Source organism: Podarcis filfolensis, assembly GCF_964270895.1.
Source record: "Podarcis filfolensis genome assembly, chromosome: 2".
In the NCBI taxonomy this organism is placed as follows: Eukaryota; Metazoa; Chordata; class Lepidosauria; order Squamata; family Lacertidae; genus Podarcis; species Podarcis filfolensis.
Genome location: NC_139605.1, coordinates 44,998,290 through 45,286,647, shown reverse-complemented (window position 1 = coordinate 45,286,647; position 288,358 = coordinate 44,998,290). Strand labels below are relative to the sequence as shown.

Genomic DNA, 288,358 nt, shown 5'->3' with positions numbered 1-288,358 from the left:
CTATCCTTTGCCAACCTCCAGAAACATTTTCCTTTTCTGTACTAAAAGACAACCTGAAAACATTTTACTGTGAATTAATGAACTAATTTATGGATTACACTCACGGCTGTTGCTCGAGATGCTGGTTTAGGTCATTGTAATATATTATGATAGTCTCTGTAGCCAGGAGTAAAGGAACTCCACAAACTACAAAGAGTTCAAAGCTTTTGATTACACACGGGTCCTTGAAGCTTCCAATCAACTGCTTTCTCGTACGCTTGAACTCAATTGTGAAGGAGCACCCAAATGACAGAAGGCTAACTCCAGACTTGCGAGAAGGGCTGCTCCAGCAATTCTTTCAAGATGTCTGTAATCAGCTAACAGCAGACATTGACTCAACCCCTCACAGTTATTGCTGAACAGGTTTCAGGTCTGCTGTGTTTCTTCAGGGGCCATTATGCTTAATCTCAATCGTTTGGAACACGAAACTCTCAAAATGGAGATCCAGACCTTTGCTTATTTCACAGTATTATTTCAAACAGTAACTATTTTAATTCAGCCTCTAAGGGGATGCCTATATATATAGGCATCCCTTTAGAGGCTGAATTAAAATAGTTACACACACACACACACACACACACCCAGTTCAGCAAGTACTGTAGTTCTTAGAACTTAACATCCAGTGAACTTAAGATTTCTCAAATATATATTTCTCATATATGATACATCCATTTCTAACACTAAAGGTTGTACCTGCTCAAACTTCCAAGCTCCTCTTTCTGACTGAGGGCAATCTGCTTGAAGTTTTCAGGTATATTTACCCACTGCCCTCCCACTCAGAACCTCAAAGTATGGTCTACACCAGAAGTAGCCAACATAGTGCCCTCCAGAACTTGCTGGACTTCAACTCTCATCAGCACTGACTATCAGCCATGCCGGCTGGACTTGATGATAGTTGAGGCCCAACAACATCTGGGGTTGGGCCCTGTCCACTACCTCAGTCCACACACACAGACTAAAGAGCTATTTCCCAACAACATACTTGGCATTGCACTGAAAATCTACAAGCAGGGTTTTATACCACAATGGCGGATGTTTGTGAGATCTTTGGTGTGTACATGTGTGAATGCCTTAATGGTCACATATAAGAACATTTAACAGGAGTGCTGGCCTGAAGTACCATTCAGATATTTATGCACAGTGCATTTCTAGAAAAAAATCCTGCCAATAAAAACAGACAAAGTAATAATACACTTAATAGAAGTCCTAGTAAGGACAAGTACACATATTTAACTTGTTAAAATTAACTTGATAGTTATTACACAACTAGCCAAAGTTTATATATTTGCTGCTAAAAGCCTGTTTCTGTTTTCCACCAGATGATGTACATTTTTGATGGAACATTCCTTTTGAAACGTCCAGCTGTAGGAAAAGGAGAAACTTGCATGCCTGTTTACATGAAATTGCCCAAGTTTTTCATGTTAGATTTCACACATGCTATTTCATTTCACATGATTTTTTATTTTATTATTATCTTAAATATTTACATACTGCCTGTCATTAAAATAACACCAAAGTGGTATCAAGTTATGTAGTAGCTGTCCAATGGGAGGCATGTTTCCTTTCTCCATGGGTGTTCAGCAACCCACATGGCTGGAATATTTTAGCCAGAGATGGGCAGGAGTGGATTGATCAATTTCTGGTGGTCCCTCAAATGCCTACTAGTTGCTGCTATGAGTGGCACAGGAACGTCAGTACCAGGTTTGGGGTCCCACGGCTAAGAGGACTGCCAAATACAACAGAGAGACAGTGGCAGTGGCGGTAGTAAGCAACAGCATGTCAGAAGGACCATGCTTACTTCCAGTGCTCCAACTGATGGCTATTTTAATGTAAATCATTACCCAAGGAAAGAGTGGCAGTAGGGCCAGCCTACCAAATACCATCTGCGCTCCCTCAGCGGGCTCCCACACTATTCCAGCATCCTCACTGGTCCCATACTCCCAAAGGTGGTTTCTGACTGGCTGTGATTGCTGTCACTCTTGCCCTGCGGACATGATTTAAATTAAAATGGCAAGCAGCTAGAGCCTTTGAGAGGGCCAGTGGAGTGCTTTGCTTTGCAGCATACCCTGCCAGGAAGCTGGATAGCCGGAAATATACACACAGAGAGATACAGAAGAATTACAGAATAGTAGAGTGGGGAAGCACAGTGCAAAGGCAGAAGCATTATTGTTTTATTTGAATAAAATAAGGGGGCACGTAAGCCCCACATACGTGGGGCTGCCCCTGAGTCTGACCCGGAAACTCCAGCGGGTGCAGAATGCCGCAGCGAGACTCCTTACAGGGTCGCGGGATCATATTCACCCGGTGCTATACCAGCTGCACTGGCTCCCGGTGGAGTACAGGATCAGGTTCAAGATGCTAGTTTTAACCTTTAAAGCCCTATACGGCCTAGGACCTTCGTATCTATGGGACCGCCTCTCCTGGTATGTCCCACGGAGGACCTTACAGTCTTCAAACAAAAACATCTTGGAGATCCCGGGCCACAGGGAGGTTAGGCTGGCCTCAACCAGAGCCAGGGCTTTTTTGGCTGTGGCCCCGATCTGGTAGAACACTCTGTCACAAGAGGCTAGGGCCTTGTGGGACTTGACATCTTTCTGCAGGGCCTGCAAGACAGAGCTGTTCGACCAGGCCTTTGGCTAAGGCGCAGTCTGACCCCCTCCTTTGGTAATCCTCACAGAACTCTAGCCCAATGGTTGCCATTAATTTGAATTGAATTGATTTTAGGATGCTGTGTTACTTTTATTGTTGTTAGCCGCTCTGAGCTCGGCTTCAGCTGGGGAGGGTGGGATATAAATAATTTTTTTAAATTATTATTTTATTATAATCAATCACAAGATGCAGCACACACACACCACTTGAATGGCAATGCCCCCAACTTTGGGGTACCCCCTCAAATATTTTATTGGGGGGGCAAGGGACCTCGGCCCCCAGGTGTTATCTCCTGTTGTTGTGAGTTTGGGGGTATCTGTATGATGCCTGAGTCCCTTCTAATTACTGGGGTCCTGGATGCAGCAAGGGCTAACATGTAAGGAACGATTCCACTGTTGAACTAGCCAGACATTTCCCTTTTCCTTTTTAATTAATTTTGCTTTATTAGTTCCAACAAAAAACCGAACACACAACAAACAAATAAAAACACATTAACACAATACATTGAAATATAACAATTTCCTAATAAATATCTTCTATAATGACCTCCCATCACCCCATCAAGATACCTTATTACTTTTTGAGTTGTCACACTTATCTTTATCAATACTAATACATCTTTATTCTCTTAAATTTCTATAATCCTAGTTTTCTACAGAAGTTACTCCAGGCTGCCAACAAGTTCAAATTCTTACAATGCTCCCTGAGATAATTTCTATACAGGTCCCATTCCTTTATAAATGTTTGTTCAGTCTGGTCTCTTAATTTTTCCGTCATTTTAGCCATTTTTGCAAATTCTAATAGTTTTGATTGCCACTCCAATTTCATCAGTATCACATCTCCTTTCCAGTTTCTAGCTATTAGAATTCTTGCTGCCAGGCATTTTATTGGTGAGTTAATGACCCTATGTACTGTTGTTAGTATAACAAAGGAGATTGCTCTAAATGGGTGGGCCCCCTGACTGTTAGAAGGACAATAGTGAGTGCAAGTGTGTGAGAGCTGGAGGTAGGCAGAAGCTGGGAGAAAACCATGCTTGATTTCTGCTAAGATCCAATGCTGTGACTATAAGAGAGCACAACCTTTCGGGGTGTTAATGCTGTGAGCTCAGTTTGTACAAATGTGTAAATAAACCATATAGCCTAAAGACACCACAGTCTCTGCTGTCCCTTATTCTAAGGAAACTGAACCCTGAGTAAGTGCCTGGAACCCCTGGAATCTCACACTGCTCAGAGATTGGGGCGACGTGTGACATTATTATCCGCATCTCCTCATAAACCCTTGATTTTGATGTAGCCATGTTTATTTTGGTGAAGGAATATCCTCGAAAGGGTAGCACACAGGGAACCACAGACCATAAATCCGCCATTGCTCAGAATGCTTTTTTAAAAAAACCCAGCTGCTAGTATTGTAGACTTAGTTGTTAGATAGACACCAACACTAGACTCTAGAGATACTGTTGCTGGCATCAGCCTCTATGTGACATTTACCTCAAGCCAAATTCCCTAAACCTCCACCTCTACCAAATACTTTCATAATCCAGTCCAGTTACTGGGGACAATCTGTCCCTGCCCCCTCCCCCAACTCCTCTGGCCATACTGTTGGCTGCTTGGATGACTCTAGGGAACCTTAGCCTGCTGGCCAAAAGCAGCCTTCCAGGCCACTGGTCTTGGGACATTCTTTGCACCAGGCCTCTAAACAGCATTGCTCTACACCCACCTCAAGGTTTTCCCCTTGTTTGAATGTTTCCTTGAACTGTGGTGATACTTCTTGCTTAAATGGATTGAGAGATGTGGGGGTGGGGTGGGCATAGAAACCTCTGAATTTTGCACAGCTGGAAAGGAGCCTACTGTACAAAGATAAGAGTTGCATTTGTTGCTCTACTTCCCTTTGCCTCTGACCCAACATTGACATGTGGCCCCTGGAAGGTTGCTATAATAAATATTTTTAATAATAAGCAAGCATACAGATAAATCACTGCTGAAGTGCACCCACAACTCTGAGGCTTTTGAAGCTGTTACCATTGGCTACAGACTACCTGTGATGTCACAAAAGCAGATGGCAGCTGAGTGGCTACAGCAGGCAGCAGCTATGACATTCAGCATTTTCCAGTCCTCTTCCACCTGCAGGAGGCGAATATCCAGCTGCAAGTGCTATGGAAAACTAATAAAGTAAGTTCACTTGCTGAGTGGGATTGTGGCTTGAAGGCAGGTAAGCTGGGTGGGAGCTGGCTGATGTCTACTGACAGATGTAGCAAAAGCTGGCTCATGCTGGTGGATGGAAGCTGGCGGAGGTCACATTCAGAAATTGGTGAACACCACAAGGCTGAAGCAAGGTGATGTTTGCAGATGTACCGGTAAGTCAATTGAAATTCCTCTTCAGAAACTGGTCAATAGAAGTGGATATTTGTGGGATGAAGCTGGGGCATGAATGTGAATGAATTGTGAGAGGATGTATCCGTTGGCATGCTTCATGGATGTTGACTGGTGTATGCCTGTGTGAAGGGGAGACGTTGAATGTGGTCAAGTCAAAAGGTGTGCCTGTGTGTGCATATGTGATGTGTAAAAGGTAACTGGTGGATATTCATGAATAGATAAAACCCATGGAAGCTGGCAGGCTGAAATTAGTGGATGAAGTCACGAAACTGAAGCTGGTGGAGTTGCCTGGGTGATGCTGTCAGATGCTAGCTATCCCCCTTAGGGTCTCTGGGTTCCTCCCCTGTGGATATTTTCACCCCCTCCCATTGCGAGAATCTCCTGATATGATGTTTTCAGAAAGGAGGGGGTGCGGAAACTGCTCTTCACTTCTTCCACTCCTGCCTGACTCTGTGGGGAGTCTGAGTGTGATCTATGTAGAGATTAGATGGCTGAGTGAGAGCTGTAATACTCATGCAAGCCAGTAGCTCTTTAGTTCTAGTTTGCAGTAGCTATTAGAAAATAAAGAAGTTATGCTTCACAGCTTTCTTCCGTGTTGTTCATACTCTGCTGAGCTTGGTGCTCACAATGGACAGTTGTGGGTCCAGTGCACTTAGACCTGCTTTCCAGGAGTGGAAGGTCTCTGGAAGTGCTCCAGTCACCTAGCCCAGTCGGGGCAGTACCAGTTATTGAGCCCAGTCATTGGCATCGGCTCACAGGCCCCGCCAAAGACATGTCTGAAGTCAGTGAGGTTTTCTTAAGACCAACCCTGAAAGTAGTGAAGAGAACTGCAGCACTTAGACAAACCAACTTCTTTCTAAATACATTTAGCTGTGGCGTCCATTCTGTCTTTTTTTTCCAAAGACAGATAATGGAAGAACAAACACCTCAGCTTTGTAGCAGTACATTGAGAAATAAACGACGAACAAATCAGTGCTGAGGTGCCTACAATTGCCAGGCCTGGGGAGGCTGTGCTGATGCCAGTTGTCTGTGGACCATCTGTAATTTCACAAAAGGGCATGGTAGCTGAGGTGAAAGAGGTTCTTCCCATGACATCACTGGGGCCCACTTCTGTGGCATCACTGGCTGCCCTTAGTTTTCAGGCTCGTGCCCTGAAATCTCAGAGTTTGGGATGCTCCTAATAACACAATGGGTATTAATATTCAGGCTTCCTTTTCTATCCTCATCTTTTCTCTCTGGTCTTTTCCTCATGACTCCTTCCTTCATCAGAACCCTTCCCTCCCTCTCCAACTCCTAAGCTGTTCAAATCTCAACTGTCTCCCTCAGTGACAGTTAACTCCCAACTGATGGGAACCTCCAGACACAGTCTACTTTCACCCAGACCAATGAGGATGGATTTACCTGATTCAGGCCCCAATGAATAAATTTTCAAAGCTATTGAGAACTTGACACCAAGCAGTTGCCACGAAACAAGTCAGCAACAAAGCAATAGCACAAGGCCTCGGAAGTCAGATTATTTCCCCCCCCCTTCAAAACACCAGCATAAACAGACACATATACAGCATTTCTCCACAAGCCATCAATCTTTTTAAAATTATGCCTTCTCAATTACCATAGTAACTTAATGGATACGATGATGATTTGGAAAGTATTTTTGTCCCACATGCAGCAACCTAAACTATGCTTATCTAGCACATGTGTTTAAATTGCACATGTGCAGAAGCCAGGACTATTAGAAGAAAACAGTCCTTCCAGTTTTAAGAACAGAGATGAATCCAAGCAGCATAGTTCTGATTTAAAACAGACATTTGGGCTATTCACTTGTAGTGTTTGATTTAAGCTCCGATCTATTGCATATGCTACCCTAGCCTATCAGCTTCGTTACTAATTACTGTATGCAACAGAGTTTATGACTAAATCTTAAGATTTGCCTTTGATGGTGACTTTTTATTTGCTCTTTTGTTGAAAGCAACATTAATTTTCCCAGTTCTGAAGGATTCTCCTTTCAGTCAAAGGATTTCAGCAAGAGGTTATTTATATCCAATTGGTTCCTTAAATGGAAAACAATGCTGTTCCATTTCTGTAATGCATTTATAATTCCTGTCAGCTGGTGCAGTATGTGTGTGTTCGTGTGTGCGTGCAAGCAAGCCCATGCATGTATTTGTGTGTTTAAAGCGTATAAACCAATCGCTGAAGAATAAGGATTGAATTTTGTGTATGCTTCACAATATACATTTTCACAGACGGTTTCAAATCATATGATTTGTATGGATTACGAATCATTTACCCAAGGAAGCAAGACTCACATAGAACATCTGGTTTTCAGTGTGTTCCCAGTTTTTGCTTTCTTTGGGGGCAAACTGATTGAGACATAAGGACACCAGGTGACTTAAGGTCACATACTGGGAATGTGACACAGCTGGTATTAAATCTAAGATGCTTTCAGCCTAATCATTAATGGCCATTTTTTATTCCCTTCATGACACCGGAATGTAATTACTTGCATAAGCAATACCAATGGAATGAGTGGATTTAGTCATAGCAATAACTGCTTTACATATTAATGTATTACAAACGTTTCTGTCAACTTTTTCACACAATTTTTTTTTTTAAGTGGGGGGAGCTGGCAATTTAGATTTACAGCTCATAGCCTGCGGACCCAGACAGCACTTTTGTTATGAAGTTGCCATATATTCTAAACAAAACTTTGCATTTTTATTTTTATGTATGTTTTGTCCTCTCAAGAACTTGGGGTACTTCAAACCTTTGCAATTGTGGTGTGGAACGTGGTTTAGTGTTCCTGGTACTCTGTGGTTATAATTCATGATGCAGAGTTAGTTAAATAGCTCCTCCATTGGTTTCTCAGTAGCTTGCTCAAATACGGTAGGCGATTTGGTACACGTTATTGGCAGTTGTTTTCTCTCCCACTTCCTTCATCCTAATGAAATCTCGATACTTCACGCCAGTTTGTGTGCTTTACTATTTCCTTGGACATCCTTCTGTGATCTCATATAGACAGCAAGTGACACTTGGACGAAGCTGTTTGCATAATAGGATATGCATCTTTCAGAATTTAAGAGGAAAAAGTAGGGTGCTGCTGATAAATGAAACTACCACCTCCTACTCGGTACTAAAGGATTGGAAGGTCATCCCACTAACCATAGCCTGATTTGAGCTAATCAGTTTTATGGAATTAACATCATGTGAACCAGCAGAGCAGGGCCTTGCATGTTTACCCCACCCACTGTGGCACCCGTTGTATGTCCCTCCCCAGTGTTGCTTCTGCCTTTGGATGTATGCAGCATGACATCCTACTGACTGTGAGTCCTGCATTAAGCTGTCTCTAGGAGTGCTATGGGGCTCAGCTTTTGGACCATTCCATAATGATAATTTTACTATTTATACTCCACACATCTTACTGGGTTGCCCCAGCCACTCTGGACAGCTTCTAACATATATAAAAACATAATAAAACATTAAACATTTTTAAAAAAACCTTCCCTATACACTTGCCTTCAGATGGCTCAGGGGTTGGATAACTCATACCCTCCAACATTTCTCCAATGAAAATAGGGACATCTTAAGGAGAAGTGAGACATTCCAGGATCAAATCAGAAACCAGGATGGCTTCTCTAAATCAGGGACGTCCCTGGAAAATAGGGACACTTGGAGGGTCTGCATTCTCCCAAATGTGCAAAAAGTGTTGGTGCAATGGGGAGGGCAAGGTCAGCAAGCACAATCCTGTGCTTCTGCCTCATGAGTGTAGCTGAACACCTAAATCAAGATTATGCATCATAGTAAATGTTAGAATTTCAGTTAAAGGCAATGCTTACCAAAAATGTAAGACGTATGAGGTCAGCATGTAATTTTGGAGCCAGGGTAGCAGTTAGAAAGTTAGACCAGGATTAACGAGGCCCAGGGTTCAAATATCTTCCCACCTATGTGTGAGCTTAGGTGAGTCACTCACTTCCTCTCAGCCTAGCATATGTCACAGGGTTGTCATGAGAAAAAAGTGTGAAGATGTGTATGGGGGTAGGGGGTTGACCATGTACAGTGGTACCTCAAGCTACAAACGCCTCAGGTTACAAACGCTTCAGGTTACAAACTCCACTAACCTGGAAGTGTTACCTCGAGTTGAGAACTTTGCCTCAGGATGAGAATGGAAATCATGTGCCGGTGCGCAGAGGCAGCAAGAGGCCCCATTAGCGAAAGCACGCCTCTTGTTAAGAACAGTTCCACGTTAAGAACAGACCTCCGGAATGAATTAAGCTCGTAACTAGAGGTGCCACTGTACATTCAGCAGCAGAGCAAGCGTCTGGGGCGGTGCGCGTGCCCTGCATCCAGGGGCGGGGCCAGCCACCCGTGAGGGTGGGGCCAGCCACCTGCGGAATGGGGCGAGCTGGGGCAGGACAATCTGTGGGGCCTCCGAGGAGTCTGCCTGCGTCCTCCCACTCAGCCGCCCTACAGCTGGGAGGAAGGCAGCGGGTGGACCATTTGGGGCAGCAGGGAGGCAACGGGTACCCAAGCCACAGTGTCACTCCCAGGAGAGATGCATAGCTCAGGCATGCTACAAGCCCTGTGGTGAGTGCTACCCGGCATTTTGTCACTCCCTCAGGGGTGACACCCAGGGCGACCCGCCTCTACCGCACCCCCCTTCCTCTGCTCCTGTGTACATTTCCTTAACTATTTGGAGAAAAAGTGGGATATAAATGTAATGCGCAAACAATAGCCCTTTCTCCATGCTGTTCTGATTAAAAGTGCACTCTTCCCGTATTATAATAGCCTCTATAGAGTGGGAGGAAATAGACAGGGGCAATATAGATACCTATCATTTTCTTCCATTGGTGGCAATAGCAAGTTCGGGGCGTGTAATTTTGATTGTGAAAATGGAACTGTTGGTTGGCATCCAACAGTCTTGGGAGACAATGGAGGAGCACAGCAAAGGAATTCAGCATTGCTCTCCCATTGCTGCTTCCTGAAGCCAATTCATGGCTTTTTTAAAGTTTGCTGTTTTAAAATGTTTTAAAGACACGTGAAATGTGACACCCTCCCCCCAACTAAGAGGACAGGTCATATAGAAATGAATAAGAGGGTTATGTGTCAGTCAAAGCAAAAATAAAATTAGTTAAATCACAATGGTGATCCTCATTTGGCTCCTACCTTACTAACATGTGGAACTGCACTAAACCCCAACATTCCCTTTAGTTCTACTTTAGATCAGGAAAAAGGATAAGAACAAGCATAAGAACACCAGATGTTGCAGTGGATGTGTGCAGTTCTACACCTTTAGTTTCATTATCGTCCTATGTCCTTGAGCCCTACCAATAGCCAAATAAAACCATGCTGCTTTTCCAAATCAACACATTTAAGCATTCCACTGTATCTGCAACCAATTAGTCAAAAATGGTACCAATTTAAGCTATAATCGTCTTAATCTTCCTATGCTGGTAAATTCCTAAATCCAGATTCAATATTTTGACAGTCCATTTATTTTATTTGAGAACACTGGCATTCTATATAGCAACATAGTGGAGGACACACAGTGAGTCCTTTAATAGAGCACAGAATTGGTTGGGTATTATTTAAACAAATAGGGGGAAAGATAGGAATCAGGTTTCGTTTGTTTGTTTGTTTGTTTGCTTGTTTGTTTCCAAAGTTGATAACCGATCACTGATTACCCAGATGTAATATCTGGCTTGGTCTTTAGTTACACCTGCTCAAAGCCTAGAACAATCAACATTAGATTGAAATGTTCCTATCATGTACACCCGGTGTAAGTAGGTCAATAGCAGTGTTAATAAATTTTGTGACAGTCTAAGTTGAGCTTTCAAAGCTTGCACTGACTCTTCAGTATGAACATGCAGTCTTTAAAAAAAGAGCCCAATATTTATTGTCAAGACTCTGAGGTTCTTCTGATACAACAAGCAGTAAAATATGCACATATGTGCAAGTTATGTTTGCCAATCTAAATACAGGCTGCACATGAGTGGAAAGCTTCATCATATCTGAAGGAAAATATGTAAAAAATAAACTAAGAGCTTCATATTTTTTCCAAGAAATTACTTTCCTTGGTTGATGCTTTTAACTGTTCTCATATTCCTGCATTTTCCAAGGGCCAAACTACATATTACATGGAGATCTGTGACAGAATCACACAACTTTCTATTTTTACTTTAATTCAGCCGCAGAAGGGTTGCCTATTTGATTTGAACACCAATGCTTCAAAAAGAGATGCTTAACTCCATCCTGCCATTCTTATTGAATTCCTTCTTCTGCCCAAGGCTGCCATTAGGCTTGTGGGAAAGGGAAATAATAAGCCTACCTAGGTTTTAATCAGCAGCACATCATAGAGGGAAGAGACCTGCTTCCCCCAGTGCGGCTGCTCTGATCTAGCTTGTACCACCACCACCACCACCACCATGCACAGAAATATTATTTTTAAAATGTTGGGAGAACCCACCACAATTTTCCTGTGAAACGCATGGTAAGTCCCTTAATTAGTGAAGTGCACAATAACACTAGCAATTTAAGGTGCTCTACACCTGGAGTACATTTTTTGGTTATTACAAAAGAAAAATATTTCCTAGCAGTGCTGGGGTTGAGATATGCCTGTTTCTTGCATCTAATAAAACATCTGTGTTGTTTAATCGTTTAGTCGTGTCCGACTCTTCGTGACCCCATTGAGCAGAGCACACCAGGCACTTCTGTCTTCCACTGCCTCCCGCAGTTTGGTCAAACTCATGCTGGTAGCTTCGAAAACACTGTCCAACCATCTCGTCCTCTGTCGTCCCCTTCTCCTTGTGCCCTCCATCTTTCCCAACATCAGGGTCTTTTCCAGGGAGTCTTCTCTTCTCATGAGGTGGCCAAAGTACTGGAGCCTCAGCTTCAGGATCTGTCCTTCCAGTGAGCACTCAGGGCTGATTTCCTTAAGAATGGAGAGGTTTGATCTTCTTGCAGTCCATGGGACTCTCAAGAGTCTCCTCCAGCACCATAATTCAAAAGCATCAATTCTTCGGCGATCAGCCTTCTTTATGGTCCAGCTCTCACTTCCATACATCACTACTGGGAAAACCATAGCTTTTACTATACGGACCTTTGTTGGCAAGGTGATGTCTTTACTTTTTAAGATGCTGTCTAGGTTTGTCATTGCTTTTCTCCCAAGAAGCAGGCGTCTCTTAATTTTGTGGCTGCTGTCGCCATCTGCAGTGAAATAAAACATCTACTGTGTTTTAATTTGTTGGAAGCCACTCAGAGTGGTTGGGGGAACCCAGTCAGATGGGCAGCATATAAATAATAAATTGTTGTTGTTATTATTATTGCCAATAATGACATATAAACCTAATTTCTAGAATCCAAATGTTGGCATTTCCATGAGTGGCACTATGAACGTGCTGCGTGTAAGAAGTTGATTGACTGATTGATTGATACACACTACAGTGGTTAATAGGAAATTGAGTTTCCCTTTAGAGTAGTGTCATGGCTGATGTGTTTCTTTTCATCATAGCCACCTGTGCTTAGAAATGTACCTCACCCTCTGTTTCTTAGCTGCTGACAGACTCTCTACCAGAGGAAAAGACTGAGATTTGGGTGTGCATCATCGTGCCTTTGTTCATTCTGTCAACTTCCCCCAGATTCCATGCCTTCAGTCCTTCCCGCAGTGGAATGTGTGAATGAACTTGCAGGGGTACCTAAACGAGGGCAAAATGATTGATCACATTTCTTTTCCCTGGCCTCTGAAAGGCTCTTCTATCAATCACTTAAAAACTTTGCTGGGCCAAGGACTTAGGCATGCAATTAACTTAAATGGTTCCAGTTGGTTTCCGTATAAATATTTACCCATTTAAATTTGAACTTCAACGTAATATCTTGTGTAACCTGCACTTTGTAGTGAAAAGACCCTAGCTGTGTGTGCATTGGAACTTCTCTCACATTGGGCCATGGTCACTCCCAAAGTTCCCACACTTGGGCAGCTAGATGATTCGTATCTGGTATCCTATCCTGGAAGGCTTGCTAGTTTTCCTGGCTAAGGAGAACTCAGATGGCACCTGGTTGATCCACAGCACTGATGATAGCATCTCCCTCTCTGACAATGACAGCTAGTTAGGAGACATTTGCTTGCATTTGTTGGAGCTTCCTGTGCTTTCACAAAACCAAGAGAAAAGGAGTTCTCAGAAGTGCGAAAAACAATTTATTTAAAAGGCCAGTGTAGTTTTGAGGAATTCCTTAGTCAGGGGTATCTTTAAAAAGAGAGAGATGTACAAAATTATAAAAAATAATCTTCGAAGCAATTGAACAAGGGGCTAAAAATCTATACAAATTAAAATGTAACATTCCTGAACATGCATGTATACACTGCAGACGTGGTTATATTATCTTTTTACATCTCCATACCTGAAGCTGGCCTCCTAGGACTACAAGATGTCACCAAAAGATTTGTTGGTTTGGCAATGCAGGCAGATGTACTGAGAGGGCTGCATGTCCTCAGTGGTATTTTAGCATCAGATGGGGGTGTGGTTTGGAGATTATTGGGGGTAGCCTCTCTGTGAGCCCTGTTCCAGCCTGTTCAGGGTGGCTAAGGACTATGGGAAAGCCCCCTTGCTAAAGCAGAAGGCTTCCGCTGATGTTCTTATTAGGTGAACCCTGCCCTAAGAGTTTGAGTGCTTTTCCTGAGCATTGTGAACAACTTTTTCTCTCCTACACAGCCCTGGTTTCAAACATCAAGATTTTTCAGGTATCTTATTCATATTTGAAAGCTGGGGGTGGGGGGACAACACTTCGGCTTTCATGCAATACACATTTTCTATTATCTCACAACTAACAAATATTTGTTATTATTATGATTATTTTACTATTAGGCTGTCTGACAGTATGCTTTTCACTATGTTTTTATTATACTTTTATCACTGATGTTTTGTAATGTGTTTCTAAGGCTATCCACCACCCTGAGATAAAGGGTGGTATATAAAGTGAATATATAAATTAAACAACAACAGCAACAACAACAACAACAACAACAACAACAACAATAATAATAATAATATAACTATGTTCATGTTGAAATCAATACTCTGTAAGTTTTTCCACAGTTCCTAAAAGAAATATATTTTCCGCCAAGAACCCTTGCAAATTTCAGTAACACATTTTTACTCCAAATATGGGTTTAATTTAGTTTTAATAAAATATTTATAGCACAGCACATTCACCAAATACTAGCTGATTATTACAACCTGTTGAGAATTAGCACCTCCGTAACTTTTACTGGAGATACTATCATAAGCCTTTTAACTACTCCATCACAATTCAGATTCTGAGCAATATTAAAGAGCTAATACATCTCCTTTGCTTTAGCCCTCATGCCATGGAGGAAATGAACCAGGCCATGACCTATTGGAAGAAAAGCTAGCTCAATCTGGGGAGAAAGCCCTTCCTAAACTTATCACTGATACTCTGGGCATGAGTGACTGAGTCTGCATCCAGTCCGTATGATTTCAATAATGATTTCTTTGAGCACATTTCCCAGACATGAAATTATTTGGGAATCTGAAATTCTATACTAAAAATAGAAAGCATAATGGGGGGGGGCTTATTTAATTATTTGTCTATTCTTCAGCACAAATCTATTCAGTGTTGATGTGGATCAAAAACTAGGGCTATGGCAATTAAAATATCTGATGTTTATATATATATTTACTCTCAAGTAAACCCTACTGTGCTCAGTGGGCTTTCTCCCAAGAAAGTGTGCAGGGGAGGATTTCACATGCATTACGCCCTATTAATTTCAATAAGAGAGTCAATCTAGTGCTTAAATATCACATATTAACCACCAAGTTCTGTGATCGGAATAAATCGTACAAATTAAGTACAGCTGCAAAAATGTATATAACATAATTTATCCTAACTATAGCATGTGGAAGTTCATGAAATGTGAAACTTTTTGGCAAGGGTTGCAGTGACACAGAGGAGAGGGAGAGAGGACGGAGACGGGTTTCCACAGGGTACAAAATAACGGGACAAAGCCTTTCCACTATGACAATGATTCTCAAACTTTTTTGTTTTTATTTTGTTTTGTTGTAGCACTCCAGGATTGTTGGGTGTCAGTAGCGAGGGAGGCTGGCTGCATAGGCTAAATGACAAAATGCACTCTATGAAAAACAAGCACAGCTGACAAAATTTATGTCCATAATCTGTATACCACTTTATTACAATAATCTTTAAGTGGTGTAAAGGTAAAGGTAAAGGGACCCCTGACCATTAGGTCCAGTCTTGACCGACTCTGGGGTTGCAGTGCTCATCTCGCTTTATTGGCCGAGGGAGCCAGCGTACAGCTTCCGGGTCATGTGGCCAGCATGACTAAGCCGCTTCTGGCAAACCAGAGCAGCACACGGAAACGCCGTTTACCTTCCTGCCGGAGCGGTACCTATTTATCTACTTGCACTTTGACGTGCTTTCGAACTGCTAGGTTGGCAGGAGCTGGGACCGAGCAACGGGAGCTCACCCCATCGCAGGGATTCGAACCGCCAACCTTCTGATCGGCAAGTCCTGGGCTGTGTGGTTTAACCCACAGCGCCACCTGCTTCCCCTTTAAGTGGTGTACAAGACACTTAATAGAATAAAAATAAAGATGAGTTAAAACTATAAAATTGGAATTCACTTAAAATGCCTGCTGGAATGAAAAAAGTATTTAATATTTAGTAAGCAGAAATGGTTCAACAGGGAAGGGGCCTGTCTTGACTTCAACTGAAAGGGGAGTTCTATAAAATTGGATCCACAATAATGAACACATAACTCCTGGTGGATCTGCATCATCCAGTTTGAGGAAGGGTGACATGTTGCTTCTGGATTTTTATTTTATTTTATTTATACTTGACAAGGTGGGATGTGTGCAGAGGAGGGCTACCAAGATGATAAAGGGTCTGGAAACCAAGCTGTGTGAGGAATGGTTGAGGGAGCTACCTTCCAAGGGAATCTGTGGTGAAGGGCTAGATTTCCCTGTCCAAGATCTTTGCAAATACAGACTTTTTTTACCTTCACAGACTCTAAATGTAGTTCAGTAAGTAGGACACCTGATTCTTCATTATATGTACAGGTTGCTTGAATTTGAACCAGTCAGATGTTATAGGGAGCTCAGATAAATGTGAAGTTGATAGCATTCCCCTGTTGTTTGCTCAAAACATGGTGGCTCTATGGTTAATGGTGTAAGTCAGGCATAGGCAAACTCGACCCTCCGGACGTCTTGGGACTACAACTCCCATCATCCCTGACCACTGGTCCTGTTAGCTAGGGATCATGGGAGTTGTAGTCCCAAAACATCTGGAGGGCCGAGTTTGCCTATGCCTGGTATAAGTGAAAATTTCTATGCAATGGTTGGAGGAATTTGTCTATCTGTCATGGTGTTTGATACATGAACTCCTCCCACCCGCCAATCTGCCACCGTGGTGTAGCTGTTACAAGTGTTGGACTATTTAAACCTGATGTGGACTGGACAGTCCTTCAGACAGAGGACCCCTTAAAATAGAGGCTTGCCCTTTGTAAAGTAGGACACATGGCCATTCAACATGAGAATAGTGACAAAGTGGCAATCAAGAATTGTCCAAAGACAAATCTGTCAGCTGTCTAATGGCTAAGGTACACATCACCAAATATATTATAGTCTGCTTTTAAGAGACCTACCGTGCATTAGACAAAACATGAGAATTATCAGACAAAACAGCGGGGCAAAACTTACATTTCCTTTGCACAATATCTGCTTTCATTGTTGATCTTAGACTGACAACTTCTTTTAGTTTGCTGCCTGAAAAATGAAGATTATTTCTCTCAGCACTGAAGCCAGAATATGGCGCTTCAGTAAATCAAATCAGTCACAACACGCACAGCTCTGCACTACAGTTTGATAACATCAAGCCATTCAGTCTTCAAAATACCTGCTAGCAAGTCAGCAACAGGAAGCTGTTGAACCGTTGTATGAAAGACTGATAGAATCATAGCATGCTGCTCATAAAAAGCATAATAAATTATTATTTCTCTTACACGACTGTTTTCTAAGTGGTATTTCACTACCCAAAGAAATAATAGAAGAAACCTTTGTTTCGAAACTGGAACAAGGTGCTTAAATCATTCTTAAATTATAGCTTGAATTTGAAATGCTTTAAGTCATAGAACTGCGGAAGCCTTCAACAATAGAGTCCCTAGCTTAGAAAAGGGAGCCTTTAATGCGCTTGCCAGTGTACAATTATTTTAAGCAAAAATAACAATAGCACATGATACCCTCATGCTGACTGTTCTGAACTTTTAACCATGCTGAAGATGTTCTGAGTTATTGCCAAAACCTTTCTGCAACCTGTTAAGTATATGCTGTTATTTACTGTGCTGCTATATGCAATTTTGCAAGGGGATTTAGCTTAGATTAGCCATTATGAAAGCAGTTCATTCAATAGGCCCCGTTTAAAATGTTCTGTAAAGAAACTATTACAAAGGTTTGGCTGTTTTTCTTTTCAGAATGGTGAAAAATGGCCCCCAGCAAGCGAGGCAAAAGACAATACAGCTACAAAAGCCGTTGGGCTAGGCTCCCTGACCACCATGTTGGCGCTGGCCCCATTGCTTTCAGAATCAACCCACAGATAGAGGGAAAGAATTAAAACCTAGGCACTTTAAAATTACTCTGTTCCAAGGTGAAATATACTGGGAGTCCTGCAGTGATTTAATGCTCTTTATTGCAGCTTATAAAACAGTGATTGAATTTCCCCCCAAACCTCAGGCCTTTATGTACATTATTTACACAATGAGTCCCATCTGATTGGCTGATTCTGCTTCCCTCCTGGAGCCTGATTGGTCTTCTCCTGCAAGCCAATCAGATGTTGCATTCTATTTTTTTTAAAAGAAATATTTATTAAGATTTTACAAAGACAAATATACAAAAACACATAATAAAAAAATAAAAATAATAAGTAAACATAGAGAAAAAAATAAGAAAAATTAAAAACAATTATTTTTCATAACTTAAAACTCATTTGCTTGTTTCTTTGACTTCATCACACCTCCCCTTCTTGTATTCCCATTTAAATAATCAAATCAGCAAATCCTTACCCTCTTTCATTTATCTTATCTCTATAACTTAACATTTTATAACTCAGTATTTTCATCCATTATCAATTCATTTTTGCATATTCTTATTAACTTTGTTGCTAATACCAGATGTTGCATTCTAGGATCCTATCCTGCCTATTGTTCTAGGATCCAAGCTTAGTACATAACACAAGTGCTTAATGCAAAATGTCCAAATGGGCAGAGGCGGAGCTGGGGGGGGGGGACTGGGTGCCACACCATGGGGGACGGCACGTATCATGGGGCCTGCAGCACTCCTGAGCCACATTTCTCTCCTGGGAGTGGTGCAGCGGCTCGGACACCTGCAGGCTCCACGCTGCCTGAAATGGCAGCGTAAGGCTTACTTCTGCCCGCTTCCTCCCCTTCAGACACCCTACAGCTGAGGGGCAGGCAGTGGGTGGACTCCCTGAAGGCTCTGTGCTGCTCAAAAAAGCAACTCGGGCCTGCAGGATGCCGGAGTGGAACGTGGCTCGGGCACTGGGATTCTGGCGCGCCCTGACCCGTCCTGCCCTGCGGATGCCCATAAGTCAGGGAGTGCCAATGTGCTCATGTCCTGCTTGTGAGCATCACACAGGCACCTGGTTGTCTGCTGTGAGACTAGGACACTAGACTTAGATGGGCCCTTGGCCTGATCTAGCAGGGATCTCGCATTATTTCCCAGGACAAATCATGCTGGGCACTTGTAAAATCTGACGCAGATGATGCGCTAATAGTTTGAGAATTCCATTTACTTTATCACATCTTTCTAGTCTGTTAGGAATCATTCAGGCATAGCAGTTTCTTTAATTTATTTGGTAACATGGTGATGCTTGAAGCTCCTCTGGAATGTCATTCCGGGGCTTTCTGTCAACCCTTCTTGAAAAGTTTAAGGACACGCTGGTATCTTTTACCTTTTCAATTTGTGGGGGGCTTGGAATAGCTCCCTTAAGTACCATTGCAAGAAACTGGAGCATATCTGAGTTAATAAGCAGCCTTATTAAGCCTTTTAACAACAGGTTTCTTTCACTGCTCTGGCATGTCAGTGATTATTCTAATGCTGATGCTTGATGTGGAGGACTGAATAATGACAGCAGGTACCCGCTGGAGGCAATGGTTTTCTTTAAACTGGCCTCCAATTAATTATGCTCAGCAGGTTCAAAGGTCAAAAGCATGGACTTCTGTGATTGGGCACCTTGCATAGAGTGCGTGGTCCTCGGAGGAGCAGTTGACATATTTGATTTTTCCCACACACAAACTGTTGGTACAAGATGTAATCTACAGAATGAAAGGACTGGGCAGGGTGATTGGGACAGTTCCTCCCAGAGGGTTAGAACTGCTACCCTAATCGTAATGTTCACTTTCCTTGGCCCCAGGACAGGTGAGGTGTCAAGCTACAAAGAGGCACACATGGAAATGAATAAGGATTAAGCCACCTTGATTACGAATATATCACTGTGACAACGATAGTGTAGTTGAGTGGGGGTTGGGGGAAGAGAGAGAGGAAATCAGAGTTAGTGTTAAACGAAATAGGGGGGGGGGAATTCATTTATTTCTCTCTCTTTTGAGAATGTGGCCTCATTTCCTTTCTGGGCTACTTGGTTCATTTCTAAAAGTATTGCTTGATCTTAAGCCCAATTGAATCAATGGCACAATCTATTCAGGCACCACAGTTAGAATATTCTGTTCCTTATTTCAAATGCAGTTTGAATCTTCATTGCAAACTATGTAAAGACTGGAATATTAAAAGATTGGAATACCAGTTTGCTAAATTTCAGTTTTCCTCTGATGTTAGGGTTGAAAATCCGGAAACAAAAGTTGTTGAGCTGTTTTAAGTTTAGTCCAAAGCTGTTCATCTTTTTTTGCAAGATCTTAAAAGAAGAAGTTTCTAAGTTATTTTTAAGGAAATTTGCCAAAATCTACTTCCAAAATGGGTTGCCATACATCCGGATTTCCCCAGACATTTAACCCTATCTGTTGTTATTATTTTAGCAACAACACATAGAAAATGCTTTCTAAAGAAATTGTTTCAATGGCAAAAATTTACACAGACTTCTGTCAGCCAGTGGCTGTATTAGGGCATCATGATAAACCATGGTTTATTATGTGAGAAGTGAGCATGCCTAGCCTCCCCCTGCAGTTCATACTTTCTCCCCCTCTTTCCCTTTGCTGTGGCCTCGAGGAGGAAATTGGAAGGTTTTACTTCCAATCCAGTTATCCACAATTTAGCATTACATTTGAACCCTAAACTGTGGTTAATCTTAACTATGGTTGAATAAAGTCAGCTTCCTAAACCATGGTTTGAAATTGTCTTGTTTTTTAAAAACACAGTTTAAATTAAACACAGTTTGTCAGATTTAGATAACATGGTGAAACACAGTAAATTAAAAACAGTAGTGAAATCTTCTGAACCTCTCATTGTGGCTGCACTGGAAGAAAGAAGGACGCATGAGAATTGGGGGGGGGTGTCAGGTGCTTGGCTGTTTCCCTCATGATACACCATGATAAACATCTTCCACTCTGGTTCTGGATTATAACCTACTATTGCTAACTGACAGTGTGAACAGAGCATTACTCAAATAGTCAGGTACTGAATATTCACCTGGAATCTATTTAACTGGCCCCCAGTTCCCCTGATATCTTAAGCGTTGTGCTAGATGAAACCGGTATAGAACTTTTCAGTCTGTTTTTAATCTCTCTCATATATATATATATATATATATATATATATATATATATATATATATATAAAGGCCCAGTATTTTGATAAATTGCCACCAGTGTCCTTTATGTGTCTGGCTTGCCAACTGGGAAGGAGGAAAAAAAGAGAGCATGATTTCTGAAAATATAAATTGATCATTATTCATATAGCTAGTCAGTCTGAACTAAAACCTTCTGGTTGAAAACAAAAGAATTTTTAGGGAAGTCAGTCTGGATCTATAACCAGATTTGCCTCAGATTTTAAATGACATCATTATCCAGGCAACATCTCTGTAAATCAAGGGCTTTATTTCAAATTTGAAGAAAATGGCCTATTTGCGGTATAGACAGTGACGGATCCTAAATACTCAAATGCTAACCATAACAACATCAGGGGTTTCGGCCACATCTGAAATCACCCCTAACAAAATAAAAAGTAAGGCAAATTACATTTCCAGCACACACACATACAACTAGCAATGTGGCCTATAGTAAACTAGCAAGTGTTTATACTACAATTGCTTGTGCATTAATATTTACACTGCCATTCAATCTCATCAGGACTACTAACAGTTTTCTAAAATTTAGCAATCATTCAAACTGGATTTTGTTTTGTTTTGGCTGAATTACATGTCAAGATTTCTAACTAGAAATGTGTTTGTTTTGACATCGGCTTCATAATATGTCCAGTGATAATGCCCCTCATATTTGGATATTTAATTTTTTATTTTATTTTTAAAGAAATGCTTAATTTCCCCCTCTCTTGAAGTGTTAAATTAATTCTCTCAAACAATTAAATGTAACAGATGAGAAAAGGCCAGGACTCACAGTGGAAGAATTTACAGTGTTGATACACAAGTGTGGCTCAAGGACCATAGATCATTGACAGAGTGCACATTTTGCATGAAAAGGTCCCAGGTTCAATCCAGGTCTCTCAAAGTAACCTGGGAAAGACTCCTGTCCAAAACCCAGGAGAGACGCTACTAGTTTCTGTAGGCAGTGCTAAGCTTGACCAATGGACCAGTGGTCTGGCTGGGTATAAGGCAGCTTTAGATAGTCCTTCCTAAGTACCATGGCCAAATACAACACATTATTATTATTATTATTATTATTATTATTATTATTATTATTTATTATTATTATTTAAAGGTAAGGTAAAGGGCCCCTGGACGGTCAAGTCCAGTCAAAGGCAACTTTGGGGTGTGGCGCTCATCTTGCTTTCAGGCCAAGGGAGCCAGTGTTTGTCCACAGACAGCTTTCCAGGTCATGTGGTCAGCATGACTAAACTGTTTCTGGTGCAACAGAACACTGACAGAAGCCAGAGCTCATGGAAACGCCGTTTACCTTCCCACCACAGCAGTACCTATTTATCTACTTGCACTGGCATGCTTTCGAATTGCTAGGTTGGCAGGAGCTGGGACCAAGCAACGGGTGCTCACCCTGTTGCGGGGATGCAAACTGCAGACCTGATCGGCAAGCCCAAGAGGCTCAGTGGTTTAGACCACAGCGCCACCCGTGTCCCATATTACTGTGCACAATCACATGGGCATTAATCCCCCTTTTAACCATGATTGCTCCTGTAGGTTCTCCACTGCGATGTCAAAAGGATCCTCCCCCCAATGTTTCAATTACAAAATTTAATGTGGCGGTGGCGGTTCATGTGGCCTCCCTCTCTTCAAAAAAGTCCTTTATTTAAAATATGAAAATTAAAGTTTTAAACTAAATGTAATAAATATTTTCATTAATATAGACAGGCAAATAGGGAAGTCCTTTGGAAGGCAGCCTGGAGTTCTTCATGTCCATGTTGACAATTTGACTATGCTCACGATGACATGCAGTTCTTGAAGGGTTGACTATAGGTCAGTTGTTAGTCTTACAAAATTAGCCAGCCCTGCTCTAATGGATACATATGCAGCACAGTGCACCAGCCGTTACCCAGCATGGAGGGCCTGCCTAAACCCCTCTGAGAATTCATCAAGGGAATATATATTTTTATACAAATAAAGCAAAGGCAGTTGGAACACCTCTTGATGGTGGTGGTCAAAAATAGTCTGAGCCTCAAATTGGCAGATTTCACTTCCACATCTTTGGGTGGCCTTCAGGGATTAGCAGATTCGAGCGGCCTTGGTTTAAGCATACTTCTAAATGAACCTTGGAGTCTCAGATGGTTTTCAAATGCCTTTTTCAAAGGGATGACAGAAGAACACATTCTGCTTGCCTTCATTTATGTGTAAAGATGTATCTTGTTGGAAGGAGTTGCCCTTATTTCTTTATTTAGAGAATGTATAGTATATACCACACATTATTGGGGAATGGGGGAGGTCCTAGGTTAAAGGGTAAAGGGACCCCTGACAGTTAAGTCCAGTCGCAGATGACTCTGGGGTTGTGGTGTTCATCTCACTTTACAGGCCGAGGGAGCTGGCGTTTGTCCGCTCCGCAGGCAGTTTTTTTGGGTCATGTGGCCAGCATGACTAAGCTGCTTCTGGCGCAACAGAACACTGAAACCAGAGCAGTGCATGGGAAAACCGTTTACTTTCCCACCAGAGCGGTACCTATTAATCTACTTGCACTTTTTGGCCTACTTTCGAACTGCTAGGTTGGGAGGAGCTGGGACTGAGCAACAGGAGCTCACCCCGTAGTGGGGATTTGAACCACCGACCTTTTGATCAGCAACCCCAAGGCTCAGTGGTTTAGACCACAGCGCCACCCGCGGCCCGGTCCTAGGTTGGTTTACATTTTTAAAAATGCAATACAGTCATACCTCGTGTTGCGTTCTGCTCTTCCAGGTTCACCCCCCGAACATAGGCAGAAGCGATCTGCACACTTTGCACATGTGCAGAAGCACTCGATTACGCCGTGCACATGCGCAGAAGTGGCGCTCTAGTTGAGGACTTTTTGCACCCTGATACGGATTAAGTCTGCAATTAGAGGTACCACTGTATGAATATAAAATACAATCAGCATAAAAATGGAATGCTAATTAAACACAACAGAGAGGTCTTGCCCGACACCTAAACAGCAAAAGTGTCAGGTGGGTCCCTCTGGGAGAAAACTTCACTGATGGGGTGCACAACTAAAACACCCCTTTCTTGAACACCACAAACCTTCCCTCCAGTGGCGGGGGGCCCTGAAGAAAAGCATGGACAGATTATTTTGCTATCTAGGCAGGTTGATATGAATCAAAGGTGATCCATAAAATACCTGACGCCCAAGCCATTTTGAGCCTTAAACTGTAACATTGAATGGTCATGTTGGCGATAAACTAGCAGTCAGTGAAGTTCTCTGCGATACTGGTGAGGAATGTTCCCAGTAACCTGTACCAGGTAAAAGTTTTATAGCCACATTCTGCACTAGCTACAGGTAATAAACCATTTTCAAGGACAGCCACACCTACAATGCATTGCACTAGTTTAATCAGTCCAATAAGCTATCAGACCATGGATAAGTGCGTCCAGACTGTCCCTTTCTAGGAGAAGCTGAAGTTGGCATATCAGACTCAACTGTTAAAAGGCACTCCATGCCACTGAGGAGACTTGGGTCCCTGAATTATGAAACTTTTCCCTTTAGGGGGAACAGGCTGAACTGAACTGAGCTTCACTTCATTGGCTGCCCTTTAGTACATTCCCAAGACCACACACCACTTTAATGCTCCCGCCACCTCTCCTGGCCCTGATGCTAAGGACAAATGTAGTGAAAGTCACCTCTCCTGCCCTTCCTGCAAAGGGGAACTCTTGATCAAAGTCATTGTCCAAACCATTGTCTATATTTTCAATGCCAGACACCTCTAATTCCAAAAGCAAGCACAGAAGCTCGTTCATAATGAAAGTACTTGAGAGCAGTAGTAGAAAGTAAGTACATGCTAGTAATGAGCTATAATGTTTAGTCGTTTAGTCGTGTCCGACTCTTCGTGACCCCACGGACCAGAGCACGCCAGGCACTCCTGTCTTCCACTGTTTCCCGCAGTTTGGTCAAACTCATGTTTGTAGCTTCGAGAACACTGTCCAACCATTTCGTCCTCTGTCGTCCCCTTCTCCTTGTGCCCTCCATCTTTCCCAACATCAGGGTCTTTTCCAGGGAGTCTTCTCTTCTCATGAGGTGGCCAAAGTACTGGAGCCTCAGCTTCACGATCTGTCCTTCCAGTGAGCACTCAGGGCTGATTTCCTTAAGAATGGAGAGGTTTGATCTTCTTGCAGTCCATGGGACTCTCAAGAGTCTCCTCCAGTACCATAATACATGAGCTATAATACTTTTCTATATAATCGTATAGAGGCTATTAAGGCAAAGGGAACTTTGCTTGCAAGTCAGAAAATACAGAAACCCTCTCTGCCATTTTTAGAATATGGATTTTTTAAGGAATGGCCCCACTAACTAAAATGCATGTGCCTGCTAGATCACTACTGTGTATTAGGTCTAGAAGGCCTTTTGTTTCCAGACAAACCTGTCTAGATGTTGTTTCCCATATGCTGCAAAAACAGAGCTGCCACAAATGGTCCACTATTAGTAATTCATGTATGGTTTCTCAGAAGGCAGCTTTCAGAAAACAGGTGGGTCCCAGGCATTTCTCAAGTAGGTCACTAGGGGGATTAGATTTCAGGCCAGCAACTATTAAGATAAGGCACACTGCCATGTTAAAGAATTCCATGTGTCATTATTTCTCCTCAATGCTTTTATGAAGAGTGGAATAAATATGCTTTGGAATTTCTCAGAACTGCCGAGAGTTAGCCGTACTAGGGGGACCTAAACGTACCACATGTTTTGCAGACAAAAAACATAAATATTTATTGTTGTACACTACCTGCTAAGTAATTTTCTACTATTTTAATGGACGCTAGCAGTCCTTGCTTCGCATTCCGCTGCATGACTAGAATCTCCCATCTTCACTTGTTCTAGCCTCCATTTCCTCCTTTTAAAAGTAGAGATCATTTCCTTATTTATGCTGCCAGATCGAGAAGCTGAAACATTGACGGTGAGTTGGCCAGCCTTCCAGGGTGTCCAAGGAGACTGCTCAGCCACAATACACAATGGGAGCTAATTGCCTAATAAATATGTGGAGATCAAAAGGCTATAAATCTGGTGCACAGGTGCTACCCATTTAAACCACAAGAACAACTACCTAAGGCTTGAAAGTACAAAGGAAAAACTTGAACTTGGTGTGTGTGTGTGTGTGTGTGTGTGTGTGTGTGTGTGTGTACTAGACTGAAATAGGTCTGGAAATCCAGAGCATTGCTTGGTATATATCAGAGGCTGACAAAAATATTAATATAAAAAAATCGAGCCAAATGTGGTCTAAGTTCTATGTTCCCTTTTTGTTTTGTGAGTAGGGTTGCAAGGGGTTGAGCAGTAAGGGGGTTAGCAAGGATAGACTCCAGATGTTGGCTTGAAAAATGACAACAATCCCAGTTAATCCCAACAGAAAATGTTCTTAATCAACAGCCTGCAAATTCTGGTGGTATATAAGCCTTACATCAGACTTTCGGTCCCATTTAACCCAGGGCATTATCTGTGCCAGGAGCAATGCTGTTTTCTGACCGCATTTGTATTACAACCTTATTCGTATTCAGAGGAAGTGCCCCAGGTCAATGAGTGTTCAGCTAGGTAACCCCGAAGGTCAGGTTTAATTGCCCTAAAAGGTGGCACATGGCAACGAATGATCTCTAATGATTTAGATAGTATCTATTTCACATAAAGACGTTTGGACTCTGAAGAGACCTCATCGAAAGTAATCTGAAAATTAGTGAAAATAAAAACCATGCACACAGTTACCTAAATACCTATTTCCTTTCATTTTATGCCCTAAATGACCCTGTCTTGGGGACATTACATTTTTTTTTTGTTTCCACTAATATGCAATTGCCTGAGAGAAATGTTAGATGATAATCACTCATTACCAATCTGCGACATAGAAAATGTTATTGTTCTAATTAAATGCCAAATACAAGGAAAAGTGAGAGAAAGAATTGTTTCTTAACAAAAAAAACAAAAAAAGCGCCTTTGAATTCAATTTCCATAGATCTTGTCTTGGAACAATACTTGTGGATGTCTTACCGACCGGTCCCATGCATATTTGAACTGCAAACAGTATATTTAGAGATCAAGCCTTTATGGTATATTAAAGTCACTCTTAGACTGATCTATAAGTAGTATGTGCTAAGGCATTTTGTTATAGAGAATCTTAAGGCAGCCGTGTTGGTCTGCCATAGTCAAAACAAAAAAATTTTTTTCTTTCCAGTAGCACTTTAAGGTGCTACTGGAAAGAAAAGAATCTTAAGGGTTAGGCAGGAAGACATATATGGGAGGAGCTGGCCTTTTGAGACGTCTAGTCCCATGCTTTTATATGCCTGTTGTCTTTGTCCATGGAGTTTTCTTGGCAGGGATACTGGAGTGGCTTGCCGGTTCCTCACGAAATTAAAAGACGCCTGCTTCTTGGGAGAAAAGCAATGACAAACCTAGACAGCATCTTAAAAAGCAGAGACATCACCTTGTCAACAAAGGTCTGAATAGTTAAAGCTATGGTTTTTCCAGTAGTGATGTATGGAAGTGAGAGCTGGACCATAGAGAAGGCTGATCGCCGAAGAATTGATGCTTTTGAATTATGGTGTTGGAGGAGACTCTTGAGAGTCCCATGGACTGCAAGAAGATCAAACGTATCCATTCTTAAGGAAATAAGCCCTGAGTGCTCATTGGAAGGACAGATTGTGAAGCTGAGGCTCCAATACTTTGGCCACCTCATGAGAAGAGAAGACTCCCTGGAAAAGACCCTGATGTTGGGAAAGATGGAGGGCACAAGGAGAAGGGGACGACAGAGGACGAGATGGTTGGACAGTGTTCTTGAAGTTACCAGCATGAGTCTGACCAAACTGCGGGAGGCAGTGGAAGACAGGAGTGCCCGGCGTGCTCTGGTCCATGGGGTCACGAAGAGTCGGAAACGACTAAACAACTAAACAACAACAGTCCCATGCTTTATACTTGTGCTTCATTTGTAACATGTGAAGCAAGGCACGGTCAGCTCCTTGTGATGAGATTCATAAGCTTCCCCCTACACACACTCGTATGGAGTTGGTGCTTATTTCCTCATAGGAGATATGCAGCTACGTCTTTGGACATCACATAGGAATTGCATGCAGAAGCAATTCCTTCCCATGCTCTTCCAGAAATAACACACTACATCACCTCCAAAATTGTGGATTGACATCGGGGGTGGAACAGTCTTTATTCAACCCTTTGCAAGTCACTATTTGCTCAGCCCCAAATAACTGTCTGATATTTAGGTGTCCCTTTGGTTGTGGAACAGAAAGTTGGTGGTTCGAATGCCCGTGATGGGGTGAGCTCCCGTTGCTCGTTCCCTGCTCCTGCCAACCTAGCAGTTCAAAAGCACACCAAAAAGTGCAAGTAGATAAATAGGTACTGCTCCGGCGGGAAGGTAAACGACATTTCCATGCGCTGCTCTGGTTTCTCCAGAAGCAGCTTAGTCATGCTGGCCACATGACCCAGAAAAACTGTCTGTGGAAGCGGACAAACGCCGGCTCTCTCGGCCTGTAAAGTGAGATGAGGGCCGCAACCCCTGAGTCATCTGCGACTGGACTTACCGTAACTGTCAGGGGTCCTTTACCTTGACCTTTTTTGGTTGCAGAAACAATTCTCTGTGTTGTCTTTGTGGTTATTTCTGTGGCAATGGTTCATCTTCAGTGGAGATGATGTTCTCCAGTGTCACAGAATCATCATCAAATTGTAGAGCTGGGGCACCTAGTCTAACTTCCTACAATGCAGGAATCATAGCTAAATGATCAAGGGTAATAATGGTTATACCATGGTCAATAACACAGAGGGAATGCCAATATTGCAAGATGGAGGAAGGACCTCCAATGGGCAAGTTATAAGCATGAATTCTAGAAGCCATTAAAAATATATATTCAAAAGCACACAATGAAATATATGAACTGCTCCTATGAAACTATGAGCTAGCTATGAAGGATTGCACTTGAGGCAAAGGGAAGAAAAAGAAAAAAGAAAATCGAGCCCTTTCAAATAATTTAATGTGCTTGAGTGAGATCCGTGGCCCTCAAGCGTTAAGAAAAGGGTTGAAGTAATAACCTGAAAATTCCTTGAAGATGTTCCAAGAAATATTGAATCTAAGAAAGTAAAAATGCCATACAGTCTACATGAAAGAGAAAAAGTAAAGTGAAATGGAATCTGTCATATTTACACAGAAATGGACAGTTATGTATATACAGTAACTGCAAGACTATTGGATTCTTGTTACATTTTTCTTCCTGAAATACTGAACTGATTTCAGTAGAGTGTTTTTAGCCTTTTGCTTATTGCCAATGGGTATATATATATATATATATATATATATATATATATATCCTTAAAAGAATAAGTAATCTTCATACATAGCAAAAGTAATGTATAGCTTTAAGGAACTCACTGGGTTTAAAATATATATGGATATGGATATAATGATGTGTTGTCTGACTGCCAGTGAGATTTAAAAAAAGTAAATTTCCTTCCATCTGCTGATGTGATTTCCACGTTCTAGACCTAGTCTGTTGGCTGATTCACATATATCTGAAAACAGATATATAGTTTGAGAGACTGCAGGCAGTTTGGGAGTCAGAATTGTGTTATTGTTTCACATTGTGCTCAAGTCCGAAGGCCTTTTACAGTAGCATGGGAGCTATTTCCTTACGGGCTAGATCCATGCTGCTTCAGTAATGGGGGGGGGGGAATAATATGAATTGACTGAAATGGTTTCTTCCTGTGCCACTTTTACCCTCCTAAAAGTTGAACAAAGTTGACTTGGCAAGAAACCGTGTCATATGTGCAGAGCTGTGTGGTTCTTTCATATGGAGCAGGGGGTAGCCAGTGTGATACCGACCGGATGTTTATGGTCCACAACTGTCATCAGCTGCACCCAAAATGGCCAATAGTCAGGGATGATGGAAATTGTAGTCCAGAAAAAAGTGGAAGATACCATATTGACTACCCTAGTCATTACCACAGTAGTGTGGGCCTGGAAATGGCTCTTCCACCATTGCAGGTTTGGGCCAAAGTTTGGTCCCCCGTCTGAAACTGTTGATGATGACTACGGTAGTCCTTAGCTTTTAATAGCCAAAGGAATTAGACCAGCTGTACAGCAACTGTCTGTGCTTTCTAGCATTAATGATAGAAAAGAGACAAGGTGCGACTGAGTGCCAAACGATGCAATGCTCACTTACATATAGTTTGTCCCAGACTTTGTTTTATAAAGTGCAGCTATGGAGGCTGCATGCTAAAAGGGGAAAGCAGTGCATTTTATATATGTGTGTATATGTTTGTGTTTACCTTAGCTCATCTTGCTTGTGCTGGTTTTTTTGGGGGGGGGGGACCGGTGGGAATCCCTCAATGAGGGGAAAAATTTAGCTGTGAGCCATTTTTAGCAGGCAAAGGGACAAGGGGAAAGAGAAAGGACCCCTCCAGACTTTTTTTGCCACTGCATTCATGATGTTTTGTGATGATACTGGGGTGGTTATACGCAACCCCATTTTCAATACTGTTTGTTGTACCTGCCAATGTTTTGGGGTGAACATTCTGCTTCACCTCCAATTGATGCACATCCTATAGCTTCCTGCGGAAATCCCTTAACTTTTCCTGCTACAAATGTTGGGGTGGTGTTGGTCTCACTTTTCTTACTCTATAGTGCAAGAGTGCCTCTCCAGATGGCAATAATGCAGTAACACTGGGGAAGCTTCACAGAGCAGTTGAGAAAGTGGAATGACATGTGGTTAGTCCAATATATATCTGTTACTACTGCACTATTAGAACATCAGTGACACGTTGCAGAAGACACCGGCCCTCCACACACATAAAAACAAAAAACAAAACAGTGGAGAGACCCTAAGATCCCCTTTGCCATGACCTGGTCTTCTACTTCAGTTTGCAATCCTCAAAGCTGCAAGTTATATTACCTGCAGCAAAGTATTGTGTTTACTTTGGTCCTAGGCTGTTGTTGTTTTTAAAATGTATACTGTCTTTCACCCATGATTCAAAACAACATAGAAGCATAAAATACATGATAAAAACAAGAATTAAAAAAACCACAAACCAATAACTCCCCCCTCCACCCCACCTAGTGAGTAAAATAGTATAGGACTACATTTACCAGTGACTGGTAAATAGAACCACTGTGTTATAGGTAAAAAAAAAGAGTTAGGCAGAAGAGATGAAGGCAGAAGAGAAGCTCGTGCATTTCTGGTTCAATACCCAGTATCTCAAGGTAAAGGTAAAGGTAAAGGGACCCCTGACCATTAGGTCCAGTCGCGGACAACTCTGGGGTTGTGGCGCTCATCTCGCTTTATTGGCCGAGGGAGCCGACATACAGCTTCCGGGTCATGTGGCCAGCATGACTAAGCCGCTTCTGGCGAACCAGAACAGCGCACAGAAACGCCGTTTACCTTCCCGCCAGAGCGGTACCTATTTATCTACATGCACTTTGACGTGCTTTCAAACTGCTAGGTTGGCAGGAGCAGGGACCAAGCAACAGGCGCTCACCCCATCGCGGGGATTCAAACCGACGACCTTCTGATCGGCAAGCCCTAGGCTCTGTGATTTAACCCACAGCGCCACCCGCGTCCCTCTATCTCAAGGTAGGGATGGGAAAAATCGCTGTCTGAAATCATGGAGAAATGCTACCAATCAGTGTAGACAATACTGAGGTAGCAACAATAGTCTGACTTGCATCTTCCTAACGGAAACAGCAAATGAGGGATGAATGAAGAATCCAGGCCACTGGGTGGAGGCATTTGGGGCTGGCTATAACATCACACTCTTCCAAACACTTATTCAGAGGGATGGAATAAACCAAATGGAGAAGTGAATCAGAATTCAGATGCAATTCTTAGGTTTAAAGAAACATACTTGTTAACGATTTCTGTCTCTCTTACGGTATTTTGCTACAGAGCAAGGCCATTTTAAAATACAATTTGCATTTGTTAAGATATTGATCCCAGTTGCACCACTTAAAGCCCACAAATTTCCCCAAATTCAATAACTATGTTTACACGCAGTAGTCAAAGAGGAAATTGCATGTGAAAGCACTTTCTAAGGAGATGGTATTTTGTTGCAATTATGCATAAGCTGTATGTTTACATCAGGGTTTTAAGGAGAATTCAAAGCATATCTCCTTTTTGTGATGCATCAACAAGCATATCAAATGAGTGTTCAAACGCTTGTTCGCTTTATAAAATAAGAACCAAATGGCTGAGTAATTTCCAACCCCACAAAACTGCTAGAGCAATTCCATGGTCTATTTAGAACATATTTATAAAACCTTTTAAATAATAAAACTCTACACTCAATCTTTAAAAACCTACCAGATCTGTTGGACTCACATTTCCAAACATTGTGCATTGCAGAACTATTATATTAAACGCATTTTTTTCCACCATAGATCATGCATGCCACACTTTCTCTCCATTAGGCCTTTGGCAGCTCTTGAGATTGAATTTGGTTTATTTGTTGGTTTGTTTGAATGAGCTGCTTTTGGGCAGGTGACCTATCACAACAATCATTAACAGAGTCTCACAGAAATGACTGGGCCAATGGCATCAACTTTTCCTTTGTCTATACTATGCTTTTGTGCAGAAACAGCAAGCCATATTGCTGTCATGAGGGGAAGGGCTAGAGCCTGGTGGTAGAGTACATATAGAAAGTCATAAAGGTTCAATCCCCGGCTCATCTAGGTTCTCTGAAGAAAACCCATAGACCCACTGTGTATCATCAGGTGGACTAAGCAGTATGCCACTAAGTGGCACCTGCTGAGACCTGCAGGTGGCCAGAGTCCTGTTGCAAGCTTCCTGCAGGCCTCCGGTTGGCCACTGTGAGAACAGGATGCCAGACTAGATGGGCAATTGGCCGGATCCAGCAGGGCTTCTTTTATTCTATTTTATTTATTAGATCTATATGCCACCCTTCATCATAAGATCTCAGGGCAGTTCACAAAATAAAATACAGGATCAAAGCAGGTACAGTGGTACCTCGGGTTACATACGCTTCAGGTTACAGACTCTGCTAACCCAGAAATAGTACCTCAGGTTAAGAACAGGATGAGAACAGAAATTGTGCTCCGGCGGCAGCAGGAGGCCCTATTAGCTAAAGTGGTGCTTCAGGTTAAGAACAGTTTTAGGTTAAGAACAGACCACCAGAATGAATTAAGTACTTAACCTGAGGTACCACTGTATTAATCAGCCCAAGGCCTGGTTGAAGAAGAACGTTTTTGCCTGGCACCTAAAAATATATAATGAAGGCACCAGACAAACCTCTCTGTTAAGTGTATTCCACAAACAAGGAGCCACCACAGAAAAGGCCTGTTTTCGTGTTGCCTCCGGACCTCACATGGAGGAGGCACAAAAAGAAAGGCCTCAGATGATGTCTGGGATGGTTTATATGGGGCTTATGTTCTTATGATCTATTTTGGCATAAGTACGGTGGTCATGTGTCCTACTTTACACATTTGAAGGGCTGTTGAGTCCAAGTTTTTCAGGGAGTCTGAAGTTGCCAGCAACAGATAGCAGCTGCATGGCAGACTAATAGGTCACCTGGAGCATAGGAAGCTGCCTTTTGGTCCATCTAGCTCTGCATTGTCTACACTGACCGGCAGTAGCTTTCCAAGATTTCAGGCAGGAGTCTCACCCAACCCAACCTGGAGATCCCAGTGATTGAACTTGGGACCTTTTGCTTTGCAAGGCAGATGCTCAGCTACTGAGCTTTCCCACTAAATTACCGTTTAAATTATATAAATTATTTCTTTCAACACATGCAAATTTACATTCAAATAAATTAGCATATGCAGATTTCATGCAAATCCACATCCTTTTTCGATGATGTATTTCTTCCTTCTGGCAATGCATACATGATCACCCTCAATAAAAGGCAACTTCTTGTTTCCCTTGTACATGGCCTCATTGGGATTTTGGGGAAACATTTCCGAGTTAGTGTATTTCCAAATGTAAACTAAATAAGGGCTCATTGCAAAGGTATACACAAAACAGTGTTGTTGTTTTTAAAAAAGCAAACAGAATCATAATCTCTGGGAAATGGCATATCTGATCCAAACCCACCTTTTAGTTCTTAATGGATGCCAAACTGATTTACATTCATTACCAAGTGTAGCTTGTCTGAGAATAACAGAAAGGCAAATGTGCTCACAGCAGCATTGATTTTCAAAAGGAGGGGAATAATTTTTCTGATTAATTTCAGGTTGGAAAGTCTCAAATTCAACCCAAGAATGGGGTTTTTTTAAAAAAAAAAATTTAACTCCCCAACACACTTTTCTTATCTTTCTTCTCCCTCTGGCATCAATGAGAAGTTTTCAGCTCCTAAAGGAATTGATCATTCAAAGCAGCCTGGAAGGCTGGATATGAAGCTAACAATGTATTTGCTTCCTAATAGCCTTTCAGTTCAAGTATTATTACTTAAAATTGTTGTTGTTGTTAGATCAGATTCATAGCGTGGAGACTAATTCTGGCCATATACCAAGTATGTAAAGGAATGGTGTATTTTAAACCTCACTTCTGTAGTGGTGATCACACAAGGGCTGTCGCCTATTCTCTAAAGTACAAGGCGTTGCAAACATGTCCCTGTACACCTCAAGTGTTCTCCAAGTGAGGGGAGGGGACACAGTTTAGTAGCAGAACACCTACTTTGTATGCAACAGGTTTAAGTTAAATCCCTGGGATCTCCAGGTAGCATTTGGAGAGACTCCTGCCTGAGTTCTTGGAACATGGCTACCAGTCACTGGAGATGCCAAGCCAGATGGACCAAATGTTTGAATTAGTATAAGGTAGGGTGGGGTCTCTCAGATTTGGATGCATCCTGAATCCTGAGGTGTAGTCCTCAGAAGGATTTTGGCTCATCGAAGGCAAAGTAGGAGCTCTAAGAGGTGGCACGAGTCAAAAGTGGAGGCCCCAGAAGTGCTTCCTGGTGTCTCGATCCTGATAAAAATGAAAGCATTATCTCTAAGCTTACCATAAAGCCAAGGTGGGATGATGTGAGAAGGTAGAGCACAGACTAGAGAGAAGTGAGGGCGGAAGGGGAGTTCCATTGTGAGAAACAGGTCCAGCTTGAAAAGGAGGGAAATGTGTTACACAGAAAGTGACTCTCTTTTTATATAGATGCAAAATATTGCTTTGGATTATTCTGATTAGCTTAAAACAGTCAAGCAAGAGAACTGTAAGGCAACCTGAGAAAATGCCTCTGACTACACGGCAGTACCATTTGAGATGGGGAGGCCCTGTACCAATTTCTTGTTTAAAATAAAATTTAGGATCAAACTTCAAGGGGTGACCAAAGGATCAAGGGCAGAAATAATACAGAAGCAGAACTATGGCAGAAAGATGTGTATACGGCCCTTTCTGTGGTCCAACTTTGTAATTCTTGGTGTGGTGGGGGTCCCGCATTGTCCTACTGTGCTTATTATCAATGCTGGCCCAATTTGGAAATTCCTTTTAGGAAGAAAAGGCACAACAGAAATACTTTTACTTAAATAAACAACACCATGAAGCTAACACCTGATCAGTGGAGCTGGTCCACTATTGTCCTTCCAAGGAGAATGTTAAGAATTATTTTAACACATAAAGGTAAAGGTAAAGGGACCCCTAACTATTAGGTCCAGTCGTGACCGACCCTGGGGTTGCGGCGCTCATCTCGCTTTACTGGCCGAGGGAGCCGGCGTACAGCTTCCGGGTCATGTGGCCAGCATGACTAAGCTGCTTCTGGCGAACCAGAGCAGTGCACGGAAACACCGTTTACCTTCCCACCGGAGCGGTACCTATTTATCTGCTTGCACTTTGACCTGCTTTCAAACTGCTAGGTTGGCAGGAGCAGGGACCGAGCAACGGGAGCTCACCCCGTTGCGGGGATTCGAACCGCCAACCTTCTGATCGGCAAGTCCTAGGCTCTGTGGTTTAACCCACAGCGCCACCTGTGTCCCTATTTTAACACATACATACACCAAATCTCAAAGCCGCATACTCTTTCCTGTTCCCCACACATTTTATACTTCTATTTGAACCCAGGGAAGCTCTGCAAACATGTTTGGCATTCAGTTCCTTGCAGCACTCAAACAACCCTATTCTAAAAACATAGCTATGGCAAAGGGGCCCCTCCAGTGTGTCTCTAAGCAGAAAAACCTCGTGACTAATTGGACTGCCCTTCATAGGGACTGCCTGTTGGGATTCGCAGGATACTGAGTAAGTCTGCAGGCTTCAACAGGCTGATGCAATACTCTGTGAAGTGCTGGGTCAGAGTGACTCAGCAGGAATGTGATTAATGTGATTGGCTATCACCTGTTTTAAAAGGAAAGCCTGTTCAACAGTTGTTGTTGTGGTGGTGGTTGTGCTGTGGTGTGGTGGTGCTGTGGTGGAGAGTATTCGTTTGCCTTAAGGAGCAGGTACTCTGTATGGACTGTTTTTGTAAATACCTGTATATAGCTCACATTAAAAAGACTGCACTGGAAAAACCTGGGACTCTGAGCGTTTCGCTAAAAAGCGCCGCGAGGGATTCGCGACACTGCCCTATGAAGGTTTCCACTCCATCCATTGTTAGGAGGGCTAACCAACATTGACAGTATTGTATCAGCCTAGGAAGGGCTGCCTTGAAGCGTGCTCAGAGTTGCTGTCTTGAAAGTCATAGCCCAGATCACATTCTTTGTAGCCAGCAGGAAAAGGGTGTGGTTGCTAGTTTAAGCAGGTTGCTTTTTATTAATATTTATTGAGACAGGTGTCATGAGTTTGCAAGGAGGAGTTGGTGGTGATACTTAAAACCCTTAGGCTGCATCACAGCCTTAGGGGAGAATATTGCCTGCAAATTGTCTTACTCAGTAAGCCAACGGTCAATGGCCTCCTTGTCTTCATAGCTTTTTTTAAAGAAACAAGCACACCAGATCAACTGGCTCATTGTGTGCTGTTGGGAACATTATTCTGGTATCCTTTTAATGAAAGGGGTAGCCAGCTAGCCATGGTTTACAGCAGAAATGTATTATTCCATAAGCTTTCATGGATTACCAAGAATGATGCATCTGATGAAGAGAACTTTAGCTCCCAAGAACTTGTGCCATAAAAAAAATAGTTTTAAAGGTGGAAGTGCTGTTCTTTTTGATGTTCTGCTAAAATTGCGCTATAGTCTACAGAGTTATTGTGAGGGGGAGAAGGCTATAAAACACTCTGACAAACTTAAAATGCAAGTATGTACAAGATGCAGGATGGGTAAGTTGAGAGCCTATACGTAGTACAGCATCATGAATTGTACCTGGCCTGCAAAACCCATCCATGCAACCTTGCCCTAGCCGACAGCCACCCTTTAGATTGTCCCGTGACCAACATATAAAGTCCTATGCTTATAGACTTGCATACCCTGATTTTTAGGCTGGACTATGAAAGATTCTTGTATGCAGCAAAAATTAAAATGAAAAGAAGACTTAAACATTTATGACTGCATAGTCTTTTGTGGACTATAGTGCACTTCATCAGGACTTATTGTGCATCAGAGCTTACTGTTTTGCTCTGGGCATCAACGTTGGGATGTCTCACTAGCTTTCTGGTGCTCAGATAACAACACATAATAGTATTATATCTTGAAAGTGTACATCATTCCACATCTAAGAGCCAAGTGCTGAGAGTTAGCATAGGGAAGTTTCCCCTTCCTTTCTCATACAAATAAATCACACCTGACAAGAATAATCTATAGCCAAGTCTGAATGTTCAACTATTATGAGCTTGGGGGTTTTTTTTGAGGCAAAAAGAAAGAGAGATAATGAATGGCTATGAACTTGGGAAACTTTGCTTTATGAAAATGCTCATGAACAAGACCAAACAGGAAACTTAAAGAGCTTATGAACTTTTTGAATGAAAGATAATTGTTTATATTAAAGTAGGGAGGGGGAAATATTGAGGATTTTATGTCTGACAGGAGGCTTATCGCTTATCCATCTTCTGAAAGGCTGCTTGATTCCAAAGTGTGTTTTGAAAATTCTATGTTAAATAGAAGTTTACACTAATACATCAGCTAATTACATATAGACATTTGACATGGTGATGTGGGGGGAATGAACTCCTTGGTCTAAAAGATAGGAATGAATGGGTCTACTTGTTATTTGTTTGCCCGAGCTTCTCGGAATGTGACTAAGCTAACATTTTGCATGGTCTGTTGGGTTTAGGTCTATGGTTATAAGGTGTTTTTTAAATCACATGACTTGCTGTGTGTTTAGCAGCAGCAGATTCACAAGTGGGGCAAAGAAGCTTGGGCTAAATGGCTTGTGCAGTCCCCCCCCTTTAAACACCAGCACTCCATTTGCACTCAGGTAAGGTGAAAAGGTAAAGCTTTATTGTCATTCTTTTTTCATTACAGGGATAATAAGCCTTCTCATAAACAATTTGAAGCAAATGATTTTTGGCTCCCAGTCAGAGCTGAGATGCCTAAGGACATCCATTTGCACAAGTAGAAAAAGACACTCTGCCATTTCCAGGAGTAATATAGTCCATAAACCCCTTTTCATTGCTAGTTAAACATGAATTTGTTTATTTTTTTAAAGAAAAACACTTTACATGCTTTCTGTGACAGATTTATTGTTGTTCTCATAATTCCCATTCAACAGGTCAAGATGCTTAAAATCGAGTAGGGTGGGGGACATTGCATACAGGCATCTGCTGAAGACCAGGTTGTGGTTACAATTCAAAAAGATCAGCGGCAGAGGTCAAAACTATTTTTGACAGTATGCTGCCCATTCCTTTAGAGCCAAGAGTTTACAGTCTATTATTCTACACAATGGAGAACCAAGCATAGGCTGTACAAAAGGACTCTGTAGTGATTATGCTACGATAACTTATTATATAATAATGTCTTTTCAAAGATTGTGCATCAGTTTCAGTGGCACATATGGAGACACCGATATCAAATAACATTAAAGATACAGTGGTACCTCAGTTTACGAACAGTCCTGTCTACGAACGATTCAGTTTACGAACTCTGCAAAACCAGAAGTAGTGTCCTGGTTTGCGAACTTTACCTTGGTCTAAGAATGGAATCCGAACGGTGGAATGGCGGCAGGAGGCCTCATTAGGGAAAGCACGCCTCTGTTTAAGAGTGGATTTGGTTTAAGAACGAACTTCAGGAATAGATTAAGTTCGTAAACCAAGGTACCACTGTATTATATTTTTACTGCTGGAGGCACCTTACAGTTTGACCTTATTCACAGCGCTGGTTATGAACTATAAAGCCCTATGCAGCTTAGATCCAAGCTATCTGAAAGACTGTATTTTCTCATATGAACCTGCCCAGATTCTGAGATCTTCAGGGGAGGCCCTTCTCTCAGCCCCACCACCCTCATAGGCATGCTTGTGGGAGAGGGCCTTCTCGGTGGCTGCTCCCAGACTTCCCAAGAGAAATTAGAATGGCTGCCTCCCTGTGGTCCTTCTGGCAGCAGGTGAAGACCTGCTTGTTCCAACAGGCTTTGGGGAAGTGACTACTTTTAATGAGGGGGCTGGTGCCGTTGTGATTTCCTGTCTATTTTCAATAGATACTGAAGTGTAGGTGGGTTCCCACGAGGCAAGACACAGTGATAACAGCAAGAACCTTTATTGAACTAACAGAACTGGACAACAGGGGCAAAGCAACTGCTTATATACATTTCTGAAGGCCTGGACCACTCCCACTCCCACTGTGATTGGCTGTCTAAACTTCCAAGCTGTGAATCATAACTCAGAGTTCAAGGGGCAATGGCAAAGGCCCAAATCCTGAAATGTTCTGTGATTGGATATCATGTAGCGAATCTGAACACAGGGGCTCAGAATCTTTAGTCCAGACTCAAGCTCAGGCAAACACAGACCACTGAATACAAAACAGATATTAGAGAGAAAGAGAGAGACTTTAATTCTATTAATGTTTAATTGGTTTTTTTAAAAAATAATTCTATGTTTTTAGCTGTTCTTATTTTATCTGTAAGCTGCCTTGAGTCCCTGTCAAGGGAAAAGGCAGGATTTTATTGTTGTTGTTGTTGTTGTTGTTGTTGTTGTTGTTGTTGTTGTTGTTGTTAATAATAAACAATCTTCTATCTGACAAGACCTATGGACATGCACTTACTCCATCCTTAAGAAATTTAGACTCATGGCAGGCACATACCAGAATATTGGGAAGCTGTTTGTACCAACATCATTCTAATTTAAAACTTGCTTTTTCTAGAACTTTATCAGAATAGTGGTAATAGTGCTGGTACCATTGTTATCACTACTCTGGTCTTATCATCTGTAGCGGTGCTGAGTGTGGCACTGCAGAGTCTGGACGGTGTTCGGGCAGGACATTGGCAGATTCGGGGTTGTGTGTTTGCACCAATGAGAACGCCAGCATCAATTCAGCTCTCCTTAACTGTCTGACCTCCACCACAGCCCTGTTCAGGTAAACAGCAGTGAACCTGGTACTAGGAGGGCGGCTCTGCTCTTGCACACACTCTGATTGCAGTTAATTCCTACATGCGGATAATATGAAAGCACAACAGGTTGCCATACATGCCCTCTATTCCTCCCCCATATTACTTGTGGCCCATCAGAACAGTAAGCATCCTGGAAAAAATGTGACAAGTGGGGTTCTGATGTCAAATCGTCCCTTTCCACAACCGTCAGATCATCCAAAGTCCTGGCATAAAGAACACCAGAACATAGCCCTTGACAGTGTGCAAAAGCCACCTTATCTCCTTGCACATACAGTCGTACCTCGGGTTACATACGCTTTAGGTTACATACACTTCAGGTTACAGACTCCGCTAACCCAGAAATAGTGCTTCAGGTTAAGAACTTTGCTTCAGGATGAGAACAGAAATCGTGCTCCGGCAGCATGGCAGCAGCAGGAGGCCCCATTACCTAAAGTGGTGCTTCAGGTTAAGAACAGTTTCAGATTAAGTACGGACCTCTGGAACGAATTAACTACTTAATCCGAGGTACCACTGTACATGCTCCCGGGCATGACTAAATATTTTCCTCCACTAGGAAACAATGGCCGGGGTGGGGTTGGGTGGAGGGAATAATTTAAAAGCAGAAAATGGGCAAAGGAGCACAAGATCATTCCTCTGTCCTCACTTCCACTTTGCCAGTTTGAGCCTTCATATTTCAGCCCTCCCCTCCCTTTAGAAATAATTTTGAATGGTCTATTATTAAAATGTTGGGTGGGCATCTTTAGAGGCTTAGTGCTTTTCTTCAGTCATGGAATCGTCTAGAAGGCTGTGTGAGGCCGCAGCTGGGACAGGAAGTATCAGCACCTTACCTGACCTGACTCTTCTGAGGGCAGCTTCTCACAGCTGGCAAGAGTCTGAGATTAAGGCTAAGCTCCTTAAAAGCATTTCTTGTTTGTTGTAATTCTCATATTATGCATTGCTCCACTTGCTTTCTGTCGAAGGGAAAGTAGAATAGTTAGGAAAATTGCCTCTCAAGCCCTTCTAAGTTAAATGTCAATCCCGTACTGTACAATACAATCCGGAGTGGTGTATTCTCCCCATAGAGTATTAAAACACTTCTGCTTCCCCTGCACAACCTAAGGTTAAGTTAAATATGTGGAGGAGTAAATCTGTACCCACGGCAATATGGCTATCTGCACACAGCTTTTCATAGAAAGGCCCATCATGGGTTATAACCAGACTAGAAAGAGTCTTAAAACTAATTGCGTATAATCACCATAGCATTCAGAAATGCTTAAGAGTGGTCTTCTGATTCTTGCACTATGAATGAACCTGAAGCATCCCACCTGATTCATCACCTTGGGTAAACAGGTAGTAATAGAAATGGGAAGTGTTGCTTCTGAACTTCCACAACAAGTTTTATGTTCTGTCCAGTAGCAACATGCAAATGTGATTCTAATTCCTAAAAAAAAAACTGTTGGCTCTAAATAATAAAATAAAATAAAATAAAAACTGAATGAATAAATATCCTCCCTTTGATTACTTGCAGCTGAAATATTCAAATCACTTGAAATCATTATTCAAACCAAAATTTTATCCCATTGCAAGACACATTTCTTAACATATCATATATTCTACTGTGTTGGGGCCTGATATTTAAAAAGCAAAAACCAGGAAGCTGTATCTAAAAAATGTAATCTTCTTTGCCCTCTACCTAGGTATGGTATTTAATGTAGGAATACACACACACACACACACACACACACATACATACACACACACACAGGAACGCGGGTGGCGCTGTGGGTAAAACCTCAGTGCCTAGGACTTGCTGATCGTAAGGTCGGCGGTTCGAATCCCTGCGGCGGGGTGAGCTCCCGTCGTTCGGTCCCAGCTCCTGCCCACCTAGCAGTTCGAAAGCACCCTTAAGTGCAAGCAGATAAATGTGTACCGCTGTATAGCGGGAAGGTAACGGCGTTTCTGTGTGCGGCGTTGGTGCTGGTTCGCCAGCTGCAGCTTCGTCACACTGGCCACGTGACCCGGAAGTGTCTTCAGACGGCGCCGGCTCCCGGCCTCTTAAGCGAGATGAGCACGCAACCCTAGAGTCGGACACGACTGGCCCGTACGGGCAGGGGTACCTTTACCTTTACTTTTTACACACACACACACACACACACACACACACATGTTTTAATTCACAATTATATTCCAGAATATAAAATGGAAAAAAGAGGTGTTGGTATTGTTTCAGTTTCTTACCCACCCTTTCCCCTAAAGTCCAAGGGTGGGTTACATCAATCTAAATGCACATTAAAAAACATTAAACCAGATTACAATAGTAATCTCACAAGCATCAAAGACCAGGGTAAACAGCAATATCTTCAGCATATGACGAAAACTGCACAATGAAGGTGCCGAAAACATCTCTGTGGGGAGGGAATTCCACAGTGTAGGGTATGATGACTGCAGCTAAAAACAAAATGGCATTGTGTCCAGCTCTCTTACCTTTGTACAGTATGCTACATTTCAGCCATGCAAAAACCAGGGGGTTCTATCTACAGCTCTCCAAGCAAGCAAGAGGTAATATAGCACATGACAACAATATTTTCCAGCTTGGCAGAAGCGCCTGAAGAGGGCAGATGGCAAGGCCTGCGAGGCATAGAAGCCAACTCCTAGGGCCAAGGGGGCTTTATGCCCCCCATAAAATATTTGAGGGGCTGCCCCCCTGGTTGATGGGCATTGCCATTCAAATGGTGTACATGCACCACATCATGGGATTGATTATGCAGGCCGGGGCTTACCTGAGCCCCCCAGTATCTTATTCAAGTTGGCACCCTTGCCATGAGGGATATACCCCACAGAGAGTCCCAATGGCTTGACAGAGAGGCCCATGGAGGACTTTCCATACTTGAGCTTCCCCACCGCTGTTTAACAAGCCTGTTCATGGTTTAAATCCCCTTTAAAGAGGCAGCGTCCATTTTGGTTGAGAAATTTTTTTTCCCTTTCAGATCTACTGGTAGGTGTCTCAAGGAAGAAGTAATGGAATTCCATGAACAAAAGCTCTACACAATGGAATCATTTCAGCCCGGGCAGGCAGGCGGGGGCAGGACTGGTGTGGGGAAGGAGCCTCAGTTTCTTCTGGGCTCACAGAGGCCACACAAAGTGGTAAAGATTACGTTACATTTTTGGCCTAATTAAAACTTCATTCCATAGTTTGAGGAAACCTCTTGAGAACATTTGCAGGTTTTAAGTAAAAGAGCTTTGCTGGCCTCCATGTGTTAACTCCAATGCTAGTGCGAGAAATTATAGCTGCAGTTCTGCGGGAGAAAGCTAACATTGCAGTCTGCAGTTTTTTTGCACCTTATCCAGTGTCCTGTTTTATTAGTTAGATGATATGTTTATCTGCAACTGCTGCTGAGAAATGTGTGTGCCCCCCACCCTCTCTTCCTTCCCATCCCACCCACATGCTCCACTTCTCCTTCTCTGCAGTCTGTCATATTTCATGTTCTGTTGAGGTGTCCATTTTTCACTCAAACCCACCAAACATATTTTATGACAACCATAAAACAAAGAGGTTTTATGTGGGTAAAAGAGCTGAGTTAAGCAGGGAAGGTGAAGAAACGGCGCCAGGGTAGAATTCTTCTGTGTTACCTTCCTTGATATGGGTAGCCTGGATAATAAACAGATTGGTGGTCCTCCCACTGCCTGTGGCGATTAGCTTTAGCACTCTTCACATGATGATCACATGATGATTCCCCCCCCCCCCGCAGCTCCCTGTTGCCCCACGCCACCATATGCTATGGAGGGTTGGATCTTCCAGAAAAGCATGGGAATCGTTCTGAGGGAATGATGGATCAGCAATATTAAATTCCTTCCTTTGCACCAGTGACAGCCTTCACTGGATTGAGGACCTTTCATGACCACAAGAGTGCTTCCGTTCATTTTTCTCACATATTGTACTGATTTTTAGGAGAGCACCTAATGAAAGTGGGGGGATGCAGGTGGTGCTGTGGGTTAAATCACAGAGCCTAGGACTTGCCAATCAGAAGGTCAGCGGTTCGAATCCCCACGATGGGGTGAGCTCCCATTGCTGCTCCTGCCAACCTAGCAGTTCGAAAGCACGTCAAAGTGCAAGTAGATAAATAGGTACCACTCCGGCGGGAAGGTAAACGGCATTTCCGTGCGCTGCTCTGGTTCACCAGAAGCAGCTTAGTCATGCTGGCCACATGACCCAGAAGCTGTACACCGGCTCCCTCAGCCAATAAAGTGAGATGAACACCGCAACCCCTGAGTCGTCTGTGACTGGACTTAACTGTCAGGGGTCCTTTACCTAATGAAAGTGGCTGGCTTTGATCCAAAGGGGCCTTGGGCATTGGAGAAAACTGCCTGCTCATTTCTGTGTTTGAGAAGTCTTCCCTCTTTCTTCCCATGTGATTTTTTTCACACTGTCCTGATATGGAAAACATCCACATGGACAAGCAACCAGGCTATGCATTATCTGAACCTATTGTCACTAAACAGATGATATCCCAGTAATACTACAAGTTGATTCATTATTGTTCTTTTTTAGTGTTAAAGTTATAATTGACAATATCTAAGGCTGTATATTGTCTCCCTGCTTATTTAACTTATATGCAGAATTCATCATGCGAAAGGCTGGGCTGGATGAATCCGATGCCGGAATTAAGATTGCCGGAAGAAATATCAACAACCTCAGATATGCAGATGACACAACCTTGATGGCAGAAAGTGAGGAGGAATTAAAGAACCTTTTATTGAGGGTGAAAGAGGAGAGCGCAAAATATGGTCTGAAGCTCAACATCAAAAAAACGAAGATCATGGCCACTGGTCCCATCACCTCCTGGCAAATAGAAGGGGAAGAAATGGAGGCAGTAAGAGATTTTACTTTCTTGGGCTCCATGATCACTGCAGATGGTGACAGCAGTCACGAAATTAAAAGACGCCTGCTTCTTGGGAGAAAAGCAATGACAAACCTAGACAGCATCTTAAAAAGTAGATACATCACCTTGCCAACAAAGGTCCGTATAGTAAAAGCTATGGTTTTCCCAGTAGTGATGTATGGAAGTGAGAGCTGAACCATAAAGAAGGCTGATCGCCGAAGAATTGATGCTTTTGAATTATGGTGCTGGAGGAGACTCTTGAGAGTCCCATGGACTGCAAGAAGATCAAACATATCCATTCTTAAGGAAATCAGTCCTGAGTGCTCACTGGAAGGACAGATCGTGAAGCTGATGCTCCAATACTTTGGCCACCTCATGAGAAGAAAGACTCCCTGGAAAAGACCCTGATGTTGGGAAAGATGGAGGGCACAAGGAGAAGGGGACGACAGAGGATGAGATGGTTGGATGGTGTTCTTGAAGCTACCAGCATGAGTTTGATCAAACTGCGGGAGGCAGTGGAGGACAGAAGTGCCTGGCGTGCTCTGGTCCATGGGGTCACGAAGAGTCGGACACGACTAAACAACTAAACAACAACAACAACATATTCTTTCTTTCTTTTCAGTACATACATCCAACACTGGAACTATGCAAAATACATTCTCTGGGGCAAATGATGTTAGTAGGATCTAGCATGCTGTGTTCCTACTGCAACATTGCTGCTAATTTATTGCATATATCTGCTAATTCCCTGTTGGTGAGAGGAACACTTTTGGTCATGCTCCTAGTGCTATCAGCTTTCAACTTTTGATGCCCAAAATATTGCTCCACTGTTGAGATCTTGGAATGCAACCAGAAAAGGCAAAGTGAAGTTCAAGGAGAGAAACAACCACAGCAAGCCACAGCAGAGGCTGGGGAGAATTTGGCAAGTCATGCATGGATGGAGCATGACAAAATTGGGCTCATTGGCTAAGCTTGCCTGGTGCTAGAATAATAGCCAAAACAGAAAAAGAACACAGCTGATCCTATCTTTATTAAAGCATAGTAGTGTGCTAGCTATTGGGAAACTTTCTCACCATTCTAAGCTGATATCATAAAGAACTTGTTTAGTTGATTGACAATAGCATTCCTCTTCAATCATTCAACCCAATATTTTCCAGAAGCTTAAAAATATTGAGAACATTTAAAAAAAAAACCAAGACATTGATTTTTATCAGTATCAATCATGCAACTTACCTCTCAGCTTATCATGCTTCAATATTTTTTAAAACTCCCTCAGTTGTAGAGGAAAATGAACATAAGCCATTAATTGCTCCACTGACATTGATATAACACTGATTTTATTTCCTTGGTCTGAGATAGCACAAAGACCTCTCAGTAGATTCAGATCCTTGTAATGGATTATGATTACATTATCTATTTCTGTTATGGTAAGTGGAATACTTAGGTTGAAATTTATGATGTAGTCGTATAATGTAAGCTTGCCCCATAAACAAAATTAGCTTACTAATCCAGGTTTCGATTCCTGTAGATGTTTATGCAGGGCTTGGTTTGTTCTGGTGAAAGCCCAACTTATTTTAATAGGAGCAAAGCTCATTAGGCACACTGAGAGTTTGAAAGATCAAGTCCTTTGTGGTGTCATTGTCATCGTTATTTATACCCAAACCATCATTTTTGTTCATGTTTGCATTTCCTAATGACTCCTATTAATGTGATGTTTGGTTTTGATCTACATATCAAAGCCTGCAGGCAGCTTAAACTCTGATTTTGTTTCTTTTAATCAATCACTACCCACTTAATGCTACAGAATGTGGTGTCTGTTTTTTATTGTTTTTGACAGGCAGTTTGGAGCAAATTAGTACCGGGTTTAAAACTATTCAGATAACTGGACTATTATTAGAGAAAAGCTTCCCCCCATTTCTTTTCATTGCACTTGCAGTTTTACAATGCAAAATGTAAATTGCAAGTGTGTGTGTGTTTTATTGAATAGACAGGTGTGGAAAAGTCATCACAGGTCAAACAACACCACAGACAGACAACCTTCACATACCCAGAAATACAATGCAACTCAATGGAAACAAGATCAGACATTAACAGCTTGGGCACATTTTCACGCTTGTCCCGTGGATGCTATTGGAAACAAACCATAGAGTCATAGAGCTGGACAGCACCATGAATAGTTTTCACAAACTATACACATATACCAATATGATGGGGATGAAACACACCCACACCTGCCCACACACTGGAAGTACAAGGTGGGTAGTTTTGCTGCTTGCTGTGGGAGTTTATTGCCCCCAATACGCTCTGCTTGCATTCCTCTTATGTAAAGGCATAAATCTCAATGCTCTCGTAGGCTGCATTCAAACAGCAGCTTATTCCATTTTCACGACATTTCTCTGTTAACTTACACATTTTATTTGAGCCTTAAAATTAAAGGTAAAGGTACCCCTGCCCGTACAGGCCAGTCTTGCCAGACTCTAGGGTTGTGCACTCATCTCACTCTATAGGCCGGGAGCCAGCGCTGTCCGCAGACACTTCCGGGTCACGTGGCCAGCGTGACGAAGCTGCTCTGGCGAGCCAGCACAGCACACGGAACACCGTTTACCTTCCCACTGGTAAGCGGTCCCTATTTATCTACTTGCACCCGGAGGTGCTTTCGAACTGCTAGGTTGGCAGGCGCTGGGACCGAACGACGGGAGCGCACCCTGCCGAGGGGATTCGAACCGGCGACCATGCGATCGGCAAGTCCTAGGCGCTGAGGTTTTACCCACAGCGCCACCCACGTCCCTTATTTGAGCCTTAACATGATATAAAAGCTACCTCTTCAATGATTGTGGGATATAGTGGAAAAATCGTAGAATATAGTGCAAGCTCATTATTTGCAAATGGATGGGTTTTTTCCTGGAAGCAAATAACACAGAAATAAATACTAAATAAGCACTCCATTGGCTCTGCTGAGACAGGCCAGCTCTGCCAGGTCTCCATTTCATCAGGCTGTCTCAGTGGGAGAGAGGAAGCAGGACTCATCACATTGGCTTTGATGGAGGCCCAGTTTCATCATGCACCTGCTGCTTCTGCACTATGCCATCTGGACAATATAGGAACAACTGTCTAGAAACTGGTGCCTGAGATTTGAGTTCTATTTTCCTGTTCCCTTGTCCCCTTTCTCTTGTATGTTTGTTGATTTGAATATAAGCCTGCAGTTAGGGAGTGTCTTCCTTTGATTTCACATAAGCCGCTCTGGAAGCATTTTTGGCTGAAGAGTGGGGTACAAATGCTCCAAATAAATACAATAAATATGGTACATTTCCCTTTAGTTCCAGAAGTGTCTTTTATGTCTTGTGAAAATTAAAATATAATGGAAGAGGGAAAAGTTATGAATTATTTATTGATTTATACATACACAGATACCCCAGCCACTCTGGGCGGCTCCCAACAGAATATTAAAGGTAAAGGTAAAGGGACCTCTGACCATTAGGTCCAGTCGTGACAGACTCTGGGGTTGCGGCGCTCATCTCGCTTTATTGGCCGAGGGAGCCGGCATACAGCTTCCGGGTCATGTGGCCAGCATGACTAAGCCACTTCTGGCAAACCAGAGCAGCGCACGGAAACGCCGTTTACCTTCCCGCCAGAGCGGTACCTATTTATCTACTTGCACTTTGACATGCTTTCAAACTGGTAGGTTGGCAGGAGCAGGGACCGAGCAACGGGAGCTCACCCCATTGCGGGGATTTGAACCGCCGACCTTCAGATCAGCAAGTCTGATCTGTGGTTTAACCCACAGCACCACCCGCGTCCCGAACAGAATATTAAAACACAATAAAACATCAGACATTAAAAACGTCCCTAAACAGGGCTGCCTTCAGATGTTGGTAGTTGTTTTTTTTCTTTGACGTCTAGTGGGAGGGTGTCCCACAGGGCAGACGGCACTACCGAGAAGGCCCTCTGCCTGGTTCCCTGTAACCTCACTTATGGTAGTGAGGGAACAGCCAGAAGGCCCTCAGAGCTGGACCTCAGTGTCTGGGTAGAACGATGGGGGTGGTGACGCTCCTTCAGGTATAAGCTGCCCCGTGACTGCAACCATTATTTCCAAAGGAACAAAACCCTGTAACACTACCTCTGCATTTGGGCAAGTTGGAAGCACTTTTCAGTAGGAAGCAAACGATTCATGAGGAAGTATACTTCAAACAGACCTCTTTTTTCTTCTCATTTTCGGTGGACGGCAAATTAGAATCATAGAATCATAGAGTTGGAAGAGACCACAAGGGCCATCGAGTCCAACCCCCTGCCAAGCAGGAAACACCATCAGAGCACTCCTGACATATGGTTGTCAAGCCTCTGCTTAAAGACGGCCAAAGAAGGAGACTCCACCACACTCCTTGGCAGCAAATTCCACTGTCGAACAGCTCTTACTGTCAGGAAGTTCTTCCTAATGTTTAGCTGGAATGTATTGCTCCATGTCCGCTTCTCTGGAGCAGCAGAAAACAACCTTTCTCCCTCCTCTATGTGACATCCTTTTATATATTTGAACATGGCTATCATATCACCCCTTAACCTCCTCTTCTCCAGGCTAAACATGCCCAGCTCCCTTAGCCGTTCCTCATAAGGCATTGTTTCCAGGCCTTTGACCATTTTGGTTGCCCTCCTCTGGACACGTTCCAGTTTGTCAGTGTCCTTCTTGAACTGTGGTGCCCAGAACTGGACACAGTACTCCAGGTGAGGTCTGACCAGAGCAGAATACAGTGGCACCATTACTTCCCTTGATCTAGATGCTATACTTCTATTGATGCAGCCCAGAATTACATTGGCTTTTTTAGCTGCCGCGTCACACTGTTGGCTCATGTCAAGTTTGTGGTCAACCAAGACTCCTAGATCCTTTTCACATGTACTCAAGCCAGGTGTCACCCATCTTGTATTTGTGCCTCTCAATTTTTTTGCCCAAGTGCAATACTTTACATTTCTCCCTGTTAAAATTCATCTTGTTTGTTTTTGCCCAGTTCTCTAATCTGTCAAGGTCGTTTTGAAGTGTGATCCTGTCCTCTGGGGTGTTAGCCACCCCTCCCAGTTTGGTGTCATCTGCAAATTTGATCAGGATGCCCTTGAGTCCATCATCCAAGTCGCTGATAAAGATGTTGAATAAGACTGGGGCCAAGACAGAACCCTGTGGCACCCCACTAGTCACTCTTCTCCAGGATGAAGAGGAACCATTGATGAGCACCCTTTGGGTTCGGTCAGTCAGCCAGTTACAAATCCACTGAGTGGTAGCATAGTCAAGACCGCATTTTACCAGCTTCTTTACAAGAATATCATGGGGCACCTTGTCAAATGCCTTGCTGAAATCAAGGTAGGCTACATCCACTGCGTTCCCTTCATCTACCAGGCTTGTAATTCTGTCAAAAAACGAGATCAGGTTAGTCTGACATGACTTATTTTTCAGAAACCCATGCTGACTATTGGTGATCACAGCATTCCTTTCTAGGTGCTCACAGACTGTTTGCTTAATGATCTGCTCCAAAATCTTCCCTGGTATTGATGTCAGACTGACTGGGCGGTAATTATTTGGGTCCTCTCTTTTCCCCTTTTTGAAAATAGGGACAACATTTGCCCTCCTCCAGTCTGCCGGGACTTCGCCTGTTCTCCAGGAATTCTCAAAGATGACTGCCAGTGGTTCTGAGATCACATCTGCCAGTTCTTTTAATACTCTTGGATGCAGTTCATCTGGCCCTGGAGACTTGAATACATCTAAACTAGCCAAGTATTCTTGTACTGGGCTGTGTTTCCTCTGCTGAATCATTTGCTCCAAATTCTTCAGGTCGGGCATTGTTTTCTTTATTGGAGAAGACTGAGGCAAAGAAGGCATCGAGGAGTTCAGCCCTTTCTGTGTCCCCTGTTTGCATTTTACCATCTTCTCCTCTGAGTGACTGTTTCTTTGTTCTTCCTTTTGCTACGAACATACCCATAGAAGCCTTTTTTGTTGCTTTTAACCTCTCTAGCAAGCCTGAGTTCATTCTGTGCTTTAGCTTTTCTGACTTTGTGTCTACACGTGCTGGCTATTTGTTTGAATTCCTCTTTGGTGGTTTCCCCCCTTTTCCATTTTTTGTACACATCCTTTTTTAATCTTAACTCAGTTAAAAGTTCTTTAGATAGCCACCCTGGCTTCTTTAGGCACCTTCCATGTTTCCGTCTCATTGGTATTGCCTGAAGTTGTGCTTTTACTATCTCCCTCTTAACAAACTCCCAGCCATCATGAACACCCTTTCCTTTTAGTATTACTGTCCATGGGATCTCACCCAGCACTTCCCTAAGTTTTATGAAGTCGGCTTTCTTAAGGTCAAGAAATTGAGTCCTAGTATGCTTGGCTGCTCCTTTCCACTGTATAGTAAACTTCAGAAGAGCATGATCACTCGTGCCTAATGATCCTTCCACTTCTACCCCACTAACCAGGTTATCAACATTGGTTAGGACCAGATCTAAAATGGCTGTTCCTCTTGTTGCTTCTCCCACTTTCTGGACAATGAAGCTGTCTGCAAGGCCAGTGAGGAATCTGTTTGACCTTATGCTCTTGGCTGAGTTTGACATCCAACAAATATCCGGGTAATTGAAGTCCCCCATTACTACTATCTCCCTTCCTTTTGCATGCTTGGCCATCTGTTCCAGGAAGGCATCATCTATGTCCTCCGTTTGGCTTGGGGATCTATAGTAAACTCCCACAATGAGGTCACTGTTATTCTTCTCTCCCTTAATTTTGACCCAAATGCTCTCACTTTGGCTTTGAGGTTCTAAATCTTGGATCTCTTCACAGGTATACACATCCCTGACATATAACGCCACTCCTCCTCCTTTCTTGTCTGGTCTGTTTCTTTGAAATAGATTGTATCCCTCCATTATTACATTCCAATCGTGGGACTTATCCCACCAGGTTTCAGTGATGCCTATTATGTCATATTTAGTTTGCTGTACCAAGAGCTCAAGCTCATCTTGTTTATTTCCCATGCTTTGCGCATTAGTGTACAGACATTGAAGTCCATTAATCATTCCCCCGTGTCTCTTATTTAAGGATTTTTTCCTCCCACCACTAGGTCTGCGTGCTGTTTGCTCCATTTGGTCTATGACATTTGGATGATCATCTTCATCAATTGATAGACTCCTACCTTCAGGAGCATTGTCTCCCTCCCCCACATTAGTCAGTTTAAAGCCCTCCTGATGAGGTTTCTGAGATTTTTGGCAAAAACATTCCTCCCAACCGTTGTGAGGTGCAGCCCATTGCTTGCCAGAAGTCCATCTTCAAGAAACTGCAGTCCGTGATCTAAGAATCCAAACCGTTCCTGTTTACACCATTTGCGAAGCCAGCTGTTCACTTCCACTATTTTTCCCTCTCTCCCTGGGCCACGTCGTTCAACTGGGAGGACAGATGAGATGACAATTTGTGCATTTAATTGCTTCAATTTCCTGCCCAGAGCCTCGTAGTCTCTTTTGATCTTCTGGAGGCTATTGCTTGCAGTATATTACTTTCATGGTGGTACATTATGTGGCCTACAGTTGTCTGATAGCTGCTGCTTCTGTGCTCAAAGTCAAACATATACATATATGTACTATGAGCACATTAAAATGAGAGAGTTGAACAATATTTCACTAAAGCTTGGCAAAGGAAAATGCCTCAATTCCTTTGGAGAAAAGATGCAAATGTTTCTCTTTATAACGTGGCATGTTTGGATGCACGGCACTCAAAAGCATAAAAGAAATTATAGCTGAGCTTAATTTGTCTTTAGTATCTTTATGTATCTTAGTCAGAAATGAGCCTGATGTTTAGTGAATGCTGTACAGTGAGGGCAGATTTCACGTTTGCAATAGCCCAGGCCTACAATTTGGCCCCCACTGTACATCTGCGGCATATGCAAAGCAGAAGGCATTATAATTCATTATCATTATTATACTTTTTAAGAGTCAAAAAGAAGCAGAGAATGCCTGATAATGTACAGGGAACAAGTTTAAGCTGTTTACTGAAATGCTGTGAAATCTACTATTTCGGTATTCCAAACCCATGTCAGATGCTAATGGAAATCTCATTTTTATGAAGCAATGGCAACATGCCATTGTTTGAAATAACAAGCATGCTTTCCCTAATTCGGCTGGACTGCCAAGATGAATGCAATGTCTGTGAGATTGATGTGGGAGGGTGCCAAGTGTCATTTTTGGAATGGCTCTCATTGGTCTAAACAGAGAAACAGTAGAAACAAAAATTTTATTAGTGATAATTTATCTGCCACAACTGACAGCTCCACCACATATAATCCTTGCAGAAATTACCTCCTCACTAATGGCATCCTTTGTTTAGAAAGCAGCAGATTTATGAAGTGTTTCCAGTTGCTGGTCACCATAAAAGTCAATCGCAAAGTGCACTTATCCCCCCCCCCAATGCTGCAATTTCTATATTAGCAAATAATTAATGAATAATTATTTCCCTGAGTCTGTAAAGGCCAAGTTCTTTCCCTGAAGTGGAATGTAACCAAACTAGTCCACTGGAACCTTTATATACAAGTGGAATGGAGATGACTTTTCTGCAAAAGCAGTTAACACCATTTTGTTCTTTCTGTGCTTTGTCAGCAGTCACTGCTTAGAACTGGGAGAAGTTTGGTAAACTGGGAGGAATATGTCCAACATCTCCCAGCAAGTGAGGGTGGAAGGATCTGCCCATTTCAATTCTATCGGTTGGTTGCATCCCCCACCCAAATTCTTATATTCAGTTCTCCACATTTCTGCAGCAATTTGCAATTAAGCAAAAAACAAAAAGACCCTAGAAATCTTCATGAAAATTTGTTATCATTTGAGTATGACTTTTTCCTAATAAGAACATTTTATGCAGTGTTGACTAATGTACACATTTTTGCAAGCAATTTTCCCTAATATAAAGCTTTTTAATGTGCTGTTTGTTTGTTTGTTTGTGAAAACATTGGTTGGTTAACTTCATTGCAAAATTCAGATAAGAGAGCATTTAGAAGGATGGCTGTGTTTCACTTTTCATATTGTTTTGGAAAGCATGAATTTGGTAGATTCACCCTTAAATATGAATGGAATCAAGTCTCCCCCATTCCTAGGGAGCAAGCAGTCACAAGTTCTATAGCTTAGCTCAAAGGAGGTAACTCGTACAATGAAGAAAATCTGAGATAGCCCCAAAACAAGGTTCTTATAGGTACTCCCCTCTCACAACAAAGCTGGAATAGTACTGCTATCCTATAAAAAGTTGTGGGAGAGTAAGCCCAACTCAACAGGGCTTACTTCTGAGTAAAGAGACATATAGAGATAGAGATAGATGAATGATTGGTCTGCATGAGGCCTAGGCTGCAATCCCAACACAACTGACCTGGGGAGGAACCCTACATAATTCAACAGGACTTACTCCTCAGTAGTCATGTTTAGGATTGTCCTATGTAAAACCTGTTGCCTTTCTCTATCTGAATTATGGCATTATCGGTCAAGTCAGTGGCCCACCTAGTCCAGCATCCTGTTCTCACAGTGGCCAACCAGATACCTGTGGGAAACCCACAACCAAGACTCTCCCCTCCTGAGGTTTCCAGCAACTGGTGTTCAGAGGTATGCTGCTTCTGACAGTGGATGGTAGCCACTGACAGCCTTATCCTCCATAAATTTGTCCAATCCTCTTTTAAAGACATCCAAAATGGTGGTCAGCTTAGTCTCAGTCTCCTTGCTTTCAGTGTGACTTGCCACACTTAACTTTAGCTGGACTGTGTTAAATTTATAAGTTTAATGTACATAAAATGATGTGTCTGAATGCATTGTATTTAAAATGCTGTGATAGGCAACAAGGTTTTATTCTGGCAAAAGTAAAGGTCCAGATCTGGGATTCCACTGAACAACTCTAACAGACCGGGCCCAAGCGATCTAACTGATTCTTTTTCTACAGGAATCCTGTCCCAACTGTTTCCTAATTCCCCATGTTCAAGTGCTGCACAAGAGAATGATCGATGCCTGCTAAGAAACTTGTACTGAACCTAAATAGCTATGCTGTAGGCCAGGAACTGCTCACTTCAATAGGCTTCTCCTCATAAGATTTATGGTGACATGTTTGCCAACTGCTGATAAGGTGCCCTTGCATTGCTCTATTGGATAGCTGGACAGTGGACTCTTGATCTGACACTCACTGCCCTTCCTGTCTTAAGAACTCATTAGAGGAGCATGCGTCCCATCACAGTGTTTCCATCAATCTGCCTCCGTAGAGCTCAATTTCCCACTACATCATGCAGCCCCATGATGTAGTGAGCAGAGAGCTGAATCTGAATTGAGAGACCTGAGCCTTGTTTTGTGGGTGGTCTTGGGCATGCTGCCATTTCTCAACCTAATCTAGCAAGGCTTGGTTCTGAGGATCACATGGAATGGGCCCATGCTTGTTGTTCATATGATAAAGATGCCTGTTTAGAGAAAAGGCATCTCACAGCCTCACACAGGGGTAGAAGGATAGTATCATTATCCCCACATTCACTATCTCTGAGAATTGCAGCATCATTTCAGTGGCACTAAAACATGTTTGTAACTGGCTGGCTGACCGAACCCAAAGGGTGCTCATCAATGGTTCCTCTTCATCCTGGAGAAGAGTGACTAGTGGGGTGCCACAGGGTTCTGTCTTGGGCCCGGTCTTATTCAACATCTTTATCAACGACTTGGATGATGGACTCAAGGGCATCCTGATCAAATTTGCAGATGACACCAAACTGGGAGGGGTGGCTAACACCCCAGAGGACAGGATCACACTTCAAAATGACCTTGACAGATTAGAGAACTGTGCCTAAACAAACAAGATGAATTTTAACAGGGAGAAATGTAAAGTATTGCACTTGGGCAAAAAAAAATGAGAGGCACAAATACAAGATGGGTGACACCTGGCTTGAGAGCAGTACATGTGAAAAGGATCTAGGAGTCTTGGTTGACCACAAACTTGACATGAGCCAACAGTGTGATGCGGCAGCTAAAAAGCCAATGCAATTCTGGGCTTCATCAATAGGAGTATAGCATCTAGATCAAGGGAAGTAATAGTGCCACTGTATTCTGCTCTGGTCAGACCTCACCTGGAGTACTGTGTCCAGTTCTGGGCACCACAGTTCAAGAAGGACACTGACAAACTGGAACGTGCCCAGAGGAGGGCAACCAAAATGGTCAAAGGCCTGGAAACAATGCCTTATGAGGAATGGCTAAGGGAGCTGGCCATGTTTAGCCTGGAGAAGAGGAGGTTAAGGGGTGATATGATAGCCATGTTCAAATATATAAAAGGATGTCACATAGAGGAGGGAGAAAGGTTGTTTTCTGCTGCTCCAGAGAAGTAGACACTGAGCAATGGATCCAAACTACAAGAAAGAAGATTCCACCTAAACATTAGGAAGAACTTCCTGACAGTAAGAGCTGTTCGACAGTGGAATTTGCTGCCAAGGAGTGTGGTGGAGTCTCCTCCTTTGGAGGTCTTTAAGCAGAGGCTTGACAACCATATGTCAGGAGTGCTCTGATGGTGTTTCCTGCTTGGCAGGGGGTTGGCCCTTGTGGTCTCTTCCAACTCTATGATTCTCTATGATTCTATGATTCTATGTCCCACATGTCAGTGGTGTCAAAATGGTGGGTATACAAGTCCCAACTATTGATTTTTACTACTTCACATGGTCGGTGGTGCAGTATAGTTGAGGTTTATGTGATGATTGCACTTGGTTAGTATACACAAAAGTTGTCCCAAAAGACATGTATTTCCCTAATAGCTCATTTTTGTTCATTTCTTATGGTTAATGTATCTTGCCCTTCCTTAACTGAACTCAAGGCATCGGTTAGACTGCTGATGGGTTAAGCTGAGAGAAATGTCTGCCCAAGGCCACCCAATGAACTCAGCAAGAATTTGAATTACTGATGTGAAGTCCACACTTTCATCAGTAATGAGTACCTTAAGCCTACTTCTAATTGAAATGATAAATGTGTGCCTAGATCATACAGCTTCAGATGGGCTGTTTAGAACACCCACCTAAACTCCCTAAAATTAGGTATTTTAAATTTATTTAATTACCCTAGCCTGCAGTCCTAAACCTGGCATTAAGTTCCATTAACTGAACAGAACCTGAACCATTTGAACCTGAACATTCAAATCTGTTTTTTAAAATTTTCCACACATTCTACTCAGAATTGACATCCAAGTCGAATTTCACACTGCCTCCTGCTGTTCAAAGGCATGAACTGAAAGGAAAATGGTTTGGGGCTAGAGAAATGAAACTATTCAATGTAGACCTGGCAAAAGTATTACTATTTCTTGGACTTGTGGGACTGTTCATATTTGGATAAATCATATTACTGGAAAAGGCCAGAATGCTCTTTATCCAAATCAGATGCAGTTAGATCAGGGTGTGAGACCTATTGAGCGCATATATCCGAGATCTCCAGTGATCATGAATAAGGGGAAATGTGTCATACTGAATGTATCGAAGGTATCATCAAAATAAAATAGCAGCAGGAGTAGTAACAACAACGACTGCAAGTAAATCAAATCCAGTTTTATGATTTGGGGTTTACTTTTAGTATTAGCAAACAAAACCAGCCAACATACATTAATTTGTGAGAATAAGTTTAATGGCTCCACCAATTATTTGCTGTAGTAAAAAGCTGAATTTTGTTAAATAATTAAGAACAAGTTCGTTGTTATGAATGCACCAAATGATTTGTCACCAAAAAGGGATTCTACTGCCGTGTCTTCTTTTAGCGAGGCATATTTATTCTGGAAAGATGGAAAAGCTTTCGATGACAGAGTTGTATAAGGACCCATCAGCTCTAAAACAGACAGAGCAGGGCAACCCACTTTAACCAAAGATGTCACCATGTAATCACCGGATGAAACACATGTAATGGACATTTGTAATGCTGGTGTTGAAAACATGGTTTGAAGCTACAGACAACAAAAGATAAGGACAGCCTTTGAAAGAGACTTTTCAAATTTTGACTTTTAACCAGTTAGGGGCCCCCAGGAAACAGTATCTATCTTGTAATTAATGTTGACCATTCTATTGGTCCTTTCCTATATATCCATCATTGTACAAGGATAATGAGACGGAAGAGATACGGTTTTTAAAAACTCTTTATCCATTAGTAAGATTGGCAGTGCTATCCTATACATGGACGCTTAGAGGAAAGCTCCACTGAGTTTAACTGAACTTATTCTGTATTGAATAACACAGTATATTTCTGTGTGTATAAGTACTATATACAGTAGTACTCTGTATCGTATCTTAAAGTGTACTGTTTTCAAGGTAAGAGTGTACAGGACTGCAAGCCAAATGTTGCTAAATGTAGAAAACACATATTTTTAATCTTAAACTTTGACAGGTACTAGCTTTTAAAACAATTCTAACCCTTTGAAACATAGTAACACAAAGGGAGAAGGGGGTTAATTATTATGGTTAGTCTTGAAGATATTAGATACAGTGGTACCTCGGTTTAAGAACAGCCCTGTTTACGAACTATTCAATTTATGAATTCCACAAAACCAGAAGTCATGTCCCAGTTTGCGAACTTTACCTCAGTCTAGGAATGGAATCCAAATGGTGGAAGGGCACTGGCGGCGGGAGACCTCATTAGGGAAAGCACACCTCGGTTTAAGAACGGTTTCGGTTTAAGAACGGACTTCTGGAACGGATTAAGTTCTTAAACCAAGGTACCACTGTATATGCTAAAGCAGGGTGGGAAACTGTCTGAAGATAACCTGAAGATAACCTCCATCAGCTCTGCTGTGTAAAGAGACTTCTGTCCAGTTAGATACAAGTCTTTCACTCCACTACAAAAGATGAAAACAAGGGACCTGCTTACTGGGTCTGGCACAGTCCCTGCTTTTCTGCAGCACTTTGTGACCACAGAAAGCTAAATGACTTGCTTTTGTTTTGTTTCTTAACCATAGGTGGGCATTTGCCACCCAGACCGGGTGAGGTAAATGATGAGACTGTCCTGAGGCGATTGTAAATTGCCCAATGCAGCAGCTTTCGGGTGAGGCTCCAGTGGAGCAAATGCAACGTATTTGGGTCTGAAGCTATTTAGTACTGTCTGTCATCACTTGCAGGAACCTCCTGCAGGAAAACGTGTGCCAAACATGTGTGGGTTTCGTACCTCAAAGTGCTGGCTGACCTGTCAGTTATAATAAAGCAGGCTCAAAACCTTGGGAGGCAAATTGCATACTGATTTTAGTCTTTCAGCTCTGACGATACAATGGCTGCTATATGAGCTTTATTAAACCCAGGGAACCAATCGAATGCAGACCGAAAAAGACAAGACCCTGAGGAATAGATGCCATACAACTAACCATCTGACAAATGGACAGGATCCTTTTAATATACACAGGGCTATTTAAAGGGTTTTTTTGTTTTGTTTTGTTTTGTTTTGTTTACATCTGTATTTCTTATTTTACCATGTTTGATATATACACATAATCAGGAGCTTTGGTTTATTTGCTTTAATCATGCTACAAGAGAAAGGAAAGGCCTCGCTGAACGAACAATATGGCACATCAGTGGTGCACAGCTTCACGCCTGACACGCTGACAGGCAGCCCTCAAACACAACCATCCTGCCCAAGTTGCGCCAAGGGACCATACCCCACAATCCTTCATTCTCATTGGGACTAGCTTGTCCTGCGCACATCTGGTGTCCCAGGATACCCTGGGCCTCCTTGGTCTGTCTGTGACTCTCACCAGCCTGCCGCACCACCCAGGTTTTGAGAATTCCTCCTCAAACTCAAGATGTGCCAACTGGCAATCTATTCCACATCAGCTACCGGCAGTTAAGACAGCAGATGGTAACAGCTTTCATTCACCGCTGTGGCGATTTGGAATCAGATTGGTGACCTAGAGGTGAAAAGGCACTGTGTGGTGTCCTGTTACCATTCCCTTGAGCAAAGGATACCATCCCTGCCTTTTCTCCCCACATGCTAAGCTGTTACAGAGAGAAATATGTCTGAAGTATTTAAAAAGGCAAGAAAATACCTTCTATTTAAAGGGAGATGGTTTATCATAAATAGGACTGAATCTGTAGAAGAAAAGACAGACTACTCTCTCTGTCTCTCTCAAAATAGATTAGATTAGATAAGGCTGCATTCAAATGGCAGTTTATTCCATTTCTCTGATGTTCCCCTAATTTAATTTCTACATTATATTTGAGCTTCCTTGTGACGCAAAAACCACTTCTGGCAAACGAGTGGAATATAAGACATGTTTAGGGCTCATTTCTGTGTTATTTGATTCCAGAGAAAAACACCTTATGCATCCACCTTAACCTGGAAAATCATGGGACTAAAGTAATGGAATTTGAGGTGGTATATCGGCATACATCTCTTTCCTGCTGTTCTGATGGGGGAAAATCATGAGGGAACAGAAGCACACGTGTGGAAAAGGTGGGGGGGAGTAGTGGCATTGTACAATGACATTTGTTGCTGTGTGGATGAAATATAGCACAACATTCTGGTGTATCGGTTAAAAAGCCACAGTTCCATAATGCAACAAGTACTGCAGTGTGAAAGGAATATTAGCAAAAGGGACAGAAGTGCTGTCATTGTAATCAGGAAAACTAATGCAAGATCCCCGTGTCTGAATGCACCCTACAATACACACACTCTCTCTCTCCCTCTCTCTCTCTCTCCCTCTCTCTCTCTCTGAATAGTCTGACTGCAGCACTAAAGGTTTCATAGATACTTTTTTATTGTTAAGCATTTGAATGCAGTTGTTCCTTCACATGAACTGTGGTGGTGGAAGATGGGAATTATATGCCCCCTCCCCAATATTGTAGGAAATAATGAAGGTCAGGTGAGAAGAAACGTGTGGCCTCTTTCATTTAGATCCCCCATGATATCATTTTATTTTCCTCTTTCCCCAACCTCCAAATGCTTCTGAGTCAAGAAAAATAAATGTCTGAACTCGGATCTAACTCATGGGCCTATGAATATGGAAGCAGAGGCTTCCCTCCACCTCTAGCTGGATGGGGCACCATGTGGATGCAAATAGGAACACATACCGGGTTGCTCGCATCCAATCCTACTGCTGAACATTAAAGCACATATCTGCTATAACAGAAATCGCTCCTATCAGGGGACAAGCATGAATGTCCAGTTTAGGCCCAGTTGTACATGGGTACTTGTGCTGTTGTATGTGCACCTATTTAAATGCATCAAATGCATTTTCAGTGCATGATGCTTGTAGAGTGGCCAGTGGTGCTCCTTTATAGGGAACAATACTCTATGTGAAGAAGTCTTCTGTCTGAAGTGCTGGGCCAAAATGAGACAGGAAAACAGGGGCGGGGGGCGGCCTTGAAGTCAACAGTTAGCACCTGAGCAGCAGATTGAGCAGACACACAAGTCTCATCTGGTCACAGTCTTTCCCAGTTCGGCAAGATGCACCGTGTTTTTGTTTATAGCGATTATTTCTCAATTTGCATTTGCACCTATATTAGCACATGCAAATTCTGCACAAATCTGTGCCCTCTGTTGTTTTCCTTTCTGATGCTGTGCTTAGTCCATTTCGGCAATCCTTAAGAGGGCACTCTAGATGAATTCAAGAAGCGAACAAAAGATGGAATATTCAAGTCCGTGGGTTGTATCCAATGAAGTAATTGCACAAGTGAAACACCTGCTCAGGCAATGAATTCACCCTTCTACTCTGCTCATCTCTCTGCAGATTCCCCCTGCTTTGAGCTTTTCCCCATCCCTCCAGAGCGGAGTTTTTTGTTTTGTTTTTAGTGGAGGGATCAAGGGTATAGAGGGAGGAGAGGGAGATGACACTCCGTAGAGCAAGTGGAAGTCATTCCACCAACGCAATGACTTTGTTGGATTCAATTTTGAAAGTAACCTAAGATCTGCTGTCTACATGGACTGGACTTTTTTGCCTCCTGGTGAGCAGAATATCTCCTGCACATGTTTTTGGTTGCCCTTCTTAGGCTTGTTGTCATAGAGGCCATAGTCCTCAGGTGTCAAGTGGTATGGAAAGAGATAAACCATAGTTGACATAGACCACTACATCAGTCAACTTTTTCACAACTTTGGCACTCCACCATTTGAGGCCTATTTATTTTTTACAGTGTCGGTCAGCCCCTTCTGACTTGAAACTGCCAGCTAAGGAAATGAGGACAGACAAGCACATTAGCACCAGGCCTTTGTTGCTGATTATCTTGGCAGGGATAGCGGCTACCTACAAAGAGTGCAGAGGTCAAGGTCTAGAAGGAGTCCTTGTGTTTTTATAGTGACAATTTAGTTAGAGCAAGAACATAGGCAAAAAATTCTAAGTGACCCTTAACATTGGCAGTGATAATGTGATAGAACAACCGACTTGCCAGATGTTGAGTTGATTAACATTTGTAGTAAAAAAAGAAGCCTATGGGTTGCATCCAGTGTTAGTCATGCACAGAGTAGACACATTAAAATTAACTTAAGTTTGTTAATGTCAGTGGGTCTCTTCTGAATAAAGCTTTGCTGCTTACAACCCATTGTCCTTATTAAGACCCAAGTTAATAGAACTGAACATCTTGATGAATTATAATTTGACAGCTTCACCCTGCAGGCTGCCTCTGAAATTCCTTTGTTCGAGTACGGCCATCCTAAAATCAGCGGCAGTGTGTTATGGGAAATTGAAGTATGCTCAGAGCCGTTTCAGAGGTCAGATGTGTGTCCATTCACTTTCTACGGCCTGTCCTATGGAGAATGCAGAAGAACATGGCTGAGAGATAACGACACTTATATTACATCAGAAGATGAGGCGGTGAATGAACTGACTAATATACTTTTAGAGCTTTTTATAAAATGTCTCACATTATATTGCCAGGATCTCCAGCAGAGGTTGATGATACAGGGACAAGGTTTCTAGCAGACCACTTCTATCCATGTCTACTCAGAAGTAAGTCCTACTATGTTCAATTGAGCTTACTCCCAGGCAAATGAGTACAGAGTGTAGCCCAGTAATGTAAGTTGTCTCTGAGAATTGCATTTATGATGGTATAACCAACTAATTGAAGCAAGACATTTCAGATGCTTAAATCCATTTGAGCAAAAGGAGTTCTGGATCTGGTCCAGTAACAGGTTCAGTTTTTGCACCATCGAGGCATTTTATGCTTCTTTTGAGTACTATGTTAAAGCTATTTTCTAAGTGGAACTGCGTTTGGAATATATGAAACCTAAGCCAAAACTGCCGATCCATCCATCATTCAACCAATTGAGAAGATTCTCTTCACTTGTGATTAGTGATTGGGAAATGCTCATAAGGTTAATTCAGAGACGCTCCCAAAATTAATCCCTCATGTGAAGCTCTTCTACAGGGGTACTGGAAATCTCATCAAATTTCTCATCCATCCAGTTTTCAGTCAGGTTGGAAACTTCCACAGAAACTGCCTTGCTCATCACAGTTTTGCTTCTGGGCCAGAGCAGTCAAGAACAATCAAAGTAAAATAAAGGAGACATCAACTCCATTTTCCTCTGTATTCCAGAAAAGCAGCACTTCGGTTCCCATATTGCAGGGAAAAGACAGGTCAAGTATTCACACTAACATATGCAGGAATACACAGCCCACCACAAAGCCTCTGCATTTTAAAACTGGCTAGGACAATGAATGGGGTAGTTCAATGCTGGTGTCTCGGACTAACATTTCAGGGCCAAGATTACAAACAGCAGGCACAATTTTTGGAGGTTTGAAAGGTGGCAATGTGCAGATTCCTCTTCCCTCCCACAAGAATAACTATCCCCAGCTCTTATTTAAAGAAGAGGCCTACCACCCCCAGCTAGCTGCAGTCTCCTATGTCTTTTAAGTACAGATTTTAATGCTCATACAAAACATCATCAGATTGCAGGTAGGGGAATTATTGAAATAGTACACACACTTGTCAGTAAGGCTGCATACACACCGTCCATTTAAAGCACTATAAAGAACTACAGCTTACCTCTAACAGAGCTACAATTCCCAACAGCCTTAACAAAAAAAAGATCGACACATAATCCTTGACCCTGATCATGCATTGCAATTAGACATCTGCTATAATATTTACATTTAAATATATATATATACACCAGTCTTGTTGCTAAATGTGAGAGGAGTTTTTCTCCTTTACTGTCACAGCTCATTTGGAATAATAAAGCTGCCAGAGCTTTATTTTTGAATGTACACTGTTGTGTGTTTAGATTGGTGAAAAGACCTCATGCAGTTGGATGGAGTCTCTAGTGCAGAAGAACAGCTCCATCTTGTGGACAGTTACACTTGTGATTTTCACAATTTGCATTTTTTTTAAATGTCCACTGTGTTTGGTTAGCTAAATAATAGATAGAACTATTAATTTTGAATCTGAAAGAACTAAGGAATTATATCTATGTACAAACACCACCATATGTTTGATAGACTTTGCTGTTCCCTGATAGCTATTTTCATCAATTTCGCCAATCACAAAATTCTGGAACAAGTCAAGAGCCAGGGAAGTAAATCATTACAGTGCCAGTTGGATTATATTTCCTGAAGAGGACTTTTCATTTGAGAAAGCCACACTTTGCCATTGGATGCTATCAAAAGAGCAAGAACAGATTGGCAGGTGGATCGTTAGACATGCAGCCCAAGTCTGTGCATGTTTACTTAGCAGTTCCTTCCATTATGATCTGTAGATGTTACTCTAAGGTAAGCTTGCGTTAGGACTGCAGCAATATTATTATAGTACTAGGGTACAACAAAAGTTTGTCTTTCATGTCTTGGAAAAGAGAATTGTTTGTGCACACTTTGCGTTTTTATGCCTCCCTGTGGGCAGAGAGGGCAGCCCCCCACGTCACTCATTCAAAAATCCAAATGTTATCATTGGCCTAAAAAGGTTTGTGATCCCTGGACTACACGATCACTTCCCAAATGCTGAGACTTTCACAACACTTCTCAGCTACGACTTATTGCAGTTTGCATGCGTGTAATTCTCCAACGGTTTGACGTCACCCCTCCAGATGCCCTTTCCCATTGTCTCCCAAGGCAGACGAATGCCAACCACCCTGTTTCTCTTTTAAAACCATGGCAGTTTCTGTACACCACTTAATAAATGAAGTGCTATAGAAATTAAATACAGTGGTACCTTGGTTCTCAAACACCTTGGTAGTCATACAACTTGGAACCCAAACACTGCAAACCCAGAAGTGCGTGCTCCAGTGTGGCGATCACACAGGGTCCCCGAACGTTTCGCCGTCTATTGATCCCTGTGCCACCACTTGATTTCTCGCTGCCACCACCCAGACCCTACCTGGTACAATACTGAGTCCAGTCAGGTTTAAATTGGAACATAAACTTCTGTTTATTTATTGCAATTTAACAAGCGTGTGGATTCATAAACGGTATCGGTCAATTACAATCATAGGGTGCCTATAACTTCTGCTACCTGTTCTCACTCACTAAACCACCTCTCAGATATTTACTTGTCTTCCTAGCTCCTAACTGTTCCTGACTCAACTTACAGTGGTACCTCGGGTTACATACGCTTCAGGTTACAGACTCCGCTAACCCAGAAATATTACCTCGGGTTAAGAACTTTGCTTCAGGATGAGAACAGAAATCGTGCTCCAGCAGCAGCGGCAGGCCCCATTAGCTAAAGTGGTGCTTCAGGTTAAGAACAGTTTCAGGTTAAGAACAGACCTCCGGAATGAATTAAGTTCTTAACCTGAGGTACCACTGTGTTTCGCTACACTAACTCAACCTACCCACAGACTCTATCCCAATTCACTCCCACTCCAGCCAACCACCCAACTCCCAACGAACTCTCCCTTCATCCCTCCCAGAGCTGGTTTTATAGTCCCTCTCACTCCACCCCCTTGGTTCTGACTGGGTAACTTGTTTAACTATTTCACCTCCAGCACTCTCATACGTTAACATCACATCCGGTTTGCGAACTTTTTCAGAAGCCAAACGTGCTCCGTTTTGAGTGCCACACTTCCGTTTTGGATGTTACGCTGAGGTCTGTCTGGCTTTACTGTTTATTTTGAGTTTTTGTTTTTGCGGCTCTTTTTTGTTTTGATTTTGTGACTGTGTGGAACCCAGCTCAGCTACTGATTGATTGATTGTGTGACTGCAGTACATTGTTTATTGCTTTCATTTTATGAATTAGATGGTAAAATTCATGTTAAATGGCTGTTTTAGGGGTTCTTTTTAAAAGTCTGGATTATTCCGTTTTGCATTACTTTCTATGGGAAAGCACACCTTGGTTTTGGAATGCCTTGGTTTCGGAACGGACTTCCAGAATGGATTAAGTTTGAGAACCAAGGTACCACTGTAATCAATCAGTCAATCAATCAATCAAGGGCTTCTACATTTAATTTAATGAATGTAAGTCTCTGCAGTGGACAGGAGTGAGAAAGTTGTCACTCAGGTCTGCCACTGCTCTATTTGCTAGGGAAAAGCAAATTTAAAGCTGTGAACTACCTTGGCACAAAGGCATTCCCCTCCCCTCCCCACACTTATGTGCGACCCCATATATGCCTGGTGCCGGGAAATAAATAAATAATTTGATTCCAACCTGGAAATGGTGGAACAGAGCTGGAGAGTCCTCATAGCTCACAAGAAGACCCCAGAGCCCAAAGGGGATGTCAGTGAGGGCAATTCATTATGGATCATTTCCCAATACTCTTTTACCCTTTAACAAGTCCCAGGGTGTTTAGAAGGTGCTTATGCACATGGGGCCCCCGGAACATAATCTTGTGTAAGTGGGGGGGGGTGCGCCTGTAAATGCAATGAATAAACAAAGTATACATAAATGCATATGTTAGTAAATAAATTAAAAGGGAAAGTGCTTGCAAAAATATGCATTTTAGGGGAAATTGCATTTTAAAAGATGTATGCATTATAAAAAAAATCCGATATAAAGTACAACAGCACTTCACTGCTTGTCAGTGCCGGATTTATGTATAAGCTAAACAAGCTATAGCTTAGGGCCCCACTCTCTTGGGGGCCCCAAAAAAATTTAAAGGAAAAAAATACTGGATGTATATTTCCAAAATATAAGATAAAAAGCAAATAAAACACTGCAACAGTGTTTTGTGTTGTGTAGGCTCCTTTGATGTAAGTAATGGGCTCCGCCTGCTAACCTGCTCCCTAAAATATCACTGGTTTACTCATTTCTATATATAGGGTGCCTACATTCTGCGTGTGCAAATGGCTTAGATACCTATTAGGTCCATAAATTACCATATAGCATATTTTGTTGTTGTTGTTTAGTTGTGTCCGACTCTTTGTGACCCCCATGGACCCGAGCACGCCAGGCACTTCTGTCTTCCACTGCCTCCCGCAGTTTGGTCAAACTCATGCTGGTAGCTTCAAGAACACTGTCCAACCATCTCGTCTTCTGTCGTCCCCTTCTCCTTGTGCCCTCCATCTTTCCCAGCATCAGGGTCTTTTCCAGGGAGTCTTCTCTTCTCATATTCAACACAAAATACAGCGACAATTTGTTGTTGACAGAGGACAGCGGGACATATAAAGGGTCCCATTACCTTCGGTAGAATAGAGAAATTACCAGTTCCTGAGGTGTCAGTCAAGCCTCCTGCAGGAGAGGTGACTTTTACCTCTTTGCCTCTTGCACTACAGCTTGTAAATAAACAATGACTAAGCTGACAGTATTTAAGACTATGTACCTTCAGTAGCTTAGGGCCCCATCAAACTTAAATCCGGCCCTGCCGCTTGTGATTCCCGGCCACTTGTACTCAAGGCAAACCACTTCCAACAGTAGAGGTGGAACATAGCTATTGGGGTTAGTTTACACTCATATACCTCAGAGCCTAAAAGAGTTTCGGTGATCTGGAGGAGCCCATTCTTCTGGTGCACGAAAGTCTGCTTTCTGCAAGGTGCACCTGTAAACACAGCAGGGTGGTATTCGTTATGTGCCCTGTGATCAGTCGTGGGGATCTCATCCTGCCTGCAGTTGCTTCTACATCAATCTGCTCCTTTTCAAATAGCTTCCGCACTGAAACTCCTGCCCTGGCAGTGAACAAGTGTTACCTGCAACCCAGAGCAGCGCGTTGCCCTTCGATGACTTAAGAGACACAGAATTGTAGAGTTGGAAGGGACCCAAAGAGGTCATGTGGTTCAAACCCCTGTAATGCAGGACCTTGTAGACCCACGGCCTGAATCAAGTTTCTCAAGAACCAAACCAACGCCAGTTCTATACAAAACCTGAAATATTTTACTTTTAAAATTTTGATCTAAGTTTACTTAGATTTCATGGACTTGATACAAGAGCATTTGATATGAATCGGTAAATAAAACACTGTAATAGATAGCCACAATAAACTTTGTTAGAAATGTACATGTTGCGAAAATAATAATCATAATAATAATCATAATAATAACAATAATAATAATAATAAACAGCATGATGTTTGTGTTATATTATATAAATGCTTGACAAGAACAGTATACTAGGGAAGCTTAAAAAAACTTGCTCGGCTTAACCCTGGGGCCCTATTCAACTAACATTTTTGACTCCGAGGATCCAAACCCAGTTTCCCCATCGTGGCTGTAGAAAGGTTAGTTAATAAGGCCTCAGTTGTTTTCTGTAGCTGTTTTTTTTTTCCTCATGGACATCACATCCAGGTAATGTGTATATAAACAAAGCTCATAATAAATGTACAAATATAAAAAGCTACAAACATTAATAAATTACATCATCACAAAACACAGAAACACTTCACAAGGTGCTAATAAAATAATTGTATCCCCTCATAATACAAGAATTGAAATAAGGAGCTGGTATTATAAAGTTGAAGATTCTTCTTCATAATGTGTCTTAAATAGATCAATTTTTTTGTACTATTATTCGATTCTGTATAAGGCTGCACAAAGTTTTACTTGTTTTTCAGGCAATGCCGAAATAATTAATATAATAATAATAATAATCAAAGGGAAAAGAAAACAAAAACAAAGACCAAAAACCCAAAATTCCTCTCTTAGAGTCAAGAACCTAAAATACAACAGTTGATAATACTCGGCAAAAAACTTGTATAAAGGTTAATGAAGTATTCTATAGAAAGAAAGGTCTAAAGATACTTTGCTCTTATAAAAAAGAAGGTATTTAAAAAGCTATTTACAGGCTACATTCTATGAAAAAATATGCTTTAGGAAACAGATCTATAAATGAAAACCTGGGATTGCCTGAGAAACAAATTTAACTCTTTAAGTGTTTAAATGCAGACAAGCAAGTTTAATGTAAAATAATGCACTCTACACTAAACACTAAGAGAGTTAAAAGACGACAAGTATCCAGTTAAACTGTCAATAAGCTTGGCTTTCGTCTTATCAGACATCTGTGTGTGCCCACAGCCGTCATTCCTCCAGACAAGTGTATCTCATAGGAAGTGCTTTGATATGACTGTCAGAAGCCTTATGTACATCGCTGACATGGGTTTGCACCTCATGGCCTCCCTTGGGGTCAAGGCGAGCTCAAACCATGGAGCCATCATGTCTTAGTGGGTTTGCAAGCATTAAAAAACAACAACCCACAAACCCTCAAAGTGTTGATACAGATGTTACATTTTCTTAGCACTTTGCCTCTGGAACTGTTTCCTCACACACACACACACACCAGCTGCTTTCCCCAGAGCAGGAAGATGGGATGGGGTTGAGTCATGGAGCCAGAAGAAAGTGCCCTGTTTGCTGACATTCTTAGTTATCCCAAGAAAACAGCTTAGCTCAATGATGTGCCTCTTTTGTTTACATGATCCAGGGGTTTACTCAAGGCTACTGTGAATTGAAAGAAATAAACCCTGGTTAATTGGTGGGGGGCTGTCATTGGTTTCATCTCATATTAATTGATTGCATTTTTTTAAAAAAAAACTGTGTCGCCGTGAACTTAACGTGTGATCTGTTGGATGGGGTTCAGAAGTCACGTCAAGATAGCAAGGATCCAAGGGATGACCCAAGGAAATTATTGAGCAGCAGGGCTTTTTTGCAGCCGGAACTAAGTTCTGGCACCTCTCAGGTGGGTTCCATTGCCATTCTAAGAGAACGAGAGAGCCACCTCTTTTTCTAGAAAACAGCACTGGTGAGGAGATACTGAACTAAAGGTGCTATCATATATCCACTTAAGAGTAAGCACGTTGAACTCAAAGGGACTTACTTCAGAGTTGACACGCACAGGCTCACAATGTAAGGAGGACATATTGTGTTAACTTTGTGTCACACTTGCCATTTCTACTTGGTCAAGTCCTGCACCGCCACACCAGTAGCCATTGAAATGGGGAGATAAAGAGACTATTTCACATGCCGTGGGCAGCATCTGTCTTTGAGATTCAGAAGGAGCCATGACATCTGTTCCTCCCGCATGGTGCTCAATTTCAAGAATCAGCACCTCGAGACGGGGGCCTAGACACACAGAAGTGGCAACTTTGTCACAAGGTTAACTGGAGAGTCAGCCCTGAACATGGAATTCTCTGCTCTGGTAAACAACGGCCATAATTTCCAAACAGAAACCCTGACCTAGCAATATCTTGAAAGAAACAAAACTGCAACCCCTCTGTTTCTATGATCATGTAAACAAGCCTTAGCAAGAACAGCGGTGAGTGAAAAAATATCTCCAGACACAACCGTTCTTTTCAGGTCTTATTGCTAAGGAGCCAATTCCATCATTTTGTAACAATCTCCCAGCTGTACACATTGGTTTTTGTTATTATTGGGGTGTTTTGCTTTGCCTTACAAGGCTACTCCTATCACACATTGCCTTGTGGTGGTGAAAGCAGAGACAATAAGGACAGACAGTATGCTAAGAGGTGCTAAAAAAAATAAAACTTACAGATAAGAAAATGGTGGGAGGGATGGAAAACTATCAATGAGAAGGATTGTAATCCAGCACCAACTGAAATTAATGGAATAACTATCACTGATTTTCAAAGAACTGCATTAACCCATTTTGCGTCTACACACCCTAATCATTAACCCAATTGGATCAGGCCTGTGATCCGGATTGTTCCGGCAGTCACCTAGCATTGCACATAAAATAAATTAATTCATCCATTTTTGTCCTATACCCGGTTATAGGGAAAGTTCTTAGTAGTGCTGAAGTGCAATTTTAGTTCTTCCGTTGACGAAAACATACTTATCATGAGCCAGGTAAAAAAAATTAAGTATTCCATTATGCATATTAGGTCTTGCATGTATTATATCACACACAGTAATGGCAAAAATATCTTCCCCCTCTCTGTAAGTTAATTTGAGTAAAGGTGGAATTTACCAAAACTCTAATCTCCTGCCACTTAACCAGATACCTCTCTAAAATTGGTGCAGCTGGATAAATGAAACATAACTGAAATTAATGTGCATACTGTTAAAAACAACCACTTTTTCTTCACTTATAAACAAGTTAAAGGGATACTTTCCTAAAACTGGAATGATCCTCAGTTTCTTGGAGTATTAACTTTTTGCGAACTAGTCACTCTCAGCAATTTGAGAAAGGACATCTATATTAAAAAATATTTATAGCAGTATTCTGTACATGTTTAACTGCTGAAAGTTAAAAAGAATTTATTAAAGTGGTGGCAAAAAGTTAACTGGTATTGTCCCTCGGGTGTTGCACAATACGACTGAAGGTCCTTCAAGAGTTGAAGAAGAGTTAGTGTCAGCTCAGGACATTCTGAACTTTGATAAGAGTCCCAGCTGGGGCTAAGTTTTAGAGGAGAAGTTTCCCGTTCCGATGAATTTTCAAAATCTTCCCAAGCCTTTGCTTAGCTGTGGCCATGCCTTTTTTCGTACGTTTCCCTGCAAGTGTGAGAAAAGGGGACACATTAAGCCACAAAACCTCTGTCTACGAAGAAAGTTTTACGACGGAGAAAGATGAAGCAAACGCAAATGAAGATTGGTTTGGAAAGGATTTGGCTGCATCCCCACATTCTAGAAGCAAATCAAACATTTCCCATGTTCTGTACAGTTGGGTGAGGAAAATGGCGGCCTGACTAAGGCCATCTAGTTGACTTATGGTGAGGTTAAATTTTGGGGTGTTTTAAATAGATTTTGTTGAAATCTGCAAAAGAACACAAAGATTGATATCAAATATCTTTTCATCAAGGCTAAAAAACTAATCTGAACAGAAAAAAGAAAAAGCAACCTACAAGTTGCAACCCACAAACTGAAGGTCAAGTTACACATTATGCTGCTTGCCTTTCTCTTTCCCCTTTCTCTTTCTCTCCTTTGGCTCTTGATTTCCTGCACAGGGGAAGGGGATTGCTGCTGGGATGGCAACATACAACATACAACAAACTGGCAGAGACACATGCCCGACTGGCATGTTCTCTCCCTCCTGGTCGATCGTTTGGGAGCTTCAAAAGCTTTCTTCTGCCCGAACATCACAGCGACTGATGCCAAAAGGCATTAGCACACTTAGGGATCCGCAGAGTATTCACAGTTTGCTGCTCCTGGTCTAAGGGCAAACGTATCAAACATTTACCGCACCGCAGAAGACAAACAATTATAATAATGATGGTTTCCCCAGCCACTCTGGGCTGCTCCCAACAAAATATTAAAAAATGTGATAAAACTTTAAAAACATTAAAAACTTCCTTAAACAGGGCTTCCTTCAGATGTCTTCTAAAAGTCAGCTAGTTGTTTATTTCCTTGACATCTGATGGGAGGGCGTTCCACAGTGCGGGCGCCACTACCGTGAAGGCCCTCTGCCTGGTTCCCTGTAACATCGCTTCTTGTAATGAGGGAACTGCCAGAAGGCCCTCGGCACTGGACCTCAGTGTCTGGGCTGAACGATGGGGGTGGAGACGCTCCTATGTTAGCTTCTTAAAAGTTGAAAACTACCATTCCTAAAGTAGCAGGTATTCCATGTGTATACAACCAGTGTGTTTTCCTTGATATACACTGGTTGTGTGGTTTCCTGTGGTTTCTGTAGGGAACTGAGGCATACCAACACGACTTACCAAATGCTACATGAACTGGTTTGAAAACAATACAAGACCACATATTATGACAAAGCAAAGCATGTATTAAGGAAATGATGCTGCCGGCTGATGAAAATATCTGCCACTTCTAATATAAACTGACAAAAACTACCTTTGGCGGCAGCATTATTCTGTGATGACGACGAGGGCCTCCGTTGCGTGAGGAAAACTCCGGGTGCCATGGGTTGAGAACCTCGGTTGACTTGGGCCACCCCAAACGTGCTTGCACCAGCTGTATACTCGTGGTCTGCTAAACTACTGCTGTGGGACTCCAGCTTGGGTTCAGGAGAGCTGCTTTCCTGAGGGATTTTGTTTGTGTTGTTGGGCGACAGTTTCTTTTTGGTGTTCTTTTTCTTCTTGCCCTTCTGTTCCTCCTTTCAAAAATGATATGATGGCCATTAGCTTCAAAAAGGTAGCTGTTATTGCTAGCACTGGTACATTAGAGGCACCACACTCCATAAATAGCCATCGCAGCCCTACAAGCTCCAGAGGGTAGGCCCCAAACCAAAGGATTCAAATTACAAGGGAGGAAATAACGACTAAATATCAGGAAGAACTTTCTGATGGTAAGAGCTGTTTGAGAGTGGAATGGGCTCCCTTGGAAGGTGGTGGACTCTCTCCTTCATTGGAGGTTTTTAAACAGAGATGGGATGGCCATCTGCCACAGATACTTTAGTTGCAAATTCTACATTGCAGGGGGTTGGACTAGACGATCTTTGGGGTTCCTTCCAAGTCTACAACTATATGATTCTATGATGAAAAACTGGGAACCAGATTCAACTAACCCATTGTGGCACAAAGATTCTGGCTACTGCAACATGGCTTCTTCTGCCCCTTCTCATTCCATGCACTCCCTCAAATCCACTCTGGAGGACTGGGAGAATTCCCCAGAACAGCATGTTGGAGAAGGAGAGGGCAGAATCTCTAGGTGTGGTATTCAATTAAGTTTTACTCAGTGCTGACCCATAGAAATTAATGGCCATGAATTCCAATTGGTCTACTCCGATGTCCATGGGATTTATTTATTTTTGAAACCTCTCTGGTCAGCTCACCTGCTGGGATAATTTAGCAGCTGCTGCCGCCAGTCCTGTTTCAATAGAGGCAACTCTTGTACCTTCTCGGACAGGTCTGTCTTGCCGAGGTACCGATGGACCAACCCTTGCTAAATGCAGAAGCAAAAAACAAAGGTTACAAACACAGCAATGTGAAGTTGTATATATACACTAGCATATCCAATACAGAATTAAGCATGCTTTATGTAGAACACATAAAGTACAAAGGCTGAATTGAGGTGATCTCATCAGATCCGGAAACCTGTGCAAAAGATGTCCTCAAAAATTACATGTCTGATTATAGGAATCCAGTCAAAATTTCAGTGCTGATGAGGAATCCTTTCTTTGTTTGCTGTGACCCAAGGTATGGTAAGGGCAGCATATTTAAGCAGCACCTTGCCAGGAATGTGGTAGTCAGGATCAGCCATATACATCCATCCTTGAAATACTGCAGCAACTCTGACCATTTTTAGGTTTATTGTCATCAAAAGGTATAAGTGAATGGCATAACTTACTTTGGGGCTTCCTAGAAATCTGTGTATGTACAGTAAATGATGAATTAAAAGGATTTTAGAGTATTTTTCCTGTATATGTTTGATTTAAAGTATTATAAATATTACCTGTTGGGCTATATGGTGCATCATCAGAACTTTTCCTTTTCTTTGATCGAGACTTGAATACTGGATTATCTTCATCTGATTCAAGGGAGGGATAAACTAAAAGAGAAAACAAATACCATAAGAGATTCTGGTATGGCACTATTCGATAGTGTAAGCATGCCATATATGTAAAAAATAAAATAAAATGGGAGGAGCCAATAGCCTTTGAGTGGGTGAATCAAACCTGGAATAATTCAGTTCTAAACATGAAGGATAAAAATATTAGCTTTGCATCATGATCTATTCCAGTGTTTGAGTTACAGGAGCAAGACTCCTTTGTCAGTATCTCTGAATTAGGACTATATTGAAGGTGGCCCTTAGCTTCCACATCAGACTTCGCGCTGAGATCTATGGATAAAGGGCAGTATACAAATTATTATTATTAAGCAATTCCTACAGATCTACTGTGCACTTCAATAATTTTTCCAAGCATTTGTTTTCCAGAGTTCTGAAGTAATTCTGTGTGCAGTATGCCTGCAACTTAAGCACAACTTACCTTGTGCTTGTGGCAAACGGTTTAACAAAAAATTAAAAGGGGGCAGGCATCTGGGAGAGGGGGGGACGCTTTGGCAATCCCACCTGCTACTGACCCCAATGTGTTTCATGTGCAATTTTGGCTTTAGGTGTGATTCATGGAACGTAACCCCCGTATAAGTTGCAGGCTTACTGTATCTGGAACCCGTCTACAGCCATTAGCAGTTCTTTGTTCTGTGCATCTTGTATGCTTAGGAATGATTCTGGCAGCCGTTTATAAAGTCCTAGCCTCGTTAAAAAATACCCAAAGAATGGGCAGGGTGGAGGCAGTTGCTCACAAACATTGAATGCACTGTAAGCTGCAGCCATGTGGTAGTAGCAGTAGCTACACATGTGGTTATTGGAGACACAGCTACTCTACCTCCAATTATTCTATGGAAACATCTGAGATTTGCCACACCCTCCATCTCTTTTGCTTTCGGAGAACCCGCAACTTCTAGCCTAATGGCAGCTACATTGTTTGCATTACACCCACTTAAACTGAGAAACCTATCTCAAATGTGGACTTAAATTTCATTTCTTTTTGCTATGGCGAGATATGATTTTAAAGCAATTGCATCAATTTAGCCACCGACTGAAAATGTGCTGGCCAGATGTAGGACAAATGGAGCCTTAGTGAACCAAACCATATTACAACAAAGCAAGCTTATTAAATGGTAGCATAAATATGTAATTAGCAAAAATGTTGGTTCTCTCCCCACCCCACCAAATCGGTCTTCTCCTTTCAGAATGACATCTTTAGATCGTGTCTATACCTTATACTTTTGCAATCATTTAAAAGTAATTTAACTAGAGTGATATGCCTACAGGTACCGTCATTATAATTTGTGCTTATGTTTTGTCAAAGAAGTACAGCTTCTTCAATTCAGAAGAGATTCTAGCTTTCATTGAGCTACAACAGGATTTCAATCTGTTTGCTTTTAGCCTCTCAAATGCTGAAAGCGGAGGGAAATTATGTGCTTTCCAAAGGGGTGGAAGACATCTTACGCATGGCTTAATATTTTTGGAAGCTAAATTATTAGGCTATCTATCGGTCTTAGGGCGACACTTCACTAAGCATGTTCTAGTAGTGCAGTCCCACTGGGGGAAACAAAGCTATGTTGATTGTGTAAATGGCTGGTAAATTGCAATGTTAGTGCCATTAATGAGTTTGCTTGCTCACCGAAAAAGTTGGTGCACAGCTCTGCATGTCTGCCTAGGGCTTCTTCCTCCCTTTTTCAAACAGCCACCTCCCCATGTTGCATCACAAACTGCTTTTTAAACATGAAGAAATTGCAGTAGCATATGAAGCAGCATGGAGTGGAAGCAGAGGAAGTTAATGGTGGGGGAGAAACCTGGCACTTAATGGATGTGCTTAAACACTCTGGGTTCCCAACTAAGAGGAGGCTTAATTGGGAGGTGAAGGGGGCATGTCCAGGGACACTAGGAATGGGGCCATCATACATGCCCCCATCCTCCAACACACTTTTGCCCTTCTGCGTCCAGGCTGAATGCCTGAATAGCACTTCAGTAAGCATGAAGAGGAAGAAGAAGAAGAGTTTGGATTTGATATCCCGCTTTATCACTACCCTAAGGAGTCTCAAAGTGGCTAACAATCTCCTTTCCCCTCCTCCCCCACAACAAACACTCTGTGAGGTGAGTGGGGCTGAGAGACTTCAGAGAAGTGTGACTAGCCCAAGGTCACCCAGCAGCTGCATGTGGAAGAGCGGGGAAGCGAACCCGGTTCACCAGATTACGAGTCCAATGCTCTTAACCACTACACCACGCTGGCTCTCATGACCTGAGATCTCCCTTGTAAAATTTGAAAAGAACTCCCATACCTATCTCACACGGACAAAATTACCAAATGGAATTAAGGGAGATGTTGCCAGGCAGATAAAACAAGGCTGGCTTCCAGCAATCGTTCAGGCCTCTGACTCAAAATCTGCTGCCACAACAACCGGATGGCGTTACTGCTTTCATGAAGGGACCGGCCACCTTTGTGTGTTTCACTGCTTGTGTATATTTAAAGGGTTCACATCTAGAGAGAAAGAAAAGTGATGCAGACATTCCATACCATAATCAGAATCTTTAAAACAGGCGTCTAAGTGATCCTGGTCCTCGTCATAATCTTCAATGTCAATGTTGTTTTTTGCACTCTTTTTCGGCAACCTTTTCCCTGCATTTTTGTTGTTGCTACTTCCAGTTTTTTTGGCGTTTGGGGCGGACGTGGAATTATTCTTTGCTTGGTTGGGGCCCCACGAAGGCTGTAGGCAGGAATCTGTAGGCAGGTTTGCCATCGACAACATCCCTTGGATCGCTTCCTGTGTGCTGGGAGATGCAGGTGGCTGACTGAGGGGGGGAAAGGAGGAGGGTGGGAGAAAGAGAGCTTTCAACTCAGAGTAAATGCAAGTACAGAATAAAGAGGGGGTGCCCAATATTACATATGTCACATGCCCTCCAACGTCATGGGGTACACTTGTCGACCACACTGTGGCCATTTGCATTGTACAGACAAGACATCACCTTATGTAAGAGAATGGACAGACTTAAACTGCATTATGGAGACACAGCCGGTAGGGGGGAATATCATTTTCCCTGGACATTCTAACAGAGACATTGACATTAATATATTTAAATATAAAGGGGGTTGCCTGGTTAATTCATATTTAAAGTAGGCTAACTGAAATCAATAGACTTTTCATTTTTTTATTTCTACCGGTCTACACTGGTAATCACCCAAAAGATTCAAGGTGCAATTGAGATGAAATATAGAACTCTTCTTGTGGGGATTTTTTATTTTTTTTTAAGTAAATATCTCAACACGAATGGAGGTCAGGAAATCTGTAGCTGCTGTTAAGGGATTAAGATCAGGACTGAATGCGACTTCCGGGGGCGGCGCGAACGGTAATGGCGGTCTCCTTCCACTCGTGAAGGGGAAGCTCCGCAGAAACGGGTCGTCCGCTACGGCAAAGCGGAGACCCCTGCTAGAAACCCACAGGTGGGGATAGCCTGTGGTCGTGGGACTCGGCGGGCGCCTGTAGCGCTCCTCCGCTACGTGAAGGGACCCCGTAAGGAGCTCCGGATCGTGTCGGGGGTGGCGCGGCGTTGTGAGTCGATCGCTCTTTTTGCGGAGTGATGCCGCTAAGCTGCTGCCGGTGAGCGCTGACCCTTTTCCTGGGACTATTCGGCTACAAACTTCAACCCGTAAGTGGGGGACTTTATTTGATTTATGAAGACAAATTTAAGAATTTGGCACACAAGCGGGAGACGCAACCAGGAAGTCCGTCTCCCGGGTTTTGTTTCAAGAACAAAGCAAAGACTTTTTAAAAACCCAAGCCCCAGACTTTGGGATAAATAAGTTGCAAACTCTCACATCAAGCTTTGAAGACCCCCTCTCAATTTTATTGAGGGGAGGAGGGTGAAAAAAATCTGCTTTTTCCAGCCGATTCCTTTGAACTTCGGGACCGTAGAACATTGAATCCCTGGCTACTGAGCTGCCAGGGTTTGGAATTTGAAGGCTACTTTGGAACTGTTACTTTATATCTCGCACTTTGCTGAGACAACTTATCTTTGCCAAAGAGTAACTCTGTGGAAATTTAAGGAATTTAAGAGGAGTCTGAAGGTCTTTTATAAATTGGATATTGTTTAACGTCTAGAGGGAACTTTTAACTTTTATGAACTGCGACATTTCTGAGTTTTTCTGACTACAGTATCCCTCTAGTGGAATAATTTGGTTTGGCAACCTACTGGGGGAAATTTCCATCTGTTGATTTGGGGATTTCCATGAGAAAGACAGACTGTGAGAACGACCTTGACGCATAGATAAGAAGGGTTATGAGCGGAAGGACAAGATCAGCTAAAGCCAAAACACTGCAAACTACTTTAACTTCTCAGCTGCGCAGATCCTCTGTCCCCACAATCCCTGTGGCACAAGTGGAAGATATAGAACAACCTAGGCCGGAAGGAATGGCCTCAGGTGGGGACTTTACTTCAGTGTTAAATAAAATATTTGAAAAGTTGGAAGGTTTAAGTAAACAAGTCTCTGACCAGTCAGACAAGATAGACCAAAACACCGCAAGCATTAATAATTTGACTCAACAAGTAAACTTAAATGCACAAACTATTGGAAAGTTGGTGGAAGACACTACCGCAAACCGTAAAATTGCTGAAGAGGCAAAGCAGAAAGTTGAAGAAGTTCAGGGAGAAATCAAACCTATGCGCAAACAGATAGGAGAACACCAGGCACTGCTGTCTATGATTGAACTGAAAAATAAGGAAATCAATTTAAGGATCAGATCTGTACCGGAAATTGACAACGAAAATCTAACTGAGTACCTCACGAAGGAATTTACACAATCTTGGCCCTTGGAAGAAGAAAAGGACTTTAAAATTGTGAGCGCATTCAGACTGGGAAAGGGAGGGAGGAAGATTAAGTCGAGAGACTGTCTAATCTCCCTCAGAACGAGGGAGGAAAGAGACAAAATCCTGAGTGCGCACTTTAAGACGCCATTAGAGATCCAAGAATCAAGGTTGGAAATTTATAAGGATATTCCTAAGCATTTGTTGGAGCTCAGAGGGAATTACGGTGATCTGGTGCAACTTCTGAGAAGCAACAGGATTATCTTCAGATGGGAATTCCCCCAAGGGATTTCCTTTACCTTCAGAGGGAAAAAAGTTAAAATCAAATCGGTGGAAGATAAAGACAAATTTTTGCACGACTACGGAGAAGACCTTCAGAAAGGGATTGAAGAGCCAAGCGATCCAGGATCGGGATCATTAAGTCTAATACCTGCACCTGGGGAATTGAAAGATCCTAAAGACACGCCACTTCTGGGAGCAACAGGAGGAAAATAACACCATCTCAACATGTCTCTGCAACTACTAAGCTGGAATACCAACGGTCTAAACTCCCCGGAAAAAAGGAAGAAGGTTTTTCATTTATTAAAAAAGGAACAATTGGACATAATTTGCTTGCAGGAAACACATGTGATTAGGCTGCACAGAAAAGTGTTAATTAATAAAAAATTAGGCCAAGAATTTATCTCATCAGACAAGGTTAAAAAGAGAGGTGTGGCAATTTATGCAAAAGAAAGCCTATCACCAAAGCTTCTCTTTAAAGATGAACAAGGAAGAATTTTGGCAATAGAAATCCAAACACAAGGAGAGAAATTTCTGATCTTAGGAATTTATGCACCAAATGAGGGGAAATCAGAGTTTTACAAGAAATTGCATGAGACGTTGATGGACTTTATTGACTATAACAATATTATTATGATGGGAGACATGAATGGAGTGGTGTCCACGAACATGGATAAAGCACAAAGACAGACCATAACGAAAGAGGGCAGACTACCAAAAACCTTTTTTGAACTGACTGACAATATGGATTTGATTGATATTTGGAGGACCAAAAATCCCCTAGGTAGAGAGGGAACATTCTTTTCTGAAGCCAAAATGACATGGACAAGGATCGACCAAATTTGGACAACTAGAGGCCTGGCACCTAAAATAAAAAAGGTGGAAATCTGCCCAAAAACCTGCTCCGACCATAATGCGGTAAAGATGGAAATGAAACTAACACCTATCGGCTCCTTCAGATGGAGGATGAATGACACCTTACTAAGAAACCAAGATATCGTAAGGAAGGCCCAAAAGACTCTGAAAGACTATTTTGAAATTAATATGAGAACTACGGTTGAAAAAAGAACGGTTTGGGACGCAAGCAAAGCGGTCATGAGAGGGCTCTTGATTCAACAGAATGCAATAAAAAAGAGATCTCAAAATGAGAAGAAAATGAAAATTTTGGAAAAAATAAAACAAGGGGAGAAGAAGTTAAGAGTTAAACCAAACTCAAAAGAGATTCTAAGAGAGATTAAGTTATATCAGGTGCAATATATGAAATTGATTAATGAAGAAATAGAGTGGAAAATTAAACAAATGAGACAAAAGACTTTTGAGTCAGCTAATAAATGTGGGAAACTATTGGCGTGGCAACTGAAAAAAAGACAGAAGTTAAATACGATCACAAATCTTGAGATCAACGGAAAAAACATACAGAACCCCGAGGAGATTAGAAGGTGCTTTCAGAGATATTTTAAACAACTTTATACGCAAGGGCCGCAGAAAGAAACTGAGATAGACCAATTTTTAAGAATCAATGGATTACAAAAAATATCTTCAGAAAATAAATTAGTATTGAACCAGCAAATTACAGAACAAGAAATTGAAGGTGCCATTCAGAACATGCAACTGGGCAAATCTCCAGGACCGGACGGACTAACCTCCAAATACTACAGAACTTTGAAAGATCTCTTAATTCAACCATTAAAGGAGGTGTGTAATGAGATTTTGGAAGGGAAAAAGGCGCCTGAATCGTGGAAAGAAGCATACATCACATTGATACCCAAGACAGAAGCTGAAAAGACACAACTAAAGAACTACCGTCCCATCTCCCTTTTGAATGTGGATTACAAAATTTTTGCAGACATTTTAGCTAGCAGACTTAAAAAAGTATTAATGGAAGTAATACATAAGGACCAGGCAGGCTTTCTCCCAGGCAGACACCTGTCTGATAACACAAGGAATATAATTGACATTCTGGAGTTGTTGCAAAGGAATATCAACACGAAAGCTGTTTTAGTTTTTATCGATGCGGAGAAAGCCTTTGATAATATCTCTTGGAGTTTTATGAAGAAGAATTTGAAAGGGATGGGAGTGGGTCAAGGGTTCGAAAATGGTATAGGAGCAATATATTCAGAACAAAAAGCGAAATTGATTGTAAACAATGTGGTGACTGAAGATTTTAGGATAGAAAAAGGAACACGTCAGGGCTGCCCTATCTCTCCATTATTATTTATCTCGGTCCTGGAGGTGCTGCTAAACATAAGAGGGGACCGATTTGTAAAAGGCATTCAGGTCGGAGCCAAACAATATAAATTGAAAGCCTTTGCAGATGATTTGGTTCTAACCTTACAGGAGCCGGAATCCAGTATGAAAAGAGCTTTGGAATTGATTAAAGAATTTGGTCATGTGGCGGGATTTAGACTAAACAGGGTAAAAACTAAAGTATTAGAGAAGAATTTAACTCCAATGGAAAAGGATAGGTTTCAGAATGAAACAGGTTTAACGGTGGTTAAGAAAGTGAAATACCTAGGGATTAATATGACGGCGAAAAATTTGAACTTATTTAAAGAGAACTATGAGAAATGTTGGGCAGAAGTTAAAAAAGACTTAGAAATCTGGTCTAACTTGAAGCTTTCCTTGTTGGGTCAAATTGCAGCTATAAAAATGAATGTATTGCCTAAAATGCTATTTTTATTTCAATCCTTGCAAATTTTGGACAAGATGGATTGTTTCAAGAAGTGGCAGAGAGACATCTCTAGATTTGTCTGGCAGGGCAAGAAACCTAGAATTAAGTTTAAAATTTTAACTGATGCAAAAGAAAGAGGTGGATTTGCCCTGCCAGACCTTAAATTGTACTATGAATCAGCAGCATTCTGCTGGCTGAAAGACTGGCTGCTTCTTGAAAATACAGACATTTTGGATTTGGAAGGTTTTAATAATGTTTTTGGGTGGCATGCATATCTTTGGTACGACAAGGTTAAAGCTCATAAGGCATTCAAAAACCATATTGTCAGAAAATCTTTGTTTAATGTCTGGATAAGATATAAAGACCTGCTGGAAAGTAAAACCCCAAGGTGGTTGTCACCTATGGAAGCTAAGGCTCAGAAAAAGCTCAATATGGAGGCTAAATGGCCAAAATATTGGGAAATTTTGGAACAAGAAGGTGACAGATTGAAACTGCAGAGTTTTGAAAAATTAAAAGACAAAGTGCGAGATTGGCTTCATTACTATCAAATAAGAGAGGCCTATAATTTGGATAGAAAAATTGGCTTCCAGGTGGATAAATCGAAATTGGAAACAGAACTGTTAGAACCAAAAACTAAGATTTTGTCAAAGATGTATAACTTGCTGTTGAAATGGAACACGCAGGATGAAACGGTCAAATCAGCAATGATCAAATGGGCGCAGGATCTAGGTCATAATATTATGTTTGCTGATTGGGAGCAGTTGTGGACCACCGGTATGAAATTTACGGCATGTATTGCCTTAAAGGAGAACATTATGAAAATGATTTACAGGTGGTACATGACCCCAGTCAAGCTTGCTAAAATTTATCACCTGCCTGATAATAAATGTTGGAAATGTAAAGAAGCTGAGGGAACATTCTTTCACCTCTGGTGGACTTGCCCAAGAGTTAAGGCTTACTGGGAAATGATATATAATGAACTTAAGAAAGTACTTAAAAGTACCTTCCCCAAGAAACCAGAGGCCTTTCTCTTGGGCATAGTTGGCCAATGGGTGCCAAAGAAAGATAGAACATTCTTTATGTATGCAACAACAGCAGCAAGAATACTTTTAGCTAAATATTGGAAGATACAGGATCTACCCACCGTGGAGGAATGGCAGACGCAAGTGATAGACTACATGGAGATGGCTGAAATGACTGGCAGAATCCGTGACCAGGGAGAAGAATCGATGGAACAGGACTGGAAAAAGTTTAAGGACTATCTACAAAAATATTGTAAAATCTTTGAGTGTCAATAGGATGTGGGAAGTAAAAGTAACAGGGTTTGTGTGACCGTGGCTAAAGGTGTGTGAAAAGAAGAATCTAAGAAAAAAAAAGGATAAGGGGTTATGAATAGAACAATATTATGTCATACTTTATAAGATGAGGTACGGATTAAAAAATGGAAAATGGGGACATAATAAATTAGAATATAACATTAAGTATGGTTGAAACAAGGTTTTGAATTTGCTGAATCTGATTGGAGTAAAGAGGAACACAAAAAAGGGGGATGTGAGGAGGTCAAGACAGAGGGGCATGGAACTTTACAAATTTAAGAAAGAGTGTTTTTCTTTTTTCTGTTTTTTATTTTTCTTCTTTTATTTTTTTTTTCTTTTTCTGTTACATATTGTTGTTTTTCTTGAGCTTTATGTATGGAAATGATACATTTTGAAATGATGAATTCTTTGTTTTCTAAAACTTTAATAAATATGTATTTAAAAAAAAAAAATAAGATCAGGACTGAATGCAATTGGATTAACTAAGATTTCAGAAGCAGGAAGAAGTAAGAACTTTACACCCTGAAACCCAGCACATGGGAAGTCACTCAAAATGTATAATTGACTGTATAAGTGATCTATATTTGGATGGGAATTGTAATTTGATATTGAAAAAATGTGGCTGTTACTGGATTTTTTAATAATTGAAAATTAATAAAAAATATTTCAAAAAACAACTTATTTTACACTATTATATTTTTCACACGTGGTACAATTAGGAATTACGGGTCATTGTCTCACTCGCTCTACAAAAAAAGCAGTGTGATATGTCAGCAATTGATGTTTTAGCAATATATGCTTTGATGCACCAGCAAATTTATTTATTTTACCTAACAGAATTCATATACCGCTCTCTCCAGCAAAAGACCCCCAAGCAGCATGCAAAAGTGAATTGAAAATATTCATCAAGAATACCAGCAAACATGAAAAACTCTGGGTACTTTCCAGAAAGCTTTGGTGACAGCAGCTCTGGCTTTGTCTAGTCACTGCTGCCTCCTCTAAAAAAACTTACAGGAGAGAAATTGTGGGTAGATGTGGCTTGCTGTATCTGAGAGGAAAGGTTTTAGCTTGCAGTCTCAAGCAGGAATTCTCCTTACAATTCTTGTATGCCAAGATGCCTGCTTGAAGTGCTAGCCATAAGTGTCTACTTGCCAGTCAGTCCTGTGCAGTTGTTTTTAGTTTGTTTTTTGGTGGGTGGCCTTGAAACATTGAAAGTGGAGGAGTCAGTGGAGACCTGCCTTCCATTGTCGGGGAAATGGTTTTAAAGGGGAGGGGGAAGCAAAGGCAGAGCTTAACATTCCCACCAGCCTTTTCTTGGATGTACTAAATGCAGGGGAGCTGCTGTTTTATGTTACATCTGATGTGCTGGGAGGCTCACTCAGTCCACTTTTGTACTACTTGCTATTCCAGATATAGCAAGACGAGAATACGCTCGGCAAAGCATGCCACAACTGGTCCTGCTCACAGCTCTATCCAGAAAATGAGCAAACCTGGTTTTAGCAATTATCAACTCTGTGAGCACTTAAGACATTTGCTTGCTTTCTTAAAACCTTGAACCCGAGATACAGTGGAAATGGACCATCAAACGCTGCCTGCCAAATGGGCAAATTAGAGAGGAACTGCCTAAAGCAAAGCAAGCGATAGCAAATAAATTGTGGGATCTGATCAAAACCAGTGGCTCGGAGTGGGGGGGGCGCAGAGGAGAAGAAAAACAAGCCACAGACTGATTGTTTAACAAGCTTTTAAAGCAGCAAAAGGTTAAGGTAAAATTGGCCGGGTAGCAATCTTCTGAGCAAACCCCATTCATGCGAATGGAGCTTGCACAGAAGAAGATTTGCGTCCTTCCATTTAGCATCCTGTCGTTTTTGGCATTTGGCTTAGTGTTCTGTCGCCCTGCTCGTGAGCAACTTCCTTTAAAATCAATCAGGTTTGCACAGGAGATGTTGACACTGGATTGTGCCCAATGTGTTTTTCATTAGGCACATTTGCAGCTTAGTAATTCTGGATCTGCTCTAAGTGAAATACGAAACAGGAAGCAATTATTAAAGTCTGGAAAGTCACATCCCCTTTCTGTAGTTTTAGTGATTATTGCTATTTTTAAAAAAAACATAATAAAGAATAATACTAGTAATATGAAAGCATAATTTGAAAAAATATGAATGAGAGCTTCTTTAAATGGAGTGCATGTGTGTGGCTGGTGCCAAATGCTTTACATCATTCCCTGGCTGAATGGCATCTTTGAACTGTGATTGAACATTACACTGAAAATATTAACGTTTTACTCCTGTTCCTATGAGTGATACCCAGAAGGGAAAATTCCACCAATTCCACCGTAGCTTGCAGCCAGCTTCATCTGGGACATTTCCCTTGATCCCTGCTCTTGGTTACAGGGCTAGTTCTTTGCTACTTTGTGGCTCTCACCTATTGAATTTCTGCCTGACTTGCACCTCTTGAAGAGGCAGATCATTTAAAAATCTGATTCAATCTGAAATTACAAAAGGTTTCTTTCTAAGAAAATGCAATTATAATGTAAATTCCAGTACATTATGGTAACCAGTTATCAATCAGTAAAACAATACAGCATATCCCATTTTTCCTCTGGACAAAGCCCATTTGTTTATCAATATTTGCTGAATCAAGGGTTATGTAGATGGAACACTAGCTTGCTTCTGCTATGGTGCCGAGACAATTTTGTTTATGACTAACAAATTAACAAATAAGCACAGTTACTTGAAACTGTCTGCCTTGATCCAAATTATTCAACAAGATTGTGTACAGATTCCCCAGTAACTTGGATGCATTACTAACAAAGATGTCTGAAAACTTTACACCGTGTTGCATCCTCACAAATGGTTAAAAGTGAATGTTGCATCACATTTCCCAACCATAAATGACACTCTGGGCAAAGCTGAATAGATACATCTGGCTGCCATGTTGATTCCCAGAATGCTCTGGACCTAGAATAGCTTCAGAATTCCATGCCAACAGTGTGGCAAGATTCAGTCTCCTGCTGCCTCATGTAGGTCAGAGTGCTCATGCTTGTTCCCACCAAGTTAGCTTGAGGGGTTCAACCAACAAATATGGGTGCTCATTAGAGGTAAATTTACCCAGGGGCTACTCAGATATGGAGCTGATTCTGGCAGTTCTCATTCAACATTGACTAGACATCCAATACAACAAATAAAAATAACAATGCAAAGACTGTAGAGAAGATCAAAGCAGCCCTCTGCCCTGACACATTTATTCATTCAGCAGCAGCTTCACAATCAGGGAGTGACAGAGACTAAGGTCCACACAATTTAATTTTTGCTTTAAAAAGACAGAAGGAAAGTTAAGACGAAAACAGGAAATCTGGAAATTAGGTGCACACAACCAGGATCTAGCTGCGTCTATAAAAGCAAAATTGATAGGACACATTTCTGGCAAGCTACCTACAATACACAGTGAAATACCTCACCCATGATCCTTAGTGATGTGCGGAATCTGCTTTCGAAACCACAAGTCTTTGAATGCACTGGTTCAAAAATACTGAGGGCCATTTTAGATTAAGACCAGTTCCAATTAAATAAATTTAGATGTGTGTGTTTGAGGGGGAGGGGTATGCATTGACATGGTAAGTAGGCCTTGGATGGGGAAGAAGGGGACATTCTTCAAGGTGACAGGAAGTCCACTCCTGTGATGTCGGATAGCACCCTTTCCTATTATTCCTATTTAAATACTTTCCAGAGGAGTAGCTGTGTTAGCCTTCTGAAACAAAAAGGGAAGAGTTTTGTGGCACCTTAAATACTAACAAATTCATTGTGACAATAGCTTTTGTGGATACACTCAAGATAATACTTCATGCATCTGAAGTGGCCTGTAGTTCATGGAAGCTTATGCCATAATAAATCTGTTAGTCTTTAAGGAGCCACAAGTCTCCCTGTGATTTTAATTTGTTACAACAGCAGCACTGGCTGTATGCAGAAATGGCTCCTGTAACAAGCTCAAATCTGGAACCATGAACAATCCTAGGGAAATAAATAAATGAGACTGAGTACAGCTTGAGTACAAATGCTATGGGTCTATTTCTATAGCCTTTCCTCATGCTTTCATGGTTCATGTAGATCTACTGCTTTCTGGTTTCATACATACCTATTTTTAAAATTTATTTTTTAAAAAACTATTCTGAAAAGTTTTTTTATTAACACCAAACTTTGATTTTTACACTCATGGTGGGTGTTATTTCAAATGCTTACAGCAAGATAGAGCTGGCGGCACATGAGCAGGACCCCTAGTCAATCCCATAGGAGGCCCATTTTTGCTGCCCTTTAGAGAAATTAATTTTCAAAACCATTTGTTGTTGCTTTTCTTGGCTTCTAAAGGCGGTTTCTCTAGTATCTCCTTCCAAAGAACCAACAATTAGGGAAATGAGCAGAGGAATAAAAGACATTTTGTTGCATAAATTAAACTGTTCTCGTTTCCCTCTTAATTGAGCCAGTTCTTTTAAAATAAACAACCTTCTTTATTGTTATCACTTAGGTGGATTTTCAGCATTTTTAATAGGAAATCTTCAAATTTTATAATTGTGTTACAAACGCATTCTGCAGCTGCCTGCCTCTGGGGTTTGAGACCGGGGGGGTGGGGGTGGAGAACGCAGTGAAATAGAAAAGGTTTATTGTAATAGAAAATTCTGGCCAACGTGCATCCATATATATGAAACATTAACATTGCATTATTTAAAAATAGGTATCCACACTCGCTTACGCCTACCTGTTGGTGTTGTACTCTAAACCCCCAACTTCCTTGCTTGCCTGCAATAGGTCAAGAATGCCTGCTGAGCTTCCAGTCTCTTTCTTCACTTTAGAATTGCGCCCTGGCTTGGCATCTGTGTCAATATGAAGTGAGTCTTCATCTGAGGAGTCATCACTCTGTAGAAGTTGCCAAAACAGATTTTCTTTTTCAAAGGGATGCCAGGGATTATGCTAGTCAGTAGTAAGCCCTAAATTAAATGTTTATTTTCTGGTCTAATGCAAGCATATCATTGTATTTATAATCTAGGAGCATAAGAAATTACCTTCTATCAAGTCAGACTATTGCTATACAATGGTACCTCAGGTTAAGAACTTAATTCGTTCTGGAGGTCTGTTCTTAACCTGAAACTGTTCTTAACCTGAAGCACCACTTTAGCTAATAGGGCCTCCCGCTGCTGCTGCGCCGCCGCACGATTTCTGTTCTCATCCTGAAGCAAAGTTCTTAACCCGAGGTACGATTTCTGGGTTAGTGGAGTCTGTAACCTGAAGCATATGTAACCTGAAGCGTATGTAACCCGAGGTACCACTGTATTTAGCTCAGTGTTGCCCGCTATGGCTGCATCCTCACATAATGTATGGGCTCCCAGAGAGGAGATTGCAGCTGCTTTCTCCCTGGTCCATTTAGCTCAGCATGATATGGCAGCTAAACCAAGGTATGGTTTAGCGTGCCATCCAAATCCAGTCTCATGGTTAAGCTCTTTGTAACCAAGGTTTGTTCTTGGTTAGAAGGACCAGGGAGGAGCAAAGTGAGTGCAAACTATAGTTTGGCTAAAAATGGAACACGGATTGAGCCACTGACTGGCAATAGCTATCCAGGTTTTCAGACAGACCTGGAGACTGAATGCATCATCTCTGCTTGAAAGAATGTGCTCTACTGCTAAACTAATCCAGGATGGATGCTAAATGAACCAGAGAGACAATGCTGATTCTTCCTATACAAAGGTTAAGGGTGATTTCTCAGAACCCCTATAGTCAAGTAATAAATACAGAGAGGCACTCAGTTCTGCTATACAAATAGCAGGTGTTGGTTTGGCAAAGGGCTGTTTCTTGTCACTATACAAGATCAAGTCATTAATGGACATCTACAATGTTATTTATCCTGCATAAGTCCCTATTATGGAAGAGTATAACACCAGAATACCTTGTACAATACTGATTCCACCTTTGGCTTCTTAACGGGTGTGTGTTGTGCAGTTTCCTTTTTATCTGATAAAACTAGGAAGAAATTGAAAGACAGAATTTAGTTTTTCAAAATGAAAAAAGCACAGTATTATATATAGAGATAGGTTTTAATTAGATCTTCTTTTAAAAATTTTAAATAGTTTTGCTAATAATGTTCTTTGTCTTAATTAATTTCTGTGTGTGGCAGAAATCCACACATCAATGCCATTTTTAGTACCCAAAATATAAAGAAAGAAAGGGATTAAAGAGAACCTCACACTCATTTTTCAAAACAAAAGCATTGCTGACTATGCAAGCAAAGACTCTCCCGCTGGCCTGGTTGTCATGGACTGGCTGGACACAAAGGAATGGTGGGAGGAACCCGCTGGGAACCCCCAAGGGAAGAAGGCTCAGAGCACGGGGAAAGGCGGTGGGACAACAGTGAGTGGTCAGAGTGGTCAGAAGGTTTGGAAGAGGAGGCACCTGAAGCTGAAGAGGCAACAGGGCTTAGTGAGCTGGGACAGTTTGTGGTAGAATCAGAGACAGAAGCTGAAGCAGGCGAGGAGGGAGGCCAAGAGGCAGAGAAAGAGGCTGGTGAAGAGTCACGGGTGTCTCCCCCCCCACTCCTAAGACCAGCTCCCCCTGCCCAGCTTCTCTCAGAACCAAGAGAGGCATGAAAAGGGCAGAAGAGAGATTGGCTGCACAGAGACAGAGCCTCCAATTGCTTGGGGGAAACCCTGGAGAGGAGGAGGCATAGACAGCTGTGCGGAGGTGAGGCTATTTAGTCTCACCAACTGATTTCATAGAGTAGGTTCCATAGGGAATGAGCTGCTGTGCTCATGAGGCCAAGTCTGTGGAGATCATGTCTTTTGCTAATAAAGAGTTAACTTCAGCTTTGAATGGTGTGATTTACTGACCAACACGCCCTGTGGCGTTGGTGAAGGAGGTGGCTCCTCTGCCCTCAGTCGTATGTGAAAACCAATCGTCGCTCTGAATGGGGAGCCAATGCTACACCCTTTCCTCCCCAGGGCTCTGACCAACATGCTCCTCTTGCTACAGTGGGATGGCACATTCATTTGCTTAATAATAACAATAATAATAAATTTTATTTATACCCTGCCCTCCCCAGCCAAGGCCGGGCTCAGGGCGGCTAACAACCAATAATAAAAACAAGTTGAATGAATACAACTTAAAAAACAAGATTAAAATACAACATTAAAACATTAAAATGCAGCCTCGTCACAGGAAGAGAAAGGAAAAAGAAAGAGGCGGGGGGGAATCAAGCACTTGTACAAAAGCAGCAGCAAACTTACAGGGCAAATCTCGTTTGGTGGTGTTTTTCTTTCTTCTAATTGGAAATTCGTCAATTTTCAACTCTCCATCATCTGAGACATATTCATATTCATCTTTCACAGGTTTTGCTTTATCTTCTTTGAAATTTTGCAATGATCCAAATATACCAGGATTCATCTGAGTTTTCACTCCCTTTGAGCTAGTTTGACAAGAGAGATGAAATTGGAAAGCATAACATTCTGACATGCTATGTATCAAAAATACCATCAAAATATCACTTTTTCTGTGTATAGGAAATGTCAAGCACATAAGTTCAAAACTGATGCCATTTAGTCTAATAATATTAGTAATAATAATAATAATAATAATAATAATAATAATAATAATAATAATAATATATGAAGAGGTCAACGCATACCACAAACCTCCAATGATCAGAACTCATAGAACAGGCACCCCCAACCTTCAGCCCTCCAGATGTTTTCGACTACAATTCCCATCACCCCTGACCACTGGTCCTGTTAGCTAGGGATCATGGGAGTTGTAGGCCAAAACATCTGGAGGGCCGCAGGTTGGGGATGGCTGTCATAGAACATACCTCACAAAACAGGCCTAGCAAAATGTGATGCTAGTTGTGTACAGCACCCTAATTTTCCTCTCACTTAGCTTCTAATTACAGTGGTACCTCTGGTTATGAACTTAATTTGTTCCAGAGGTCCATTCTTAACCTGAAACTGTTCTTTTAATGGGGCTGTCACATTCACATATGAATTTCAGCATTCTTCAAGACATATATTCCAAAGTCTAAAACTTCAGATTGACAACAGTTAACAGTAACAGCTGACATCCCTGGCCTTTTTTTCTTTTCTTTTTTGCGTTTGGGGGCAGTGGGGGTCCTACATTCACTTGCTTGCCTGTCACAAATATTCAGATTCTTAACACTGTCAGCAATCACCACCTTTTTCATTTGCACTAGATATAAATTTATTGATGCATACAAAGACCCTCCATTCAATCTGGTTCAGTAAATAAAAATTCTGAAATATGATGCTCCTAGTGCATGCATAGTCAACGTGTTGGAATCATGCGTGCGCACACACGTAAGCCAGTCAATGTATTTTTCAATGTCAGTTCATGCCATCAAAGAAATAATATGTGATCATTTTTTCCTCATTTATTAGCAGTATAACTGGGGTTATTCTACACAAAGGCTTAGGAAACAATTCGTCCATTCAGGACGACTGAATAAGCCACCTTGAAATGTTGGTGAGCTGCCCGATGCACTTTGAGAAAGCCTGCTCAGGGGAACATGCTGGTAACTTGTGTCCTCAGAAGAGATACCTGTCTTCATCACACTGAGCAGCCACAGGAAAACCAAGTGATAAAAAGAAGTACTGAACCGTGGACATTCATATGTGATAATGACTCCTAGTATAGACTGATATTTCTACAAAATCATAAGCCTAGCTGTTCAGTTGCTGGAAACTGACATATTTCTATTGACTTTAAAAGCCTGAAAAAGCCTTTAGATATTCTATGTTCATAACAAAAATCTGATTGACTATATACACTCATGCATAAAAGCTCTGATTTAAGTAAGCATGCATATTTTGCTTTAAATAAATGGACTATACAATTACTGTGAGCAATAAAAGCAGAAATCTGTGCAAAAAAAGAGTCACATACATGTAAAAGAGAGATGCCATTATCAAACAAGTCCCTCTATTGTCAACTTGTCAGCCAAGGTCAATTCAGACCCTGCCAACTGAACAGTAGTTAAAAGCATGGAAAACTGCTTCCTTCTTAAAAAGAGAAGTGATGCCTGATGAGAGGCAATACCTGATTTGATTCAAAGTGTTCAGATCAAAGGTAGGAAAAAAATGACTCGTTTATCTTCGTTGTCAGGGCACAACATGACATAATAGCCTTTGCGGAGGCTAAATTGAACTGTTATTCATAATACCTATAATTTTGATGAAAGCAGTTGCAGAGGGTTAAGGTTTCCTAGAATCTGGTCTACTTATGACTCCAGAAGGGTGCTTAAATAAGGACTACAGGTTTATGCTCAAAGATGATACCAAAGCAATGCAGGCATCCAGGATGCTCCCACATTCCTTACTGTATTAATGTTAGATTGCTTAACATCTAAGTCTGGCTTCCATACAGAGGCGCAGGTGATTGCTAGAAGAAGGAGTGGAAAGATGGAACATTCAGAAGAGAGGTAAAAATTATGTGAAGACGGTTGGAAGATAGAGGTAGGGAACTAAATTAGGAGTGGGTGGCCTGTGGCCCTCATTTGTTGCTGAAATCCAATGCCCATCGGTTCAGGAAGCATGAGGTTTGCAATCCAATACCATCTAGAGGTCCACAGGTTAGCCACCTCTGGACTAGGTTATCAAGAAATAAGGGCCCGTCCACAATAACTCCTGGGCATGGATGGGATGGCCTTTGGCAGTAGCAGATGGCAGGCTATCAGTGGCTACTAACCCTGATGGCTATGTACTGCCTCCACGGTCGAGGGCAGTATGCTTCTGAATACCAGTTGCTAGAAACTGCAAGAGAACAGAGGCACCAGGTTGGCCACTGTGAAAACAGGATGCTGGATGAGCTAGGCCACTGGCCTGATGAAGCAGGCTGCCCTATATTCTCACCTGACCTCTGCCCACCCATGTTGCTGCTGAATACCAGGATGGAGAGGGGCAGGGGCAAAGTGGCAGCAAGGTCAGAGCAGTGCAAATGCACCAGCAAAGTCAATCCAGTGCATGTGCACCATGCCAACCTTGCCACCATTTCACCCATCCTGATCTGTAGCGGAGATAAGATTAGCATTGCCATCCTACTACTGGCCTTGGGAAGTCTATGTACAATGGCCCTCTAGCTTGTGGCTGGCCAGCCATGTGCACTCAACACTATGCCTAGGATTTTGACTTCAGTGTTTGCTTGTCTGGCATTTCCTGACATGTTCTGATAGCCAAATTCTGCATGTTGTGACACACATGGCCTGCCACAGATTGGGGACCGCCAACCACAGGCTTCTCAAAAGCTTTTCCTGGGGTCACCACACACTATAAATTCATGTGAATTAAACAGCAATGAGGACACTTCCCCAATGGAATGGGACAATTACTAAACATTTCCTGAGGGTGCTTTTCTTGCATCATCAAGCAATTGTGTGAAGAGGTTTGTGAAAAGCAGAATTGTGGTATTAATTGTGGCAGCCATTCTGTGCTCAAGTCTTGTATCTGTGTCCATGCCAGGGTTTTGTCTCTGGACTAAGAAGAGCAAAGAAAACATTTCGCTCCCTTCTAATTTTTTGTTTTTCTTCAGCTATGCTTCAGGAAGTACACATGGCTTCCCCCTTCTGGCACGTGTGCTTGAGCATAAGTCCAAATGACAATAGCACATATTGCAAGTAAATATCTTTAGATGAGGTTGGAGCGCTTGGAAGATTATTATGGCCCGTATCTGTTTTATTAGTCAGTTTTCATTGCCAAAATAGCACCTACCCCAGCAGTTTCTTGTTGGAGAAAGAAAACATGAATTTATTGTCCTTGTTTCCTGATAACGGTGTCTTCTCCAGTTTGTGCTCTTCTTCCATTTTCAGTAATGAATCAGGTTTGCTATTCTGAAAAGGACAGGAACAGTCTTATTTTAACCATGAGAGGTTTGTTTTATTCTATTTTGGGGGCTTATAATGTGCTTGGAGCAGACCCAGAAAAACCTATACGAGCATAACATGCACCCACAGGTCAATGTCACAAGACCCCTCCCAATCGTATAATCTGCTACAATGTGAAAACATGTTTGCAGGATCATCTGGAAGAAATGCTGTGCCTAAGGCAAATGGCAAGACAGAGTGGTGACACAGCAGTGATGGTGCTGCTGCAGCCATCAATCTTAGCTCCTGCAAAATCACCATGAATTTTTGGAAAGGAAGAACAGCAGTTCTCTTGAGCCCTAGAAACTGGTTTAGTGGCAGTCCAATGCACAGTTAAACACTGATGTTAGTGCTAGGCTACAGGTATTTCAGGGGGTGGCAAGAAAGTAACATTTGCCTTATATTTTTATTCAGGGAAAAGTCTGAGGGTACAGGGCTAATGGGTTGACAACTAGACCTTAGGCCTTCCACAGTGAACTGAGATACCATGCTAACATCACATTCAGTGCTACTGAAGCTACATTGGTAAAAAAAAAATCATTTTCTACATTGCTACACCTGAAACTTCTACATCACTGATCAGACACAGTCTGAAATGGAATTACATGCATTTAAGTTCATTGTATCCTAACTGTACCTGGGTATCTCTACTAAAAATACATTGTGATATCATCTCTTGGACCATTCAGTTTTTATATGGCTAAGCTTAAATTGAAAGCTCCCCCCCCCAAAAAAAATACATTTGCCTGTTGCAAGCAATTCTCCAGAGATTTACAAACTCCAAACAGTGATGGAAATGGAGGAACTGAGATAGAGGAAGACTTGACCTCACTCTATAATTGGCCCCTCAGACTGGTGGGTTTTTATTTGTTTTTGCTGACATATCTATTCTGTTTTACTAGTTCTGTGATGCTTCCTCAATGCTATCACGTTATTGCTCTTGGAAGGAACACTCATGCACTGTAGCACAAGAAAAGTGGTTCACACACTCACAAAGCAAAACAAAGCACCACAACTCAGAATATTTGTGGTATAAAAAGTTACAGGGTTTCAGCAGAAAGTTATGGGACATGCACTAACTGGAAATGAAGCAGGAGGTCCACCCTGAAACTGTTGCAGACACAAGCAATATTGAAAGTGGGATCGTGTATAACCACTCTGATACCATCAAAAATAACAATGAATGCCCTGTAAAAAGGACATATGGAGGGGCCCATGATCACATATCTAAATCTGACCTGATGGCATCATTCCTGATTGGCTAGCATCATTTCCAACAAAAAATACCCTACTTAGTTTGCTTTTTAAATAAAAAGATGTGGAAGAACCTGCCCCTTTACATAAACCTTCAACAAAAAAAGTGAGCAAGGAAAGTTTTCATAGAATATTTCTGCTTTGTGCCAAAAGTGTTAATGTGCAAACTTTCAGCACAATCCTATTTCTTACTTCTCAAGATTACATCGAAACATTTGTAGAAGCACAAGGTAAGGAAATTCATACCTTATATTTCCATTTTGCTTCCGTTTTGGTCTTATTTTGTTCTCGGATTTCAAACTTTTCGACCTCATTTTGCTTCTCGACTGGTTCTTTCTCAGGGGTACTCAAAGTATTCTTGGCAGCCTGACACAAATAAGCAAACAGAACCAACAAACAAATCAGGAGATGATCCCAATACAAAGATATCAAAACATGTTGTTTCTTGTTAATAACCACACGCCAATTTGGCCAGTGTGAATTTTTAGAGAACTAACACTTAAGATCTGCCTGGAATTAATTTATTTTGACAAAACAGCTGAAGCATCAAATGCCAAGCCTAGAGGAAACAGAAAATCACTTCCCTCTATTATGAATATAATGTGAAGAACAATGTAATAAAAACAATGTGCTGATCTGCCTGCTTATTATAGGTTTCTTAAACCACATTCTGTATAAAGGCAGCTCCCTGTCAGGTGTTAATGCCGCCTTCCCTTGTTTTAAGTATTTGTCAAGTTATGAACTAACTTACACAACACTAATAATAATAATGAGGATGATAATATTGTCATTGACAACAGCAACATAATGCTGTAGAACTCATATGGAACGTTTGGAAGATTTCACAACAAACATCATCGGTTTTTCACCAATATTCAGACACTATCAAAATTACCAGCTCCCTTAGCTAAGGAGTTAAAACCTTGGAAGAGCCATAGTTCCATATTGATACAACCATCCTTCGTGTAAAGTAAAAACAAAAAACAAAAAACCACCCAAATCATCTACAAAGTCTGGAATATCAGAGTATGATTCAAGCCCCCTTCTTGCAACTTGGATGAACCAGGCAAGTCCATGATGTAGGCCTCTATAGGAGTTGGAAACTTGCAGAGTCAGGGTCCCAACTCCCACAGAAGACTACATGCACAAGCTTCCTTGGCTCAGATTTCCATGTTCAACACATGGACATCAAAGCCTCAAGGGCAACGCTACTGCTGCTGTTCCCTGCATGTGTACCACTTGTGACGTCCCTTCATGTAATTCAATACCCTTCCTTAAGCCACCCCCTTTTCAACAGCTAGAACAACCCTACTCACCTTTCCCTTCTTTGGTGTTTCAATCTTTGTCAGGGCCTCTTTTGTGTGGGCCTCCAGAAGGTCCAAGTTCGGAATTGCAGGGGGTGGCACTTCCTTTGCTTTCTTGCCTTTTTTCTTCCCTTCCCCTTTTACTTTTGGCGCCTTGGGGGGTTTGGGCGGCTTGGGTGGCTTAGGGGGTTTGGGCGGTTTGGGTGGTTTGGCTAGTTTGGGTGGCTTGGGTGTTTTTGTTGCTTTTTGGGCCTTTTTCTTAGGGACTTTTTCAACTGGTGGCGGTGGCGACGGTGGCGATGGCGGTGGTGGAGGCGGTGGAGGCGTCCGTGGTGCCGGTGATGGGATTTCTTCTTTCTCCACAGGGCTGACCTCTTCGACATTCACATTGGCACCCACTTCAGGTTTGTTGACTTTCAAGGCGTTCTGATGAAAGGCAAACACAAACATGCTCAAAGCCTGATTTTTTAAAAAAATAAAATGGATGCTTGATCTCTACAGAGTATTGATTGTGTTCCTGACAATCCAGAGGGGTCTGAGGCTGTGGCGTGGCCCAGTTTGCATGTTACAAAGGCAAAAGGTTGCTAGCCCTCTCTGGCTTCATCTCCCACTACTCCAGGAAACACAATATAAACCGTATAAATCATCGGAGGCCCTTCTTTGTATATAACTCCTCCACGTGAGGTCCGGAGGGTGGCAACACAAGAACGGCCCTTCTCTGCAGCAGCTTCCTGTTTGTGGAATGCTCTCCCCAGGGAAGTTCTCCTGGCACCTTCATCATCTATTTTAGGTGCCAGGTGAAAACATTCCTCTTCAACCAGGCCTTTGGCTGATTAATATTCTGTGGCCTTTTAAATATGTTTGTGTGAAAAGAGGATAATTGTTTTGCTGTTTTGTTTTACAGTCAAACCTTGACTCCCGAATGCCTCCATTTTGGAATGTTTTGGCTCCTGAACTCCAAAAACCCAGAAGTAAATAGTCCGGTTTTTGAATGTTTTGGAAGCTGAATGTCCAACGCGGCTTCCGCTTGAGTTCAGGAAGCTCTTGAAACCAATCGGAAGTGGTTGTCGAACATTTTGGAAGCCGAACATGTTTCCAGAATGGATTATGTTCAACCTCCAAAGTTTGACTGTAATTATTTACTTGTTTTTATCCTGTATTTTATTCTGTGAGCCACCCACAGATCTTATGATGAAGAGCGGTATATAAATCTATTTAATAAAAATGTAAAAAGAAGGGACAAGATCACATGGAAAGATCACTATGTGATCCGGCCTCTGCAGCTCTCACAAGCTTTGCAAATTCCTAATTTACTGGTGTGGAGTGAGAAGGGGAATGGAGAGGGAGCATAGGATGGGGGTGAATATGATCCACAAACAAAAGAATTGGGTCTAAAAGTAGCCAAAGCTACTCTTACAGAACATGCAATCCACTCAAACTAGATACTCCTTGAGGAGGCAGCTGTACATAGAGCTTGTAATGTCTGAAAAGTTTTTCTCTCATTCCTAAACACGGAGAAATGAGCTGATAGGTTCTGACCATTCCACTGGAAAATACAGGCGGACATCTCAGGAAGGACCAATCAACATGCCTATTTTCACTATCTAGTTTAATTTGCAGTTTGTACCATGCTATTTTTACTTTTTGTGGCTCTGTCAGCTTGACAGGACTTTCAGAAGAATATTTCTGTACTGAGCATCACAACGGCAGGGTATATTTATTTTCTTTTATCCTTGGAACAACTACCATTGATTTAAACATAAAGGGGTGTCCCAGCTACACGTACAAACTTTGCAGAAGTTTATTATATAGTCACACACTTCCATAATTTAGAAAAGTTGTTTTAATTAGGAGAACGTGATTATCATCTAATTATAATTTTAAATGTGGAGAATTACTATTTGCTTCATTTGTTCTCTTGTTCTTGTTTTTACGTTTTTCAAAAAGCCTCTCCCATTCTTTTCTCTCTTTATATTTTTTTTTTTGGCTAAAACAATAGAAAATGAAGAAAGAAATGTTTAAAATGCTAATCAGTTTTAAGAGAATGCCTTTCAAATTAATTCGCATGGGAGAAGCAAAACAGAATTACATTGTCCCCCAAGGTAAAAGGTAGCAGTAAAAGATGCACAATAAAAATTAACAGTGTGTGACTAATTAAAAAGACATTATTTCCTATTTAATGCTGTCGTTTTAATAATCATCAGAATCCATATTCTACATGGAACCCATAAAAGGCAGATAGATTTTTAGTAGCCCCTATCTTGGTATCCTTGCACTCAGAATAAAAGGCAGAGCTGAACTCATTAGGCCTGATCCTTCACCCACTGGGCACAATCCAATTTATTGGCCATGTTCAGATGATTGCACTTCAGTTTAAGAAGCCAAGGTGCAAACAAGACATTTGGCCTTGCATACAGCCTCTTAATGAGATTGGGTGAACAAATCAGGAAGTCCTCCATTAACTACAGCTTCTTATCACGTACTGGCTATGGAACTATGGTAAACTCCTTTGAAACAAGCCAGGATATGAAGCTATGGTTTCCAAGCTGGCTTAATATCCTAACTTGTTCTGAAGCCATTAACCATTCCCTCATTTCTTATTCCTTATTTAAGTTCTCTAACCAGTTGCTTTATTTATCCATTTCAGAATAACAGAGTGAGGCACTAGAAAGACATGCAGCTTCAATTTGTCCATTGAACAGCAAGTCATTTCCATTTGGATGGATTTCATGTGTCTGCCATATTAATGTACGGAATTGGCTTCCCATGTGAATCAGTCAGATCCTAAACAAAGTCTCCTAAACCAAATGAGCAATTCTTGCCTGGAAGTTCACTGAAGTATTAGATGACTGATATTTTTGATAGGGCTTCCCAGTGATGGCTGCCTTTCTATGGAATTGCCTCCCAACTAAGATCAGATTATCCCCCACCATTGATGACATTTAAAGGTCATTTTAAGACATGCTTATTTTGTCACACATTAAAAAAAAAATTTATTTAAACAATTAAGCTTTAACAGAATTAAAACATATACATATAAAAGATCACATACAGATTGATACAATAAAAACATCACAGCACCTTCCCTTTCCTCACGGTTTTTGGCTGCCACCATAATATGCCAAACCAAGTCCAATCTCAGTATATGTATCGTCATTTTAAGATGTGCTTCAGATATAGGCCAAATCTGTACCATGCATTCAAAGCACACTTATATACAGTGGTACCCTGGTTTTAGAACAGCTTAGTTTATGAACAACTTGGATTAAGAACGCTGCAAACCCAGAAGTAGATGTTTTGGTTTGTGAACTTAGCCTTGGAAGCAGAACATGTTTCACTTCCTGTTGAGTGTGTTCCATTTGTAAATTGAGTCCCCCACTGCTATGGGAAAGCACACCTTGGTTTAAGAACGCTTTGGTTTAAGAATGGACTTCCGGAACAGATTAAGTTCATAAACCAAGGTACCACCGTACTGCTTTAACAGTCATGGTTTCTGCCAAAGAATCCTGGGAACTGTGGTTTGTTAAGGGTGTGAGTTGTTCAGAGATGGTTATTCCCCTCACGGAGCACTATAATTTCAGAGTACCCAAGGAAGAGGGACTGACTGTTAAAACACTCTGAAAATGGTAGCTCTGTGAGGGATCTCCTAACAACTCTCCTTAACCAAATTATAGTTCTCAGGATTCCTTCAGGGAAGCCATGACTGCTTAAAGGGGTATGATGCTTTAAATGTATGGTGCATCTGAAGCTATAGAAAACCCAGTTATGTAAAAGAACATGGAGAGACTTTTTTAAAGGCCTCATGAGTGCATTAGATCCAGCAAGCTGTATTTACCTGGCTATTATACTTTTGAGGCTTAACACTGTGGATAAAGTTTAAGCTTCCTTTTTAGGAAGGAGGGATGTGGTCTAAAAGAGACCTTCAAATTTAAACCTGTGGCTGTTGTATCTTCCATGAAGATTGTTGACCATACACAGGGAAATGTAGGATACAAATTAATATTAGTAAACTACACTTTAGAAACACAGAAATCAGTTTGTTGACATTTTATACAGAAATGCAAGAAGTGTATATTCAAGAAAGAATACCAACCTCACTTAATCTTATTTCTTTGGCAAGATCCTTAATAAGTTGTGCGGGTTTAAAATGTTCTGGGAGTTCATCTTCATGGTCTATTAATGCCTAGAGCAGAATAAAGCCAAATAAAAAAGGCTCAAATGTGCATCAAGAGAGCTTATAATTTCACATTGTTAAAATTATGCAAGGCTAACATCAGTGCTTTTTTCTGGGGGGGGGGACACAGGGGTACACATACCCCTAAACATTTTGTGAATCGTTGTCCTTTTTTCCATCCATTTACTGTATTTATTTTTCCCAATTTGAACTATAAAATGGTGATTTTCTTGAGTCAAAATGAGAGTACCCCTAAACATTTTTTTAGGGGGGGAAAGCACTGGCTAACATTATTGAGTACTTCAGTTCAAAGCTCAGGCTGGATTCAAAGGTACCCTTATTTTAATTATTTTATTTTTTTTAAAAAAAGTTAATATACTATATATGGAATACTTCGTGAATCTGCATGTCATGCTTGAGCAGGGCAACCCTGTTTATGTGTGTTGAAGGGCTTCTTCCATTAATGGGAAGAGGTTCGGCCTAATGGACGCTTCCCCATCCCTTCTCCTACAGCCCTTGTGCCATCTCCCGTGTTGTTCCGGAGGGTCTCCAACCCTTCATTCACAGAACCCCAGTTGCAGAACTCTGGATCCAACCCCCCTTTCTTCTTTCTTATCCAGGACAGTGTGCAATTTATCCTAATCTAGAGATGAGATATCATTGAGGCAACCCTTTGGTATGAAATCACCTCCCGAAATCTTCCCAAGGAAGCACATTAGGTTTCTCTCTTCTGGTGCTGTTTGCTAATCCTCCTCTGACTTCCCTGTATTCTCACAGCAGCTCTCTTTACCTTCCTGTGATGTGTCCATGCACAGACAGGACATACGGGGGTCTTTCCTATATTTCCTCAGGCATGCAGGGATACTCTGCTTCTCCCCTTGGCACAATCCATAGACCAGCCCCTCTCTCTCAGCCTAACCTACCTCCCAGCCTTGTTGTGAGGATAAACTGGAGGGAGGAGAACCAAGTATATATATTTATATAATAAATATATAAATTATACAGACAGTCCTCGTTTTCTACTTCTTTTCTCTGCTACACATAAACAATAGCTGGACACATCAAGCAGGATTTTAGTTGCTCACATATCTCTTTGAATAAAGCTTAATGAGCTTGCTTAATAGGGCAGGATGCAAAACGTTTTGTTTCATTGAAAGCCTTGTATATGAAACCATTCATTCTATTGGATTTCTCACGCTATTGTTTTGGGTTTTTCAGATTATTGCCTCTGTTATCTGCAGACTTCTCTCTCCCTGTTGCCCCATCCTTTCCCTTTTTTTTCTTTTTCTTTTTGCAGCCATGTAAACCCACCTGCTTTTTAGTCCATGACCGGAAAGCGCCATTGAGGATCTTTGCTCCCTGGACTAAATGAGAAGGAGGCTGCTTCCCAGCTTTGTGCAATCCTAAGCAAAGCAGAGAACACAATGGCCATTCAATAAAGGTGACCAATTTCTGTTCACACACATTTTCAAAATGAAAAAAGGTACATTCTTTGTTTTATGAAGGGGCAGTCTAAAAGCAAGCGAACAGTCTGAAAAGCATGCTGCAAGTAAGAATTTGTATGGTCATAAAATCAACAGTTCCCAACTTTAGAAACTGAAATTTCAGAACAGGTGAATTTTCAGCTTGAAATCTGCTCGTTTATTTTGAGATTTGGCAATGGATTCCAAACGTGGTGTCAAATTAAAATTAGTAGATATATTTGTCCACAAAAATTGGATTTATACGTTCATAATATTACAATTCCAGATACATAGGGCTGTATCTGGCATGGGATAAACAGAAGCACTGCTACCTGCAACTGTGGAAGCAGAGCAAAAAAATATGGTTAGTAGTCATCAATAGCCCTGTCTTCCATGAATTTGTCTAATCCTTTTTTAAAGCTATCACTGCCTCCCGTGGGAGCAAGTTCTGTAATTTAACTGTGTGTTGCATGATGAAGTACTTTCTTTTCTCTGTCCAGTGGTGGTAATACAAGTCTACCTCATGTTTACACCCTGTTCTGAAAAAGTTCAAAGCAGTATACACAAAGTTCCAATATCAGAGTAGTTAGGAATTAGGCAGCATTTGACTTTATACAGTAGATGGCTGACCTGTGGCATGTTTATTTTAAGTGCAACATACCTTAATTAGATATCAGATTTTGCTACATTGTCAGGGCTAAGACACATAGTACTGTTCCACAAGTACACGGCAAAAGAAAATGGCACTTTACAAAGATTACAGGGCATGGATATATTGTGTTCATGGTCTCTGTGCAGTATTTGGCACCATTTAACCAACCTGAACTCTTGTATTCTTCTGTAATAAGGGTATTGATTTTACTGTGGTATTTCAATGAAACAATTAGACGCCAGAATAGCGGGAACAATGAATGTGTAAGATCCTGGGACAGGGCACAGGTAAAGCAATTGGAATCTAAGAAATTCTCTGAGGAAATTATTAGGCAGAAACACTGTCATTGACTAGTCCCCTCTATGTTGATACAGCAGCTAAGTTAGCACATTAGACTTTCAGTAACGATTTTCTTTTCTACCCTGGAAAGGTGTGATCAAAAGAAAGGTTGAGGGGGTCAACTCCAGGAGAGTGTGATCAAGACAAAGGCTAGCTCCAAGAAGGTCAGTATGTAACAATGCTATGACAGCAGCATTAAAATGAAGGACAAGCAGGTTACCGCCAGGTAAGTAAATAACCTCTAGGAGAATGCAACCAAAAGGAGGCTAAAGAAAGTGACTTGGGAAGATAAATTTCCAGGAGAATGTGTAGCGTGTAGGATCGGGAGGATGATGAAGGTCACATAGAGGAGATCTCAAGAAGATTGGTCACCCCAAGGAGGATAAAATCAAAAGGAAACACTTCCAGCAGAGTGGTATCTAAAGGCTTTGTTCTGAATGTAATAGGCAATTAATTTAAATTACAGGATTTGCCAGCCGGAATGTATTTCTAGAGTACTGCACATTCGCTTTTTGCAAGGAAGACCACTTTTGACTCAGAGCATCTTTGTTGTGAAATGTGCTTGTTAGCATTTTGGTGGATAATTGACTCCACAAGAGTCCCCTGTAGAGTTGTAAACTTGGATTACAAATTAAAATCCTTCATAAAAATCAAATTTGTATTAGTGCCATCAATATCAAATGCATGTTGCTGTTTTTAAAAAGTTACTTTATTGAAATCTATCTGACTATCTCATTATTGAAAATCTTTTTTCCAAAACCCATAGCAGGTTTATTCTTTTTAAAATAGCTAGATCATTTTTGTTTATACTTAGCATGGCAAACAATGGAAAGCAAGAAACACACTAAATGCTTTTATTTACCTTTAAATGACTCTAGCAGGTGTCTTCCTGTGTACCAACATGCCGTTTCAAAGTTAGGAAACTGGGTTAAGCTGACAATTTTTAATCGTCTTTCAACTTCATATGCTCTATGATGCATAGTAAAAAAAAAGTGTTTCAGTTGAACAGTTTACAGGAAGCTTTCTAAACCAAAAAGAAAAGTATCTCCTAGCATTGACCATAACACAACTGTTGTATGGCTGTGGTTTACAGGTGCTTCTTATCATCCAAGCTGTCATAAATCCTCAGCTGCTGTGAAAATGACCAGCATAACGTGAAACAGAAGAGCTTTTTACATAGCATTTGCTGAATTAACTATCACAAAATCCCACACTGTTCCTTAGAAAACAATTGACAAACTGCACAAATATATAGCCAAAAGTGTATACAATGCCACATTTTTAACATTAGTGCAATTTATGAATTTACATGCTTACTTTTTGCTCTTCATACAAATACATCCCAGGGTGATTCACAATAGGAATTTGTGTAATTAATATACCGACAAAAGCATATTAAAACAAAAGCATGCATAGTTAGAACTAAGTCCTATATAGTTCAATGGGACTTATTCTCAGGTAATTGTATTGGACTGCATTCTAAAATACCCATTCTTCTTATGCCTAATTACAGTTAATTACGCCGACGACTACTATAAGCAATAATTTTGAATAGATTTAAGACATTTATGGAACAGAGTCTAGGACAATGGAAGTGGGCTGTTTCATGAGTCTTATAAGCAGTGCTATTTTTCTAGAAATGGAGGTCTGGAACTCACCATGAACACCTCCCTTGTAATCTTATAATGGCAACAGCGCCTGCCTGAGAGGTACCAGAACTGAGTCCTGCTGAGTTCCGGCTGAAAAAAAGCCCTGCTTATGAGGTTTATTGATTTTTTAAAAGACATAGTTATGCTTACAAATATGCAAGTATGCTTTATAATCATAACAACAACTGTGGGAATTAATGTTTGTTTATTTTCTATTATTTTAAACAGGAAAGAAAATATTTTCTAACTAAGCTAGTGGCACTCTTTGTTGCAGACCCAACAAAATACACATCTCATTAGAATAATATCAAATTGAGATAAATATGAACATCTTACCTCATCTGCATCTCTACACTTAGGCTATGTAGAAAATGTCCTGCAAAGGCTAAGCAGTCAACAGGAGTTAAAGTTGCATAAATCCATCCTGGAAAAGACAGGAGGGGAAACATTTCAGCTTTAAAAAAACAGAAGTATAATCACTAGCTTCTTAACTGTTTATAGTCTGCTGCTCATTCGCATTTCTTTTCTCATATATACAGTGGTACCTTGGTTCCCAAACGCCTTGGTTCTCAAATGCCGAAAACCCGAAAGTAAGTGTTGCGGTTTTTGAAAGTTTTTCGGAAGCCGAACATCAGATGTGGCTGTTGGCTATTGTTTCCAGGGCATTTGCACCAATCAGAAGCTGCACCTTGGTTTCTGAACATTTTGGAAGTCAAACGGACTTCCGGAATGGATTAAGTTTGGAGCTTTTGTTTTTGCTATTTATTTTGCGTTTTTGTTTTTGAGTCTCTTTTGGTTAATTTGTTTTTGTGACTGTGTGGAACCCAGTTCAGCTACTGATTGATTTACTGATTGTGTGACAGTGGAAATGGATAAAAGTCCCCCATCCAAACAATGACTATCATCAGTGCAGGTAAGAAAAAATAATAATTTTAATTTGTATCATCTACAATATGGTCTTATTTAGTTTATAGTACAGTACATTGATTATTGCTTTCATTTCATGGATCAATGGTCTTGTTAGTAAAATTCATGTTAAATTGCTGTTTGAGGGGCTGTTTTTAAAAGTCTAGAACGGATTAATTTGTTTTGCATTACTTCCTATGGGAAAAGCGTGCCTTGGTTTTGAAACGGACTTCCGGAATGGATTAAGTTTGAGAACCAAGGTACCACTGTAGTTGAAAGTCCTTTCTGTTGGAGAGTCACCAAAACCTCAAGGGGGCTTCCAGTGCTGACATTCCACTTGCAGAACAGGTTTAGCGCCTGGAGAGGTGATTTTCTTCACTTCCTCCATCCTGCTGTAGTCCCGCCCCCCCCCATGTACCTCTACAAATTTTACAATGTGGTTCCCCAGCCCACTAATGTGTACAAAAAGTGCACACAACTAAGGGGAAGTCTCCATAAAAATATTTTCTATAAGTGAAAATAATATACAAAAATGCATTACATCAGGGGAACTGTGCTTTGCAATATTTATATATATATAAATGTGTATATTAGGCAGAATTATTAGGCAAGGCAACTGCCCCATCACATCAGCTACTCCCAAGTTGCTGCAGGCCAACCCTGTATAAACTTCCAAACTGCTGAGTACAGCCTCATGGGTGGGTGTTGCTTCTCCTAGCCCAGATTGAAAAATTTCTGTCACAAACTTGTGTGTGTGTGTGTTGGTTGTATGGGGCCATTTAACCAACATTTGAAAGGTTACTGGCTTCTCATTCTACAGAATGTGTGTGTAAGTGGCAGAACTTTATATCATTTCATGTCTCATATGGGAAACCCAGTCATAATATAATAATAATAATAATAATAATAATAATAATAATAATAATAATTCCAAAACTCAAGCTAACAAATGTGTTCAATGCAGCATCCTCACCTGATGGGATAAAAAGTGTTTGTCCTTGTTTAACTGTGCATTTGTAGCATTTATCCACTTGGTCAGCGAAAAACATTTCGCTGTTATTTGCCGCTGACTGCCACCGTTCATAGAGGGAAATGTTTGCAGAGGTTGGCTTGATGAGATAAAATATTTTTTCTCCCTGTAATGGAAAGAAGAGATGTTTTGATTATCATGCTCAAATAATACATGCTCAAATAATAAAATAATATGTAGTATGTCTACAGAAATATCTCTGTTCCACCAACAGCTAAAGAATAGTTTGTGGGCCTTTTCAGTTGTTGAGAACAGGCTCAGGAACTCGCTTCCGCTTAATGGTTACAATTTAAGCCCTTCAATGCTAGCCTTTGAGTCGCATGCAACACCGTACATTTAAAGAGTTCTCATGCCACTTTTAACAGTCCCTGTTTTCCCCCAAAGAATCCCGGGAGCTGTAGGTTGTTTATGATCTCCTAACAACACTCTTTACCCTTAACAAACTACAGGTCCCATGATTCTTTGGAGGAAGCCATGACACTTAAAAGAGTGCTTTAAACATATGGCGTGGATGTGAGCTGGCAAAAGCTTTCCTGTTTGGACAGGCCTTTGGCCTGCTGACATGAGTCATCTCCTTTGCTGCTTGTGAGGCAACCCTGGTTTTAAATAACCACTGTTGGTTGTTGTTGTTGTTTCGTATGCTGTTTTTAACTGCCCTCCTTGTTATTACTTATTGTATTTAAACTGACTTTCTCCAATATGCATTGTATACTGTCATTAGCTGCACTGGACAAGGAAAGACAAGGCCTAAATTTAACTAACAAAGCAAACAAGTTTATAACATATGCTTCAAATTACAATGGGGTCCTCTGTCGGATGCGGTGACACAACCTTATTTTGCCTATCATCAAAATAAGTTAACAGAAGCAGGTTGTTCCTGGCTTTTATTCTGTAAAAACATGCTGTCCACCTGAAGCGTGTGAATTCAAAATATTGCACAAAAATAGATTGACAAGTTTGTAGAGACAGCGGTATTAAAACCAGAATTGTGTTTATGTGAAAAGTTTATTGGTTTGTGGCTGTTCGTATTTCTGAGGATATAAACATAGAAATCACACGAGGAAAGCTTTCCTATAGCACAAGATGACTGACTCTTTGCCAAGACACAGTGCAGTAATAGTATAAAATCCTGGTCCAGTGAGGAAATATGGAACGAGCTTTGTGCTCTGCTTCTGGAATCCCTCCAACCTCGCCTTCAGAGGTGAATGAACCCATTCCAAGCACCTCCCAGTGGCGCAGCAATAAAAAAATGCTAGCACATTTGCAAAGCTAAGCAAGTTCCAGTGTGGTTTCAAGTTGGATGGGGGACCGCATGTTGAGATTCCTGCCTTGCAGGGGGTTAGACTAGATGGATCCCCTTCAACTCTACAATTCTAAAATTTAACGGTTCAGTGGGAAAAGGCAAGTTATAAGCACCACCGCACTGACAGAACTATGGTTCAGGGAGCAAATATACATGTACATATTGAAGCTATAAGAACATGACAAGGGACATGCTGGCTCTGACCAAAGGCCCATTAGGCTAACATCCTTTTCTCACAGCGGCCAACCAGGTTGCTATGGGAATCCTGCAAACAGGACCTGAGTACAAGAGTGCTCTCTGCACTTGTGAGTCCCATAAACTGGTATTCAGAGGCATATCGCCTCTGAGAGTGGAAGCAGCACGTAGCCATTGTGGCATGTATCCAATGATAGCCTTATCTTCCATGAATTTGCCTAATCCTCTTTTAAAGGAATCCAAGCTGATGGCTAACATTGCATCCCACAGGAGTAAAATCCATAGTTTAGCTATGCACTATGCTACCACTCTGCTTGTCTCTCAAACTGTATATGTTATATACCTCATACAGAAACGTAACACTGACACAAAATCTACCCCCCTTCTCATCTCCCACAATATAGCTGATCTGTAAAAAAGGACTTTATAATCTGAAAGTATACACTTCTGTAACCCAAGAAAATCTTTAATAAAAACAATTAAAAAGAGAAAGAAAGGTCATGCTTCATGGTCTTATACTAGATGTTTGGGGAAGCATTTGCAAAATGACTGCCCAAACTACATGTCAAAAACCGCTGTTTGTTTCTGAAAGTCCTTAATACAGTGGTACCTCGGGTTACATACGCTTCAGGTTACATACACTTCAGGTTACTGACTCCGCTAACCCAGAAATATTACCTCGGGTTAAGAACTTTGCTTCAGGAAGAGAACAGAAATCATGCTCCGGCAGTGCGGCGGCAGCAGGAGGCCCCTTTAGCTAAAGTGGTGCTTCAGGTTAAGATCAGTTTCAGGTTAAGAACGGACCTCTGGAACGAATTAAGTGCTTAACCCGAGGTACCACTATATGTGTTTTTAAGTCAAATACTTACTTTAGCAGCAGAGCTGAAATGGGATATTCAAGAAAAGAGAGGAATTACTATGGAACAGTACATGATCAAATATGGAATAAAGCATCTTACTTTCAGGACATGGTACCAGGCAGAAGCTCCACCGGAGTCTATGTGAAAATCTGTGTAGCTGTCTTTCACGCAGATCAGGCAGTATTTGGTCACTTTTGGTTTTGCCAGCAAAGCATCATCAGGCCAATAATTTTCCGCCCAAGAAAGTTTCTTCACTATATCAGGAGACTCCACAAAACTGGACATTCTGTTTAAAATATAAAGCAAAAAAGACCGGAATTAGCTTAAAGTCAGCATTAGGGCTAATCTCTGTTAGTCTCCTGTTCATGGGGGAATTTCAGGATAGTGATTTCAGTTCTCAAAAGTACCAGTTCTCATGTAGCCATCTCTCTCACACACACAAGAAGAATGAATGAATAACCTTGGAAAACATCAAGTTTGCAGAAGTATAAAAAAAAACTTTAGAACTTTTTACTGAGGGCAGGAGGAGCATGAGGTAAATGGGCTCAAAGAACTCAATGTCATATGGACTGAGTTTGTTTGGTTTGATTAATCAAATCTGAGAAAGATTATTTTAGGCTAAAAGATTACTTTACATGGAAGTCACCCTACTTTTCATCAATGGAGCTCATTTCTGAGTAGACATGCATAGAATTTGACTGTTAGTGGTACTGCTCCATTCTCTCTCTCTCTCTCTCTCAATAAACCCGTTATAACCAATATCGAAACTGATTTGCCAAAATGTTTATTACCCCCCCAAACATTATGTAAATGTAAGAGCAAACAGTACTATCAGTTTTTTTCTGAATGTTTCCTGAATACTGAACAGCTTTATTATATATTCTTCTTTTTAAGCACCTCTCGTGTGGGACCTTAAAACTAAAATGTTCCCGTTGTAAATATACGTATCATTTACACTTCGTGTCAAGGCAGAACTTTGGAGCCTGTTAAAATGCCATGCTCTTTGTCGAGCACTACAATATTTCCTGGCTGATGATTAAATCAGCAGCATGTGAGGATTGTTTCAACGATCCTCAAGAATAAAATGCTTCCCATCGTTATTCTTTCAGCAGATAGAGGAAAAGCTGTAAAAAAATACCTAATGAAAAATACCTATAATCACAGAGCTTTGAAATTGCTTTTGATCCTCTGTGTGGAAGGAAGGGGGTTACATTATTAGAACAATAAATACAGCCTAGAGAGCTATGGATACTACAAAAGAAATGATCTTGCAATTATCTTTCAGCCTTTCTATAATCTGCATTAATTATCACTCCTTTCTCTTGTCCAATAAGATGGAATTCTCTTCTAAAACAACCATTGTTTATTTTATTTTTGCCAGAGCTCATCATTTTCTCTGTTTATAAAGGAGCATTCTCCTGCCCCGTAATAATCTTTTTATGTCTATGTAGATTGCCCAGAAGTCCTACAAGAAAAAAGAGGTTTAAATTACATGGTTCAGCAAATCATATATTCATTAATCACCCACAAACATTGCCCACAGAAAAAAAATTCAGCAAACTGAAACACAGTTGAATAATGCGTCTGGAAGCAATTTCGTAATCTGTAGAGGAAGGCCAAACCATTGATTCAATCATTACATAAAACATAGGTGGATTACTGAGGAATTGTCTTTGTTAATGCTCTAGAAAAAATAATGCTAAATATGCTGAGGAATATTCAGAATCTGTGCAGTAAGGCAGGGATGAGAAACGGTGACCCTTCAAATCCTGTTCGACTACATCTGTCATCCCCCCCTGACCATTTATTATGCTGGTTGAGGCTGAAGGAATTGAAGTCCAGCAACACACCTGCCCATCCCAGGAACAAGGCAAGCCTGTCGTTCTATCTTACCTTGTATCTGAAAATTCCAAGTTAATTACATTGAGGACTCTTTTTCTGTTAGTGCTGTAATAGTAATCGACAAATTCCTTTAGCTTCATCTTGCAGTCCTTCTGTTTGGTGACATCGGTGACATCAACACTCCTTTCTGGTCCTGAAAGGGAAAAAAACACCAAGGAAAATGAGAATGTTAAACTGGAGCCAATATGAGTTGTGGGCCAAGGTGGAACTCAAAGGGCATGGTGGGTTGTCACCACAGGGTGTGCCTGAGGAGAAAATGGTTCATACCGTCTTTCTGTGAAACTGTGCTGATAAATAGATAGATAGATAGAGATAGATAGATAGATAGATAGATAGATAGATGATAAATAGCTAGAGAGATAGAGAGCTAGATAGAGATGATGATAGATAGATAGATAGATAGGTGATAGATAGATAGATGATAGATAGATAGATATAGATATAGACAAACAGAAAGCTTGTGAGCCACTCCAAGTTTGTTATTTATTTATTTAAATAAATATCTATAAGCCAAACTTTTGTACAAAAATACAAGGCAATGCACACCACGCAAAAACTACAACAATAAAAACATCAGTCTAAACCTCCACTGGTTAAAAGAAAACTCACCGCCGATGGAGAGAGAGAGGTTTCAGAAAGAGACAGATCTGACATTAGTTAAGAAGGTAAAATACTTGGGGGTGAATATGACAGCTAAGAATGCAAATTTATTTAAAGATAATTATGAGAAATGTTGGTCAGAAGTGAAGAAAGATTTAGAGATCTGGTCGAATTTGAAGCTTTCCTTGCTGGGTCGGATTGCTGTCATTAAGATGAATGTATTGCCGAGAATGTTGTTTTTGTTTCAATCATTACAAATCATTGATAAGATGGACTGTTTCAAGAGGTGGCAAAGAGATATTTCTAGATTTGTCTGGCAGGGCAAAAAGCCCAGAATAAAATTTAAGATACTTACTGATGCTAAAAACAGAGGGGGGTTTGCCCTGCCGGACTTCAAACTTTATTATGAATCAGCAGCTTTTTGCTGGTTGAAGGAATGGCTACTTCTTGAGAACACTGACATCTTAGATCTTGAAGGTTACGATAATGTATTTGGGTGGCATGCATATTTGTGGTATGGCAAGGTTAAAGCGCATAAAGCATTTAAAAACCATATTGTCAGGAAAGCACTATTTAATGTCTGGACAAGATATAAAGATTTTCTAGAAAATAAAACCCCAAGGTGGTTATCACCTATGGAAGCGAAAGCTATGAAAAAACTTAACATGGAGGCAAAATGGCCAAAGTATTGTGAAATCTTGGAACAGGAAGGTGACAAGCTGAAATTGCAGAGTTATGACAAGCTCAAAGGGAAGGTGCGAGATTGGTTACATTATTTTCAAATAAGAGAGGTCTATAATCAAGATAAGAAAATTGGCTTTCAGGTGGAAAAATCAAAGTTGGAAACAGAACTGTTAGAACCCAATGCTAAGATATTATCAAGAATGTATAATCTGCTGTTAAAATGGAATACTGAGGAAGAAACGGTAAAATCTGCTATGATTAAATGGGCACAAGATATAGGACATAACATTATGTTTGCTGACTGGGAACAGTTGTGGACCACTGGGATCAAATTTACGGCATGTAATGCCTTAAGAGAGAATATTATGAAAATGATGTATAGGTGGTACATGACCCCAGTCAAGCTTGCAAAAATCTACCATTTGCCTGAGAATAAATGTTGGAAATGTAATGAAATTGAAGGTACATTCTTTCACCTTTGGTGGACATGTCCGAAGATTAAGGCTTTCTGGGAAATGATTTATAATGAAATGAAAAAGGTGCTTAAATGCACATTTGTGAAGAAACCAGAGGCCTTTCTCCTAGGCATAGTTGGCCAATTGGTGCCAAAGAAGGACAGAACCTTCTTTATGTATGCTACAGCAGCAGCAAGAATACTTATTGCGAAGCATTGGAAGATGCAAGATCTACCCACCTTGGAAGAATGGCAGATGCAAGTAATTGACTATATGGAGATGGCCGAGATGACTGGCAGAATCCGAGACCAGGGAGAAGAGTTGGTGGAAGAAGATTGGAGGAAATTTAAAATTTATTTACAGAAGCACTGTAAAATGTATGAATGTGGATGATATTGAAATAAAAAGAAGAAGTTCTAGTAACAAGAGATAAAAATTGGAAACTATAAATTTGGGAGGAAAAATATTTAAGGACAAAGTAGTACGATATGAATTTGCTGAGCTAACTGTTAAAGAGGGATACAAAAAAGAGAGGTGTGAGGAAGTCAGGAAAACAAGTTAATCAAAGATGAATAACTAGAAAAGAGTGATTTGTGTTTGCTTTATGTTATTTATGTTATTTGTGGTGTGTTGATTGTTCTTTTCTTTTCTGTGAAAGATTGCATTGTTGTGTTTTTTATTTTTGTGTGTGTTTATTGTATTATGTCTGGATGTATCTTTTTATTGTTAAACCTAATAAAATATTATTATAAAATAAATAAATAAATAAAAGAAAACTCACATTTCCAAGGCCTGGCTAAATAACATTGTTTTCAAATGACATCTCTAAAGGAAGACAAGGATGATTCCTGCTGAGCCTTCAGTGGCAGGGCCTGCCACACTAAAGGCTTGGCCCCTAGTAACCTCGGGGGTATGGGGAACCACAATAAGTGCCCTATCGGAAGATCTCAGTGATCAAGATGGAACATCAGGGATCCAACGGTCCTTAAGGTACCTTGGACCCAAGCTGCTTGGTGCTTTGTGAACTAACACACAAGAACCTTAAACCTGACCTGGTAGCAAATTGGCAGACGGTGCAGATCTCAGAAGAGCAATAACATGTTTCCAATAGCCTGCTCCTGTGAGCAGTCTGGCCACAACATTCTGCACTAGCTGCATTTTCCAGATCAGATACAAAGATGCTACATAAAGTGTGTTACAATAATCAAGTCTTGAGGTTATCAGCACACGAACTACTGAGGTCAGGCTATTTCATGCCAGCTAGAGCAAGTAGAAAGCATTCCTAGTCATGGAAGTCATTTGGGTGGTCTATTCCAGGCACGGTCAACTCCCAAGAGACTGCAATCTACTCCCAGTATAAAAAAACTGGCAATGATCTACCCACTATCATTGCCAAGAGTTGTTGAGTTTTTTGGGGGAAGAATTGACCAGAGTTGTTTAGGGGATCAATAAGGAGCTTCATACCATGAGCCACAACAAACACCCCCACAATCGACCAGTAGATCACGAACCACCTATTGGACAGAGATGGAACACATAGTACCTCCAGACTGCCGGCCTGTTCTTTTAGAGATAGTACAACATCTCTTGCACCGTGGCCAGTGTTAAAAGGCTGCAAACTGCTCTACAGAAAATGTTCAGAAAGTGATCCTTGGTAAAATTTCTCTAGTCTATTTATTTTTCTTAAAATTCCCAAGTTGAAATTTAAGCCACATCCAAGGATGAAATGCATACAAGCTTTCACCTTTAAAGTGAAAACACTGCTGAGGTATATCAGTGCATCTGCATATACGATCCCCTCCTGCAAAGCACTGCTGCAAGGGAAAAAATACATCTACAAGGCAGCTGTACCCACTGAGGTATCACAAAGTATTCTCCAAAATTGAAGCTGTCTGGACAGCTGTCTGTCTGCTTTAGCTCTTCAGTGTTCATTTGCTGAAATCATACGTATTGTCACATCATGGAAGTCCTTTGTAGCACAAGATGTTGCGATGTTGTCAATATTTCCCCTGATGCCTCGGGATAAGGCCTGAACAGGCCTAGAAGTTGCGTTGCTTGCTATATTTACCCCATGCTTGTAGAGTTTAATATGAATCTGTGTATTCAGCATTTATTCAGGGGAAAATAGCAGAATGTCAACATGGCAGGTAAAGTAAGAAAAACAGCACACTAACAGGGAGGATCAATGCCTGAAAATGCCAGGTGGTTATCTTGCGTAGATAAGACGAGAGTTTGGCACACACACTGTTGCTTTCATTTTAAAGCCAAGGGGATATCTACAGTGAAACTCCCCTTTCTCCAGGAATGCTACAGGAGCATGACCCATATGCCAGTCAGCCTTGTCGGCACAGTGCAACACTATATAAGAAGAAGCCAAGGAGTTTGTGAAAGGAACACACTTCTATACAGCTACACATCCTGACACTCGGATGCAGAACTGGGAGGGAAGAACCCAGAGCCAACAGAGATGCTTCCCACTGGTGACCTTAAGTCTGAAGGGATGAAAGCAGTAGGATCTTGCCCAGTGGCGTAGCGTGGGTTGTCAGCACCCGGGGCAAGGCAAGTAATTTGCGCCCCCTAACCCGTGGATTTGCGCCCCCTAACCCATGGATTTGCCCTAACCCCAGATGTTGCGCCCGGTGCGGCCGGCCCCCCCTGCACCCCCCACGCTACGCCACTGATCTTGCCTGATAGATTAATAGCCAAGCATAAGGCTAAGTTAGGCACTGTGCACTGTTTCATGCCTTGTGCTTTATAGAAACCAGGTGCAGGAATTAGACTTCCTGCAGGCTAGCTTTGCTTGGCATCTCATGAGCTATGATTGGGCACAACTGGTGGGCTGGAGTATGTAGCTTTACCCCACTGGTCTTTATGTTTCTTGCTCTACTAACCTGTATGCATATCTGCAAATGGAATCCAATTCAGCTAATTGGGCTGTGTTTACGCTTATTGCGCAATTTATGCTTGGATATGCTTTATGCAGTCCAGTCCTGTGCTTTATGGTCAGAAACAGGCTAGCCATGTGCATTGTATGCTGATTTGTACTGTACAGGAATAAAGTGAGGAGCCTTCCTCCCCAAAGTGTGCTTGTCACCTCTGAATCACAAAGAACAGCTGCCCTTGGGCAGAACACCATACTATCTCTAGGCCAACTGATTGAGAAAAGGCTTCAATCTAGGATATTACTGATCATTCAGGAAGGAATGGCATTATTTGTCTCTTTTACTTGTTTTCCCACCAGCGTTTTAGTTATACACTTGGATTTTCAAATGTATTTTTTTTTCTTTTTAAAAATGCCTTGTTTGATCCATACAACCTTTTACATCACATCTTCTGCTTTCAAAGTATTCAAAATAATTTATAAATAAGCAGGGGATGGAGACACATAAAACTGTAAGAAGTCATTATCCAACAGATTCTAGTACAGTGGTACCTCGGGTTAAGAACTTAATTCGTTCTGGACATCCATTCTTAACCTGAAACTGTTCTTAACCTGAAGCACCACTTTAGCTAATGGGGCCTCCTGCTGCTGCCATGCCACCGGAGCATGATTTCTGTTCTCATCCTGAAGCAAAGTTCTTAACCCGAGGTACTATTTCTGGGTTAGCGGAGTCTGTAACCTGAAGCGTATGTAACCTGAAGCGTATGTAACCCAAGGTACCACTGTACTGGCTTTTGAAAATAAATCTGTTCAATTCTTTACAGTCAAATGTGGCCAATAAAAACCACTTCAGTTCAACGTGGGACTATGTGGGACAATCAGGATGTGCAAAAAAACCATCTGCACAAGAGAAGGTGAACTTGGGATGGATGGCTAAGTTTGCCATGGGAAAACCAGGATTCACGTGTAGAACTTTACCCAGAAGCATCCTGTCTGCCATTTGTATTTCATAAATTACTCCCCCCCCCATTTGCTATCCTTGACCATATCAGCTCATTCTTCTAACAGCTGCATGTCCAGGGATTGGTCAGCAGTTGCAACTTCTCTCAGCACTGTGATAGGAAGAAGGTCTCCTGGAAACACACAGCTTTTAAATGCAGGGCACCTCCCTCTGGGGTTGGAAATGGGTCCAAGACAGTCATGGGAAACCTGTGGCCCCAGTTGTTGTGGACTCTCATCAGCCCCAACTGGACCAGCCAATAGTCCTGTATGTGGGAACTGTAGTCCAGCTACATCTGGAAGACCACAGGTAAGCAATGCTCTCATGGTCTAGGTGATCTAAAAGAATAGTGAAAAAACTAGATGCAAATAAAAGGTGTAGATGAGAAGAGGCAAATGGGTGTAGCCGGTCCTCATAAAGGGACATCAAAGCAGCAGCAGACCTGGGATATTAGCTCCGCCCAAGGCATGACGGAGAACAGCAACAACCGGGAAAAGATGGACACTACATTTTACAAGGACAGGAGGAAACATCATGGACAGAATAATTGTCACACACAGGAAGAACAAGGATATAGTTTGAGTGCCTCACCTGTAGTTTCATAAATCATTTAAAGTGTCAACACGAATAGAAGTTATTAATATTGCAGTTGTTGTATATGGGATTATTATTTTGACTGGAATGTAATTGAAATTAATCAGATTTTGGAACGCAGAAATAAAGAATATCATCAAACCATCAATTCTAGCATGTGGGGTCCACCTAAATTATATAATTTGTTATTTGAACAATTGGTACTAGTAACTGTATTATAATTTGGCATTGTTATAATGAAGCTATTATTGGACTGTAATCGAAAACTAATAAAAATTACTATATTTTTAAAAAGGTGACGGCAGATCTGTTTGTTGAAATGCAGGTGTGTTTGGATCACAATTTTTTAGAGAAAAAGTGGCACAGGTGTGAAGAAAATTCAACCCTTATCATACTCACTGCACACCTCCCAATAATCCTTCTCCCCAGGCGCAATTTAGATATTGGGCGTCAGCTGCGGTGGAAGGGAATGACAGCAAGGGAGAAGCTCTGAATAGAGGAAGATATTAGCAATCATGCTGGTCCACAAAGCAAAGATGGAAGCTGTTTCGCTCTTCTCCCAGTCTTGCTGCTGCTGTGCAACTAGGAGCTAAGTCGTGTGAATCTGGGCTCATGGTTTGTTTCTCTCAGACTAATCATGAGCAGTAAGCCTTGGCTACAGCTTGCTGTGTGCTTGGAGCCGCACAAACCACAAGCCTATCTTCACACACTAAGCCAAACTGGGCCCAAAGCACAGCAGCAGGACCAGTGGGGGTGGTGTAAAATGGCCACTATTCTTGCCCTGTGAACCAGCACACTTAGTTATTTATGCTAACCCATAGTTTGACGGTGTTCTGTGCATGCAACTTTACCTTTGCACCCTTCTCTTTATATAAGAATGGGCCAAATCCAAGTTAAGAGCGCAGCCATTAAGGACTGTCATTTGGGCCTGAAAGAGAAGATTGTGCAGCAAATGAGGCATGGGGGGAAACAGCAGCTACAGGGAGTAGGGGGAAGCAGTAAAGTTTGACTGAAGTTTGGGCTGAAGACTGATTAATGTGATCATATGGCTGGGAGGCAGAAAGGGCTGTAGCTCACAGATACAGCATCCAGGTTCAATCCATGGCACCTCCTGGGATAGCTTCCTGCCTGAAGCTCTGGAAGGCCACTGCCAGCCACTGTAGACAACACTGGGCTAGATGGAGCAACACTCTGACGCAGTATAAGGCAACTTCCTATGTTCCTGTGTTCAGAAGACTGGCCATCCAAGTCACTAGTGGTTTGTGAGGATGTTTACATGTTTTCCCAGACCGGAAAACTACCTGAAAGAGCCTCCCCTCAAAGTGCTCTCCGTGAAGTAGGCTCTGAACTCAAAAACAAATACGTACCAACATAGTTTTCAACATCACTAACATAAAACGTTGGTGCAGGTACAGATAAGCCCAAGCCGTCCTTCTTTGGGATGAGGATAGGTTCTGTGAATCCATTTTCTTCCAAATATTCAACCGTTAGTTGGCTTCCAGTCAGTTTTATTACCACGTCTTCAGCACTAAAACAAAACAAAAAGAAACAAAAGAAAGAATAATTCGAATATGAAAAGACTTTCACACCCAGTCCATATTTTCTTTTCTGTTATTACTGATGAAGCAGGCTGCAGATCAATGTATGGTTCTCCTTGTTAAGACACCACTGGTCTATGAGCCTCTCTAAGTCTTGAGTAATTCAATCAAGCAGCCGGACAAATATGAAGAACTTTAAAAGAATGGTTTGTATTTCTGTTATGAGCACACCTAGTGATGCCACCAAAGTTTATTTCTAACTGTGGCATGAGATACAGGTTTCTCCCACTTGTAACATTGCTTAGCTGCATAATGATCAGTCCTCATTTCCCCAAAAAACTCTTCTCTGATTCAGAATGCAAACTAAGCTTTGGAGCATGTGCAAGGCAGCAAAGGGTCCTGGGATGTGTAGTTTTTCAGAGTGCCTGGACACTTGGTGCCTGATGCTTTGGAAATTGCATGTGTCAGGGTCCCTTGTGTCTAAGTTGCTGTTATTAGTATGCTTACTGGCTGAACATAGTCTTTGTCATCTGTGGTTCTGAAAAGCATCTGGGGGAAACAAGATATCTTAAAACACTGGGATACGGGTCTTCCCAGCAGACAAGATATTTAGTATTCATGTATTTTCTGGTACATATATAAAATGATATTTTTTTGGAAGCGTAGAGTAACAAATTATATTTGATTGCAAACATAACAGATCCTTGAATCTATAAAGAACCAAAAAGTTTTTAGGATAATGCATGGCTGCCCTCTTCTGTGCTTGCTTTGAACTACATCTCGTTTTCAGGACACCAGTGCCTTTCACGTGGCAGCCAATGAAGATGCAAACAAAAGTTTAAGAAACAGATGAGCAAGACCACCATGTTGGTGAAAGCAAATCCTCCATATTGGTCTCCTAGAGGCAGGGAATTTTTAAAAAATAGTTTCTTATTGCTTCAATTTTGAAGCGGAACTTCACACTAATGGTGGGTTTGTTAATTTAATTAGTGAACTTGTTTACCCTGGGTTTGCACTAAGTAATCCTGATGCTCTTTTCCTATTTCTTAGTCAACACTGATTAGAGAGGAGCCAGAGGTTCCTTCAGGGCAGGTTTTTCTTATCTGTCTAACAATACTGAGTATAAATCAGGAGTTTGCACTGTTGTCCCTATTTTCAAAAAGGGGAAAAGAGAGGACCCAAATAATTACCGCCCAGTCAGTCTGACATCAATACCAGGGAAGATTCTGGAGCAGATCATTAAGCAAACAGTCTGTGAGCACCTAGAAAGGAATGCTGTGATCACCAATAGTCAGCATGGATTTCTGAAAAATAAGTCATGTCAGACTAACCTGATCTAGTTTTTTGACAGAATTACAAGCCTGGTAGATGAAGGGAACGCAGTGGATGTAGCCTACCTTGATTTCAGCAAGGCATTTGACAAGGTGCCCCATGATATTCTTGTAAAGAAGCTGGTAAAATGCGGTCTTGACTATGCTACCACTCAGTGGATTTGTAACTGGCTGACTGACCGAACCCAAAGGGTGCTCATCAATGGTTCCTCTTCATCCTGGAGAAGAGTGACTAGTGGGGTGCCACAGGGTTCTGTCTTGGGCCCGGTCTTATTCAACATCTTTATCAACGACTTGGATGATGGACTCAAGGGCATCCTGATCAAATTTGCAGATGACACCAAACTGGGAGGGGTGGCTAACACCCCAGAGGACAGGATCACACTTCAAAATGACCTTGACAGATTAGAGAACTGGGCCAAAACAAACAAGATGAATTTTAACGGGGAGAAATGTAAAGTATTGCACTTGGGCAAAAAAAGAGAGAGGCACAAATACAAGATGGGTGACACCTGGCTTGAGAGCAGTACATGTGAAAAGGATCTAGGAGTCTTGGTTGACCACAAACTTGACATGAGCCAACAGTGTGACGCGGTAGCTAAAAAAGCCAATGCAATTCTGGGCTGCATCAATAGGAGTATAGCATCTAGATCAAGGGAAGTAATAGTGCCACTGTATTCTGCTCTGGTCAGACCTCACCTGGAGTACTGTGTCCAGTTCTGGGCACCACAGTTCAAGAAGGACACTGACAAACTGGAACGTGTCCAGAGGAGGGCAACCAAAATGGTCAAAGGCCTGGAAACGATGCCTTATGAGGAACGGCTAAGGGAGCTGGGCAAGTTTAGCCTGGAGAAGAGGAGGTTAAGGGGTGATATGATAGCCATGTTCAAATATATAAAAGGATGTCACATAGAGGAGGGAGAAAGGTTGTTTTCTGCTGCTCCAGAGAAGCGGACACGGAGCAATGGATCCAAACTACAAGAAACAAGATTCCACCTAAACATTAGGAAGAACTTCCTGACAGTAAGAGCTGTTCAACAGTGGAATTTGCTGCCAAGGAGTGCGGTGGAGTCTCCTTCTTTGGAGGTCTTTAAGCAGAGGCTTGACAACCATATGTCAGGAGTGCTCTGATGGTGTTTCCTGCTTGGCAGGGGGTTGGACTTGATGGGCCTTGTGGTCTCTTCCAACTCTATGATTCTATGATTCTATGAATCTATCATTTAATATCCCCATTTTAAAGCTGTTTTGCCATACATTGATTCGAAGATACTTCTGTCCCCTTCATGGGTTACCCTTGTGAAGGGGCCTCCACACACTGAAGGGACTGCATTCCCAATGCCATGTGTGCCTTCCCTATACAGTCATACCTTGGAAGTCGAATGGAATCCATTCTGGAAGTCTGTTCAACTTCCAAAATGTTCTAAAACCAAAGCGTGGCTTCCGATTGGTTGCAGGAAGCTCCAGCAGCCAATCAGAAGCCACAGAAGCCCTGTGCTGTCATACCTTGGTTTTCGAACAGCCTAGTTCTCAAACGTTTTGGCTCCCGAATGCCAAAAACCTGGAGGTAAGTGTTCTGGTTTTCAAACGTTCTTTGGAAACCAAACGTCCAACAGGGCTTCTGCAGCTTCCGAATGAGTGCAGGAAGCTCCTGTGGCCAATCGGAAGCTGCGCCTTGGTTTTCAAATGGTTCCAGGAGTTGGACGGACTCCCAGAATGGATTAAGTTCAACAACCAAGGTACCACTGTACCTGTACTGAATAAAACTTACCTGTAAGCAAGCAAAAGTTTGGGCTTGGACATCGCTGGATAATCATAGTTAGTATGGTATTAAGTGGAGACACCATAATAGTCCCATTGGTGATAGCATAAAAAATATCTTAATAATAAGACAAACTGCAATTTTAATTCTGCTTGAAGCTTACTGCCGAATTACAGTAGCCTCTAGTATGGAAGCAACCCATGTTTTACACATTTTGTTCTGCCCACAGCCTATACTGCTTCCACTAATTGCCGTGGATCAATTCCAGATATTATGAAGCATGGTGGATACAAATCAGGCAAATGTTGCAGACTTCACAGTCTTGAATTCTTCAACAAGTAGGGTGAAAATTTGGGTGAAGGGCTTGTAGATTTCAATGTGTCTCTGCAAGATATCATGCAGAGAGCAATTAGCTCAAGGTCTCTTGGATTATTGCCCACATAAATCTACAGAGGAAAACATGTTGGAGGGAAAAGAATCACCTTCTAAGCACATTTTTTTTCCAGAGTATGGTCTGCTGATAATAGCCCAAACATTGGCACCATTTAGCAACTTACCTGGGGAATGTTCGACTTCGAAGTTCCTTGATAAATACCTGACTCCCATTCTGAACAGGTTTGACTTCTGTAGTTTGACCAGTGTCATGTTTGTGCCAATTTCTTTTCTTTTTCACTGCAAGAGACAGACATTGACAGGATTATGTATAGCTGAGGAGGGAGAAAATAATCAATTTGTCATTGACTTCAGACAAACAACGTGACAATAATCTCTTTGAAGACACAACAGTGACTTTGACATAAGGGGACAAGAGACTGTGCTTTATTCCAAGGAGAAATCTAACAATTGTTTTCTCATTTGCCTCCAGACATTAACACTCAGGGCTATATGTCGCATATTGAACTCTGTTCATTTGGTAACGGTAAGCAGAAGAAGATACAAAGATAACCATAGAGCTATAGCTTCCATGTGTAAACTCCAGACAGAATTCAGACCTGGACTGTACCATCTTAGGACATGGGGACTGGGTGGGGGTTGCAAGGTTAAATACAGTGGTACCTCGGGTTAAGTACTTAATTCGTTCCAGAGGTCCGTTCTTAACCTGAAACTGTTCTTAACCTGAAGCACTGCTTTAGCTAATGGGGCCTCCTGCTGCTGCTGCGCTGCCAGAGCACGATTTCTGTTCTCATCCTGAAGCAAAGTTCTTAACCCGAGGTACTATTTCTGGGTTAGCGGAGTCTGTAACCTGAAGCGTATGTAACCTGAAGTGTCTGTAACCCGAGGTACCACTGTACATCAAAACCCCTTGTCCATGGACAGTAGAATTCAGGAACACAGTTTTCTAGCTTGGAGTTCTCTATAGATCCAATGACCGACTCCTGCAATGATAAGCGTCCCAGATCAAATGCTTGAGAACAGGATTGGGTCAAGCACATTCCTCCTTAAAGCATGCTACAAGTAAAGGAAGCAGGGCCATGCTTGTTCCAATCCTGGGAGCCACACATACTACCTTCCCCTGCTCCAAGGCTTCCTAGAATTTATTCTTCCTGCAGCCTTTTCTGTGACCAGGGCATAGAATCATAGTTGGAAGTGGCCACAAGGGTTATACAGTCCAACCCCTGCAATGCAGAAATCTTTTGCCCAATGTGGGTCTCGAACCCACAACCCTGAGATTAAGAGTCTCGTGCTCTACTGACTAAGCTATCCAGGACACTCCTCGCAGCTTACCTTGCCGCAAGGGATTGGGACAAAGGGGCAGGCATGGCCCTGGGCACCTTCAGTCCCCAGCAGAGCATCTTTTCATGGAGACTGGCATGAAAATAATTCTCCACTTGTGATTCCCACTGAAGGGAAGGACCTCGGAGGGCTTGCCATAGTGGGGATTACACTCTGCCAAACACAGATGAGTGATTTCCCTATCTAGGTTTCAGAGGGGGCTTAGAAGGTAAGAAAATGGAGGGAGATACAAAGGTTTGGCCCCTTGCAAGGCAAGCTATTTATCTAAGGCTTTTAAAAAGAGCTTTCTGATAGTAAAATAAGTATTATTTTGCTTCTTTAATAACTTGTATCCCACTCCCTTTCAAAAAATAAACCCAAATTACAATAAGATATACATGCAGCAAAACCAAATCCACAAAATATAGCCATCAACCAAGAAAACATACTAACCCCGAACTGCCCCCCATAAAAAACCAACAGAAACAGTGAATTTAAAAAAAAAGTGTGAAGACACAGAGAAAGGGAAGCAGTTGTAATGTATTCATAATGAGAGGATACATGGTTTTCAACTGGAGGCTGTCCTAAACAAACAGCCTTTGGCCAAACTCCTAAAACCATAGCAGGGCTTGACAAATCACAACTGGAAAAGCAATTCAGTTCCAGAAGGACTCTATTGCATGATCTCCCTGCGTATATAGGCTGTCGGTTATAGAACCGTCTTCACCAACACGGTGCCCTCCAGATGTCCTTTGACTCCTATAACCAAAGCCAGCACATCTAGAGGGCACCAGACCAGCGAAGGCTGCTATAGGACATCACTACTCACTGAGGTCCCTGCTCTGCTGAATGGCTGGGGCAGCATTTTTGTACCCAACCTCCTGAAAAAAGGAAGAGAAAATGCAGGGTGCAAAATTGGTGTGCCGGGAGAAGGAGTGGAGAAGGTGGGTTAGTGAAAAGTCTCTCCTCTGCCTCCCAATGGTCTCATTGCTCCTCAGCTCAGCAACCCACCCGCCTTCCAGGGACGCAGGATGGGTTGCACGATGCACAAGTTAAAGGGGCTGCGTAGGATTTTGTAACCTGCTGACCCAGATTGGCAGAACAGCTGGTGAGGTTTTCTTCACCCAGGCTACGCTTCCCTGAGGGAGAGGCCCCTTGGACCCACACAGCACCTGCCAACCTACACTCTCAAGACATCTGTCCTTCAGTCAAGCAAGACCTAAGGTGGTAGGTGCAGCATGGGTTCAAAGAGGACAATACAACAAATCTGATGGGCACCCGGTGGCATCTTTTAAGGTAAGGGAAAGCTTCCTCAGACCTGCCCCTTCAAGGCTTTGAATGTGTGAAGTGGGGCAAGGCCTCCGTTTGTAGCCTGTCCAACTCACCTTCACAAAGCCATGAGGCCTGGAGTGGTAATGTGGGCAAATCCTTCTTGGCACAGCCATGTGTGGGCCATGAGGGACCGTGGAGAGAAGAAAGATTTGTTGAATTCAGGCCTGTGGAATTCAGTACTAATTTTAACTGAGTACAGAGGGATGTGATCGGCCTGCATTCCAACTGATGTATTTGTGGTGATGTAGACACGCATACACACATTTTTGTTTTTAAAAATACTGAAAATCAAGGCACTTGCAATATATGCAGAACATATTCTGTGAATTGATGCCTGTTTGGTGGTGAAGTCTGCTCAGGATTGTATGTTATCATCCACCATCAATCACTGCCTGACTGCATATTAGAGAATCCACATGTTCAATATGTGAAAGAGTGACCAAGTGTGCAGTAGAAGGGAGAATTATTTTGCCTATAATGTCAATTTTTCAATAATGTCAAAGAAAACAATTCAGTCACCGTCAGTTAAGGACAGCCTGGAATGGTAACACCAAAAAGAAAAGCCAAATGTCCAAGATATTGCATCAGGGATATGCAGTTGGGAAAAAGCTACTAGTTTAGGGCTGCCATACGTCCAGGTTTTCCAGATCAGACTGTCAAAATGGCATCCGGGTGGATTTTTGCCGAATTGGCAAAATGTCTGGGGAAACCTGGACATATGGCAACTAGGGTGATTTTTTAAAAGACAAATGCTGTAAAAAAATTTAAAAAGCTCAAAGACTTAGTTTTTGAGGGGGAGATGTTCCCCCCAAAAGGTCAACCTCCTCTCTACTATATGTGCATAACACTTAATGCTCACTGCAACACATGAACAAACAGCTTCTATTACTGACAAAAGTAACTACAAAAGACTAACGCAGCTGGTACAATGAATTAATAAAAGCTGTTTCCTCTGCAATATTACTCTCTATCATGTTTTCATTATTAATTATATTTATCTGACATGTTTTGCTCTGAAGTCTCTCAAAGCAACTTACTTTAAAAAATAAATAAATTAAAACCTGATATAAAACAGCCGTAAAGCAAAATGCATATAAATACATATAAAAGAAATGAATGCACTTCACTTAGAAAGGATGGATAGAAAAAGAAGACACAGACATTTATTAAAATCATTTACAAACCACTCTTCATTGATCACACAATTCCTGGCATTTCCCTTATATGGTGTGGTTTATCTTTCCCCGTCCCCATCATTTTGGAGATGGTCTCTTTGACTTAGATCACTTTTTAAAAACTCTCCCTCCCCTGCTTATGTTCACCTTGGAAGAGCCCCACTTTGACCTGAATACACCTGCCTCAACTTGAGATTCACCTCTACTTAAAATCACCTGAAATAGCTTCACTGAACCCAGCAATGCTCAGTAACTGAAAACAACAGGACTTAAGCACCCATCTTGGAACATATTGTAGAACAAAACATTCTCCATCTCCCATCCATTGGGCTGTATTCCCAATGGCAGAATGAAGTTCTTCTAAGGAAAGGAACCTTTGTTTGCAACCTGCTGGGCTGCTTTTAAGAATTCAGTCAGTCACTTTTACAGGAGACATCTTAATTAAAATCTGATTAAACACACATCTATAACCTGTGATTATGACGTTCATCAAATGCAGTGTTCTCCCTTGTGGCAGTTCTATGTTCTGTCAGGAGGGCTGATCTAGGCTCCAAAATCCGGCTTCCCCTGGCAGATTCATCGAAAACCTCCTACTCCTTTATTTATGGATTGGAACGCTTTAAAAATGTTCACACTTTCATTAAAGAAGGTGGTAATCATAGCATTACCATCTTGTGGAACTACTGATGGAAATAGTGTATTTTGCAGGTATTCTCAGTACATAAACAGTGGCAGCTATATGGTACTTTACGGATGCCTGGAGGAAGCTGATTATCTTGTTCCATGTAAGTCTGGTTTCAGAGCTGGTTTTAGCACTAAAAAAGAGCATTAGTCACGCTGATCAACGACCTGTATCAGAAGAAAGACAGGGGAAGCGTAACCCTGTTGATTTTTCCTGATGCCTTAGTGCCTTTTAATACAACGGACTATGGTATCCTCTCTTGCACCAGTCCTGTAGGTTGGGAGTTGAAAGCACAGTGTTGCTTTGGTTGTTCTGCTCCTACCTACAGGGCAAATTTCAGAGAGCTGCAGTGGGGAGTGATTGCTCACTCCCATGCCAGCTATGCTGCTGGATCCCACAAGCTATTTTGTTCCACTGCGGAAAACACAGTTACTTGTATGAAAAGATGAGTTCTAGCATGAGTGGGATGCAGAAACAAAGATTTTGGAAACTGGCACATGGAGGCGGGTGTCACAGATCAGCAGAAGTGTCTTCCTGGAAACAGTGGCACTGTATTCACCATGGCAGGAATAGGGTGGGATGGGGTGAGGTTATGAAAGCTTCCCAATTTACAGAACATGAGAATAGGTGGTCACCATCTGCAAATGAGAAGTCTAAAGTAGTGAATGCCTACTCCAAGATGCTGACATGCATAGCATTATCTCAATGCATATGTCCTACACTTACACACTTGCTAGTTACCATGATACATATCACTCTGATTAATGTAAAGTCCTATTGAAATGGATCCATCCCTGATTTGGCCCCCAATTCTAACAAGCATTCCAGTCCTCGAAAAACTTTTGCCAGCAAAGGCCTCACAAACTTGCTCCTAATAATAATAAAAAGGCAGTTGTTGTCCCCCCCCCCCCCCCCGCAACTGCAGCAAAGCTCAGGCCCTGGTCTGACTCTACTGAAACTTTTTGTCTTCCACTGAATTATCCCAAGAAACACGTTTTTAACAAATGTCCATTTCTTCAGCATTGCCTGCACAAATGCAATTAAATCAAAATTACTGTAAATATTGTCCAAGAGGAAGCAATTTCCTAAAATCTAGTCAGCAGGCTACAATAGTAAAGTAGAAAGTACAAGGAGAAAGTTATTTTTATGTTTGACATCTGGAAGGCATCTGTCGTGGAATGTGTGCACCAGGCATCCTTTCTTAAAAAAAAAATATCCTACAACTTTCATAATAACAATGAGTGCTTATCTTTGCAAGTCTTGCGGTAATAAATCAGATGAAGGAGAACACCACTGAAAGAAGGAGACTTACTTCTGAGCGATCACACTGAAAATAACTAACAGTGTACTTCTGTAAATGCTTACTTTGAGGCGGTCCCACTGTGTTCAATGGGGCTTAGTGCCTAGTGAGTATATATAGACTTTTGTCTACATGGGTCAGTTTAGACACAATGTCAAAGCACGATTAAGGAAGCTTAACTATGGTATGACATCTGAAACCATAGCCTGAAGTGGGTGGATATAGTTTATTTCTATGGATCATGGCATTAGTGCAGCTGGCGTTAAGTTTGATATAAAAGGCATCCCCTTGTAAACTATCTGTGACCCTAGTACAGTTCCTATCTCTCACACATGACCTGGAAAGAACAGCTAACATCCTGACCCTGTGAGCTGCAGAAAAAATCAAAGCACTAATCCTTGCATTTGCCAAAAAGATCTAGTTATCAGCCTCCTGTCAGCAAGAACCAGACTTCACACAGACAATGAAGGTCTCTCTTAAGAGTAGATTTATGATCCAGGAACTGCAGCGATAAAGACGTGGTCTTCCAAAATATAAGGTCGTGTTCTCTTCCCTTCAAATCTGTCTGCTATGAAACACTACAGCAAACCAGAAGGAACAGACACAGTTTGAAGGATTTGGTGTCTTGGTCTTCACACACTAAGCAAGCCTCTTCCCTTCTCCAAGTTAGTTGTATCCAAAGTATACTTATAAACCCCAAGTTTTTCAACAGTCAGCTCACAGCTCCCCCTCTTTGCTCCTCAACAATCTCAAGGGCCATCCCTAGACTTCATTGGACCATGAACCAAAGGAGTGGGTGAGGGAATTCTGTTGCCTTGCCGACACAGGATTCTCAGGGAGAGCTGAGGGGGCCGGCAGGCGTTATTGTTTCATTCATTATTATTTTGTGCATTTTGGTGTTTTTATAATGTAAACTGTCCTGCAATCCTCGGCTAAAGAGCAGTAAAACAAACAAACAAACTTTGCTCTCACAGAAGGCACAGAGCTCAAATCCCTGACTTTGTGCCTCATTTGCTCCAAGATCAGGTATTCCAACCGCCCCCAATTTACTTTCTTTTTCTCTTTAGTGTGAGTCGGTGGCAAACTGCTGCACTCAACTCTCTAGGTTTGGGGCAGTTAGGGAACATTAATTATATTGTGTGAATCATAGTCACTGCCCACATATTCACAACTTGCTGTCTAAAGTAGCACTCGCGTCTTTCATTTCCATGGAATAAACCAATTATTTTCTACTTCCTGGTGTGACAAATTCTATACCGGGTATACACACATTTTAAACAAACGCATGCCCTGACTCCATTGCTCTCCATAGGATACGCTGGGTCTATCTATGCACGTGGTGGGCAGGTATGCAGGCTGATGTACACCTCGTAATAATCTCACTAACTTTGAACTGAAATCATACACACAGTTTCAGCTGCAGTTCAGAGCAGACAGAAAATACAAGCAGAGAAGCAGCAGACAGTGTGGTGAACAGCAATGCTCACCTAAACTCCAGTCAATGATGGAGAAAGAGGAGGACAGGTGAGGCAGTGCTGAGGTCAACATGATGCAAATGCAAATCAAATCTGGTGTTCCTGCTGATTCTTTTACACTGCACCAACCTCTCTGCTGCCGCCTCCCCTACTTCCCCATAAGCAGTAGTGATGCGAACAACCAGAGGTCAGGTGTGTGCCGCCACCACCCCACCACATCATCCTATCAGTCGCCCTAAATTATGGTTTGCCTGTTGTGCATATTGACATTTAAGGCATGGTTTGGGTTTCAGTCAGTCAGGTCGTGCACCCATAGGAGGGACCAGAGAATGAATGACCACTGGGAGAAGGGTAGAGAGAAGAAAAATCATGGTACATCTGCATCAGCACAACCGGCCGCCTTCATCTGCCCCAGCTGCAACAAAACATGTCTCTCACACATCAGTCTCTACAGCCACAGCAGGCACTATAACCTTCCAACCATTTGACTTCACCCACAAGGGTCCAGTATTCCATTGTTTCCCGAGACAGGTGGATGCCAACAAGAGATACAACTAGTACCAGCATTATTTGAATCTCTCCAGTGTTGGTTTGTGCCCTTTGGGATTGGTAGGGCAGAGGGCAGGGAGGTCAACAGTATGTAGAGTCAAAGTCAATTTAACAGGCAGATCCAATGAATTCTAGTTTTGCCCCCATCCTCTTCTCTGATTATTTCTACAAAATCAGCACTTAGACCTGTGTTTCTCAAACTTGGGGCTCACAGCTAGCTAGCAATGATGGGAATTGTAGTCCTACAGCTATGGACCCAAGTTTGAGAAACACTGACTTAGACTAAGGAGGAGGGAGCTAATATTCAGCGCTACCCTCTGGTTTGTTTTCCTTATTTTCATGTTTTTATCCTGTATTTTACTCTGTGAACCACCCTGAGATCTTATGATGAAGGGCAGTTTATAAATGAAAAGAAAGAAAGAAAGAAAGAAAGAAAGAAAGAAAGAAAGAAAGAAAGAGGGGTGTGGGTTGGCTGAGGGCAGACAGGTGGGTGGGGAACTGCCTCCATTTGCTTTAACTGCTCCTCAGCATTTGTCATTTTCACAAATCTTATTCTGAGAATTATTATTTTGACATCAAGAAATCATCCAAATCCAGCTGTGTCACACCATGGAATGTTAGCTTTTGTTAAAAGCCTTTAAGAGCCTACTTTAACATGAAAATCATGTGCGGATTTTACAGTATAATTATTATATAATAATTATTATTATTTGTTGAATTTATATACCGCCCTATACCCGGAGGTCTCAGGGCAGTTCACAGAATAAAACCAAGATATAAAACCACAAAATACCTAATAAAAAATGCCCTGCTTTGTCTACGGTCCCAGCAGATATTCAACTGTGTGCAGCAAATTGTCACGGCCAGATTCTCTTGAGTTTTAAGAAGCCAAAATGTGCTTAAAGCATCCAATACTAGATTTCTCCCCAAAACACACTTGTCATAATAACTGGAATATTACACTTGCTGCCTTCTGTGAAAAGTTGTTTAATTTTGATCCTGAGCACTAGTGGTTCCTCATTCCCTTTACACAGGAGGCCTATAAAAACTGACAAGGTAAAGGGGTGTGTTCTACAGATCCCAAAATAAGTCGAGGACAGTAGAAGATAAATCGTATATTTGAGTGGCAAAGAATGGAACTGCACCATCAACCTATATTAATATTAGACAACCTGAGGTAGCAAATTCCTTCCCCTGCCCCTCACTCAGTGCTTTATTGAGGTTCTCTTGTTAGGCAAAATCATAAGCCCTACGTTAAAATCATCCAATAAAACTTGAAATACAGTACTCTGATATATGTTCGCATCTCAATTCCCCGCTTCCAGCTGATATACTTCTGTCTTATCTATCCATTCATTTTAGTCATTTATTCATTTTATCTTTCACTCCTAAATTATGAGGAATTAAATATCATATACATTGATGTGTTGTTATTGAAGAATTTCATCCAAGACGCCAAAAGGAAAATTAACATTTTATCTCTTACAAAGGAGGTCATTACTGACAAGGAGAATTTTCTGCCACATTGCTTCTCTTCCCGATAAGTTATTCAATTGGAAAATTATTCCCTTTACAATTGACTTATGCAACCCTTTTCTGATGTGTGTGTTTTTCTCTAAGAGCCAAGCCTTTTAAACCTACCTCAAAAAAGGCAAATATGCTGAACCCTTTCTTAAAATGTTTTTGACTGTTTGCCTTAACATAACTTGCTGTATCATAGCAAAAAAATGTCATATTTCTAATCTTATCCTTACTCAGAAGTAAGTCCATGCATATTTACCTAGAAGTTAAGTCCTGTTTAGTTGAATAGTGCTTACTCCCAAGAGCTAAAGAATTTCAATTTTTTTCCCTGTGATTTTTCTAGATTTTTCTTGATGGCTGGGAGGTGGATGGGTGAAAATCAATTATTTTAAAGCAATATGAGGAACTATGAAAGATCTGTCTGTGAGGGTCCATTTACCCATATAAGTTATCACTTGGTATTTCAGTCATCAGATAATGAATTTGTATGTTTGTTTGAATCCGTGCTTACTTGAGTTTCAAGTTTTAACCAAAAATATTTAATAACAACATCAGTTTGTTGTCCTTGCTTTTTAAAGGTATTTATCATAAACAGAAAATATGGGCTGAGTCCTATACAGTGGACACTCGGGTTGCGGACGTGATTCGTGTGGGATGCACATTCGCAACCCGCGTCTGTGTGTCTGTGCACGCGCAGGTTGCGATTCAACGCTTCTGCACATGCACAAAGCATGATTTAGTGCTTCTGCGCATGCGCAAGCGCCGAAATCCAGAAGTAACCCGTTCCAGTACTTCCGGGTTTCAGCGGTCCGTAACCCAAAAAAACGCAACCTGAAGCATCTGTAACCTGAGGTATGACTGTATATTCCAGTTCTGTATCAGACTGTATTCCACTAAATTATCACACATGCAGAATATTTTTTGCAAGCACCACAGAGCTTCACTTGCCTCTTCTTCACCCATGTGCCAGAACCAGCTATGGGGGTTCCCACAGCCCTCCAGCCAAATATGGGGGTGCTCAGGGGTGAGGAGGGGGAGAGGAAGCTTCATTATGCTCACAGAAATTGTTCTGCATATACAATGATACAAGCCATACAATATTTTGGGTAAGAGAATAGTACTTATAATATAATAGAAGGACTCTATTGGTCAAGGGACTATACTTACAAGTAGACTTTCCATGGGTTTTCTCACAATTTGGACAGTGGTAGATATCAATATCTGGAGCCTCATCTTCTTCTACACCAACACAACTAAAAGACATAAAAGAACAAAGAGTTATGTACTGTCTTTTCTCAAATGTGAAAAATGGGTAAAGCAATAAGACATTTCAGGGTTTATCAATCCTCATATCCAAGTTTCAGCCTACCTAGGCCATATATCAAGACTTGGAAATACCCATTACGTGATGACATGGTCTATGCTAGTTGGAGCCATTTCCATTCATTGTCTGACATACCAGGACAGCATTGTGTTTCTATCTCTTCCCCAAGCAATTGCCTCTGATTATGTAACTGCTTATCTGGACCTGGGTCAGGAGAACACAATGTGACAACACTCTTTTTGTCTTTAGCATCACTCTGCTGCTTTGGTGCAGCTGTGTTAATTATTAAAAGTAATGCCAAGGTCACACACGTTTTTCATTTGAGAGCAACCAGACAAGGAGGACCTGCAATTCACACAGTAGACTTAAATGAAATATCAAAATGGAAGCCACTGGACAAGAATGAATGTAGCCTCTCCTTTTGCTTTCCCATTACAAATACAATTTTATCATAGGAATTTGGTTTGCTAAATGATTTTTAGATCATCATCATCATCATTTAGTATGCCCATCTGGCTGGGTTTCCCCAGCTACTCTGGACGGCTTCCAACAAAATATTAAAAATACAATAAAACATCAAATATTTAAAGTTTCCTAAACAGGACTGCCTGTTCATCCGTTAGATATCAGGGTGGTGTATCAAAGAAGACCAAAATAAACAACCATGAAATAAAATTTATTAAATGCAATCCAAACAACTTTTAATTCAGTAAGCCATGTTATGCAACTAAAGTGCCCAGAGTTGACACATTTTTTTTTGAGTTGGCATTGAAAAGTTAATGAAGTTGGTGACAGCCATACTTCTGCAGAGAGGGTGTTCCACAGCCAGGGTACCATGACAGAGCAGGGCTTCCTCCCTCGCTGACAAGCACTGTAAAAGGAGCCTCGTCAGCAGATCTTAAGACATGGACAGGCTGGTACAGAGAGAGGTTAATTGGGTCATATCCCATTTTGGGCTTGAAAAGTTGAAACTTGAAACCAGGACCTTAAATTGGGCTCAGAAGCAAACAGGCAGTTTTCTGCTCCACAGGAATTATAAACAGGATGAAGGAAATGTGGAATAAACTGGGATTGTGATCTATGGCCTGGCTGTGGTAAGTAATGCAAAATCGGGAAGCTTCTACAGAATTCTAATGATATATCTTGGTTTTCTAAAGTAGAAAGTATGGTGACAAAGGAAAACTTGATTTTACATATGGTGGTGTGTATTTTTTCCGCCTGCTACATGCTTAAAACTCTAAAGCGGTCTTCTGCTTGACCCAGTGCCCTCCAGACTGTTTGGATTGCAACATCCATCAGCTTCAGATAACACACTGGCTGGAGGAGGGTGACAGTTGTTGTCTATATAACATCTGGAGGACTACAGGCAGGGAAGGCTACTCTATCAGGCAGGGGTCAGCCGGCAAAATATTTTACCCGCAGGCCAGTCCACTGTCCCTCAGACCTTGTGGTGGGCCAGAGAAGCAGCACTGGGGTGGGGGCTGGAAGAAAAGGCAAGGGGAGCAAGTAGTCCTCCTCCCCACCCCTAGCCCCAGCTGCTGCGCTTACCTTCCCAGGGGCTGCTACCCCCACCACCACCACCGCTGCTGCTTCTCGTGGGTAGGCAGAGCAAGCTCGTCCACTCTGCTCTCTGGCCCACAGGAGCACCAGGGTGGCGGCGGCAATGGCGGCAGGAAGATGAGCAACGCAAAAGGGCTGGCTCAGGAGAGGGGCTGCTTAAAATGGCAGCCAGCCAGCTCAGCCCAGCCCCCTTCCTCCTCTAGGTAGGGCAGGGAGAAGCCAGGAGGAGGGAGGGAGGGAGGCAGGAGGCGCCACCGCTGTGGGGGGGGGGGGATGGAATGGCGCGGAAAAAATAATGGTACAGCCCAAACAAACAGAACCCCACGCCGATCCACAGACAGTCTATGGGCCGGATCCTGAAGGCAATTGGGCCTGATCCGGCCCACGGACCTTAGTTTGCCAACCCCTGCTATCGGGTATGTGGTCATGATTCAAAGTAAATATAAATAACCAACAGCCCTCCTTGGTACACACATACCACAATGACTCCCAACTGCCCCTCTGCAAAGTAAGAATATATATGCTTTCAACCAGTACAAAGTATGTAAATACATGCAGCTATGCTGGTGGTTCTGGGTGCAGAAATTGGACATAATTGTAATATAGTTACAACCTGTATCTCTTAGAAATCAGCCCAAAACAGTGCTGAACTAACCAATGTGCCTGCAGAATATGGATTTTGTCTGATGATAACCATTTTGGATTTTGGTTTTGTACAAGTTATTTTGCTGCCATAATCCAGCTCCACTACACAGAGAAGGAGGACATGTAGCTCACAGCATTTCTTGGTTGCCAAGAAGATTTCTCACATGACAGATGCTCAGGACACACATTAAGGTAGCTGACAGAAAATACGGGGCAATGCAGTGTAGGCTGCAGTCAAGCTGTGGGAATGTAATCCAAGGAGAGAACAACCCATGAGAGGGGAATAGAAACTAGATTGGAAAGGAGTCAAGGGCCCAAAAGATATATTTTTTATTTCTTAAAAAAACCTGTAGCATAATCAAGACAGCGCGGCAAGGAATTGTCATGCAAAGGAGCAATTTTTTTTCATAAGCAACTGAGTCAAACATAATTATCTTTTGCCTGAATCATCTCAGCTTGAAGACACCATCTTTGGCTACAACCTTGCCAGCATAGGATAGACACAATTTAAGCTGAACTGATCCAGACTGCAGCAAGAAGCAGTGTGTGTGTGTATTCATTTAACAAGATTTCTGTACAGTACTGCCTAATAAGCACAAACCTTACATACGTAAAGGTACCCCTGACAGTTAAGTCCAGTAGTGAATGACTCTGGGGTTGCGGCGCTCATCTCGCTTTACTGGCCAAGGGAGCTGACATTTGTCCGCTTCCGCAGACAGTTTTTCCGGGTCATGTGGCCAGCATGACTAAGCCGCTTCTGGCGAAGCCAGAGCAGCGCACGGAAACGCCATGCATAAAACAATATAAAATATCCTTAAAAGAATACCAATGAAATCAAACATGCAAAACGAGTAGACACAACATTTATCAAAAGATAGGTAAAATGGACTTCTATACAGACAGATATATTAAAATCACATGTCTGGGCAAGCTAGCCTAAACAAAAAATGTTTTCAGCAAGCACCAAAAACATTGCAATGGAGGTTCCTAGCCTATTCTGAATTGATAGGAAGGACATTGCTGCCACACGAAAGGATCAATGCTTTGCAAGCGTGGAAAGATTATTATGTGGCACTGGTAAAACTGTCAGTTCGGGTGTCAGAATCAATAGCTTTCCAGTGGCAGCCAGAACCCAACTCCATTCCGGACCTACTGAACTTAGGAATGCTTATCCCAGACTCTATCTGTTGATGCAATAGATCATGTGGCTGCTCTGTAGGAGAGGACAGATGGCAACAAACCGCAGCCCTAAACGGCCTCTGCCCAGTATACCTGAAGGAGCGTCTCCACCCCCATCATTCAGCCCGAATACTGAGGTCCAGCTCCAAGGGCCTTCTGGAAGTTCCCTCATTGCGAGAAGTGAGGTTACAGGGAACCAGGCAGAGGGCCTTCTTGGTAGTGGCGCCCAGCCTGTGGAACACCCTCCCATCAGATGTCAAGGAAATAAACAACTATCTGACTTTTAGAAGACATCTGAAGGCAGCCCTGTTTAGGGAAGTTTTTAATGTCTGGTGTTTTATTGTGTTTTTAATATTCTGTTGGGAGCTGTCCAGAGTAGCTGGGAAAACCCAGCCAGGTGGGTGGGGTATGTATGTATGTATGTATAAATAAATAAATAAATAATTTTATTATTATTAACCTATAATCAGGCTGTAGCACCTCAAGAAAAGGCAACTGCTACATTATTATTGTAAGTAAGCCGGTGGCCAAAATAACTAGGTTCTCCCTGGGTACGGTGCACCTTGACTTGCTGCCTCAGAGAGCGAAACAGCTGGCACTGACCCAGGTGCTGCACATAGGGTAGGATTTTGCATTTCTCCGCTCTCTCACAATGAGACACCAGCACAGCTGAAGCAGCTACTGCCTCTGCACAGATTAAGGAGTGCCCCCCAAGGTAGAGTCCAGTACCTTCAATGCTGTGAGATATAAATCTCACAGCATTAAAGGTATTGGACTGAACCTTTATCTCAACGGATAGTTTGGCTCTGATGCCAAATATACCATGAAATTGTGTTCTGTCAGGAAATGAATGCCGCTTTCAATCCCCAAATAGAGGTTATGTCCCCTGTCCGTCCCCCCTATCTCCACCACAATATATTTCAAGACTGTTCCTCTCCCTACAACCACACAGCCTCTGCTGACCAATGGGCATTGGCTTGTGAAAAGTTTGGAATGTGAAAACGAAATCTTCAGCTTTCTGGTTATGACAGCTTTGCGTGTGTGCCACAGTGGGCTCTGGGTGCATCAAGCAACATTCCCCGATAGAATGAAATTTGGTGACCCTGTGTGCCAAATCACTTTAGAAGAAAAGGGGTCCACTCACAGACAAAAGTGTTTTTTTCTGCCTATTTATTAACACCTCAAGGTGTATGGATTAATTATGGCCCCCCCAAAGAGTAGAAACCCCCTCACAATAGGTTCCAGAACCCTGCAAATATGTGACACAGGCTGCATACACATGTTAACTACAATTACAGCATAATTAAATTAACACACAAAATCCTGGGAACTGTAGCTTACCTCTCACAGAGAGCTACAATTTCCAACACCCTCAACAAACCAAAGTCCCCAGGATGCTTGTGCTTTAAATGTTGAGACTGTCTCAACAATGTCAAAATGGGAATGCCAGAGACACACAAAGGGCTGGAGAGAAGAGTGTCCAGAGCACAGCAACAAAACAAAAACAACCACCACCTTCCCTTCCTCAGCTCTTATAACACCAATGGCAAACCAGCCATCAGGTGGAGCTCAGGTAAAACTTGCACAAAAATACAAAATTTAGCTTACTAGGTAGCAGGTTGAAAGCCAGGACCTTCAAGGCTCCATTCCACATGTAGGGTCAGCTAGTCATGGCCTTGTCATCTGATCCAACAGGTCATTTAAGTTATTACGTGTTTCATTGCAAAAAGTTGAAGTATAAGGCTGCTATTCATTAATCACAATTCATTAATCACAATATTAAACACTTAACGCTAGTCCTTCAAATACAGGGCAGTCCTCTACTCAGAAGTAAGTCTCATTGAATTCAACAGGGAGAGTGGGGATAGGATTGCAGCATAATTTTTTTTTGTATTGTGCATCAGTCTTCTTCCTGCAGAAAACAACTTGATACTTTTGTGAATGATGGGAAGCTCATAACTCTTTGTACTTTGATGGAAACACCACACCTAACCCAATTTTGGAAGCAACCAGCTAAAGCTATAAATAGTAGGCAGGAATCAGGACTTTTTAGCATAGAGCGTAGAAAGAATCATCAGTTACTTTCTGTGTTTCGACAGCCGCCTAGCACTTCAGAATTCATTTGATCACATTTCTCTCGTGTTCTCTTAGGAAGGTCTGACAAACTAAATGCAATTTCAGCAAAACAGAAACTCTTGCTTCAACAATACCCATTACACCTTGGTAAAGAAATAGTCAGTTTCATAAGGGAATATACATGCACACAAACAAGCTAACTTTCTTTAAAAAGTCAATCTTCCAGGTGAGCAGATTTAAACACAAAGCTGAAAACTGACCCTGAACATAAAAGGCCAATGGCTCGTCTCTTATTTGCAACAGGGCCACACTCCTTCGTACAGTAATTAACAGTAAAATGTCAACACCCGTTAAAACTAATTTGGAAATTTATCCCGACTTAGTAGGATTGCTTCCGTTTTCTGACCATGGTCTACCTCAGTTCCACTGAGCCAAGCTGCACATTACACACGAGATCTTTGGCTGTATTTTCCAGTGCAAGGGGCTATGACTCTGCTCACAGCAGTAGCTGGATGGTAGCTATTTCTACCATGCTATTTTCCCTATCAAAGTCACTTTATCCCACTCCAGAAGCATATTTGTCCCATGGAGGAAAAAACCACAGGTGCCTGTGCATTCTTCCATTGCGGAACAAGGATCTGCTGAAATGGGGATCTTGACTGGGTAAGTGGCACACAAGGAGAAAGGTTTAAAACACGGCCAGTGTAGTGTAGTGGTTAGAGTGTTGGACTAGGAATTGGTAGTGAAATAACTGCAATGAAATATGGGCAAGAAGAGAGCACTGTGAGGAAAAGGAAGTCACTGTCTCTCAGCCTAGGGTTGTTCTAAGAATAAATTGCGGACAGGGAGAGCTATGCATGTCACCTTGGAGGGAAGGTGGGTTATAAATGCTAAATAATAATAATAATAATAATAATAATAATAATAATAATAATAATAATTGGAGTTACAGCATTGACATCTAAGGCTATAAATACAGAGAGACCAGATTCCAGTAACTGAAGGAAGATATAGATGTTCATCACACTTTACATGTCAGTCACGTTTGCCCTATCGCTAAACTGGTTTTACAACCCATAGGAAGCACATAAAGGGCAAGGAGCAAGCGCATGCAGCCAACCAAGGCTCTCCAGTGCATGCTTAGAATTATGCAACTGCCTTTTGTAGTTGGTGTGTTTGATGTGGGGAGCACCACTATAACAATGGTGTGGCTGCTGCAAACATGACTCCCGTGCCAAATGTGAAGTGTCTCTTATACAAACAGCATCAGAGAAGAACCGATTGAGATTAGCAGTTCAGTCTTTGAAATGGCATAAAGGAAATTTTGCTAGAGTGCAGCATTTTTAAAAATCTGCGCATGGAACTGAGTGCCTTGTATTAGACGTGATCTGGAATGAGAGCCCCAGTTCTGAGATTCAAGCTACATTTCCACAAAGAGAGTAATACTAACCGTGCCTAAACAAAGGAGGCAAATGAACCGTTTTACAAAGGTTCTGCCATTTGGAAAGTAAAGCAGAGTGAAAATATTGTGACAATATTAAGCTGTAACGGCAGATGGGCTTCTCAAATCGTATGTAGGATAGTTGGTGCCTCCTATGATCAAATTATGACATCTGGAAATACAATAACCATATGCCAGAGAAGATAATGGTGACAATCATGTCGGGAGGAGCCAAACAAGGGAGAGAAATAATGGCTCTTACATAAATCACAGTTTTAGGTAGATGGAATATCCCACTGTTCAATATGAGCACTTGGAGGCTTGGCATTAAGCATGTGTGTAATCTAGAGACTAACTGAAAAAGAGAGCAAGGGTCAGAGAGACAAAGATCACCATGTCTTCCAACACAAAATCCTGCCCAAACAGTGGCCAGGCTAGATAAGAGAAAGATTTGTGGGCAAAATCCTACATCTGCAATGTGCAACTATTAAGCATGGAATAATGAAGATTCTCATCTGGTTGAATTTTTGTGTGATTTTTTTTAAGCACCTTGGGTGCTTATTTGTATTGTTTTATTTGTATTGTATTATTTGTATTGTTAAACACCATAGATTTTTATTGGTTTTAAAGGGTTTATTTACAATGTTTCAAAGCCTCTTTTAGTTGTTTCTAGTATAGAGTTATGAACTGCCTTGAGATGTATGTGAAAGATTATTAATAAATTTATAAAATAAAATATCATCTCCCAGTGCACCGATGATACCTCTGCTTGATAAGAGGCACTAAAATCTATGGGAAATTTAGAACATTTTTTAATTTTTACTGCACTGTGCAAACATTCTGCAACAAAGAACCCCCAGACTGCTAAAATGCTTGTTTATTTCTTTATTTTGTAACTGTAAAAACATCAGAAGCCTGATGGTTGACTGTCATTCACTGGAGGTTTTTAAGCAGAATTTGGACAGCCATCTGTCCTGGATGCTTTAGTTGAGATTTCTGCTTTGCTGGGGGTTGGACTAGATGATCCTCGGGATCGCTCCCAACTCTGCAGTTCTATGATTCTATGATTTCTTTCTCTCAGCAGAACCCAACAATTACCTCCAAGGGGAAAGTCAACTCATTGCAGCTCTTTCTCCCCCTCAGGACTACAATGATAACTACTGTAAGAAAACATCCTCCCTATTATGCGAAACACAGCAATATTATCTACAATCCTCTCTCATAAATTACATATTTCAGCAGATGAGTCATTATGAAAATATGTCCCTGGCCTGTTTAATTGCTTCCCCTTTATACACTGCATCCTGATCAAAAGCATAGCAAAAGTTGATGAGAGTCTTTTTGCATCCATTTCCAGTTCTTGCTGCAACAAGCAACTGAGAGATGGCAGGGCAGGAAAACCTTCACACCAAACTCCAGCTCCTCAGCCTCTGATTTCTGTCAGTCATCTGACATGCCTAGTGCAATGAATAGGACTAAAATCCAAGCACTGCAGCTTTAAATCATTTCTGAATCACACCCAGCTCAGGTGAGGCTCAAAAAAGGGATGTGAAACCTAACGAATCCACAGCAATCTATCATAAGGAAACTAATAACAGATGACAAGATCACCATGTGGCAGACAAATTCAGTCTTTTGGAACTATATTTATCTCACCTAGTAGCATTGATCTCCATATTACAAGAAATACAACAAAATGGAGATTACTTTAACCTACAAACCAGAAAAGCAATACATTTGCTCCTGCCAAGACAGAAGGGCTCATGGGTCAGGCTTTACACATTTAAAGTCAAAGATGGGACAAATATTTGCTCATGGGTCAAACTTTGCACATTTAGGGCAGAGTGAAGACATGCTTTTCTTTTACTGTTTCGAAGGAACATCTGTAGGTGAATAATATAGATAGATAGATGACAGATGATAGATGATAGATAGATAGATAGATAGATAGATAGATAGATAGATAGAGATAGAGGCATGGAATTGTACCCAGTAAAGTCATCCGATCTGTGCAAGGACTTCTGCTCCCACAACACAAATTCTCCTCTCTCTTCTCCCCGCCCCCCTCCATGTGCCCAAGAAATCTATTCTGGGTTTTCCCCAGATCCTTTCTAGCTGACCTGGGGTGGGGTGGGGTGTGCAGGATAAAGAGGCCCCCTGGCACAAGTGGAAATCCTCCCGCGAAGAGGACGACTTTGTTGTATACAACCCCTGGTTTGTACGTCATGCTAAGCCAAACTATGGTCAAACATGAACGATCAACTGCTCACAACTAAAATCACAGACACTTTCTCTTCCGCTGTTCCCGCTGCTGCTCTGTCTTACCAGTATTCTCTGGCGGCAAAAATGCATGTACAGTTCTTGGCCACTACACTTTTTTAGGGGGGTGTTTTATCTAATTAAAAAAGTATCTGTTTTCCTTAGTACCTTGGGCATCTGTGTGATATACAGATAACCCCCTGATCTGCCCATTCTTCTACATCTCATCTGTATGTAGGACAACTTGTCTGATAACAGGGGGAGCAGATATAGACTGAACACAGTTTTCTGATCCAGAGATCAGAAAAGGCCTTAAAAGCTGCTTTCCACTATTATGGAATTCCTAGCTGATATTTTGAATTAGGGTGCTGGAAGAGACTCTTGAGAGTCCCATGGAAGGCAAGAAGATCAAACCTATCCATTCTGAAGGAAAACAGCCCTGGGTGCTCACTGGAAGGACAGATCCTGAAGCTGAGGCTCCGATACTTTGGCTACCTCATGAGAAGAGAGGACTCCCTGGAAAAGACCCTGATGTTGGGAAAGATGGGGGGCACAAGGAGAAGGGGACGACAGAGGACGAGATGGTTGTTCTCGAACTACTAACATGAGTTTGAGCAAACTGCGGGAGGCAGTGGAAGACAGGAGTGCCTGGCATGCTCTGGTCCATGGGGTCACAAAGAGTCGGACACGACTAAACGACTAAACAACAACAGCAACAAAAATACACCTGAAATTCAGACCAAGGGTGGAATGCTTATTAAACTACATCTTAAGAAAGATCACCTTGTTTATTTCTCTTGAAAAACCAGTGTGGTCCAGTTGTTATTGTATCAAACTCAGAGCTGGGAAACTTGGTGAAAAGTCATGAAGCATATTATCACTTGCATGGCTTTTGGCATGGAACTCTCCTTCAGCTTCAATGTACAAGGAGTAAATCAGGAGCTACAGTGAAGGACTTTCCAGGGCTGCTGTGAGGACAACTAAAGTCAAAGTCTACCAAGAACGGCAGCTTCATTTTCCACTACACCAACCACTCACACCTTTATATGTTAAATATTTAAAGCCAGGAAAATGAGGAGCTGTGTGGGTAGTTATGAACATAAGCTACTCATGTGATTCAGCATCAAAAGGTTGATTGACATAATAAGCGGATAAGCTAACCACAATTATTGAATGGTGTGAAACAATATAAGTGTGGCATCGCAATTGCTGGCATCCCTCTTTTGATCAAATCCTGATCATCAGCTACTTCAAGCTTATGCATTACTGTGGATCAGCTGTTTGGGCCAATAAAAATCCTAGGGAATTGCCTGGTTGAAGGAAATTACAATCTAAACAATAATAAAAATGGCATCATATCATTTTCCTTGGAGCCATTCACACTGACAGCTGCAATATCGTGAACATAAGGATAACTCCAGAAAATGTAATGTACAGTGGTACCTCAGGTTAAGTACTTAATTCGTTCCAGAGGTCCGTTCTTAACCTGAAACTGTTCTTAACCTGAAGCACCACTTTAGCTAATGGGGCCTCCTGCTGCCACCGCACCGCCAGAGCCCGATTCCTGTTCTTATCCTGAAGCACTATTTCTGGGTTAGCAGTGTGTGTAACCTGAAGCATATGTAACCTGAAGCGTATGTAACCTGAGGTACCACCGTATCAGTTCCTCAAAGCACTGGACTTTGGAACATCAGAGCCTCGAACTCAGAACATCAAGTCCAGACTTTGAAAAGAATTGGCATTTGGGACATCCTTTGGAGCATATATGCACCAACAGAATCCTCAAAGTGTAAGGCTGAAGCATTTTGTTCAGTTCAGTTGTGTTATATTTACATACTGAAAATAAGAACAATGAATATTACTACAAATCTGTCAGTGCAGGTTTTTATGATAGACGGCTACAGGACAGGTTCTAACAATTTTTCTAAAAGCAAGTATAGCAGTCCACTTCTAAAAATAATATTTCATAAAATGCTATAATTAAATATCCATTGATTCCCAACAGGCTTGTGTCCTTAATAGGCACGGTGATGCACATCCTGATGGGCAGATTAACAAATGCAGCTTTTAGCACAATTGTTAAATCTATATCAGAGCGCGGCAGCTGAAAGTGTAACAATCTAATAGATAACAAGGGAAGGGGTGTGGTGCTGTTTTTCATAAAGCTTATCAATAAACCAAATACATTTTTAGAGTACATTGGGATAATCCTTAATCATAGCCTCGTGAGCAGCGATGCAGAGATACAGTTACCACACAGCATGCAGCTACCTGGCCTATACAAAGTTTTAAACTGTGAATAATCTATAAATTTGCCCTGAAATAACCTTAATCCAGGGCACCTGTACTCAGATGGAGACACACCACTCTGTAGTTAGTTGATCTACTGTGGGTGGTGGATTTGTAATCCTGTGGGGTTTTTCTCCAAATAGTCTTCTGGTTACATGGAATCATAGAATTTTATAGTGGGAAGGGACCGCAAGGATCATCTAGCTCAACCCCCAGCAATGCAGGAATCTTTTCGCCCAATGCGGGGCTCAAACCCACAGTCCTGAGATTTAGAATCTCTTACTGGAAGGATTTTTTAAATTTTGTTTTGAAACTGGTTTTAGCGTGGAAGGGAAACTCATAGCTGTTTCCCTTCCACGCTGAAACCAGTTTTGACTTATACTAGCAGCCACGAACCAATTTTCTGACCATTACTAAACACATTGGTTTTTTTTATTGTTTTTCCTTTTAAGCCTCTATTTGCTCCTTGCTGTTAGTCTTAAGGCAATATTGCTGACTTTGATCTACAGCGTGGGGACCAGATCCAGCCCAATCGCCTTCTAAATCAGTCCCACGGACGGTTCAGGAATCAGCGTGTTTTTACATGAGTAGAAAGGTAAAGGTAAAGGGACCCCTGGCAGTTAGGTCCAGTCGCGGATGACTCTGGGGTTGCGGCACTCGTCTCGCTTTACTGGCCGAGGGAGCCGGCGTACAGCTTCCAGGTCATGTGGCCAGCATGAATAAGCCACTTCTGGCGAACCAGAGCAGCGCACGGAAACGCAATTTACCTTCCCGCCGGAGCGGTACCTATTTATCTACTTGCACTTTGACATGCTTTCGAAATGCTAGGCTGGCAGGAGCAGGGACTGAGCAACGGGAGCTCACCCCGTCGTGGGGATTCAAACTACCAACCTTCTGATCGGCAAGCCCTAGGCTCTGTGGTTTAACCCACAGCGCCACCCGCGTTCCACTACATGAGTAGAATGTATCCTTTTATTTAAAATGCATCTCTGGGTTATTTGTGGGCCTGCCTGGTGTTTTTACATGAGTAGAATGTGTCCTTTTATTTAAAATGAATCTCTGGGTTATTTGCGGGGCATAGGAATTCATTCATTTCCCCCACCCCCAAAAAAATATAGTCCGGCCCACCATATGGTCTGAGGGACAGTGGACCAGACCACGAAAAAGGTTGCTGACCCCTGATCTACAGGAATAAATACCAGTCAAAGCACACGGCACCATGGTTTAAAAATGCAGCACATACACGTGGCATGGAAAATAGTCCCTGCACAGAAAGCCTGATATGTAAGAGTCCAGCATATAAGCAAATGTAACAACTGAGAGGCAGTTACTCCAAAACTGGCTAGTTTGATAGGAAGCCAAAACTTGCATTTTTCATAGCACTGAATTGTTGAAGGGTTTTAGAAAGGAAGATGCATAACAGAGCTTTCTTGTGCACATATAAAGGATGAATCTCATCAACAGGGCTAAAATATTGCATAAGAGGTGGACTGACAGGTTTTTCACTCAGAAAATGTAGCAGCAGTCTTAGAATGTGGGCAATAAAAGTTTGCATCACCCCTTGTAGGTCACAAGCATGAAGCCACATTTCGATGCAACTAGATAAGAATCTGAAAGGTTTTGTGAAAAGCGTAACATGGAAACCTGAACTGGGTATTATTTTGTTCATTCACCTCTTGAATTTATCGCTGCTGGATATTCCTGTTTGGTAAACTGTGCTGGTGCATTTTAAAAGAATGCTCGACATTTTGCAAGGAAACCCTTATGAAAATTAGCCTATGGTTTCTCATAAAAGAAAAATCCAAAGATATATGTTCATGGATGTAAACATGATATAGAACTTTCCAGTTTTATCTATTTGAATTTGCCAATATGTCTTTATTATGTAATTTCTCTATGTAATAGGTTTTTTTTTTAAGAAATTGAGGACATTATTACCAAACGTTGCCAGAAAAAAATAATATTTACATGTCTGCTCAGAAGGAAGTTTCATTGAATTCAAGAGGGCTGCATGGGATGTTGGGGGAGGGTGGATGACACATTGTGCTTCTTTTGGAGTAGTTTGTCCACCTTTGGTCCCCACCCTGCACTCAGCACTCACCTGAGGCTCTTAGAAGCTGTCAGCATGCAACAGTGGCCACACCCCAGGAAACAGCTTCAACTGGCTGGCTAAAGCGGGTAAGGGTTGAGGAGATTTCACCCCTCCCGTATCCAAGAATCTCCTGATGATCTCTGCTGATTCTCCAGAGAGGAGGAGGCGTGTTCTGCTCTCTACTTATTCTGCTCCAGCACCACATCAAAGAGTCAGTCAGTCAGTGTGCCGGAGAGAGAGAGACTGAGTGTTAGAGATCGTGTGTATAGATAAGGTTGCTGCTAAGAGCAGCTGCAGACACTCAGTGCAGTGCAGCATTCATTTATGCTTAGACCTATTTAGCTCTGTATATAGTTGTATAATAGTTGTAGATAGAATAAAGAAGTTATTCTACAGAGCTGCTCTCCAAGTCGTTTATACTCTGCTATACTCTGCTGTGTGACGACTGTCTACTTGTGGAAGTGAATCCGGTGCTCACAACTCTAAGCTGTGAGTCCACAGCACTTTGACCTGTTCCTGTGCAGAAGGTGGTCTCTGGAAGTGCTACCCAGCTTGCCTAGCCCAGTCGGGGCTGAAGTGGATGAGTCCAGTTGGTGACACTGGCTCAAGGGCGATGCTGACAAGGGTAGCCGATGGGTCTCAATCCCTCAGTGAGTTAGGGACTTGCCCTGCAAGTGAAGAGAGGCTCCGGAGCAGGGGTTGGCAAGGTTTACCCGCCATGGGCTGGATCACTCCCATGGAGATAGTCTATGGGCCAGGCTGGCACAGCGCGGCGCCAGAAATTGTGTCTGTGCATGTCTGCGGCACTGGAAACCACTTCTGCACATGCCCAGACGCCAAAAATCGCGCCTGTGCAGAAGTGATTTTGGCATCTGGACATGTGTAGACATGATTTCCAGTATTAACACAGTGCACAGGGGACACGCCGAGTAGGCAGCTCAGTTCAGGGTGGCTCGTGGGCCAGTAAAACGGTCTTCATGGGCCGAATGCAGCCCGTGGGCCACACGTTGCCAACCCCTGCTCCAGATGATTGAGCAGATGAGACCAATAGTGGGTCCAATGACCAGGAAAGTGGTTTCTGCATGTGAGGGGCAGATGGGGCTCATCAACCTGGGGAGGTAGGCCATCTAGGAGAAGGAAAACTCTTATCCTAAATCTCTGCTGCCTTGCAGGATATCTTCAGGAGAAGATAAGGCTGCCAAGGAGTAAATCCACATCTGGAGTGGAGTCCCTAGGATGGATGGATGGTGCTTTGTACACCTCCTTCCAGCAACTCCTGCAGCCAAGGTGGTGCCAAACATATGGCTCTGCTATCCTTTGGACCACACCAGCGAGGCCAAGGCATCGCTGGGCCTCCATACACACTGCCCAATCTTGTGTCCTGGGGACATCACTTTGGCACTGCTAATGCAGTGGTTTGAGTTCACCCCCGGCGGTGCACTCCATTGTCTCTCAAGACAGGCAGGTGCCAACTAACAACTCCCAAGATTGCAGCTTTAAAAATGCAAGATACCATCCCACTTCAGCCATGTGTATAATATTCATTTCATCATACTAAAGAAACAAAGGAAATACTGATAGTTTCATAAATTTGCTCAGATACTGTAAAGAACCAATTCCCATTACTGCCTGTTCTGTGTGAAAATCCAATTCCTCCAGTGTTTTAATTTGGGAACTTATCTAGCAAGCTATTTCATATAGTAGCTCACACATCTCCTTTATAGTATCTTCTTACTTTGAATTCAGACTGAGTAAATGCAATGCTAAGGCACGCCCACATAATTAGTAATTAGCTTTTTATAGCTCAGGAAATAATAAGCAACAGAAATATCTATCTATAAGAGCTTTTAGAATTCCAGAGGATTCTTTCTTCTTTCTTTTCCAAAATAGCAATAAAATAGGCTGTCAGAAACCACAGAGGTAGTGTCTGCAGACCTTGGATTTTTCTTTTTAAATATTTATCTATGTCAGAAAAGCCACTCAAGGCATCTCACAAAGATAAAACAAACAGAACATTTGAAATATCAAAACAGAAACTACACATTTAAGCAAGGAGACTATCAGTGAAACCAAAAAGAAGGACACTGTTCAGCTCTACACTATCTGTAGTGATATCAACTACTTGTGGAGGGGGGGAAGGGTTGAGGAGAGTGAAGGGAAGCATTTTTAGCAGCAATCTGGCACCTAACATGAGGGCAGGAGTTTCAAAATGACCTGCTGTTTGCCCAGAAATGTACTTGCATTTGATCCAGAAGCTGCAGTTAGGCGGATTGCTGCAGGGTGGTTGCAGGCAGGAATGTATGTATGTATGTATGTATGTGTCAGGGAACTGTCATCTGAGACGAAGGAGGTGAAAGGGCTCATGAAGGGTGAGAGAGACCACTCAGCGGAGGAGGGGACCAGCAGGGGGAGAAGTGGAGTTACAAGGGAAAGTGAGTCGGAGGGAGAGCTCAGAGATACTTCAAGCGGGAACAGTGGAGAGGTTTCAGGACCTCCCGTAGGCACACCCACTCCTCGGCGGAAACTGTCACGCCGAGAGTCCAGAAGACGCGTTTCCGTCAAGGAGCTTTTATGCTGGAAGAAGTTCCGTAAACGCCCACTGTCCGATTCAACGAGCGATTGATGGAGCCATGCTTAAGGAGCTCCATCACAGACAGAGGTTTGGGAACTTAGCCAAACTCTGAGGGATCAGGATTTTACGCACAAGCAGCTCACCATCCCATCACAGCAATCGGACAGTCCCTGAAAGCAGCTTGTGCAGAGAGGCATCATGAGCAACCCAGCTGGAGCCGGAGGAGCAGCAGGAGCTGGAGAAGGTCCAACTCTGGAAGAAAGGTACAGAGTTTTGGAACTCCAGCTAGCAATGCAAACGGCGAGGCTAGAAGAAAGGAGGGCGCAGGATGCAGAAAAGGCAAAAGGCGCTACACTAGCAAGAAAGATGCCAGGAATGGTGCAGAAGTTTGGGGGGGACCCCAGGAACTACCAAGCCTTTAGGACAGAGATGCAGTATGCTCTTGAACTGCAGTTTAACGACTTTCCCGATGAGGCATCGCGAGTGGCGTTTGTGATTGGCCATCTCGAAGGGGGGGCGAGAGACTGGGTCCGGCCCCTGATGGCAGGGAATAGTGACATGCTGAAGGACGCGAGGAAGTTTTTTCGCGCCATGGATTTGATGTTTTCCAGCGAGATTGAACAGGGACTGGTGCGCAGACAATTGATGGCTTGCAAACAGGGGAGCCGATCGGTTCGTGAGTACTGGACTGAGTTTACAATGTTGATACATAAATTGGGGTGGGACCTATCGGCGGAACCCATTCAAATGCTCTTTGAAGAGGGGCTTTCTTCGGCGGTGAAAGACGAACTTTCCCGGGCGCCCAGGGCGGAGTCTATGGACGAGCTGACCAAATCAGCGCTGACCATTGCAGCGCGCCAGGAGGCAAGAGCCTTGGAGAAGCGGGAGGGGAAAGGAGAGCGTTGGAGGGATTTCCGCATTCCAGAGATTCCAGAACCCAGTTTCCCGCCCGGAGAGCCGATGGAAGTTGGAACAGCGCGCGCGCGCGCAGTTTCAAATCCCAGTGAAGGGAGGAAGAAGGAGGGAAAGAGCGCCAAGAAATGTTACCTCTGCCAGCAGCCAGGTCACTTTGCCAGAGTCTGCCCACAAAGAAAGGAATGGCAAGGGATGGCGGGAGCTGTTGGGGGGAAGGAGGAGGAAGTCCAGGAGCCAGTAAAAGCCAACGCCTGTCTGCCGCTGTCAGGGCACTGCAGACAGGCCAAGGAGCAGTAAAAGTGCCCACTCCGGAACCTCCAAGACCAGCTCTAGTAATAGAGGTGCTGCTAGAGCTGGCAAACGGATACCCACTAAAGACCAAGGCGCTGTTGGACTCAGGCAGCTCCTGTAATTTTATGAGCAAGGAGTTTGCAGCTGAACACCAGATACAGACACTCCCTTTAAGCAACCCCCTGCAGGTCACCACGATCGATGGGAGGGAGCTGTTGGGGGGAGAAGTTAGCCTACAGACCGTCCCAATGGTTATGAGGGTGGCAAGGCACACTGAAAGGATAGCGTTCAATGTAGCCACCCTGGGAGGGGCGCCAGTCATTTTGGGAATGAGCTGGCTAGCGTTGCATGACCCGCTAGTGGGCTGGCATCAGAGAGTGGTCTCCTTTGGGTCAGCACATTGCCTGGAACACTGCAAAGAGGGAAAGGTGCCAGAAGGGGCAAAAGCCTCCCTAGCAGGGATGGAAGTGGCGGACAAAGGGAAGGTGCCCAAACAATACGCTGACCTGAGCAAGGTCTTCAGCGAAAGGGAAGCAGATAAACTACCACCGCATAGAGACTTTGACTGCCAAATTAACCTGGTCCCTGGGGCCCAGCTCCCCGTGGGCAAGCTGTACGCCATGTCAGACAGGGAAATGCAGGAGTTGAGGGAGTTTATTGACAAAAACCTGAAGAGAGGTTTCATCAGAGAGTCCAGAGCGGTGGGGGGCAGCCCAGTGTTTTTTGTGGACAAAAAAAACACGGATAAACCGAGATTGATCGTGGACTACTGGCGGCTAAATGCCGTGTCAGAACCAGTGACTTTCCCCATGCCCAGGATTGATGACATTTTGACCAGGGTGAGGAAGGGAAAGATATTCACGAAACTGGACCTGAGAGGAGCGTACAACCTGATACGAATAAAGAAGGGGGATGAATGGAAGACAACGATGTTCACCCCCCTAGGGGCTTTCGAATATCTCGTTATGCCCTTTGGATTACAAGCAGGCTCCGCCTGTTTTCAATCGCTCATGAACCATGTACTGGGACCTTTGCTCTACAAGAATTGCGTGGCCTTTCTCGATGACGTGCTGATATATTCAGAGAATGAGGAGCAGCATGTAAAGGATGTCAGGGAAGTGCTGAGCCAGCTGCAAGCAAACCAGTTGTGGGTGAAATTGGAGAAGTGTCAGTTCCACGCCAAGGAGGTGGAATTCCTGGGGTACCGCCTATCAGACAAGGGATTAGCCATGGATCCAGGCAAGGTACAGGCGGTGCTGGAATGGAAGACACCGAAAACGAAAAAAGATGTGCAAAGGTTCTTAGGGTTTGGGAACTTTTACCGTAAATTCATCAAGAACTTTGCCCACTTAACGGCTCCCATCACGGACTGTCTGAGCAGCAAGAAGAAATTCGTTTGGACGGCGGAGGTGGAGCACGCTTTTGAGGAATTGAAAAAGGCATTCGCTTCGGAAGAACAGCTCCTGCATGTGGATTTACAAAAACCCATGAGAGTGGAAACTGATGCCTCAGACCGCGCGGTGGGGGCGGTGCTGCTTCAGCCAGGGAGCAATAAGTCGGAATGGAGACCGTGTGCCTTCTTTTCGCGTAAGCTGAACAAATCCGAGAGGAACTACACGGTATATGACCGAGAACTACTCGCCATTCACGAAGCGTTCCGGAGATGGAGACACTTACTAATTGGTGCACAGCATAAGGTACAAGTATGTACGGACCACAAGAATTTGGAGTATTGGAGAACGGCACGAGTGCTCAACCAACGACAAGTGAGATGGGCCCAGGAGTTCTCCAAATTCCATTTTGAAATCTGCTATGTGCCAGGTCCAGAAAACATCAGAGCGGACGCTCTCTCTCGCAAACCTGAATATTTGGAGGGGGAGGGAGCGCCAGAAGAGAGACATATTATCCCAGAGGACCACTGGGTGTGTGGTGCGGCCTGGGTGGGGCAAAGAGAACTGGTAGAGGGAACGGTAAATGATGAGTACGCCCAGGATAAGCTCAGAGGTTTAAGGGGAGAGGGAGAAGACCCCGGAGGTTTTGAAGAAAGAAACGGGGCATTGTATTACAAAGGGGCGCTATATATACCCGAAGGGGAATTGAGGGGGAGAGTACTCAAACAGCTGCACGACAATCCCACAGCGGGGCATTTTGGGCAACACAAGACCATGTGGTTGGTGACCAGGGAGTTTTGGTGGCCCAAGGTGAGGGAGGATGTACGGGAGTATGTGAGAAGGTGTGACCAATGCCAGAGAGCCAAAGGAGAAAGGCGGGCACCAGCGGGGTATTTAGAACCGTTACCCACACCAGAACGACCGTGGGAGGCGGTGTCGATAGATTTTATGACTGATCTGCCCAAATCCCAGGGGAAAACCGCCATACTAGTCGTAGTAGACCAGTTAACTAAGATGGGTCACTTTGTAGCTTGCTCACATGCAGTCACGGCGGAAGAGACAGCAAAATTGTTTGTAGAACATATTTTTAGGCTGCATGGCGCCCCCTTGAGGCTGGTTTCCGACAGAGGGAAACAGTTCACGTCCAGATTCTGGAGGAAGCTTATGAGCTTGTTGCACGTAGAGGTCAACTTTTCGACTGCCAGGCACCCTGAGACCAATGGGCAGGCGGAGAGGACAAACGGTATCCTTCAACAATACCTGAGGTGTTATGTCAATGACAGAGAAAACAATTGGGTCGAAAAGTTGGCACTAGCGGAATTTGCTTACAATAATGCAGAGAATGTGTCCACCGGGATGAGCCCCTTTTTGGCTAATTATGGGTGCCACCCCAGGGCGTTTCCAGGGGAAGGAGGAGAGAGATGGAGTGTTCCGGCCGCTGAACTTTTTGTAGAAGAAATGGAAGCGATCCATCGTCAACTCCAACACAACTTAGAAAGGGCCAAAGAAGAATATAAGAGGCAGGCAGACAAGAGCAGAAGGGAAGGTGAAACAATTAGGGTGGGGAGTCGGGTCTGGCTATCAACCCAAGGGTTGCCGTTCAAGGGTAGTTGCAAGAAATTGAGACCCAAAAGATTGGGACCATTTGAGGTCATCCAACAGGTCAACCCAGTGGCTTTCAGACTCCGGTTACCGAACCACATGAAACTGCACCCAGTATTCCACAGGTCATTACTGTCACCATACAGGGGGGAAGGTGAAGGGGTATCCACACGGGGGCCAGCCATAGAAGAAAGGGAAGGCCGCAACTATGTGGCGGAAATCATCGACTCCAGGTGGAAGGGTAATCAGGTGGAGTATTTGGTCGCGTGGGAAGGGGAACCGGAGTCGGAAAACACCTGGGTGAAGGCAGAGGAGGTCCATGACGAGGTCTTGATCGAAACGTTCCACCAAAGGTTCCCCAGGAAACCTCAACCAGTAGCGAGGTTCCGGAGGGAGTACTTTGGCACCACCGACGATGAGGAGGAACTGGAGGGATTCAGGGAATCGGAGTTGGAAGAGGGTACAGACTCCGAGGAGGAGGAGTACTTGGAAACCGGGAACAGCAAAAGGTGGAGGGAAGTGTTCGAAACTTCGGAAGATGAGGGAGGTTCCTTCAGGAGTTTTGCTCCCTCGCCTCCCGCAGAGGAGGGGAGGGAAGGGGGTGAAGGGGGCCCTAGAGGGGAGGTGGATGTCAGGGAACTGTCATCTGAGACGAAGGAGGTGAAAGGGCTCATGGAGGGTGAGAGAGACCACTCAGCGGAGGAGGGGACCAGCAGGGGGAGAAGTGGAGTTACAAGGGAAAGTGAGTCGGAGGGAGAGCTCAGAGATACTTCAAGCGGGAACAGTGGAGAGGTTTCAGGACCTCCCGTAGGCACACCCACTCCTCGGCGGAAACTGTCACGCCGAGAGTCCAGAAGACGCGTTTCCGTCAAGGAGCTTTTATGCTGGAAGAAGTTCCGTAAACGCCCACTGTCCGATTCAACGAGCGATTGATGGAGCCATGCTTAAGGAGCTCCATCACAGACAGAGGTTTGGGAACTTAGCCAAACTCTGAGGGATCAGGATTTTACGCACAAGCAGCTCACCATCCCATCACAGTATGTATGTATGTATGTATAAAACAACTCTGCTCAGAGATCCACACTGGTGGCTGCTTTGCTCCTGGGCAAAGCTGTTACTATTAGTACAGAAAACACCCTGGGGCCAGTATACTTGCTGGACTGCCTTACCTCATATATGCCCACTCGTCCAATTAGATCATCGGAACTGATACAGGTGCCACATTTGGCACTTGTAAGAAATCAATCTTTCAGTGTGGCAGAACCTTCACTTTGGAACTTCTTGCCTATAGACATCAAGCAAGTGCCTTTGCTGTTTTCTTTCTGGCACATGCTTAAAACTTTTTTGTTTAGCTCAGCCATCCAGACATGTCCAGGAGCAAAGCAGCCACCAGTGTGGATCTCTGAGCAGAGTTGTTTTATCTCTTTTTAGCTACTGTTGACTGGAATCATCTCTTCAAAGCTTTCAAATACCTGTTTTGAAACACTTTTTTATCTAGAATAGTAAAGTTTTATATTTTTTTCAAACCACTTAGGGGTTTCCTTGCGATCAAGCTGCATATAAATTTTGTTAAATAACTAAAATAAGTGATTTTGTATTTTCCCTTTTCTATCTATCCTTTCATTACAGACTTTTTGATCCCTTCCACTCTGCCTCCACCACTACCACCCCTCCCAGCTCCTGCTCTTTTGGAGATTTGTGGTTTTAACAGCATTACATTCTCTTTGGCAACCTTTTCATTACAAACGAGAATGTTCATTAAATTAATGTTAAGTGATGACTGCTCTAATTAGGACACTTATTTCAAAGGCAGCACATCTGATTCAAAGACAGTGCTTCCAAGATGTTCCTTTTCCTATTAAGATGTAATTTGAATGAAGACGTACAGCTTAGTATAAAACATTTATAATTATTCTCCGTAATACGAACTCGCCGGCGTAATGACTGAGCCAAAGTCTCATGCCTTACACGATGACTGGCTCACGCTGATATTTTTCCCAGATTCATTGTGTGGCAGCGTTCCTTCTCTGTTACTATAATTACAGGTAGAAACAAAGTGCCGTTCATTTTGGTGAATGGTGTTCTGGGGCCAGTGGGAGTTTATTGAAAAGACAAGGCAAACAAACACATACTAAGTAGTGGTTTTAGAAGAAACTGAATTCCCGAAGAGCGAATTCGGGGAGGCAAAATGAAATGTTTGCTTGCAAGGTCAGCATAAGGATATAATAATTGACTTGAATGGGGTCATATTGTGCATTTACACACTGCTGACAAGAGCCAGAGTCACCACCTGCCTTGACTACTCCCTCACCACTCTCTGGAAAGGAAATGAGGTCACCACCCTCCTTGTGGTGGCGGGGGTCTCTTCCTATCTGCTGCCCCACACCAGTATTGAAAAGCAGAAACAGTAGTCACACTGCTAAGAAGAAGAGTTTGCTTCTGATATCCCGCTTTATCACTACCCGAAGGAGTCTCAAAGTGGCTAACATTCTCCTTTCCCTTCCTCCCCCACAACAAACACTCTGTGAGGTGAGTGGGGCTGAGAGACTTCAGAGAAGTGTGACTGGCCCAAGGTCACCCAGCAGCTGCATGTGGGGGAGCGGAGACGCAAACCCAGTTCACCAGATTACGAGTCCACCGCTCTTAACCACTGCACCACACTGGCTCTCAGGAACCAAATGAACACACACTCTGTTCAGTGACACCTTCTGGAGAGGAAGGATGCCCATGCATACTATAATCCTAAACTATGGCTCAGTTGCGTAGTGGTTAGTGGGCTGGACTGGGACCTGGGAGACCAGGGTTTGGATCTCCACTCAGCCATGAAGCTCACCGGGTGACTTTTGGCCAGCCACTCGCTCTCAGCCTAGCCTACTGTGCGGGATCATTGTGAGGATGAAATGGGGAGGAGGAGACCGATGCCTACCACCTTGACCTTCTTGGAGGAAAGGTGGAATATAAACATAATAAAGAAGATAAAAATTACATCCCTAGTAACAAATTAACATCTGCATATGTTCTGAATATGCTTTGGCTATCAGGAGTCCAGCTGCTAAACTGAATGAAGTTCAGCTAGTTTTAACACGGTCGGGTCTTTTACTGCTTCATCAGCCAGCCACATTGTGCTTTGATTCCTTTCCTTATATTTCATAGAATCTTGGGTGAAATTGCCTATCAAGAACGCCCCTTTAATTGCACCATGATGTACACCACGCATGTTCAACTCCCAAGAGACTGACAGTGATCTACCCATTGCACCAAAGTTGTTTAGCTTTTTTGGGGAAGTCAAAGTTGTTGAGTTGTTTGTTTTTTCCTCTAAAATAATATTTTAGATCTCTGATCTCCATGGTTAAAGCCAGTAGCCTAAAAGTCCATTAATAAAAGCCTTGAATAGTGTTTAGACGTAGCTAGGCTTGCATAATGTTGTTAGTTATAAATAGTTCTTGAACACAAGGGTTTAGAATTCCTCCCCATTGTTCAATGACAGCAGCAAAGAGCAGTCCTGCTCACACGCAGACATCTGAAAACAGTAGAGTGGCATGTAGAATCCTATTCAATTGCTTCTACCAGTGGACACGGGTGGCGCTGTGGGTTAAACCGCAGAGCCTAGGGCTTGCCGATCAGAAGGTCGGCAGTTCGAATCCCCGTGACAGGGTGAGCACCCGTTGCTTGGTCCCTGCTCCTGCCAACCTAGGAGTTCGAAAGCACATCAAAGTGCAAGTAGATAAATAGGTACCGCTCTGGCGGGAAGGTAAAAGGCTGCTCTGGTTCACTAGAAGCGGCTTAGTCATGCTGGCCACATGACCCGGAAGCTGTACGCCGGCTCCCTGGCCAGTAAAGCAAGATGAGCGCCACAACCCCAGAGTCATCCATGACTGGACCTAACGGTCAGGGGTCCCTTTACCTTTACCAGTGGATAATAGCACCCTTTGAATTATGGTCTGGAGGAGACTCTTGAGAGTCCCATGGACTGCAAGAAGAACAAACCTATCCATTCTTAAGGAAGTCAGCCCTGAATGCTCACTGGAAGGACAGATCCTGAAGCTGAGGCTCCAATACTTTGGCCACCTCATGAGAAGATAAGACTCCCTGGAAAAGACCCTGATGTTGGGAAAGATGGAGGGCACAAGGAGAAGGGGACGACAGAGGACAAGATGGTTGGGTAGTGTTCTCGAAGCTACCAGCATGAGTTTGACCAAACTGCGGAAGGCAGTAGAAGACAGGAGTGCCTGGCGTGCTCTGGTCCATGGGGTCACGAAGAGTCAGACACGACTAAACGACTAAACAACAACAACAATAGCACCCCTAGGGGTGAGGGTGGGGAGAGCGATGCCACAGGAGGCCCTGAGTCTACCCAGGTGGACAATAAGCTCCTGTTGGTGGTAGGGTGTGGAAAGCCCCCAAACAGGATGCAAGGGTGCTTAGGTATGCCAATGGTTCATTGACCATTTCTGTGCAACATTTGACAGATCAATTTATCAGGTATTTGTGGGCCAGTAAACTTCCAGTGCTAGCATTGTTCAGCTGCTTCTTCGTTTCAGATAGAGTATAGGAGAAGATACAAACAGCCCAGACTGGAATTCGTTCTCAGAGCTGAACATTTGTGGCGACACCTATTTGCAGATGGGGGCTGTCAGATAAAGACAGCATTCCAAAAATCCAGTGCTTTCAATTGGCCTGGAAATTTCAGCTATACTTGGCAAACAAGTTGATCAACTCTGTTTAGCTTGCTGCAGCTATGTTATTTTTCTTCTTCTGACATTCACAATCAAGAAAACAAATAAGTTTAGAGTGAAACTATGGAATAAAATTATTTTTTTAAGCATTCAGGTTTTGGTTTTGGTGTTTTTTAAAAAATAGAATACTGTACTTAATAAGAAAAACCAGAGGGAAAGGGAAGCAACAGAACTCCTGTAGGTAAGATATAGCCATCATGACCAGCAGCTGTTTAAAGTCACAATCTCCATGAATTTGTCTATTCCCCTAAACCATCCGAATTAAGCAGATTCCATATCTTAACTATAAACTGTGTGAAGTTCTTCTTTCTGTCCTGAATCTCCCAACATTCTGCTTCACTAGAAGGCCTTGCATTCCAGTATTATCAGAAAGGGAGATGAACTTAGCTCCGTCCACTTTTTCCACATTATTTCATAAACCTCTCTTGTGTTCCATTTTACATGCCTTTTTTCTAACCTAAAAAGCCTCAAATGCCAGATTTCCTTCATTGTGGCGTTATCCCTGCTGTGTGGTCACTTCAGCTGCCCCCTTTGCACATCTTTTCCAGCTCTACTCTACCCCTTTTGAGATCTGGCAACCAGAAATGTGCGCATTAATCTAAGCATGTTCAAATCACAGCTTTGTGTAAAGGCTTTACAATACTGGAAACTCGGGTTCCAATCACTTGCTGAACAATCCTAGCACAGAATTCATGTTTAGCTCACAATTGCCACATGCTAGGTCCAGGATTTCCAGTGGAAGACAAACAGTCAGGAGGAATGGTGGGAGCAACCAAAGCCATAGAGTTTCTGGATGGTACCTGGCAATGCAGGTGGGGGCCGCCCTCGTGGTCTCTTCCACCTCTACACTTCTATGTTGGAGAATTCCCCTTGATTTCAGTGGAACTTGTTTGCACTAATACTGCTGAGGTTTACATAGATGGTCTCCCCTACACTCATCAGTCTTTATGATCCCTGTCATGGCCATCTGATCAGCTGATATTATCTGAAGTTATCTTCCGAGTGTTGACAGAAGAACAAGGTTCAGCAGACAACAAGGCGTGGGGGAGGGGGCGGCGAGAAATTCAGCTTTCTGGGTCAATGACACTTCAGCATTTATTGCATGGGTAGAAGCTGGAAGTGGGGAAAACATGAAGCGAAGTGTCAGAGTTTACTGTGAAGTAGCTGCACCTGTAACCACATGCAACAACAGTGTTATTCTGATTCACTGAAGGACTTATTTTCATTTGTGGCCTTTAATATAAAACCTTATTGTAATATAACAACAACAATTCACATTTCTTCTCTCTCAGAAAAATCACCTTTCCTGTACTGACCTCTAAAATGAGAGACAGCGGCCTTCAAAACAGAGAACAATGAGTGATTATAAAGACCATATACGCGTTAAGATACAATACCAGGGTTATCAAGGATGGTGTGTGCAACTGTCATTTTAAAAAAAATCAAATTATTTTCTTACGATTACATTTTGGGTTTCAGCCAGATGATCACATCAAAGTATTTGTCCTACTATGGGACAATCCTGAAATATCAGTTTAAAAGGCAATAACGCAATAGGCACTCCTTAGGTCTAGGGTGGGAAAACTGTTGCCCACTAGATGCATGCAACTGCATCCCAACTCTCCTTTGCCCTGATCAGGAATGATGGGAAGTTGTAGTCAAAACCATGGGTAGGCAACCTAAGGCCCGGGGGCCGGATTCGGCCCCATCGCCTTCTCAATCCGGCCTGCGGATGGTCCAGGAATCAGCGTGTTTTTACATGAGTAGAATGTGTCCTTTTATATAAATGCATCTCTGGGTTATTTGTGGGGCATAGGAATTCGTTCATTTCCCCCCCCCCCAAATATAGTCGTCCTCCCACAAGGTCTGAGGGACAGTGGACCGGCCCCCTGCTGAAAAATTTGCTGACCCCTGGTCAAAACCATCTGGAAGGTTCCATGTTCCCTACCACTACCTTAGGCAATGAATGGGAAGTGACCTAGGTGCAGAGGGAGGGCAATAGTTGTACTATGGTTCCATTTTTCCTTTTCAATAATAAAATAAATAAGAGGGGGGAGGGGGAGGTGTCACAGAAAGCACCAATATTTCTGAACATAACTGTGTCAGGGACTTCAATGATAATTATTTTATTTATGAAAACTTCTACACTGTTTTTCCTTCTCCCCCTTTTTATATTTAAATATAATTTTAAAAGCACAAAAATTCAAGAGTTACCAATGGATCATTATATAACATCTCACTTATTCTGCTGTGCACAAATCCACTTAAAACATAGTACTTTGTGCTCACACATCAAATTAAGTTGCTTGCTATTTTACACTGATATCCATGTGCAGAGATAAATGTTTACATAACTTCTACTTAAAAGGCTTGTTGGAAGAGGAAGGTCTGTAATATGTGCTGAAAAGAGAGCAGAGACGGCACCTGTCTGATACGTGATGGTAGGCAAAAAGCGTAGGTGCCGCACCAGAAAGGCCCAATTCCTATACAGTGGTACCTCAGGTTAAGTACTTAATTTGTTCCGGAGGTCCGTACTTAACCTGAAACTGTTCTTAACCTGAAGCACCACTTTAGCTAATGGGGCCTCCTGCTGCTGCCGCGCCGCCGAAGCACGATTTCTGTTCTCATCCTGAAGCAAAGTTCTTAACCTGAAGCACTATTTCTGGGTTAGCGGAGTATGTAACCTGAAGCGTATGTAACCTGAGGTACCACTGTATTTGTGCAGAAAGGACCTCTTGATAAGATGGCATCTGCAGAGCACAGTGGTCAGTTGTATAAGGGATGGGCCACTCTTTCAGGTATCCTGGTCCCAAGCTGTATAGGACTGCTGCATTTTGCACTTCATCATGCGAAGTGGTGGGTGTGCTAAGCAGGTGTCCAACTGCAGGAACGGAAGAGATGGGAACCAGTAATTAAAGTTTAAATCAGACAAGACAGAGAGGCTGTTTGTGGGTGTCTTTTTGGTCTGGATAAGTGGTGTTCAATCAGGGGAGTAGTTCTCCCCCTGAAAAATCTGGTCGTATTCCTGGAACCCCTGCTGCTTATTTGCATTACGCCATGGTTTGTTTCTGACCACGGCTTACCATTGCGTGTGAGCAGGAATACTCCCCAGCTGAGCTGAGGCAACAGAATTTAGAAAACCACTAGCTTGAGAGCAGAGCTAGAGCTCTTTTGAGGGAGAAAAGTGTGTTTTCAATCCTATTATTTGTACATCCATACTCCATAACTTGGTTCAATATAATAATATAGATTCTGTTTTACTCTATAAAATCTCGTTGTAGAATCAATTGGTCTTTTGCTGAAGAATTATAGAATCCTTCCCAAAACCTGTTTTGTTTTCGTTCACTGTTACTATGTTTATTGCATTTCAGATAATGGGCAATAAAACCACAAAAACACACACATTCCAAATACTAAAATGAATTTACCACCTCACTCTTATCTTCACTGAAGATTTGAATTTCATTTAGTTGTGTTTTTAAAAAACCCTCACACGCGCACACACCCTAATTTTAGTTCTGGAAATATTAACTTTTAGATATTTAGACTGACAATACTGATAAAATATATCCAAGAACCTCAGCAATCTCATTGCTTCAGATGGCTTTTGTAGATGCTACTTTTGTGAACTTATATTGTATTTTACTGCATTTGTTTTTATTATTTTAAATATTATTACTGTTATTACCATTCTTATTATTTAAATTTATTACTGGCCCTTCACCATAAGGTCTCAGCATAAGACCATCAGATTCCACACGCCTACCTACCTGTAGGATTATACCGTAAATAAAATAAAAACAGGATGTTCCAGAGACATATTGGTGGAAGCCATAGATCTATACCCACTGAAAAGAGCTAGAGATGATGTAGTTGTGCTGACCCATTTGAGCTCAATGAGCAGGGGAAACCAAAAAATTGGAGAGTGTGTGAAAAACTGCCCCCTGCCACAGCTAGCTGGCAGGACATAGGATGATAGTGGCAGCTTCACCACAAATTTTCCTCCCCAACTACACAGCTAACTGGGGAAACTAGTGGGCTGGAAGACATGTCTCCAGTATATTTGCTTGAAACCTTTACAGTTATGCTTGAATTCAAGATAACAGTGAAATAATGTGAGATGAAAGAATTGCAGATTTCCACCTTTAAATAGATTTTGACAAGTACTATTAGAAAAAGGAAAGTTTCTAAGCTGCGGCAGTTAAATATTCCATTTTGAAGGCACTCTTAAACATTCACCTTTTGGACTGTATTAGTTCCTGAGTGTTTTGGAGAGAAATGCAATTGATTTCTGACGGGGGGGGAGGGAAGGAGTTTACACAGATATTAAGACAGTTCTGAAAAGACAAAAATGGCAGAAGACTAGAGAAAGTGCTAGAACATGTTCAGAAGGCAGAAATGTGTTGAAAAGCATCGGCTATGTACACAACATACATTTAAAGCCCCCCCCCCTTCCCAAAAAATCTGAGAACTGCAGTTTGTTAAGGGTGCTGTATATCATAGCTCTGTGAAGGGTAAACCACATTATTCTCTTGTGTGTGGATGTAATTTAGATGTGCTTTAAAACATATGATGTGTAAGGAGCCTGTCATTTCTGGCATTTGGAAGATTCTGAACACAACTACCCTTAGGTACTATGGGCACAATTCACAAGCTGCTGCACTAACACATTTGGTGTCTACCCAACCCATGCCACTACTGCAATACAGAACAGTGTCCTATAAACTCCAGGCTTCAGAATTCAGCATGACTTAGCACAACAACCAAGGACATGGCTTGTGCCTGCTTGGAGTAGTCACAACAGGTCCTGGCCAGATGCTGCAAGACTGGAATCCTGGGGCCTGATCCTTAGCCATTTCCCTACTGTGCCTCCTCCTCCTTTCTTGTAGCCAGGGCTGGCCCCATCATTAGGCAGAATCCGCCTCAGGCGGCAGCTGCTATAAGGAGGACAAGGGTGGCTGCCATCCAGTTATTCCTCCTGAGACAGCTGGGTCAGGCCCTCTTGCTGGAGGACCAAGTTGTGTACACCTTGCACCCTCCTAACTACTTTGCTGCCCTTTGGTATGGTAGAAGACAGCAACCCATTGCTAATATTGATGTAAGATTGAACTGCCAATCCAGCTGACTTCTCTAGGTAGAACCAGTGGCATAGGAAGGAGGTGTGGTGGGTGTGCCCCCCCCCAGGTGTCATCACTGAGGGGATGACAAAATGGCAAAAATATGTGTTTTTAAAATAATAATAAAAAACGGGGCTCACAACACTTTTTTAAAAAAAATAAAAATCCGTATTTTTCGCTCTATAAGACGCACCAGACCATAAGACGCACCTAGTTTTTGGAGGAGGAAAACAAGGAAAAAAATATTCTGAATCCCAGAAGCCAGAACAGCAAGAGGGATCGCTGCGCAACGATCCCTCTTGCTGTTCTGGCTTCAGCGATAGCTGCGCAGCCTGCATTCACTACATAAGACGCACACACATTTCCCCTTACTTTTTAGGAGGGAAAAGGTGTGTCTTATAGAGCGAAAAATACGGTATTTAAAACGAGTTTATTTTTTTTAAAAAAAATTATTCGATTTTTCAATTTTATACAAACAAAAAAGAAAAAGAAAAAGAAAAATATTAAAAACAAATCAGTTTCAATATCAATTTTCAATAACATGTTTCTTTGACTTCCTCATACCTCCCCTTCTTGTTTTCTAGTTCAAATTGATTATCCAGCAAATCCTAGTCTCTTCGAGTTTAATAACTTCATCTGAGAATTAATTAACCTCAACAAGTCATCATAATACGTACTGAAACTTTTTAGTTCAGTCAACAAATGCAACAAAATGCGGCTGAACTTGACGCTGTGTAGTGGAGAGAGTGTGGATAAGGAAGGGGGTGGGGTGTTTCTTTCCGCCGATTCGTCGAAATCTGTCTCTGCAGTTTGTACTTGAGCGAGACATAAACAACCGGTGACTCGTTATCACTCAACCAGTAACCAATCCTATCCGCTGCCAGGCCGTCACGCCGGTCAGTCACCCGATGTCATTCTGTTGAGTTAGTTCTGCGTTATTACTGAAGCTTATAAGTGCCGTGCTGAATTTATTTTTATTACATTTTTTAGTTCATTGATTCCTTGTGATCATCCTCTTCTCTACAATATTGAGCTAGGTAAGTAACGTAAACGTTATGATGCATGCTAATTGTTTGTATTTGTACGTTAAGCCAAAGCTGCAAAATAGCAAAATTACCGTATTTTTCGCCCTATAGGACGCACTTTTTCCCCTCCAAAAATGAAGGGGAAATGTGTGTGCGTCCTATGGGGCAAATGCAGGCTTTCGCTGAAGCCTGGAGAGCGAGAGGCGTCGGTGCGCACCAACCCCTCTCGCTCTCCAGGCTCCAGGAAGCTATCCGCAAGCCTCGTGCGCCCGGCAGGAGGTCCCACCGGGTGCGCAAGGCTTGCGGGCGGCAGCCTGCAGCCCGAAGCACGGGCGCGCTGTGGAGCACACCCCATGCTTCAGGCAGATGTCCGCAAGCCTCGCGCACCCGGCGGGAGGTCCCGCTGGGCTCGCAAGGCTTGCAGGCAGCAGCCTGTTCTGGGGGCTGGGGTCGGGGGAAGCTCGGGCTTCCCCCGCGCCAGCCCCGCGCCTGGGGGGGAAATAAAATTCTTTTTCTTTATTTCCCCCCCCCAAAAAAAAAATCTAGGTGCGTCCTATGGGGCGAAAAATACGGTAAGTAAAAAAATGCATCCATTTTTCTGGATGACAACAGCCGCAAGAGTTCTAGTAGCACAAGGATGGAAGACTGAAGAAACCCCAACTAAAGAATCATGGCAAGAAAAATTGACGGACTATGCAGAGCTGGCAAAACTGACATATAAGCTACGGGACAAGGATAACTGTGACTTTAAGGATGAATGGGAACCCTTTACAAAGTATCTGAAGATGCAACAAAGCGAACTGGACTCCTTGGCAGGTTTTGAATAAACATTCACAAACTTTTTATTCATAATAATCAGCTAAATAGTTTGAGGATCTATACAACTTTGTAACATGCAGAAAACAGCAGTCTCAGAGAAACCAAAGACTGGAGCTGAGGGAAGTCGGGGGGGCGGGGGTTTTGTGTGGGAAGGGGGAGGGAGGAAAAATGGGGGGGACAAGGATGATATGTTTTTGGATGATATGTCTTGTATTAATTTTGAATAAAAATTTTTTTAAAAAAAATTCATCCATAAGAAATTCCCATCGCGAAAAAATGGTTTTAAGTGCTTATGCTCACAGTGTTAAGTAAATAAACCAGAAAATAACACTTGCAACTGTATCTTATTTTTCCTTCTTTTAATAATTTCAATGTGGGGGGGAGAGAAGAAATTTTCCACACTGGGTACCACCTGACCTTGCTATGCCACTGGGTAGAACAAAGGACAGGCACCATTTTGTCTTTCACCTCAGACAAAAAATGTATTGGAATTATTTGCAGCAGCTTCTAAGCATAAGATTCCTGTGGTCTCAGAAAAAACATTGAGAATCACTGCTGCCTTCTGATTTACCTTAAACAGCATTCTGTTGGTACCATGAGTGGAAATTGTGATATCCTGACTGAGAGATGTCTATTGGCTGCATATTTCAAAAAACACAACCCAGACAGTATAATCCCAGGCCAGATCCTGGGCTTCTGGGACTTCTGCTGCATTTCACTGCAGCTGCATTGTAAATCAGCAAGCTTCTAGGCAAAGCAGAGCCTAGAAAATATCTTTGATGAGACATATTAAATTAGCACATTGTATGATCCCTGTCTGTATCCAATAATATTTCCATCTGTGTTGGATTTGAAATTGTTTCATGCATGTTTATCATTAAAGCGCTTTAAGATATTTTATAGGAAGGGGTTCATAGATGGAATTAAAAAAAATATATTTAGAAGGGATAAACTTATATTCCCAAACCACACGGTGTTATAAAGCTCAGATATTAGCATGAGGTCTCCTATTAATGGTTTTAGATGATGAACACATTGGAGTGTGGCAGCAAAATGTGATATTTAAAAATCATATTGAAAATAAAAGAACAAGTTTTGAAAAGCAGTCTATCTGAAAAAAAATATAAAGGGAGTGTCACGTAATGTAGAACTATCTACCACAATAAAATTATTTGTTCCTCTCTGCAATGAGACATAGTAGATAAGGTTTCAATTTTATATTAAGCAAGGGGTTTGTTTCTGTGTTTGGCTGCACAGATTTTTCAGAATTACTGTAGGGAATAAAGTTGCTTGCTGCACAGCCAGTGGTATTTCTTCCTTCCACACAGAAACAAAGATGATGTTATTTTCCTAAATATTAGATGGTACGAAAAAGCAAAATATTAAATCAGAGCAATTTAAAGTTACTTTACTATCATATATATATTTTTCTTGGCATTACTAAGTGCTCTGCTTAAAACTAGTGTACTCCAGAGACAAAAAAGACAAAAAAAAAAAGCTTTTCCAAAGCCAAAAGTCAGAATCCCAAAATCAGCACTAGCAGCAGCATTCTTCTCTTCTGCTTTAGAAGGTCACAGCTCTTGTTTAATCTCCCATATTTATTTCAAAATTATGTTTAAGCAAAAAATCATCTTGTCACGCCAGACAGTACCCGACAAACATTTTATTTATAACAGGCAAAAAATCATACTCTTGGATACATATTGTTGTGATTCTGACCCGGCAGTAATTCTTCCTCTTTGTCCTCATAGAGCAAAACTTACATTCGCTTTAACCACTGATCTCATTTGTCACGTCAGTGATCCAACAGATGCCATTTTCACCTTACAAGCAATTTTGTAACATTGAACAGGCCTGTGTTTATTTGTAAACTGGACATGTGATGCTGTCCGAGCCAGGCTGGTACCCAAGGGGAGCCATAACCAAATTCAGACCTTGGATGGTGGTTCTCCAAGACAATGTCTCTGTGTCTACTACTGAAGCTTGGAGCATGAGGTGAAGTGGGAGGCCTGAGCTATTCCCCAACAAGCAGAAGATGAGAGGAAAGGGCAGAAAACTGACCAAGCCAGAAGGTTCACACTGCAAGAGATTGCTAGAGCATTTGTTACCATCTGTGCCTGATAAGAGCACTTAAGGCCTGAGAATCCACTATCATAGGTTGTTTTCCACCACCATAGAGATCCCCACAGTGTCCACCAGAAGTTGCTGCCAGTGTAAGTCCCCAAAATGAGCCATTTCAGGAGTGTGAGCAGAGTTGGATACCTGGCCCAAGGCCAAGTCTGGGGCTCCCTGCTGTGCCAGTCCAGAGCTGAAGCCGCAAAAATCCACAGTTTACTGACCATCACCCCACACCTTCTCCCCTGGCCTGTGCAAAACTTCAGGGCTTTGGATAACATGGTGGCTCAGCCACTTCATTTAGGCCTGCTGCTCCCAGTCATAAGTTAAGATTGGATCTGAAGCTAAGACCCAGACCCAGACTCTGGAAGGAGCAGCTCTTGCTTGCGGGCTCCCCAGAACACCCCCCTCCATTTCAGAGAAATACTGGTGGAAATTGATCAGTCAGCATCCACTGCCAGCCTTGCCAGCCCAAAACAGGCTCACAGCTGCACTCCACACAAGAGGCAGCACAGATCCGCCACAAAGGTAGCTCCACTAATGTGGACAACCAACCCTCCTTCACTGTTTGCACATTTTCTTAGTAACAGCATACCCTCTGGGGCCAGAAACTCTCATGAAGCGCACCAGTGACACAACTGACCAGAGGGATAGATAAGAAATTCTCAGTAGCAGACTGAAGTGGGAAATGACTGGGGAGAATAAGACCCCTCTCATCAAAGGACAGCTAGCTCCTTTCCACTGAAGGCTTCTCTCCATTCCTGCAACTGCATATCACACCGAAAAGAGAGTATAGTTCTCCTCAAATCAACATCACTCCCTTCTTTCTGGACTTCCTCGACCACCAATCAAAATGGACGTCCACAATGAAGCAAACAAACAACATCATGCGTGGGTCACCAAATCATAGTGCCATAATGCAGGGGTCACCAAATTTTGGGGGGCCCTGGGGCACATCTGCAGACTGGAAAAATCATCCTGTACTATAAGCATCCATGAATCAGGAACATTATAAATCCATCAGTGCGATTTTTTGATAGGTTGGTTTGAGATTTTGCGTTTTATAACTTGGCCATTAACGGCAGCGCGATAAAATACAACACTGCTTCCCTTCATTCACTGTGACACCATGCGCCCTCAATCAGGCAGAGCAACTCTGATGTGGCCCAGTAGCATAATGATAGCAAGTCTTTTGACACCTGGGAATCTTGGCTTCACTGAAGATCAGGCTAACATTTTCTCTCCTTCCTCAGCTGGCACACAGTTAGCGCTTCAGGGCACACAAACATTTGCCCGCCCCAGGCAGAATGTAGAAACCACAGCCTCTAATGTCTCCATGCATCTTTTAAAAAGACCCCTTCTGCTGCTTTTGCAAGTGGCTTGCTATGCTACTTTGTTCAGCAATAGGAAAAACCAGCCAGGTAGCCGGGGGTGGTGGTGGTGGACCTAACTGTTCATACATTTCAAGATCCACTCCAGTATAAACTAAAACAGGATTGTATATATTAAACAGGCCTGCAAGCTTAACAGGGCAATCCTACACATTTATACTCAGAAGCCCTATGGAACTTATTGCCAGTTTACTGAATATAAGACTGCAGCCTTTAATTGTTTAATAAGTAAATTATTCAGCTCATTCATTAGTTGATTAATCAGTGAGGACAAACTTTAAATTGGTGGTGATGCATTTTATTGGCAGAGCTCTAGACAGAGGCACTTAATTTAGCTTCGGGGGGAAAGAAAACTCTCAGTTCAAATGCCTTACCAAAACAAGGAATAAGAATTAAAATATTTCAGATGACAGAAGAAAATGTCTTCTTTATTTTTATTATTAAAATATGATATATTATGCTTCCTTCAACATCTGTAAAAGGCAACTATATTGAGCTTCTGGTTAAAAACAAATGTGTTGCAATTTAAGTATTGATTAGTCAGTTCAAAGTCAAATGACTAACCAACTAAAAATTCTTTAATGTTTCCAGCCAATCAATAAGCTCCTTATTATCTGGCAAACAAAACAAACAACTCAAGTACAGTGGTACCTCAGGTTAAGAACTTAATTCGTTCTGGAGGTCCGTTCTTAACCTGAAACAGTTCTTAACCTGAGGTACCACTTTAGCTAATGGGGCCTCCCGCTGCCACCGCACGATTTCTGTTCTTATCCTGAAGTAAAGTTCTTAACCTGAGGTACTACTTCCAGGTTAGCGGAGTCTGTAACCTGAAGCGTTTGTAACCCGAGGTACCACTGTATCTTATTTTCTAAGCAGGCTTCTTTGGCATTAAGTTTGTGTAGCAGAAACCCTCACTCCAGCTACCAACCAACTTGCCATCGTCAGGAATTCTGGATAAACAGGGAAGGTGATTTGGGCTGCAAGTATAATCCCACTTATCTTGGGAGTAAGCCTCACTGACGCCAACAAAACTTACTTCTGAGTAGACACGGTCAGGATTGTGCTGTAATTTCTATTCAGAGGAGGAGGCAAAAAACGCAGGTCGAAATAAAAACAAAAGGCAATGACACTACAATCCATATGGTAACTGTATCAAGATTTGAAAGTGCTTTTATACATTAAATGTTGTTATGTATGCAATTATTTTAACTGCTTTTATACATGCAGTTGTTTTATATATGTCATTATTGCATTGTGCAATTGCTTCGTGATGCTTCATAGGAAGCAATTCATAAATGAAATGAATTAACCATAACCCATTAACCTACATTGACTTGGCACTTTCTTTCTTTCTTTCTTTCTTTCTTTCTTTCTTTCTTTCTTTCTTTCTTTTAATCCATTTGTGAGACTTGGACTTTCCAGAGAAAAACACATGTCCTACTGACTCTTTCTGCAGCTTTTGCTTATCACTTGAAAGATATTCTGGTGGCCTGTCATGTGTCAGCTCTTTCACAATTCTAAGGTTTGCGGTAGGGACAAAGGCATTGCAGGATCACAAGCAAGCAACAGTGTAAGTACACTGGGGCACTATCACTCAGCTTCCAAATTCCCTTCGACAGCAAGCCTAACAATGCCCAAGGTTCCTGGAGCCCAAGCTGAGGCATTTTTATTGGACAAACAGCAACATACAGTATCTGTGTCCTTAGTGTGGTGCCGTATACTGTGTTGCCTACAGAAAGAAGTGTTTGGGACAGGTTGGCATTTAAGTAATTTTAAAAACACCCCAATGGAAAAGCCAGGAGCATCCTCTAAGGGGCTTTTAATCATGCCCCTTTCTTCTCATCTTAAGGGTGTGTTCACATTACCACCTCAGAGCACATTTCACAGCTCCCCACCCCCACCCCAATGTTTACCAGGCAGAGGGCCTTCTCAGTAGTGGCGCCCACCCTGTGGAACACCCTCTCATCAGATGTCAAGGAAATAAACAATTATCATACTTTTAGAAGACATCTGAAGGTTTAGGAAAGTTTTTATTGTTTGATGTTTTATCGTGTTTTTAATATTCTGTTGGAAGCCTCACAGAATGGCTGGGGAAACCCAGCCAGATGAAGAGTTTGGATTTGATATCCCGCTTTATCACTACCCGAAGGAGTCTCAAAGCGGCTAACATTCTCCTTTCCCTTCCTCCCCCACAACAAACACTCTGTGAGGTGAGTGAGGCTGAGAAACTTCAGAGAAGTGTGACTGGCCCAAGGTCACCCAGCAGCTGCATGTGGAGGAGCGGGGAAGCGAACCCGGTTCACCAGATTACGAGTCTACCGCTCTTAACCACTACACCACACTGGCTCCCAGTGGAGTAATAATATTAATAATAATAATATACCTAGCATGGCTTCAATTTGTTTCTGTTTGTGTGCACACCAGGGAGAGTTGGCAAGCAGGGATGTCTTCACCCTACTCCAAGGTGTTCACGCCTTTGCTAAAGACAAATTAGGAATGGCTTAAGGATTCCAGCCAGACTGAAGCTGGTTTGAGGAACAAGGCCTCAGACAGCATACAAGTAGAATTAAGTACAGGATACATAAGCATTCAGGAAAGCATCCGTTAAAGACCCAGTGCTGGAAACACAAGCGAGTGTGCAATAAACTGGAGTGTGATCACAGCTCTAATCGCAGCTCTCTGCAGTGGCACAGCCACTTCATTTCATGGGCTCATGGAAGCAGGCAAACAGCTGCAGCTGAAGCCGAGGAAAATGCTGCCTCTTGGCCAGACATTAAGATGGGCTCTTGAATAAAACAAACAGCTGCTTTCCTCAAACACAGGACCGGAACATCAACTGCACATATTAAAAAGAAAAGTTCTATGCAAGGACTGATTACCATTATTATTATTATTATTATTATTATTATTATTATTATTATGATCAACCCAATTGCATTGTCACTGATTTTACTGTTCGCTACCTGTGCAGCAGATAAAGCAAAAGGTGCCAATAGGAATAGTAACTGCTTTACCATTTTGAAGACGAAAAATCACCTACAATAACCATCAGTAATGGCTGAGGCAGTTGATCAAGGGGCATGGCATTTGAGGAAGCAGGCACCCATTGCTCAAAACACATTTGGATCCTACTTCTATACAAGTCAAACCCAGATGATCAATTGCATTGCAGTGCAATCCTACGCACATAAACTTGAAAATAACAAATAACATTGACTTCCCAGCCAAGTAGACAAATATCTGATTGCAGCCTTCCAGGGCAATTCTATACGTGTCTGAGTACAACTGAGCTTACTTCTACAGTAAGTACAGGACTGCAACCTTAATGTGAATTTGTTGGTCCATTTCAGAGCTTCCACTTAGTGCTGTGTCAAAACCCGTCCTCTAATTTTGTGGAAATCTTCTTCCCTTACAAAAGAGGTTTCTGTTTTTCTGCTCCATTTTCAGGGTGCTTTAGTCCAGTGTTTGTGGGCTGAGCTTACCTAGTTTTTTGTGCAGTGGCTGGGAGTGGTGTATTTTTCTTTCCAATAAATTTTTTTCACAAGGACTGTCCATCTTCCCTGGCTGATCGGAAACCAACATTTGGACTGATGCTGCAGATAGCAACAGGTTTCCTCTCAGAAAGTCACTGGATCCTATATCCCTGGTCTTGTGAGCTAATTCAGTACTAACCACTCATATTATTATTAATATTAATAGAACTAGTCGTTTTACAATTAGAAGAGAAAAAGCACAATGCCCAAAATCTTATGACCTAAATAGAAAGTAGCTACGACTGACTCATATAATAACAAATGAAAGTAGCATTTTCATTCGTCTTTACAATTCAGTAATTGAATAGCAGAAGCAGAGATTGGTTATGCATTGCTCAACTGGAAACAATGCAGCTTTAGTTTGCCGATCCTCAAAAGCTGTGAGGAAAATGTAGGAAAATATCCCACTGGACTGAATAATGATTTTCTCAAGAGTGAAAAATTAACGGCATAACTTTTTCTGAACAAAAGGGAAAGCTTTGTGCCTAAAAGAGATAAAGTTATACTTCCCACCAGAGATTAGATATTAACTAAAATCAAGACAAACACATTAATAACTGTAACTACACATAATTCCAGCAAAAAGACCATTGCTTGTCAGTTTATAGATTGTATCACTGCATGTTGTCCAACTAGTTATCAGCAGTTACAGATAGGTAGCCGTGTTGGTCTGCCATAGTCAAAACAAAATTTTTTTTCCTTCCAGTAGCACCTTAAAGACCAACTAAGTTAGTTCTTGGTGTGAGCTTTCGTGTGCATGAAGAAGTGTGCATGCACACGAAAGCTCACACCAAGAACTAACTTAGTTGGTCTTTAAGGTGCTACTGGAAGGAAAAAAAAATTTTGTTTTAGTTATCAGCAGGGCAGAGCAATCCTCACTCCCCTATTAGCCAGGGCAAGTGTGAGGTTGGGGAGATAGATCCATGTTTGATGCTATATCCTTAGCCTTGTTGGATTGGTGCTTCCAGGGCAAAAGATGCAGGGGGGATTTGTGATGGTCTTTTCTTAAAAGATTACTTTTTGCCCCATGTGAAGAGCGGGAGGGAATTAAATGTGCCTGTTCCAGGGTTGGTATAATTAAGGGCCTGCCTAGGGGGCTATGTCAAGGTAACAAGGTGGGCTCATACAGATCCCACACCACAATCTTAAGCCTTCTCACCAGTGGGAATATTACCAGTAGAGCATCTACACCTGAGGAGCTTTGCTTTCCCCAGGGAGGTTCACTTGGCACCTTCATTATACACCTTTAGGCACCAGGCAAGAATGTTCCTCTTTAACCAGGCCTTTGGCTGCTTGACATCCAATGCCCTTTTAAAATGTGTTATTGGGCTGTTTCTATTTCTGTTTTGATTATGTATTTTGTGTTTTTATATTGCGATGGCCTTCTTGGTAGTAGTCCCCACCCTGTGGAACGCCCTCCCATCAGATGTCAAGGAAATAAACAACTATCTGATTTTTAGAAGACATCTGAAGGCAGCCCTGTTTAGGGAAGTTTTTAATGTTTGATGTTTTATCGCTTTTTTTATTACAAGCGTACCTTGGTTCTCGAACGCCTTGTGACTCGAACATTTTGACTCCTGAACACTGCAAACCCGGAAGAAATGTTCCAGTTTGTGAATGTTCTTTGGAACCCAAACATCTGACTTGGCTGCCTTCCATGGCTTCTGATTAGTGCAGGAAGCTCCTGCAGCCAATCAGAAACTGAACCTTGGTTTTCGAAAGTTTTCATAAGTCGACTGGAACCGTTTGAAAACCAAGGTACTGTACGACTGTATTATTATTAATATTCTGTTGGGAGCCACCCAGAGTGGCTGGGGAAACCCAGCCAGATGGGCAGGGTATAAATAAATTATGATGTTGATGATGATGATGAACTGCCCTGAGACCAGCAGGTATAGGGCAGTATACAAATTTAGTAAACAACAACAACAACAACAACAACAACAACAACAACAACAACAAACAACAGCATGTTTGGGCAGCCTCTCTTACCTCCCAAATTATTGGATCTGTGTACATTATGCTTACAAACCCATAATGCTATGTCAGGGCTGTCTACAGCACACAGTATATATGTGGACTGATTCACAGTAACAGTTTTATGCAAACAGACCAAGGTGAACTTAAATCAATAGGTAAATGTCTCTTACAAAAAAGTTGAAACATACAAGCATTCATTTAGGAAAAGATGTGTTTATCTGTATAGAAAGCTGTTTATATTACTCCAAATAAAAGTATTCATTTCACTGAGAAATGGTAAAATTCTGTACCTGAATATCTTACAATTTTAACCAAATTTGTAACATTTTTAGTCAATCTAGCATTGACGTGACTGTGTAATTATTTGAGGCTATAGGCACATTTCTAAATATGTTTCATGTTAACATCTCTTTTAAAATAATATTACATGTAAATGCTAATTTAGCTAATACAACACAGGTGTAGAAATGAACATTCACAATTGCACTTGCATATAAACAGCACAAACGGGCACACTTTTTATTTTTAAAAATGTTGAGGAATAATTGTTCCCAGGGGTAATGATAAAACAGCAAAGAGTGTTCCCCAAATCCCCAAATACTGTTTTCCTTTTTCCTACTTTTTAAAAACTCTTCTTGACACCATCCCCCACCCCAGTTTAAAATGCAAAGGAACTAGCTTTGCAATAAAAGCCTTCAGAAGGGGAGGAGGTGGGAATTAAGGGAAAGAAGGGAGAGAGTAACAACACTCCAATCCTATTGCGTACAATGCATTCTCTGTGTGATTTAAGAAGAGATATATTCCTCCCTTGAGTGGCCATTTCCTAACCATATTGACTTTTGGGGGGCTCTTGGTGCTGTAGCCACATACAGACCTGCTACCATTCTGAAAGGTATACGGCAGCAAAAAACATCTTCTGCAAATGTTCTCTATTGCAGTGGCTCCGCACTGCAGCTTGTCAGTTCTGTTCTGCTTACCAAGTGGAAGAAATTGCTTAAGAGACTAGGCAGGCCCCATCACCCCACTGAGATCAGTATGCTACTTCCACAACATGTTGGATCCAAAACACATCCTCTCCCCTTGCAGGAGTGGTGCTTTCTGCCAAATGAATTAGCCAACATGACTGCTTGTATTTTTTACTTTTTTTAAAGTGAGTGACAATTCTTCTAAAGGGCTCTGTAAACTACATGACGTACGGAACAAAATTTAAAAGCAGAGTGAACTGGCGTGGTTGCATGAATGGGTGATGAAGACATCCGACTGCACCACAAAAGCCGTGTAATAGTGCACAGTGAGACAGGTGGCCTCGCCCAAAGAGGCAGCTGCATATGATGGCAAGGTCTGATGCAAGACTCATTCGGTTAATTAACGTTCAGGCCTAAATATGAATTCCAGCAATTGGCATGCACTCTCTAGCAGTTCCTTCTAGCTTCAGTTCTATCTATGATAGGCTACACAGCCCTAGAATTACAGTGGTACCTCAGGTTAAGTACTTAATTCATTCTGGAGGTCCGTTCTTAACCTGAAACTGTTCTTAACCTGAAGCACCACGTTAGCTAATGGGGCCTCCTGCTGCTGCCGCGTCACCGGAGCCCGATTTCTGTCCTTTTCCTGAAGCAAAGTTCTTAACGTGAAGCACTATTTCTAGGTTAGCGGCGTCTGTAACCTGAAGCGTATGTAACCCGAGGTACCACTGTAGTTTATCTTGCTTAACTCAAATGCTTCTTAGGCTTAGATCCTTACTATCATGCTGAAGTGCAGTCTCCTCATAGTAAAAATTGCACACTCACACCAATCCCGTGAGCTGCAACAGGCACCCACATACCAGCCCCACTGTCCTATCAATCCATCTAGGAAATATATCCAAATGTATAGAATTGGTTGTAATATGGCAGGGGCTTTGCCAAACTCCTGACTCACTTACAAGCAGCCAGAGTCCAATTCACAACTCCCAGTTACTCTCCTTGGAAATCTGAAACATGAGTGAACAGTCTAGGCAATGTGAATGGGCCAACACATGGAAAGCAAAAGCTTAAACCGGCTCCAGGGCTTAAATAAATCTGTTCCTGTAATGTGAATTATGGTGCTGGAGGAGACTCTTGAGAGTCCCAAGGACTGCAAGAAGATCAAACCTCTCCATTCTGAAGGAAATCAGCCCTGAGTGCTCACTGGAAGGACAGATCCTGAAGCTGAGGCTCCAATACTTTAGCCACCTCATGAGAAGAGAAGACTCCCTGGAAAAGACCCTGATGTTGGGAAAGATGGAGGGCACAAGGAGAAGGGGACGACAGAGGACGAGATGGTTGGACAGTGTTCTCGAAGCTACCAGCATGAGTTTGACTAAACTGCGGGAGGCGGTGGAAGACAGAAGTGCCTGGCGTGCTCTGGTCCATGGGGTCACGAAGAGTCGGACACGACTAAACGACTAAACAACAACAACAAAAATGTGAAGAATGGGAGAAATGGGAAGGAAGGAAGGAAGGAAGGAAGGAAGGAAGGAAGGAAGGAAGGAAGGAAGGAAAGGAAGGAAGCATATACTCAGTATCTAAAGGCAAATGTAGCAACTTACAAAGTAACTTCAGGTGACATGCAAAACCACATGGGTCATCCCAAATGGTTTCCTGAAAGCATTCAATTCAAAGGAGAGCTAAAGAAGATGAGAAATATTGACTCTTTTTTATCTCTTCAAGCAGGGTTTGCCAGGTAAGAATACTTATTCTTGGCATCCCTGAAGCCTACCTTGATTTCAGCAAGGCATTTGACAAGGTGCCCCATGATATTCTTGTAAAGAAGCTGGTAAAATGCGGTCTTGACTATGCTACCACTCAGTGGATTTGTAACTGGCTGACTGACCGAACCCAAAGGGTGCTCATCAATGGTTCCTCTTCATCCTGGAGAAGAGTGACTAGTGGGGTGCCACAGGGTTCTGTCTTGGGCCCGGTCTTATTCAACATCTTTATCAACGACTTGGATGATGGACTCAAGGGCATCCTGATCAAATTTGCAGATGACACCAAACTGGGAGGGGTGGCTAACACTCCAGAGGATAGGATCACACTTCAAAACGACCTTGACAGATTAGAGAACTGGGCCAAAACAAACAAGATGAATTTTAACAGGGAGAAATGTAAAGTATTGCACTTGGGCAAAAAAAAAGAGAGGCACAAATACAAGATGGGTGACACCTGGCTTGAGAGCAGTACATGTGAAAAGGATCTAGGAGTCTTGGTTGACCACAAACTTGACATGAGCCAACAGTGTGACGCGATAGCTAAAAAAGCCAATGCAATTCTGGGCTGCATCAATAGGAGTATAGCATCTAGATCAAGGGAAGTAATAGTGCCACTGTATTCTGCTCTGGTCAGACCTCACCTGGAGTACTGTGTCCAGTTCTGGGCACCACAGTTCAAGAAGGACACTGACAAACTGGAACGTGTCCAGAGGAGGGCAACCAAAATGGTCAAAGGCCTGGAAACGATGCCTTATGAGGAACGGCTAAGGGAGCTGGGCATGTTTAGCCTGGAGAAGAGGAGGTTAAGGGGTGATATGATAGCCATGTTCAAATATATAAAAGGATGTCACATAGAGGAGGGAGAAAGGTTGTTTTCTGCTGCTCCAGAGAAGCGGACATGGAGCAATGGATCCAAACTACAAGAAACAAGATTCCACCTAAACATTAGGAAGAACTTCCTGACAGTAAGAGCTGTTCGACAGTGGAATTTGCTGCCAAGGAGTGTGGTGGAGTCTCCTTCTTTGGAGGTCTTTAAGCAGAGGCTTGACAACCATATGTCAGGAGTGCTCTGATGGTGTTTCCTGCTTGGCAGGGGGTTGGACTCGATGGCCCTTGTGGTGTCTTCCAACTCTATGATTCTATGATTCTATGATTCCATCCCTGAGATTCCTCTCCTATCCAGAGTGACATTTACTGGCAGCCCAGCCAGATGGGTAGGAGGTGTGAACGGGACCAATCTCCTCTTGATTTTTCAAATTGGGAAGAGCACATTATGGAACCCAAGGTATAGAATATGTGGTTCCCAGGTGGTCACTCTACCAGGCATGGACCAGACCCAGACCCAGATGGCTTGGCTTCAGGAGATTAGTGGTCTCAGGTGCCTTCAGAGCATACTCTAAGATGCAGGGCATGTTTGTCTGGGCTGACTGGGTTTTGCAATTAGAAATATTGTTGCTGCTAGTTTTTTAATGCATTGAATTTTTTTGCAAAGTTTCAAACTTTTAAAGATTTGTATTGTGAATTTTTATGTTGGAAAACCCCTTTGGAGAGCTTGACCCTAAAAGCAGGCTCAAATATGTCAAATAAATAGTATTACTGGTAATAACTGATAGGCTTCTAAGTGATTGACTAAATAACAAGAAGAACAACAACAACAACGAAAGTAATGGATGTGAACCAAGAACCTCGGATGAAATATATTAATTAGCCATAATGACTCCTGTAGGAATATAGAATGCTATCTTAGGTAAGTCTTAGTGCAGGAAGTGTGAGAGTTTTGCACAAGCAGTAGCGTGTATGCATTGACATACTAGTGTTAACTATCACTGGGTATAGTAATGGTGGTAGTGGCTGCACAATGGATATTCCACAAGTGCAAATGACTCATTGGAACTGGATTTTCTGCAAGATTTGACACAAGGCTTCTGCTAGCAGTCTGCCTCTTGCAGCCAAACTTACACTGACTCAGACTATTGTTCCATCTATTTTAGTGGCTGTTCTGCATTTCAGACAGGATCTTTCCCAGACCTGCCTAGAGATGCCATGAATTAAAAACGGAACCTTTTGCATGCAGTAATGTGCTCCGCCACAAAACTACAACCTTCTGCTGTTTCTGAAAAAGGTGCATCTGAATGCTGTGCGTGACGTCGCCTTGCAATCTTATGCACGTTGCCTTGAGGCCTCTTTAGATGGGAAGGCAAACTGTTTGATAAATAAGACCTGGGTATAGTACATGTTTTCATCCTTGATTAAACTGTGTTATCACTCTTTGTGCTATATATCGTTAATAAATATATATATAGCAAGGAGAAATGGAATTATGGAATGCTATTGAAAGTTACAGAGAGCGAGCTTAATAATGCAAAGTGAAGTGAAACAATGATTTCTATTCATAGCAGCAGTGCGTATTAAAGAACTATAAAGTGCCATGGGCTTTGTTTGTTGGTTTTTTGTTCAGAAACCAGATGGTGAACATGACTAAGAAACATTAAGCTAATAAGCTGAGAAGTATGCACCTGCATTTAAAGATCTTTGCCCATAGGCCTACTGACAATACGAAATTGACCACCTGACAATGCCATTGACTTAGTTAATACACATTTCTAGTCACCCCCAGGAATACTGAACAGGTGGCCCATAACTATAATGTACCAGTCCTCCAGACCCCTCATGCACCTGGCACACACAATGCAATGTTGCCTCATACAATATTTCCAAAATTGGAGACCCAATTTCCTTACTGTGCAGAATTTTTCTGCTTCTAGAAACAGCAAACATTCTAATCCTTGTATCATCAGGCTCAGCAGCAGTGTAAATACATATTGTCTCTTTAATTTATTTACTGTATTTTGACCTGCCTTATCTTAGGAGCAAAGACTTCAAAGCATGCCTCTAAGAGGCCCCTGAACCATTATTTTTTTTCCATTTTCAGACTAAACACGGTGTACCCAAATATGCTGTGTTTGTGCCTGGAAATGTGCAACCTGTGGCTTTAAATTATTCAACTAAAAAGCATCTAATGAATTTTCTGAAATTAGCTTGAGCAACGAACTACATGGCAGTAACATTTAAGGCACTGTGGGTTAAAGCCTCAGCGCCTAGGACTTGCCGATCGAAAGGTCGGCGGTTCGAATCCCCGCGGCGGGGTGCGCTCCTGTCGCTCGGTCCCAGCGCCTGCCAACCTAGCAGTTCGAAAGCACCCTTGGGTGCAAGTAGATAAATAGGGACCGCTTACTAGCGGGAAGGTAAACGGCGTTCCGTGTGCTGTGCTGGCTCGCCAGATGCAGCTTGTCACGCTGGCCACGTGACCCGGAAGTGTCTCCGGACAGCGCTGGCTCCCGGCCTCTAGAGTGAGATGAGCGCACAACCCTAGAGTCTGTCAAGACTGGCCCGTACGGGCAGGGGTACCTTTACCTTTACCTTTATGCAATTCATTGCTCCCTCTTTAGCAAAGCAAATATCACAGTGTTTTCATGCCTTACACAAGAGTGAGCTTTTTTTATTCACCCGTTTGTTGAGAGAGCAGGAAAGATAGCGTGAACACCTGAGACTTCTCCATACCAACCTGTGCAGCTGGAACACACACAGAATATGATATCAGGAGGGTTCTTAAGAAATGACCACATCCATTAGTTACATCTTTTGCTGTATAAAAAACCATGACTAGTACTAATGTGTATTAATCTGATTATGAAATATACTCCAGCTTTCCTTCTCTTTCTCTGTGCACTTCTAAATCTATTTACCCTTAAAGATTGCCGCTCATGTCTGCAGCACTCATTTCCTTCAAGCTGACATGCAGCTCCCTAAATATTTCTTAACAAGGCATTACACTAAAATGCAATAAGCACTCGGAAGAAAATGAGATCAGAAATGCCTAGGAACATGCACTGTCATTAATAACTGAATGATGCCCTTGAGATGCACATGATTGTGTTTTGCTTGTCCATCCTGAAGTAAATTGTGGTTTGCCTCAACTGTTTCAGTCATCTGCAGACTCGTGAACATTTACCAAATTGATGAAAAATAAATATGAATATGTTATTTCAGACACACGGATTAACAGAGCAATCCTATTCATGCCTGCTCAGAAGTCACATCTGCTGAGCTCAATGGGACCTACTTCATAATCACCTCTGATGTGCTCACTTTATCCATACACCTACAATATGCTTGTTATCCCAATGTTATTGCCCATTAGCATGGATCAAACTGTGGTTGTTTTCCAACTGATCTTTTTTTCTCGTTATTTTTTAGGCAGAGTCTGCACTACAGCAATCATTTTAAAAAAATCCCTATGAATTAAAAAGAATTATTAAGGCAGAATTACCACCACCATCCTGAAAGTAGACTTGCAAAAAGGTCTTTATAACTGCAAAACTATTGAGTTATAATGTTGGAAGTAACTGATTCCCTCTTAGTTTGGCATTCAGTTACTGGTATTTAAAGGGGATCATCTATCATTCTACTTTGCAGCAGATGTGGTGCAAAATGCCTTTTTCCCATTCATAAAAATGAAGAGGAAAGCTCACCCCAGCCACACACACTAACCACGACGTAATACTTCCAACTTTTAAAACTGCAGAAATAGGTACATGTGAACTATCATTCACACCTGTGCTTCCAAGTCCTGGAATTCTGCTGACATTATCTCAGGATGTGCCCTTGCCTTCATGCGATTATTTTTCTGATGGCGTCATGATAATCCAGGCTCTGCAGAGCAGCGTAATCTTGCAATCAAAGGCCTGCTGATGCCATAGTACATTTAGACTGATGCCTGATCACTGGAGATAGACATTTTATATCCCTGGACAAGCAAGCAAGGAGGTCCTGCTCCTCCTGGTTGCTAAGGCAGTGGGGGAAAGAGGGCAACACAGACTAGGGGGAAGTGCTTGTGCATTACTGAAACAGCCTTCCCCCAATGTAAAGGAAGCAGGTTGCAATCCTATGCCCTCTTAAAGGTAAAGGTAAAGGGACCCCTGACCATCAGGTCCAGTCGTGACCGACTCTGAGGTTGCAGTGCTCATCTCACTTTATGGCCGAGGGAGCCGGCGTACAGCTTCCGGGTCATGTGGCCAGCATGTTATACTGGGAGTAAATCCCATTGGGCTCAGCAAGATTTGGGTCTCATTAGACCACAGCAGTGTTGCAGCAGTGGTTTCTCAAACTTTCCTCTCTGGGCCACACTTTCAGAATGAAAACTTGATCGTGCCACACCAATTTTTTTACTGATAAGAAATCCATTGGGAAATAAAAAGAAACGACTCCTAGCAGCGCTTGTAACATAGTACAAAAACTAATTTATAATATGGGACCCCAATAGTCATCTAGTCCAACCCCCTGCAATGCAGGAATCACAGCTAGGGAATCCCTGACAGGTGGCCATCCGCTGTAGAATAGTTTTTTTACCATCAGAAAGCTATTCCTAGAGTTTAGTGGGAATTTCCTTTCTTGTCAATTGAATCTATTGGTTCAGGTCCCACCCTCACAATCTTTTTAACGCATTGCATTAAAAATGTGGTTTTATTCTGAGTTTGTCAACATTCTAAAAATTGCTCTGTTGATGCCAAGACAGAAAGCTTCTGCCATTGTTCTACCCAAATTGTGGGGGGCAGGAATGGCCGAGAGGGTGTGGTCTATGCCAGGCCTGCAAAGCAACCCAGTGTTCCCATGCACATATTGCTGAAGGGAGTGAGAAGGGAGCGTATAGCAATTGTGAAGTGTAGCCCATTGTTGTTAATTCTGCATTTGTGTGTGTGCTTGGTGGTGGCATTTTTAAAGGGAAATGCAGTGGTGATGGGACTGTGAAGTCAACTGCAGCAGCAGTACAATGGGCTAGAGAAGAAGAAGAGTTTGGACTTGATATCCCACTTTATCATTACCCTAAGGAGTCTCAAAGAGGCTAACAATCTCCTTTTCCCTTCCTCCCCCACAACAAACACTCTGAAAAGGGGATTCGGATATTTAATTTGGCACATTTTACTAGAGAATCTTCTGCTATTCTATTTTATGTAACAAACAATCTTAGTAGTTGTGACCGTGGTCTATATTGTATGTGTAGTGCCTGATGATTTTTATGGTTTTTGCTGTTTTCCTTTTGTTATTTTTCTGAATGATGCCATGGCCTATGGCTAGCGCAATAAAAGTCTATGATGATGACAAACATTCTGTGAGGTAAGTGAGGCAGAGACACTTCAGAGAAGTGTGACTAGCCCAAGGTCACCCAGCAGCTGCATGTGGAGGAGCGGGGAAGCGAACCTGGTTCACCAGATTACGAGTCCACCGCTCTTAACCACTACACCATGCTGGCGTATAAAGGAGATAAAGGAAGACAGGGCAAGAATGGAGGAGACCATGGAGTGGAAATATGTTGTTTGGATGTCAGGTCTGCCTGTAGATAGATGGCTGGTTTACTCATCAATAACCCATGAAGGGGTAGACTTGGAGTATGAGGTTTTTGGATACCGGGTCTACCCAGGCCTCGCCACTGCTCAGTCAAACAAATCTACCAGAAATAGTAGGCCTGCTCTCTGATGCAAGGTCCTATTTATTTATTTGGAATATTATACTTTGCAACTCCCCCTGGAAAAACCCCCACAGGTGCACAGGCTTGCAGCACAGCATGTGTGCAACCGTATGATCTACCTGCTGCTTTACAGATCATATGTTTGTACTTGCACTTTCCACAGGCATTAAAGGGCAAATGGTTATATTGGAAAATTGCTTTTATTTTAGCACCAGTAATGATCAGCCCATTATTGGCAAAATTCACTTCTCACACATGTTTCCTGGCAACTTTCAGCTGCCAAAATGCATGTGAAGCAAATATACCCAGAATGGTGGTTCAAATCATCATATACCTCAGTAATAAATAGTTAATTTAGCCCCAACTTTTCTTTTTTCTTTTTGCATTACCTGTTTTCTTCCATGATGCATAGAAGAATATGTGGGAGGATATGATCTTTTTCATAATCTTCTCATGTTAAAGAACTCCCAGCATTTAAAAAAAGTCTCTAATATATTAAAATTGCACATAGCAAGTAATGACATCCTGTTTAAAGCAGCTCTCCAGAAAGTGCAATTGCATCTGGATATGTTGACTCTGATAGAATGCATAATAAGAACTAGCAATGTCTGACATGTGTTCTTAAAATCACATTAGCTTGTCATTTAACAGCTATTTTAAGTCTCTGCCAAACTGCAGGGAAGTACAGTACTTTCAGTATGCACATGTTTCCTATGAGATCTCATTCGTCCAAGATACTATATTTAATTTACTGCTGCAACAACAATAACAATGGATTATAAAACCATTATCATACTAAAGCTGATTTGCATTTTTTAAAAAGAAGGTACAAGGTGAAGAAATCACAACAATGTCCAGAGCAACTTTCCCTGAAGAGGGAAACTTCCATAATCATAACTGTTGTCAAGGAGCAGAGTTATGATCTTGGGACTGAGCCAATCAAAATGAAACCAGAAAATGGATAAGATGGCATTAACATGGTCCTTTGCTGTATGTGCAGTTTGCTGCAATTGTACTTTTGAGAGTTTGCCACAAAACATAAACTCTGTCCTCTTTGGTTTGTTTACACTTCAGGTGTAAGTAACTGCCTTTCTCACTTTATGGCACCCTATTTATTATGCTATTATAATTGCGTCTCCTATCAAAATGACAAATGAGCTTTGTTTGTTAGTACATATTTGAGAAGAAAGGCCAATCCAAGATTGACGTATTTGGCCACAGATACCACAGTGGCAGCCAGACTAACTAGAATGATATCATGCCTGGTAGGCCAGATGTTTTACAATGACATCCTCAAACTTCACACCTGGGATGGCCAGTTCAGTATCTTCCTGGTCTGTGCCAATTTGGCATGTATTTATTCATACTGTTCCTTTTCTGCATTTAATCTGTTAGTAAAAAAAAGAAAAGCTGTACAAAAGTTTGCGTTTTAATAAATACTTAAATACATATTTGATGACAAAACATTGTTTTTATTTATATCATTTCTGCACACAGGGAAATCTCAAAGTGACTTACAGATCCTGCAGGATATACACCACTTACAACAGAGCAAATGCAAATTAAAGTTTTGTTGAGAAAGTGCTCATCAGTTATTATAAAAAGAGCAAATCCTGCCCCACCCAGAAAAAATATGAACACCACAAACAGGCCAGAATCATTCTGCCATATAATCACAGTTAACAACCAAAGGATTTTGTAAACAGGAATGTTTTAACGAGGCATCTGAAATCTGACAGCACTGTATTTCCCTGGAAAGAACATTCCACAAATGGGGAGCCACTACTGAAAATCTCCTTTTTCACTTTGCCACCCTCCACACTTCCCTCAGAAGGGTCTCTGCATACATATTTCTAAATATGAAGGCGCCACTGTGATTGGTAGAATTGATACATTACCCAAGGCTAGTAAATGAAAGTTGACAAGAGTTTTGCTTTCCACCCATTGCATCAGCTCACCTTTTAACCATAAGAGATAGACTACCATTCATTGAAATGGGAATACTTACACCAGTCATGTCAACAGTATGAACATAACTAAGCTTCTCTGTTGGCTAGCAAGGCTGCTTTTACACCTTAATAACTGTTGATCTATATTGTTGTTGCACTGTGTATTTTGGGTCTATGGACCACAATAAAGCTGTGTGTGAGAGAGAGAACATAACTGCACCTTTTAAAGTCCTAACGTTGTATCCAAAGCTGTTATTCCACTTGAACAACAGACTTCCACTCTCCTCGCCTCTTCCATCCACCCCCCTGTACACCCAGCAAAATTGGCTCCAGAGCATGAACTCCATTGGGCAGATTTGGGGGAAGGTTGCATACTGAAAAAGAGAAAGAGGACTGGGAAGTCCAATTCTGCGAGGAGCATTTTGCTTGTACACATTGGATACAACCCATAGTCTCTGGTCTAGTGTTGCAAGACCACATGAAGACCACAGAGCCTAGGGCAGCCTTCTGCAACCTGCTGCTGTCAGATATTTTGGGATGTAACTCCCATCAGCCCCAGGCTGACCAGTAGTCTGCATGACCAGTGGTCTGCAAGCTGTAAGAAGGTAGGCAAGGCTGCTCCAGACAGCAGTCCAGACAGCAGTCCAGGGTTTCGAGTGTACTTTACTGCAGAAGCCAACTTAACATAAAAAACCTTTAAAAACCCCATTAAAATCACATTTTGTTTTTCAGGATTCTCAACCACACCTACCCTGGTGTATAAAGTAATTTGTATTTTGAAAAACAAAATTAATTTCAAAAACAAAGCAAAATGTAACATTGCACAATATCCCTCTTTTGAAAATATTTTCTCATTGGGAGCAGAAACGTGGAGAAAATGTGGGTTAAAATTTGGAAGGGAAGCTGGAGGGGGCAGATATTATTCTGCTTTTATGATCCTCTGATCAGTCAGCATCATAGTCAGAGGGAAACGGTAGTATAAACTTAATTCCTGTAAACTGTTTAGGTAGCTCCACTGCCCTCAACCTTTTGGTTGGTGGCGGGGCTGGTGGTGAGGATTTAGGAGAGAACATTCTCCACGGCAGCCACTGGGTTATGGAATTTCCTTCCCACAGAGATTGTCTGGAACCTCATTGCATAGCTTCCACCATATGCTGAAGATGCATCTCTTTGCCTTGCCCTTTGACACATGAGACACAGGCATAGATCTATATTTTAGGACCCATTCTAGTTGTAATTTGCCTTAAACTCTTTTTAATGCTGTATTTTATATTGCTGTAACCCTCTCTAGGACTGTCTGGTGAAGAGTGGGTAATAAATATAACAACAACAACAACAACAACAACAACAACAACAACAACAACAACAGTATTGTTGCCTCAAAGGAAAGTCTTTTATCAACTTTCCTCTTCTATAAGGGTTTTTCAAGTTGCTACCATTAGATCCAGCCTGACAACAAACTTGTCCTATTCTTTAAAGTTTTTACACATATGTTAAGACATCTTTGGATCACTTGTTTTTCCCTCGGCTTTGAGGTGTAATGTTTGGAGACATTCTCGCAACAGAGCAACTTGTTCCCACAAGAGCAAAGAAAGATGTTCTTTCTTTCTGCCACTCCTCTTTGGCTAATAATAAAGTCTTTTAATATTAGCCCTGTACAATATTTAGTCATCACGGCTGCATGCCAATCGGCTGCTGCTGTTAGAAGTCAAACTAGACTCTTCCTGTAGTTCTCAACTCACAGGCAGGTTCTTCCTCACTCTTTTGGGGTCCCAGGCTATGTCCTTCAGCTGGTGGCTCTGGCCTAGTTCAGCTATATACCTACAGGAAGGTGAAGGCAAATACATTCCAGTTATCCAGGATCGCAAGCTCTTTCTGCCCTCTGGATTTTCGGACCTCAACTATAGCCAGGAGTGTCTTTGCACAGTTAAAAATGTTGTGTCAGCTACATTCCTTTCTGGAATTTTCTGATCTGGCAACCATGATCCGTGCCTTAAGTCCCCTCTTGCTTGAAAAATGTGTTCCATAGGCTGCCTTTTCAAGACCTTTGGAAATGTCTGGTTGTCCACAATACGGCAGCCAGGCTTCTTATGTGAGTGCAATATAGGGGTTGTGTGCTGTCTACATTGGTGGCCAACTTGCTTCCAAAGTGCTGTTTTTTACCTATACAACATGAAATACCAGATTCCTGTATATAAACTTGCCTGAGAACCGAAATCTTCCAAAGAGAACCCCTTCTCCTGTCTCAACATGACAATGCTCAGAAGGGCCTTTTCTGTGGTGGGCCCCAGGCTCTGGAACTCCCACCTCTGGAAATCCAGATAACTCCTTCATTGCTTATGTTTAGGAGGGTAGTTATAACTGCTTTTTGCAACCAGGCTTTTGTACTGTCCTATATACAGTGGTACCTCGGGTTACATACGCTTCAGGTTACATACGCTTCAGGTTACAGACTCCGCTAACCCAGAAATAGTACCTCGGGTTAAGAACTTTGCTTCAGGGTGAGAACAGAAATCGTGCGGCGGCAGCACGGCAGGCCCCATTAGCTAAAGTGGTGCTTCAGGTTAAGAACAGTTTCATGTTAAGAACGGACCTCCGGAATGAATTAAGTATGTAACCAGAGGTACCACTGTATTGGGCTACTGTGAGTTTCACCATTTTCTGTTATTTGATTACATTCTATAGGGCTTTACTGATCTTCTTGGTGAAAAACGGTGAGATGCAATTTCCAGTCTTGTCACTCCCCATCTTCAGGGGAATTGGACATGGGTTTAGTGGATCTATCTGTGTTGGAGAACAATGTGCTTTCTGAACCAGACTGTAATGTCAATGCCTCCTCAGTAGTTCCAGCAGCAGAGGAGCCCATGAACCCAGTGTCTCTCCACCTGGTGAGGGCACATTACTGTCTTTAGACTCTGAGGGCCCTAGCTCTGGGGCCACAGTAAAACTACAATCGCCACCCCCATCCCACCCACCCCCATGTAGTCCATGGCTTCCTAAAACAGACTGGGCCTCTTTAAGAATAGAGGTTCTGCTCAAGAGGAGCAGGGCTTGCTGCTCAAAGGAAGTTGCCACCCTACTGAAGCGAAATGTTGACGCAACAGTAGTCTGCCTTCCAGCTTAGGATCCACTTGGAACTATCCGAGGTGCTACCCAGATTGCTTCTTTGCCTTTCAGACTTTTGACCTCTCTTTGGCTGACCTTGCTTAGGCGAACTTGACCTTTGCTTGATCTGACTTCACTTCCCGGATCTGGAACTGGTATGTATGAGACCTGGTGCAATTTCCCACTTGGACTAGAAACCTGTCCCCTGCCCAACAACTGTCTGGGATAGATCCATCTGAGGACCCATTTCACATATTTATGCCATCGTTCTGAATATTAAACAGCCATTTTTATCAAAATAAGCTAAGAGCATGCAAAAAAAGGAGAAAACCCCACTATTGTTACTATGAATTTCTGATTTACATGAAAGAAAAAGCATATCAGCTAAATTTGCAGACTTTGGGCTTATTGGGAATTGTGCATTAATTGGGATTATATTATAATAAGAGTATTATGCTCATACAATATTATAATTGCTGGAAGTCCACATGAAATTCACAAAGAATTTGATTCTCATTGTCAGCTACAGTGGTACCTTGGGTTAAGTACTTAATTCGTTCCAGAGGTCCGTTCTTAACCTGAAACTGTTCTTAACCTGAAGCACCACTTTAGCTAATGGGGCCTCCTGCTGCTGCCGCGCCGCCGGAGCACGATTTCTGTTCTCATCCTGAAGCAAAGTTCTTAACCTGAAGCACTATTTCTGGGTTAGCGGAGTCTGTAACCTGAAGCGTATGTAACCTGAAGCGTATGTAACCCGAGGTACCACTGTAATACATTTTTAGTTTTAAAAACCTTCCAACAAAAAGTGCTAATTTGGGTTTAAATTCCAGTATATGTGATTCTTATGGAAAATGCAAGTTTTTGCTTTTCTGATCTCACCTTATCAAACCTCTGCAGACAATAAACTGATACAGCTTTCCAAACTGCTCCTTAGTAGGAATGACACCAAGATGCCCATGATAATTACTTACATACCACATTTATATGACACTCAATAACAGTGTTATCTAGGTGGCTTAAAATATCAATATTAAAATATAACAATCAGCTATAAAAGCACTAGATTTAAACATAATTTTAAAATATTGAAATATTAAAAAGGTATTTTAAAAGCCAGGTGAAAGGGCCTGGCACTGAAACGAACCCAAACAGGAGCCAGGCAGGCCTCTCTAGAGAGAATATTCCATAGTTGGACTGCCACCAACAAAAAGTCTTTCTCCCTAATAGCCATGAGCTCCATCTCCTTTGGTCAGAGCACCTGGAGAAGTGCCTCTGAAGAACTCAAGGTTCAGGTATGCATCAATGGGAAAAGGCAACCTTTCAGCTACTATACATTCTTTACTACATTGGCAGGATTGTGTGCATTCTGAGAAACACACCCCCCCCCCCTTTAAAGTATGTTTCTCACTCTTCCAGTACTAGGTCCAAACATTGTTTTGGAGCCAGAAGGCCACACAGTACTTTATTTGCATTTTTTGTTTCTAATAATGTAATTGCCATATCATTTTCATTGACATGGGTATTAATGCAGCTGGACAACATGCTGCACTCTTGCAACATGTTACGTTGCAAGAAGTCAAATGTGAACACTGAACTCCGCTCTACAAAAGTCTTTAAATGTGAACTCAAAAATCACAGTGGAGTTGAAATGAACTACATTTTTCTTACCAATTATTTTTTTAACCTTTAATGTTGTTGCCCTCACATTTTCAGCATTAGCTCTCTGAGCGCAAGAATTTGAAGCGCACTTTCCCCCTTAAAAATGAGAGATACATACATTTTTAAACATCCTTACAAGGCCTGTGGATTGTGCAGAAGGAACTCTCATTACTGAACAAATTGTCTGCCTTAAGTGTAGACCTGCCCTAACACATTGGAAACAATTGTCTTATTTCCCAATCCAGAAACCCATATCCATCCTTATGCAAAACTGGAGCACTTCTGCAAACAAGGAAGCCCTTTCACTGAAGAAGATTTACTGCAAATGCAGCATTTCTCCTCCCTTGAAAGTGAATGGGAGATTTCTCATAGGCAAAGGAGAGCCAACTGGGCATTGGAACTACCACATCTACAGGTTACATTTTTCTAATGAATGTAATACTCTCTCTTTTTGTTTTTAAGAATATGTGCGCACTTAGAGGTTTCTGAAAATCAATGAATATTTAGTCATCAGTCATGCTGAGTCAAGAATGAATTACCTATTGAAGAGTGCATGTTCTTCATTATTGTACATCAGTCTACCATGCTAAGGGTTGCTGAATAAACATTTGATATATGGACAACATTCTGAAAGGATGCAAGAGATATGGAAATAAAACAAACTGACTATGTGCGTAACTTCAAAACCTATTGCTTTCAATCAGACTTAGTCATATTAAACTGCTACAAAATTGACAGGTCCTTGAACCCAGAATCTGCATTGGTTATTTGGGGGTTCAGCTGGGTGCTGACAAACTTATTTCAGCTCTGCAAACCAGTATTAAACCAAAATATAAAACTAAATGCCGTAGACTGTTCTGACATAACCTGGTAAAGAAATGTTCCATCAAAATTGGAAGATTTTAATTTGTTCAAACTGGTAAATTGGAAATGCCAAATGATAGATTATTTGAAATTTTCTAAATTTTACTGATTTTTTCAAGTGGCTTTTCACCTTTCCTGACCTCAGACAGACAAGAACCTCTTCATTTACAAGTACTAAGATCACAAATCCACAGGCTGTGAATTGTTTGTCCTAAAAGTCTACACAATTTTCCCTTTGTATTTGTCTGACACTATGATGTTCACACTTCATCCTTGATAGTAGTTTATGAAGTCTATTAACAAGCAAAGTTTACAATATATATGCATATAGCAACAAATCAAACAGTATTTTCAGAATTAATGTAAACAGAACGCTGAATTCACTTGCAGTTCATGTGAAGAATACATTTTGAAAACCTATAATCAAGTATACTTTCAAACAAGTTTTTCATTCATCAGTTAGATTAGTTATAATTGTATGTCACTTTTTTCTTACACACACACAATTTTGATGTTAGCAACTAATGAAGAACTACTGAAAAGAATATCATTATTTTCTCTGGAGAAAATTTCATTGCATCAGCTTTTTGTCTTCAGATTAGGTTTTACAACTTCCTGTGTTCAGAGTATTATCCTGGCAGCTTCCTATGATAAGTTAAGAGATCTATAACAACATCCAATCATTGTTTTTATTTAATATCTTTATGATTTTCAGTTAAACACAAGGGGAAAAACATCTGCCACCTCACAATTTCCTTCATATTTATTTATACTGTATATCCTACCCAGTCATTCATTTCTCAGTCTTCTTCCACACAAGACTTGTTTAGGATGGACATGCATTCATTTTCTGCTTATCTATCCAAATCCATGCCATTATAGGCCCACACAAGTATAAGGGAAGCAAAGTAAAGTAAGTAGACATTAACATTGATGGGAACAGACCCCCTTTTTGTACAAGTAACCTGGGACTGGTTCACGCAAACACTCCTCTACATTCCTCTATTTGTGATGGGATTGGGCAGAAGAGCAGCTTATGTCTTCTCCATCATGCATATGCTTATACGTTCTGTATGTATCCAACCTTCTTGTCCTTACCCCTTAAAAATGGGTAAAAGGATGGCAAGAAGAGAGCATCAAACAATATAAAAGTGAGTCACATACCAGGCCGTACACACACACGTGTTATGTCACTTAATGAAATCTGTCAGCAGTTTACATAAAAACAATAAAAATACAACTTTTAATAAAGTCTATCAAAAACTAGAAGAAACTGAGCCAAAAACACAACACAACTGTATATTGCAAATAAAATGGAACAGTACGAAAATAAATAAAATTAAAATAGAGTAAGAAACCAGAATAGCTGGATGCATTCAAATTTTTAAGAAGCATTTGAAGGTCTTTACTGTCCCTCCCTCACAAATTACCTTAAGTAATTTTGTAAGGCTGCTGCTATCACTGATAGAAGGCTCACTTGCATGTTGTCACCAAGTAACAATCACTGGCCTTGATGCCCTACTGTTCGTTCAAGGTTTTCATCTTGCAATTGCATAATCAGCCTCCAAACGGATAAGCCAGATTTGTTTATCTTTGTAAAGCAGGGAAAATGCACCATACATAAGAAGAAACATAAGAAGGAACAGATTTTCTCAGGAGGAAAAATGCATTTGTTTTCATTGTATTTTTGTATCTCATTGTTGCTACCTTGAGTGCAAGGAGGTGGGGGGGGGAGGGAAGGATAAATGTAGGCAAGTAAAATAATGACAAAAACAAAAAAAAATCACCCTGACCAAACAAATGCCATACCTTTAACCACAGCATATTTATACCTTAAACTTATGCAAACATTTACATGTATGTAAACATTTACACATACTCCTCTCTCTCTATAACAGTTACCATTTTTTGAGTAAGATTGTGACTGTCCCAGTGAGCTAATGGGAAAGGATTTGAACTTGGGTTTCCCCCCTCCATCTCAGACATGCCAACCACTACCCCACAACGGCTTTCTAACTATTAAATGAGCTCCAACATCGATCATATCAAGTTCTTCCCTCTTATCAGTTTTCTGTTGACAGCGATATACTTATTTCTACAGCAGTGGCCTTTTCACAATTCACAAAAACATAAGACAGATAAATTAATACAGCCAATTAAAAAAAACAAAAACAAAAGGCAACATCAAGAAAGCAATCGCAAAGTTGTCCTAACTGGTCCTTACTGTTACTTTAGAGCAAACTTCTGTATTCCCCAGTGGGGAGGCAATTCCCCTTGCCCTTGAACCTGAGTAAGCAAGAGGACCAAGCTGTCTTTAATACCTTCTCTGCTGCTGTCAGGAACCAAGTTGCAAGGGAAGTTCAGTTTCACAAGAGCAGCAAGTCAGAAGGGAAATAACCAGTCGGAAGCATTCACATACTCAGGCTGCGAAATTCCTACCCGGAGCTTAAAACAACCCAGACAACATTAAACGTTTTCAAGTCCTGCGGATCTGCATGAGACACAGCAGCACGTGAGAACAATTATTTAAAAAACAAAAAGCCATTGCTTAATTTTGGCAGCTCATACCCACAGCAAGGAAGCCAAGACATTTCAATGGCGTTTGCTTCCATCTGAGGCATTCTTCAGGTAATATCCACAAGATTTGTTTCTCTCTCCCCCCCCCCCACTCCCGCCATCCTCCCAAAGAGAAGACTGACCTCCTAGGGAATCTGGCTGAAGTCTTTCCCCCTCCTGCCTGCAGCTCCCATTTATTTCATTCTTTATTTATTTATGAACGACGCGCCTGCCTCCCGCCTCCTGCCACACAAACCCTCCGCCGAGAGACACAAAGATCAGGACCATCAGCTCTGCCATCAGGCAATCAGGACGACTCGGCGTGGAGTGACAATTGCAGACAAGAAGCACCACGGAAGGGGGAGCGAGGGAGGGCTCTTCACCCTCGCCCTTGACATATCAGATAGATGGATAGAGATAGGAGCGGGGGGCCGGGGAAGTTTCCGTTCAACCTGCGCGTTACATTGTCTCAGATTCCACAACAACTGAGGACGGGGAGAATTGAAACGATCTCCATGTAGCTGAGGAGACGCAGCCAAAGCTGCCACCACCATCCCAGAGAACTGCAGTCAACCCCAGTCCTTTTCCTGCGGATCCCGCCCGCGGCAGGGGGGTGGGGGTGGATGTGTGCGTGTGCTTCAAGGAGGCAGATCCATTTCCCACTCCTTAAAATGGAATGTTTTAAAAGAAGAAGTGAGGGGAGGCAGAAGAGGGGCACCCGAAGTGCAGGAGGAGGACGTGGCAGCCGCTGTGGGCGCCTGCCCAGCGCGGCGCTACCTCCGGGCGCCGAGGAGAGGAAGCGTCTCTCCTCCTGCCACCCCCCGGCCTCTCTCTCTCTCTCTGGAGGGTGAGAGCGGGTCCTCCTGGCGTTTCGCTCGCTCTTTCCGCGCCCAAGCAAAAGTGGCGCCAGCAGCTCTGGGCTTCTGCAGCCCGCGCGGCGGGGGATTCCCTTCCTTGGCTGCGCCCAAGTCCACACTGGCCCGCCTGGCCGCTCCTCTCCCGGGGGAAGCCCAGCCCAGCAGCGCGGGCTCGTTCTCTCTCTCTCTCTCTCTCTCTCTCTCCCTCAGCCGCCTCGCTCGGGACCCCCGCCACCGCTCGCCCTCTCTCGCCCGCGTGTGAGGAAACACCCCCAGCCCCGGCCGCCCCTCCTTCCCTCAGGAAGACGCGAGGCGACGGGGCTGCCGACAGCGCGGGAGAGCGGGCTCGCCAACAAGCCGGATTCCCGCCCCCCAACACACACACCCCGCCCGGTTCATAGACCTAGGAGCTCCCGCCCGCCCCGTAGGGACCCTTCCTCCTTGGCCAGACGTCGTGTGGAAGCGCTTTCACCGTCCTCCCCCCCCCCCCCGCCCTCATATCCCTCTCGCGCGCTCTCCATGCCTTCTCTGGAGAAAGTGAGAGCGGGCACCGAGCTGCAAATCTTCGCCTCGGCCACCCGCCCAGCAAGACCCCCACAGGGCTGGCGGCGAGCGAGGAACAAAATAACCTCAATAATAAAAACCCCTTCCTCAGCTAGCAGCCAGCCAAGCCCTCCCCTCCCCGAGGAAAGGACAATAGCTCCCCCCCCCCCCGCTAGTGCCGCCGCCGCCGCCGCTACCCGCAGCCCCTTGACACTAGAGCCCCGATGTGGGGAGGGGGGGAGCCCATTGTGTGCGCCCGGGCTCGACAATTTACAAAACAAAACAACGCACACACATACACACAAAAAATACAAGAGAGGGAAATGGGGAGAGTGGCTCCTCCTCCTCTTCTCCAAAAAGGCCTGTTGGAAAACTGCACGGAGGAGCAGCAGCAGCAGCAGCAGCTCCTGCGAGCCCCGCCACCATCTCTCGCTCGCTCTCGCTCTCTCGTGCCCTAGCGAGCCGAAGAGGCGAAAGGCCCCCGAGCGAGAGGAGGGGGATCTGTGTGCCCCAAAGCAGGGGGGGGGGAGGCCCGATCGCTTTGTGTTACCTGCCGTGAAACCAGTCCTTGCAGGCGTCGCACTCGATCATGAAGCGGGTTACGTCGTAGGGCAGCCTACAGATGCAATAGACGGGCACCGTCGCCATGTTAGCTCCCTTCAAAACAACACTGGACTCCCAAGGCAAGCGAGCTCTGCGTGCGCGTATGCGAGAGAGAGGAGGGAGAGAGAGAGAGGCAGGCAGAGCCCAGGCAGAGCAGGCGGGCGGGCAGGCAGGCAGGCAGGCAGGGCGTCTCGCTGCAGCTTCCTCGCCGCTAAGGTAGATCCTCTCCTGATCCTCTCCTCCGTTGCCGAAGGGAAGCCGATCCGCCAGGCCTAGAGACGGCGGGAGAGGTCGCCGAGGATCGGGGCGAGAGAAAAGCCAAAACAAAACCCGGAGATTTCAAGAAGCGATCCTCAAGGGCGAGCTTGCAATGTCAGGAAAAATAACCAAGGGTTCCCGAAAGTTTGGCTGCATGGCTCCTCTGTCTGGCGCGGACTCCAAAGCGCACTGGAAGCTCTCTCTCTCTCCCTCTTTCCCCCCCCCCTCTCGATTTTTTTTTTTTTGGTGGTGTTGGTGGTGGTAGTTGTGGTTGCTAAATGATCATTATTCCAAATGTTGGACGAAATGCATTCTATTGCATGCCCCCTGGTGACAGTACAGTACCGAGGCTTTTCATAAACACTCCGAAATGTAGCCCTTTCCTTGTAATGTCCTTACGTCAGCTTGCAACATTGTAATATTTCCTCTGATGGGGCTGGGGAGGGAGGCTGCAGAAAAGGGGAGGCGAATATGTGAAAACTCCCAAGCTTGGCACCGTGCAAAATTGTTGTGTTTTTTTTTTATTTTTTGAAGGGAAGAAAGAAAGAAAAAAGAGCGGGTAGGGGGAGAGGAAGAGAGCCAGTCTCAGAGCTGGAAAATAAACAGGGAGGCGTGCAAAGCGGAGACGATTGAAGGAGGGAGATTTTAAAAAATTACAAACGATTCCGTGAGGGATATTTGGAAGGGGGGGTGAAAGAAAGCTCGCGGAAAGGGGAGGAGAGTAAGAGAGAATGGGTCTTTAAAAAAATAAAATATATTACAGAAAGTTTAAAAAATACTATCGGCACATTGGAGGCTCTCTTCAACCCTTCTCCCAAAATTTGTGGGTTGGAAAGGGGACAGCAGCATCTACAGCTAATGTGAGGTGAAGGAATCAGTAGGTCTCCCCCCCCAAAAAAAAAATGTTTTTAGCTTCCCGTGGCTGCCCAAGGCTGGAAGGAACTCGGATAAAGGAACTTGGGGGACCGAGTTCAAACTAGAAAGCTCCTAACCCCAGCCCTGTTTTTTCAAGTGATTCTGCAACAGAGGAAGGTATTAAATGGGGTGGGGGGAGCTGGGAGGAATAAACTCGGGCGGGGGAACAGACCCAGCCTTCTGCTAAGGCTACGTACATTTACAACCGAAAGTGCGAGCTTGGTTTTAAAAATAAAAAAAAAGTTAATAAAGCTGGAGAGTAGAACAGAGGAAGTGGCGGTTCCGGTTCTTGTCTTTCCGGTGTATGGCGCTCCACGACTTCGCTTTTACGCTGAAATATTTGAAGGAACTTTCCCCGTGCGATAAATTTCAGAAAAATCTGTTGTAACTATTGTAAACAGCTCTTTTCTTCAGGAGGCCCCCTTCGATTCAGTCCCAAGTTTCCGGATCAAAAGTTTTTTTAAAAATAAATTTAAAAATCACGTGTCATTTTGCACTTCAGCTTTAATTCACTTCGCTGTTGTAGCCACATGTTTGATTATATTACAGTTATGGTATTTTTCTGCAGCAGGGGCGGATGGGAGGGGAGAGTTCTCAGCCCCCCTCCCTTAATTCCAAGATTGGGCAGGATCCTGATCCTTCCAGGTGGATGTACCTCATCACTGTGGACTCCCAAGAGTGGACATCTACATGCCCTTGAGAAACTCGCCATCAAGGCATAATGAGAGTTCTCCTGCTGCTATCTCATGCCAGCCATGGGGAAGGTTTGGAGTGCCAAGTTCAGAATATTATTACTATGAAAAAATTGCATACCACCTTCGTCAAAAGACCGCACAGCTGTTTACAACACAGAACATAATAAACAATATAATGTAAATACACAGTGCAATATCCAGACAGTACGAAAAATTAAGAGCAGTTATATCGGGGTGAGCTCCCGTCCTCGGTCCTGGGTCCCTGCTCCTGCCCACCTAGCAGTTCGAAAGCACATCAAAGTGCAAGTAGATAAATAGGTACCGCTCCAGTGGGAAGGTAAACGGCATTTCCGTGCGCTGCTCTGGTTCACCAGAAGCGGCTAAGTCATGCTGTACTCCGGCTCCCTTGGCCAATAAAGCAAAATGAGCACCGCAACCCCAGAGTCGGCCATGACTGGACTTAACGGTCAGGGGTCCCTTTACCTTTATATAGCTAAAGTTCAAATCGTAAGCAATACATAGTAACAGATAATAGTAGTCAATGCAAACAATACATGATAGGTAACATATCAAATCCTGCACAATATCCAGGAATACAGTGGTACCTTGGGTTAAGTACTTAATTCGTTCCGGAGGTCCGTTCTTAACCTGAAACTGTTCTTAACCTGAAGCACCACTTTAGCTAATGGGGCCTCCTGCTGCCGCCATGCCGCCAGAGCACGATTTCTGTTCTCATCCTGAAGCAAAGTTCTTAACCCGAGGTACTATTTCTGGGTTAGCGGAGTCTGTAACCTGAAGCATATGTAACCTGAAGCATATGTAACCTGAGGTACCACTGTATAATTAAGGCATGAGTTGGTTGCTCTTTCCATGCGTGCATTTGTGTACCTTTTAAAAATAAAACAAAAGATGCTGTCCACAATTTGTGTGCATGCCCAAAACTAGACCTCAGGTTTCCCAAACCTGCGGTGGGCAGGGAAGCACTAAGCAAAGGAAGGTGATTTTTGTCTCAGTGTTTCCCAGCCACACTAGTGGGCCATAGTTGATGGGATGGATTTGCACTGTGTGCAGTTGTCACCTTCCTTCGCCTAGTGCTTCCCTGCCCACCACAGGTTTGGGAAACCTGAGGTCTAGTTGTGGACCTACACACAAATTGTGGACAGCATCTTTTTTTTGTTTTTTTTTAAAAAATGAAATATAAAGTTTCCAGTATAAACATTTTGCACAAAAGTGTAGCTAAAATAGATTGTGTGTTGCTTCAAGTCAGGAAACCTGAGGTGTTGGTGGGTGCCTGCAAATATAAATATTTCTTTAAAAAACACAAGCTTTCCAATATTCCAGATTTGCACAGTTAAATGAATTAATTATTAAATTGTGTGTCCTCCAGGCCTAAGATTTGGAGTCACTCACATGACAGACTGCCATTTCTTTCCTTTCCTTTTTGCTTTCCTGTCTCCTGTACCTGATAGGGTAAGTTTTTTGTTTATTAATGCAGCTGATTTGTGTAAGAGCCGTTCTGTGCAAAATAGCTGTTTTTGAAAACAAAACTACCAAGAACATGTAATCAGCAACCACTGGTAGAAAAAGACAGGTTGGGGTGCAGCAATATCACCATACATGTAAAATATCACCATACATGTAAAAATACCCACCCTCTCAATGTGCTTCAGTATGTCCACAGTTGAATGACATGCAATGTTATATATAGGTATATTTCCCCTTATTGGGTTATCCATCAATTAGGAAAACCTGAATTTAGTGGGGGGGGCGGAGTTCAGGCTGCTACTTGGGTAACATTGTGGAAGATGATGTCATTGTGGAAACCGCTAACTAAATGAATAAATGAAAAAGAGACACAAGCCATCTCAAATCCACATTAAACTATTTTAAAGCATGTATCAGAATCCCTCTTGACATTTTTGGAAGACATGACCCCAAACTCACGGAAACATGAAATGCAATCTGCTGCCAAGAGGTTGGGGCTTTCTGCCTCCTTTCTTGTGACACAGAGTTTTGAGAGAGCTAAAGAATTAATACTCCAAAGGCTTAAAGACACTGAGATGCAATCACAAACTGCTGAGATCAAGATCTGCCAATCAAACAAATTGTATGCTTTTTTTATTCCATTGTATCCATCCTGTCAGGGAACTGCCATCAGTACTGGAGGGAGAGAGCAAAAGCCAGAGGGATTCCAGAGAGCGTCCAGGGATTGGGAGGAGCAGCCCATCTTCTGGGGAAGAGAATCAGCGTAGCAGCAGTGGAGAAGGGGGGCAGGTGGGGGGAGTGGCAAGGCGGTCTCATGACTCCTTGCCGGGGACCAGCGGGGAGAGTAGGGGTCCTCCGTTGCCCACACCCTCCTTGCGCAGAAGGCTTCCGCGCAGAGAGGGTAGGCGGAGACTAGGCGTCAAAGAACTTCTTTGCTGGAAGAAGTTTAAGAAACGCCCACTCACGGATTCTGCCAGCGATTGAGACAGCCACGGGTGAGTGGCTGTCCGGACAGAAAGAGGTTCACTTTGGCAACCCAGCCAGGTGTTTGCACCCAGCTGGGGGGATAGGTACCTGCTTACGCACGAGCAACCCCTAGAACCATTACACATCCCTGCCAAGATATCTGGTAGATTTGCCAAATGTTAAAATGAGAGTAGTAGCCTTTACTCAGGCAAGACCCGTGCGTTAGCAGATTGGACAGGCCGACATAAAGGGGTTCCTAAGAAGGATAGAATTTGCTCGTGCAACTCTCTGTCTATAGAAGACATAACTCATGTACTCCTCCAATGCCCTTTTTATAATGATCTTAGAAACGATTACATCCATCCATTGTTAAGATCGCTGAAGGGAAGAGCGTCTCTTGCAAAGACCTGTTTTTTGCTGTCTGATGTGGAGAGGTATATATCCTATTGAACATCCAAATTTATTGCAAAGGCTTTACAAATTTGTGTAATACAACTTAAAGGGGGAATGGGAAAATATTTACCCTGTAAAGGTCAGGGAATAGAAATGCCAACTACTATTCGTAGCTATATTCTTGTTGTTATTATTTTCATGTGTACAATGGCTATTCACTAGACACAATAAATTGATCTGAACTTAATTATTATGGAATGTAATAGATGTACCCTATTTCAAATTTAAATTGTGATCTGGTGCAGGGTAGGGCTGCCATACATCTGGGTTTTCCTGGACACATCCGGGAATCGCTCAGAAAAATGGCATCTGGGTGGATTTTTGCTGAATCGGTGGAATGTCCGGGGAAAACGGATTTTAACTTTTGGGAATATGGCAACCCTAGTACAGGGGTTCTCATACTATAGCCTGTGGAGCACCAGTGGTCTACAAACCATTGCATGTCTGTGAAGAACACTTCCAATTTGAATTCTATAGTATTCTACGGAATTCAAATTGTACTACAATAAAATACGAAAGAAGTCAAGATAGGGTTGCCATATGTCATTCTGTAGTCAGAGGCAAAGCTCAAGTTTTCTCTCTGGATTTTCACTGTTTGAAATATGGCAGCCCGAAAGAAGCAATAAAAATACAATAAAAATAATACTATCTAGTTCATGGGTAGGCAAACTAAGGCCTGGGGGCCCAATCACCTCCTAAATCCGGCCCGCGGATGGTCCAGGAATCAGTGTGTTTTTACATGAGTAGACTGTGCCCTTTTACAGTGGTACCTCGGGTTACATACACTTCAGGTTACAGACGCTTCAGGTTATAGACTCCGCTAACCCAGAAATAGTACCTCGGGTTAAGAACTTTACCTCAGGGTGAGAACAGAAATCGTGCTTCAGTGGCGCGGCGGCAGCAGGAGGCCCCATTAGCTAAAGTGGTGCTTCAGGTTAAGAACAGTTTCAGGTTAAGAACAGACCTCCGGAACGAATTAAGTACTTAACCCGAGGTACCACTGTATTAAAAATGCATCTCTGGGTTATTTGTGGGGCATAGGAATTCATTCATTCCCCCCCTTCAAAATATAGTCCGCCGCCCCCCCCCCACAAGATCTGAGGGACAGTGGACTGGCCCCCTGCTGCAAAAGTTTGCTGACCCTTGATCTAGCTCATTACATTACAATTGCTACAACAGGCAGAAAAAAATTAAGTGGTCCACCAAGAGCCTAAGGAATTGATTTGAGAACCACTGATTTAGTGACTATTTTTGTCTACACCTATTAACAGGTTTCTGCCCAATGTTAGGCAATCAAATCATGATACAAAGAGTTGTTAAGGCATTCCTATTCAGTGTAATATGGGTATTTTCATCTGGATGTAAACACAACTATAGTTATAAGGACAAGCAATTACATAAGTGTAAGGAGGTGTGACTTTGCATACATATACATGCAACAATAGTTGCAAACATATACCTATGCACATGTAGTGGTTACATAATACATCTATAAAAATACCTGAAAACATATTTACAACTGAAAGTGTAAAAAAACATATTTAGTTGCCTATATTGCAGCTAGAATTCTAGTTTTCATAGCATTTCAAGAGCATTACAACCTGAAGGTTGGCTTTATTTACTTACCTATCCCTACATTTCAATACCACTAAGAAAACAGCAACCCCAAATCAGTGTGGTATACATAAAGTCAATAGAAAATCAAAAGTTAAAATATATATTAAAAAAACTGGGTCACAAGGTAAGCTTGTGTAAATAAACAAAATGTTGTAGGATTGTTTTGGTGCCTAATGATAGCTATTGCAGTGGTTGCAATAAATGTATATGGCACAAAGTTTGGGGACCCAGGAAAGGGCCTTTTCATGTGTGTGGGGGGTCCTTGTACATAGAGCTGCCTCCTGTTTCTTATTTATTTGTTTGTTAAATTTAAATACAACCCATAAATAGTGGGGGGGGGGTGTTTAAAACAGTGGAGAAAAGATAAAGAAAAAAGGGTACAGTACAGTTAGCAATTACAATTTTTAACTTACTGTATTCTGTATAAGTGAGTTCCATTTCTTTATTATGTTAACTGGCTAGTTAACAAAAATCTTTTTCATCAGGTGATGAAACAGAAGGAGATGAAGAGAGACCTGCCTGAAGAAGGAAAGCCCTGACTGCTGATGCTTCTGTTAGTAGGGTTTTTTTTTTTTTTTTTTTTTTTTAAAATAATATTTATTAAAATTTTTCAAAAATACAAAAAATATCACTTTACGGGACTCCCCCCTTCCCCCACCCCTACCATATTCCCCTTTCATATTGTTGGCCAAACAAGTTCCCCATTCAAATTGAAACTTAATTTGTTTTACCCTTAATAATAATAAAAAAAAAGAAAAAAAAAAACCCAGTGTTCTTTCCCCAAGACCCACCCCATGTCATTCCACAATTTCCATTTTTTAATAAAAGAAGCACCCCAGATAATAGAAACAGAAAAGGTAGAAAATAAAAAAAAAATATAATGAATAATAGACCAATTCAGCAAAAAATAACAAAGTTGGCAAGCCTTTGGAGTTTTAGTTCTCCCCCCCCTGTCTCCGGTTTAATTTCCCCCTGACCATCAACCCCTAGTGTCTGCCTGGAATTCTTAAGGCCATAAATCACAACTTTTCCCCAACTCCTTGCTGGCTTTTTCTTTTTAAAATTAAAAATAAATTTTTTGAAAATCAAAATTATTATTATTATCATTATTTTTCAAAACTTTAACTTCAGTCTTTAATAAAACTGTAATAGAACTCCCTCCATTGTTCTTTCCAGGTTGTAGTCTAATTTCCCTTTGTTCCGCTGCTAAAACGTTGTAATTCGAAAGTTTGGTAAGTCTGCAGGGATGGTTGTTATTCAGGGGCAAAACCTTACGTTCAGTCCCTTCCTTTCTTCAATAGAAAAATCTATTGTCTCCTTTAAAAAAACAAAAAAGAAAACACCCTGAAGACGAGATGTTATTTCCGTTTTGCAGCTTTCCCAGAAGATAACCAGTCCTGTAAAGTTCCATTGGTGTTTTTCCACTTTCCCAATCCTTGTAATGTCCCGAAGCTCCTCAAGGGGGATTGTTGTGACTTTGTTTCCTCTAATCCAAAAGTCAATTTGTTATCCATATTCGCCATTTTGTATCCAAATTTTAACAAGTTGTAGCAAATTGTATCAAATTTAACCAGCCAAGTTCTCATAATAAAATCCACTCCGCTTTTCGACTTTGACAGCTATTTTGACAGCTGTCAAAATCTCCGACTCCTTTCACCAGGCTCTCTCTTCAGTCGCCCCGGTTCCCAGGGGGGGGGGGTTGCGTTTCCCTTCTCCAGTTCCTCCTCCAGCACAGTTCTTGTAGTTCCCCATCGTGAAATTTTGGATTTTTATCAGCAATGCAAGCCTTTTTGGGTCTTGGTTTCCCCGTCCTTGTTTTGGAAAGTTTACAATAGGGAGGGGACTGACTTCCTTTTTGGATCCCCCCCGCTCGTATCCAATTCGAAAAAAAAAATTTTTTTTCCTCCTTTTGAACCCGGTTTCCAAATTTACTCACGGGTTGTTGTTGAAAAGTCCGAATTTTCAGTGGAAGAAGTCAGCGCTCTCCGCCGGATGGCATGCGGCTTCGCTCAGCAGGGGAAGCAGAAAACTCAAGGCACCACGCTTCTCCCCGGCACCCGATCCGTAGCCTTTAAAAAGGCTCCTTCACGAGTCGGGAGGGCGCTAACGGTGCAAGCCGAGTCTCCATGTCCACGGCCTCCGTGGCCGTGGTTTCTAAGGGTCCCCGCATCGCCGGTGCGGTAGAACCCAGCCCCTGCCGAGCAGACTCCCTCCGGAGCTCGGAGGGAGTCCGCCATTCGGCGATGGCGCCAACCCGGAAGTAAGTGTTAGTAGGGTTTTTTTTTTTTAAGCGATTTGTTGTGTACTTTAACAATTGTATTATTTTATGTATTAAGTATTTTTAAAATCTATTTGCCCTGTGGCTTGTAAATAAATAAGTAAATACATAAATACATAAATAAATGCATATGTAAATAAATAAGTTTTATTTGTTGCATTGGGCTGTAACCCTCATTCCTTATCCATTTGGGATTTGCCTCTGCATTAGCTTTGGTAAAGCAAAAACCATGTGTGGTCTGTTTATTTTCAGGACCTTTTGACTTGCATATATGCAACCTGCTCATCTTGTTCCTCGGGTATTTCTTATGATGATACTTTTCAGCTAGTAGCTTGTTTTACGAATAATTTGAATTATGTTGTAGGTAGTTAAATATCAAAGGGCTTTTACTCTGGACTGATTTAATGTGTTTGCTTTCTGATGGTTGATGACCTCTTTGTTCTCAAAGCCACTGATAAAAAATGTGGCCACTACCAATGGGATTTTATCTCCCAGCAAGTATTTTATTGTAACATTGAGCTAACCTTCCTGGTAGTTTGGGTATCATTTTCTGACACGCTCCAGTGTAAAAATTATAAAATCAAAGAGCATGTTCCATGGATTTCACACCCTGGTCATTATGAGCACAAACCCCACCATATCTGCCCCAAAAGCAATCGAGGAGGCAAACACATTAAATCTTTTGGAGTGCTCCTTAGTTCATTGGTCATCTTGTTTATACATATATCTGAGCTGATGACATTTGTATTATACCTCATTTTGTATTTTGCCCTGTACTTAAAACTATGTTGCATTGTATGGTTTTATTTTTGGTCTTATTTCTGGTCTGTTGACCATAGTAAATTGATGGGGATGATAGAAAAAAACATGTTTTAAGCTGGTTTCTAAAACTAGACGCAAAGGATGCCTGCCCAGTATACAAGGGCAACGGATTCCACAATATAGGTGTTATTGCGCTGAGTGCCCTGTTCTCTGTGGCCACCAGACAGATGTTCTAAACTCACGCAGCCTTTCTCAACCTGTGGGTCCCCAGATGTTTTGGGACTACAACTCCCATCACCCCTAGCTAGCAAGGCCAGAGCTCAGGGATGATGGGAGTTGTAGTCCAACAACATCTGGGGATCCACAGGTTGAGAACCACTAAAGGAAAGTCAGCAATCCTTCTCCAGCAGATCTCAAGTAACGGGCCAAAATATACGGAGAAAGGAGGCCCTTCGGGTAGGCTGGTCCCAACTTGCTTAGGAATGTATAAACTAACACTAACATATTGTGTGCTGGTTTTTAAGCAATGATGCCACCATGCTATCAGTAACCAGCTTTGGTAAATAGCTGGGCTGCTGCCTTTTGCACCAGCTGCAGCTTCCAGACCAGCTTTCAGGGTAGCCCTACACAGATTGCTTTGTGATAATGTGATTGAGTGTTACCAATGCCTGAACCACTTTGGCTCAGCTACCTCTGTCCAGGAATGGCTGCAGCTGTTGCACCAGCCATAGCTAGTAAAAAGGTGCTCTATTAGGGTTGCCATACATCTGGAATTTCCCGGACAAATCTAGAATAGTGCAGTCAGCAACAGATGTCCAGACGTATGGCAGCCCATGTTGGCAGTGCCATTTTTGCCAAATTTCCATTAAAAATACCTCAGAAATGGCATTTTTTGTGATTTTGCAAAAAAAAAAAAAACCCCTCAACAACTTTGGGCAAAACTAAAAAAAGTTCAACAAGTTTTCTGTCCAGTTTTTCACTGTTTGAAATATGCCAACCTTAGTTCTACTCACTGATACCCAGGAGATCCAGAAAAGAAAGTAACAGAAGACTACGTTTTGCTACCTAGAGCTCCCAACCAGGCCTGGTTTAAAGCAATTGGAAGCCCTGGGCTAGGAGACCCTGGGAGGCCCAAACTTAATAGCATATGATCATGAGAAATGGAACCTCGTTCTCTTCTTTGCCTACTCAATGAAAGTAGAGCATTGCAGAAATTTTAGCATTGATAAAAAGATTGTTTATAAATTTATAGCCTTAAATAAGGTTACAAAAGTATGGAATTAATGAAGATATCCACACAGAACATTCATAGGGGAATCGTAGCTATGTTATAACATTACACTATATAGAAAGTCAGAGCAATATCTTTTGACCTCTTTTGGATTCAAACTTATGAATTGTATCATTAAAATCAGTAAGTCACAGTTTTATCATTTTCTATGCATGAAATGCTTAGATCACACGACCAATCCTAGCACATTGTTGACCGTAGAACATTCTTTATCCTTTTTAGTCTATAAAATTATATTTTGCCATGACAGTTTGTAACCATTAAACACAGGAGCAATCTGATAATTGTTTCCACATTTGGAACAGCTGTCCAAATTTTCTCCGGAAATAATATTTGATACATATCTAGGTGGCTGAAATTTGTTTTTTCAGGGTGAGCTTGTTTGATGTACAGGTGGAAGTGCAAGAATTCATCAACTAGACTAAGGTCAACATCCTATGGATACATCAACATCTCAATGTCATTGTGAATCTCTTCTCTGGTTGCTTGCAGGTTCGCGAAAAGTGAAAAATTGCCAGCTATACTCCTGTACACTGTTGCTCCTCTGTCTAGGTTAGCTTCAAGAGCATCCATGACAGGGATAAATGAATTTCCCCTAAACATGTCTCTTGCAGAAAGTTCGTCCAAGGTTTCGGGTGCTGTCCCATCATTTTTTATTTTTTTATTCTTTGTATTCTTTTGACAGTTTTGTACCCTACATCCAGTAGAGTAAATTTGGCTTGCTGTTAAATTTCATCAAAATTAGCCCAAGTGTTTGATACAAACTGTAACAGTGAACTGTAAATATTTGCACATGTGCTCAAATGAAATTTGTGAAGTTCTGAGTGTCTTGCTAACTTTATGAAATTGTTCTAGCAAATGTGTCCAAAGATGAAGCATGAAAATGAATTCAATTTCTTCCATTTTCTAAGGAAAATTTTAGCTTGCTGTCTATTATCACCTTTTTTAGTTTCATCACGGTAAATACAACCCAGGGCTTCAACAATGTAAGCATAACTTCCAATAATAGCTGCAGTAGCTTTGGCAAGAGCCTCCCATCCTATGTCTGGTAATCTTTAGGGTCAAGAGGCAAGATTTTTTTAACACTGCCCATCTTTTTGTAGAAGCTCACAAAAATAAAAATAAAGCTCATTTATTGTGGCAAAAAAAATATCACTGCATCCAGGCATGAAAGGACGAGTCAACTGTGGTTCGTCCAACTAAAGTGGAATGTAGTCTGTGAAACCTTATAGCATAACAAAAATTGATAGTCTTTAAGGTGACACAAAACTCTTTGTTGCTATTGCAAGTAATCTACATGAGATGTTATCAGAACATGAATGACAGCAGGAAAAATCTCAATCAGTGACAAGAGGATGCAGCCTGCTGAACAAGTGTTGAACTAATTTTGATAACGACAGTCACAATGTCAGCAGCCTCAACTGTTGTCCTCCTGCAGTCAAATGCTAGTGAATGGTTAGCGAATGAATGGCTTGAGAGGTAGTGCCACCTAATTGCTCTTCGATTCCTCATGTCTCAGCCCTGCTTTCTTCATTTGTGGTGCTGGCTCCCCATGACGACCGCATTTGGTGATTCATTTGTTAATGTTAGTCATTCAATCAATACTGACTTATCACAGCTCAAAATTGCCCAAGACATTTTGCCGCCTGAGGCAAAGGACAAGATCCCAACACAACCTCACCTTACATGGACCAGAAGTTGAATCTTACTTCAATCCAGACAACAGGATAATGTCCCCATGTGCACCTGAGTGCAGTAGGCTAGGTTAAGGGGTCCATGACAAGCCTGTGGCTTAGTGTGCTTTTAATATGAGTTTTAAACTGGTTATACTGTCTCTGTTATAAGGGAAAGTTGTTTTCTGTCTTTCATTGATTAACATTGTCTTGTTTGTAAGCCATCCAGAGACTATTTTTTAAAAGGTGGTCACATAAATTTAATAAATGGCATGAATACACCATATTTTAGTGCCTGGTGTTCTGTTCTTCTCTGCTTGCCCCACTTTCCATTGTGCATTCTGATTACATCCTGATCTTTTACATGTTTAATTGGGATGAAGTCCTATTTTGTTCACTGGGAATTTCCTCGAGTAAGTGAGCATAGACTTGCATCTTTAATGGGTTATTTCATGGTTTGTGGCAAACCATAATTTGCCATTCCGCCCAAACTGGGAAACCGTGGTTTGCACTAGACTTCCAGACCAGATTCACATTCATTATCTCAATAACCTTTATGGCCTTGTGTACTTCAGTATTACCATCTCTGGGTGAAAAGGCCTGAGAGACAACAGCTACTTAATTAGCAGGGTTAGGGCAAGATTTAAACCAGTTCGTATATCACAGTCTTAATACTACAGTAGCTCCCCAAAGTACCTACTATTTAGGTCTTTCTAGATGATGTTTTACATCTCCTTTTTAGTATAATCCAGGTGATGTCGTAAGTACCTAGTCTATGTATTCCTAGGAAATTGGATTTGCCCTCTATTTAAATCAGAATTCTAGTATTCCACTCATTCATATAATATTGAGTAGATAAAATGCTAAAATATAATATAATAAACATAATACAGTGGTACCTCGGGTTACATACGCTTCAAGTTACATACGCTTCAGGTTACAGACTCCGCTAACCCAGAAATAGTACCTCAGGTTAAGAACTTTGCTTCAGGATGAGAACAGAAATCGTGCTCCGGCGGTGCAGCAGCAGCAGCGGAGGCCCCATTGGCTAAAGTGGTGCTTCAGGTGAAGAACAGTTTCAGGTTAAGTACGGACCTCCAGAACGAATTAAGTACTTAACCTGAGGTACCACTGTATAATATTATAATAATATAATATAATATAATATAATATAATATAATATAATGCTAAAATATTGTATTATATTCATATAATATTGAGTAGATAAAATGCTGCAGCTGCCATAAGGAAAACCCAGAGACACCAATAAGGAAATACCTATCATAACCTTTTAAAATCTTCAAGCATGAAACAGGTAGAACCACTTCAGAGTGATCCCATAAATATGAACTATGTCTCATGTCATCAACAACTCCTGATCAATGACAACAAATGCTGCTGGAAGATGGAACAGGATCAATAAGGTACAGTTGCCTCCATCAATTTCTGTGGGAAGATAATTGATAAAAGCAACAAATGCAATCTCAATACCATGCATACCTACGTTGTAAACTAGGCTGGCAAATGTCCAGAAGCTGAGAGCATCAAAGTGATCCTGAAGCTCTAGGGAGGAAGGCTAGAGGCAAATGGTAGAAATTAGATAGGGAATCAACATCACCGGAGTTTTGAGCAGGCGCTGAACAGAGCTGCTCAAGGCTACCAAGCCGTAGAGAGCAGCCACCACCAGCCCTGTAGTTCCAAACATCTGGAGGGCACTAAAACATCTTTAGTCCAAAGCATCTGAACAGGGGCATACCAGAATGTCCTCTGACAAAAAAGTATTAATTGGAATAAGGGAATTGGGGCAGGGAGAGTTGGCTGCAGCAGGAGAAGGGGATTGCTAGAATTCAAGAAGGCTACCTTGTGCAAGCAGGAGTGCCTTTCTGCAAGTCACCTTCAGATCCAGAAATGCAGGTATTTAGTGAGTTACTTCCTTTAAAGCAGAAGTGGGGAACCTGTTTTGATCTATAAAGCCTTAAACAGCTCAGGACTGCAATACCTCAAGGACCGCCTCTTCCCATATGAACCTACCCAATTCCTGAGATCATCTTCTGAGGCCCTCCTTTGTGTGCCTCCTCCTCGAGAGGTCCAGAGGGTGGCAACACGAGAACAGGCCTTCTCTGCAGTGGCTCCCCATCTGTGGAAAGCTCTCCCCAGGGAAGTTCGCCTAGCGCCTTCATTATACACTTTTAGGTGCCAGACAAAAACATTCCTTTTTAACCAGGCCTTTGGTTGATCCAATTTACATATATGCTCTTTTAAAATGTGTTTTATTGGGGGTGGGATATTAGGTTGCTGTTTTTATTTTTATTAGGTATTTTGTGGTTTTATATCTTGATTTTATTCTGCAAACCACCCTGAGACCCCCGGGTGGTATATAAATTCAAATAACAACAACAACAACAACAACAACAACAACCTGTGGCCCTTCAGATGTTGCTAGACTACAACTTCTTTCTTCCCTGACCATTGTCCATGCTGCACTCCAACAACCTCTGCAGGGCCACAGGTTTCTTTGAGTTGTATCCAATGCTGGCAGACTCACAGAAGTTAATAGACAGGGGTGACTCAAGGCGTTTAAGCACCCAAGGCAAAACACCCTGCTGCTGCCCCCGTGATGGGAGGGCAAACTTGGGAGAGGGGATCTGGAAAGGATCCCTCCCGCCCCGGCTGGGTGGTGCGATGGGGCTTTCCTTCTAACTTTATGCAAATATATGCAGCATTTTTTACACAAGCAGTTTATCTTAATGTAGTTCATTGCTGTGGGTTAAACCACAGAGCCTCGGGCTTGCTGATCAGAAGGTTGGCGGTTCGAATCCCTGCGACGGGGTGAGCTCCTGTTGCTCAGTCCCTGTTCCTGCCAACCTAGCAGTTCGAAAGCATGTCAAAGTGCAAGTAGATAAATAGGTACCACTCCGGTGGGAAGGTAAACGGCGTTTCCATGCGCTGCTCTGGTTCGCTAGAAGTGGCTTAGTCATGCTGGCCACATGACCCGGAAGCTGTACGCCGACTCCCTCAGCCGATAAAGCGAGATGAGCGCCACAACCCCAGAGTTGTTCGCGACTGGACCTAATGGTCAGGGGTCCCTTTACCTTTACCTTTATGAAACATTTTTTTACACAAGCATCTTAATGTAGTTCATTGCTTGATATTATTTTAATAAATGTTTTTCTAAGGTTTTTGTAATGGCTAAACAATAAAAAAACAAATTCCAGCTAGGAAAGGGTCTGGAACAAAGAGGTGTCATTTAGGGACAAACTCTCATTCCATGTTTCACACCATATTTACTTATTCCTCAGGAAAACCTCTGCTTCTGGCCAGTTGATGGATTCTATATACTGAATCGCTTCTGTTACAAACCATCTAATGTATTGTGTACAAGATGTGTGTGACCACTTGACATGTATCAGTAGTATTTTATAGTTATTAGAATCTAATTTCCTGTGATGTCAAACCTGGGTGGCCCAGTACCTAATAGTTTGAAAATGAAACAGAAATAAGATAGTGGTTTCTTCATACTCAGGAGAATTCCCCTGGTATGCAGAAGTATATTAGTTTTTAAATTAAAAAGAAAAATATTTTTAAATGTCCCCAATGACCTGACCTGTGAGCTTCTGAGACCTGTGCAATGTCATGGACTGTGGGGGGGGGACATAGGGGAGTGGGATCGAAAGAGAATTGTTTGAACCGCTAACACCTTAGTATCTTATGAGGTTTAAAATTTTCTGCCTCAACAAGTAGGTGGGGAAAAAGAAAACAACACTTCCTTTCCCATTTTCCAGGCTGTACGTTACAACCCTGCCAGCGAAAGGGGTAACCAGATCTTACAATATGAGCTAGTTGGACTGGGGTTGAAACCCAGAATTCTTTGAAACCTTCAGAGAATTTTCCCTAATGTCAGCAGATAAAAGTCTTCTGGAGAAGAACCAAGCAGGTCACTATGGGCATATTTAAACCTTCAAAGAATAATTACCTAACTATGACATTTCTGTCATTTTCATACCACTTACATTGGGATTATATAGGGACACGGGTGGCGCTTTGGTCTAAACTACTGAGCATCTTAGACTTGCCAATCAGAAGGTTGGCGGTTCGAATCCCCACGATGGGGTGAGCTCCCATTGCTCGGTCCCAACTCCTGCCAACCTAGCAGTTTGAAAGCACGTCAGTGCAAGCAGATAAATAGGTACCACTGTGGTGGGAAGGTAAACAGCGTTTTCTGTGTGCTCTGGTTTCTGTCACGGTGTTCTGTTGCGCCAGAAGCGGTTTAGTCATGCTGGCTACATGACCCAGAAAGCTGTCTGTGGACAAACGCCGGCTCCCTTGGCCTGAAAGCGAAATGAGTGCCGCAAACCCATAGTCGCCTTTGACAGGACTTAACCATCCAGAACTTTACCTGTTCTACCTATTGGGATTATTTTAAATCAGTGCGAAATATCAGATCCAGGTGTCCTGCCCCAAACATGGTAGAAATTAACACTTGGAATCCACATAATATTAATAATATTCCTCAGAATATTAATATTTAACACCAGAACCTCCTAGATCAGTAATGCCCAAACTTCCGTTTCCCATGGACCTCTTGAAAATTGCTGAGGATCTTGTTGGACCACTTACTAATTCTTCTGCCTTTTGTAGCAATTGTAATGTGCTGTGCTAGATGTATGATTTTAATTGTATTTTTTACAGATTTACTTAGGACCACCTGAATGAAGCCTGCTGACCACAGTTTGGGAACCCCTGACCTAGGTTAACCCAGGACAAATGTAAATAAAAAACCAAATGGTGCCAGCTGGTGGAATTGTTGACACAGTTGTGTAGGAGATGACATGGAAACACTTCTTAAAGAGAGTTTTCACACCAAATTCCTCTTTTTGCAGAAGATGAGGCCTATTTAAATTAACAAACTTGCTGCCTCAAAATAAGCTATTGCTTCAGGGGCTTAATAAATATTTTAAGCATAACATTTTTTGTTGCAAATAATTTACAAGCACTATCCTAAAGCATGCATGTGCTATATATATATATATATATATAACAGTTTTCATTTTTAAAAATAACTCTTCTAAGGAACTGTTTATTGTAAAAGGGTGTAAGCTAGTTTGATATCAGATGTTGCATGCATAATTTGTTTGATGATGTTGTAATTTAAAAAATAACAACCTTTATTTATCTGGAGAAGCCTTTAGTAAGTTTCATTTAGGGCTGTCAATCTGTTAAATAAATCTTAAGACAGGTTAATCATATTATCAATTAATTGATTAAATTTGTACAAAATTGCATATGAGAAAAATAATTATTATAAATAAGAAAACATGCTTTAGTTTGTGATTAATAAATATTTTAAATAAAATAAAATATTTTCAATCACCCTTCTCCAAAAGATTCCAGGGCAGTGTACAAATTTCATCTTTACATTAAGCAGGCATTTGCCAAAGAAGGCATCATTGTAGTAGAACCAGTCTTATTTTTCTCCCATACAGGGAGGAAGGCCTCTCTTAGGAATGTGTTTGCAATGTGCATTTTAAAGAACCATTTATATTAAAAATTAAAAATCTGCTTCCTAAGTAATGGTGATTTCCCCCCCCCCCTTTCTGCACCTTTCCAAGCTCAACAATAACCTTTCTGAAGTGTGGAGACCAGAATGGTACACGGTATTCCAAGTGTAAGTCACAGCATAGATTGTGCTGTGATGACATTGTGATATTGGCATTTTATTTTCAGACCCTTTCCTAACGATCCCCAATATGAATTTTGCCTTTTCCACAGCTATGGCACAGTGACCCAATATTTTAATGAAGCTACCCACCACAGGTGGTATCAATGGTTAGTTATACCATTCTCCTTCAGAATGTGAGTCAGAAAGCTTGCTTAACTGCTAGAAGTAAATTAAGCAGAGAATTTACAGCCCAGCTGCTCTGCATACAGAAAGTCCCATATTTAACCCCCAGCATCTACCACAGAGCTTTTCAAACTGTGTGTCACAACACGTGTGTTGGCTGGAGTGTGTAAATGTGTCACGCAAACGCCCCCCACATTCATCATGGGGCTGGAAAGGGGTTAGTTTAACCTCCGGTTTGCTAGTAAAACTGAAGTACCGTGTCGCGAAATGATGCATGACTAAAAAGTGTGTCACCAACACAAAAAGTTTGGAAAACAATGATCTACAGGTAGGACTGGCAGAAACCTCTGCTTGAAATCCTGCCGAGCCTCTGCCAATCAGCATAGACAATACTGAGCTAGATGGACCAATGGCCTAACTCAATATAAGGCAGCTTCCTATGTTCCTCTGTAAATAGACTATAATCAATCTGAAGTCCTCTGTTCACTGGTAATGATTCAGTCGATAATATTCGAGTAAGAATCACCTCACAATGAAAACAAGGGAGGTGAAAATTTAACATGACACATGAAGAATTGGAAGTTTGCTAGGACCATTTTTTCATAACGATGGATGCAAGCTTTTGTCATAATATCTCTCCATGTGATTTCTGGAATCAACATTAGCTTAGTCATGCTACTGTAGTAAATACAAACACTCCCAGTATAAAGGAACAAATGATTCCGAAATGTTAATGTTATCGCTCAGCCGGCATTAATAAGCCGGCATCACCAGTTTGTCATTGGCCCTTTGAGAAGTATGATTTTCACACTGTGATTCCAAGAAGAGTTTCACAAAGGAAAGCATAGACTCCATTAATTGGCTGTGTCTGGGAATGACACTCATACTCTCTAACAATCACTTGCAATTACATGAACTGTACTTACAAAAGCCAGGCTGCTCTGGTTCACTTATTGTTTTATATGCAACTTCTTTTTATCTGATAAATTTTACCTTGCTATTAATTATGGTGCACATGCCGACTGCTAAATAGACAAAGAGAAGGATTGTGTGTATAAAAGAAATGTTTTTTCTCTCTTTCATAAATAAACCCTTTGGGAACTGCTACTAAGTGGCAACTATAAAGATGAAGAGACCTTTGACACCTTACAGACTAATTGATTGCCACTCTTTGACATTGCTTCCTGTACTTCCTGCTTCGGGTAATGCTAGGCGCTCCTCTTCAGTTCCTCAAGCAAATGAACTACCTCTAACTCACAGTAAAGAACACAAAGAAAAGGAAAAGAGGCTTGCTGGATCAGACCAAAGGCCCATGTTAGTCCAACAGGTTCTCCCAGCGGCCAACCAGATGCCTCTGCAAAGCCCACTGGAAGGACACGAGTCACCTCCCCATGATCTCCAACAACAGGTATTCAGAGGCCAGTGAAGACTGGAGGTAATATAACCTTAATCCTCCATGAATTTGTCTAACTGTTTTTAAAGTTGATCAGGTTGGTAGTCATCACAGCATCTGTGGCAGTGAATTCCATAGTTTAACTATGAGCTGTGTAAAGATGTGCATCATCTTGTCCATCCCAAATCTGCTACCATTTTGCTTCAGTGACCTTAGTTTCTAGTGTTATGTGTGAGAGACAGACTTTTCCCTAACTACTTTCTCTACACTAGGCATAATTTTATACAGTGGTACCTCAGGTTAAGTACTTAATTTGTTCCAGAGGTCCGTTCTTAACTTGAAACTGTTCTGAACCTGAAGCACCACTTTAGCTAATGGGACCTCCTGATGCTGCACGATTTCTGTTCTCATCCTGAAGCAAAGTTCTTAACCTGAAGCACTATTTCTGTAACCTGAAATGTATGTAACCTGAAGCATATGTAACCCGAGGTACCACTGTACTCCCTTTTTTCTCAGCTAAAAAGCCCTAAATATTACAAACTTTTGCTCATAGAGGTAAGTGTGCTACTGCCTTTTTCTGCACATTTTCCATCTCTTCAGTACCTTTCCTGAGGGGCATTGACCAGAACTATGCACAGTATTCCAAGTGCACTATAGATGTGATGAAGGCATTATGATATTTGGCCTTAAAAATAAATATTTTTTCCTAATGATCTCCAACATGGAATTTGACTTTTTCCCAGCAACCTACTCAAATATGAGAAGTCCCACTGGTATTGGCATTAAGCCAGCTCTTGAAGCCCCTTGTTTCCCCTCATTCCTCCTCATCTCCAGTCTTGAACCTCCTGTTTTAATTCTTTGCATTTCTGTTTTAACTCTTTTTTTTTTTTTGCAGTTTTAATGGACTTTTATTGTATTTAATCATTCTCTATGGCAACCCCTAAGCTATGGTGTTGACTTCCTACAGAGGTGTGTCTGGCACTTTTGTTGTATAGTTTTGTTGTTGTTTAGTCGTTTAGTCGTGTCTGACTCTTCGTGACCCCTTGGACTAGAGCACACCAGGCACTCCTGTCTTCCACTGCCTCCCGCAGTTTGGTTAAACTCATGCTGGCAGCTTCGAGAACACTATTCAACCATTTCGCCCTCTGTCGTCCCCTTCTCCTTGTGCCCTCCATCTTTCCCAACATCAAGGTCTTTTCCAGGGAGTCTTCTCTTCTCATGAGGTGGCCAAAGTATTGGAGCCTCAGCTTCAGGATCTGTCCTTCCAGTGAGCACTTAGGGCTGATTTCCTTCAGAATGGATAGGTTTGATCTTCTTGCAGTCCATGGGACTCTCAAGAGTCTCCTCCAGCACCATAATTCAAAAGCATAAATTCTTCGGCAATCAGCCTTCTTTATGGTCCAACTCTCACTTCCATACATCACTACTGGGAAAACCATGGCTTTAACTATACGGACCTTTGTTGGCAAGGTGATGTCTCTGCTTTGCTGAATATGTATCTTTTTACCCTGGCTTTTGACAGCTGCATTAATCTTTTTTTAGGATCCATCCTATAGTTTATTCAAATTATACTAATTCTGATTACACATAAAATACTGGACATTCAGGTCATTCATAATGAACAGGCTCCAAACTAATCCAAACCAAATCTAGCTGTTTTCTGGTCAGAGCATAAGTGAGGAATGTTTAGCATTGGAGCCAACTCCTAGGGGCCAATTTGTATTCCCCCCACCCAATATTTGAAGGGACTACCCTTCTCCCCATTTGTCATTCAAATGGTGTGTGCCTGCCACATCTTGTGATCACTTATGTGGGGCGGGGCTTACCCGCCCCCCCCAATATTTTATTCACGTTGGCACCCCTGAATTGCTTAATGTGCTCAACATGGGGTTGATATTTTTCTGACCTCAGGCAAATGGATACCACTGTTGCTACCAAGTATAGATAAGATTGATTTCATACTCAAATAAGGAGCTCAAGCCAATGAATTTCATTTCGTTTGTAAACTGCCTTGTGAGGACCATGCCCTGAAAGACAGCCTGAATTAGAAAGAGCCAGAAACTGTATTCCTTTCTTCACAGAGAATATTTAAAGGTATCTTCAGTGAAGGATGCTAGCCTCTTAAACAAAAAGAAGTAACAAAATAGGCTCCCTAACTTAATGAATTGCAGCTAGTCTATTGCGCTTGTTTTCCTTGAACTCCCACAGCCCCAATGGATTTTTTTTTCTTAAATCAGCATTATTGTGCATACTGTCATTTCTTTCATACTAGCGACTTTGCCAAATGATCAGACTTTTCTTCAGCTCTCTAAGCTTGCCTTCTGCCTGGGCTCACATCCTGCTACGTACTTGAGAGCCAGTGTGGTGTAGTGGTTAAAAGCAGTAGACTCGTAATCTAGTGAACCGGGTTCATGTCTCCACTCCTCCACATGCAGCTGCTGGGTGACCCTGGGCTAGTCACACTTCTTTGAAGTCTCTCAGCCCCACTCACCTCACAGAGTGTTTGTTGTGGGGGAGGAAGGGAAAGGAGAATGTTAGCCGCTTTGAGACTCCTTTGGGTAGTGATAAAGCTGGATATCAAATCCAAACTCTTCTACTTACCACTCATTTGTTGTTGTTACCAGATTCTTAGAACTTACACCTCTTTGTCAAAACTCCATGAACTATCCCTTCAGTTTGTGGGGCTCATCAGTTTAAGTAAGTTTCAACAACAATGATTTCTACATCCACATAGTTGAGCACACACCTCTATAACTAAATAGATAGGGAGCAGTGATGGTTCTCTCCCCTGAGACGTCTTCAGTTTTAATTGCATTTCTTTCCTTTGATAAGGCCAGTAGCTTTGCTTCTAAGTGTTCAATTAATTTAGAAAGAAAGTGAAGTCTCCACAGTAATCCGGCACGAATGTTTCTTCCCATGAGGTTTTAGAAAATAAAACAATGAGGCCTTTATCCCTGGACAACAGCAAAGCGGCAAAGTGAGGATTGAATCCCATCGACCCCAATAGCAGAGTGTTTCATCACCAAAGGGGGGTTTGAAGAAGACAGACTTGTAAATGCATGCTCGCTTGATGTTTCATTAAACTGTCCTTTCACCTCCATTCTTGAACTTCGTTTTCAGCTGTCACACCTTGAGCAATTAGATATCGCCACATTAATTTAAACACAATTTAGCCTTCGGAGCAGATCAAGACATGATGCATCAGACGAGTAAGGCACAAAAAGACACAACACTCTTTGGGGGACAAAGGCTACATCAAGAACGCTGGAAGGCATACATTTAAAAGGCTGCTGGTGGTAGTGAGGATAGATAACTTAAATCTTTTCAGTTACAGATAGGTAGCCGTGTTGGTCTGCCATAGTCAAAACAAAACAAAATTTTTTCTTTCCAGTAGCACCTTAAAGACCAACTAAGTTAGTTCTTGGTATGAGCTTTCGTGTGCATGCGTATCTGACGAAGTGTGCATGCACACGAAAGCTCATACCAAGAACTAACTTAGTTGGTCTTTAAGGTGCTACTGGAAAGAAAATTTTTTTTTTTGTTTTAAATCTTTTCAAACATGTGCAACTGAAGGAGACAAAATGAGCTGAGATCCATTTAATGGACCTTCAGAGGCAAACCTCAACTATGTTACACTAACAGAATTTCGCTTTCTTAAAGTCTCTCCAGAGCACTGTTGTCATAGGTGAGATGTCAACTGACAAGGTGAGGCCTGCTCATCAACCGGCAGCAGGCACTATATCCAAATGCTGGAGACAAACAATGGCAGAATGCCGATACTCTCCTCTGGTGCTTGTGAGACAAAACTCACAAGCTGTGTATTAAAACAGGGGTAGGACATCTCCCCCTTGCTTTATGATCGTGATGATGAAGGTGTTCCTATTCATTTAAATGGGACACTTTTTGCAAATTGCAGGTATCTTGTCTTGCGCCCATAGCAGGGAAGAGAGTACTAAAACTCCTGCTACATACCCTGGCACCAGGGTTCTGACCCATATGACGGGCCCATGTTGGCTTTTTGTATAAGTGAAGGAGGGCTAAATTACTAATGGCATGTGTAGAACAGTGGTACCTCGGGTTAAGTACTGAATTCGTTCCGGAGGTCCGTTCTTAACCTGAATCTGTTGTTAACCTGAAGCACCACTTTAGCTAATGGGGCCTCCTGCTGCTGCCGCGCCGCTGGAGCACAATTTCTGTTCTCATCCTGAAGCAAAGTTCTTAACCCGAGGTACTATTTCTGGGTTAGCGGAGTCTGTAACCTGAAGCGTATGTAACCCGAGGTTCCAATGCACAGGTTTAAGCCTTCCGTGACACTAGGAACCCAACAGAAGTAAAGCTATAATCAAAATATCTATGGGTATTATCACTCATGCTTGATAGTATTCCATATTTTGGGCTGTAGGACAGGCATAACGATGAGGTTTGGTTACTTTTGCCAGTTAACCCAAAAACTATGGAGTGATAAATGGTTCTATTTGTTCTCTCTCACGTGTTGGAACTTCCTCAACCGAAAACTTCATCTTATTCCAGCAAGAACCAATTCATTCATTGCCTGAATTCTGCCACCTTGTCACCAACTACCTGGTTATCTGTATTTAAAACCCCATAGATAAGACAGGAGGCAATTGCACATTTGAATGAATGAATGACAAAATGAAAGAAAACTTCATTACAGGAAGGTTAGCAGCACAGTCCAAAACAATTAACTACTATTAGAGAGGGAGGAGCAGCTAAAAGAGCAAAGTACATTTCAGAGCAGTGAAGAGACCCCCTGCAGCTTGATTGCTGTCTGTTAAGGGGAGCATTATGCCTCTCTCCTACTTTGCACATCCAAGAGCAATATTTAGACAAAAAGCCCAGCCTTGGTGAATGTTCTCCAACACCCTTAGCAGCATCAGCAGGTGGATGTGCAGATTAATTGCATGGGGGCATTAGTGTGAAGTGTACTGGAGAAGCTTAATCTGCTATCCTTAGTCAGGGATTCCACACACACACACACACACACACACACACACACACATACACACACAAAGAGAGAGAGAGAGAGAGAGAGAGGTACCTCGGGTTAAGAACTTAATTCATTTTGGAGGTCTGTTCTTAACCTGAAACTGTTCTTAACCTGAAGCATCACTTCCGCTAATGGGGCCTCCCACTACGCTGCCAGAGCACAATTTCTGTTCTCATCCTGAAGCAAAGTTCTTAACCCAAGGTTAGCACAGTCTGTAACCTGAAGCATCTGTAACCCGAGGTACCAGTGTGTGTGTGTGAGTGTGTGTGTGTGTATGTTCAAGGATTACTATGTAATAAGATTTTTTAATTTTAAATATATAGACTAAACAGTTTCCTCTATACAATTTTTTGGGGGGACAATAATGAGTGAGGGAAGATGATTCTGAGATACCTGAGATTTGTCTTATGCTCATCTAGTAGAGATGAGCAGGGAATATTTTATAAATGGTGTGCCATTGTGACTTTTCCCATTATAAAAGGTCTACACACAAAAAAGCCCCATACCCTTCATATCATAAAAAACTTTCAATAATAATTTGAAACAGGGTGATGTGTCAAGCTGCTCACCTGCCTGAGAGCCATGTTCTCTTAACAAGGAAACCCCCCCCCCCACCGCCGCCGCCGCCATTATAGTTTTAAAAGGAGGAGGAACAAAACCGCTTCACTACTGTGTATCTAAAAGCCCAGAAAAGCTTATTTTGGGTCAGAGGAACCTTTCCCAGCCTGAGGGAAACTTTCCAGAAGCTACATGCCAATGATTGGAGAGGCCAGAAGCAAAAAATGGGTGAAGCAATGGATGTGACACGTACTTTTGTATAGTTGGCTACATTTTGGCCAGGTAAAAGTCGACACAATCAACACATACACACCCACCCACTCCACCACATCCTTCATCCAGACAAGAAAAAGGCATTATCACAGTTCAAGCCAGGCAAAGTACTTGAGGAGAGCAGTACAGAATAGTTTCTATCCAAATGCAATTTGGTTTTAAACGCAGTGTAAGGTAGTCTCTATGGGAGTATATTGTATTTTATTGTGGGGTATCAGAGTTTTTAGGGGGCTAACCAGACTGGGATAGCTGGGATAGCAGGCTTGTTGGTTTTTGAATGTCTGTTGTAGATTTTTTCAATTTCGTTGTTCTGTATGGGGCAATGACAATAGAGATTATCGTATCGTAAGGGTGTGTGTCCTGGGGTGGAGGCCTACCTTGAGTAGCCTGGGTGGCCATATTTGGCCCCTGGGGCTCAGGTTCCCCATCACTGGCTTATGCCTTTCTAAATCTGCTTAATTTTGTTGCTTTTGCTGCAAGTGACGAACACAGCTACCCCTCTGAGGCTTGTTACAATGGAAGGCACCAGATTTAAAGCGTATTTGTAAGTTACTGAGAAATGAGAAAGTCATCCTGCCTCCACTTGCAGGCCTCTGCTTCTTTACCACAGTATTAAGTGTCACATGGCCAAGTCCTTGTATTCTTACAGAAGAAGAATACAAAAGAGGACAGCTGGGCGTTAGAGAGAGCCACTTTGCTAAGGAAACGCTCCTCCTCTCACACCATAGCAGCCAAAGCTGGGACTATACTGTATTTGTTAAATACTGTAGTGGGTAGACATAGCAGACGCAGCAATTTCTCCAAAGCAGCTCTTTATTTATAAGCTGGAACAGAACTGAACAGCAATCAGCTCAGCCGGCCTGCTTTTATAGGCAGCCGGCTGTCAACATTGTAGCAACAACAACCCAGGGTTTCCTGCCTAAAGTAACTGACGTGGACCTGAGTGAAAACTATATACATGATCCTCCTGGTGGCCAGGGTGAGAACTTCAATACATAACAGTATTGGCCCAAATATAAGCTGCACCTGAATATAAGCCACAACTTTAAAATTGATTGGGGGGGGGGGAGAGAAAAAGAAAAAATACTCGAACATAAGCCGCTCCATTCCTCGCTGCTCCTGGCTGCATGCTGGGGGGTGGGAGCCATGTTGTGTTGCCGGTGGCCCTTCCCCTTCCTCACTCTCTCCCTTCCTGACCTGGGGGAGAGGATGAGGGACTACGCACGGGGCGGGCGCCACTTTGCCATGCTCCTGGCGCTGTTTGCCCTGCGCTCCTGGCTGCCTACCATAAGATCACAAATATAAGCCACACTTTAACTTTTCACGGTCGGAATTTGGGGGGAAAGTGAGGCCTATATTCAGGCCAAGACGGTAAATGGAAGGTGAAATGCTTCTCCCGAACTAGGAATTAGTTGTGGCAAAAAATAGTGAGTTTTGGGCTAGTCAGGCTGCCTGCCATCATTTTCTCTCGTGCTGATCTTGGGAGTTTGGGGAAGAGAGGAGAGTAGTAATTAACAGAGAAAAAGCTCTCACGCCTAAGAAGGAATTCTGAACTCGGGCCAGCCAAGAATACCATATATACGGAACAAAAAGCTGGGTTTGGGCCTGTTTTGGCAGGGCACTGGGGGAAATTGTTCTGGGCTCACCCATGGAGGGGGCTCACCCATTGAAGAGCCGCATCAGCATTGGAACGGTTGCATTGTTGTCAACTGTTAGAAGCAACCATCTCTGCTTGCTGCCGCTCTCAGCAGCTGGGCAGGGCCTTCTGGGCTGAGCTCCAGAACCTCATAGCCCTAAGCTCTCTGCAAAGGACTACCAAGACATGATGAGACCAGCAGCAAACCAAAATGGCATCAGCATCCTTTCTCTTTCCTTAGTTTTAAAAACCTCTTATAGTCAAGGGGCAGCCAGATGGGTGTGTACACAGTTACTTATGTTCATTTTATTACTATTATTATATTTATATATTGTTTTCTGCTACAAAATTATATTCATTTCCTGGTAAATGTGGTTAGCTTCGGAGCAGCAGATGTAAGCTCAGTTTATTCCTGTATTCATAATGGTTACTGTGATTTAAGTGAATTTAAAATGGGAAACTACACATGCTCAGTTTTGAGTGGTTTTGGGTTTTTTTTTAAAAGCAGGGTGACAAAACCTTTTTATTTATTCTGAAATATTGGGAATGTAGAAGCAGTTGCGTGTGTAAGAGAGAGCAAGGAGGTAAGAGAGAAATATTAATTGTGTGCTTCACAACAAAAGGAATACACCTAAAGACCCTCCAGTGCTCCTTCGGCCTTTCAGAACCCCCATAGGTCCCTAAAGCCCAAGGCCGCCACCCTCAAAATTAAATTCACTGCCAGGAAGGTTTGGCCAGCAGGCACCACCAATGCCATTTTTTGAACTATGAACAGCCCTTTTACATGCTGCTGCCAGTGTCCTCCAGGCTCTCTGCTCTGCCCTGCCAGATTCTGACTGGCTAGCAGATTCAGAAAAGAGGCAATGAGAAAAGTGGGGGAACAATTCTAATTGGACACACCCAGCAGAGAAGAGAAACCACTTTGAACTTGTTCCATCTCTTCTCCCTGCTGATAATGTCCAATGTGAACTGTCCTACAATTCTAATTGGATGCTACCAGCAGGAAAAAGAACCCAGTATTGATCTCTGGTACATAAACCCATACAAAAAGAGGAATTGGTTGGCATCCGTCTGTCTCAGGAGACAATGGAAGAGTGTGCTTTTGGGAGTGAAGTAGGAATCATATGCCAAACATTACCTTGAAAAACCTGTCAGACTAGTTGGTCCTGCGGAGAAGATGGCACCCAAACTCTGGTCTGTTATGCCAGAGAGTCCAAAGAGAAAATGGTGGTTATGTCAGTGGCAAACTTTTTGATTTTTTTAAAAAGGAGGAAACCTTTTAAATATATTTTATGGCAGTATTCCAACATACATTTGACAGATTTGACAGCATTAACGAAACCCTAAACAAACAGCATTGGATGTTGCTGGAATAAACCTTCCTTCCTTTCCTCATCACCCTTGTCCATGACATGCAAAGAACATCTTTGAAGAAACTGAAGAAGAGGCAAATGCGTCGCCATCGAGTGGAAGCCACTTATTCAGATGTAAAATCAAGAACATGGAGACACAAATCAATTTTCCCAGATGGAAAACGTGACTGCAAGCTAACTGGCACAGACAAATTCAGGGCAGAAACATGCTGCAGGATCTTAAATAAACTTCGCATAGGAGAAGTGCGCCTGTGTTTATGCAGAAGATGTGCAAATTTATTTGTGTTTCTGCCAGGACTATTTCCTAAATCACTCCTCTAGTCCTTTATAAAGCAGGTCCTGTGGAAGGCTGTGCTGCTACCCCACTCTGCCCAGACGTTGTGGTACTATCTTATTCTACTCTGCTAGGAACTCTGTTTTGCTTGTTACTGCTCAGGCAAGGTGAACTGGGGTTCAAAGACAGCAGAACAACCAGGCCCCCACCACATAAAACATGCACAGACACATATGAAAACTGAGTTTTGCTTTCATGTATGGACATATGTTGCTCTTGTCCCAGGAAAACTTATGTGCGGCAGGCCCTTGGTTCATTCCCTCCATTAGGTCATTTGAGGTTTGGCCCAAACCCTTGAAAGGCTGTCTATTCAAGGTAGGATCTTGGAATGCGGAAATCAGTGTCCAAGAGAAAGTTTGTTCCTTTGTGGAATGGTTGCATAGCCCAGCACATCAGGACTCCCGGGCAAGTAGAAGTTGATTTGTTAAGCCAATCTTACAAATGGATTTCAAGCCAATCTTACAAGAGGGACCTTTGTAGCTTAGAAGCCTCTCATCTATTATGTTTATAGCTCTTTCTCTGTACCTGGCATTGACTTTATGAAGAAAGATCTCTTGAAGGATCACACAGGTCAGCAATAGCAAAGCCTATTTTTTCCCTTTTTTGATTTCGTAGGTGGCTGCAGTTGGGTATGGGAGAGCTGATCTACCAGCCCTGCTAGACGGCCACTACCAGAGCACATCCTTTGGCTTCAATAGCATTATGGCTTACAGACCAGATGCACTACACTTCCAGGCCCATTTATTTATATGATCATTATATAGGCTGAGCAATTGTTTCAGAAAGCGCCATTCCCGGGTTTGAGGCATGTGCCTTCCCCAGATTCACAATGGAGCCATTAGCCAATACAGCCATCTTGCTTTCCCTACCCCCAAGCCCAACCAGAAATAGTAGTAAAAATCGTCAGAATTCAGATGCAAAGCTCCCTTCTGGAAATCCCTCCTATAGTCAGATTTAACTGTGTTACTAAAAGCACAGGCAGAGAGGGGATGGAATGACTTGCTTTTCAAATAGCAGTTGCTGAGCACTACAAGGACACAGTAGAAGGAGCTTGTAGAGCTACGAGAAATGTAATGAGATGGCGTCCGTCACAGGCCCTATGCACCTGACCGCATAACCACATTTCTTACAATGCTCCAAATTACCGTATTGTATCAATTCATACAAAACATCACGTTTTCTTCAGAACATTGTGCTATGCTTGTGAAATATAACAATGCACTTTGTTTAAACAACATTGTTCATGCTGATGAAAATCAGAATTGTCGTTCCCATTGCACTGGAGCACATGCTAGTACTGCAATGAATCTACCTACCCAATTTGGATAAAATACCTTTATTTTATTTTTGCTGCCGATACTGTGGATTAAACATCTTTGCATGCGCTCACCATCTATTTACTTTTTGGGCAAATCATGCATGCAAACTACTAGGTTTCTTTTACAATTTGAGGGGCAGCAGAGAAGGGCAGGAGTAGCAGGGCAGAGGAAGACAACTAGGAAGTAGGAATCGCAAACTGTGAAGAGGCAGTGGGTACAGGTTGCTCCAGCATCTTTAGCAATGCTTTTCCACCTCCACCCTTTATCTAATAAATATTATTCCTGATCACAAGGACCAGAAACCTGTTTTCCATGACCCAGAAATGCACTGTACTGATTCCAATTCACTCTGATCTGGTAATTTTGTATTTCTCCTCAATAGTCTAGGAGAACATAGAGGAATGGATGAAAATATACAAAGGCAGCCTAATTCCAGACTATTATCAATTATTTACCCAGATAAAGAAACAGCTGCCTCCTCTCAACAATGAAGAACAGACTACTCCACCACCAGCCAGCACTTGGATTAGTTAACATGCAACTGCTGGCACCCCCAAGGCTAGCACCTCACATTGGAAATAAGCAGCTGTTTATGAATAAATGGATGGTTTTTCCTGCCCCAACCTCTCTGCACATTTGAGCCATCCCAACAAAAAAGACAAGAGCTTCCTTCCTTGTGAAGCCAGCACATTCATGTGGCAGTCTCACCAAGACATAGTATTTGCAAATTATCACAGCCTTCCTTAAAGCCAAGTTTGGAAAGCGGTAGCAATTGTGGCAATCAGAAATGAGGAATTATGCAAATCAAGCTTCTTTGGTGGCTAATTTCTGTTGTTCCCGTAAACATGCCCTTAGATTTCCTGCCGGATCAAACAGGGAGATGACATAGCTCAAAACGCATGGCCGCTGATTCAAATGGCACCCTATAGTGAATTCTCACCCCAGCTCCATAACATACAGTAGAAATTGTATCCTGCAGTCATCAGGTTGTTTCCTGAATCAATAGCTGCTAATAGCAAGGGCATAAATCAAAGCATCGTTTGGGGGTGGGAGGAAGAAGACCCTCAACTAAGGGTTACCAAAAGAGGCTACCTTTTGTCCAGCACCTGGGCACTGCTGAAAGCACTGCATGCCTCAGAGTTGCACTTACGTTTGTACTATAATCCAGGGCTTTTAGTGCTACAATTCCAGACCCCTGGAATCAGTTACCAGGTGAAATTAGGCAGGTGCATACATAGCATGGGATGCAGGAACTAACTTAGTTGGTCTTTAAGGTGCTACTAGAAGAAAAAAAAATTTTTTGTTTTGACTATGGGATGCAGGTGGCGCTGTGGTCTAAACCAGAACCTTGGGCTTGCCGATGAGAAGGTCGGCGGTTTGAATCCCTGCTACGGGGTGAGCTCCCGTTGTTCGGTCCCTGTTCCTGCCAACCCAGCAGTTCAAAAGCACGTCAAAGTGCAAGTAGGTAAACAGCGTTTCCATGCGCTGCTCTGGTTTCGCCAGAAGCGGCTTAGTCATGCTGGCCACATGACCCAGAAGCTGTCTGCGGACAAACGCTGGCTCCCTCGGCCAGTAAAGCGAGATGAGCGCTGCAACCCGTCGTCCGCGGCTGGACTTAACGGTCAGGGGTCCCTTTACCTTTATACATAGCATCTTGAAGCTTAGGCAACAAGTGAAGACATTTCGAAGGCTTTCCTTAAGATGACCCAGCCATTTAATTTAACCGATTGAATTTCCAATTGAAAAATTAATTGCAGAAATGGTTTTATTAAATTTAGCCTGCATTTTACCACTCATTTTATCTTATTGTTGGATGATTTGATATATTTTGGTGTTTTTTTAAATAATTTTTATTAACTGGCCAATCACATCAAATTAAATCACATCACATAATTCCAAATTACAAAGCCAAATTTTTAAATTTTGTTGGGGGAACCCATACTTCAAAATCCAAAGGGGGATTCAAATCATCTTCTTATTACTGCGTTAATGTCCAAATCAGTCCCATTCCACATATCTTGTTCATATAATTTCTATTTTTCCTTTACGATCTCTTCTGTTAGTCTCCTTAAGCCGATAAGCAAAATAATAATCCTGTGTGGATTTCCCGTTCCTCCACTAAGTCCAGATGGTTTCCATATATCTCCTTCGTAGATAGCATCGCTCTTTCCATCATGAATTTGGCATTTGTCGCTCTTAAGTCCCACCGAGGAGTTGATCCACGATATGTAAACAACTCTATTTCTCTCTTTCTCCTCCCAGACCCAAGAGCTCCAACAATGCCTCCCAAAATGGCGACGGCATTTTTAACTGCGTCATTCCAAAACTCTTAGCTTTCCAGCTTCATCTTGAAACATTGCTTTGGTTCGAAAGTTTATCTCCACACAGCCTTAAATCCACAGCTTAAGTCCTTAGTTTCTGACTCATTAGGGGTGGGGATTCTTGTTAAATCACATAAGAAAAAGGAAGGCAGGTTTTTTCCCCCCTCCCCCCTCAGTCATTTGTCATACCGTATCTTGACGTATCTTCTCATATTTTATTCTTGTCTTGTTATCAGAGATCTCTTCCGTCAGCAGTCTTTACTCCCCTTTTTCCTTGAAGCATGTGCAATTTATCTCGTCCAAATTGTTTCTTTTGAAGATGCTTGCAACTAGCGGCGCGAATCAGGGACGGCGTCCAGGAGTGCCGGAATCCCACAGGAGGGCTTTGTGCCTAGTGCCCCCACCCCCACAAATTCGGGGGTGGTATAGGGCAAAGCAGGCAAGGGCCGTCCCCCCCACAATCCTGGGGGGGTTAAGGAGGCTAATTACCCCCATCATAGCCCCCAAATTACCTCGTGTGGGTCGGAGAGATGTTATTGTCAGCCATCTTCCGATGCGCCACCTAGTGCCCCCCCCCCCGATTTGATATATTTTGACTGCAAAGCTGTTTATAAATATCTGTAATAAATTAATAGCACTGTGCTATTGTAATTTTATTAACTTTACATTTCTGGGGTCAACAGGAAGCACTGAAAACATGCTTGAGGATTGCTTCTTTTTCTGAGAAAAAGAGAATTTTATAGGGGCTTAGGATCACAAGAGAGCATACAAATCAAGACGCCGTACAGCAATTTTATACTAAAAGAATAAAGATTTTTATTAAGCATTGTAAGTTGCATTCAATAGCCTTCAAATACACCACACCACAATCCATCTACAACCAATCAAACCCAACAGTAGTTCATTCTTGCACAATCCATGAGTTGGGGCAGAACTCCCTTCAACTTACATTAAGATACCTACTTAGCTCTTGCGGGCAGGGAATGGGGAATTACACCTCATTTCTGATCACTAATGTGTGATGAAGAGCATCAGGAGAATTATATGAAAACAAATATAAAGAAATGATTCTGATTTTGAAGTACATTAAGTTTGGAAACACTAACAAAAACATCAAAATGATACAGGTATATTTGCTTATACTAAATTCTTGATGGGAAAGTTCTCAAGAACAAGCCATTTGTTTCCTGCTACAGAAGGGGGGTATTTCTTGAAGATCAAAGCTTTTTTTTGTTTTTCCACAGAATTTCATATTTGCTAATATGAAGGCATAAAACAGCAACAGAGAACAATAATGCATACAGCAATGAGTACACCAGGGTAACGTTGATATTCAAAACGGCTAGATAATTTTTTTGTTTTAGAATAAATGCAACAGAGGTCAATAATCACAAAATTTTAAGGTTAGAGCAAGATCAGTCAATGACTAAACATAGTTAACATCTTTTATAGGACTATTACTGATTATTAGCTTTTTTTTTTGTTTTGCAAATGGGCACAGTACTTGTAAGAATGGAAGAAAGAGGACAATAACATGCATAATATTAACTACACACTTTAAAAATTATGAACCATGCAGAAGTTTAGCTCAAATAGTAGTACTAATGGTCTACGTCTGATTCAAAACCACATAGTTCATTGATCACGGATGCATGGTATTAGTCACAAAAAGTATCAGAACACATTGTGTTTGTTTTGAAAAGGTCATTTGCATCTTCTATGATTTTAAAGTTAAATCCATTTTACCTTGCTTGTAAAGTATGTATGATGTATATTTAAAATCAGCAGAACTCCAATATTACTCTATAATTTTTTTTATTTTGATAGTTTGCACATTTTAAACATAAAAAGAACCACATCAACAGTGATGAAATTTAAGAAAAGAAAGAACTGTGGTTGTGCCTTTCCCCCCCATAATCATGAAATCAAAGCCTTAAAGAAAGCTTTGTGACACAGTAATGCAAAATCAAATATAATGGCATACATATGGTGCCAAATACTAAAAATTATATTTCAAGCTATATATACTGAAAGACTGCCAAAATTTGTTGTTGTTTTTTTAATATTTCTCAAGAAACAAAAACTACGAGCTTTTGTCATAACCAGTTTAAACTTTGTGTATACTTCATTTTAAGTGCGGGAGTCAAATGCTCTTCATTCTCTTTCATTTTTGTTGTATTGTAGCATTTTGACTACAACTGGTTAAAACTAAAAATGTGTTCTTTAAATCTCTGACATCCAAGAGGGATCCAAATTTCCAAAGTCCTCATTTTTCTCTTACGGAAAGGAAAAAATGTACGTAACTGTAGGCTCTCTTTCTTTCCAGATATTCCTAATCCTGACCCTTCCAACATCCTTCACCCTCTATAAAAAATAAGTTTACTCTTCTTTTTTTAAGACAGTGGCCTCAAGAGTATCATCTTTATGGCAAACACTGTCTGCATTTAGTGCATTTAAGTGAGGATTTGTATTGCACGTTTTAGAGTCATTACTCAAGGCACTTTCAGACTGGTTGGAAGCCCTGACGTCTGCTGTACTCCCATTCATCTGGGAGGCTGGTTTCTCCTCGTTCACTACTCCATTTTCAGCCAGGGATCCTTCTGAAGACACAATAGAGGACTTGGATTCCTCTGATTTTGACTTAAGTTCTTTGGCCACTTCTTCTGCTGAAGCAGCATAAGGAGGTTTGCCCTATTTTAAAATAAAAGAGAAGACAGGTGGGTTATAAGTACATAATTTAGGTAGGGCAGTATTGTCCTTCAGAGTCCTTGGCTCAGCATGGAGAGGAGACAGCAGCTACTTTAGTCCTCTCCACAACTGCTCTGCAGAGTTAAGCCATGATATGCCTTAGCATGGTGTCGAAATCTGCACTCCTCATGGTTAAATGCTCCCAGACAAACCAGAAGCTGTTAACTACAGTGGAACCTCTACTTACAGACGTAATCAGTTCCAGGGGTCCGTCTGTAAGTTGATCCGGGTCGCTGATAGAAGCGCCGTTGTGTGCAGGCGCATTCGGCAGCAGCGCGCTTCTGCGCATGTGGAGACGGCAGAAGCCGCTTCTGAATGTGTGCGAATCGCGGCAAACCTGGTATTTACTTCCGGGTTTGCCGCAGTCGCAACTTGGATCAGGCCCACGTAGAGGTGGTCGTAAGTAGAGGTTCTACTGTATAGGACAAACTCTGGTTACAGCTCAAGGTTTGAAAAGAGGTAAGCTAAGAGCTGGGGTTTAACTGTCAAGGTAGGCTAATGGGGAGGCTCTGGCCTATGGACCTAATTAAGCTGCCAGGCCTTGCCAGTTGGCCCACATGGCTGCTTTGACCAAGCCACGCACACATGCCCTCAATGATGTCAGATATACGAGGCAAAAGGGACTACAGATCGGCAATCAGCGCAAGCAAAGGAAAGCAGGTCACGTGACGTCCTTTTGATGTCAGGTGACTTACTGACAGGCGGGCCTCCCCACCTCTAAGTTGGCCAGTGGGTGAGGGCAAAGTAAGGATCTGGTTCACTCGCCAGATCCAGTCTCCCAACCCTGTATTGCACTAAACGGTTTATTGTCGTGCAGCAAAGGAATGACTGGGGAAGAGCAAAGCAGCTGCAATCTCATACATCCCCTCTCGCTTATTCACACCAAACCACATTTGGCTGAGCAGTATATGCAAACAGGGCCATGCTCCTCTGGCTTCTTACTGCGGTAAAACAAATAGCTATTAAAGATTAGCACATTTGTTATGACATAAACTTTTAAGCTTCAGATGTGTGAAATGGTCTTGAGTCCATAAAACTGAAGGCCACCATACATGTGTCAGTCTCTTTATTCTTTTTGCTGCGAGAGACTAACTTGGCTATTGCTTTGGAAATTACTGTAGATGCCATGCGAGATTATTTATTTTCCTTTATTGGACTGACACAGCATTTACAAATGTGAACTAGAAATAAAATTTCAAAAACTCACACCTGGGACCTCTTGCCCTATTCTTCATGGTCTGAAGAGCCACACTAGATTAAGGAGGGTGCTGACCAGTCACTTGGAAACTGTTCAGCAAGTTAGATTTCATTTTAAGAAGCAAGTGACAAAGCTGGCAAAGCTGGCCAAATCACGGCCTGCTGGCTCCCAAGGAGAAGGCTGCAGATGATTCTCTCCTCCTTGGTAGTTTGTGCTCAGGGCAGCCAGCAGCTAAAGCAAGTTTTGACTTTGTAGGCCGTCCAAACCTGGAATTGTGATTAAGCTCTGTCCTCCTTAACCACAATCCTGGATTTGGATGGCATGCTAAGTCGAATCTTGGCTTAGCTGCTGTGCCATGCTAAGCTAAAAGGACTGGTGGGGAGAAAAGCAGCTGCAATCTCATTCCCAAGAGCCAGCACACTTGAATGGTCCCCGTAAGTTATAACTTGGCTTGCCATGACATGTGAACGGTGGCACACGACAGCTGAATATCACCGATAATTAAATATAATAACAGTTTAGGTACCTGAATCACTGTTTAAATGCATGCCAATCCTGACATCAAAATGTGGAAACCCCCAATTATGTTGTTCATCCAGTTCTTTTGCAGATCCAATGTAAGGTGTCTATGTAAGTGTACATATCCACACAGACATCACTTACACTGCCCTTTCTATTATTCCCCTTCTCCATCTTGAGTTGCTTTATATATGTGACCCTTTAAGTACAGATACGTATGTGAAAAATTAGTTTTATCATGCACTCCTGACAATCTCATCTGCTTAATGCCAGTATATTATATTACAAGACTTAATTTAACATCCAGAACTGCTGAGCAAATGGAATCAGAGTGCAACAAAAGCAATGGGAAAATGATGAAGTAAGCTGACCATGTTGGCAGTAAACCCTATTACCCTTTTGATTACTGAGCTAAAACAAAAGGTGTGAGTTGCAGATAAAGGAGGGATTCAGCATCAGCTTGGCAGGGGGAACTATCCTTCCCCCTGCTCTGGGGCTCCTCCTAAGCCCCCCTCCACCCTGGGAGCCAATTTCAGGGAAAGAAGAGTAGGGGAAATGGAAATTCTTTGCACAGGACTTCCGCTGAAGGGGCTCCTTAGGGCAAATTGTGCCCTATGTTAAGAATTAACCTCTGAAAGAGGTGAGTGCAATTCACAAACTCCACCCCCCCCCCAAGATAGGGGAAAAGGCAGCGAAAAAACAAGTCAAATTAAAGGCCAATATAATTTAGTTCTACGGTCATATGGTTCTTTCATCCAGTCTATCCTCCTACTTCCATGTCTATAGTTAAATTGGTGTATACATGACTGTCACCTAAACTCATGTTACCAAAATCTTTTCTGACTCTCAGTTTCGTAAATGATTTCTCCCAATACCTGAATTGTTCCCTGGTTCTTATATGCTCTCCCATAGTATCTTCCTCCTCTGCCAAACGTTCTTATCACTGGAGTGGAAATAACTCCTCTCGGGCGTCTGCATTGAGTGAGAAACAAGTTAAAAACACATTTAAACTTTAGATATGTTTCTGTATTTTTAATAGAAAAAAAGAAAGTTTCCATTAAAAAAAAAACCCACAGCACAGTCTTTTGGTCCTCACAATCAGAAGGCTGGTTCTCTATATCATTAAGAAGGTTCTCGAAATATTTATTTTTTATAATGTGAAAGTTGTTCAAACAAATGTTTCTTCCACTTACATTCTTGCAGTTGCTGTGTAAAGTACCAGCAAACCAAACACTGAAAACTGGTATGAATAGAAGTCGGCACATATTCCGCCCCCCCCCCCAATTAATCCTGCTGCCAAGTTTCAAATATAATCTCTTTAGTAATTCTTAATGCTCGGAAGTTAACATTTACTAATCTCATACTAGTTTAGCCTGTACTGATCCATCTTTGTTCTTCATTGCCGTTTTTAAATAAACTGCTTAACCAAAGTACCTCTTCCTCTAAAATGATCAACACCTTATAGGCAGCAGCTGCCTTAGAAAAATATAAGTAAAAACAGGCAACAATAGTGAATGAATTATATGTTGAGATTTGGTTCAGATCAATGGTCAACATGAAAGATATTAACTATTATATATAGCTGATATAATTATAGCTAACTTCCCATTAGGTAAAATCATTCCTGATCTTTTCAGAATGTCTGACCCACGTTCATTTTTTACACCCAAACTTTCTGAAATAAAAGATACAATAATTGCCCTTTTCTGTACTTTAATAAAAGCCAGCTGCCACTTCTTTTGCCATTGCTAAATTCCAAAGTCAAGCCAATATTAATTTAAGATTTATTTCTGCCTACCCTCTTGTGGGCCCTCCGACAGAAACCACCTGCAGAGGAAACGGCCCTCTCCCTCCACGACCACGTCTGCTTCCAGCCCAGTGGCCAACCACAGTGCCAGCTATTTCGAGTTTCCCTCCCTGAGAAGGAATAGGTTGGACACCTGTACAAAGATGAAAAGAGAGATTGCTATTTGCAGCTACAATTCAGAGAACAGAATACATGGACTTCCAATTTTCCCTGAAAATACTGCTTTCCTTCCAAAGACTGGGTTTTCATGGCACATTCAGGCACAAAAGATTCTAAGTTTTGTATTAAGGTTCTTTTAATTTATTTAAAATGGATTAGATGGTCCTTCTTGGGGGTAACGTTATCAGCATCATAATTTACAATAATCTGATGCATACTACATTTACAATCTACACTCCCCTGTTCAAGATTAGATCCCATTGAGATTATTGACCGTTTTGCAGTCATTTTATCCAGTTAGGTTCAATGGCTTCAGCATAACCAAGACCACAACTGGATACTGGGTCCCAGAGGTCTTGTGGCACCTTCCCAAAGCTGGGTAAACCTGCGATTGCAGCTGTACGCAGGTGGGGAAGGGGAACAAATAAAGGAAGAGTGGGTTTATTCCAGCCTCCAATTGTTTGTTTGTTTCCGCACACCATGCACAACTGCGATCTTGTAAGTAAAACAAACAGTAAGATGCGAGTTACCTGCATGCAAAGAGAATGCCAGAAATCCCCACTTTTAACCACCCCACATGTGTTTTATCTTTTAAAAACTCAGGGGTGGTGAGAAAACCTTCATTACCTTTCTGTTCCAGAATACGTCTCAACTCAAATTCAAGTGTTCACATGTGAGTATTTACAAGTCATAATCAAATCATTTCCAATAATCTATAGGATAAATGTTAGCTAGATACGACTGATAAAGCTGATAGCAATGAAAGAGTTTAAACAGGTAGAAGCAATGTGGTTACAAATTAGGCTCCAGCGTTAACATACTAATTACTACAGCGCTAGTGAAGGCAGGGAAGTACATTCTTCTCTATACTGTACAATCAACTCTAATAGTACAGCAGCTGCTTCATTGGACTTCGGAGAGCCAGAAGTGTCAGTTACTAGCTAAAGCTTTGATGTTAGAGAGCTTGCAGGAATTTGTTGGAAGTAATTAAAATGCAGGGTGGGGGGGCTTCCTGTTCCACTATTTTATTTTTTAAGGAGGAAATTGGGGAAAACACTGTTCCCTTTAGAAGTACATGCCCAGCTTCTGAAACGTGAACACCTATGAGCTACTTGCAAATAAAACATCAGCAACACTGAGCAATGTTTCCTGCTACTTTTATTTTCCAAAGTATGTATCCTGCAGCTGATTTCAAAACAAGCAAAAAACCCCATTGTTGAAGCGCATGTTGCCTTTGAAAAATTGTTTGTCAAAAAATTGGAAACAAACCTTTAAAAGAATATGTGCATTTCACCAGGTGTGCATTTAATTTTGGAGGCGAGAATGTGACTTCTGTAGCATGTCACAGAGTTGTGAGTAATAGGCGTTAGTGAACGACGTGATAGCAATCCGAGGGGGTAGGTTGTACAGCAAAATGACAGATGTGTTTGGTTACAGGAGAAAGGGATGGAGAGAGAAAGTGAGGAGGTCCCTGTTTAAAAATCTCAGACCAGGGTGAGGTGAAGAAGGCGACTGCCGTAAAATGTTAAAAAAAGGGGTTTGGTATAATTACCGCCCTGAAACTTGCTAGTCCTGTTGCCGTCATTGCCAGAGAAGGCTCCGGAGTGTCCTCCTGCAGCAGCCATCCGGAAGGCTCGATAGGCGCCTGTTGCGACTGTTTCCCCATAGGGGCCTCCAAAGCCATAGACTCCTGTGAGACCCAGGGGGAAAGAGACAGGGGGAAACCGTGAGGGGGAAGGGGGACATACAGGAGTTTCCCCAAAAAATAAGCTCTTGACCTCTGCTGGTGTGACCACAGTTTCCTTCCAAAAGCACAGGGCTGCACATCTGAGAATATGCCGATTTAGCACCCAAGAGCAAACATGGAAGTCCCATCGCCCAACCAGAAATTGGTGAACATAGAGAGTTTGTCAACCATTTTTTAATTTACAGTTGACCGCCTGTTGTGCAGGAATTCTTCAACAGGCAGAAGATATAGACCCTATCCACCATTTTGGACCGTTGGCTTGTATGTCACTTTAAATAAGTCATTTTATAAGGAGGTCATGGCAGTTCAACATAACCCTTAAAACACTAATGTGATCATGCAACAGACTGTACTGCAACATATTCTACTGAATTTATACTGCCTCCACATCGTGTCAGACGATGACCAGACGATATTTCCCAGTTGTCAGACATACAGAAGCATGAACTTTACATCAAGTATGACAATGCAAGGGGTCTCCAACCATTCTGGGTCATATGTGAATTGTTGAGGAGTACACCCTCACTCTGGTTGCCTTCCCCCCCCACCCATGGGTAACACACCCTCCTCATAACCGCTTCCAAACAGACAGACCAAAAGTGATGCCTCCTTCTGAATTTCCTTTATTTTATCTGGGGGCCTCAAGAAACCACCACTGCATTAAAGCTTGCAATGGTAGACCATAAAACTCATTGGTATCCTGTAAAACTCAAGGATCTGGTGGTCCACAAGTTACAGGTGGTCCACAAGTTACCCCCCCCCCAGGTTTTCAGTTACTCAACACACAATGACAAATGCCATGATTGTTATAGATGGTAAACATGTTTATGTGCTAAACCATATAAATAAGGAAACATATCCCACAGTACTGCACTATACAAATAGTATTATAGTGATTATTATTTATTAAATATGTTAGTTGCTTTACCTTGTCCAAGGCCACCCAAAGAGACTTAGAACAAACCAAACAAACCTGCCACCCAACAGATACATCAAAACTAAGGGGGAAAGAGAAATACATTTAAAACACCCCACCCACTTCTAAAAAGGAAACAGATAGTTAATGGCCAAAGGTCTGGTTATAGAGGAAGTTTTTGCCTGATGCCTAAAGATATAGAACGATGGCGCCAGGCAAGACTGCCTAATTATACTAATAACATTGTCAAAATTTATTTTGGATGAAATGCTACATGTTAACAGTGACACATGCTTACCAGGAAAGCCTCTGCCTCTGCCCTGAGGTGGTGGAAGTGGCCCAAAGTGCCGAGGGTATACAGAACCTGGATAAAAAGGCATGGCAGGCGGTGGAGGAAAAGGAAGTGGATGGTTCTGCCGGGAGAAATTTAAGCCTTCGAGGATGCTCTGGCGCATCTTTTCAACCTTGGCAGCTTGTTCAGTCTACAATAAAAAACCACACAGCACAAACACATTTGCACGACAAATGGAGGTGCCTCTTGGTCCAACCCCTGTTATGGTCAACGTCTTCCTTCCTACAGTTCACAGGAAGAAGATCCAGCCCAGCCCCATGTCTGGATCTCTGAGTGGTGGCAGAGGAGTATCTTGAGAAACCAACATATTTCTTACTGTTTATTCTAGAAAGCTAAATATTCTGACTGACCCCTTCTAAATTCAAATATGCTATTCTACAAAATCATTTATCAATCAAGAATCAACATCAGGTCTTAAACACAAAAACATAGTTTTCTGCATTCAAAAAGTCCCGGGACCTTTAGTAGGATAAGGTCAATACAATTTGTCAAGCTCTTTTTATTTACGCACATGAACGTATGTTAGATAAAGTATGACTCACCAACCTTTTGACTTAATAGCCCTCCAAATTAAGTCAATCTAATTACCAAATGTGATTTATTTAGTTAAAGTAAGCATTCTATTTTATTTTTTACCAAAGGAATTTGCAACTGACTAACTTGACTCAAAACTAGTGAAATTTCCATAGGCATAACAGACACCTGAGGAGCAAACATACCTGACCATCACAGAGGTCAATGAGAGGAACTTTCTCCCGGGTTCCTTTGATGAGCTTGGTCTGGAACAGCTTCCCATCAAAGTACATCCATGGACAACAATGCTCCCAAGGAATCGGTTGCCCGCAAGCATCATTTGCAAACAATGCCATGTCAACACCGCTCATAAACAATGCTGACAGCTGAATTCCTCGAGGATCTAAATTTTCAATCTTTGAAGACAGAAAATGAAACCGCAGTTGACTACCAGCTGTACAAAGTTATAGGCTTCAAGCACACTTACTAAGAGCTTATTACTGGAAGAGTACAGGGAAAGCCACATGATCTTGCACCTGCTAGTTAAGTTAAACTTGCTTAAAGCCCATTAAAATAGTCTGCCTGTGTGTAGTTAAACATTTCTCTGTATCTGAAAAATGTGCCCACTGCAGACTATTTAATACAAATGCAAGTAAATTGCAGATAAGTGTTTTTCAGGACTTGACCACTGTGGAAAAACCAGTACAAGAAAGTAGGCTATTTAGAAAACTCTGCTTCTTCCCCTTCTCCTTCCCTCCTAGGTTGTTTGTGGGAAGAGATAAGGCTTGCAGGCCCCTCCTTCACAATAGGGGTAATGAATGGCCAAACCTAGAGGTTCCACAGTTAATTTGGGAATGCAATCTATTTGGAAATGCTTAAAAAAAGCCATATCAAAACAAAGGATTTAGGTTTGCCATGGGCACTGGATTCTGCACAGTCCCAGGATCAGTTTGGCTGGTCCACTTCTCCTTGTGGCAAGACAAGCTAGAAAAGGACCACCCTCACTGTATGGCGGCATGGGGCTGGGAGAGAAAAAGAATGTCAAAACAAGTTATGAGTAAGAAAATATTTAAAACAAAGCAACCCCATGAGAAATGAATGTATTGATTAGCAGCAAGTACTATGGAAATTAGAGATGCAGATCTTTATTAATCCAGTTAGTAGAATAGCAAACACCTGCAGTAAAGGTTTAGGCATATCACTTCTTACCAGTATATTTAGCTTAAAAAAAAAAGAAAAAGAGGTCCTGCAACAAAATGTAACACTTTTGTCCAGGGTTCTGGCCACTCTATTCCATTTCCCTTCTCCCTGGTTTCCCACCCTCTTCCTGGAGTTCAGCATTTTGTGCGCACTGAGCATGCACGGTCCACAATAGGCTGTTTCTTCTTTTGTTTTCTTTGTTTTTTAGGTAGTGAGATGGGCTAGAGAGCCATGGTGGGAGGTATAGCTCTCTAAGGAAGTTTAAGTTGCTAGCAAGGGAGCAGTGGGCAGTGACGGAGGCAGACGGGGCGGACGGACCGGGGACCAGGAAAGTAGAGAAGGCGAGGAAAGGGAAGCAACAGACAAGGCAAACAAAAACAATGACTCCTTTGAGATGGGACAGAACCTTAACTACCATACTTCATTAGCAGAAGTCCAAACCCCTCTGTTTCAAGGTTAGGCACCAAAACCCTAGGGTTACCCAGTAGGGTCGGCCAATTAAAGTGACTATAAATCAGCATTCTTCCTATTTCCTGAACAGAAGATGCACAATTAGTTCCATGGAATAATTCAAGGTATATTGGTTTATAGCTGACACACAGGGGTTCCATGGAAAAAAGAGAGAATCAAGGAAAGTGATATATTCTTGGGAAACCCTTTATTACAAGTTTGAAAGCTACAGATGCAAAGGAAATAAAATACCAAGTAAAGAAGTGGATAGATGATATCACAATCACGATGAACAAGTCAGAGTTCACTTGGAGTTGAAACCAGAACCCCTTCTCTCATTCACACTCACACACACTTACACTTGCGTAACACACACATATGGATTAAGTTAAGAGTACTGACAAAGAAATGGGATTGCTTGTATTAAGTATGGATTAAAAGCCCCACAGAAGCAAAGTTCTAAAGTCACCTTTAGTTCCTGTAGTTGGTCAGGTTCATATAGTTTTGGAGATAAAGCTTGAGCCAGGAAGGCATCAAGTTCCTGGCGACGAAGTATCCGAACCCCAGGCCATTGCACCATATATCTACAGAGACAGACAGCACTGAATCAGCATTGCTTGGAAAGCTGTGGTACCATTACTTATAATTTCTGCATATAGGAATTGAAAGTCAAACAACCACATGGAAATTATATAATGACATAACAATACTTGGCACAAACCTGCAAAAAGTTAGCACTTAAAGGTCCCATTATTTTTTTAATTGGGAGACATTTACATTCAATTCTTAATTCTGCTATTGAAATCAATGAAACTAAGAAGTGCTTTACAGTATGCTTCTTAAGCTAGCGTTGTGGCAACAATAAAAACCCTGGTGTATATTAGATCAGTAAATTTAATACGAAAAAATTGAAGCACACTAAGCTTGGAAGAGCATGTAAAACTACGTCATCACAGAGATATTATTAATGCTAGATTAAATTAGTTAAGCCATATGGTTTGCATTCACTTGCCAAAGTTAAGGGCAAGACACCTGGGCTTGAATCCTAAGATTCTCTCGCACTCATGCAACAGGGATGATCACCACTGATGCTGCCTCTACCTGCAGATCTCCAGCCCCATATCCCAAGCCACTCCAGACTACCTAGCCCTCAGGAACAAATTTTGAGGTGGTGCAGCAGGCTGAAAAGGGAGAGCGGAGCCATGAAAAACCTGTTCCAGGAATGAGACTGGAATTGCTCATGGGAGGAAACCTCTGTCTTTAAATGGATTAAAGCAGGTGGCTATCTTGTGGCTCTAGATGAGTGTTTATCCTACACAAAAATCCAGTCAACGTACTCACCGTAATACACAACAGAGCACCATAAGGTGAGTGGGCACATTAGATGGGTTGAGCATTGCTGGTGTGTCTGACCTCATACAGGCCAAGAAAGCCCTCATTCGTCGATTCTTGTCCTCTACCGCCTTTCCCAGCCACAGTTTCTTCAAATTGGGACAGGTCCATTCCCTAAATGCAAGAGCTTCTACCAACTCAGGAGTCTGCGGGGACTTTCCTTTGTAAGCAGCCCATTCCTTAATTATCACCGGTGAAACTACAGAATGAAAAAAAGGAAACAAAATACTTTCAACTTCTGTACACATTTACCAAGGCTGAAATCCAGCCAGCATATTTAAGCTACTCATATACAGTTTTATTTGCATGGACAACACTTGATAATTTTTATATCTCCCGGATTTCTATGAAATGCATTAACACCTAAGTTGAAATTGTAGGTTGGTGGCTGGATATGCCATTGGACGAGTCAAATGTATTGAGAGACAAGACTTGGTTCCTTCCAGCTCTGATTCTACCTGATCTTGGAAGTTATTGTAAGTATGTTGGCCTGAATTCTAAGTTTCCATTCGTGAACAGAATACAGCCTTCCTGTCCACTTCCTTTAAATCTGCTTCTGGAAGAAAGGGGATACTAGAAAAAAGTATGGGATATGGTACATGGGGCAACAGGTAGAGGGGAGTTGTTGCGAACTGTTATCACCCCTTGTTTGAACAGAAAACTAACCTACAGCATCCAAGTCAGCTCAGACAACCCCCTCATTTACGTGGGGGCTACAGGTTGAGATATCGTGTGTGTCAGTGAAATTGTGTATATTTGAAACCCCATTGAAAAAACCTGCAAACACCCTGTTCTGCCCCTTTTTGTGATGTTTTCGGGTCACTTCCGGGTTTGGTGCAAGGGGTGTATGCACAGCCGTGCACATACTGAACGTATGTAAATGGGGGGGGGGGGGCGGTTTGCTTGTATGTATTTTCTTAATGAAGATTTGCAAAGGCCAAAAACAAAGGTGAAGCTTGGTTAAACAATATTGGTGCATGATCATTTCTGCATTCTGTAAGGTTCTGCTTCTCCCTTCAGGCTTGATGCTTTTATAGGACTTGTACAGTATGCCAAGCACTACTGCCATCTTGTTACGCTCTTTAAAACTGCAAACCAATATTGAGATCAAAATGCAGAAGACAGAACTCTTACCTCTGCCTTCTGGGGAGTATCAGAAAAGCTGTTTTCTGAAAGCCAGACTAAGGCCAGAACTACACATTCTGTAGCCTACTCACACTTGGAAACCCAGGCCACTGTTTGCCCTCTGCAAAGCAGCATTGGAGGGACCACGTGCAGATGAGGAGTGGGGGGCAAGAGATGGGGTGCTTACCCCTTCTGCCCGCTTGTCCCCTGCCAGGTTTCCAGAACAGTGTTTTCATCTCAAATGGTATAGTTCCTTCCCACTCAGCACAGGCAATGGCAAAAGATCCCATGCCACTCTGGTGTGAATTTGGTCTGAGTTGTATCAGAAGAATTAATTTCAGAGGACCTTGTGCAGGACATGTTTCCAGTGAATTGTGTCCAATAGGTGGACATTTATGCACGGTACATATTCAAGATCTTCTTGTCCAGCTATGCTGAATACAAGATACTAAACGTTAACAGCAATACTGGGTTCAGAAAAGATTTCATTTCACAAGTTAGATGGTTCTGTAATTCCTATTTTGTTTTATTTAACAAAATGTATATACTGCTTTATTGTACAAAAACCTCTAAGCGATTTACAAAAATATAAAATAAAATATTCTCTATAAAAAGTTAAAAACGAATGTTTTAAAACATTCAAAAGGTGATTAAAATCAATAATAGCTTAAAAAAAACAAAACAGAGCACATGTAACTTCTACATGTCTGGATAGGGTTGCCTAAACAAAAATGTTTTAAGCAGGCACCAAAAAGAATAATCCAAAGATGCCTGCCTGATGCCAACAGACAGAATTATTGAGACTTAACTTATTATATTTCTAGTAGTTTTATAGATTTTGACATATCTGCAAGAAAAAACCCATGTTTGGTGCTGTCCCATCAAGGTTATTGCTTAACTGTTTGTGTCAACATTCAGGATAGAGGCCTATTTTACACAAAATACAACCTAACAATGCACTTAGTTTAATCCTCCAACACACTCACTTTTTAAAGTAACCCAGAAGTCACTTCAAAACTGAATTCATAATACGATAATTATATATAAATTTTCCTCCAACAAGGTCGGGGAAGAATGAAATATTGTATTTCAGCTACAGATAATGTTGTCTTTTGCTGCTACTATTTTACAACTGCATTAGTAAGTTTTAAGATTTGTGTTTGTAGCAAAATTCAAAGAACTGCTGTTTAGACTGTAGTATAAAAGTGGTATATAAAGCTTTATAAGGAAATGCTGACTGTTCAAACATTATACGAAGCTTAACGAATTTTGGATGATATCTGAATTAACAAATCCATTTTTTAATCAGTCAGAAATCCATTAATTAGAAATTACAGTTATACTAACAATGACAGTGATGTCTGAACTGATAAACCATAGCTGTGGCCATTGTTTCTCCTCCAGAATCTTTTAATTGCATTCTATCGGTTGTATCCAACACTATGAGAATGGATTTCTGCTCACACAACAGGACTTCTTCCTCTTCAACCCCAATGACTCCCCCAACCCGAATTTACTCCTGAGGCTCTGGAGCAGATTTTGAGGGTGCATGGCAGGTGACAAGGGAGAGGAGGAAGGGGGGAAGTTCCATTGTGCAAGTGGACGTCTGTTGCCTACGTGGAATATGTAAACTGCTTTGAGGTTATAGATGATGAAGCGGTATATAAATCCTGTTTAAATAAAATAAATAGATAACATAGGAGGGCTGAACAGATGAAAAATGAAAGCAGTCCAGTATCTCTAAAACATATATGCCTATACGTTTGGCTCAAATGACACTCTAAAACATGGCTGGTGCAAACTATACTTTGGTATGATGTCCGAGCTCAGCCAGCAATAATAGTAGAAGGCAGATACATACATTCTGGAGGAAGTCTGTTCTTTCTAAAGGCAAGCCTCTCAGTTTTTTTCCTGCTTTCTGCCAAACTGAACAGGACACCGTAAACATACTGACGAACTGGCCTATAAAGAAGAGCAGCAGGAGGCAGGTCTTTGTTTGCTTCATCTTCAATAGAAACTGCAATTTTAATTTCACCCTGTACATGAACAAAATGATTAGTAGCATACAAACTCTTGCAGATTCCAGCATTAGTAGTAGTAGTCTAGCTCTCAGCACCTATTAGCTACGATAAAATGCACAATATAAAGAAACCACTCTGCATTAAAGTCTTGGATACATTTTTCATAATAAAAATAATTCAAGACCTAAAATCTCATTGGTTGATTAACTGATTCATTTTTTATCCAGTGTTCAGCCTGAGGACAGTTGCCTGGAGGACTTATTGATGCTGGTGCACACCAGTCATGAGAGAAGCACACTGAGATCAAGGTCCTAAAAACTGTAGACCTCAGGACCCACTGATGAATAACTGGTAAATTGTGAGGAAAAGAATGGTCCAGTTTTTCTCAACAGCATTAGGGGAAACAGGGTCTCTTCCACTACTGTGGAAGTACCCTGTTTATGTCATTTGGGTCAAGCCCAGCAGACTCTGTTGCCAGACATGAATAGGTTGATGGGGCAAGAAGTCAGAAACGCTATTAAATTATTTTAACATATACACGCTACAGAATCTTGGGAGTGCAACAGCAGAAGGCATTCCAGTGCATACAAGAATCTTCACATCTCCCCTGATCCAAACAGATGGTTGGTATGGCATTTCAAAGGGAGAGGTGGGGGGAGTTCTAAACATTTTTAGAAACCCCAGGAAAGGAAAGCTTTAGAAGCACCAGGGCTTTGGCTATGTTTGCACTAATTAATTAAAAGCAAGGGACAACAGCAAGCGTTCACCAACCCTTTTAGGATTCTGGTGCTACTTAAAACTCCGAAAACCTTACCTTGGTTAGAACATGAAATATGTAGGGATACATTAACCCCTTTTTGTGTCTGTGCTCTGCCACTCTTAATACTTCTGGTGCTACAGGTGGTAATGGAGGAGTGGTAATATCCATATGGTTCCTGGTGGGCATTGACAACAGACATGGGATTTGTGCACTATTGACTTGGTTCCCTTTAGCTTCAGCTGCCTGGTTTCCTGAAGAAACAGTAGAGGAACCTTCTGCCTGTAATAGACATAAAAAGTAATCTATAACAGGAACATCTTCCTCTAGCTTTAAATGTGGAAGCTTTGCAACTAAATATCAAGCATCTCTAAGAGAATTTTTGAAAGTAAAATTTGAATATACTTGCAAATGAAGTTAAAAGTCATATGCATGCATGCACAGAGCTCATTGCCCTTCAGGTGTCAAGAGCTTTTCAAATATCACCTTACAAAAGCAGTTTTTTTATTTTTAGAAAAATCACAGGATTCAACTGTGCATATAAAGTCTAATCAACACAGACTATAGTGCTAAGAAGGACTCTACCTTTGTTTGGTCTCCTGGATCCCCACGTCCTTGATTTTCTGACTGGGTTCCTGTTTTCTCCCAGCGCAATTTGTTCCCACCAACATGACTGGGGGGGGGGGGGGAAAGAATGCCACACTATTTTTATTTTCAGAATTATAATTCAAAGGTACTGTTAAACAGTATCAAGATAAACACAACCCCCCCTTGTGTATTTGCAGTTTGTTTCCACGTTCAATTCAAAGTGTTTTTTGACCTTTAGCACACCTTCATGGTTTGAGTCGAGGGCACCAGGGATATCATGTTTCTCCACATGCAACTGCCCATGTGCTAAGGTTTTCAGCAAAGGTCCTTTTCTAGGTTCGCTTCCACCTGGAAGAAAGCCTGTGGTGCCAAAATACTTTCTCCAGGACGTCTCATCTGGTGCTTAACACTAATGTCAAGTGCTACACAAAGAGCTTTTCTGTTTCCCCAGGCATTTTAATTTGGCTTAAGTGCAGCTGTTCTTTTAGAACTGCTGCTTTTAGTGTACTTGTTGTATGTTTTAATTATATCATATTATTTCATCTTGGATTTTTGTAAGCATCCGTGGGAATTTATTAAAAGGATGGAACAAAAATAAGATTGTTGCATAAGTTCGTTGTTAGGGGTGCTACTTGCACCCTAAGTTGTGTAAAGTTGACAGGTGAACAGCCACTTACCTGATGGCCTATGGCAAGTAAGAGTAGTCTCCAGGGGACCAGGCAATGAAGTTTTATATACAGTGGTACCTCCGGATGTGAACAGGATCCGTTCCGGAGCCCTGTTCGCATCCTGAGTAGAACGTAACACACGACTGCACGTCTGCGGGTCGCGTTTCGCCGCTTCCGTGCATGACGTCATTTTGAGCGTCTGCGCATGCGCGAGCAGCGAAACCCAGAAGTAACACGTTCCGTTACTTCCGGGTCGCCGCGGAGCATAACCTGAAAATGCTCAAACTGAAGCATATTTAACCCGAGGTATGACTGTATATTCAAAAGAGCTCCCCCCCCCCTTAGGTGAAAAATGGCTAACATAGGCACATGCACATACCAGTAAAAATTCGGCTACTAACCTTCTAACTGATATAAACTAATTTCTGAAATAAGTCTTCACTCTCTTTAGCCAACCAGGGGAAATTGGGAAGCCAAATACTGTTGCCTCTGCTCTCTACCTATTTCACAAATCAATCATTTTAAAGGATCCAACACTTAACATTGTCTGGTATAAGCTTATACACTTCCTACCCTGCACATCATACACACAACTAATAAACATTGTTGCAGCAAAAATTTAATAACCTCTACGTCTTGGCAGATACAAGATTAGTTTACTTTTTTAATTTTGCTCATTTATCTGAAAACATTTCTGTGCCACCAGCATTAACAAAACAAAGACAAAGTACATTACAATTAAGTAGATCACATCAACAGAATATAGAAACAACAGCAGGTGCAGGAACATTTCTCTGTGACAGTAAATTCAAAGACGCTACTAGCAACTTTCTTGCTAGAAACACATGATGTACTTACTTCACAGCGCCGCCACTGCCTTCATCATTGTCTGAAGATGATGATGTAGAAGAGGCAGGAAAGTATGTTGAATCCACATGATTGGGGCTCCCACTCTGAGCTGGGTTTATTGGAGAGGATCGTTCATATAGTGGTGTATGTTTTCCTTCATGAGGAATGTTGCTGTAGTTCTGCTCAGAAATATTTTTCCCACCTGCATCCAAGGTGATGGCTGGTTCCGAGAGGCTATAGGGATATGGACCCTGACCTTGGGTATTACCTTGACTAGACATATGCTGGGCCTAAAGGGGAGGAAAGTATATCATAAATTATAGCTGCTTCTTCATAAATCAGAGCAAACTGCTCATAACTCTATATATGCGCGACACACATTTCTCAAAAACAATTGAAGTGTGCTGGTGGGGAGAAAGAGGAAAAAGCAGAGTATACTTGCCACATGTTTTGCTTGGAGAGGGGTCTGTGGAATGTTAAGCATCTGAGCAGAGACATACGGTGGCACTATACCCGGCATTCCAAATTGATTTGGTCTGGCTATTACAGGAAAAATCAAAACAAATTCAGTCTCATGCACAGCCTGGCCAGAGTTGCATTTTAGGTGAATCCTCAATAGGAAAAAGTAATCATGTAAGAACAAATGCCTGATATTAGGCTTTTGTTCTTTAAAGCTTTGACCTCATTTCCTATAGTACAGGTTACTTCAACACACACTGACTGTCAGTTTTGTTTCATTTTCTGGCTCTCTCAGGAGACACATTCACTTCCTCCTAGTCTGATTATTTATTTTTTCTTTCCACTATCTGTTCCTGTTCTGTTTATGTTACAGTCACTCCCACCATTTGAGTATCCATTGTTTACTTTCTATATCCCCGCAGAACAGGAAGTGCAGCAATTTTAATTCTGCATCCAGTTCTGAAGTGGTTTGTTTTTAATATCCTCAGTTCGTGCGCAACACGCAAGAACAGAAGAACAAATATGAAATCTTTGAAGTCTTTTCTCACTTTAACCAGGATACTCTCTCAGCAACAAGTCATTAAGAAGTCTTTTTGATTGGTAACACATTTCTCTCTGTCGGTCAGAAATCAAGACTAGAAGAGAGTCAGGCACATGAAGATGGATACGTCATGTAAGAGGAAACCAAGTTCAAACAACACTTTACAGCCATTAATATATCTGCTTTCAATTAGTCTAATGAAGACTTGTTATGTAGGATTTCTCCAGAAGAGAGAGAACTGATTTCTATATGTTACCCATCAACCTGGGAGATAGAAGAGTAAAACTAACTCAAATCTGTACCATTTTGACAAGATAGCTTATCTCAGAATAGGTAGGTTATTGTGTGGCTGTCTTGGCGTAAAAAGGCAAGTCTTGCAGCACTTACTATTCTGTGTGATCAAGCCCAAATTACTGTGATTTCCACAGCAAACTGAGGTGAGGTGACATCACTTCAGAAGAGACAAAACCCACAGATGGGGAACTGACATTTATCCAGATGGTGTTTTGCCCCAGTTCCAAACATTTTCTATTTTAAAAACTATTTCGCTAATGCAACAAATGTTACCTTTATTAAAAGTTCTAGTTTTAGATTTCCATATGGTTACATGTGTAGACTAGAACAGTTAGTTATGACAAATGACCACAGTGCTCTTCTACCTCTTTATTTAATAGGGCTGTACACTGCATTCAGACAAATTCCAAAGCATAGAGGAATGCCTTGTCAGTGGTAAAGCAGGATTTGTATGAGACACCAAGGGTGAAGTGGGGATCCCTGGAAATGCATCACGGTAGCTCATCAAAAAAGGCATTTTAAAAAACCCTACAGGATGTGTGTCTGCTGAATGCTAAAATAGTATCTCTATGCTTATCATGAAACCAGAGTGGAATGATGGGTCAAGCTGGAATTAAAGAGGAAAAAGTTTATATAGCCTTTTTTTTTTTTTTTTTGTCTTTCCAATAGCTATCTGGGTGGTGAGCAGATTGAATGAACCCAAAGCTGAACTGGGCACCCTATAAAGCATCTTGGATAGAAGTGGGCTGTTTCCCAAATCAGGGGCCAAACTGAATAATGTAGTTGGTGCACACCACTAACATTTTCAGAAATAGTTAAGACTAGTCTCAGGATTTGTGTATAATAATCTGATGTAAAACTTATCCAGGATAAAGTTAGTTGTAAGTTCTTTAGATCTTGTTTTGGAAGCAAAATTCACTTTGTTGAAAGGAATTTCTGCACAAAGAGACACACTGGCACATATGCACACTCTCTCTTACACACAAGAACATTTCAAAATAGGATGCTATCCTGGAGAAGAAAAGCAAGCAATAACCTCACCCAAGAATCCCCCTTTTAACCGGCTGCATTTCCAAATCTGCATCAAATATTGCCATGTACGTGGCAAAGAAGCGGTCAGAGCAGAGCCTTCTAAACTGTGTATCGTGACATTTTAGTGTGTCGGCTACAGTGTGTAGGTGTGTCACACAAACACTCCCTGAATTTCTCCCAGGGTTAGTTTGCTAGTAAAACTGGATTACTGCATCGCAAAATGATCCATGTCTAAAAAGTGTGCCACCAACATGAAAAGTTTGGAAAGCTCTGGGTCAGAGGCATGAAACCAGAGAAAAGGTCCACAGCAGACAATGACCATGTCTGGGTGCAACACTGGCTTGAGCACTCACACTCTGCTCCCCCAGTGGGGAAGCAAACCACAGACTAGCTGGCTTAATGTTATGTCCAAGCCAGAGCTTGTGACTAACCACAGCAGAGAAGCCAACATCTGCTTGTGCACAAGCTAATCTGCCAATAAGTAACATCAAATTCAACTGACCAGAACTTCTCTGACAGCCGCGAGTAGAACACTTAGAGCAGACACAAGAGTGCCTGCTAGGTACCACAGCTGGGTCAGATTACCTACTGATCCAGGATATCAAAATGAAATCTGACTGATTCAATAGGATAAATGTTGTACGATTTCTCTATTGTCTCCCATCTCCTCCCTGGTGTAGTCATCTCCTACTGTTTAACCAAATTCTCAGTATCATACTCAACTCAAAGCAAGTTTCAACACTTACCTAGGTAGTGTGGTGGATGAAATGGCATAGGCTTATTGGTTGCTGAATAATATGCAACTGCTCTCTTAAATCGTTTAACTTTGTCATCCGTTCTAGACTAAAAGACATATTAAAAGCTTTATTAAAATTACACACACACGAACTAGTATTCTCATTTCTCAAACCTTTATGGGCATATAGACAAGATTGCAGTAAGATTCAGTACAATAAAATCTCTCAGCAAAATCTACATCTAACTATTAAATTAAGGTTGTATAACATTCACAAATCTTCACTGTATGTTGCAGAAACCTGACTACTATCTCCATCTTATCCCTATCCTGAGTAAACGTAAGGCTAACTTACATTCACCTGAATGCCACTCCCCGCTAACAAAAAATCAGTGCACAACTGATGCATGTGCAGTGCAAAAGAACATGCACAACTGATTTTATATGACTCTGTCCTCAGGGGCATAGTCTCTCTGCGAGTGGTATTTTATGGAATCTCCCTACAGTATTGCCAAAGGTGGCACATTCAGTCTTGCTAGCATGTATGCCCTGTGTTGATTCAGGTTGGTCCAACGGGAGATAAGTAGCTACTGGCTCCTCACATCGCACCATCCCTAGACTTGCACAGAAGCTGTTCCTGATTTTACTACTAAGTTCTTGAAATTCGTTGTCTAACAATCTGCGTTTAATCATCTCAAATGCAGGATTTTCTGATAAGCAGTACAGGGAGTCTAGAGAGATTCCTATCTGTTGTTTTCCCCCCTCCATCCCTCTTAACCATCCCGATGATTAGTGTTCAGCTAGCATGGTCACAACACCACTGTTAGGTTCAGGCCTATAATGCAACCACAACCAAAACTGAAATGTTAGTAGCCATGCTTGTGTTACTAAAAGTCTTTGGTGTTAACATTGCCATAAAGCTGTACCTGGTATTATGGAAATTTACAGAACCCAAAAAAGCAAACCCAAGTTACACATCCTTGGACATGACAATGATAAGAGAGAATAGCGATAGGCAGGCACGTGCACGAGTACCCACACAGTAGAAGTTGATTATTTGTGCAATTGTATTTTAAAATGAGTCTACACCTATGATCTTTGTTCCTTCCTTACCTGTGAATGTTGAAAGACATCTTTAGCTATGGCATCCAAATCAGAAGTGTCCTGAATATTGCGGACATAGTCAGCTACAGCTTTGATCACTACATCACAGGGTGGTAAAACTAACTGGTGTGCTCGTACCTAGAAACACAAACACATGTTAAATGCCACAGCAGCTCCCTAACATAGCTCAGTTTTGTAGCTAGCAAGCAGATCAACTAAAATTCCACTGTAAAATATGTTAATGAGTAATTCTACCAACACAAGCAGAATTTAAAAGCTTGTATATCTCAGATAGTGACCAATTTCTGAGGAGTCTTTTAAAAGAAAGAAGGATCTCAAAAAAATACTCTAAATATGAATTGTTATTACATGTCTGTTCAGCAAATGAGATGCCGACATCTAAATATGCAGCAATTTCTTTAGTAATTAAGTGGCAGCCACTGAAGCATTTCCATAAGGGATGTGTGAGCATAATCAAGTGGAAGCCAGGTTTTCAAGCTAATGGCAACAAGTAGGAAGAAATGTATAATTAAATGGAAACATGGGAAGAGTAATCTGGGAGGAGTTTGCAAAGTGGATAAAGGTAAATGATTTCAAATTGATTTTACAATTCTAATTATGTGGCGTCTTTCCTAAAATAACCTGGTTTAAAGTGAAATCTAAATACAAAGCATGTTAAAATCTACTTGTCTCTTTAAAACGAATTGTGGCCTGATAGCAAACACATCTTAAATAGGCTATTTTTCTAATAAAGCAAGAATTACAGGGACAAATGTCTAACTTCCGAAGTTGAGAAAATGGCACAATGAACTATTTAATTATTATTTGTTACTATGGCCTAACAAGAGTTTAGCAGGCCATCACAGGTGCTGGAAGCTAGGAGATGCTAGTCCACATTTTACCCAGCATTCCAACAGCCCACATGGGTGACCTTGTGCAAATGTTTTGCTACACGAACTTTGCAATGTATTCCTTTTCAAATTATGGCACTGTAACCAACAGAATGGTTTCCATGATCTCATGGAAACACGTTGGGGTTTTTTTGCGTACGTACTACCGACCAGCCTTGCTTCTGGAAAGTTCCAGACACTTACAACTCAGTCCTACGCCTATTTACTAGGAAGTATTGTTGTACAAAGAAACTTTGTTACAAATAACTGTGCATACAATTTCAGCTGCAGACAAGTGTTCTTCCTTTGCTTCCTTGAGCACATACAAAGAGGACTAAGCTGCTTTTCTCGAAGCAGTTCCAATTCTGCAATTGATGCAGACTACGTGGTAAAAGATTTTGGATTATATTGAATTGCAAACGAATGCATTAATTATTGTAGCAATCGGATAGCATGCATGCTTGCCCAGGAAATGTATTAATTTCACAACAAGAAATCCGATTTAAATCAATGCACCCTTGGACAAGTGTGTATTAAGGTAAATGTCAAACTATGAACCTCTGACATTTACTAGGAGTTCTTAACATTTTAGGGAGCCAGTGGAATATTTCAGACAATTCTGACATTAGTGGAAGTATTTTAAAGCCAACCAAGTGTCTTTGACCAAAGACATTCTTGTTTCAATAATTCATTGATAATGTCCAGAGTAAGTTTTGTGGGAAATTGTTCAAATATTTGCCAGTAATGGGAGAGAAAGGTGGATGAAATTTGGTCACTGTCAGAAAAAAGCACTCAGTTTGCCTTAAGATTCTTTGATTGGTGGCATGCATCTGTCTCAGAGAGAGAGTGGAGAAGTGCGTTTTTGGACTCCTTGAAAATTTCACAGTTTACTATTTCCTACGGACCTCCAAAGACTTTAAGGATTACCAATAAACATCGGCATTCACTGAACTTCTAATGCATACTGCAACATATACATTAGCTCAAAGTTGGTAAAGTCTCTGGCTTTTATTTGCACAACTTCCACAAAAATATACTTTAAAAGATTGATTTCAGCATCCATTTAAAAAGCTTCCTTCATTTCCATGCAGGCATCCTATGTGAACAGCCCTGAGATATTTTGATGGAAGGTGGTATAAAAATTGATTAAATAATGAAAGTAATAATAATAGTAATAATATAAGCAAGCTTCACTTTAATCAGTTGAGCTTACTCCTAAGTACATATGCATAGGATTGCAGCCTAAAAAATAACTAGCCATATTCATGTTATTCCCAACACAACAACACTTTTATTACAAGGAAGATTTTAAAGAATTTACGATGCTCTAGATGCCATAAAACAAATTTCTTTGAACTATGCAACAATTTTGTTTAATTAAAAGCATTCAATTCATTATCAGCATTTGTACTTTATTATAGTGCTTCACTACAGTGTTTTATTTAAATATTTTGAGTGTTGTTGTTTTAATAAAAGGGTGGGATCTACACTTATTACTAAAACAAACCTACAAATAGTTCAAGGTGAGGTTCCATGGTCTAATATCATCAATGCTTTTTCCTGGAAATCTACTGATTTCAGAGAACTTAATCTAAACAAATATGCTAATCTTGTGGTGGCAACTTAAGTCTCTTAGTACTCGACAAAGCTAAAATGTTAAGTTTACATTACATTTCCATCATGACAACAGTGGAGGTCTTAGTTGCTTAAAGAGTGTCCTAAAAGTAATGGGCACTAATCACGTAACGAGCTCCATCAGTGCAAGCCCTGCACTTGGACTTCTGCTTGCACAATGGGGCTTTTCCCTCCTCTCTTCCCCCACTGAAACTGGCTTGGGTTGGTCTGGAGAATGCCTAGAACAGCACACAGGGGAGGAGAGGGGAGACTGTTCCATCTGAGAAGCAGCAATGCCTGGGCTGATGGGACATTCACCACAGCACGGTGTTGGATCCCATCCAATATCCTAAGACATAGAGGAGTCTGGAAAAGTCAGTTTTAGCCAGCATGACTGCCAAAAGAAGTTTGGTTTAATTCATTTAAACTGTAGGTCATCTTATTGCAAGGACAGAGAAACAAGCAGTAACACAATAATTGTTAACTTATCATACAGTACGCCTTTAAAACTCCAGCAACTGCTTAGTTCTGATCACTATAAGCTAGACCAATTGAAAACATATTTCAATGCTTCTGAAAGCTTTAGCAAATCTCCAGCAGAAGAAAACTCCGTAGGTGGTTGAGCAGTCACCAGGAATACCTTTCTCTGCATCACTGCCACATGGATTCTGCACATGTATGGTATAGAGTGAGGTAAGAGTTCTGAGTTAATCATAGAAAGATTGTTACATGACGTAAGAAATGACTCATACTCTTCATTATAAATCCAATACATTTCAAAAGCTCTGCACATCTGGGCTTGCGCATATGAATTGGCGCAGGAAACGAAGAGCTAGTACAGGAGAGAGAATTAGAGTCAAGTGATGTGTGCCAATTAGAATGCAGGAGGCTGCACCTCTATGTGAATGGAAGCAATTTCAAGAGAAGCCCTATATGGCCAAGGGGAGGGACCATAGTTGAGTGGCAGAGGACATGTTTTTCATGTCAAAGGCCCCGGTTTAATGTCCAGCAGCTCCAGCTAAAGGGTCTTAGGAAGCAGGGCCATACCCAAGACCTTGGAAAACAGTTGCCAGTGCAGGAACTCTGGGGCCAGATGGATCACCATTCTGACCCGGTATAATGCAGCTTCATGTCTGGCATTCAGTCTTGGACAGATTGTTACAGATACAACCACACGGCAGCAGCCACTCAAGAGTGATTTTATTAGGAATCTTTAACAGTGATGCCCAAATAGCAGCCCAGCAAGTGTTTTTGAAATGAAGCAGCATAAAAGGCAACGTCTCACTTTCGGTCAAGCTAACAGAAGCCTGGAACCAGACAAAAACATATTTAGTAGGGCTGCTTAGCAAAAAAAAAAAAAAAAAAAGGTTTAAGATATGCTGCTCCAACTGCCTTTCTGCTTTTCGGTACAAAGGGAGGGTTTGGATGATTGTATCTCTGCTTAATAAGCCAAGATAGGAATATGCCTCTTGCTCATGCATGCAACCAGCAAACAAAACAGGAAGCTTTAACTACAGTATTGACTAGAGTTTTCCATTTAATCACAGTTTTCCCCATCTGGATCAACAGCTTTGGAATAAGCCAGGATATTAAACCAACTTCAAAACAGTGCTTGAATATCCCAGCCTGCTTTGAAATTGATAACTATAGTTTCCCAGTTCAGGTTCAACAGGAAACTTGTGCACAGGAACACAGGAAGCCGACATATACTGAATCAGGTCAACAGTCCACCTAGCTTAGTATTGTTTCTACTGCCAGGCAGTGGCAGGCAGAGTTTCAGAGAGGAAGTCTCTCCCAGCCCTACCTGGAGATGCCAGGGATTGAAGCTGGGACTTTTTGAATGCTCTACCACTGAGCTACAGCCCTTCCCCAATGGATCTGTGGACTACAGCAGGCAAAAACCTCATTTACATCTTTGGTTATTAAACCTCTGAATGTGATCTACTGAGGCATGTCAGAACTTGCAAAAATATTCTTAGACTGAAACTCCTGGGCCTACTACTCTGTTCCTCGGAAATCAATTCCCCCTGTTCCCATAGGGCCTGCCATTATGCGTAAAAAAGTTAAACCTGGCTGAAATTAAGGCGGGACACTTCTAAACCAGTTCAGAATCCTGATTAAATCCAGCTTTGTCCAGTATCTTCTTCACTGTTTAGATGCCTGCAATGGAATTATCCAGGCTCGACACCAACATGGCCTGTATCATGTAAGAAAACCTGCAGCAGAAGCTTCACGTGGCAGATTTACTTTGGTGCCAGAATTACATGCAAACCATCAAAACCTGGTTTCATGGCTGATCTACCTTGAAGTTGGCAATCACACCTCAGTACCGTTATCTGTGGCCTAACACTAGAATAGTAATTCACTGCAGCAAAAGAATACGAATGGCACCAAGATGCACTGGCAATTTCAGAGGCATATAGAACTACAAGAAAGGTTATCTGGGGTATTAAAAACCACAGCCAATAGAGATGGGGCAGTAAATGGGGCTGATTGCAACAGAAGACCTAAACCACATGGGCTCTAGTCCAAGTGGAAAGTTATTAGTGTGAAGCTGTATCCCAGCAGAAGCTCTTAATTTTCAAGAACTTTGGTTCCTGAACAAAAGAAGCTTGGTTTTTTAAAAGCCCAAATTATGTAGTATTTGCTTCACACAAAACCACTTACAACAGTGATGTCCATGCACTTTGTAGCCTCACTGGCAACCATTCTACCACATCACATGTAAAATCAAAGGTAGGGAGCCTTCGATCTGTGAGCCAAATTCACACCACAATATCATTTCCCCCAAACCACACCCGCCTGCTCCACATCCAACGCTATGTGTACATCAGGTGTGGAGCAGGGACGATGATGCTGGATCAGCTGTTTGACTGAGTTCCCCATAGGAAACTTGATCACTCAGCCAATATCTACAGAAAACAGGGGTGCCAGCCTTATGTTCAGACTGCCCTAGTCCCTTGAGCTGTGGTTCCAACATGCCCAACAACTAGCTGGCTGTAAGGCACTTCAAAAGCAGTGCACAACGGACTTGGACAGATGGGTGGGGTAACTCACCTCTCAATCATGTGACATAACGATAACAGAGATTTACAAGTGTGTTGATTCACAGGGGTGGGGAAGAATAAGGATCACTCCTGCTGGGCCAAAAAGATCCCACACTCCTGTGTTAGGTGGTTAACTTTTATAACCTTGTAATCGTTCCATTAACTTTTACAACCTTCTAATATTTTTATTAGGACCTTAATTTATGCAAATATATCCCAATGGCTGCTCCACCCCAACCCTGCTCTAGCTGCCATAGTATCCATTTGAATCTCAAACATCTTGTCTTCCAGATGACGTATGAGTGGCTATTTTTCTTAGCAGGGTAGTGTTCTTGGAAACTGCCTCAAATTAAAAGCTATCATAGTCTTTTAAAACCACCAGAGGGCACTCCTGAAGCCAAAGAAAAACATATTATCCATAATCAGCCCCTGCTCCGATTTCAGTTAAATTTCAGTTAACTGCTATGTACAGACAAACATGTAATTCTAAGGTACCATATATACGTAACCAGAACGATTATTGGAAAGAAAACACATACAAGAGACCAGGAGAGTCAGAACAGAAGAGGAAGTGATATAAAAGTCTCATTTGTAGATTAAGAGGTTGGTCACACAAATCCAAGTTACTAATTAGCCTATAATTTATGCCCTCTCACTACCCAACAACCTTTCCCTCCTTGCATACCAATATACCGCATCAGAAAAATGTTGGGTTCAAACAGGGTTAAGGAACAGAGATGTCTGGATAGTCTGCCTCTTCTATAAGGGCTTCACTTTTGAGCTGTGGGTAGGCTCTGGCTTTACCACCACCACTTTTCAGTTTCTGAAGTCCTTGTAGTACATGACTACATTCATTAAAGCAGACAGTACCCTCTTCACGTTTGAATTGTGCGACGGAGACATCACATGGTGACCAGAAAGTGGGGGTGCACTGGCCCACCCCTGACACCAACACATAGATCTGAATGTCTGCATTGTGCAGCCCTATGCATGAGCAGCTACTGTGTGTAGTCTTCCACATGGCCTGCACTTCTGATAAAGCTGAAGCCCTGATCTCTTTGGAGCCTACATATGAGCAACTGCTTCTTCAGCCAAACCATGGAAGGCCCTAAAGGGCCATAGGTTAGCCACCTCTTAGGTTAGACTATATTGGCCAAGATGAACCAATGGTCAACTCTGCACAAGTTGCACATTCTTTCTTCCCAAAATACAAGATGAGCCTTGCAGTTTTTACAGAGCAAAAAGTCAGATTTTTTAATATCACCTCATGATAAATTATTTGGTGGAGGGGGCGGGGGGGAGCAGCAAATCAGTACGTCTGAATAGTGCTTATTTCAGAAGTTTAACTTGAAGCCTCACACAAACAGCAGCATAAATTTTGTTTGCAAAAAGGTCAACAAACCTAAACAGTTTGGGAACGCTGAACTTGACAGCACTTATGTGTAGGAAATCAATAAGTTAGATTAGCTAAACAAAAACTGGTTTTAAAGCATCTATAATTCCAGTCTCTCCGGCATGAAATTTGGTGGGGGTAGGGAACACATGTGAAATTTGAGAACAAAATATTACCTGAAAAGCAAGGGCAACAGTAGACCCCATTCAGAAAGCTGGGTGGCAAGGCAACCGCTATTCACTCTCAAGAAAGGAATTCTCTGTGGAAAATGGCCTACTGTAAGATTGCATTTTAAGCAGCATAGCGCAGCTATAAAAACTGTTCAACTGCTACAACATGAGGCCAATACCCTAAGGAAAATGCTATTTGCCATTAATAATTACAGTTCCCAACATTTTCATCTTTGATGGTTATCTGAAAATTGCCTCATACAGAAGACAGAGCTTCAAAAACACTCACATAGAGTTCTTTCTATGCAGAACTAGGCAAAGCCTGCAATTTACGAAAAGGCTACAGTACATTATAGCCAAACTTGAGCAGTTACTGCCATTTCCAATGCTGAAAGGTTGCTATAAAACAGGATAAGGATTGACACATTTTAAAAATTTGGCAACTTTTTCCTTCAGTATTGATTTATTTAATAAAATGTATATACTGCTTGAATGTAAAAAAAACCAAAAACCCACTACAAAGCTAGTTATATATATTAGAAGAGATGATGTAGCTTTGTGTTCAAACAGATTGAGCTGAGAAGCCAGGAAATCAGTGGGAGTCCTCAGGCAAGTAACTATTTCCTCAACTATCTTCAGTTTAGCTCAACAGTGAGCAACCTGTGGTGCTCAAGTTGTTGTTAGAGCACCTTTTCCCTCAGTTCTATGGGTGAGAGCCATTGATGCCACCGGTTTCTAGAAACTCCTGGTGGACTAAGGAAGCCCAAACTGAGAACAGTAGTTCTCCACACCCCATTCTCATTGATGCCACCATGCTGGAATCATGAATACTTTTGTTTTAAAAAAACCCAAATCATTGGCTGCATCTGGTATGTAAGATCTCCTACTGCGCACAAGATTATAAACATGCTTTTATTATACAAACAGTGAGAACCACTATTGTTGAAAAGCAATATACAAATATTACTTTAAAATAAATAAAATCTGCCAAAGGGTTCCCTGCCTTTGTCTTGCTTCATTCTCCCTCATTAGGCCTGGTCTTGCCATCTCAGCAGAATCCTTATCTCTTCCCATCCTTGCTCACCTCACAGGCCATATTACCCATTGAGCAAAAGCCAGATCGTCACAGTAGCGATTGGGCTGCCCTTGTGTAAACCTTGAAGCCAGTTCCCCGTCATCCTCCCAGAGCAAATGTTTAAGAGTAAAAACTAGCATCCAGAAAATGTAAACTAAAGCCCCAAGTATTTGAACATGTAGCCAGTTGAAAAAACAAAACGGCAGTGTGCCTAAAGCAAGAGACAATCCGCATTCGGTCCAGAACCACGGATGTGAATCCACTGAGAAGATAATTTTAGAAATTGGAAAGGGCTCGTATTGAGCTTGTGAACAAAACTGCTGGATGGAACGAGGAAAACCCTGGAGTCAACTTCCTTTTGTCGTGGGATTCCACTCACTGGACCTCACCTCAGTATTGAAAATGGCCTCCATCCAGCAAGAATCTTAAGCAGACAGGTGTGGGTGAATAGAAGTGGGGGCGCAACACAGTAGTAGATATTTATTTTAATTTAAAGGAACTGTGCTTTCTGAATATACTATGCTGGGAGTGGTAGGGCCTGTGTGTGAGGAGCATAGCTGTCAACTTTTCCCTTTTCTTGCAAGGAATCCTATTCGGAATAAGGGAATTTCCCTTAAAAAAAGGGAACAGTTGACAGCTATGGCAATGCCACCTGCCCTTTAAATCCTGTTTCTTAATTCTGTGATAGGCCAGTTGTTCTGTAGGAGAAAGATGCTTTGCATATGCAGAGAGGCATATTTAAATATTCTTGCTGGCTACTAAAAATACAAAATGGCTACAAAGCCCAGGTACTATCTGTGTACTTCCGAATCCCACCACCTGGAGCCCTATCCACAGAACCATTTTACCTCATTTGGGAAGGATTCACCTGATTGAAACTTGTATGATTTTTGTCTTCAAAAATAGAGGTTATTCTTTGTCTAGTAAAGAATTACTGGCGCAAGGGCATTTTTCAAAGTTTAATAACAGATTTAAGTATTTTTAAAATCCGCAGGTAGCCATAATTTTAAAGAGGATTAGTGTAAAAATATTGACAAAGTGGGATGAGGAAACTGAAAAAATTATTATGAAACTTTTTAAAATATAGCGACTATGCTTTGACATCAAGTTTTTATTAACTAGCAGGTCATTTTCTCTTCTACGCTTTACCCTCAGAGCAAGAGCTAATGAAGGAAATCAACAGAATTGTTAAAACTTCTTCTCAGATTAGAAGGAATGGAATACCCTGAGCTTTGCTACGAGAAAATAAACTAAATTTAATAAAATGCCACTTAAAAATGCTCACTGCTTTAGAGGCCCCTTCATATTTTAATTTTCAAAAGACGGTTCTACTTTTCCTCATAGCTGCAATTATCTGATGTACAATGTTATCACTTAGTTTTTAGCTCCCCACCCAAAGCAACTAGCCTGCTTTTTACTTATACAAAGGAGCTCCTCTTATTAGCAAAAAGCAGACTGTTTTGTGTGTTTTTTTAAAGGAAAATTGCAAGCTACAAGGGCTGGTGAAGGAGAAACAAAGCACACCAGCTCCCCTTAGGAAGCCCACTCACACACCTGGAGGGAATTCTTAGCTGCCAACGGTGACCAGGTGAGTAGCTAATACAAGACTGAATTGTCATAAGTAGCATTAAATGAATTATATGTTGAAATTCTGGATTTACTGCATATCAAATATTAAAGGATGCATAATCAATTCTGAACACATTTCTAATGGAAATGGAAATCAGAATTCATTACTATAGCTCCTATAACAAAAAATTACAGATGCTTTAACATGAGCAGTTAACAGCATGGCAGCCAGGCACAAGAGACACTTAAATGGGTACGGAAGTATTGTGTTTTTCATTTTTCTTTTAAAATCTAACTGGGTAGCACTATAATTATGGAGGAGGAAGTGACATCACACCTGGAAAACGGAAGTTTGAAAGGAGAATTCTGCAATCCTGGAGAAGATTTTTTTTATAACCCAGTAACTGGAACCGAGAAGTCCACAAAAGAAAGTAGCAGCAGCAGCAGATTAAGTGGCTGAAAAAGACAGGCAGTGAATAGAGTTTTATTCTATAACTACTAGAAGAAAAACCTCAAACACTTCTGCTAGCACAATGAGGATACCATGAAGTACATAAAAAGACAAAACAGTCAAGATATCATGTTAAGCTGAAGCATCTAAAAAGTTAATGGGGTGTGTTTAGAAATGGAAACGGCTACAGATTTTCTTCAAAGGAGAAAAATGAATTTGCACTAATGTATAAGATCAAGTAGACAGATGTTTGCAGCAGACTGTTAAGTTTCAATAAGAGTACATAACCAAAATTAATAATCAGACGGCAATGGAGAGGGAGAAAATGTAAATTGCACGTTATGAGATCATGACAAGCAAAGTTCATTGTGAACCCCAAAAGCCCAGAACCTGACAGCTTGGAGCAATTTCTCAAGAAATGACTGCACTTTTCATAAAGCCTAAGGATATTTAATCCCATTTTCCATGCCAAAAATCTGCACTCTATACTTCAAAAGCCTTTTTTTATCATTTCCACTAGAAATGAGTTTTAAAAAGAAACCTAGATAAATTCTTCACATAGGTTAGAAAAACTGAAACGCTGTTTCGTTTTAAAAAAGAGAGAGCTGAATGAGCAACACAACCCTATTCTTAAAAATTAGACATTATCTCCTCATAGTTACAACTAAAAAGGCCCTGAGACTAAAAATACTCATGAGCAAAAAGGCCTCAAAGATGCTATTGTCTTCAGAATCTCCACTTCTACACTGATGAGTGAGCAAATGTTATTTAACTAAGAGCAGGAAGAGATGGTCACATTCACTATACAATTCCCTACAAAGATTTTTTTTGGGGGGTGGGAAGTACAGAGTCTTTCTTGCTCACTCCAGGCTCATCTATTCTACATTAACTCTTCCCTATCACTTTGCATTTTCCTTATCTGACATTTTTCCTGCATCAATTACAGCAGAATCAGACTATTAGAGCACTCATCTAGGTTGACCCCTTTACTTGGTTCTATTTCAGGCTTCAGGAAACAGGCTACACGTTTTGTATGTTGCTTCATATAAAGTACTCCCTGTACATACAGAACTATGTCAAGGAGGGCTCTAGGCAAGCGTTCTCTCTTGTCATACTAGCTTGTTATGCACACTGAGATTTCTCAATGTGTGATCAGAGGACAGGACATAGAAAACATGCAACCCTCCACCTGCAGTATGAAATTGTACAGTCCAGCAACAGGTACTTTGTGTCAGTGCTCTTGATAATTTACATTTGCTTCTGGATTACAAATCCACAGCACAGAAATTGTCAACTGAGTGTTATACACAACATCTCTTAGAGCCATTTCCAGCTATGACAAGATAAAACACTGCTGGGATAATGTGCACGCTGCACATACAGCAACCATATATAAATCTTTATAAACAAAGCTACATATCCTACTCTCAAGCTTACACCTAAAGTAAGACAGGGTCACCAATCTTTTGGGACCAGTGAGCACATCTGGAATTTTAAGAAAGTGCCACAGGTTGCCAGCGACAAGATGGGGTGTGTGACCTAACACAAAATGGCTGCTTTGAGGGTGTGGTTCAACACAAAATGGATGCTACGTCTAAAAAAGGAGAGTCAGGACCACAAAATGCTGTGCGCCTGCTCCCACCCCATAAAAAAGCACCTACATGAGCCACCACAACACTTGCTCAGTTTTTGCACCTCTCCTCTGTTCAGTACAGGGGAGTGGGTGTCCAATCCTGGCATCCAATGAAATGTGGGTATGAACATGTTCACTGTGGGAGAGGCTGATTCAGTACAAACAAGAGCTGAACAAGAATAGCAAACTTACACACTGTAGTTTTTTAAGGGGATATTTACGTTTCATAGGCACCACAGGGTGTACTGGTAGGCACACTTGCCCCCAGGAGCACCTGCTGCAGGAAGACATAATGGAAGGGCAATGTATGGGAACTGTAGAAAGTGAGAGTTCAGTTAAAGAATGATAGGATGAACAATACCTCTTCATCCCTTCTTTCAACTGCACTTAAATACTAAAAATGGAAGAATGGCAGAGTTCCAATGGAGCAACAAGAAAGATAAAAAACAGAGCACAGTGGGGAAATCAATACTGTAGCACTGAATTTACAGGGGACAGTGTTATCAGGGGAGTCAAGACAGCAAGAGAGGAACATGCACAACAAACAAGTGGAAGAATGCATACATTTGAAAGTTAAATTGAATGCAAGATGAGAGAGAGCCAATGTACGTAACAGAAGACAGGAAGTAAAATCATCATGACAGGGATAGATTAGTTGAGCTGAAGAAAGAGAATACATAATTGAGCAACCTTCACATGAAAACCTACTGGACAAAAACTAAGTTAATATCAAGCAACTGTAGGAGATGCTGGAATCTCTCCAATAGGAAGCACCTTGTCTTCTGTGAATCAGATGCAACAGTAGCCTCTCTCAATGTGTGCAGATTAGAGCACAAAAAGGTGTCCAACCTCCTTGTGTTCATAATCAGGGAAAATGTTGCACTACTTCCATCCACCCCCAAGTGATTTTGATTTTAAAATACATCTAGAATTTAGAGTAGGGGTATGGAAAAGAGGTCCACGAATAGACAGCAGACCAAGTGCCAGGATTGTTGTGAAGTAGGCCAAACTAGGTAGCCAGGGCTTAATTCAAAAAAGCACTTCTTTTGTTCTTAAGAAACTGTGTTTACTTGGGAACATTTAACATTGATTAGCTATGCCTAAACTATTAAGAAATCCACTACTGCTTTGTAAATTTAAGAGCCTAGTGGACCACAGGGATTCCCAGGAGGCAGAAAGCTAAGAATTCAGCCCATTCTTGCCTCAGAAAACTGACAATGAATAAAAATTAGGTTATCTTATAAGCTGAGGCCTTATTTATGGATTTTTAAAAAACATATCTAAGGTCTTAAAAATGACTCAACAACTAACCAGAGAGGTCATGAGTGAATTTCATTTCTTCTGTCCTACTTACTGGCTAACATGAACAAAATAATAACAGAAACTATTATTAGTTTTCTCTTTTCTCCTGCAAAGACATGAAAAGAAATGTTCTTAATCTTATTGGTTTGTTCCTATTCTTACATTAATGTAAGTACCACATATTTTAACACTGTGTATGTTTAGAGTGTTTTAAATTGCTTTTAGAGGATCTATGTTCATATAATAAATTTGCTTTGCATTGAATATAACTTTCTAATGTGACAGTTGAGTATACATCTTACATGGGCACCAATACCCAATAAGAACACTACAAAACAAGACAATATTTTTATAGTTTTAAAAGTGTCATCTATGACAATAAAGCTAATGGTTTTTAATGACTTTTTTTTAAAAGCAGATGGACGGGGATGCAATTTGCTAACAGCACAGAACAGACAGCCATTATTTGTTTTTGTTCATATAAAGATAAAGAAGTTATGCAAGGGAAACAATGAGCGCTAGAACAGGAGAAACTGGAATGGAGCTGTAGAGTAGGAACTCATGCATTCTGAGACTTCATGACTGCATTCACATAAACTATAATGATTAGTTTATCAAGAGCACACAGATGGCCCCCATTTTGCTTCTCCCCTAGCAGGAACCACAAATCTCAATTCCTGGCTTGGTGTTCCATCCAAATCATGACTGCGGTTTGTTTCACTCTAAGCTAACACTGCTGAGAAGCTAAAGTTTGCTCCTGCCTTCCCATTGCTCCTCAGTTCAGATGTAACTCTTAGCCAGGGATTTTCTGATTGGAAAGGAGCAAATCTGCGATGAACTGTGACTGATGTAACTCTACCAGAATGAATGGGACAGTCCAATAGCATTCTGAAAGTTAACAGTAGAACCCTGTTTTGAATAGTGTCTCTGATTTTGGTCTATCTCTTCAAGAAGACTTAATTCAAACCACTACATATGGCAAAAAGCTCCAGTGATGGTAATGAACACTTGATTACAAGAAGCTGAAGTAGTTATGCCTGTTTAGCCTGTTCAAAAAGGAGGAAGAGAGCAAATGAGCACATAAGCCTTAATGTCAAACCAACAGAAGATATTTCTAGAAATAACTACACAGGTTAAATAGTACCTACTGCAGATACAAATCAATGGTTGTAAAACTACCCATTAATAAATTTATATTAGAAATCAAGTCAAGGCTACCCAGCTACCACGTTTATAAAATTCTGCCTGTCTTTCTAAAATAATAACAAAGAACTTTAAAAGAACAGTGAAATCCATGTGTGATTAGTTTTAATCAGGTGCCTCATTTGTGAAACAATGGGGCACAGGTGGAGGGTGAATGAGAATGTGCTTGTGTGAGCCTGAGGCGGTTGGCACCCCAAATATTGAAAATATTTATTTGTATTATTCTTCCTATTATTGGGCATCTGGAAAACACGGTATGCCACGGTACCTTGGGTGGTATAAATACTGCTATTTTAGGAGCTTACAGTGCACTTGTACATTATGGGTTGGAACTAAACTTGTAACTGGCCAAGTTTCACTTCTGTTGGAAGAGGAGAGGAAAGAGATGTTTTGCTGATCCCTCCTTCACCTTGCAGCTTCCTGAAAATCTGCACAGGTTGGTTGGGGAGCACTACGAGAGGCATCACATCCAGGAACACAGGTCCCAATATGTAAAACTGTGATATGAAAAGCTGCCTAAGGGATGAAGTAGATATGACCTGGGGAGCATGTTTTTTACTCACATCTAAAACAAATGGTGGGGGCAATAAGCTACTGGGGAAAGCTGGGTCCCTGCAGTGAGGCAAGCACAGGAAGGCAATGTGAGGGGAAATCCAGCTCCCCCTGGCGCATGTTGCAAAAGAACTCCCCACCACCCTGGCGCTCTGTGTGTGTGTGTGTAGTGAATAGGACAGACGCACAAACAACATACAGAGCTGCCTCTATTACATCTAGTTCAGCCTGCAAATTATCACCATACTAATGGTCAGAAACAAGCTTCCCTTCATCAGGTTTGCTACTGAGGTTTGGACTTCTTTTTGCCCATCTTTGCTCCAAGTAGCTTACCTCACCGCTCTGAAACATCTGGATTGTTTCCCCCTCATGTCCAGGCAGACAGAAAGAAGAATAAATGCAAGAGGCTGGGACACTGGGACACAGCTAATTGGCCATTAAAATATGTAACAGGACAGCTACTTAAGAAACATTTGCCCCACCACAAGCATAATCTGTGAGGCACAGATTATAGTGAGGCACTTACAATTAGCATTTGTGCTGAATCACCCTTGTGCATTTGGGATTGTTACTCACCTTTTCTTCACAAACATGGATTAAACGGCTTTATTTTTTTAAATAAGTAACTCACATTTAATACGAAGTGAAAGCAAGACCAGCAACTAGCATGCAGATTTGTAGCCTAATCTACATGTGATGAGTTTGATGTCATGGCTTATGATACTGCAGGTTGAAGCAGGCCAAGGTGCTTTTGTTCCTTACAAGACTTTCTTTTTTTAAATGAGCATGAAAAGTTGAATATACAGTGGTGCCTCGCAAGACGAAATTAATCCGTTCCGCGAGTCTCTTCGTCTTGCGGTTTTTTCGTCTTGCGAAGCACGGCTATCAGCGGCTTAGCGGCTATTAGCGGCTTAGCGGCTATTAACGGCTTAGCGGCTTTAAGAAAAAGGAAACAAACTCGCAAGAAGTTTCGTCTTGCGAAGCAAACCCATAGGGAAATTCGTCTTGCGGAACGACTCAAAAAACGGAAAACTCTTTCGTCTTGCGAGGCACTCGTCTTGCGAGGTACCACTGTATATGATTACTCAAAATAAAGCAAGGGGGGGGGAGAAATAAATAAAAACTTCCATAACTCCCAGTGCTGAATCAGCCTTGAATCTTAGGCTGCAATCCTAAACAAACTTACTTAGAAGCAAGTTGCAGTGTCACCAAGATAATTTATGTTCAAGACAACCTAGTAGGATCTGGGTTCTTATGTGTATGATGGCTTCTTCTCCACCCCTGTTGCTCATTCAGCAAACATAAAAGTATTATACAACTGCAACAAATAGTTAGATGGACTTAAAGTTATGCCCTTAAATCTATCTAAACTCCTGCAGCACTTTTTTGCAATGATGATAACTTCAGCACAGGTTTCTAGGCCAGAGAAAATGACAGAATTCAAGAAAACCAGGAGGTGTTTGATCTCGTTTAAACCATCAACTATGTTTACCCTTTCTTAAACTCTGGTATGCATGTCCCATCAAGGAACCAACAGCACTTCTGAGAGCTGAAAGCTTAAGATGACCACTGTTTCAGATACTGAATTTTCATAAGCCGTACACCAGCACCCAAGCCCTCTGTTCAGGTTTTTCATAAAGTTGTCCAACTGGCAATACCATCACATGTACAACTTTTTTACTAAACCTTGGTTCTCAAACTTAATCCATTCCAGGAGTCCATTCGACTCCCAAAACGGTTTGAAAACCAAAGCGTGGCTTCCACTTGAGCGCAGGAGCTTCCTGTGCTCAAGCGGAAGCTGCGCCAAACATTCAGCTTCCAAAAAACGTTCACAAACCGGAACACTTAATTCCGGGTTTGCGGCGTTCGGGAGCCAATTTGTTCGACAACAAAGCTGTTTGAGAACCAAGGTACCACTGTAAATGTATCTAGTATAGCTGAATACAAATAATTTTTTCTCTTAGAGCTATCAGAAAGAAAGGAAAGGGGAAAAGAGCAAATATTTTCAGAACTGCAGTCACGTTGCTGATGCTAGTGCAGTTTAGTATGATAAAATGAGAACTTAAACAAGAAACACGGAGTGTACATTGCCCATATGAATGGAAAAACTTAAAGAACTCACTTACAGTGAAGCAAGTTCTCAGAGTAGTCCTCTTTTAAGTCTTTGGTGCTACTTTAGAATACCCAACAATATTAGAAGTTGCCCAAATTATGTTTTATTCCTATGCTAGGTTATTTGTTTTAATGTCAGAAATTATATTAAAGTTGTACCTTAAGAGAGGCTAGTGGATGTTCTGGACCAAGTAAACTCCAATGAAATGAAGCCAAATCTTCATCAGGTAGAATGTGATTACCTGGAATATACAATATGCAATGCTTTTAAAAAATATACTATATGTTACTTGTTCTTCATAAATGGTTGTCTCGTTTACTTTTTTAAAATATCAAGGCAGTACTTGAAATTAGTGAAGTCTGACAGAGTTGGGGGGAAATAACAATCCTAAATTCAAATTTCACTTGCAGATAATGCAATTAGAGAGACTGAATATGATAATGAGTATTTAAAAGGTAACTAATCTACATTTTTTCCTGGTATCACGTCTAATTCAGAAACAATGTTTATCCAAAACTAAGTCCCATATTAACGGGGCTTACTTCCAAGTAATCACATTTAGGATTGCAGCCTTACTTCAGGTACCTCCACATTTCCATGTAAAAGTGATTGGGATAAAAGGTACCAGATTCTGATTCACTGCTGTACAATTAAAAAACAAAAAACAAAAACCACACACACAAACCAAGAGGATGAAGAAATGATAAAACAAGTGTGCACAGAAACAGTCCTTCCAGTAACACATTCTTAAGATCAGATAAATGTGGACTTCCATGTGTCATTCCACCTACCTAAAAGAGCAGCAAAAATAGGAAACCGATTTGGATTCAGGTCCAGTTGCTTGGCAACTTCATGCATCAGGTATTGGCTTGTCGTGAGGCTTTTTCCATTACGGCTCAGTTTTAGGGCATGGGCACTGAAATAGTAAGGGATGTTGCACAATGCGTAATCTGAATCAAATGCAACCAAGCCATGGAAGCCTTTTTCTCGGCAAAATGAAATTACTTCTTGATGGTGGTCTTCAATGCTCTGTGCAACCTATGCAAAAAGGGAGGGAGGAAGGGGGAGGAAGAACAGGATACATTAAATGTTAATACCAAACTGTATGAAAGTGCTGAAATGTACATTAGCAGTTCATGTTAAAAACAAGTTCTCACACACTGGAAATGTGCAGCTCCAACTTGTTGACAACAACAGGGTATCCTATACCATCCTCAGTCAAACTTTAGTCCTGTTCCGAACAACTGTCCTTCCTTCTCCTAAACACTATAATCAGGGCCAATAAAGATCCCATATTCAAAACAAGTGTGCAGTTTCCCAGTTCAAGCATTACTTTCTAACAAGAAGGAGAAGAAAGCTGAAAGCAACTCTTGATTTCACTGTATTCAATTGAGGGAACTAATGAACAGGCCAGACTCCCTGTTCTGCTTCCCGCATCCCAAAAGACCTACATAAGACACCCATGTTCCCCTGCCAACAACTTTCTGAAACACACCTGTCCCCTTGGGACAGAAAAGTATTTAAAAGACAACACACATCCCATCTGAACTGTTTTCAACTCTTTACAGGCTTATCAGGTCTCACCTTGGCTTTGGCAGATCAGCAAGAGTCCATCCCTCCTGTGGTGTGGCATACTGTATTTTTCCGTCTATAAGACGCTCCCATGTATAAGACTATTTTGAGGGACTCAGATTTAAGAAAATGACCTTGGCACTATCCGTGTATAAGACGCCCCCTAATTTTTGACATAATTTATTAGGGTGAAAACCTAGTCTTATACACGGAAAAATACGGTATATATTTTTCCTTCAGGAGGTTAAAAGCCTGGAACTTGGACTAAGATCATCATCTGTCAAGGACCAGGACAGACTGCCGTATTCACAGCCATGTATCCCTGAAATATCAAAGTCCATCACCAAGATGCAAAAATAAGATAAAATTGTAAGCTGGTTTGGGAGCCAATCTTCTTAAAAATATATTTCAGCCTCCAACTTTATTTGCCCATGTATTTCAGCAAGCTTTACAGCTTTGCTGGATTTTAGTGGGGGACTTATTTATTTAATACAATTATTTATGTCCAGCTTTTCAGGATTCAAATCTTTCCATGGTAAACTACAAGTAGCAAAGATCCATGAATGAAATCAAAGGTTTTGTTGGAGTTTCTTTGTCAGTCTGTTTTTTATGATTTTATTGAATCAGGTTTAATTTTTATGCCATTCTGAGTTCTGTTATTATCTTCTAAAATGACTAAATAAAGCAGGATACAATAATAATTAATTATATAATGTAACAAGGATCCCTGATGACTCAGGGATGATTATGATAGCTACCGCAATACCACTAGGACTGATTGATTAAGATTAAGAGGTATTTAAATGTAAATCACATTTCCCATTTTGAATTTCATACATGCATGCAAATGCTACAATTGCACACACTCATCAGTAAGTCAATCTAAGTGAACAAAGTGGGATTTATGGAAGATCATGCTGACAAGTGTCCAAATTTTCCCAGAAGCAATGTTATTGAACAAAATAATGTCTTCCCAGTGTGGAGTATAAATGACCATGCTATTTGTTTGATAGAATCATAAATATAAATAATCTGAAACTGAACACATAGCTGAGTTTAGGTACATGGACAGCATAAAACAGGACTACAAACTCAGTGGATGATCCTGCTGTCATATAAGTCTGGTTTGCACATCTTACCAAGCCAAATTTCTGTTTAGTAGGAACACACTGGCTCCTAAAATGGCGATAGCCACCATTTGGCTCCTCCCTCCTAAGTCATGGCTTGTCATGCTGTCCAACCCCACACCTATGGTTTAGCTTTCTGAGACCAGCTGAGAGCTATAAACCACAGGACAAAACTTGGTTAAAGCTCATAGGTAATATGGAAAGCTAAAACACAAGGCCAAGTTTATTCAAAATACTAAGCCATGCCATGGCTTAGTGCAGCGCCGTAGAACAAGCAGAAAGTATCTACAATCTCTTCTCCCAGAGCTCAAGCATCCAAGCTAACCCAGAGTCTGGCTTAGCATTTTATAACAGAGATAGCTCTATGCTGTTTGAACTCCCATCAGTTCCAGCCAGCATGGCCAATGGGTCAGGGCCTGTACAACTTACTGTCAAACAACATCTGAAGGTCCTGTGATCTTCTGATGAAGTGAGGGAATAAATGTAATTAATTAATTAATTAATTAATTAATTAATTAATGGTGCTAGCAATCAGAATAGTAAATACAGGACTTGACTTGATAAGATGTCTAGATTATGAACCAGTGCCTTGAGGCAGCAATGGGTTGGACAAGGGACAAAAAACTTAAGTGCACTCCAGACAAGGCATTTGTGCTCCTAATCAGGAAGGAGAGAGACTATGCAATAGGATTCAAGCTGTTTTGGACAGGGTTGTGCACTTGAAGTTCTGAGTTTGGGAGTGCTGGATGACTAGGTGACAGCAGTGGTCAGCTTAGACTTGTGCATGAACCTTGTCCATTCCTGGCTACAGGAACTCATGCCTTTGTTAAATCAAGGTTTAGCAAATGCACTGCCTACCACAGCCATTCCCAGTCAAATTTAAAGTGCTGGTTTTAACCTTTAAAGCCAGGATGTGGAACCTTTGGTCCTCCAGATGTTGCTGAACTACAACTCCCATCAGCCACAGAAGTATGGCTAATAGCCAGGTATGGTGGGAGCTGTAGTTCAGCAACCTATGCAGGGCCAAAGGATTCCCACACTTGCCTTAAGCATAACTGGGCCAATTATTCAAAGGACCACCTGCACCCATCCCAACCTGTCTGCACCTTAAGATCAATGATAGGAGCTCTTGTTGTTTATCTGCCACTAAGTTGGTGGGTACAAGGGACAGGGCTTTCTCTGTGGTGGCCCCACAACTTTAGAAGACACTGTCAACTGACCTACCTCTATAAAGCTACTACATTTCAGGTCTTCAGAAAGGCTTTGAAGATCCAGTTATTTTCATGGGCTGATCTAAAAGTGTCACTCTATGCTGCCCTGAGTTTCCTTGGCCAATTGTCTTATGGAAAATGTTTCATCATATTATTATTGCTGGTTTTCTTAATGTTATATTGCATTCAATTTTATTATCACTGGAATAGTTTTACTCAAAAGGTAAAAGGAACCCTGACCATTCGGTCCAGTCGTGGCCGACTCTGGGGTTGCGGCTTTATTGGCCGAGGAAGCCGGCGTACAGCTTCCGGGTCATGTGACCAGCATGCCTAAGCCACTTCTGGTGAAGCAGCACAGTGCACGGAAATGGCGTTTACCTTCCCGCCAGAGCAGTACCTATTTATCTACTTGCACTTTGACATGCTTTTGAACTACTAGGTTGGCAGGAACAGGGACCGAGCAACGGGTGCTCATCCCGTCGCAGGGATTCGAACCGCCGACCTTCTGATCAGCAAGTCCTAGGCTCTGTGGTTTAACCCACAGCGCCACCCGCCTATAAATTTTTTAATAAATACTTGTGGCATCACCTCCTCCCAAACCATCCAGCTTCCTCAGATCAGGAAGGGCCCTTCTCTGCATCCTAACTAGAATAGAGTCTCAGTAGATGGCACAAAAGAAGCAAAGATCACCAGTGCTGAAGCAATGATTCTTCAACATCAACTCTGTTGGACTGGTTGGATGCCTGGCTATCGTTTTCCAAGGCAACTACTCGATCCCCAACTTAAAAATGGAAAGTGTAAATCTGGTGGTCAACAAAAGAGGTTTAAAGATGCTCTCAAGGCAAATCTTTAAAAATGCAGTATAAACACCGACAACTGGGAAACACTGGCTTGCGAGCGCTCAAATTGGAGAACAGCCATTACCAAAGGTGTCATGAACTCAGGACAAAACAAGCCAAGAGGAAGGCACATTTGGCAAACCCTCACCATGATAAAACCCCCATCCGCTATGTCCCCACTGTGGAAGGACATGTGCATCCAGAATTGTCCTCCAGTCACTTACAGACTCACTGTTAAAACCATATTGATGGAAGACAATCTTACTCAGCTATGAGTGATCGCCAAAGAAGACCTCTCTGGCTGCATATCATCAGCTGACAAAGACATTTTTAACCTGGCAGACTTCTACCTGCCAAACACCTTATGTAAAGGTCATGGTCTACCTCTGATTTCTGCCACTGTTATATTTTTAATTTTTTTAATTTTATTTTAGGACCCTGCAAATTTAATTTACTGCAGGTTGCCCTGAGTAGTGCCTATGGTGGATGGGATATAGATATATAGCATAAAAACTAGAAGCCAGATTTAAAAGTGAAAGGAAGTGTGTAAGCTGAAGAAAACCAACAGGGAGGCAAAATAAAATGGCTTCGGCAGCATGTCAAAATACCAAAAAACAGCACACCAGACCGACCATCCAGGGTTGGGAGTTCTACAGCCTGAGCATCACAACTGAAAAGGCCCTGGTCCACATCTTAGCAAATCAGAAGGCCACTTATGATGCCTGCAATGAGCAGGCAGCCAGGTTCATGAAGGCAGCCCTTCGTATCTCTGATACCAATCACGTACTGCAATCCAGGTACAATACAGAAGTGCACTATCATTTTTGCATGCAACACACTTTTTTCTCAAAGGAAAGCAGTTTACTCACCTGTGGACCCTGCCTATGACACAAGCACAATTATTCATGCTTTGGTAACCTCAAGACTAGATGACTGCAATGCACTCTCTGTGGGGCTACCCACATAGAGAGGCTCCAACTGGCGCAAAATGCTGTGCCTAGGCTGTTGACCAGGACAGATTATCACCAGCAAATAACTGTGGTGATCAAAAGTTTGCACTGGCTGCCCATACACTACTAGGTCTGGTTCAAGACTTGCATTAATTTACAAGGCCTTTAATAATTTGGGTCCAGGATACCTTAAGACTTATATACCTCAATCCCTTATATTTCAGCAACGTCACCAAGGTCACTATTAGTAGTCCCCCATGGGTCGGATGCATGACTCATATCCATCAGGAGTTGTGTGTTTGGTACTATGGTCCCAATTTTATGGATTTCTCTCCCAATTGGTTGAACTTCTGGCACTTACTGAAGACTTTTATTCCAGCAGTAATTTAAATGAAAATCTGATTTTATAGTTTTAACTGATTTTTACCTTTTCTGAATTGGTATTTATTATATACTGCTTAGAATCAATTGAAGATTGTTTAGATAAATAAAATGAATTTTGTACTTCACTATTCACACTTGACTATAACCTTCCAAATGCAGCCAATATATGCCAAAATAGCAAAGAACAGTTTGGTGGAAAACCAGACTATGTGTACATGGGTCTCCCAACAAGTAACAGAAAGAAGAAAAAGAGATGTCTGTATTTGCAATGCCTACTGTAAACACTAGAATTAGACTATGAAAATGACAACTATATTACTCTTTATTAGTATTTCTTCCAGTTTACTTAGTGCCCCTAAATTCTAACTTGTATTGTATTATGCACTCATAATCTGACTACCCAACTAAAAAGTGCTGTGTATTGACAGAATAGCATGTGTTCTGAATACTGTTTCCCACGCTCCTGATAGTCTACATTTTCCACTGACAATGCAATTTGCTAGTAGAAATACTCACTTGAGATTTCAACACGTCAGTGTCATGAATTCCTATTTCATTTGACTTAGCACTACAAGAAACCATTATATATGAACTGTCTTTTATATGAACTGTCAGCATGACAGAATTCCTAAGTTTCTATAAATTGATCTATTAAAATGTTTCTAGCCCACCTTTTATCCATAATGACATTCAAGACTTTACTCAAAATACCAATCATTAAAAACAAAACAAGTATTAAATGGCATATTGGGCAACAATATAGTATCACTAAGCACAGAACAAAACTCCAACATTTATGTATTCAAGGTTCGGTAAAAGCCTTATATATGCAAAACCAGGAAATAAAAAATAGTAAGAATCAAATCATGATTTGCTATACAAGTCACTGCTACAATACTCTATACAAACTAAAAAACATATTTAAAGATATAATATTTTTCACTTCAAATGTACTTCTATACACTTCTTTGAGCAAGAATCTTAGGGAATAAAAATAAAGTAGTTTTATTTTTCATATTAGAAAAAAATGCATACTGGTTTAAAGTATTATTAAAAATGTGCAATAACAGTTGCACTGCCACATATTTAAAACAAGCTAAAAAGCAAGGTAACAGAAATTTCAATATGTGAAGAAACACAAAGATTTGTTGCACCTTGATAAGAGTTGAACTAGATGACCCTCAGGATCCCTTCCTGCTCAACAATATGAAATAGTCTCTAAAAAGAAATAAAATTCTCAACCTAGATTATTCTTAAGTTTAGAACTTGAAGAGATATCACTAGTAAAACCAGAATTTTACACTCCAAGCCATTTTAAAAGGCAGTATCAGCATTCATTGCAATAAATATATCTTCAAACCAAAGCAACTCATCCTATGAGGCCTGTAAAAAACAACAACACAGCACAAACTACTTGTGAAAACAAGTTTTTAGACTCAATCCTTTCGTCCTTTATTAGAAATGCATGTCACATCCGATTAAGTTAGAGAGGAAAGTGTGGTTGCACTTAACAGCTTTCTGCTTCCATACAGATGTATTTAACAAGCGTACACGAACAGAACAATCTAACTTGTTCATAGGAGTGCTACACTTCCATGTCTGTCATTCCTGTAAGCCAATCATTACACTAGATCTGTCAACTTGCAGGCTTATAAAATTTCTTACCAGTTAAAAATGAAACAAGGGGTGGGACTTCCACTATCAACTTTGTCTGAAGTATCACTGCCTCTCTAAAAATGCAGGATGATTTCTAGGCCTTAAACCTAAGTTTTCAGCAGAAAATCACCCAATCCAAGCCTCTAGTGTTACTTTTCCAGTTTCACTGAGTTAACTTCACTGAAACTTAACTTTTATGACATACTTTTTTTAAAAATAGTAATTTTTCTCTTTCTAGAGAAATTCTCCCCATCCTGAGAAATATCCTTTGTCCCGATTACAGATGTGGTTTAATCTGCCAAAAGGGCAGCATGAAAGCACAATAACGTTAAGCTCTGATTCTAGATCTGTGCACGTCTCTGAAGGTCACAAAATATTTGCTATGCTATGCAACGGAACTGAAAAAAGTGTACAACTACTTTCTATGTGCTCGATACTTTTCCTTTTCATAAAAATTGAATCATAAGAATATCCTGAGGATTATACACTTTTACCTACTTAATTTCTTCTGAAGATAAAATAAACCATAATGAAATAATACTACTGCCTCTTGATATTTGTCTTTACAAGAAAAAAGTAAATGAGGTGCTGTCATAAAATGGACATTGATTATTTGACATTAAGTATAGCTTAAAACTATAGGCACTACTCATTTTCAACAGTTGCCAGTTTACATGTACAGTAAGAGAAGTTTAAAACGATTTGAAACCAGAGTACGTTTAACTTGTGTATAGAAGTCATTTTGCAAGAGCTAAACCTAAAGCTAGTTCAAACTGCAGGTTCTCTTTAAATGTAAATCATGTTAAAGAACTTGTTGCTTACTTTCATTTTCTTGGCAAACTTGTGTCTAAAGCCCCTCAAACATTTCACTTACAGTTGAGTCAAGATGCAGAAGTGATTGTACTTTTCAAAAACAAATGGCTAGGATTTGAATTGAGTCTGTTTCCAGAAGACTGGCTGCTAGCTTGCAAGGGACATTTTATAAATCCGAGTGATCAGAACAATGGCCTCCCAAACAACATGGAGTCAGAACACACCTCGCTGGAGTTTTGAAGATGAGCAGAACTGCTCAAACTTCAAAGCATTAATTAGGGTGGTTCTGGAGCACAAGTGCTACAGATTCATTTTGCTACCTGCCCGTCTTCAAATTCTCCATCAGACAAGGCACGGTGAGAGCACCAACCTCCCCTTCTTCCCATTTTAAGGGATGGGGAAAGAAATGGATCCTGAGATTGGGGGGGGAGGAAAGAGGGGGGGGAGATGCATAAAGGCAAAAGTGCTCACAAGACCAGCAGTGGAGAATACAGGCTTAGGAACGCTGGAAAAACGAAATTATGATTGCATCTCCCAGTTTAGCCTTTGCTATTCATTAGGACATCTATGATAGTGGATGGGAGCCTTCGGATGTTCCAGATCACCCTCATCTGGTTTTCAAAGCTTGACAGGTATGTATAAATAGAAAAATCCCCGTAGAGATTGAGGACATCAGGGCGCTTACGAAGTCCTCCCCTTTGCCAGCTCAAGGCACCCTGCTAAGGAGGAGGCGCGGAGGCGACTTAAGGCCTCTTGGCGGGAGGGGGAGACCCCCGGCCAACGCCGAAGCGGCAGAAACTTTTTGGCCCCGCTCGGGCGGCTATTAATGGCCAGCGGGGAGCCCGCTTGCTCCCGGGAAACTCGTCGCACCTCCTCTCCCCGCCCAAGCCGCCGACACCGCCAGCTTTTGACGACATTTTGCGGATATGGAGAGACACAGATTCCCTCCCTCTGAACTCCGTCAAGCCACAACCAAGAGGGCAAAACCTGCTGCCATCTTAAGAGTGCTGCCCCTCCTCTCCTCCCCCCCTCCAAACACAAAAAAGACCCCCCAAACCCCACTGGAGCTGCGAAGAACCGAGGAGAGGAAAACCTGGCGCTTCAATGGCAAGGAGAAGCAGCCTCGGAGTTGGGCACCGCTTCTTGGGCGCCCTGGTGCCAGAGGAGCCCGGGGGGGGGACCAGGGAAGGGCCCCTATTAGTGTGGGCCAACGGTGGGGGGGGGAGCGATGGCAAGAGAGTGCAGAAATGGCCAACCCAAAGGAGGGGGCCGCAAGGTGGCAGAGGAAAAGGGGCACTAGGGCAGGGGAGAAGATGCCAGGAGGGGAAAGGCAGGGGCCGGCGGGGCAGTGTGGACAGCAGCCCCTAGCGCCCGAGCCCGGGCCGCCTGCTGCTGCTGCTTACCTTGATGTGGAAGCGGATGAGGGCCAGGCGGATGCAGTGCGCCATGCAGACGGGCGGCAGGAACCAGACCTTGGGCGGCGGGGTGCCCTTGTTCTGGACGTGGCTGACGATCTGCTGGGCGGTCTGGCGCTCGTTGCCCTGCCGCTTCACCCACTCGTGGAGCCGGGCCTTTTCCAAGGCGCCGTTGAAGAAGACGAAGAGCTCGATGTTGCCGTTGAAGCAGGCCTTGGCCAGCGCCGCCAAGTAGCCCAGCATGTGGTTCCACTGGCCGCCGCTCACCCAGTCCGTGTAGAAGCCGCCGTAGAGCCGGTGCAGGCAGTTGTCGGCGTCGATGAGGAGGCGCAGCGGGGTCTGCGGGGGCCTCTGGCGGCCGCCACCCACCAGGCTGCCCCGGGCCAGCTTCTGCAGCTCCACCGGCACCACGGCGCTGGGGCAGTGTTTCTCGATGTAGTCCTGGAAGCCTTGCACTCCCATGGCGGCGGCGGCGGCGGCAGCGGTGGCGGGGACCGGACTTGGCTTGCTGGAGGCGGCGGCGGCGGCGGCGGTGCAGAGCGAGCGGCCCGGGCGAGGCAGGAGCGAAGAGTTGCGGGGTGGGAAGTGATGGCCAATGTGATCCGACTAAGACGGGGCGGGCTGTTTGGTCTGGCTGGTTGGCTGCTGCTGCAGTTGCACGGCGGCTCTTCAGGGGGGAGTTGTGTGGGTTCGTGGGGGGCTCATGGCTGCTGCGGCCGCCATGTGCTGCTCTCACAGCGCCATGGCTCAGGGGATCCGGGCTGCTGCCGCTGCGGCTCCTACTGCCTGCCGGGGGAAGGGAGGAAGGGAGGGAAAAGAGAGAGAGCGCGGGAGGGGAGGGAGGACGGCGAGGAGGAGGAGGAAGGGAAGGGAAAGGAGAGGAAGGGGGCAGCAGCACACGGCGCAGGAAGCCAACCCACTCGCCGTCGCGGAACAGGCGGGACTTGGCCCGGGCAAGCGGAGCCGCTCACACCGCCCGCCCGCCTTGCTGGGCGGCAAGCGGGACCAAGGCAGGGCGCCGCCTCCCGGCCTCTCCACTCCGCCTAGCGGGAAGGGAGGGCTGGCCGGGCCGCCTCCCCCCTCTCCCTTCTGGCGCCCGCCGCCCTCGACCCGGCCTGCTACCCAAGCGGCCGCCGCCGCCCCTGCAGCTGGGACCCGCTCGGATGCCGGGGCCTGTTGCATAACCCAGGCATGCGCACGGCAGGGCAGGCGGGAAGAAGGCGAAGCGGAGGATTGGACCGGGAAGGGCCTCGCAAGCGGAAATGAAGGGAGGGGGGCTTGCGAGGGGAGGGAAGCGGGGGCTGTCGGGGAGGAGGCGAGGGGAGGGGGCTCGCGGCGGAAAGACGGCGGCAGGAGGAGGAGGAAGCGGCGCCGCGGGGAGGGGTTCGAATCTGGCACTGGCGAGGGGGACACGCAGCCACAGCCAGGCGGACGGGGTGTTCGCCCCGGACACAGACAGGAAGCTTCTGGCACCTTGCGACACAACCCTGCGCGCATTTACACGAGAGGAAGCCCCCATTTTGCTCGCTGAGGCTTGCTCCCCCCCACCGTAAATATGGATAGGGTTGCCACCTTGAAGATTTAGTGCATTTTATGGGCGTACACACCAGCTAACCCACGGCCGGTCGTTTAAGGTGCCACAGTGCCTTTCCTGCGTGCTTGGACTGCACTATATACGACATACTAGGATTGGCATGTGCAGTGCTGTCGAGTGGTACTCAGGGGCCCACACAATGATGTGTCAGACAGATGTCAATAAAAGGAGACAGGTATCAGCCCCATAGGATCAGGTTATCCTCTCACCACCCACCACCAAGTCTCCCCTTCTAATACGCAAGAGAACCAGACAACTCTCACAGGAACATTTCACGTATTGCCTTTTTAGATGTATTCCTACAAATTTAAAGGATGACAAATGCATGTGTCATATAAAGGTACATTAGTCAGGGAGCAGTTAGTGGCTGCACTTCCTTGTTCAGGGGTACTCTCTGTGCTTTGTATGAAGTGTGAAATGGCTCATATTTTAGCAAGCAATGATACTAATTTTCACCGCTTATTAAACAGGGATTGATGGGTTCCTAAGGTCAAGTCAGAATCTATCTAGATGTAATGACTGTGTGCCCTTTTACATATTAAAACTCATTGGTCAAGGCCCAGACCTTGCCATATGATTAAAACCATGAACGTAAAACCTCCTTATGAGCATGGTTTTTAATACCATGATTTCAACTGCAAATATGTGCTTGGCTGACTGATTCTATGTACCATTGTTTCACTAGTCTTAAGCACAAATAACTGCACAGGATTGGAGTATACATATCTCCCACAGAAATAAACAAAACTTGGGGGAAGGACTTCAATTGACTGAATTGTACTCTTGATATGTTTCTAGCTCTGCACTACCAGAAATAAAAGTGACATAAAGGGGGCTGCCATATCTAAGACATTTTGAACAAAATAACTTTAATATTATTTATACTGTTAACAGCATTTATAGCAGGTAGGTCACCTACATTACTATAGTTTACAAAATGCTCAAAAGGAAAAGTCAGCAGAAGTTGTTACCTCTTTCTGACTGCCTATTATCTGGGCACTTCATATATCAATTCTAGTGAGCAGGGGAACCCTGATTCTCACCTTATTTTAAATGGTCATTTAAGATAATTCAGTGAAATATAGGGGATGGAGGCCAGACTGGAAAGAAGCTAGCTAGGTGAACCTGAAAGAGAATAACTCCATATCACACCTGTAAACCACATGTTCAGTGGGTTAATATAAAGGAATCTGGTTGCTAACTGAAGGAGAAAAATGCATCTCAAAGAAGCTTTAAATTGAAAAGCAAGAGGGGAGGGACGATATTAAAAAGCCAATGATGAGAAGTTGAAGCAAATTGATAGAGAAGAAATGTGTGTGGAAGTGAAGGAGACTGGAGATGATACAGCAAAACAGTAGTTGCTTTTCTTCAAAAGAAATACATGATAAGTACCTAAGAAGAGTCCTGCTAGGTCAGACCAAAGGGCCATCCAGGCCAGCATCGTCTTCTTACTGTGTCCAAGCAGTTGTCAATGGAAGTCTGCAAGCAGAATCTGAGTGCAACACCACTATTCCTACTTGGGATTTCTGGCATCTAGGAATAAATTATTATTATCATTATTATTATTATTATTATTATTATTATTATTATTATTTATTTCACATCAAATAAACACATAAAATAGTTTTTAAACTACAAAAAAAAACCTGAAGATGGGTTTAAAAACAATACAAAATAAGGCCGAGACCTTTTCATCTGAAAAAAACATGTTGAAACAAAAACATATTCGCTGTTCCATGTCTTATCTGTCATATCTTAACAGGGATGTTCTACAGAACAAGAGCAGCCACACTGAAGCCCTGCCCCAAGTTACTGTGGAATGGGCTTCTGATATTTTAAGGACTTAAAAGGAGAAACTCCTGCAGAATGTTGTGACCTGGGTATACAAGGAATAGAGTGGTCTCTCAAGTAACCTGGTCCTGTGTAGGGTCTTTCATGTTGTTACCAAAAAATTAAACTTGGCCTGATAGCAGATTGCCAGCCAGTGCAAATTCCATTAAAAAAGATGTTACATGCTGGGAGTAGTTTGCCCTCACAAACAACCTAGCTGCCGTGTTCTGCTCCAGCCGCAGTTTCTGGACCAGCCTCAAGGGTAGCCCCTCACAGAGCAAATTCCAGTAACCTAACCTTGTGGTTACTTAGGCATAGACAACTGTGATCAAGCTATACTCATCCAGAAATGGCTGCCATACCAGTTGAAGCTGGTAAAAGGCAGTCCTAGCTACTGAGGACTTTTGTACAGCAAGCACCTCCTAGAGCTGGATCTAGGAGCACTTGCAGACTATGCACCTGCTCCTTTTGGAAGAGAGTAACTTCATAGAGGAGAAGCAACTTGCCTATTTCCCAGACCTGGAAGTCACTCATCCACAGAGCATCCATCTTGCCAAGATTAAGACACAGTTTATTAGTCCTCAGCCAGCCCATCACTCCAACCAGGCACTGATCCAGGGCCTGCGTGGCCATTCCTGATTAGCGATGGCACATCACTCCAGATCTCCTAATTACTGTTCCCAGCAGCTTCATACAGATCCTAAATAACACTGGAGACATGATACTACCCTGTGGCATTCCAAAATTGGGTGGACAAGAGACACTCATCCAGTGCTATCATCTGGAACTATCCCAAGACCAGGAACAATGCCCAACAGTGTCCCTGATACAATCTCTTGGAAGCCATAGTTGATGGACTCAAAAGCTGATGAGAGATTGAGAAGGAGCAGCCCCCTTCTGATAAAGACCATCCACCGAGGTGACTGTGGCAGACTCAGTCCTGAACCCAAGTCTCAACCAAGATTAGAAAGAGGCTAGATAATCTATTTCCTCTAAGAATGCCTGCAACTATATCACTATGATACTGTCCAGTACATTGCCCCAAAAGGGAGTATGTGACCGGGTGGTAGTTGATAAATTCTATCTGGTTCTGGCGGTTTTTCTTCCATGAGTAGTCACGCTACCACCTCCTACAAAGCAGCAAGCATCACACTGCCATTTGCAACATAAAAAAAAAGCAGACCATTGCCCAGGAGCGTATAATCTTTTAATACTGCAGTAAGATTGTAGGGACAGGTATCTGAGGGCAACAATATATGAATACAGTGGTACCTCAGGTTAAGTACTTAATTCGTTCCGGAGGTCTGTACTTAACCTGAAACTGTTCTTAACCTGAAGCACCACTTTAGCTAATGGGGCCTCCCGCTGCCGCAGCCCAATTTCTGTTCTCGTCCTGAGGCAAAGTTCTTAACCTGAAGCACTATTTCTGGGTTAGCAGAGTCTGTAACCTGAAGCGTATGTAACCTGAAGCGTATGTAACCTGAGGTACCACTGTACATGAAGAGACAATGGCCTTGGTTTTATTGTGGTGGAGGAAAAAGACTTCAGGAGCTGCGGTTAAGTAAGGGCTTCATGGGAATGATCAGCCTGGAAAAGGGAGGATAGAGGTAGAATCACAGGTGGTGTAGGAGGGCATTCCAGGAGAAAGGGGTAGGGTAACGGTTTTACAGCCATGAACCTGAGGACTGTAGAATTCCAAAAGCAAAGGTAACTAGAGTATATTCAGGAAGAAAGTCGGTGGAGAAAATATAGGGATGGGGAACTTGTGGCCCTCTAGATGGACTCCAGAGGACTCCCAACCCCCATCAACCCACATGGCCAGTAGTCAAACATGATGGGAGTTGCAGTTCAACAGCATTTGATTGGCCACGGTTTCTTCATCCCTGAGATAATAATAATAATAATAATAATAATAATAATAATAATAATAATAATAATTTTATTTATATCCCGCCCTCCCCAGCCGAAGCTGGGCTCAGGGCGGCTAACAACAATCAAAATAATCCAACATTCTAAAAACATTCATTATAAAATTAATTAAAATCAAATTAAAATCAAATTGATGGCAACCATTAAGCAAAATTCTGTGCAGATTGCCAGAGGAGGGGGTCAGGCTGCGCCCTGACCAAAGGCCTGGTGGAACAGCTCTGTCTTGCAGGCCCTGCGGAAAGATGTCAGGTCCCGCAGGGCCCTAGTCTCTTGTGACAGAGTGTTCCACCAGATTGGAGCCGCAGCCGAGAAAGCCCTGGCTCTAGTTGAGGCCAGCCTAACCTCTCTGTGGCCTGGGATCTTCAGGATGTTTTTATTTGCAGACCGTAAATTTCTCTGTGGGACATACCAGGAGAGGCGGTCCTGTAGGTACGAGGGTCCTAGGCCGTATAGGGCTTTAAAGGTTAAAACCAGCACCTTAAACCTGATCCTGTACTCCACCAGGAGCCAGTGCAGCTGGTATAGTACTGGATGAATATGATCTCGCAGCGAAGACCCCATAAGGAGTCTCGCCGCGGCATTCTGCACCCGCTGGAGTTTCTGGGTCAGTCTCAAGGGCAGCCCCACGTAGAGCGAGTTACAATAATCCAGTCTGGAGGTGACCGTCGCGTGGATCACAGTGGCTAGGTCAGGGCGAGAGAGATAAGGAGCCAACTGCTTAGCTTGGCAGAGATGAAAAAATGCCGCCTTTGTTATAGCTGTAATCTGCGCCTCCATAGAGAGGGAGGTATCGAAGATTACACCCAAACTCTTAACGGACGATGCTGGCACTAATTGCACCCCCGCAAGAGATGGGAGTTGCCCCCTCAATCCCATATCGCTCCGTCCCAGCCAGAGGACCTCTGTCTTCGAAGGATTTAACTTCAACCGGCTCCCACGTAACCATCCAGCCACAGCTTCCAGACATCTGGTCAGTGTGTCTGGGGCCGAGTCAGGATGGCCATCCATCAACAGATAGAGTTGGGTGTCATCGGCATACTGATGGCAACCCAGCCCAAAACTCCGGACAAGCTGGGCGAGGGGGCGCATAAAGATGTTAAAAAGCATCGGGGAGAGAATCGCACCCTGAGGCACTCCACACACCAAGGAGTGGCGCGATGACAATTCCCCCCCAAGCGCCACCCTCTGTCCCCGACCAGAGAGAAACGAGCACAGCCATTGGAGGACTGTGTCCTGGATCCCCACGTCGGCAAGGCAGTGGTCTAGGAGTTCGTGATCGACCATGTCGAAGGCTGCTGACAGGTCTAGAAGAATCAGCAGCCCCGACCCGCCTTGATCCAGCTGCCTGCGGAGATCATCTGTTAGGGCGACCAGAGCCGTCTCGGTCCCATGACCAGCGCGGAAGCCGGACTGGAATGGATCGAGAGCCGATGTTTCATCCAGAAACCTACCAAGCTGTTCAGCAACCGCTCTCTCAATCACCTTACCCAGGAATGGAAGATTCGAAACCGGGCGGTAATTGGATAGATCTAAGGGATCTAATGATGTTTTCTTTAAGAGCGGACGCACCACTGCCTCCTTCAGTTCCCCTGGGAATATCCCGGTGCCAAGGGACAAATTGATGATATCACCCAGGGGGGCCCGCACCTCGTCTGGACACGCTCTAATCAGCCAAGACGGGCACGGGTCAAGAGGACAGGTGGTGGGCTTTCCAGCTCGGAGGAGTCTGTCCACATCGGCTGGGGATATCCAGTCAAAGTGGTCCAATACTGGACCCGAGGACAGTCGAGGGGCCTCCAGTTCCTTTATTGTATCCAAATTGGCAGGGAGGTCATGGCGAAGCAACAGGACCTTCTCCGCAAAAAAGCTCGCAAATGCCTCACAGCTGTGTGTCAAATTGTTATTTAAATTTGGCTGTCCTTCAAGGGATGTTAAAGACCTAATTATACTAAATAATTGCGCCGGGCGAGAGCTAGCGGAGGCAATGGAGGCCGAGAAGTAGGACTTCTTAGCGGCCTTCACTGCCATCTCGTAGGTTTTCATAAAAACCCTATAAGATGTTCTTGAGGCTCCGTCACGGGCACCCCGCCATACTCGCTCTAGCTGTCTGAGGTCCTACTTCATTTTCCGAAGCTCCTCGGTAAACCAGGGAGCCCGGTTTCTGCAGGGTCGCAGAGGGCGCCTAGGTGCGATCTCATCGATGGCTGCTAGCAGCTGGATATTCCAGCCCTCAACAAGCTCAGTCAATGAGTCGCCAGGGGGAGCAAGGTCCCGCAAGGCCTGACGGAATCTATCAGGGTCCATCAGCCTCTGCGGGCGAGCCCAAATTGGCTCGCCACCTAATGCAGGGTGGGGGTGGAAAATCAATCCTGGCTTTCAGAGCGTAGTGATCAGACCATGGCACCTTCATCGAAGGAGACATGATCACATCTATACTGGCGCCAAAGATCAAATCCAGCATGTGGCCTGCTTGATGTGTGGGGCCCGAAACAAACTGGGAGAGCCTTAGTGTCGCCATGGAAGACACCAGGTCCAGAGCCTGTGAGGAGGGAATGGCATCAGCATGGATGTTGAAGTCCCCCAATACCAATAGGTTAGGGAACTCCAAGGCCCAGCCAGCCACCGCCTCCAGCAGGCCTGACAGGGTGGCTGCTGGTGCGTTAGGTTATGGGTGAAATTACTATTTTTCTTCTTGGCATTGTTCCTGCAACAGGGAGAAAAATGAGAGCTTATCTGAAGTGAACAATATTCTTTTTAAGATGGAAAAATCGTAAGTTACTACTGACTATGTTGGTAACCAATCTTTCATCTGGATATAAAGTACATTTATCACCACTTTTATCAGCTGAATATGATAAATGCACCTTTTGACTCGATAAAGGAAGCAATACAATATGTCGTTAGCTTGATTTGACTCTCTAGTTAGGAAGTTTTCTACTGCTGGAGGTGGTTTTAACCTGCATCATTAGAATTGGAGTGAAATATATATGTGATGTGCCATAAACTACAAAGATAAAGGGATGCACATAAAACCCATGTGTTGAAAGCATGTGTGGAAAAGTGGGACATGCATATATGAAAGAGCCACACATTAGTGTGAATGTAGGGCGCTGTGGAACGCAGGTGGCGCTGTGGGTTAAACCACAGAGCCTAGGGCTTGCCGATCAGAAGGTCGGAGTTCGAATCTCCGCGATGGGGTGAGCTCCCGTTGCTCGGTCCCAGCTCCTGCCAACCTAGCAGTTCGAAAGCACGTCAAAGTGCAAGTAGATAAATAGGTACTGCTCCGGCGGGAAGGTAAACGGCATTTCCGTGTGCTGCTCTGGTTCGCCAGAAGCAGCTTATTCATGTTGGCCACATGACCCGGAAGCTGTACACTGGCTCCCTTGGCCAATAAAGCAAGATGAATGCCGCAACCCCAGAGTTGGCCACGACTGGACCTAATGGTCAGGGGTCCCTTTACCTTTACCTTTACTAGGGCCCCTGCACACTGCCACTGAATTGGCAGTCTTGTTGGAGCATGGCTGGCACATTTGTCATTGGTATAGGGACAGAGCTACAACCTCTTTGCAATCCCCTCATACATGAAATTTGTGAGAACCCCATTAATAATAAAGAGTTGTTTGATGTTCTTTTTCACTTTTGAGGTTTTTTTATAAAACAAAACAATAAACTTGATCACTTAATCTTTAAAAACCGGTGATTGTACATATGTGGGTATAATGTTGCCAGAGTTCAGTACTAATAAGGTCTATTGCTCTGAAAATGTGAGTAAAGCATTGGTCTAATTTCCCCCTCACTATAATCCATGAAGTTTAGGGCAGTACTAAGCACATGAGGCAGGGTCTTCTGATTCATGGAACACGGAAAAGTTCCTTACACTGAATCTGACTATTGATCTATCTAGCTTAGTATTGCCTATGCAAGAGGTTTGCTAACCTTTCTGGGTCCAAATTCAGAATTCTGAAAATGTGCCTTTGGCATCAGTCATGAAATGGTTGCCATTGGGGGGAACATGGCATATTACAAAATGGCTGCTGTAAAAATGTGGCATAGCACAAAATGGCTGCCATATCTAAACGAGTACACAGAGAGGACCACTAAATTGTGCAAATATGGAAAATTTTAATTGAAGTTTGAAACATATAAGTAGCTAAAAACATTACAGGGATTTTTCCAAACATCGATAAGCCT

General features: G+C 42.2%; 2 protein-coding genes and 4 long non-coding RNA genes across 7 annotated transcripts; 3 read left to right on the top strand and 3 right to left on the bottom strand.

The window, feature by feature from the left end:
- Positions 1 to 68,318: 68,318 nt before the first annotated feature.
- On the bottom strand, positions 68,319 to 197,102 carry PHF2 (PHD finger protein 2). The gene is made up of 22 exons (XM_083602946.1): positions 196,158 to 197,102; positions 133,633 to 133,718; positions 123,276 to 123,390; positions 119,458 to 119,618; positions 111,868 to 112,009; positions 110,074 to 110,260; positions 107,560 to 107,722; positions 106,017 to 106,104; positions 104,894 to 105,000; positions 102,889 to 102,980; positions 101,497 to 101,586; positions 97,416 to 97,829; positions 96,346 to 96,465; positions 94,694 to 94,812; positions 91,208 to 91,386; positions 89,875 to 89,948; positions 88,693 to 88,850; positions 77,393 to 77,667; positions 74,764 to 74,859; positions 74,144 to 74,253; positions 73,204 to 73,465; positions 68,319 to 71,907 (listed from the first exon to the last, which is right to left on the bottom strand). Exons 1-22 carry the CDS (start codon positions 196,253 to 196,255, stop codon positions 71,819 to 71,821), a joined length of 3,225 nt encoding a protein of 1,074 aa, XP_083459072.1. The 5' UTR covers positions 196,256 to 197,102; the 3' UTR covers positions 68,319 to 71,818.
- Positions 97,708 to 104,071, top strand: LOC310757681. Its single transcript, XR_014545403.1, has 3 exons — positions 97,708 to 97,807; positions 102,875 to 103,018; positions 103,327 to 104,071. It is a non-coding gene; the product is annotated as an uncharacterized lncRNA (long non-coding RNA).
- LOC310757700 lies at positions 182,453 to 184,139 on the top strand. The gene is made up of 2 exons (XR_014545428.1): positions 182,453 to 182,515; positions 182,644 to 184,139. It is a non-coding gene; the product is annotated as an uncharacterized lncRNA (long non-coding RNA).
- LOC310757699 lies at positions 185,526 to 194,277 on the bottom strand. The gene is made up of 2 exons (XR_014545427.1): positions 188,651 to 194,277; positions 185,526 to 188,415 (listed from the first exon to the last, which is right to left on the bottom strand). It is a non-coding gene; the product is annotated as an uncharacterized lncRNA (long non-coding RNA).
- Positions 196,163 to 208,886, top strand: LOC310757674. 2 transcript variants are annotated; one of them, XR_014545396.1, is made up of 4 exons: positions 196,192 to 196,290; positions 199,466 to 199,548; positions 203,085 to 203,152; positions 205,130 to 208,886. It is a non-coding gene; the product is annotated as an uncharacterized lncRNA (long non-coding RNA). The 2 variants fall into 2 exon arrangements; XR_014545395.1 differs by lacking the exon at positions 199,466 to 199,548 and having other exon boundaries at positions 196,163 to 196,290.
- A 20,565-nt stretch (positions 208,887 to 229,451) lies between these two features.
- Positions 229,452 to 279,900, bottom strand: FAM120A (family with sequence similarity 120 member A). The gene is made up of 18 exons (XM_083602943.1): positions 278,803 to 279,900; positions 269,639 to 269,885; positions 269,006 to 269,088; positions 251,845 to 251,973; positions 250,742 to 250,838; positions 248,112 to 248,209; positions 247,679 to 247,959; positions 246,150 to 246,237; positions 245,622 to 245,846; positions 244,648 to 244,822; positions 241,611 to 241,860; positions 240,739 to 240,853; positions 238,826 to 239,035; positions 238,053 to 238,236; positions 236,644 to 236,781; positions 234,924 to 235,065; positions 234,001 to 234,097; positions 229,452 to 231,351 (listed from the first exon to the last, which is right to left on the bottom strand). Exons 1-18 carry the CDS (start codon positions 279,274 to 279,276, stop codon positions 231,040 to 231,042), a joined length of 3,345 nt encoding a protein of 1,114 aa, XP_083459069.1. The 5' UTR covers positions 279,277 to 279,900; the 3' UTR covers positions 229,452 to 231,039.
- Between the last annotated feature and the right edge of the window lie 8,458 nt (positions 279,901 to 288,358).

Bases quoted from the DNA above. Each gene is read 5' to 3' on its own strand.
- PHF2 (XM_083602946.1), bottom strand. From the start codon at position 196,255: ATGGCGACGGTGCCCGTCTATTGCATCTGTAGGCTGCCCTACGACGTA. The intron at 123,391-133,632 runs GTAAGTATAGTC...TGTCTCTTGCAG, and splicing joins AACCCATGGAAAGTCTACTT to TGAAAAAGAAAAGAAATTGG. The intron at 71,908-73,203 runs GTAGTTTTTGTC...TCACACTTGCAG, and splicing joins GAATAATGCTGCCGCCAAAG to GGAAACGTACGAAAAAAGGC.
- FAM120A (XM_083602943.1), bottom strand. From the start codon at position 279,276: ATGGGAGTGCAAGGCTTCCAGGACTACATCGAGAAACACTGCCCCAGC. The intron at 269,886-278,802 runs GTAAGCAGCAGC...CTTTTTGCATAG, and splicing joins TCATCCGCTTCCACATCAAG to GTTGCACAGAGCATTGAAGA. The intron at 238,237-238,825 runs GTATGTTTGCTC...TTTTTATTGTAG, and splicing joins TTGACCTCTGTGATGGTCAG to ACTGAACAAGCTGCCAAGGT.